This window comes from Syngnathus leptorhynchus, chromosome 2 (genome assembly GCF_054491065.1).
Source record: "Syngnathus leptorhynchus isolate UIUO chromosome 2, UIUO_Slep, whole genome shotgun sequence".
In the NCBI taxonomy this organism is placed as follows: domain Eukaryota; kingdom Metazoa; phylum Chordata; class Actinopteri; order Syngnathiformes; family Syngnathidae; genus Syngnathus; species Syngnathus leptorhynchus.
In genome coordinates this window covers 24,684,854-24,929,575 of record NC_141196.1, presented here as the reverse complement: position 1 = coordinate 24,929,575, position 244,722 = coordinate 24,684,854, and the positions used below count along the sequence as shown (strand labels likewise).

The 244,722-nt window shown below is 44.0% G+C and overlaps 3 protein-coding genes across 16 annotated transcripts; 1 reads left to right on the top strand and 2 right to left on the bottom strand.

The window, feature by feature from the left end:
- Positions 1-1,163: 1,163 nt before the first annotated feature.
- uvssa (UV-stimulated scaffold protein A) lies at positions 1,164-125,741 on the top strand. 12 transcript variants are annotated; one of them, XR_015069031.1, is made up of 15 exons: positions 1,164-1,435; positions 20,180-20,304; positions 25,818-25,971; positions 38,114-38,290; positions 47,503-47,623; positions 53,856-54,341; positions 61,917-62,026; positions 76,967-77,095; positions 100,428-100,530; positions 120,726-120,908; positions 120,973-121,108; positions 121,245-121,298; positions 121,381-121,555; positions 121,647-122,105; positions 122,435-125,741. XR_015069031.1 is itself a non-coding variant. In XM_085938344.1 (12 exons), the coding sequence occupies exons 3-12, from the start codon at positions 20,195-20,197 to the stop codon at positions 118,014-118,016; spliced, it is 1,623 nt and encodes a 540-aa protein (XP_085794470.1). In that variant the 5' UTR covers positions 1,164-1,435; positions 4,425-4,499; positions 20,180-20,194; the 3' UTR covers positions 118,017-120,719. The 12 variants fall into 12 exon arrangements, 5 of the variants coding, with proteins under 5 accessions (XP_085794470.1, XP_085794460.1, XP_085794477.1 ...); XR_015069041.1 differs by having other exon boundaries at positions 120,726-121,108; positions 121,647-121,901; positions 121,974-122,105; XR_015069048.1 differs by lacking the exon at positions 100,428-100,530.
- On the bottom strand, positions 85,885-86,754 carry LOC147061327 (zinc finger BED domain-containing protein 4-like). Its single transcript, XM_085906583.1, has 2 exons — positions 86,585-86,754; positions 85,885-86,421 (listed from the first exon to the last, which is right to left on the bottom strand). The coding sequence occupies exons 1-2, from the start codon at positions 86,686-86,688 to the stop codon at positions 85,914-85,916; spliced, it is 612 nt and encodes a 203-aa protein (XP_085762709.1). The 5' UTR covers positions 86,689-86,754; the 3' UTR covers positions 85,885-85,913.
- Positions 125,742-148,954: 23,213 nt separating the features above from the next.
- Positions 148,955-195,785, bottom strand: nkx1-2b (NK1 homeobox 2b). Of its 3 annotated transcripts, none has more exons than XM_085905668.1 (4): positions 194,968-195,785; positions 193,733-193,946; positions 149,853-150,204; positions 149,663-149,785 (listed from the first exon to the last, which is right to left on the bottom strand). In XM_085905668.1, exons 1-4 carry the CDS (start codon positions 195,277-195,279, stop codon positions 149,680-149,682), a joined length of 984 nt encoding a protein of 327 aa, XP_085761794.1. In that variant the 5' UTR covers positions 195,280-195,785; the 3' UTR covers positions 149,663-149,679. The 3 variants fall into 3 exon arrangements, with proteins under 3 accessions (XP_085761793.1, XP_085761794.1, XP_085761796.1); XM_085905670.1 differs by having other exon boundaries at positions 149,667-149,773; XM_085905667.1 differs by having other exon boundaries at positions 148,955-150,204.
- Positions 195,786-244,722: the final 48,937 nt, after the last annotated feature.

Below are 244,722 nucleotides of genomic sequence, written 5' to 3'. Positions count from 1 at the left end.
ATATTAGCCAATTTTACACTGGCTCCCGGTCCATTTAAGATGTGACTTCAAGGTTCTCCTATTAACCTATAAATCATTGCATGGCTTACCGCCTTCATATCTCGTTGACTTAGTTGTTCCTTATGTTCCGTCTCGTAACCTTTGTTCGCAAAACGCTAGTCTTTTAGTGACACCGAGGGCCAAGAAAATGTCTGCAGGGGCTAGAGCATTTTCTATTCGGGCTCCAGAGCTCTGGAATGCCCTACCAATGGATATTAGAACTGCTACCTCAGTAGAAACATTTAAGACACGTTTAAAGACGTATTTCTATGATATGGCCTTTAATTAACCTGTAGTAGCCGATTCGGCTGGAGTTTTTTTTTTGCTCCCTCTCCCCGACCCCACTCCCCCGACCCCATTCCCCCCTCCCCGGCTGGGGAGGTGGTTAGGTGACACCCAAGCCGACGGTGGCTATCTAGATTCTCGTGGACCAATTCAGCATGATGGAACTGCAGCGGATTGCCCTCCTAGAGGACACTGCCAGGACAATCGAAGGCACCTCCGACAGCTCTTCGCTTTGGCCTGGACATCCACTTTTTGATTTCCATATTACTTATTTTATGTGCCCTCTTTGCATCCATTGCAAGCTGGTGATCCTGAAAGGGGGATCCTTCCATCTGTGGTCCCTTCTCAAGGTTTCTCATTTTTCCCCTGGTAGGGGTTTTTGAGTTTTTCCTTGCCCTTTTGGGAGCCCAAGATCAGAGGATGCTTTGAGAATAATTGTCAATTGATTGTCTATGTGAAGCCCTTTGAGACTGCTTGTGATTTAGGGCTATACAAATAAACTTGACTTGACTTGGATCAAACCTAAAGTGTGGTTCAGTGAATGCGCAAATGAAAATGGTGGGGTTCGGTACCTCCAACAAGATTAAGAACCACTGCCGTACAACATCAGCGACTTCCGTGTGGGTTGTATGTTAGACGTTTTGAGTAGGTGGCGGGAGATTGCTTGATTAAAAATGTGACAATAACGTATGGTTTTCAAACATAAATAATAAACCAAATTAGTTCATTAAATAAACAATCCCAGACTGTATACTATGAATAAATTCTTTTGGGAATTGTTTTTTTAAGTTTTCTTCGCAAAAAAAACGTGACGTCATCAAAGGTGTTAGGACCCTGAGCCGATCGGAACCTACATCCGGTCTTCTCGCTCGGCGCTGACAAACTAAGGAAATTTCAGAGGCAAAAAGATCGTAGGAGGTCTCTAAAAGAGCAAGAACATTAAACAACAGAAAAACGGAGGAGAAACGTCGGTCTGACACAACAGCAACAACAACTACATATTCATATCGAAACTGCTGTAAAGAGATTACGATTGGCAAAAGGTCGTTCAAACTGATCCGAATAATCTGATCTCTGGAACGAGGTTTCGATCCTCACATACTGTCACCCGGTAAGTGAAGTCTTTATATTCGCGTTATACTCCCGGGTACAGTGACATTTTAAATGATAGACCGTGGTGGGCAATTCAGATGATCAGGATCCAGCTTTTGTAGACTTTGCATATTATCAGACCATTTGAATCAGGTGTGTTGCAACAGGGAGAGATAGAAAACTTGAAGGACACACCTGTGTGTCCCTGTTGTGCTCGATTTGGTTCCTCCGTGAGGATTTATTTCCCCTGCCGCGGGAGCGCGCACGCCTTGTTTGTAAAGCGATAAACCGATGCAGTTGTGCTTGATTTGGTTCCCCCGTGAGGATTTGTTTCCCCTGCCGCGGGAGCGCGCACGCCTTGTTTGGAAAGTGAAAAACCGATGCCGTACGGCGTCAGCACTATGTTGTTTTCATTAAAAAAAACGGAAGAACACACGTTTGCGTCAGTCAATTCAAATTTTTAGAAAGGACTATTCTCATTTTATTTCTTCAAGTTCATTCGCGTTCTGCCGTTGAAGCGAGGTGCATTCAAAGACCAATCGTACAGACGGAACTCTCATTCACTTCACCAAAAATCAACGATATAATTACCGCAGCTCTTTGCATAAACCTCGATGCAAAGGAGCTCCACTTTTTGGGGAGCATTACATGCTACAACGAGTATATATTACAAAGGAGACCTTATACTTCATTGTGATCATCATTCATCCATTTTCAATAATCAGGTATTTTCAAAGCAACGTAATATTGTTGCATTTATTAATTAGTGTGAAGGCGAAGGCCTTCACACTATTGTTATTAGTGTGAAGGCGAAGGCCTTCACACTATTGTTATTCTACTTTATTTTTCTTCTTATTATTATTATCCTACTTTATTCCTCCCACTTTTTTGACACCTAACTACTCCCACATGCTTTAACCGATTCACTCCATTCCAACTTTCACACGTTCCAAAAATTCACGAGGGCGTTCGAATCCCGCTTGGCCATAATTTTTTTATTCATTAATTTTTCATTCATTCAATTTTAACACATTTTAATAATTATTTTCATCATCATCATTAATTTATTATTTTTATTTTATTTAATCATCATTATTAATTTACCATTTTTATTTCATTTAATCATTATTTCGAGTCCCACAATAGTGTGAAGTGCCTTCGCCTTCACACGCAATTTCTCCAGAAATTGCCAATTCTAGTTCTACTTTATTTTTCTTCTTCTTATTATTATCCTACTTTATTCCTCCCACTTTTTTGACACCTAACTACTCCCACATGCTTTAACCGATTCACCCCATTCCAACTTTCACACGTTCCAAAAATTCACGGCATGACTGCTAGTATTTTATTTGTTCATAACATTTACCGGTTTTGCATAATTTGCAAATTTGTGCCTTAAAATCCCCCATTCATTCTTAATGGCGCATTAGACACGAGCGACGTTCAAGTTCGAATTTTGTCATCTGACAACTTTTTTCATGATTTCTTTCCTTAACTCATTTATTTAACTCTTTTATTTTTTATTTATTTATTTTTCATTCCTTCATTTAGTTATTCATTTAATTTTAAGTTAAAAACATCATTTTACCGTTTTAACGCCATTCACCATTTTTATTTCTTGTTTAATAGCATCATTCCACCGCAGAGACACTAAGTCGCTGTTTAGCTCAGTAAGAACATAATGGTGCTCTGAACACGAGCCACTTCCGCGAGGGAGTTCGAATCCCGGTTGGCTATTAATTTTTTATTCATTAATTTTTCATTCATTCAATTTTAACACATTTCTAATAATTATTTTCATCATCATCATTAATTTACCATTTTTATTTTATTTAATCATCATTATTAATTTACCATTTTTATTTCATTTAATCATTATTTCGAGTCCCACAATAGTGTGAAGTGCCTTCGCCTTCACACGCAATTTCTCCAGAAATTGCCAATTCTAGTTTTCTTTAAAATGACCGTGTATTATAATTACATGCAGACACTATAGCAATGCCAAACGTGTTCATTTAAGAAAAAGCCACACGTTTTGTGATGAAATCATTAATAACGAGAATGATTTAAGTGAATTGATTTGAATGAATGAATGAATGAATGAATGATTGAGAAGAAATTTCAGTTCTGAAGGCTCCTTTTGTCCCAAGCTAAGTGACAGGTGGTGGGGAGAGGGGATAAAAATTGTAACAGGAACTCGATAAAAATGTCCACCTGTGAGAATTTTTGCCCCTTTCCCATTTTGAGAACGGTGAGTCCTGGACTTCAACTAGCTTCTTTTCTGTCTTCCTGGGGGTCTGTTCAGGTAGTGTGGCAAATTTGAACAGGTTGCCTCTTTCCTAGCCCAAATCACAGGGGGGAACAAATCCTCACAGTGGCCCAGTGAGAATTTGTGCCCTCCTCTCATTTTGAGAACGGTGAGTCCTGGACATCAACTGGCTTGCTTTTTTTGTCTTCCTGGGGGGTATGTTCAGGTAGTGTGGCAAATTTGAACAGGTTGCCTCATTTCTAGCCCAAATTACAGGGGGGGGGACAAATGTGAGAATAAGTACTCCCCCCCCCTCCCATTTAAAACGGTGTGGATGTGTGTGTGTTTAATTAATGTGGTGCACTTCAATTTACATGTTTGAAAAGCTAAACCAATACATATTTTAGGAGAGGGTTTTATTACAAATGTTTCTTTTAACTGTTGTATGACTGAGTACTCGTAGTGAAGAAATTATTGAATACATTGTGTGGTACTCTCTATATATCAGAGAAGAATAAATAAATAAATGATTTGTGCAGTGATAGATTTATCACTGCACTTTATCAATTATGTTGTCCTTATTTTGGTCAAACAAGTTTGTCTTGAATTCAAACTTGAAATCTAACATTTCTTCATCATATAAAAGACATAAAAAATAATAACTTTGAACATTATTAAGAAATAAATTAAAGTTAAGCAAAATGTTCTTCAAGCAAGCTTAAAAATTTCAGCCTTTAATCTCTGTACATGCTGTACACAGAAAAGAGCCTTCGGTTGGAGGCTCCCCGACACATACAAGATGGAACCACCTGCAACACTCGTCACACTGAATCTGGTAAACAAAGAAAAATGCAAGATTATACAATGCAGCACTGTTTCATACATTTTAAAATATTACACGTTAGGAAGTTAAAAACATCCAAACTTGTACTGTTGATAACATAGAACAACAGACAATAATTTACAATGAATGTGTAACTCAATACATTTCTTAATCATCACATGCATTAGTTAACAAGAACTGATATAATTACCCATCTGTTGTCTGTGTCATGTATAGCTTCCCCACAAAAAGCACAAGTTAGATAAATCATCTGTGAAAAAGACAAAAGCGTGTAAAATTTAACTGAATTGTATGTCGCATTGATAGCACAGTCAGGACCATTCTCTGGGTGGCATTAACATCTCTTGGTTGCATATTACTTACATTTGAAAGATGTTCTGCAAACTGAAAAACACAATGTCAGATGTTTACAGTGCATAAAGATTGTTTAAATGTTTGCCGTTTTTAGCCTATATATCATACAGAAAATTCTGCTGTCAATAATAATAATAATACATAAATAAATAAATCAATAAAGAATGCTCGAAAAGAAGTAGGAGGAAGCATAGCTTTTTAGATTCCTACCCCTTTCTCACTTTATCCATTAAACCAATGATTCAACATATACTGTAATTCTACAACAGAACACAAGTAGACACACTTTCACACTTATTTTTTTGTTTCATTTTTACTTGTGTGTAGCCCTTTGGCACTTTTAGCTTTTGTACCCACTAAACAACATACACTGCTCAAAAAAAATATAGGAACAGTTTTTTATTAGGGTATGGCATGAATTCAATTACACTTTTCTGATAAGGTTTTGGTCAGGCACGTGGCAGAGGGGGTTGTTAATCACTTTCAGCTGCATTGGTGTTGATAGAATTAACAACAGGTACACTAGAGGGGCAACAACGAGATGGTCCCCAAAACAGGACTGGTTTTGCAGGTGGAGGTCATTTCAAGCTCCTCCCTCTTGATCTTTTTTAACTGTTTTTCCAAGTGTTGGCTTTAGCAAGAGTCATCATCACAACTGGAAGCATGAGGCAATTTCTTAACCCTCCTGAAGTTGCGCAGATTGTCCAACTCCTCCAGGATCACACATCCATGCGTGCTATTGCAAGAATAATAATAATAATAATAATAATAATAAACTAGAATTGGCAATTTCTGGAGAAATTGCGTGTGAAGGCGAAGGCACTTCACACTATTGTGGGACTCGAAATGATGATTAAATGACATAAAATTGGTAAATTGATGATTAAATAAAATAAAAATGTTAAATTAATGATGATGATGAAAATAATTATTAAAATGTGTTAAAATTGAATGAATGAAAAATTAATGAATAAAAAAATTATGGCCAAGCGGGATTCGAACGCCCTCGTGTAAGTAGCTCGTGTTCAGAGCGCCATTGTCTTCTTACTGAGCTAAACACCGATTTAATGCTATGCTGGTGGACTGATGCTATTAAACGAGAAATAAAAATGGTACATGCCGTTAAAACGGTAAAATGATGTTTTTAACTTAAAATTAAATGAAAAACTAAATGAATGATGAAAATAATTATTAAAATGTGTTAAAATTGAATGAATGAAAAATTAATGAATAAAAAAGTTATGGCCAACCGGGACTCGAACTCGCTCGCGGACGTGGCTCGTGTTCTTAGGATCATTGTCTTCTTACTGAGCTAAACAGCGGCTTAGTGTTGCTGCGGTGGAATGATGATATTAAACAAGAAATAAAAACGGTAAATGCCGTTAAAACGGTAAAATGATGTTTTTAACTTAAAATTAAATGAATAACTAAATCAATGAATGAAAAATAAATAAATAAAAAATAAAAGAGTTAAATAAATGAGTTAAGGAAAGAAATCATGAAAAAAGTTGTCAGATGTCAAAATTCGAACTTGAACGTCGCTCGTGTCTAATGCGCCATTAAGAATGAATGGGGGATTTTAAGGCACAAATTTGCTAATTATGCAAAAACGGTAAATGTTATGAACAAATAAAATACTAGCAGTCATGCCGTGAATTTTTGGAACGTGTGAAAGTTGGAATGGAGTGAATCGGTTAAAGCATGTGGGAGTAGTTAGGTGTCAAAAAAGTGGGAGGAATAAAGTAGGATAATAATAATAAGAAGAAGAAAAATAAAGTAGAATAACAATAGTGTGAAGGCCTTCGCCTTCACACTAATTATATTTATAACGCACTTTGTATTCGGAGGAATCTCAAAGTGCTATATGGCAAGTAAAATCAAGAATAAAAAGCAAGGACAAGTATAAAACAACTGGACGACAACCAGGATATAAAAACAGGAATTACAGAAATGCCAAAGTAAAGAGGTGAGTTTTAAGTCCGGTTTTGAAAGAGTCAGTGGATTGGGGTGCTCTTAGGTGGTCGAGGAGGGAGTTCCACAGTGTGGGGGCTGCATGGCAGAAGGCCCGGTCGCCCATGGTGCGCAGCTTGGTGTTGGGGACATGGAGAAGGTGAGAATTGGATGAGCGGAGGTTTCGGGTGGCAGATTTGGGGGCAAGGAGTTCTTTGAGGTATGGGGGAGCATGTCCGAGAATGCACTGGTGAGTGAGGAGGGCGATCTTATAATTTTTTTCGAAATTTGATGGGGAGCCAGTGCAGAGAACGGAGGATGGGTGTGATGTGGTCGCTTTTCCGCACCCTCATCAGGATCCTAGCAGCGCAGGTTTGGATGTACTGGAGCCTCTGGAGGCTCTTGCTAGGGATCCCGATGAGGAGTGCGTTACAGTAGTCTAGCCTGGAGGAGACAAAAGCGTGGACAAGTTTCTCAGCATCTGTCAGGGTAAGTGTGGGGCGGAGTTTGGAAATGTTCCTGAGGTGGAAGAAGGAGGTTTTGCAGATGAGTTTTATGTGTGACTCTAGGTTGAGTTGAGAGTCCAGTATCACACCCAGGTCGGTGACAGTGGCTGAGAGGGGGATTGTGTGACCGGCGAATGAGATGCTTGTGATTGGGCAGGTATGGATCTGATGGGGAGTGCCAAATAACATGGCTTGGGTTTTATCGCTGTTGACTTGTAGGAAGCTGAGATTCATCCACGCCTTTATCTCCTCCAGACAGAGAGGATGGATGAGGGGAGATGGATGAGGCTGGGTTGCAGAGGGTGGGGGGTTGAGTTTGAGGTATAGCTGGGTGTCGTCTGCGTAACAATGATATGAGATGCCGAACTTCCTGATTATATTGCCAAGGAGTAGCATGTAGAAAATAAAGAGGGTAGGACCGAGTACAGATCCCTGGGGGACACCGGAGGTGACTGTGTGTGTGTCTGATTTTTTCCCTCCCAGGGAAACGTACTCGGTTCGGTTCGAGAGGTAGGACTGAAGCCAGGTTAGAGCATTGCCAGAGAATCCAGTGGAGTGAAGTTGGTTAAGGAGGTCGTTGTGGTGGACAGTGTCAAATGCAGCGGACAGATCCAACAAAACGAGGAGTGACGAGGAGCCTGCATCGGCAGCCATGAGAAGGTCGTTGGTGACCCTAACAAGGGCTGTTTCGGTGCTGTGGCCAGAGCGAAAACCGGATTGAAATTTCTCAGCGATGTTATTGCGGGTGAGATGGGCGTGAAGTTGGGCAGCTACCACTTTTTCCAGAACCTTGGAGAGAAATGGGAGGTTTGATATTGGCCTGTAGTTGGCAAGGTTGTCCGGGTCAAGCGAGGGTTTTTTGAGCAGGGGGGTAATAATGTCTGTCTTCAATGCAGGGGGTACAGAGCCAGACTGGAGTGAGAGGTTGATGACATTGGTTATTAGGGGACTGATGGCTGAGCTTTGATGTTTAATGAGGGCTGTGGGGAAAGGGTCCAGGGCACATGTGGAGGGTTTCATCTTTTTGATGATGTCCTCTACTTCCGACTGCAAGATAGGGGAGAAACAGCGGAGAGGCTGGACTGACCCGGGTGGAAGGAAGGGGAGTGGAGGTGAAGTGGAGGGGCCAGAAGAGGAGAGGAGCTGGGTGGGGATGTTGTCAACCTTAGCGGTAAAGAAGGTCATAAAGTTATCGCACACTACCTCTGAGGATTCCGTTGGAGTGGTGGGTTGGGGTTTGAGAAAGTGGTTGATGGTTGAAAATAGCTGTTTTGAGTTTCCAGGGGTATTGTTTATGATGTTGGAGTAGAACTGGGCACGTGCAATCCCAAGGGCTTTTGAGTAGGCCTTCTGATGTTCTTTATAGGCCTGTTTGTGCACGGTCAGACCTGAGGCATTGAGACGACACTCCAGGATGCGTCCAGTTGACTTCATCAGCCGCAGCTCACTGGTGTACCAGGGGGCTGAGCGTGAAAAAGTGACTGTTTTGTTTTTTATGGGGGCGTGGATACTTAGAAGTTTGGCCAAAGAGTTATTGTAATGGTCCACTGCCTTGCTGACTGATGGAAAGGTCGCGGAGGAGGAGGAGAGAAGCAGGAGGTCCTGTGCTAAAGTGTCTTGGTTGATGTATTTGAAATTTCTGAAAGAGATTTGCCGCTTGGGTTTGGAGAGGGGGCGTGGGAAAGGCAGTTCCATTTGAATAAATTTGTGGTCAGACACACCAACCTCGTGAACTTGTAGGTTGCTTATGGCCGATGAGGAAATGACAAGGTCAAGTGTATGCCCTTTGTCATGGGTGGGGACATTTACATGTTGAGTGAGGTGTAAACAGTCCAATAGTTGCAACAGGTCAGAGGCAGGGGGGCGGGAGGGGGTGTCGACATGGATGTTAACATCATACTGTAATGCATTATTCTCTGGTCTTCCCGAGTCCAGCATCAAAAGTCTACAGTTAGTACAAAATGCTGATGCAAGGCTGCTCTCACGGACAAGAAAATTTGATCACATTACCCCAATATTAGCCAATTTACACTGGCTCCCGGTCCATTTAAGATGTGACTTCAAGGTTCTTCTATTAACCTATAAATCATTGCATGGCTTAGCGCCTTCATATCTCGTCGACTTAGTTTTTCCTTATGTTCCGTCTCGTAACCTTCGTTCGCAAAACGCTAGTCTTTTAGTGACACCGAGGGCCAAGAAAATGTCTGCAGGGGCTAGAGCATTTTCTATTTGGGCTCCAGAGCTCTGGAATGCCCTGCCAATGGATATTAGAACTGCTACCTCAGTAGAAACATTTAAGACACGTTTAAAGACGTATTTCTATGATATGGCCTTTAATTAACCTGTAGTAGCCGATTCGGCTGGAGTTTGTTTTTGCTCCCTCTCCCCGACCCCACTCCCCCGACCCCACTCCCCCCACCCCTCCCCGGCTGGGGAGGTGGTTAGGTGACACCCAAGCTGACGACGGCTATCTAGATTCTCGTGGACCAATTCAGCATGAGGGAACTGCAGCGGAATACCCTCCTAGAGGACACTGCCAAGACAATCAAAGGCACCTCCGACAGCTCTTCGCTTTGGCCTGGACATCCACTTTTTGATTTCCATATTATGTATTTTATGTGCCCTCTTTGCATCCATTGCAGCCTGGTGATCCTGAAAAGGGGATCCTTCCATCTGTGGTCCCTTCTCAAGGTTTCTCATTTTTCCCCTGGTAGGAGTTTTTGAGTTTTTCCTTGCCCTTTTGGGAGCCCAAGATCAGGGGATGCTTTGAGAATAATTGTCAATTGATTGTCTATCTGAAGCCCTTTGAGACTGCTTGTGATTTAGGGCTATACAAATAAACTTGACTTGACTTGACCTAATATGATTAAATTAGAGGAAGTGGAGGTACAGAGGGTAGTGAGTAGATCGTATAGTTCTGGAATGAAAGCGGAGTTTGGTTTAGGAGGGGAGGGCGGTAAATAAGTAAAACTGTGACAGGATATGGAGGTTTACATTTGAATGCAAGGGATTCGAATGAGGAGTGATCAGGTAGAGGGAGGGGGGACAGCTTTAGATCAAGACGATGGAATACAGCAAGGCCACCGCCACGGCCAGTGCTGCGGGGTTTAGTTATGTATTTATAACCAGAGGGACAGGCTTCATTGAGGAATTGATAGACATCCGGTGGTTGCCAGGTCTCAGTCAGGCACATTATGTCTAAGCCTTTGTCCAGGATGAGGTTGTGAATAAATAATGATTTATGGGTGAGTGCTTGGATGTTGAGGAGATCCATTTTGATTGTGGATGTGGGGCTGCGTTTAGGTAGGGGGCGAAGAAGAGAGAAATCCACTCCACGTCTTCTGTGCCACATGAAGTGCAGTCCACTGTGTGTTGGAGTGAAATCCAGTTCGTTTTGTCCTGGCCACCCCGGGGCTGCTCCGTGTTGAAGTCCGTTCCGTGCCAGAGAGATATCCATTCCGTGTTTTCCCGGCAACCCAGTGTCTGTCTTGAGTCGGAGCCCGCTCCGTGTAAGAGTGGACTCCACACCATGTTTTTCAGGCCACCTGGAGTACTGCAGCCCCGCTTGGTTGCTACAATAAGATCCAAGTGTGTCGGGGCTCTGATGACGTGTTGGACATGCGACGGGATATCGGGCGGTGGAGGAGCAGATGGATGGAATAGCATTATGGGCAGGTTGGGAGAAAACAAAGTTACGATGGGTACTTCTGTGGATGTAACGAGGTCTGCGGAAAAGTCCGAGTTCTTTGATGACTGAGACACACCCTGGAATGGTGTGATTACTCAGCTCCAGTAAGCGGGGGATGGAGTAAGTTAATATAGTGCCGGTTGGAGAAAGCTGAACTTGCGTGTTAGCCATTTGCTAGGCTAATGGCTAAAAAAAAAAATAAAACACTAAAAACACTAAAAATAAACTAATTCCGGTGGAGAATTAAATAAAACACTAAAAATAAACTAATTCTGGTGGAGAAGCGGCGAACAATCAGCGATTGAAGAAGATTTAATGTATCTCCCAGTACAATCTCCAGAGCATGGAGGAGATTCCAGGAGACGGGCAGTTACACTAGGAGAGCTGCACAGGGCCGTAGACGGTCCTCATCCCATCAGCAGGACCGATATCCGCTGCTTTGTACAAGGAGGAACAGGTTGAGCACTGCCCGAGCCCTACTGACTTTCAGCAGGCTACTGGTATGAATGTTTTTGTCCAAACAGTCAGAAACAGACTTCATGAGGGTGGCCTCAGGGCACGACGTCCTGTAGTGTGTCCTATGCTCACTACTCAGCACCGTGGAGCTCGATTGACATTTGCCATAGAACACCAGAATTGGCAAGTCCGCTACTGGCGCCCTGTACTTTTCACAGATGAAAGCAGGTTTACCCTGTGATGGACATGAAACGGTCTGGAGAAGCCAAGGAGAGCGCTATGCTGCCTGCAACATCATTCAGCATGAATTGGTGGTGGGTCAGTGATGGTCTGGGGAGGCATTTCCATGGATGGGCGAACAGACCTCTACAGGCTAGACAATCACCTGATCAAAACCCGATAGAACACCTTTGGGACATAATGTTTCGGTCCATCTTACGCCGCCAGGTTGCTGGTTAGACTTTGCAGGAGCTCATTGATGCAGATCTGGGAGAACATCCCACAAGACACCATCCGTCGTCTCATTAGGAGCATGCCGCGACGTTGTCAAGCATGCATACAAGCATGTGGGGGCTACACAAGATATTGAAGAGTTTTGAATTGCAGAAATTTAATTTAGGCAAAATGGACGAGCCTGCCACATCATTTTTTCACTTTGATTTTTGGGGTGTCTATATACTGAGCCCTCTGTAGGCTGAAAATTTTTATTTCCATCAAAAGATGTGGCATCCTTTTGTTCCTGAGACATTAAACTGTCCATATCAGTATAGATATCCAACTTCTTTTTTCACCATTGAAATCTAATGTGTTTTCAAAGTGTTTAATTTTATTGAGCAGTGTTTTTTTTGTACATTCTTTTAAACTGGTGGATATTTGGACTTTGCTTGAGTTCCTCACTTAAATAAAGAGCCATTTACCATACCCACGTCTTTCTTGGTACTTTGTTAACGCTACAATATAGTTATATACTAGATCTGTGCAGCGTGCGCGCAGCGTTGTTGACATAAAGGACGAGGAATTTGATTGATGGATTTAATGATTAGGAGTGACACAGATGGTTTGATAATATTGTTCTTATATGATAGTTATTTGAAATATACTTTATATATTGTTATATGGGTCTGTGGAATAATTAGACAAGTGCGATGTCAGCGGCGCGGCGCATGTGCGGCGCATACGCGGCGCACACGCGGCATTTGTTTACATAAAGGACGATCGATGGATTTAATAAATTGGAGTGACACAGATGGTTTGATAAACGTGTTATGTAATACTTATTTGAATAATTCTGAATGATATTCAGGCCCGTTCTCAGCTCCTCGTTTGTGTATATGTCATGTAAGCATACCGTATCGTTTAGCCTGTTGTTGCTTGTTCATGTCTGTTCTTGGTGTTGGATTTTGACAAATATAAATTTGCGCCAAAAGTGCGACTTATACTCTGGTGCGACTTATATATGTTTTTTTTCACTTTATTGTGCATTTTATGGCTGGTCCGACTTATACTCCGGAGCGACTTAAAGTCAGAAAAATACGGTACTCTAAAACCATATTGGTTCTCTGCAAATAATTTATATTTTTCCAAAAATCCATCCATTCTACTGTTAAAAAGCTTTTCCAATATTTTTGAGAGTTGTGGCAATATTGAGATAGGTCTGTAGTTTTTAAAGTTGTGTTTGCTCCCAGTTTTTTTAAAGAGGAATGACCTTAGCAATTTTCTTCTTCTTTGGGAATGTACACAAGTGGCTTTGAAATCCCCTTAATGATTTGCTTAACTGTGGCAGCTCGGTGGCGCACTGGGTAGCACAATTTTGTATGTGGGGGAGGAAACCGGACTTCCCAGGGAAAACCCACGCAGGCACAGGGAGAACATGCAAACTCCACACACGGAGTGCGGGAGGTGGAATCGAACCGGTGTCCTCGGAACTGTGAGGCTAATGTGCGACACCATGACAGATTAACTTTAATTATCTTGTATTGTATTTAAGAGCGAGAGCGCGGGACGGACAGACAGATAGATACAGTATCTCACAAAAGTGAGTACAGTAATCCCTCCTACTTCGCGGCTTCAACTATCGCGGCTTCGCTGTATCGCGGGTTTTCAAAAATGCGTAAATTAATTATTTTATCGCAGAAATTTCATCATTTCACGAGGTTTCGCGGCCACTTGAGTTTCTTCATTTTCCTTTAATAATGATAGCTTACGTTTAAAAGTCGTTTTCTTGTTTTGAAATGAATAAATTAAAGAGTCAGTACAGTATACTTTATCGTCACATGTGACTTCAGGGCGTTCTCTCTGTTGTATATTTTGGACTAACTCATGTTCCGTAGTGGGAAAACCCCGGATGTGGGAGGGGGAGCTTCGGGGACGTTCAGTGTTGCGATGTACGGCCAGTGAACTGACTGTGATGAAAGGAATAAAGCAGTATCCATCACGTCGTTGTCCGAACCATGCTTGCTACATCAGAACCTGGAAAATAGTAAAGATATAACACTCTCCACCGGCGGTGGCCTTCATCTGGACATAGCAATACACTGTTAGTCTCGTCGCTAAGGCATGAATGCGGAGCGCACAGTCCATTGATATGAAAGTCCCCTAGCAGCGAGCTGGTTGATGTCAGCGATAAAAATAGAATATCTTCCAAGAATAGCTCAAAAAAATCTAGTTTCTATTTCGCGGAAATTCCCATTTCGCGGGTGGGTCTGGAACGTAACCCCCGCGAAGTAGGAGGGATTACTGTACACCCCTCTCATTTCTGCAATGTTTTAATTATATCTTGTCATGGGACAACACTGAAGAAATGACACTTTGAGACAATGTTAAGTAGTCACTGTAGAGCTTGAATGGCAAAGTAAATGTATTGTTACTTCAACGTAACTCAAAATACAAAAATGAATGTGTAAAATGCTGGCTACAAAAGTGAGTACACCCCAACTGAAAAATTCAAAATTGGACACACATGTCAATATTTTGTGTGGCCACCATTATTTTCCAGCACTGCCATAACCCTTTTAGGCATGGAGTTCACCAGAGCTTCACAGGTCGCCGCTGGAATCCTTTTCCACTCTTCCATGATGACATGACGGAACTGGTGGATGTTGGAGACCTTGCGCTCCTCCACCTTCCATTTTGAGGATCCCCCACAGATGCTCAATAGGGTTTAGGTCTGGGGACTTGCTTGGCCAGTCCATCATCTTCACCCTGAGCTTTTTTAGGAAGCCAGTGGTTGTCTTGGAGGTGTGTTTGGGGTCGTTATTGTGTTGGAATACTGCTCCGTGGCCCAGTTTACGGAGGCAGGGGATCATGCTCTGCTTCAGTATTCCACAGTACATGTTGGCATTCAGGGCGGCTCGGTGGAGCACTGGGTAGCACGTCCGCCTCACAGTTAGGAGGGTGCGGGTTCGAGTTCACTTCCGGCCCTCCCTGTGTGGAGTTTGCATGTTCTCCCCGAGCCCGTGTGGGTTTTTTTCCGGGCACTCCAGTTTCCTCCCACATTCCAAAAACATACTTGGTAGGTGGATTGAGCACTCTAAATAGTCCCTTGGTGTGAGTGGGAATGGTTGTTCGTCTCTGTGTGACCTGCGATTGGCTGGCAACCAGTTCAGGGTGTCCCCCGCCTGCTGCCCGATGACTGCTGGGATAGGCTCTAGCACGCCCGCAACTCCCATGGGGACAAAGCGGTTCAGAAAATGGATGGATGTATTTGCTTAACTAACATCATATCAATCCCACTGCAGTCGGTAGATGTTTTATTTTTGCGTTGTTTTACAATGTTACTTATTTCATTTTCATCAACTGCCTTCAAAAACATTGAGTGAGGATTCCTTTCTATTAATTTATCTGTGTTGCCTACATCTGGCACTGGAATCGGTATGTTTTATGCTATTTGAGGCTACTTAAAACTGTTTGCCACTTCTTCCATATTGTAATTTTCAGTATCATTTATAACAACATATTTAGGTAATTTGTGTTGTTCGGTACCTTCTCTAAGAATGTGGTTTAGGAGAGTCCATATCCCCTAATATTATTTTTGTTATCCTCTAATTGTGTGAAGGTGAAGGCCTTCACACTTGTTATTCTACTCCTTTCACTTTATTATTGTGTGAAGGCGAAGGCCTTCACACTTATGTTATTCTACTCCTTTTACTTTATTGTGTGAAGGCGAAGGCCTTCACACTTGTTATTCTACTCCTTTTACTTTATTGTGTGAAGGCGAAGGCCTTCACACTTATGTTATTCTACTCCTTTCACTTTATTGTGTGAAGGCGAAGGCCTTCACACTTGTTATTCTACTCCATTCACTTTATTATTATTATTATTATTGTGTGAAGGCAAAGGCCTTCACACTTATGTTATTCTACTCCTTTTACTTTATTATTATTATATTTTATTCTCCGCGATTTCTGTCCTTCTTCCACACAATTCAACCCATTCACTCCATTCCACTTTTCAGCCATTCCAAATATTCCCGAGATGAGCGCTTCCATTTTTCTTATTCCGAAAATTCTCAGATTCCGCAAGATTCCCAAATTTCCGACAAATTTTTCCCCATTTATTCTCAATGGCACATTCAACATTTCACATTCACGTCGTTCCAGTTTGAAATTCACGTCATTCAGCACATTCACGTCACATTGGGAAAGATTTTCAACATTCCCCAAATTCCCACTTTCCAAAAATTCCGCATTTTCAATTTTGAAATTCCACCAAATTCCCCAAAATTCCGTTTTTCACCAGTAAATTCCACATTTTTCAACCCATTCAACCCATTCCAGCTTTCAACTCTTCATATTCTTCCACGCTATTTCCCAATCTCCCACTTCCCAAAAATTCCACATTTTCAAATTTGAAATTCCACCAAATTCCACCAAATTCCCCAAAATTCAGTTTTTCACCTCTAAATTCCACATTTTCAACCGATTCAACCCATTCCAGCTTTCAACTCTTCATATTTTTCCACGCTATTCCCCAAATTCCCACTTCCCAAAAATTCCGCATTTTCAAATTAGAAATTCCACCAAATTCTACAAAATTCCACCAAATTCTACAAAATTCCGTTTTTTCCCTCTAAATTCCACATTTTTCAACCGATTCAACCCATTCCAGCTTTCAACTCTTCATATTCTTCCACGCTATTCCCCAAATTCCCACTTCCCAAAAATTCCGCATTTTCAAATTAGAAATTCCACCAAATTCTCCAAAATTCCACGAAATTCTTCAAAATTCCGGTTTTTCCCTCTAAATTCCACATTTTTCAACTGATTCAACCCATTCCAACTTTATTCACCTTATGCTTCCCATATTCACCCCCTTGACCCCCACTTCCACTATGTGGCGGCCATCTTGGATTGACCCTAAAGTGACCCCAATGAGCCCTGATTGGACCGGAAGTGACCCCAGGTAACCCGGAAGTGACCCCCAATGAACCGGAAGTGACCCCCCAATGAACCGGAAGTGACCTCAGGCAAACCGGAAGTGACACCAAATAGACCGGAAGTGACCCCCAATGAACCGGAAGTGACCCCCAATGAACCGCAAGTGACCTCAGGCAAACCGGAAGCGACCCCAAATAGACCAGAAGTGACCTCAGGCAAACCGGAAGTGACCGAAAATGAACCGGAAGTGACCCAAATAAACCGAAAGTGGCCTAAATTGAACCGGAAGTGGCACAAACAAATCGGAAGTGACCTCAGCTAAACCGGAAGTGGCCCACATTGAACCGGAAGTGACCTCAGGCAAACCGGAAGTGACCCAAATGAACTGGAAGTGACCCAAATAAACCGGAAGTGGCCTACATTGAACCGGAAGTGACCCAGATAAACCGGAAGTGGCCTATATTGAACCGGAAGTGACCCTAATAAACCGGAAGTGACCTCAGCTAAACCGGAAGTTGCCTAAATTGAACCAAAGTGACCTCAGCTAAACCGGAAGTGGCCTAAATTGAACCGAAAGTGACCCAAATAAACCGGAAGCGACCCAAATTGAACCGAAATATTTATATTTATTAGAAATTCCACCAAATTCTCAGAAATTCCGTTTTTCCCCTCTATTTTCCACATTTTTCAACTGATTCAACCCATTCCAACTTTGAACTCTTCATCTTTTTCTTTCCTATTCCCCAAATTCCCATTTCGCATAAATTCCACATTTCCAAATTTGAAATTCCACCAAATTCTCCAAAATTCCATTTTTCACCTCTAATTTCCACATTTTTCCACCGATTCAACCCATTCCGACTTTCAACTCTTCATCTTTTTCCTCCCTATTCCGCAAATTCCCATTTCCCATAGATTCCACATTTTCAAATTCGAAATTCCACCAAATTCTCCAAAATTCCGTTTTTCACCTCTAAATTCTACGTTTCTCGAGAAATTCAACTCATTCCAAAATCATTCCACAGTATTCCCCCCCAAAAAATATTCAGCTTCTTCGCCTTCACACGCAATCTCTCCAGAAATTTCAAATTCGAGTTTATTCTTATAATATTCTTTCTTACTTAATCTTATAACATTAGTTAATTTATTCTTATCTCCTATATTTATCTTCAGTGCCTTCTGTTCTCTGTTTTATGAAGTTCCTATAGAGTGAGGATTTCTTTTTACAGGCATTTCTTAAGCCTTTCGTCAACTATGGACTGTTCTTTTTATTTAGTTTTTTTCATTATATTCCTTGATTGGACAATGCTTATTATATAGTGAAGTGAATATAGTCATCAATTTATGGTTTGCATTATTTACATATTTTTCTTTATATATTGCAACCTAAACGTCTCGGCTAAAACGTCTAAAAGTGTAATAAATATGTCTATGCCGTATACATCTATAGCATAGAGATCTAATAGACGTCTATTAGACCTCTTTGCTATAAACGTCTAGGGATAGACTTCTATTAGACGTCTATTATGTGAAAGTATTTTAGACGTCTACGAGCTAGACTTCTATTAGACGTCTATTAGACGTCTCTGAGAAAGTTTTTTTAGACGTCTACAGGATAGACGTCTATTCGTGATGTCTATATCTGAAAGTTTTGGAGACGTTTGAGTAAACGTTAGAATGATGGCTAATAATTATTAGGGCGATTAGCGCTAATCGCACTAATAGCTAGTGATCATTTGAAAAATTCTAGAGTCTAGACATCTATTCAACATTGAGGTTCTCTTCAATTAATTGAACCTATGATCCTTACCTTTGTGTAGTTCCAGGATGTTGTGAAAATGCATTTGATTAGTGATGGTCCAGGGTGTGTTTTTTAATATAAAATAGGTTTCAATAACAGTCATACTTATGGTAGTTGCAGATATAAATACACTTTTTGATGTTAAAATGAACCAAAACGATAGTTGAACCTAAATAAAAAACTGTTTTTCAAACATTATCCAACCATCACATTATAAATGTGCAATGTTTTTAAATCATATGTTTAAACATGTAAAAATATACATACAATATTTAAAAATGGGGGCTATTTAATAGAACAAAACTACAAAATTACAATATAAATATATACATATTTTATGTAGGACATGTCAAATACTGTATTCGCACCAAAAGGCGCACCCTCATTGAATTTTTTATTTTAGAAATTATTTCATTTAGAGGCCGCACCGGAGTAAAAGGCGCATAAAATGGAAGCTATAGTGCAACAAACTGAGGTTGACTAGGGTTGCGGTATGTATCCACTAGCCAATAACCAATGAAACCTATGTAAATAATCGCGTTTCTCAAACTATCCCCTATAAAATGATCAGAACTGGCGAAAATTCGATCTTATGCATTGGTACTGCGCGCCTATGTTTCCCTTCCATATCGATTCGTAAATTTATCGAACCATTAACAGAGCAGCTTATTTTGACATGAAATAGACTCATGCGTACAGCAGCTATCACTATAGCATTAGCCACCCCCGCAAATTACCATGAGCCTCAGCAAAGTGTAAGCAATCGCGTTTCTCAAACGATCTCCTATAAAATGATCAGAACTGACTTAAGTTTGATCTAACACATTGGTACTGCTTACCTGTGTTTCCTTTCCATATCGATCCGTAAATTTACTCGGAACTTTAACAGAGCAGCCTATTATGACATGAAATAGCCTCATGCGTGTAGCAGCTATCATTATAGCATTAGCCACCCGCAAACTCACATGAGCCTCAGCTTGCAGACTCCCATGAGCCTCAGCAAAGTGTAAACAATCGCGTTTCTCAAACGATCTCCTATGAAATTATCGAAACTGACTAAAGTTTGATCTAATACATTGGTACTGCTTACCTATGTTTCCTTTCCATATCGAGGCATAAATTTAATCTTACTCGAGCTTGCTTTGTCTGGAAACCAGCAGAGGCTCATATTCTGCTGCTACTTCTACGCTTCAAGCAGCAGTGCCTAAAGTAGCTCATATACAATGTCATTCAAAAGAATGGGCCAAATTCATCACATGATATTTTAAAAACAAAGAAACAATCAAAAACTCTTGCTTTGACACTTGTTGTACATATCTCAAAGTCTTAATCTATTGTTATTACTCAATTTGGCTAGTGCGGCAGCCCGAACAACATCAAGGCAATATTTTTCTCCCAAAACATGCCTCAGGTTATTGCAGTCCACCGTGTTGATTGCAGCTGTTAATCAATCGTTTGTCATCGATGTTTTTATCCATAGTGTTGAAACGTAAAGTTTGTCTTTTTAACATGTAATATGAAAGACATCTTACTTCACACAGGAGTTACTTTGAGGAATGGAGTTGTCTCAGATGGACAGAGTCTCTGAGCTTGTGGAAGAGCTTACAACTTCTGGACAGCTGCAGCTGAACAAGGAACAAATGAAGAAACTCAAGAATATATGCAAGTAAGTCAAACCCTGTTTTTTTGTCATTCAGGTCCAGCCACTCTCCACTCCTGGAGTATCAGACATTTTACAGTATTTTATCAGATTTTTTTTTCATGTTAAATGAATGATACATAAATTCTATCAAATGTTCCGTCTCGTAACCTTCGTTCGCAAAATGCGAGTCTTTTAGTGACACAGAGGGCCAAGAAAATGTCTGCGGGGTCGAGAGCATTTTCTATTCGGGCTCCAGAGCTCTGGAATGCCCTACCAATGGCTATTAGAACTGCTACCTCAGTAGAAACATTTTACACGTTTAAAGACATATTTCTATGATATGGCCTTTAATTAACCTGTGGTGGCCGATTCGGCTGGAGTTTGTTTTTGCTCCCTCTCCCCGACCCCACTTCCCCCACCCCTCCCCGGCTGGGGAGGTGGTTAGGTGACACCCAAGTTGACAGCGGCTATCTAGATTCTCGTGGACCAAATTCAGGATGAGGGAACTGCAGCTGATTACCCTCCTCGAAGACACTGCCAGTACAATCGAGGGCTCCTCCGACAGCTCTTCCCTTTGGCCTGGACATTCACTTTTTGATTTCCATATTATGTATTTTATGTGCCCTCTTTGCATCCATTGCAGCCTGGTGATCCTGAAAGGGGGATCCTTCCATCTGTGTCCTTTCTCTAGGTTTCTAATTTTTCCCCTGGTAGGGTTTTTCTTTAGTTTTTCCTTGCCCTTTTGAGAGCTGAAGATCAGGGCATCCATTGCTTGATCTCCGCAAGGCACGCCTCAAGATTACAACAGTCCCGCGGATCTGTCGTTAATAATGGCATATATAATTGAATGTCATCCGCGTAACATTGAAAACTAATATTATATTTACGTATTATGTGCCCAAGCGAAATCATATAAATATTAAATAGAATTGGTCCTAGTACCGATCCCTGTGGGACACCACACATAACATTATAGAGCTCAGAGGACGTATTGCCATGGACCACTCGGTGCGTCCTGTCTGATAGATAGGAATAAAACTAGCCTAGTGCTGACCCTGAAATATCAACGCAACCTTTAAGACGATCTAATAAAATATCGAAGTCTACAGTGTCGAAGGCAACACTAAGATCGAGTAGTAACAATACCGATGAAGTGTTTGAATCCGTACCTATGAGGAGATCATTAGTCACTTTAACAAGTTCTGTCTCAGTGGAATGATCAGCTCTAAAACCAGACTGAAAAGATTCATAGCGATTATTGGCGACCATGTAATCAATAAACTGCTGCGTTACTACTTTTTTAAGAAGTTTTGCTTTGAATGGGAGATTTGAAACTGGCCTATAATTACTGAGACAGTCTGGGTCAAGATTTGGTCGCTTAAGTAGCGGTTTAATGATAGCGCTTTTAAAGACTGTTGGCACTATCCCAGAGGAGACAGACAGACAGATTAATTATATTTAAGATGGACGGTCCTAAAATTTGAAATAATTCTTGAAATAGTTTGGCTGGAAGCGGGTCAAGTAAACATGTTGTTTGCTTAGCCGCACTAACTAATTGTGTAAGCCTTTCAAGGGACACGCTTTCCCCCCTCCACCCTCTGCTACATGACGTCCTGTTCTTTTGCGCTATGATCTGGCTGTCTGCTATTAGCGCGCTTGCTCCATTTTGCTGCTCTTATTTGTCTATTTATTTATTCATTTTTTATTTATTTGGGTTATTTGCTTATTACTTATTCACTGCTCTTGTCTGTTCATTTTTACTCTTGGTGCTATTTGATGTGAGTGTTGTGTACTGTGTCTAGTCACCGTGGGACGGTGGGAAACGTAATTTCGATCTCTTTGTGTGCCTTGACATGTGAAGAAATTGACAATAAAGCGGACTTTGACTTTAAAATTTGAGAGGGTTATTGCATGATCGTCAGCGCCGGTAATCGGCGGTCTTGACTGAGCGATCGGAATGGTCATCTTGAGCTCATCCCTAATGGATTCAATCTTTCGAGCGAAAAATTTTATGAACTCGTCAGCTGAGTGAAAGGCGCTATCGGGGGTCGGCTGGCGACAGTGTTAGCTTCGCCACTGTATCAAATAGGTATTTAGGATTGGTTTTATTGAGATTAATCACTTGCGAAAAATAACGAGTTTTTGCTAAGATAAGCACATCTTTATATTTCAGGAGGCTGTCACGCCATGCCTGATAGAAAACCTCAAGTTTGGTTAAACGCCATTTGCACTCATGCTTTCTACATAATTGCTTAAGCGTAGGTGTTTCATCTGTGAACCACGGAGTAGTCAATCTACAGCGAGTTTTCAGACGTAGCGGCGCCACAGAGTCGATGGCATTTCACAATGTCGCATTGAATTCATTTGTGAGATTATCAATAGAGCCGGTATATGCGGGAAATGTGGCCGTTGCCGACGGGAGTAGCTCAGATAGCGCAGTTGCAGTCATTCAGTTAATATTACGGCTCCTATAATTCTGATTGATCTCTTGTCTTTGACTAAGAACTAAAATTTCAAATTTGATTAAGTAATGATCAGACAAAACAGCTCAGTTAATAATAATAATAATAATAAATTTTATTTGTATGGCGCCTTTCACGGCACTCAAGGTCGCCGAACACACATAAAATCGACACAATTAAAAGAAAAGAAGTCTAAAAGCAAAGAGACCTCTTGAGCAGAGCAATAAACTTAGACAAATGCCTGCCTAAACAGGTGGGTTTTGAGGTGAGATTTAAAAAGTTTGATAGAGTCAATGTTTCTGATGTCCGGGGGGAGGGAGTTCCAGAGGCGAGGGGCAGAGCAACTGAAGGCTCTGGCCCCCATAGTTGACAGATGAAATGAGGGGACAGTGAGGGTGATACTGGAGGCAGACCTGAGAGACCGGGTAGGACTGTGTACATGAAGGAGGTCTGACAGGTATGGAGGAGCAAGGTTATGGATGGCCTTGAATGTGTGAAGTAGAATTTTATAATCAGTGCGCTGTTTTATGGGGAGCCAGTGAAGTTGGTGTAGAACGGGAGTGATATGATGGTAGACAGTGGTTCCAGTGACAATGCGAGCAGTAGCGTTCTGGACCAGTTGCAATTTATGGAGGAGTTTTTGAGGGAGACCAAAAAGGATGGAGTTGCAGTAATCTAAGCGAAAGGTGACAAGTGAGTGGACTAAGATAGCAGCGCTGGATGGGGTGAGTGATGAGCGGAGGCGATTAATGTTACGGAGGTGAAAATAAGCGGAACGGATAGTGTTGTTTATGTGGGTACTGAATGATAGGTTGCAATCAAGCTTGACAGCTCTGCCCCTCTCTTCACCCATATGTCAAAATCATGCGGCCGCAAATCCGATGACACGACTAGTCGATCATCGAACTGCGGCCTTAGGTGCCCTGGTGCCAAGTGCAGACATGGACACCCTTATGTTTGAACATGATTTTCATTATGGATCATCCATCTTGAGCACAAAAGTCCAATAGAAGAAGATCATTAGGGTTCTGATGGGGGTGGGGGTGCTTCGTCCCAATCATAACCTTCCAGGTCTCATTGTTATTGCCCATGTGAACATTGAAGACACCCAGCAGAACGTTGGAATCCCTAGATTCTAGTGTTGGGGAGTGCCCCTTCTAGGGCCTAGAAGGAGCACTCTCCAACACTTCTTCCAAGGACTCCAACGAGGATGGGTACTCTGAACTGCTGTTTAGTGCACAGACAAAAACAGTTAGTTCCCACACCCCCCACCCAGAGGCGGAGGGAGGCTACCCTCTTGTTCACCAGGATGAATACCAATATATAGGTGCCCACACCTGCTCTGCGCCTCTCATCATGGGCAACCCCAGAGTGGAAGAGAGTCCAACCCCTGTCAAGAGGAGTGGTACCAGCACACCAGCTCGGGCTCTTTTCTTGCCAGATAGGTGACATTTCCTGTCCCTAGAACCAGCTTCTGTAGCTGTTTATCGGACTGCCAAAGTTACCTGCCTTTGGCTACCACTCATCTCACTCTGCACCCGACCGCTTTGGCCCCTCCCACAGGTTGTGAGCCCATGCAAAGGGGTCCCCGTTGCCTTTTCAGGCATCTCCCAGTCAGGCTCCATGGGTGAAGGCCCAGCCACCAGATGCTCACCTTCAAGCCCCACCTCCAGGCCTCGCTCCAGAGGGGGTGACCTGCGTCCGGCAAGGCAAATTTGAGTCCATTTATGTCCATCATCATAAGGGATCTTTGAGTCGTGTTTTGTCTGGCCCCTCACTCAGGACTCTTTTGCCATGGTTGACCCTTCCAGGGGCATAACGCCCCAGATCATTGGCTCCTTGGATCATTAGGACACGCAAACCCCCTCCACCACGATAAGGTGACGGCTCATGAAGTGGCACAATCATCTCCCTGTGTTCTATTCTACAGTTGTTTATGGTGAAATAATTAGGGCAGTGGTTCTTAACCTGGGTTCGATCGAACCCTAGGGTTCGATGAGTCGGTTTCAGGGGTTCGGCAGAGGCTCCACTGCAGAGGTCCGAACACACCTGATTTATCATGTAAATTCGTGACGACGCATATCTGAACTGGTCTCACAAAGACGGTCATCAGCAACTTTCACTCAGAACCCAAGCAGGGAACACTACAACGAAGCCAGACTCTCCAAAATTTGCTGAGTTTTAATCACGTTATGCGCTTGCGCAGTACTTGGCGTTGTGACGTGAGCGAGCAAAAAGGAGATAAAACACGAAAAACAATGATTGACCAGTTAACTGACCAATGTTTCCATTATTCATGTCAACATTGATTGGTTGAGGTTTTTCTGGTCCCACAGAGCGTGCGGTTTATATATATTTATATATTTAAGACGACCTAGTTAGATACCGTTAAGTATATCAGTGGTATGTGCGGAGAAATTTGAGAAATATTACAAAATAAATTCTAAATAAGATCCTCTCTAATACCTTTAAGAGATCTGTATACACAACACATGAGTTTTTTTTTTGCCTTTCCCCAACGTAATATCTATTGATACACATTCTAATACATTTTCAACCACCAGTGACATGCTCTTCAGTGTCTCACAAACAGTTCTGTCTTCAATAAAAAGTGCCATTCCTCCACTTAGTTTATTATTCCTGCTCTTGTGCACAAATTTGTATCCGTTAAGGTAAAACTCCTTGTACTTTTCTTCATTAATCCAAGTTTCAGATATTGTAATGATGTTAAAAGGTTTGGCCAAAGTCAAAGGATAATCCCAATTTTTGTTTTCAAAAGTTGCCAGATAAACTGGCATTGAAGTGAATTATTGACAGCTTTCCATCCATGCCGATGCGACTGTTAAACTGCTTCTTCGAGTAATACCCACATTTTTCTTTCCATTACAAAAATAAAGACTGTCATTGATCAATATCTTCATTTGGGTCATTTGAACTTTGTGTGTGTGTGCTTTATGTGCTTTATGTGCTATGTACCTGATTTATGTTGGAATTATACAGTAGGTTGGTTGGCCTTCATATGAAGCATCTAAACTGTTTTCGCACTCTAATAATTTTTGGTGTTATTCCTTGTAGGGAATCTAACAACTGCATCAATCATGTCTACCGCTCGTTAATGTCCCAGCTCAACCAAAACCATGCCGACATCCGTCTTGCAGCCCTTAAGATAGCCAGCGACCTTTTCCCCAAATCACATCACTTCCGAACACTCCTGGTGGAGAACTTCCAGGTACTGGGGTAAAGTAAACATTTTAGCCTATATCAAATGAGGGCCGAATGTTTGAGAGTGTTGGCAAAGGCAATGAATGCACATTCACATCCTGGTTCCTCAGTGTTCGCCCAAAGTTGCAAACATTTTATGTTTGCCAAGCGTTCACTGAATGTTTGCCAACAGTTTTGATAATTTTTTTATCAGATTCAAAATTTCCGTTAACTTTCTTGCGACAGGAAAAGTATAGGTGACTGCCGAATGTACGTATGTGACCTTAAACTCTGACAAACCCTGAGGAGAACATATAATTCATTCCCTTTGCAAACAGGCTTTAGTTTAATATTCATTGTAAAAGTACTTTGTATGTTCTGGGTGAAAATCAAAATGTTGATTTGTTCGGGAGTGTGTTTGCTGACAGAAGAAACAGTATTAATTCTAAAAAGGACAGCTAGAGGCTGACATTTTTGGGAGATTGTCATGGGAATGCCAGTGAATTTTACTATTAATCACAGGGTCAGGCCGGAGTTACAATTCAAGGATGGACTGATTTCAAAGTGGAATGATTCGTTTTGATTAAGTCTGGTACGACTAGTTCTAGAGGGTATGATTCAATTAATTTCTTGTTGTCCTTTTACATATTGTCAAATTATGCACTCATCAAACGTAAGAAACCGGCTCTCCGTTTAAAGGGTTAAAACTCTCTTTTGGGCCCACTGCCCTAACGCAGCTCTCATGGGGAGACGAGAGTTAAATAAGCCAGAGTTTGAAAAATATTAATCAGAGTTCTGACCGCCTCTAAGAAATTAATTCTGAAGGATCTATTTAATCTTTTAAGGACGTCAATCTCTCTTAAGCACAGGTGTCAAACTCAAGGCCCACGGCCAGTTACGGCCCGCCATATCATTTTATGTGGCCCGCAAAGACATATTGTGCATCAAATTTGTGTGTCATTACGAGAATTGAAAATTGTCTTAACTTGTAATATCTTTTTTTAAATATTTGACTAGTTTTTACTCATCTGATTTGAAAACGAGTTATTTGTCAGTTTGTTTTGTAGCTTTTACTGTATATAATATGAGGTGCTCATACATTTATTTGGGTTGACATTCATAATGCCCCTCCGAAAGAAGCTATGACTACAATGCGGCCCGCGAAAAAAATGAGTTTGACGCCCTTGCTCTAAAGTCATTTGAAGCTTGTGTAATCTGTTGTAATCATGTGATGGCGGCGCCCTAGTCGGCTGCTACGGCTCTCGACAACCTGCAAGCATTCCTCCAAAAAATATGCTGCCTAGGACGCTACAAACCACACAAAGATTAGTTTATCCATCCAGTAGGTTAGTATATGATCGCCAGCGCCTGCTGGAGTTACGGTCATCAAGTGTTTTTGGACTCGTAGCCACAACTACCCTAGACTGTTTACGTAGCCTCGGAGTGCTTCGGGCACAAGTCCCAGATGCTCACGATGCAGCGGACTCGCCGGGCAGCACACGCCGGAGGAGGAGCAAGCGTAGGCGGTGTGACCGGCGGCGGAAGCGCAGCTAACGGCTAAGCTAAAAGCTAACCCCTACAAACCGCCACTTCCATCCATCTTATTCTCCAACGTCCGCACGCACACTGGATAACAAAATAGATCATCTACAAATGGAACTCTCTTCAAAGAGGGAGTTTAGAAACTGCTGCGCTCTCATCCTGACGGAGACATGGCTGAACTCATCAATACCTGACAACGCCGTTAGCCTGGAGGGGCTCGCTACATTCCGTGCCGACAGAAACGGCAAACTAAGCGGTAAATCCCAAGGGGGTGGGCTGTGTGTTTACATCAACAACAACTGGTGTAAAAATGCTAGATCTGTCGCCAGCTTCTGCTCTTCGGACATCGAGCTTTTGACTGTTAACTGCAGACCTTTCTACCTGCCCAGGGAGTTCACTGTTGTTAGCATCACTGCGGTGTATGTGCCTCCCAGCGCTAATACTAAAGAGGCCATGAGCGTTCTCTATCGGACAATCGTTGAGCTGCAATCCACGCACACAGAGGGTGTTTTCATCATTGCTAGGGACTTCAACCAGGCTAATATGAAGACTATTCTCACGTGGATTCTCCAACCCGGGGAGAGAACACTCTAGACTTGGTTTACACCAATATAAAAGATGCATTCAGAACAGCCCCCCGCCCCCACCTCGGCTCTTCAGACCACCTATCTGTTATGCTAATCCCTGCATACAGGCCCAGTAGTATGGGCACCCTGTGCAGACAAAATGACAAAGTTTGTCTAAGTCTGTTGAGACACGGTGCCAGAATGACCACCCCCTTTTTCTTCTGGGGGCTATCTTCCTTTGATTTGTTGCACTTGTAAAGTCTCGGATATTTTAAGCTGTCATTGTTAAGATCGCAGATATTTGTTTATTTACACTACCACGCTCCCGCACTAGCTGAGTCTCAAGTTAACTTTTTCGAACCAGATTTGACACTTCCTAATGTCAAGGATAAAAGCTGTCTTCACTTTAAAAAGAACTGAATGGTTTACAGTATGACTATGGTAGAGAAACAAAAGAGATTTAAAGTTCTAATTACTGCATATAAAACCATGCTCAACATAGTTAATATGAAAAAATCGATAACTGAATTAAGGATTAAGAAGAAATTGAATGAATAAGCAAGAAAAAGATCGTTCGAACAAACAACAATAATTCTACTCACCAACCTCAATCAAGCAAAAATTATTCAGTCTCAGTGTTCTCTCGATTGCAAAACTCTCAAATAGTAAAAAGGGTAAGAGACAAAAGGTATAAAATGCTATTTGGTGGAAAAGTCAAGGGATCAGTTCTCCTTGTTCCAAAAATTCGAATTCTGTTTGAGAAGACAGGCTGGCCTAAAAGAAGGAGAAGACGGCGCCTAAAAAAGGCCTTTTCCCTGCTGCACCGAGGTCCACATCTCCTAGCCTGTCTTTAAGCTTAAAATTTGACAAATTCCAATTCGAAGACTCTAGAAATTCATTTTAGTAGATTTTGGTTTCATCTCAAAAAGAATGAAAAATCTATCTTTGTCTAATCGACGTTCTTGGCCCACAGGCAGCACGCAGGGGCAAAGCCCTGACGGAGAGTGAGTGAGCAAGCGAGCCCTGTTCTTTGTCAGGACGACCTCTTTTTAGGCCGCCATACGTGGGTCCTACGCCAGCTTGGTCACGCACCAGTTTTTCCATTGTGTCGTATACCTGTGTTTCCCAGGACTGATTCTAGAATAAACTGCAGCTGCATCTCCAACCTCAACCGGATAAGGTGACCTCTGGGTCAGGCTCATGAGTCATCCGCAGTCCTCCACCAAGTAGCATTACTGTTAACGTTACATCCTGCCCGGGCCTCAATCGGATGAAGTTAACCTCGGGTCACGCTCATCAAATCAAATCGAAATCAAATACATTTTTATTTGCCAAGTTTGAGCATGCCAAACAAGGAATTTGACTCCGGTACACCTCGGCCTCTGTACAACATTTAGGTAGCTAACAACATTCAGGACATGTCCAAAAATTGACAATTATTCTCAAACATCCCCTGATCTTAAACTCCCAGGAGGGCAAGTAAAAACTCAAAACTCTTACTGGGGGAAATAAGAAACCTTGAGAAGAGACCACAGATGGGAGGATCCCTCTTACAGGATGACCAAGCTGCAATGGATGCAGAGAGCACACATAGTACACATAATATGGACAATCCAAAGATAAAGCATCGAGAGCAAGATGTTATTGCACAGCAATGACTCTGAGACTCTATGAGTGGTGTGAGTTCCTCAGAGCAACAGCCTGGGTGTCTGTGTCTGCTGGTTTTGGCGTACAGTGCTCTGTAACGCCGTCCAGAGGGGAGTAGTTCAAACAGACTGCAACCTGGGTGAGAAGGGTCTGTAGAAATGTTACTTACACGTTTCATGGTACTGGAACTCTACAAGTCCTGGATAGATGGGAGGTAGGTTCGATTATCTTTTCTGCAGTCCTGATTGTCCATTGCAGTCTGTGCTTGTCTTATTTGGTGGCCGATCCAAACCAGACAGTGATGGAGGTGCAGAGGATAGACTGGATGATGGCAGTATAGAAGGTCTTCAGCAGCTCCTGTGGCAGGTTGAACTTCCTTAGCTGTCTCAGAAAGTACAGCCTCTGCTGGGCCTTCTTCCAGACAGAGTCTATGTGGCTGGTACATTTCAGATCCCGAGAGATTGTGGATCTCGGGAACTTGAAGGTGTCTGTGGAGAGAATAGTATTAGTGTGGATAGTGAGGGGTGGAAATGGTGAAGGGTCTCTCCTGAAGTCCATTGTCATCTCCACGGTCTTGAGCGGGTTCAGCTCCAGGTGGTTTTGGCTGCACCAGTGGAACAGCCGCTCCACCTCCTGTACGCAGTCCCATCACCATCCCGGATCAGTCCGATGAGAGTGGTGTCTTCTGCATACTTCAGGAGCTTCACAGAAGTGTCGCCTAAGGAGCAATCGTTAGTGTAGAGAGAGAAGAGCAGTGGGGAGACGACGCACCCCTGGGGGGCGCCAGTATTGGTGGTCTGGGTGTCGGATGTGATGGTCCCCAGCCTCACATGCTGCCTCCTGTTGGTCAGGAAGCTGGTGATCCACTGACAGGTGGAGTCAGGCACCACAAGCTGGATGAGCTTCTGGTGGAGGATGTCAGGAGCCATGGTATTGAACGCCGAGCTGAAGTCCACAGACAGGATCCTGGCGTACGTCCCTGGGGTGTCCAGGTGGTGCAAGATGTAGTGCAGCCCCATGTTGACCGCATTGTCCACCGACCTGTTTGCCCGGTGGGGAAACTGCAGACGGTTGAGCAGGGGGCCCATAATGTCCTTCAGGTGGCTCAACACTAACCTCTCTAAGGATTTCATGACCACAGATGTCAGGGCAACAGGTCTATACTCGTTCAAACCTGTGATGGCGAGCTTCTTGGCCACCAGTACGCTGATGGAGCTCTTGAAGCACGAGGGCACCTCACACAGCTCCAGGGAAAGGTTGAAGAGCCGTGCAAAGGTGGGTGCAAGTTGCTCAACACAGACTTTCAGGCAGGAGGGTGACACGCCGTCTGGGCCTGGTGCCTTATCCCCGGAACATCTGACACACCTCCTCCTCGCCAATCTGAAGTGCGGGTGCGGCTTCTGTAAGAAAGAGAGTGGGTGATAACGATGATGGAGGTGTGGACAGGGGGGTTGTGGAGGGAGGTTTGTATCGTGTGTATGTTGATTGTAATGCAGGAGGTCCTGTTGTGTGGGTGGACCATTCACACCTGCAGTAAAACCTTTTTAGCTGGTTTGCAAGCCTTGGGTTCTCCACATGATGGGGGCTTGGTTTCTTGTAGCCCGTGATGCTCTGCAGACCTGTCCACACTGTCGAAGGATCAGGATTGAAAGAGAGGTGTCTCTCCAGGCTCTCCCCATAACACTGCTTGGCTTTCCTGATCTCCCGGTTCAGTGTGTTCTTGGTCCGCCTGAACAGGTCCCGGTCCCCACTTCTGTAGGGCTCCTCTTTGGCTTTGTGCAGCATCCTGAGGCTTGGTGTCAACCAAGGTTTGTCGTCGTTGTAGATGCAGAATGTCTTAGTCTGCACACACAAGTCCTCACTAAAGCTGATGTATGATGTGACAGTATCGGTGAGTTCATGCAGGTCTGAAGTTGCAGCTTAAAAAAAACAACAATCGGTGCAGTCAAAGCAGGCTTGGAGGTCCTGCCTTGACTCCACTGTCCACTTCCTCACAGTCCTCACCACAGGTTTAAAAGTTTTTAATTTCTGCCTATAGGTTGGGATCAGATGAAGTAGACAGTGGTCCGAGAGTCCTAAAGCTGCACGTGGCACAGAGCGGTATGCAACCTTTATTACGGTGTAAGAGTGGTCCCGTGTCTGCGTCCCTCTGGTGGGACATGATATGTGCTGTCTGTATTTGGGGAGCTCATGTGCGAGGTTCACCCTGTTAAAATCACCCAAAACAATGATTAGTGAGTTTGGTAGTATTTTCTCCATGTCTGTTACCTGATCAGCCAGCAGCTGCGTGGCTTCGATCGCCAATGCGTGTGGTGGAATGTAAACAGCCGCCATTACGATCAAGGAGAGCTCACGTGGTGAACTAAATGGCCGTCAGTATATGAAAAGTGTTTCTAGGAGAGGGCTGCAAGACTTTTTCAACACCGTGACATCAGTACACCAATGTTCATTAATGTAGAAACAGACCACATCCCTTTGATTTTCCGGTGAGCTCCGCGCTGCGGTCTGCCCGTAGTAGCCGAAACCCTGTTAGCTCTACGGTGTGGTAGGGGTTGGGTCTGTCAAGCCACGTTTCAACGAAGCACAAGGCGGCGGATCTGCTGAAGTCCGTGTTCCTTGAAATGAGAAGCAGCAGTTTGTTCATCTTATTCGCCAGGGAGTGAAAATTAGCAAGAAACAGAGAAGTTTGGAAAGCTTCTTCGGAAAGGGAAAAACACCCAATGAGGAGACTGAAGAAGAAGAGGCTCCTACTTCTAAGAAAAGGAAAGCTGCAGTTAAAAGAACATTTCTGGAGTCCTACTTAAAATATGGATTTATCGCCACAAATGACTGACGCGCCAAGCGCACTCGGCACAAGTGGCGACAGGCTAGCTGACAAGGCAATGAAGCCTTCAAAACTGCTCCGGCACATGGAGACCAAGTATCCTGCATTAAAAAACAAATTTAACCACTTCAGGTGTCATTGTTTCCGATTACACCTAGATGGGACCGGCTCGTTTCTGAAAAACAAGCTCGGTGCTCCCAATAATTAAACGTAATGGTGAGTTTTATTTTTATATGGTTTATATTTGTTTTATGCCAGTCTTACCATTTTATCCATCCATCCATCTATCCATCCATCCTCCGCTTATCTGGGGTCGGGTCGTGGGGGCAGCAGCTTTAGGAGGGTCTCCCAGACTTCCCTCTCCCCAGCCACTTCATCCAGCTCATCCCGGGGGATCCCAAGGCGTTCCCAGGCCAGCCGAGAGACATAGTCTCTCCAGCGCGTCCTGGGTCGTCCCCGGAGTCTCCTACCGGTGGGACATGCCCAGAACACCTCCCCAGGGAGGCGTCCAGGAGGCATACTGATGAGATGCCCGAGCCACCTCATCTGGCTCCTCTCAACGTGGAGGAGCAGCGGCTCTACTCTAAGTCTCTCCCGGATGACCGAGCTCCTCACCCTATCTCTAAGGGAGAGCCCCGACACCCTGCAGAGAAAACTCATTTCTGCCACTTGTATCCTGGATTTCATTCTTTCGGTCACGACCCATAGCTTGTGACAATAGGTGAGGGTAGGAGCGTAGATCGACCAGTAAATCGAGCGCTTTGCCATTTGGCTCAGCTCTCTCTTCACCACGATAGACCGGTACAGAGTCCGCATTACTGCCGACGCTGCACCGATACGCCTGTCGATCTCGCGCTCCATCCTGCCCTCACTCGTGAACAAGACCCTAAGATACTTGAACTCCTCCACTTGGGGCAGGATCTCATCCCCGATCCGGAGAGGGCATTCCACCCTTTTCCGACCGAGGACCATGGACTCTGATTTGGAGGTGCTGACCCTCATCCCGACCGCTTCACACTCGGCTGCGAACCGCTCCAGTGAGAGCTGGAGATCACGGCCTGAAGAAGCCAACAGCACCAGGTCATCTGCAAAAAGCAGAGACGCGATGCTGAGGTCCCCAAACCGGACACCCTCAACGCCTCGGCTGCGCCTCGAAATTCTCTCCATAAAAATTATGAACAGAATTGGTGACAAAGGGCAGCCTTGGCGGAGTCCAACCCTCACTGGGAACGAATCCGACTTACTGCCGGAAATGCGGACCAAACTCTGGCAGCGGCGATACAGGGACCGAACTGCCCTTATCAGTTGGCTCGGCACCCCGTACTCCCGACTTACTGCTGGACATGCGGACCAAACTCTGGCATCGGTGATACAGAGACTGAACCGCCCTTATCGGTTGGCACGTCACCGTGTACTCCTGAAGCACCCTCCACAGAACCTCCCAAGGGACACGGTCAAACCCCTTCTCCAAGTCCACAAAACACATGTGGACCGGTTGGGCGACCTCATATGCACCCTCGAAGATCCTGCCGAGGGTCTAGAGCTGGTCCACTGTTCCACGGCCAGGACAAAAGCTACACTGCTCCTCCTGAATTCGAGGCTCGACCTCCCGACGGATCCTCCTCTTCAGCACCCCTGAATAGACCTTACCAGGGAGGCTGAAGAGTGTGATTCCCCTGTAATTGGAACACACCCTTCGGTCCCCCTTCTTAAAGAGGGGAACCACCACCCCAGTCTGCCAATCCAGAGGCACCGTCCCCGATGTCCAACCAATGCTGTAGTGGCGTGTCAGCCATGACAGCCCCACAACATCCAGAGCCTTTAAGAACTCTGGGCGGATCTCATCCACCCCCGGGGCCTTACCATCGAGGAGTTTTTTAATTACCTCAGTGACTTTGAGCCCAGAGATTGGAGATTCCGCCTCAGAGTCTCCAGGCCCTGCTTCCACAATGGAAGGCGTGTCGGTGGAATTGAGGAGGTCTTCGAAGTATTCTCCCCACCGACTTCCGACGTCCCGAGTTGAGGTCAGCAGCACGCCGTCTCCACTGTAAACAGTGTTGACTGTGCACTGCTTCCTCCTCCTGAAATCCCGGATGGTGGACCAGAATTTCCTTGAAGCCTTCCGGAAGTCATTCTCCATGACCTCGCCAAACTCCTCCCACGCCCGGGTTTTTGCCTCAGCAACAGCTGTAGCCGCGTTCCGCTTGGCCATCCGGTACATAGTCTGTAGTATTCAGACTACTCGGTGAGTCCTGTCTGAATATAAATTTCATTGTATTTATAAATTTATTATAAATGTATTATTTATTTATATAAATTATATATATATATATATATATATATATATATATATATATATATATATATATATAATGTAATGCGTAACTGGTCCGTGGCACAAAAAAGGTTGGGGACCACTGCCCTAAATCACAAACATGTCGCAAAGGGCTTCACATATACAAAAAATTGACAATTATTCTAAACATCCTCTGATCTTAAACTCCCAGGAGGGCAAGGAAAAACTTAAAAAAAAACTATCATCAGGGGAAAAATTAGAAACCTTGAGAAGGATGACCAGGCACATGGATGCAGAGAGGGCGCATAAAATACATAATATAAATTTTTAAAAAATCAAAGAGAAACTGGATGTCCAATTCAAAGTCAAGGAGGTGCCCACGATTGTCCTGGCAGTTCCCTCATCCTGATTGGTCCACAAGAATCCAGACAGCCGCTGTCAGTTTGGGTGTCACCTAACCACCTCCCTAGCCGGCGAGGAGTAGGGCGATGGGGTGGAGGGAGCGAAAACACAAACTCCAGCTGAATCGGTCACTACAGGTTAGTTAAAGGCCATATTATAAAACTGTCTTTAAACGTGTATTAAATGTTTCTACTGAGGTAGCAGTTCTAATATCCATTGATAGGGCATTCCCAAAGCTCTGGAGCCCGAATAGAAAATGCTCTAGACCAGGGGTCGGGAACCCAAATTGGCCCAAATAAAATAAAAACCATACCTGTCTGGCGCCGCAAAATAATAAAAGCCTTTTATAAGGCAACATAGACTGTCAATAAGCTGTAAGATTACTAATAAGATAATTAAAAATAATAGAAATTATAGTGGTATCAATTCGATCATTTCATCTTGTGGCCCATTAGAGTTCACTTACCTGCATAGCAGAGCTGTCTGTTCGATATCGAAATTGATGTCATGATCTGGTGATGGGTGATATTGTTTGTGCGGAGAGGCATGTCTTTAGTTTTCTGAATGATTTCGGTTTTGTTTTTGAAGTCCGAAAATAGAGACTGATATTTTAATGAATGAATCCCTTCATGTACTCGCTCGCCATCGGTGAATGGTTTTCCGCGCTTTATTATCTCCGGGGCTGCAACAAAACTTGTAGCAGTTGTAGAGTTTGGAGATGCAATCCAGTTTTGGAAATGTTTTTTCGGTCCTCAAATTTCTCCACCAGCACTGCAATTGCACGTTTCCTCTCAGTTGCAACTGGGTGATCGGCAGAAAATTTAGCATGCTTTATCTAAAAATGTCGCTCCAAATTCCTCTTCTTATCAAACATTCAGGCAATGCTTAAGCATTGGCAATGAAAGCAAATAGTTCAGTCCATTCTTTCCCAAAGCCTTTGTTCTCATTAGCAATTTTTCTCTTTTTGCCTTTTGAATCCATGGCCAATCACTCACACACCTGTTTGTTTACAACTCGTATGTGCTGTGTCGTAGACCATGACGCAATTTTGCTATTTGACGCCATTCTTAAATTCGGTATTTTTAATATATTTGTAACTACAAACATTTTTACAGCATGAGAATGGTTGTGTCATGATTACCATATAAAAACCATATTTAAAAAAAACAACAAAAAAATACCACTTTTTTCCATTTTCACGCATTTTTGCAAAAATTCCAGGGAGCCGCGAGGGGCGTGCTAAAGAGTCGCATGCGGCTCTGGAGCTGCGGGTTGCCAACCTCTGCTCTCGACCCTACAGACATTTTTTTGGCCCTTTGGGTCACTAAAAGACTAGTGTTTTGCGAGCGGAGTTTACGGGACGGATGTAAGGAACAACAAAGTCAACGCGATATGAAGGCGCTAAGCCATGCGAGAATTTATAGGTTAATAGGAGAACCTTGAAGTCTCATCTTAAATGGACCGGGAGCCAATGTAAGTTGGCTAATATTGGGGAAATGTGATCAAATTTTCTTGCCCGTGAGTGCAGCTTTGCAGCAGCATTTTGTACTGACTGTAGACTTTTGATACTGGACTTAAGAAGACCACAGAATAATACGTTACAGTAGTCCAGGTGCGACGTAATAAACGCATGTAGAATCGTTTCCGCATCACCGGTCAAGAGAATCGGACTAATCTTAGCAATATTACGGAGGTGAAAAAAAGCAATTCTAGTCATGTTCTTAATATGCTTTTGAAAGGAGAGCGTTTGGTCAAATATTACTTTGAGATTAGTTACAATATCACTCTCAGTGATAGAACAGTTATCAATAGTTATAGTGGTTTCCTTAAATAAGTGGTGATAAAGAGCGGGACCAATTATCAACATCACAGTTTTATCTGGGTTAAGACGGAGGAAATTGAGTGACATCCAGTTTGTCATCGATAACGGCATATATAACTGTCATCCACGCAACATTGAAAACTAATGTTAATGTATTATGTCCCCAAGCAGAATCATATAAATATTAAATAGAATTGGTCCGAGTACCGATTCCTGTGGGATACCACACGTAACGTGTACGCGTGTAGAGCTCAGAGGTCGCATTACCATGGACTACTCGGTGAGTCCTGTCTGATAGATAGATATTGTATGTCGTATTGTATATAAAGTTTGCTGTTTATAAAGTTTGACTAAATACCTTGTTGACTAATTTGACATTCCCTTTTGCACAGCACCATCTAGTAGATGAATAACGCAACCCCAGTTTGATGCAGTAGCTTCTATACTATGCGCCTTTTAATCTGGTGCGCCTGATATTTGAAAATATTTCTAAAATAAAACACTCAATGAAGGTGCGCTTTATAATCCAGTGAGCCTTAGATCGAACATGGAATAGAATCAGACAAATCGTACCAGTATTACAGAGATGACAAAACGCAGTTCTAGTTATGTTAATGTGTTTTTGAAAGAAGAGCGTTTGGTCAAATATAACAGAGATTGGTTCCAGTATCTCCTTGGGTAATAGTACGTTTATCTCAATTAACAGTGGTTTCTTTAAATAGATGCTAATAACGATAATATAATGCTATTTTATAGAATATAAATATATATATAAATAATATAATATTTTATATAATTATCAACATCTCGGTTTTTATTTCTATAAAATAAAATATAATAATTATCAGTTCTTTTTTAACATAAATATATGTACTTGTCTTGAAATCACATTAAGCATAAAATAAACCCAGAAAAAAAGATGGTTCTAATAATTAAAAAATATAATTGTGTATTTAACTTTTACTGAAAATGACAATACAATTGACATAGCCAGTAGTCCAGATCTATCACACGTATTATGTAGACATTGTTTGTCTTTTATTAATGAATCAGTCTTTCTCTCTTTTGCAGGAATTCTTGGAGTTGACAGTAGAGACTAACGTTGAGCGGCCTCTGCCCCCTCCTCAACTTGTAGCCAGGAAACTGCGGTCATTTGCTGTCCAGACTATCCAGTCCTGGCAATCCTCTTATGGGTCAGCATATAAAAAGTTGGAACTAGGCTATTATTTTCTCAAACAGTTTAAAAAGGTAAGCAATGTGATGTTTCTTCTCATTGAGCATTTATATATGATATATATCTTAGTGATCTGTACCAGGCTGTCAGTGAACAACAGACGGCGCACCCTGACGGTTTCACCATCTTCGCTGAGGGTTTTAATCATGCGAACCTGACGTCTGTCTTTCCAAAGCTCCACCAGCATGTTAATTTTCCAACACGTGGTGAAAGCTTCCTGGACCTGGTCTACACTACACATAAAGGAGCTTTCAAAGCCACCCCCCTCCCCCACATTGGACTTTCTGACTATATCACTGTTATGCTTATGCCTGCATACAGACAAAGGGTGAAAGCATCCAGGCCGGTTCGCAAGTGGGTGAGAGTGTGGCCTGAGGGAGCCTCTGATGCTCTTCGTGACTGCTTTGACACAATGAACTGGGAAATGTTTAAGCAGGCAGCCACTTGCAACAATCAGATGGACTTGGAGGAGTATACTGACTCAGTTACCTCTTACATCTCGAAGTGCATTGATGATGTGACCCACACAAAATACATCGTCACTCGGGCTAACTGGAAGCCTTGGCTGACAGGGGCTGTCCTCAGGCTGCTGAGGGCCTGAGACAAAGTCTACAGAGCTGGGGATGAAGCTGACTTTAGGACAGCGAGGGCCAACCTGTCCCAGAGCATCAAGGAAGCGAAAAAGGCATTCTGTTAGGGTTTATAAACTATCTTGATCGTATGATTATGTTGGAATGTAGACTAGAATTATTAACTTTGTTTAAACCTTTTACCTTTCCTTGACTCTGAAAAGTTTAAACATTCAGTTGTTGAAACTTTCCAAATGGTGTGAAAACACTTTCTTGCTTAGTTAGTCATCTACAATGCTCCACTAGTTTCTGTTTTTACGGCCTTGAAAAACAATGAGCTGGGACCCTCTGCACTGATTAACCAGTTGCTGAGGTGACCACCAAACATGTCCAATGTCACCCCCACCCTACTTGTTCTCAATAAATATGCGCTTGTAAGAGACTAACGGCAGAGTTTGTTCGAACATTGCTGTACCTACAGTAACGAACAGGCTCTCCACTTGCAAGTGCTTAAAGGGCATACTGTCTCCCGTGTGGTTCTTGCAAAATAAGTTAGTCAGAACATCTCTAACACATTCTCTAGCAGGATTACCGCCCACTTCAAGACAGCAGGAACGCGCAGAGCCTATGGCAAGGCATTCAGACCATCACGGACTACAAGCTCGCGCCGCAGAGCTGTGAGGGCGATGTCCCTCTGCTCAACGATCTGAACCGCTTCTTTGTTCGCTTCGATGCTCAGAACAACACTTGCCCGCTGAAGACCCCTGCCCCTCCACATGAGCAGCCCCTGTGCCTCTCTGCCGATAGCATGAGGAGGACGCTTTCTGCTATCGTCACCCGTAAGGTGGTCGGGCCCAGACAACATCCCAGGTCGAGCGCTGAAGGACTGCGCTGAGGAGCCTATGGATGTCTTCATGGACATCTTTAACATTTCCCTGCAGCAGGCCATCGTCTCATCATGTTTCAAGGCTGCCACCATCATACCTGTGCCAAAGAAACCTGCTCTATCCTGCTTCAATGACTACTGCCCGTGGCGCTGACTCCCATCATCATGAAGTGCTTTGAGCGGCTTGTCATGATGCACATCAGGTCTGTTCTCCCCCCCACCCTTGACCCCTTCCAGTCTGCGTACCGAGCCAAACGGTCCTCTGAGGATGCTATCTGCTCTGGCCTCCACTCATCCCTCACCCACCTGGAAAAAAGAGACTCATGTGAGATTGCTGTTTGTGGACTTCAGTTCTGCATTCCACACTATTGTACCACAGTGTCCCATCTGCAAACTCGACAAATTGGGTCTCAGTACCTTCCTCTGCAACTGGCTTCTGGACTTCCTCTGTCAGAGGCCTCAGGTGGTACGTGTTGGCGACACTATCTCCGGCAGCATCACGCTGAGCACCGCTGCCCCCCAAGGCTGCGTGCTCAGTCCGCTGCTCTTCACCCTGCTGACGCATGACTGCACTGCAACTTACAGCAGCAACCGTATGCTGAAGTTTGCTACGACATGACTCTAGTGGGTCTCATCACCAAGGGCGGTGAGACTCAAACAGGTTGGAGGGCGACCTTCTGACCATGTGGTGCAGGGACAACAACCTCCAGCTGAACGTCAGCAAGACCAAGGAGATTGTTGTTGACTTCCGGAAGGGTCACGCCCAACACCTGCCACTGACCATCGACAGTGCTGCGGTGGAGAGAATGAGCAGCACCAGATTCCTGGGGGTGCACATCAGTGAGGACCACTCCTGGACCACCAACACTGCATCACTGGCAAAGAAAGCTCAGTGCCGCCTGTTCTTCCTGCGGAAACTCAGGCGAGCAGGTGCTCCACCAGCCATCATTACCACATTCTACCGTGGCACCATTGAGAGCGTCCTCTCCAGTTGTATTTCTGTGTGGGGTGGTAGCTGCACTGAATACAACATGAAGGCCCTGCAGCGCATAGGGAACACATGATTATTGGTGCTTCACTCCCCTCCTTGAAGGACATTTACACCTCCCGTCTCACCCGCAAGGCGACCACAATTGTGTGTGATGTGAGTCACCCCGCTCACACTGTTTGATCTGCTGCCCTCTGGGAAGAGGTACAGAAGCCTGCGCTCCCGCACCACCAGACTCACCAACAGCTTCATACTCCAGGCTGTTAGGATCCTGAACTCTCTACCCCCTCTGCCCCTGGCTGCATAACCTCCTGACCTTTTGGGCCGTGTTGGCTGCCTTGCACTACTCCTGCACTATATTCTGACTTTCTGCTGTATGCACACTTGCTTCATTTTTGCTCCTCTTATTTGTTTATTTATTTACATTTATTTGTCGCCCTTGTTTATTCATTGTATGTGCCTTCTTGTTTTTACTTTTTGTGTTCTTTTGGATGTTTTGTTAATGTCTTGTCACCGTGGGATAGTGGGTAACGTAATTTCCATCTCTTTGTGTGTTGTGAAGAAATTGACAATAAAGCTGACTTTGACTTTTGACTTTGATATTAACATGAGAATTTATGTGGATACATGTTGAGTATTGCCAACAGACACACTAATGTCCACTTTATGCCATCGGGTAATAACCCATAAAAGGCTAACAATGGGGTGTTGAGATTTACTCGGTGGTTCACTCAAATTAGACAATTTCCTTTGTTTGTCAATCCATCAACTGACCCCTTTCACCTCCTCCTCTCTCCTTTTGTCAATGACGTTCATGACTGGTGAGTTACTGACTTCCCAGGAGTCAGATATAAAAAAACAAAAACAGTGAGCCTCTTTTTAATTTTTAATGTTAAGTATTTATGGTATCTAAATTTTATCAAAGCGCTTTTCATTGACCAATGTCACACAGTGCTTCACATGATGATATAAAAATATTCTAAAATGACACATGCAATTTGACAAATTAAATCAGAGAAAGTTAAAATCACTACTCGCCAAATTTAACTTTACTTAATTAATCAAAAATGCAACTAGACTAACTGCTTCCTCAAAAACATGCGTACAGCTTTTTATTTTCCAATATGTGTGATAGAATAGATTTTCTTACACTTCAAAATCATCGTCAGAGCAGATGAGTACAGAGGGAGGGGGGTCTCAAATTTGACACGGGTGCTTATGAATATAAATTGGGAAAATTATCTCAGCCATAACCATGTGGATATCTCCATAACATAGTGTCTTCATGACTGTTATTCAAGAGGGAGTATCTGCATTTACTAGAAGAATTAAACTAAAACCAACAAAAAAATCACCTCACATGGATAAATAAAACTATCCATCCATCCATTTTCTGAACCGTTTTATCCCCACGGGGGTCGCAGGCGTGCTGGAGCCAATCCCAGCCGTCATCGGGCCGTAGGCGGGGGACACCCTGAACGGGTTGCCAGCCAATCGCAGGGCACACAGAGACGAATAACCATCCCCACTCGCACTCATACCTCGGGACAATTTAGAGCCTTTAATCGGCCTACCAAGCATGTTTTGGGGATGTGGGAGGAAACCGGACTGCCGGGAGAAAACCCACGCGGACACGGGGTGAACATGCAAACTCCACACAGGGAGGGCCGGAGGTGGTCTCGAACTCGCACCCTCCTAAGTGTGAGGCGCACGTGCTACCCAGTGCGCCACCGAGCCGCCCTGAATGCCAACATGTACTGTGGAATACTGAAGCAGAGCATGATCCCCTCCCTCCGTAAACTGGGCCACGGAGCAGTATTCCAACACGATAACAACCCCAAACACACCTCCACTGGCTACCTAAAAAAGCTGAGGGTGAAGGTGATGGACTGGCCAAGCAAGTCCCCAGACCGAAACCCTATTGAGCATCTGTGGGGAATCCTCAAATGGAAGGTGGAAGAGCGCAAGGTCTCCAACATCCACCAGCTCTGTGATGTCATCATGGAAGAGTGGAAAAGGATTCCAGCGGTGACCTGTGATATTGAAAAAAATAAGAGATCTTGCTCTTAAAGCATCATTTAAAACCAAAAAAGTTAAACAAAAAAGTAAATGATAGTTACATCCACCTTTCTCAGAAATAAAGTGGTAAAAGAAATTAGATTAGCAAAATAAGTCCCACCCCCCAAAAAAAGTTAAAAGTCCCAATGATCATCGTCACACACACATCTGGGTGTGGTGAAATTTGTCCTCTGCATTTAACCCATCCCCATGTGATTTTGATCCATCCCCTGGGGGAGAGGGGAGCAGTGAGCAGCAGCGGTGCCGCGCTTGGGAATCATCTGGTGATCTAACCCCCCAATTCCAACCCTTAATGCTGAGTGCCAAGCAGGGAGGCAATGGGTTCCATTTTTATAGTCTTTGGTATGACCCGGCCGTTATAATGTTTTTTAATCAATGTAATTAGCACCGTAAGAGGGAATTCTAAAGAAATTTGGACAAATATTGAAAAACCGATGGGGAAAGACTAAAATGCACAGAAAAATTAGGGAGCTACAATGAGAGGAGGGCATCCAGGATCCAAAGAACATTGCAAGAACTTTGAACAATTACTTTATAGACTCAAATGAAGAGGTAACTGCTCCCAGATAGCTCCCCACCCACCATTGCTATTAAACCCAAACAACACCTATCTTAAATTGTGTGCAGCATCACGGTCTTAAGTTGATAGACCTCTGTGTGGTCTCAAAAGTTCTAAAGCCAAAGATGCATTTTGCATGGATGTAACATTTCTAAAATACCACAAATAATGTTTCATTGCAACTTTAACTATTACAAGCCAATTTGTAAATGAAAGTTGTATCCCTAAACCTTGGAAGTCCTCAGTTATTACACCAGTCTTTAAGTCAGTCAGTAGCCAACAATTACAGACCGATAAGCATTCAGGTCAGGTCAGGTATGAGGGCACGCGTCGCGGTGACGCTTCGCTGCGCTCACCTTCTTGCTTACGGCGTAGGACCGAGCGCCCGCCCGGCCCGACACCCCCGCAATCTCAAGATGCTTCCCGAGCTGCTCCAACCACCGCGCATGCGGTCGCCCTACTGGGCGCTTCCACCCCCTCGGTTCCGGAGCGAACAGAATCCTCTTCGCTGGATCCGAGGGCGGGTAGCGTACCACGTGGCCTTAAAAGTGCAGCTGTCGCTTCCATATCTGGTAGATGACACACTCCATCCCCGCTCGCCAGTGGATCCTGAGGATGCGACGGAGGGAAGTGCACACAAAGGTGTTCAGTCTTTGCCTTTGCCCGCCAGTCAGTGTCCATGCTTCACAAGAGTAAAGCAGGACGGGCATGACCAGCGAGCGAAAGACTCAAACCTTTGTCAACGTGCTCAGATATCGGGAGCGCCAAACAGTCCCATTCAGCGAGCCCATTGCTCCATGCGCAAGACCAAGCCAACGAGCGACCTCACACGAAGCAGAGCGGTGAACCACGCTGCCGAGATAAGTGAACGTATCTACAATCTCCACTTTCTCGCCCGCCATATCGGCTGACTCGATAGCAGCGTCCAGAAAGTCACAGAATACCTGGATCTTTATCTTGATCCAGGAGACGCGCAATTCCAGCGGCTCCGCCTCCTTGCTCAGCGCTTCAAGTGTTTCAGTCAAGACGTCTAGGGTCTCCGCAAAGATCACAGCGTCGGCAGCAAAGTCCAGATCAGTGATCCGAAAATTGACGAACGACGCCCCGCAGCCCGTCCTGTCTACGATGTGGCCCACTATCCAGTCCATACAAGTGCTGAAAAGTGATGGGGCTAGTATGCACCCCTGCCTCACCCCAGTATTGACTGGAAAGAAGTCAGAGGTGGTGCCTCCGTACTTAACAGCACTTTCTGTGTCGGAGTATAGAGCCAAGATAAGATGGACAAGCTGCGGGGGGATCCCGCGTAGCCCCAGAAGTCTCCACAGAGCATCTCTAGACTGAGTTGAACGCCTTCTTGAAATCAATATAGGCTGCAAGCAGCTTTCTATCGAATTCTCGAAAGCGCGAGGATGCGGTCTACGGTTGATCTTTTTGGTGTGAAACCTGACTGCTTATGGTGCTGGTGGTCTAGGAGCTGCTGATGTATCCTGTTCAGAAGTACCCGGGCGAAGACTTTGCCTGGCACCGAGAGAAGGGTAACCCCTCTGTGGTTGTTACACTCCCGGATATCACCCTTCCCCTTCCAGATAGGGATGACAACGCCCCTTTTCCAGTCAGTTGGGATGAGCCCCGAGCTCTATACGGAGCAAATCAAGGTGCATCCCTTCCAGCTTTGAGCATCTCTGCACAGACACCACAGATTCCCGGAGCCTTTCCATCCCTCAGCTGGCCCAGAGCCTTTTGGACTTCCTCAAGAATAGGCACATCAATGCTAAGGGGTGGGTTAGGCACCAGGTTCTGGATGCTTATAGCAGAGAGCTCGTAGCGTGGAGGTTCGGCCTGATACAACTCCTCGAAGTACTCGGCCCAGCGCTTCAGCCCATCTTCTTCAAAGAGAACACTGCCAAGCTGTGCGGGCGGGGCCCAGACGAGCGGAGTTTTCGAATCTTCTCGTAAGCTGGGCGAGCCTCACTTTTACCCAACTGACCCTCGACCGCCTCACAGACATCTCAAACCCGCTCCTCATGGTCCCGACCAGCAGCTTGAATGGCTTCTCTCCTCTGTTCCCTGTAGCGACCGGTTCTGCCATCAAGTCTTGCCTTGCGGCACGCGTCAATTATGTCCACCGTCTCCTGGGAAAGGGCTCTCCGACAATTCCTAGGGATCTCTGGAATGCTATTGCAGCCGCCAGGATTAGGACTGCGTCTCTGAAGTCCTCCCACAGTGCCTGCGGGTCCTCCGTTGCGCCCAGCCCACTAAGCCTCCCAGTCATGTTCCCAGCATATGGGTCCGCCATGCCTGGGTCCTGCAGTTGACCGACGTCCAGCTGAATTTGGCCGGGGGCCGCTCTCCTCGGAGCTCGAAGGCGTAGTTTCAGCGTTGCCACAAGAAGCCTGTGGTTGGTGTTGAAGAACTGTGCACTTCGGAACACACTGCAGTTCTGCAGCAGTGTCCAGCGACCGTCGACAAGTACATGGTCAATCTCCTTCCTGACCAGACCGGTATTTGAATACCAGGTCCAACGCCACGAATCCGGCCTCTGGAACCATGATCCACCAACTCTCAACCCATGACTCCTGGCAAAGTCAAGCATCATGGTGGAGTTGGTGTCACGTTCCCCATTGGGAAAATTTCCAAAGCCGTGAGGACCAACACATGCCTCGTAGCCATCCCTGCAGGTACCAGCGACAGCACTGAAGTCCCCAAGAACAATCAGCGTGTCCTTCCCAGGAACAGCGTCCACAACCGTATAAGCGTAAGCATTCTTCCTGCAGTTTACAATGTCATGAAAAAAAAATTGTAGCAGAGAAAATTGTAGATCTCCTATTACAACAGTCCATACACACTGAACAGGATGCAATTTGGCTTTAAAAAAATTATTCAACGGAGATTGTGGTCTTGCTTCTTTCTGGAAAACATTAAATCAAAGCTGGATGAATGTGGTGTTATTGGTGCTGTCGTCATTGACCTTAGAAAAGCATTTGACATCATTAACCACCAGATTCTATGAACCAAACTGCTTTAACTTCTCCCCCCCAGTACCTTGAGTTGGATTGAATCGTACATATCTGCAATATCACACTAAATTGAATTAAATTCCTTTATTGTCACTGTTAACGCAGTGTTAATTGTGAAAATCAGTTTGGCAGCTCCTCATGGTAGGTCATGAACATACATATTTAAAACAATATAAAATACAGATAAAATGCAATCTTAGGCCAGTCTTCGCAAGGGTTGAGCAGGGGTGGGGTGATGATTTTAACAGCCAGATGAAAAAAGCTGTTGCTCAATCCTGAAGTTCTCGATTTTAAAAAGCGGTCTCAAAAAAGTCTGTTGTTCAGTTAGCTCTGAAAACAGCACGGCCCGCTAGCTCAATAGCCGCGTCGGGGATGCAATGGTCCAACCAGGACTCTGTGACAACCAGACACAGCACTCCAGACCATGCATGAGATGTGCTCCGCTCATCCATCCCGTTGGTCATTGACCGGGCGTCAGCAAGACAGAGGCTGGGGATGACCGGCCTGTATGGGCCAGCTTTTAGCTTGGCCACGAGTCCTCCTCCTCCACTCCGCTTCCGCCCTCCATGTCCATGCCGCCGCGCCACTCCAGCGGGGGTGTCAGCAAAGTCAGCCGCGCTTGGCGGCCACCGAATCCCCGGGGTAATCGTGTTCCAGAGAATCAAGTTCTTTTGCAGGCAGATGTTTACTGCGATCGGCAACAGTTCCACTCTGCTGTATTGCACATGAGTACTAAAAATGTTACAAGAAAAGTTACATCAAGCGATTAAACATTTGACCAATGACAATACACTGTGTTCAAAGCATAACGTCAACACCACGTAATAAAAATTACGGTGTACCACAGGGGTCAGTACTAGGTCGGATACTTTTCAGTTTATTTATAAACAACCTACCAAATTGTTATCCCTCAAATGTCACATGTCAAATGTATGCTGATAAGGGATAAGTCACATTTGCTCTCCCAGTTCCCCACCCAATGGTTGCCAGTTTGCTAAAAGCATGTAGATGTATGAACCTGTCCATGGTGGAAAAGGAGTGGGGCCCACTGCTCTTAAATGTATTCTCAAACATTTACAAATAGATAATAGCTATTTCTACCGCATAATACACAGTTTTTTTTTCTAGATAGACTTTCAGGAAGCTGAGGCCAGGACAGTGGCTGAGCAGGAAAGACAGACTGAGAGACAAAGGAAAATGCAGAGGATATACGATGAGAAACTGAACGCAGCCATTAGAGACTTGGAGGGTAAATACAAAGTGCACTACACCTGAAGCTTGATTTTACACACATCGATTCCATGCGACTCTCTAACGCGGTTTGGTCAAGGACCAAATTTTTTTTCCTCCTAAATACATTTTTAAGTAGTATTTCAAATTGATGATATAACGACCATACGAAGCTAAATGACTAGCACATAGTGATTTGATAAATTTCCATGACCAATTTGAATACGTTTGATAACAAGAAGTCGGGCTGTTTGATCGTTAACTGCTTTACGGATAGCGGATAGCTAGGATTGTTTTTGAATCGGAAAGTTTGAGGAACCACCTCATCCACACAGTCACTCACAAGTTAAAGAGCATGTATGTATGTATGCATGTATTTAAAAATAAAATCATTAAAATCACGGCACATTCAATTGAAATTTACACTGTGTGCAGAATTATTAGGCAAGTGCGTATTCTGTTCGTATGATCATTTTATGTATCTTTTCTAACCATGCTGTCTAAGCTTGAATGCTTACTTAATACAAGCATATCAAGTCATGTGTATTTGTGGTATGAGGGACGGTCGGGCCTCAGCAGATCAACAACACCCTATTTATTGTGTGCATAATTATGAGGTTGCTTGGTTTCCTCAGGCAAAATAGGGTAAAAAATAGATTTAAGTGACTGAAAAGTCAAAAAGTATCTCAGAAGAATGCAGGACTCTCGAAATTGCTATGATATTGGAATAGTGACCACAGAACCATCAAATATTTCATTGCGAGGAGTCAACAATTTTGCAAGAAATGTGTTAACTGCCAAAGATTTGAAAAGACTCAACCATGAAGATACCAGGAACCCATTATCTTTCAGTGCTATCATATTCTAGAACTTCAATCTACCTGGAGTGCCCAGAAGAACCACGTGTTTAGTGCTCAGAGACATGGCCAAGGCAGGATAGCCGACATCCGACCACGACTGAACGTCTTGTTCAACGTCCATGTTGAAACGTCAAAACTGGGTCAAGAAATATCAGAGTACAGATTTTTTTTAAAGAACTGATGAGATGAAAGTTATTCTTGATGGACCAGCTGAACCCATAGCTGGCCCAGTAATGGCCACATTCACTTCAAATTCACTTCAAATCAGACGGCAGCAAGGAGGAGTCTGGGTACAAGTATGGGCTGGTATTATTTAAGATGAGTTGCTTGGACCTTTCCAATTTCAAGGTGGACTTAAAATTAACTCGTTCACCCTGTACACTTCTGACTTCCAGCACAGCTCTCAGTTCTGCCTTGTGCAGAAGTTTGCGGACGATACTGCTGTTTTTGGCAGAGATGGACAGAAAGAGGTGTACAGGGGCCTGGTCCGGTGCTTTGTTGATTGGTAGGTCTCCAACCACCTGCACATAAACAACGCCAAGTCCAAAGAATTGGTGGTGGACTTCAGGAGGCCCAGGCCTTGTCCTGAGCCTGTAACAATCAATGGAGACTGCGTGGAGTTCGTGTAGACCTGTAAATATCTTGGAGTGTTGTTGGATGACAAACTCGATTTTTATGCATCAATATTTATGCATAAAAGGACAATCCTGGCTGTACTTTCCAAGGCGGTTTGCATCCTTCAACGTCTGCAAGGTGATGCTGCGGATGTTTTATCGTTCCGTTGTGGTGACGAGATGCGGAGAGGGGTGGCGTCAAGAAGAGGGATGCCTCCCACCTGGACTAGTGACTAGAATTAGTGAGGAAGGTGGCTTCTTTTGTGGGCACGGAGCTATCTGATCTGGCGTCTGTCTTCAATCGGCCTACCAAGCATGTTTTTGGGATGTGGGAGGAAACCGGAGTGCCCGGAGAAAACCCACGCGGAGACGGGGAGAACATGCAAACTCCACACAGGGGGGGCCGGAGGTGAACTCGAACCCGCACCCTCCTAACTGTGAGGCGGACGTGCTACCCAGTGCGCCACCGAGCCGCCCTGAATGCCAACATGTACTGTGTAATACTGAAGCAGAGCATGATCCCCTGCCTCCGTAAACTGGGCCACGGAGCAGTATTCCAACACAATAACGACCCCAAACACACCTCCAAGATGACCACTGGCTTCCTAAAAAAGCTGAGGGTGAAGGTGATGGACTGGCCAAGCAAGTCCCCAGACCTAAACCCTATTGAGCATCTGTGGGGCATCCTCAAACGGAAGGTGGAGGAGCACAAGGTCTCCAACACCCACCAGCTCCGTGATGTCATCATGGAAGAGCGGAGGATTCCAGCGGCGACCTGTGAAGCTCTGGTGAACTCCATGCCTAAAAGGGTTACGGCGGTGCTGGAAAATAATGGTGGCCACACAAAATATTGACATTTGTGTCCAATTTTGACATTTTCAGTTGGGGTGTATTCACTTTTGTTCCATTCAAGCTCTACAGTGACTACTTAACATTGTCTCAAAGTGTCATTTCTTCAGTGTTGTCCCATGACAAGATATAATTAAAACATTGCAGAAATGAGAGGGGTGTACTCACTTTTGTGAGATACTGTATCTATCCGTCTGTCCGTCCCGCGCTCTCGCTCTTAAATACAATACAAGATAATATAAATTAATTAAAGTTAATCTGTCATGGTGTCTCACATTAGCCTCACAGTTCCGAGGACACCGGTTCGCTTCCACCTCCCGCACTCCGTGTGTGGAGGTTGCATGTTCTCCCTGTGCCTGCGAGGGTTTTCCCTGGGAAGTCCGGTTTCCTCCCACATACAAAATCGTGCTTGGTAGGCCGATTGAGCACTCCAAATTGCCCATAGGTGTGAGTGCGGGTGTGAATGGTTGTTCGTCTCTGTGTGCCATGCGATTGATTGGCTGACAACCAATTAAGGGTGTCCCCCCGCCTACTGCCTAATGACTGCTGGGACAGGCTGCCGTGAGACAAGCAATACAGATAATGAATGGATGTATGAAAGGATAGAATTAACCTACTGACAGTTTTTAAAAGACAGTTTTCTTCAAGAAGTGGTACAGGTAAAAGTCTTTCAAGAAGACCATGAAAGATGAATATTATGCAGGACAATACTCCATCGCATACATCAAAGTTCTCCACTGTCTGGCTCAGCAGTAAAGGCCTTTAAGATGATAAAGACGTGGCTCCCTTCTTCACCTGACCTAAACTCTGTTGAGAACTTGTAGCCCCTTCCTGAATGGGAGATTTACGCTGAAGGAAAACAGTACACCTCGGTGAACAGTGGGAGGCTGTGGTTGTTGCTGCACAAAACGTTAATCAACCGCTGGCAGACCCCATAGATTGAAGTCGCATAACTGTTATTAACAAGAAGAGTGGCTGTATTGGTCACAGATTTTTTTTAAATGTTAAATTGTACATTTTTTGTTGCTTGTTTATTACTCTCTTATTACTAGGTTGAAGTCGTACAACTGTTATTAAAAAGAAGAGTGGCTATATTGGTCACAGATTTTTTTCAAATGTTAAATTGTAAATTTTGAGTTTGTTTATTACTCTCACGGTAAAAAATGAAAGTGAGATGGGAAAAATTTCATTTTTACTTGAATTGCATGATTCTGCAAACTAATAGTTGCCTAATCGTGCACACAGACATTTCCCCAAATTTTGTCACTTTACTCTTAAATATTCAAATTTGGGGTTTATTACATCTATATTTTGGTTGACCAAGAGCACTAAAAAACATAATTAATCTTTAAAAATACAATTTGCCAAATAATTTTGCACACAGCGTAGTATTTAATACCATGTTTCTTGGTATGATCATTGACCCCAAACTCTGATCGAATACATGTAGAAGATGTCTGGACAAACATGTTTGAACTTCCAGCTATTCTTTGTGAAACTAAGGATATCCTCAACTGTAAATCATATTATTTATAGCTTGCTCTCATTTCCACTTATGACATTGGGAATTGAATTTTGGGGAAATACATATAACACAAATACTCATCCTATGTTATGTCTCTCTGTCTTTTGAGTGAAGAAAAACGCACATACAAGTAAGGTCTCAGTTGACATGACTGTTAGCTGCTCTTCTTGCCTCCTTGACAGACCTGCGCCGATGGACTGAATGTTGTCGGAAGCATGCAATAATTGGATTGGGTGACTGATTTGTAGTGTGACATAATTCCGCTGCAAGAAACAGAAAATTACCGTATTATCTGGACTAGATGTCACAGCTTTTTCCAATTGTTTGGCCGGGGGTGCGACTTAGACTCAGGAGCGAGTTATAGTTATATTTTTTAAGACATTATTACTTGATCATTAACACATTACTTACTAGTACATCACTTAACATGTTATTTTCACACTAAACTACATGAGGGCGCTCTAGGCCTGTGGAATAATTGGAACTGCAACTGACGATGAGTCTGACGTCAGCGACGTAGCAGAGGAAGCGCTGCATCTACTTTTGGAGTCAGCAGAGTTGTTTATAAGTGACACAAAGTAAGAAGATTGGATTTGATGATTTGGAGTGATATGGATGGTTTGATAAACTTGTTAGCATGTTATAGTTATTTGAATAACTCTTAATATATTATATCAGGCACGTTCTCAGTTCTTCATTTTGTCTATGTCTATGTTACAGTCTATGTAACGTTAGCATACCGTTCCATCCATCCATCCATCCATCCATCCATCCATCCATCCATCCATCCATCCATCCATCCATCCATCCATCCATCCATCCATCCATCCATCCATCCATCCATCCATCCATCCATCCATCCATCCATCCATCCATCCATCCATCCTCCGCTTATCCGGGGTCGGGTCGCGGGGGCAGCAGCTTTAGGAGGGACTCCCAGACTTCCCTCTCCCCAGCCACTTCATCCAGCTCATCCCGGAGGAACCCAAGGCGTTCCCAGGCCAGCTGAGAGACATAGTCTCTCCAGCGCGTCCTGGGTCGTCCCCGGGGTCTCCTACCGGTGTTCCGGGAGGCATCCTGATGAGATGCCCGAGCCACCATCTGGCTCCTCTCAACGTGGAGGAGCAGCGGCACTACTCCGAGTCTCTCCCGGATGACCGAGCTTCTCACCCTATCTCTAAGGGAGAGCCCAGACACCCTGCGGAGGAAACTCATTTTGGCCGCTTGTATCCTGGATCTCGTTCTTTCGGTCACGATCCATAGCATGTGACCATAGGTGAGGGCAGGAGCGTAGATCGACCGGTAAATCAAGAGCTTTGCCATTTGGGTCAGCTCTCTCTTCACGACGGACCGGTACAGAGTCTGCATTACTGCCGACGCTGCACCGATCCACCTGTCGATTTTTAAATTCAAAGTACTGTGATTTCCGCACCATAACATGCCAAGTTCCTTCACGTTGCTTTTCTGCAATGATCCTGGCTTGACAGAAAGCTCAAATTTGTGCCTTGTAAGCATATCTCTTTGTCTATGCCATTTTAGAGGATCCTAATATGGTTTTCTTTGCATAAACGATATTATTTATTTATCAATGGCGGCAGAGGTACGTACTCTACGTGTTACGTCCCGTCCTCTGATTCATTTACCGCCCCGACCTATGTAAAACGTAATGCCTGTATATTACGTCTCTGTGTGGCGTAAGCCGCACAAATCAACTTGACAGATTTGCACAAACTATAGTATTTATTAATGGTGGCGGAGGTACGTACTCTACGTGTTACGTTCAGTCCTCTGATTGGTTTATCGCCCTGATCTACATAAAACATAATGCCCTCTGATTCGTTCATTGGGTCTTCATATTACGCCTGTATATTACGTCTCTGTGTGGCGACACACAAAAGAACTTTAAAGATTTGCACAAACGACAGTATTTATTTATCAATGGCAGTGGAGGTATGTATTCTTCATGTTACGTACAGTCTTCTGATTGTTTTTTTTTGCCCCGATCTACGTAAAACGTAAGGTCCTCAGATTGGTGCATTGGATCTACATATTACGCCTGTATCTCACGGAAGCCACATAACACAATTTTACAGATTTTGGAATTCGGTCGACACAAAAGGCTCAAGTTATTAAAAGGAAAATTAAAATTGAATTAAAATTAAAGGCTTTTAGGTGCACCGTGCGGAAAATCCGATAGTAAAAATATATGAATGAAGCCAAGCCACATGGCTTTACAAGGGTGAAAAAGTGCTGTTTTTACTTTTGTGTCTATCAAAGAAAAACGGGAATGATCCGCCCCGCCCTGCCCCCCCCCTGCCCCAACCTGCCCTGCCCTGCCCTGCCCTGCCCTGCCCCACTCCCTTCAATAATAGTGATTTTAACCAAAAATTATTTCTTTTGCAGACTGTTCCCCGGATATTGAGATGGCACTGAGAGAATTAGACTCCTGTTTGAAGCTGCTTTTTCCTCAGTTCACACTTCATGACAGCCTCATAACTAACAGCTGCCACCTCAATCAAACAAACACTGGATGTTTGTCAGATGATGAAAGTCCCTGCTGTAGCAAAAACTTGATAAATGACAGAACAGAGAAGATACAAGAGAGCAAAGTGAGGGTGACGAAAGAAGAAAATGACAGAGACAATAAAGACGAGCATGAGGAGAAAGAAATAAAGAAAAAGAAGCAGAAAAGGTGGAAAAGTGAAGAACTGAAGAAGAGAAACAAACAGAAAAAAGGAGAGATTGAAGTAGAACAAAGGTATACAATGAAACATGAGGCCAAGAGCAGGTGTGAAGAAGAAGAGCATGACCTTCTTCATGTAGACTGTTTTATTCAAAACTCTGGCCTTGTGTCCCGCTCGTATCGTCTGGACTTGAACCTTAGTCCTGGTGAGTAAAATTTTTAAATTTCACAAAATTTAAAAAGAAATGTCACTTGTATTTTGAAAGATTTGTTTGCGTGAAAGATACCGCCATATAGCACTACACTACCCGCTTGTTTATAATTCACAGATTTTTTATTTTTTTTTATTTCTGTCAGATATCTGATTTGAAGATCTGGTTATGTGGTTCATATATTGTGCATTCAGAACTGCACTGTTGGTCCACTTAATTTCATTGATTTGTTGATTTCGGCAAGTTCAACACTCTGATTATTTCATTTCACATTTTGTTTCACGACTTGTCGAAAAGGGAAGCGGGTTGAAGCAATTCTGCTTACCTAGTTCCATCTCGATTTTTAACCAAGGATTTGGAGTTGGAGTCACAATCTTGCAGACACCCTAGGCACTGTCCCTATCAAAAGGCGGCACTTGCACCGATCGATCACTTTTGTCTCCCACGCTGCCTCCTGTAGCTTGACCATTTTCTTATTAAATTCAGACATCTCAAGACAGAGGGTTGCCAAAATCTCTGGCCTCTGCTCTCAGCCCTCAGGTTTCTTTCTAAGGCTGGATGTCCCTCGTTTCCAAGGGCGCAAGACTTCATTTCTTTTATCTTATTTTACAGGTGCAACCCCATGAAGGTCAACATTGAGTGGAGATAGTCTGGTAGATTGCACTGAAAACCGAGTTTAGGAAATCCGTAACTTATGATACAGTTTTGGGAAGTGCATGTTCCTGCCGCTAGGAGATCTGCTCCCGATGCGCCCTCAAAACTGCAACTAACTCTCGTTTATGTATTACCATATTGGCCCGAATGTAAGAGTGTTTTTTGCATTGAAATAAGACTGAAAAAGTGGGAGTCGTCTTACATTTGGAGTCTAGACATTATACCCATTCACAACGCTAGATGGCGCCAGATATCTTTAAAGCGAATGCTGACCTTAACTCCAAAGCGAACCCCTGTCACGAAGACGAAAAATAAAAATAGCAGTAGCACAAAGAAGAAAAATAAAAAATAGTGGTAAGAAAGAAAAGAGAAGAAAATAAGAGAAGAGATAACAGAAAATGGAAAAACCAGAAGCCATTCATTTACAGATGTGATGGCACTTTAGTTTACATCTTTAAATGTTCAGATATTAAGATGTGTTGGACAGTTTTTGCATGATTTGAATGAGGCAAAATAACGTGTTTTTTCTCTCGAATATATTCTAATCATTTGTTTCAGATGTACTGTGATTATTTTCTGTTCAAAAATTAAATTTGGTGTTCAAAAAGTTGTTTTTCAAACTTGAGTCTTGAAAAAGAGGGGGTTGTCTTATCATCATGGTTGTCTTATATTCTGGGTCGTATTATATTCGGACCGATACGGTATTCAACATTACACAGTATTGTTTATGTATTTTGTTATCAGCGTTTGACAACAGTGGCCTCGTGGTAGAGTGTCCGCCCTGAGACTCGAAGGTTTTGGGTTCAAACCCCAGTCAGGTCATACCAAAGAATATAAAAATGGGACCCATTGCCTCCCTGCTTGGCACTCAGCATTAAGGGTTGGAATTGGGGTTGTTAGAACACCAAATAATTCCTGGTTGGAATTGGGGTGGTTAGAACACCAAATGATTCCCGAGCATGGGACTGCTGCTGCTCACTGCTTCCCTCTCCCCCAGGGGATGGATCAAAATCACATGGGGATGGGTTAAATGCAGAGGACAAATTTCACCACACCCAGATGTGTGTGACAATGATCATTGGGACTTTGACTTTGGAACAACATTTAGACACATCAGCAGCATAGGCAGCAACCTTTATTGTCAACATAATACAAGAGATTTCTGTGACAGTATTTGACACCAGCCACTCGTAGCGTGTAGTTTCCGCTTATTTGCAGGTGTTCAAAAATCAAGTCTTCTGAGCCCAATGTTATTTTGTCTCAGTCTGAATAGTTTTGTATGTTAGCGGTCAAGTGTCTCAAGTGTCAAGTGTGTACCCAGTTTGGCTTTTCATTTTTCTTCTTCAATACAGAATGCTTGTAGTGTGTGTGTGTGCCATTTGCTTTCATAGTCACAGATAGAAAGACTGATTTCAACTGTTACACATTCTCAAATATTTTCAATCACCATTGGCATACACAGTAGTCACAGATAGAAAGACTGATTTCAACTGTTACACAAACATTTTCAATCACCATTGGCATACACAGTAGTTTCAAAACAATGTTATTTTCAATGTAGATTTCCACTTGCTTCTGTATCTGTGAATTTATTTAGTATATCCATCTGTATTTTCTTTGAGCCACATTTGATCCACGTTTTCGATATTGCAGTGACGTTGAGAAGTTTGTCCAATGTCTAAAGATAGTCCTGTATTTTTCCAAGTTAGCCATATTTACGAAGTTGTTAAATTGATGTTCCCAGTAGGATCCACATTTGTCTCAATTTGCGTATTTCTGATACTGATCAGCACTAGTTTGATGTTTGCTGGTGATGATCCATTCGGCTTAATGTAGATTTTGCAATTTGTCGTCCAAGTGCTTTGTAATTTTTCTTACTTTTTTCAGTTGGGGAGCTCTTGACGCAATGTTGGCATTTGCTTGTTGAGATTTCTGTTGAAGACATTTGATCCTCCTAGATTTTTCCCTGTTTCAGTAGAGCAAATTTGTGCTTAATACCACACAATTTTTGCTCACCCTACCTCCAGTTGCCCATCTCTTGTACAGGAGTCGACAGAAATCCACATAATCCAATGGAAAAACCTACTTCTACACTACATTACTGTAGAACATAGCACCTTCCAATGATTACATGTCCGGACCTGAACCCACAAAACCAACCTTATCTGATCTGTAGATATGCTGATTTTAGTTTTAACATCACTCCATTTCTTTACTTTTTCCTTTTTTACTACTTTATCACGAATATGTTAAGTTTATGCCAAATATTAACAATTTATCATTATTAAGATTTTTATCATTCTTTTTTACTTGTCTTTTCAAATTATTATTTTTTAATATTATCATTAATTTATTCCATGTTAGTATGATTATTATTTACTAGGTTTCTCCGGTGTCATTAATGTAAACCTCATCATAATTTGTGTCATCCATTCATACAGTTTTGTCTTCTCTTGGATTATCTGTAGTTAGTTAGTTCCTTCTGTTCCTATTGGAACATTGGGTGACAAGTTCTCTCCATTTGCTCGGGTCACTGACGATCCTTCTTGCTCCATGCCATCTGACACCAATCTCTCTCAGGTCTTCCTTGGCTGTTTTTCTCCACATTTTTTTTTGGTTGCCCTCTCTTCCTTTTTCCCCCTTCTGGCATCCAGTCCATTGCCACGCTGCTCAGTCTCTCTCTTGGCAGTCGAAGTACATGCCCAGCCATTGGCCTTCTTCTGTCTGAGACTATGTCGGACAGTGGTGCTACCCCTGCTCTTCTCATCACCTCTTTGTTGGTGATGTGGTCTTTCCATCAGGTCCTCAAGATGTATCTGAGACACCGTCGGTGGAAGATATCCAGCTTATTGGTAGTCTGCCCACCAGCACTGCGTTGGCCCAGGTGTAACTGACCATAGAGGATTCAGCGTGGGAGTCTATGGCTGGGCATACGGATGACGAATTTTGCTTTTTCAAACCTTTACATAAATATCACTTTATTCTTGACCTCCTAACTTTGCTTAGGGAGGTTCGAATTTTCTACAATTACTAAATATACCCCCGAGAGGACAACAGAAAAAGTTAATCTTAACCTCACTGCGACTGACGACAAAGCCGTGCAAAGCAAAACCATGCGGCACCAAAAATCGCATTAATGGTAAAACAATCTTTGTTCATCATTGGTTAGCAACAGCATAACATTATTAAAAAGAAAACAAGAGACTTATTGTATTTTAAAAGTGTTGTTCTTACATTTAATGCACATATTGACTTGTATGTATGTATATTGCATGGCTCTCACAGAATTACATTTTAAAATCCGTAATTTCTGGACAATAAACCGATTATAAGCCACACCGGCTAAAATTAGGGGAAATTTTTGTTTTGTTCATATATAAGCCACACCGGACTATAGGCTACAGGTGTTTTAATATTTAATTATAATTTGTAAGAGAATATACACAAAGAAGACTGTAAGGAAAGAGATATTTTTTTGGGGACACATACATTTTATTAACAACATTTATAACCGTAATGTGCAGGAAACTGAAAAGAGTGACGCAACAAGATGTCATCACCAATAGCCCAGTGCCCTCTAGTGGCCAGAGGAAACCTCTACAGTAGATTCAGCAGCTCAGTTTCCTTATTTAAGAGCCAAATCAACTGCCTTTAACATAAAAGCGGCATCATATGCATTTCTTTTGTCCCCCATAATGAGGGTTTGTGTATAAAAGCTTCCTTTCTCCAGTAATGTCCGTCTTGATTTTGTTTTGTCTCTTGTTTGTGTCAATTATGCGGCACTATTTGCCTGACGGATGAACAAAACACTACTCTTCTCCCAAGTGACCGTGTGTCTGGTCAGATATCCCTCCGCCCAGCAAAGCGGGGCCGCACAACAACGGTCCACAATCTTTTTAGTAACGTGTATAAGTGTATTACACATCACAAAAAATCACAAAGAATCCATAGATACGCTGCACCGGATTTCAAGCCGCAGGGTTCAAAGCTTGTGCAAAAAGTAGCGGCTTATAGTCCTGAAAATACGGTATGTGGTGTTCATGGCTCTCTCAGCCAAAAAGGTTCCTGATCCTTGCTTTAGTTATATCCACGTTGACTCTACATACAAGACAAACCAGTCCATCTAATACATATGTAAACAGATATTCTAACTCCACCATTTAAAAAAAATATATACCTAAAAGACGGTTTGTCTTGTCTTAAAGCTCCTGTTTTCTGCCTTTCTTTATGCTATTTTTAGGAAGGGGTAGCTCGGAGACAGCTGTAACTCTAGATTGCGTTGACAATTGTTGCAGACGAGAGCGTTTCTGGGTCCTGTCCTGATTGACGCGCCAAAACGGTAGGGCATTGTGGGATTTGTAGTATGAGCGGTAAATGTGCAGTTTAATACCGGCAGGTCACTTTTTATTGTACAATAATGCAATAATTTTGTATTGCCTTGCAAGCCAAATAAAATTACACTGTGTGCCAATGTTTTATACCAATGTCCTTAAGGCTCTGGATGATGTGGGGCTGTCCTGGATGGTACATCTCTGCAACATTGCATGGGCCACAGTGCCTCTAAATTGGAAGACTGGGTTGGTGGTTTCCCTCTTTAAGAAGGAAGACGGGTGTTTTTTAAGTACAGGCGAATGACACCTCAGCCTCTCTGTTAAAGGCTACTTGGTAGTGCTGGAGAGGAGGTTCCATCAGGACATTGAATCTCAAATTCAGGAGGGTTCTGGGTCAGTGTGATTTTTGTCTTTTGATTGGAACACTGAACCAGCTCTCCACCCTCAGCAGGGGACTCGAAAGTGCATGTGAGTTTGCTCAACCAGTCTATATGTACTTTGTGGACTTGTAGAAAGCGTTTGGCTGTGTACTCAAGGGGATCTTATGGGGGTGCTCCAGCATTATGGGGTACCAGATGCCTGAGTATGCGCTGTCTGACTAGTATCAGAGTTTGGTCCGGATTGCTGGCAGTAAGTCAGACGTTTTTTTTCCCAGTGAGGGTTAAGATGCTGCCTTTTGTAATCAATTCTCTTCATAGCATTCATTGGCAGAATTTCTATGCGCAGCCGGGGTGTTTGTGGGTGTTAGGTTCTTTAATCTAAGTATTGCATCTCTGCTTTTTGCTGCTAATGTGGCATTGTTGGGTTCTTCAAGCCGGGATCTTCAACTTTCACTGGAGAGGTTCACAGCTGAGTTTGGAGTAGTTGGAATGAAAATCACTGCCTCCAAATCTTAGACCATGGTGCTAAGTTCAAAAAGGGTCCTGCCCTGAGGTCCTGCCCCAAGTGGATGAGTTCAAGTGTCTTGGGGTCTTGTTGAGTAAGGGGATAATGGAGTGGGAAATTGACAGGTGGATTGGTGCAGCGTCTTCTGTGATGAAGACTCTTACCAGTCCATTATAGCGAAGAGGGAGCTGAGCTGGAATGTTAATCTTCTGGTTGATCAATGCTCCTACCCTCAACTTGTGACCGAAATAATAAGATCCAGTATACAAGCGGCTGAAATAAATTTTCCACATAGAACTAATGGGAAAATATCAGTCATCCAGGAGAGTCAAGCCATTTCTCCTCTCCATTGAGAAGAGCCAGAAGAGGTGGCTTTGGCAGTTGATTGTTGGACGCCCTTCTGATGAGGTGCTTCAACCATGTCCCACTGGGAAGAGGCCCCAAGGACAACCTGAAACATGCTGGAGATACTGTCTTCCTGGGTGCTTCGGGAACGTTTTGGAGGAGCTGGACAAAGTGGTTAGGGAGAAGGAAGTCGGGGCTTTCCAGCTTAAACTGCTGCTGCCGTGACCCAACCTCGGAAAAGCGTTAGAGCAGTGGTTCTTGACCTTATTGGAGGGACCGGACCCCACCAGTTTCATATGCGCATTCACCGAACCCCTCTTTTGTGAAAATGTTTTTTTTTTCAAATTCTAGACATCGATGTTTATTACTGGTGCACAAAATGAGCAGTGCATGAACATCACCTTGTTCAAAGAACAACCAACACAATGCATGAGCTCAAAACAAATTACATACCTGCAAATCAGTGTGACATTAAATCAGGTGTGTTCGAACCTCCGCAGTGGAGACTCTGCTGAACCCCTGAGAACGACTCACCGAACCCAGGATGAGAGCACCGGATTAGAAGATTATGATAATGATAGTGATTTAATACTTCATCACACATTTTAAGCATTTATTTCATTATAAATTAAATTTTGGCACTCTTTGTCCTTCATATATTTGAGTGACCTGGAATAATGTCTGAATTTTCTAAAAGATGTATGTTTTTTTTTTTGTGTTTTTTTTTTATTTAAGCTTGCATTTATGTCATATTTATCACAATAATTATTTACGTTGTTCCTGGTTTTTACTGTATTATTCACCTTTTAATGTTTCCAGTATGGAATGATTTGTAATAAAGATTAGCTTGTAATTGTATTATTTTTCTCATTTAACCCTAACCCTAACCTCCTCCCAAATGGAAAAAAAAAAACAAAAGCGGTGAATATGTACCATGCTGTCTGTACTTTTTACTGACAAAGTAAGCGCTAGAATATCCTCATTTTGTTCAGGTTTAGCTTGTCCGCTGTCAGCTTGCTAGTTATGACAGGGCGTCCTTATCTGTAACTTCATTGTGCTTTGACACTGCTGGACACTGACCTCTACTGTTTTCTGCTGCGTTAAACCGGCTTGTCATTGGTGGCTGAGATCAAAAAGGGAAAGGTGGAAGAAGCTGAAAAGAAGAAGCCGAAAAAGTCAACTTGAAATCTGCTTTTTTTCCATATTGAACGCTCGGGAATGTATGGGACAACGGGATACTTGGTTTCTGCATGATTGAATACTCTGTCCCCGTGTGGAGCTGAGCGTCTCCTTATTTAAATGACGAACAGCAAGCACTCATATAGTTACGTCCTATTTATTTAATTTGACGCAGGTTTTCATGTAGAGGAGACGGAGGATAATGAAGCTGTAGTTTCTACGTTGTTCGATCTACAAAGACTACTAATTACCAAGCACCTACCTGCTCTACGGCATTGGGTTCAGGTTTGTACATGCAGAACCAACACAAAAAAAAAAACATTTCTCATTTCTGTACATTCATTTTAGGGATGTCCAATAACTGTTGTTTTTCACTGATACAATAACTTCAAGTCGCTGATGGTTTACCTTTAAATATGTCACACATTCAACAACTGGGAACACGAACACACATATAAAACAAGAAGTAACGTCCTTCTAACTCTATAAATTTTTAATGCAATACATTAGGGCTACTGAGTGGCTCAAGTAACGTGGCGGTCCTAGACAGTTTACCTAGGGTGGCGAGGGGCTGACAGGACGTAGTTGGAGGTATCAGAGGTTATAAAACCCAGCCCCCCACACACACGCGGCCACAAATGCGCAGGCACACACATACGCACACACATTTCTAATTCAGGTTTCATTTTCTGCACTCCCTGTCACATTTAATGAATATCACATGAATAAAATAGCTTAATGTTGAGTACTAATGGAGTGTGTGTCAGTTATCCAATAACTATCACCTTGGGCTGTCACAAACGATTATTTTGCTAGTCGACATTTCACCGATTGTAGTTGCTATTAGTTGATTAATCGAATCATAGATTAAATGCAGTATATTGCAACAGCAAGCAACTGCTCTTTTACAACCATTATTATATTACAGCCTGTTTTATTTGAGGAATGTACAAATACAATTATGACAGTACAATCAACGTTGATGATACTTTGAAGCTTGAACCATCCTCGAATTATTTCGGTGAGATTTATCATATCTTCGTAATTATATACTGCAGATTATTTTATAGGACAATTTAAATTGAATATACTGTGGCCTTAACATTTCTAGCTGTAAAGGTTTGGAGCCTTTTAAAATGGAGCCATAAACTACTCTGCACTTTATCCACACTTGCACTATGAATCAAATACAATTATTTATACAGTAAAAAATAAATGCTAAAGATAATTCACTCCTCAGGTTTCAACTATCAAGCTTTTTTTTGTAATGTGGAAGACTGAAATCAAATGAGCAAAATAATGGAAAAAGGATGGGGGCTAGGAAGGAAAGGGCGGGAAATAATAATTAAATATATAAACCGAAAGACAATATAAACATTGGAAACGACATAAACGACAAACAAATTAAGAGAAAAAACTGCAGTAGATGGAGTAGATACCCGTGATTAAATAAACAATAGACAATAAATAAAAGTGTCAATATAACAAACAACAGTGACGTCTCAAACATCTCAACAGCCCCTCCCTTTGAAGTGTGAGCAACAGCAACATGTACATACCGTATTTTTCGGACTTAAAGTCGCTCCGGAGTATAAGTCGGACCAGCCATAAAATGCACAATAAAGTGAAAAAAAAAACATATAAGTCGCTCCGGAGTATAAGTCACACTTTTGGGGCAAATTTATAACTCAAAATCCAACACCAAGACATGAACCAGCAACAACAGGTTAAACAATACAGTATGCTAACGTGACACATACACAAACGAGGAGCTGAGAACGGGCCTGACGTAACATTCAGAGTTATTCAAATAACTATTACATGAATAACACGTTTATCAAACCATCTGTCACTCCAATTCATTAAATCCATCGATCGTCCTTTATGTAAACAATGCGCCGCGTATGCGCCGCGTATGCGCCGCGTATGCGCCGCGTATGCGCCGCTGACGTCGGACTTGTCGTAACATTTCTAATTATTCCACAGACCCATATGACGATATATAAAGTATATATCAAATAACTATATAACAATATTATCAAACCATCTGTGTCACTCCAAATCATGAAATCCATCGATCAAATTCCTCATCCTTTATGTCAACAACGCCGCACCTGCGCCGGACAGATCTAGTATATAACTATATTGTAACGTTAACAAAATACCAGGTTTGGTAAACGGCTCTTTATTGAACAAAACAAAAGTTCAACAAGCCAACAACTACTGAACTGTAACGATAAAAACATATACAAGTTGCTACACAAAATAAAATATATTCAATATCTATAACATAAATAAGTTTTTCAAACCTTGTGTCACTCCAAATCATTAAATCTTTCAAACGTGGGGTCCTTCATCATCCAATGATCAAATTCTTTGTCCTTTATGTAAACAACCGCCGCGCCGCTGACGTCACGTCCAGTTCAAATTACAGTAATCCTTTGCTACATCGCGGTTTGTTTATCGCGGTTTCACTACATCGCACATTTTTGAACTTTCAAAATTTGTGAAAAAATTCACATATAAGTCGCTCCTGAGTATAAGTCGCACCCCCACCCAAACTATGAAAAAAAAAAACACGATTTATAGTCCGAAAAATACGGTTATAAGGTTAGACAAATTCATACTTTTTCATGGGCATATATGTGCAAATCCTCTTATTCTATATAAACATAACTGCTCAATCAGAACGCGGATACAGCACACAGACCTTTGTCACCTTTCAATACACATAGGCACAGACTCCTGACACAGCACACACACACACAGGGCAGTGACTCTCCAATACACATAGATACCAAATGGTCAGGTGACGATACCAAATGGTCAGGTGACAGCAGAGCAGAGATTTACCTTATAAGGACATCCTTTTGCTTTGCCCCCTTTTCATTTTCCGAAAAGTATAAAACCTTCTGACCTGGAGAATAGGGGTAGTTTTTTTGTCTGCTGCAGTGCCTCGTGTACTGACAGCCATTAAAGAACCCAAGATCTTGCCAATAAAGAACCAACTGTTACTCCACATCTTTGTTTTCCTTGCTCAAAACGCAACACCTTCGATAAAACATGAACAAAAATAATGAAAATGTGTTTTTGGCGGCAAAAACATTTATTTATATATTTGATAACGTGCGCAAACAGCAACATTTGACAACCTATTTACAAATGTTGGGCTATTTACAGAGATGTTTGCGTGGGTGCTCAAAATGCTTGTGCGTGTTTTGCTATTTAGAAGGGATGTATTTGTACGTCACTGTATCCCGCATCAGAATACTCGTCAGATGACGGCGATTCATTCGACCTGTGGCACAAAGCACACACTATTAACGGCCTGAAAATGACATTCAAAATAAAGCACCCTTCCCCAAACCAAAGCATGGCTAAATAACGTGAAGAATTCTTAACACATACTGTAAATATGTTTTTAGAACAGCTTCAATTATTATATATTTTTTTGTAACAAGTGTACAAGTGTATGTTTGAGTCAGCGGTGGCTTGTGATGCGGACTTCGGTGCCTGTCGTGTACTCACAACCATCTCCTCTAAATTCGCTCCATCATTTTGCTTTACCGCTATCACAAAGAGCAATAGTTTGCTCCGTTGGAAGATACTTGAAAGCCGATCGCTCTCGTTTCGCCATTTTCTCTCACTCTCTGACTTCTTCCTCCATAACTCTACAACTACATTTTCCGTCGTTCTCCCATGTGGGATGGGCTTGCAGTTTGTCACCTCTCTATGAGCCAGCAAGAACAACTCTGCCATCAAGTGGTCAGAGTTAACCACTACAATGCTCTATTGACTTGATTTTAAGTGGTCTTATCTACTTTCTAATTGCCCGCTGAAGACCCCTCCCCATCCGGACGAGCAGCCTCTGTGCCTCTCTGCCGTTAGCGTGAGGAAGACGCTTGCTGCTATCAACACCCGTAAGGCGGCGGGCCCGGACAACATCCCGGGACGGGCGCTGAAGGACTGCGCTGAGGAGCTGGTGGATGTCTTCACGGACATCTTTAACATTTCACTGCGGCAGGCCGTCGTCCCGTCTTGCTTCAAGGCTGCCACCATCATACCTGTGCCGAAAAATCCTGCTCCCTCCTGCTTCAATGACTACCGCCCTGTGGCACTGACCCCCATTGTCATGAAGTGCTTTGAGAGGCTTGTCTTGGCGCACGTCAGATCTGTTCTTCCCCCCACCGTGGACCCCTTCCAGTTTGCCTTCCGACCCAATCGGTCCTCCGAGGATGCCATCTGCTCTGCCCTCCACTCTGCCCTCACCCACCTGGAGAACAGGGACTCGTATGTGAGATTGCTGTTTGTGGACTTCAGTTCTGCATTCAACACCATTGTTCCACAGCGTCTGATTTGCAAACTTGTCAAGCTGGGCCTCAGTACCTCCCTTTGCAACTGGCTACTGGACTTCCTCTGTCAGAGGCCTCAAGTAGTGCGTGTGGGCGACAGTGTCTCCGGCAGCATCACGCTGAGCACGGGGGCCCCTCAAGGCTGCGTGCTCAGTCCGCTGCTCTTCACCCTGCTGATGCATGACTGCACTGCGACCTACGGCAGCAACCGCGTGCTGAAATATGGCGACGACACGACTGTGGTGGGTCTGATCACCGGTGGCGACGAGACTCACTACAGATCGGAGGTCGACCTTTTGGCCGCTTGGTGCAGGGACAACAACCTTCTGCTGAACGTCAACAAGACCAAGGAGATTATCATTGACTTCCGGAAGGGTCACACCCACCACCTGCCGCTGACCGTCGACGGAGCTGTGGTAGAGAGAGTGAGCAGCACCAGATTCCTGGGGGTGCACATCAGTGAGGACCTCTCCTGGACCACCAACACTGCGTCGCTGGCGAAGAAGGCCCAGCGCCGCCTGTACTTTCTGCGGAAACTCAGGCGGGCAAGTGCTCCTCCCGCCGTCATGACCACATTCTACCGTGGCACCATTGAGAGCGTCCTCTCCAGCTGCATCGCTGTGTGGGGTGGTGGCTGCTCTGAGTACAACATGAAGGCCCTGCAGCGCATAGTGACCACTGCGAGTAAAATCATCGGGGCTCCACTCCCCTCCCTGAAGGAAGTTTACGCCTCCCGTCTCACCCGCAAAGCGGCTGCGATTGTGTGTGATGAGAGTCACCCCGCTCACTCTTTGTTTGTACTTCTGCCCTCTAGGAAGAGATACAGATGCCTGCGCTCCCGCACCACCAGACTCGGGGACAGCTTCGTGCTCCAAGCTGTCCGGATCCTGAATTCCCTCCCCCCTCCACCCTCTGCTACATGACGTCCTGTTCTTTTGCGCTATGATCTGGCTGTCTGCTATTAGCGCGCTTGCTCCATTTTGCTGCTCTTATTTGTCTATTTATTTATTTATTTATTGTTTATTATTTGGGTTATTTGCTTATTACTTATTTGTTGCTCTTGTCTGTTCGTTTTTACTCTTTGTGCTGTTTGAAGTGCGTGTTGTGTACTGTCTAGTCACCGTGGGACGGTGGGAAACGTAATTTCGATCTCTTTGTGTGCCTGGCATGTGAAGAAATTGACAATAAAGCGGACTTTGACTTTGTAAAGGGATAATGGTCAAAATACCTTCAATCAGAATCCAGCGTCTCATTGGAAGCTATAGGAAGCGTTTAGAGGTTGTTATATCTGCAAAAGGAGGATCTAGTCAATATTAATGTCACTTTTCTATTGGGGTGCCCAAATGTATGCACCTGCCTATTTTTGTTTAAGTAATGATTGCACACTTTTTGTAAATCCTCTAAACTTCATTTCACTTCTAAAATATCACTGTGTTTGTCTGCTATGATATTTAACTGAAATTGCTGATCCGAACAACCAATGATTTAGAAAGAAATCTTGAAAATGACTAGGGGTGCCCAAACATTTGCTTGCAACTTATCGCGGATAATTGGATCCAAAAACCACCCGCGATAAGTGAAACCCGCAAAGTAGGGTCACCCTCTCGTCATTTTTTGTGTCAATGAATGTATATGAAATCATTAAAGTACATATTTTATTATTAGAACATTAAATAATTGTTTCAAACATGTAAATCAAACATTAATAGTATAAATAACATGCAGAAAAGTGTCTATAAATATTGAAAATATAATAATGTACCACTTCCGTGAGTCGTCACCTTATCGTGGTGGAGGGGTTTGCGTAGTTTTCCCTCGCCCGGACGCGGGTCACCGGGGCCCCTCTCTGGAGCCAGGCCTGGAGGTGGGGCTCGAAGGCGAGCGCCTGGTGGCCGGGCCTTTGCCCATTGGGTCCGGTCGGGCATAGCCCGAAAAGAAAACGTGGGTCCCCCTTCCAATGGGCTCACCACCTATAGGAGGGGCCAAAGGGGTCGGGATGGCCAATCGGAACGCGGCTTCGGCGGTTGATGAGGCAAAAACCCGGCCGGGCGTGAGAGGAGTTTGGTGAGGCCATGGAGAATGACTTCCGGACGGCTTCGAGGAAATTCTGGTCCACCATCCGGCGTCTCAGGAGGGGGAAGCAGTGCACGGTCAACACTGTTTACAGTGGAGATGGTGTGCTGCTGATCTCGACTACGAGTACGGGGTGCCGAGCCAACTGATAAGGGCGGTTCGATCCCTGTATCACCGATGCCAGAGTTTGGTCCGCATTTCCGGCAGTAAGTCGGATTCATTCCCAGTGAGGATTGGACTCCGCCAAGGCTGCCCTCTGTCACCAATTCTGTTCATAATTTTTATGGACAGAATTTCTAGGCGCAGCCGAGCCGTTGAGGGAGTCCGGTTTGGGGACCTCAGCATCGTGTCACTGCTTTTTGCAGATGACGTGGTGCTGTTGGCTTCTTCAGGCCGTGATCTCCAGCTCTCACTGGAGCGGTTCGCAGCCGAGTGTGAAGCGGTCGGGATGAGGGTCGGCACCTCCAAATCCGAGTCCATGGTCGTCGGTCGGAAAAGGGTGGAATGCCCTCTCCGGAACGGGGATGAGATCCTGCCCCAAGTGGAGGAGTTCAAGTATCTTGGGGTCTTGTTCACGAGTGAGGGTAGGATGGAGCGCGAGATCGACAGGCGGATCGGTGCAGCGTCGGCAGTAGTGCGGACTCTGTACCGGTCCGTCGTGGTGAAGAGAGAGCTGAGCCAAATGGCAAAGCTCTCGATTTAACGGTCGATCTACGCTCCTACCCTCACCTATGAGGTATGGGTCGTGACCGAAAGAGCGAGATCCAGGATACAAGCGGCCGAAATGACTTTCGTTCGCAGGGTGTCCGGGCTCTCCCTTAGAGATAGGGTGAGAAGCTCGGTCATCCGGGAGAGACTCGGAGTAGAGCCGCTGCTCCTCCACGTTGAGAGGAGCCAGATGAGGTGGCTCGGGCATCTCATCAGGATGCCTCCTGGACGCCTCCCTGGGGAGGTGTTCCGGGCATGTCCCACCGGCAGGAGACCCCGGGGACGACCCAGGACGCGCTGGAGAGACTGTCTCTCGGCTGGCCTGGGAACGCTTTGGGATCCCCCGCGATGAGCTGGATGAAGTGGCTGGGGAGAGGGAGGTCTGGGAGTCCCTCCTAAAGCTGCTGCCCCCGCGTCCCGACCCCGGATAAGCGGAAGAAAATGGATGGATAATAATATACGTGTGTGCGTGTAACATGTTAAGAATTACTAGGCAGGCTAACAAATTAGCGGAAAGATTCTAACTCGCGATCGTGCTAACACGCGAAAACGGACCTCTAAAGGAATGTAAACGAACATTTGGAGCAATACTAAATTGTCCTAAAGCTTAGACACGTGATAGTTCATTTCTCTTGTTAGAAAACCCACTTGCATTGTCTGTAACCGACATATGTTTAGTAACGTGAAACAGGAGGTGGTATTGCCTGAAATTGACATTCAAAATAAAGCACCCTTCCTCAAACCAAAGCACGGCTGAATAACATAACATGGAGAATTCTTAACACATACTGTAAATATGTTTTTAGAACAGCTTTAATTATTATATTTTTTATAACAAGGTATAAGTGTACTGTAAATATGTTTTTAGAACTCTTATTTTTATTTAAAAAAATTCTATAACAAGGTACAACAGTGTAAATATGTTTTTAGAACTCTTTTTATGATAATTTTTTGTATAAAAAGGTACAAGTGTACGCACTACAATTGTGTGGGCACTCCCTGCCTTCTGCTGGCGGGAGGGCAACTTTCGTGCCATAATTCCTCAATTTTGAACTTTATTTTGAATTTGATTTTTTTTTAATTTGGAAAAAAAATCCGCAATGTAGTGAAACCGCGATAAACGAACCGCAACATGGCGAGCGATGTTTACAATTATTATGTATATACGTATATGTATTTAACACCGTGCTGAACCACTGGACCCGTGTCCTTCCAGAGCTCCCTAAACATCCTAGCTTGCCAGATCTCCACCTCCCCCCAAACTTCAAGGAAATCCTGCACGTAGTCAAAACCGTGAAAAACAATAAATCCCCTGGACCTGACAGCATCCCGGCTGAACTCCTCAAGGAAGGAGGCTACCTCTGTACACGGACACTGCATCTCTACATTGATGTGTGGAGTCAAGAATGTGTCCACAATAGTGGAAAGATGCCAACATTATTATCATCTATAAGAACAAAGGAGATAAATCCCTCTGCTCCAATAGTAGGGGTATCTCTCTTTTGGCCACTGCTTGAAAGGTCCTTGCCAAGGTCATGCTCCGCAGACTCATCTCAGCAGACTCATCTCAGCAATATCAGAACGGGTCACCCCAGAGTTGCAGTGTGGTTTTCGGAAAGACAGGGACAGTTGACATGATCTTTGTGGCACGGTGGCTCCAAGAGAAATGTTGGGAGCAGCACAAGGACTTGTTCATTGCCTTTGTTGATCTTTCAAAGGCATCCGACACAGTGAACAGGGACCTACTGTGGCAAGTCCTGAAGAGATTTGGGTGACCACCCAAGTTTCTCATCATCCTTGTGCAGTTTCATTCTGGGATGATGGCCCGAGTGATAGAAAGAAGACACAGCTCAGAGGCCTTTGGTGTAAAAACTGGAGTGCACCAAGGATGTGTGCTCGCTCCAGTTCTCTTTAACATCTTCCTCGTCTGCTACGCAGGAGGATAGAGCAGCAGGCTGGAGTTACCATAGACTTCAGGCTCGATGGTAACTTGTTTAACATCAGGAGGCTACATGCTGACCTCGGAGACCATAATTGAGCTACAATAAGTCGATGACTGTGCCCTGGTTGCTCACACACCAACCAGAGGTTCTGCAAAACATCCTTTCGGCAGCCGTAACTGCATATACCAGAATGGGGCTGATGATCAACACCCATAAGACAAAAGTACTCTGTCAGTTCAGTGCTGACTTCTTACAAAACCCAACAATAACTTTCACAGCAGCAGGGCAACAGCTGCCCACAGTGCCCACCTTCAAATACCTGGGGTGCATCATGTCTGACACCTGCTCAATGGATGTCGAGATTCAAGATCGGCTCAAGCAAGCATCAGCATCCTTTGGTCGCCTAAGGAGAAGGGTTTTTCAGAACAGCAACCTCAAACTCCACACCAAAGTGCTGGTCTACAGAGCAGTATGCATCACTGCACTACTGTATGGATGCGAGGCATGGACTATTTTCAGCTGCCATCTGAGAAGCCTGGAGACCTTCCATGTGAGATGCCTTCAGAAGATCTTTGGCATCACATGGAAGGACAAAGTGCCGCACACAGAAATGCTGTAGAGGGCAAGCAGCCGTAACGTGGAGTCAGTCATCATGACCTGCGTCAAAAAGGTCCACTCATTCTACCTCCTGGACGTGCACATCTCAGACAACCTCTCCTAGACTGTCAACACTACAGCAGTTAAGAAAGCTCAACAGCGACTACACTTCCCGAGAGTGCTAAGGAAAAAATATGTCTCAAGACGCAGCTCCTGGTGAGTTTCTACCAAACCAATCAAGAGCATCCTAGCATGCTGCATCATGGTGTGGTCTGCTGGGTGCACCATTGTTAACAGAAGAGAGATACAGCGAAAATCATTGGCTGCCCTCTCCCATCCCTAAGAAGACATTGCCAACTCCCGCTACCTCAGCAGAGCGACTAACATTGCCACGGATTCAAAACATAGAACATCATATTTTTCAACTATTGCCCTGAGGTTGGCGCTACAGAGCTCCCAAGACACACTCAAACTGATTCAAGGCCATCGTCCCTGAGCTATAAACCAAAAATAACTACTGCTAACGCACTTCTTATATGATCATATTCTTCACTCTATTCAACCTTGTACCCTACCCCAATGTGCAATAAGCTACAACACTTAAATACATGTGCATTACTTCTATATATATATATATATATATATATATATATATATATATATATATATATATATATATTAGGGGTGTAACAATACGTTTTATGACCGATACAATAAATTTCGATGTAAAGCCAATGATTTGACACAAAGCAACATATCGCTTTTTTGGAATGATACAATTCGATGTGATAAAGGCAATTTTGATACGATAACTTGATGTACAGTATGACTTATCTGTACATCAATTTATACTAATTAAAAGCAAATCCAAATCAACAATGTATTCTTTTTCATTGGATTTTATTTTGAAACCAATTCAACTTTACTGTAAAAAAAACAGTCACATACACCAAGGTAGTTCTCGTAATATTCTAGGACAGTGGTTCTTAATCTTGGTTCGATCGAACCCTAGGGGTTCAGTGAGTCAGTCTTAGGGGTTCGACAGAGCCTCCACTGAGGAGGTCCGAACAAACCTGATTTATTGTGTAAATTCAGATTTGCCAATATGTAATTTGTTGAGTTCATGCATTGTGTTGGTTTTGTTCTTTGAACAAGGTGATGTTCATGCACGGCTCATTTTGTGCACCAGTAAAAAAAAAACCATCTATGTCTTGAATTAAAAAAAAAAAAAAAAAAATGCACGAACTGGGGTTCAGTGAATGTGCATATGAAACTGGTGGGGTTCGTTACCTCCAACAAGGTTAAGAACCACTGTTCTAGAAAAAACACTGCAATAAAAAAATACTTAGTTCTCCTTTACTCCTGAACTGGCTTTTTTAAAAGCTACCGTAATCTTCGGACTATAAGCCGCTACTTTTTTCTCCAATTTTGAACCCTGCATCTTATAGTCTGGTATGGCTTATATAGTTTTTTTGCTGTGATTTTTCTCATGACTAATGCACTTATACACTCATAAAAAGGCTGTGGACCGCTGTTGTGCTGTCATGATAATAAAAGTTATGCGGGCCTAAATAATCATCTGTTTCCTGACAATCATCTTTGTGTACATTCTCTTACAATAGGGAATTAAACATTAAAAACCTTACGCGATCATGTGGCAGCTTTACACGCATATTCCAATCGGACACTGAGGAGGAAGATTTTGCTGGTTTCAGTGGACAGGAGGAAGACAAAGACGGTTCTCAGTGACTTTGTTGACTGGTATGGGTTTTTTTTTTTTTTTACCCGCCTAGTTAGTGCTGTCACTTCCGTGTTTGCAACAAAATGCTAATGTTATTAAAACTTTAGTCCAGCTAGTTATGTTACTTCCGTGTTTACAATGAAATGTTAATGCTATTAAAACTTTAGCCCAGCTAGTGCTGTTACTTCCGTGTTTATGACAAAATGTTAACGTGATTAAGACTTTAAAAAGGCTTCCTGTGTACTGTCTTTGTAAATAACTCGTGCGCACGTGCGGCTTATAGTCTGGTGCGGCTTAAATAAGTATAAAACGAAAAAAATCACAAATTTTAGCTGGTGCGGCTTATACTCCGGTGCAGTTTATAGCTCGAAAGTTACGGTAGTTTATTTATTTGTAAATATTTGAGTTTACATATTTTTTAAATATTTTGCTTAGCCGAACAATTTTCAACATTATCTTTTGTGGAAGAAAAATAATAGAACCATAATTTCTAGACTATAAACCACACCTTATTATAAACCGCACCAGCTAAAATTAGGGGAAAATCTTGTTTTGTTCATATATAAATCGCACCGGACTATAATCTTGTTTTGTTCCCATATAAGGCCTACCGGACTATAAAACACAGGTATTTTAATGTTTGATTACCATTTGTAAGAGAATGTCCACAAAGAGGATTGTCAGTAAAAAGATAGTTCTTTGGGGACGCATACCTTTTATTAACATACGTTTATTGACAGATGATGGAGCTCTGCAAACATGCTTAAATCTCAGCGACAACCATAATAATCTTAATGTGCAGGGAACACGAGCAACACACAAGTAACAATAAGTAAAATGGGACCACTTACAGGGGTAAAGTTGGCAATGCGATACGAGCTACATGTAAATCTCCGAAGACATGAACCCGGGAAAAGAAAAATACTGAAAAGGGTGACGCAACAAGATGTCGTCAACAATAGCCCAGTGCCCTCTACTGGCTGGAGGAAACCTCTGCAGTAGATACAATGGCTCTGTTCCTTCGTTAAGTGTCAAATTGACTGCCTTAACTTATAAACGGCATAATATGCAATTCTTTTGTCCCCCATAATGAGGGCTACCTTTCTCCAGTAATGTGAAAAATTGATTTCGTTCTGTCTCTTGTTCGTGTCAATTGTGCAGCACTATTTGCCTCCCCAGTGCGTCTGGTCACATATCCCTCCGCCTAGCAAAGCAACAGCGGTCCACAACTTTTTTACTAACGAGTGTATAAGTGTATTAGACAGCACAAAAATAACAAAAAAATCCATACATACGCCACACCGGACTACAAGCCGCTGGATTCAAAGCTTGTGCAAAAAGTATTGTCATAGTCCGGAAAATATGGTCAATTATATTTTTACACTCAATTTACCCGCTGCTGTGATTGTTTTGTATAAATAATCAACTGTATTCAACAGTAAAGAATGTTGCCTACGGCTTAGATATATATTCTGTTTAAAAAAATATGGTCACATTGTCTGGCAGTAAAAACTTTTGAACCAATGAATTTATCCCCCACCCAAATTGAATTTCTTTTCCCCCTCTTCTAATTTTGGCAGGTCAAATTAATTATATAATCCACCTAACCCCTGTAATGTGCTCACATACTAGTCATTGATGTTTAGTGCATTTAGTATTTTGGTGGATGTTTGTGATGTCCTACTGTGTGAGTGGTCAATGAATGCACCTGGAGTAAACTACAAAATGAAGTTCTTGTGCTTCTACACACAGCTATTGAGCATTGAATCCAAGCCCTTTTTTCCCAAAACCTTGTTTATATAACTGAAAAGCAAAACACACAAGTGTGTGTTCTTTGTGTCCTAAAGCAAGTAATGTCACACTGATGTTATTCAATACGTGCGTGCTTACACAGGAGAGAGACGACATTAGCACAACTGTCGAGATGCGTCAACAAATTGTCGTGTTCCTGTTATATTTCAATGGGCATTTGAAAAGGCTATACATGGCAACTGACTTTTCAAGACGATCTCCTTTCTTGCAAATCCAAAGGGCTTCCCACAGAAGTCGACGCATTGCGTCTCGTCTTCCACATCACTATTATCTTATTATAGCCGTGGCTGAGGCAGTAGAGAGGGTCGATTAGTACCCGGAGGGTTGGCGGTTTGACCCTAGCTCTGTTACAGTCATGTGTCGTTGTGTCCTTGGGCAAGACACTTCACACACCTTGCCTCCAGGTCACCATTGTAAATGAGAAAATGTTCTCAATTGACTTACCTAGTAAAACATCGAATTAAAAAAAAAAAATTATTTGCGTGCTTGACGTAATCTTTGGCAGCCAGCGCCTATCAGAGTTGACACGTTTGAGTGAAAACAACTTAAGGCAACAAATAGCATTCAGACTTGAATAAAAAGGTCAGGGTATTAAGAATTTGGGTTTTGAAACTATCTCATTAATTATGTTGATTAAATCGATTAATAACAATGATGTCCATGTGTGGCCAGCATCGATGTAATCAACTCCAGCTCCCTGTCACGTGTCTGCTCCTCCAGCACCCTGGTCAGCACCTGTCTCCTACGCACATTTGATTGTAGCAATCAAGCTAATCACCGACACTTGCTTATGTAGGTGGCCACACCTTTGTCAATTCATCTGTGATGCTACCAGTGATGCTGGTCATACTCCGACTGTCTCCCGTTGCCAACCTTGCTTGCTTCTTTGCCCGATCAGCCCTGAACGCTGCCGGGCCTTACCCACTGCCTGTTCCTGACCACGTCTCTGTCTTTCGTTTTGTCTGCCTGTTTGCCCGATCTGCTCCGAACTCTGTCTGGCCCGACCTGCTGCCTACCCCTACCGCAAACTCGCTTTGCCACGATGACGCATGCCACTATGACTCCTGCACACCTGCCAGTCGGTCTACCAGCCTGCTTGTTCCCAACCCGCAAGCAACCAGCCATGTTCCGACGCCTGCTGTCAGGCCAATCCTGCGCAGCTTCTCCGCTGCACCTGCGCTGCCAATACTCCAGTCTCTCACTTTCCTTTTCCCTATTTTCACTAAATCTGTTCACGTCACATTTGGTCGTCCTGTCCTTGTACTGATACTCTCGTCGATGTAGCTGAATTGTGGGGCAAACACATCCATATATTAATGAAATAGATGCATCTGAAAGATGCCATGGAACTTTAATAACATGTACAATATAATATTTAATATGCTATACACTCAACTTGCACAACCGCTTGAAGATGTATAAAATCATGTGCAATTCTAGATGAAAAAGCCACTCACTGGTCTGCTGCTGCTACTACTTGAAAACTTTAACCCTGTGCAATTCTATTTGCAAAGCAACTCACCTGACCGATAATTTCAATCCTGCACCAGTGGACTAAGTTTTACATTTCATACTGTCTTTTTTATCCGTGCCGATTTATTTATGTCCCTCTCACTTTATGTTTGGACCCTATATCCACTTCTGGATGTGGATACTGCTGGCAACTGAAATTCCCCCCGGGGATCAATTAAGTAGTATCTATCGACCGACCCACCAACAGAGCGGATTCGAAAGGCATTCTATTCTATTCTATTCTTAAAAAAAAAAAAAATTCCCTTTGCAAATTGTGCTCGGTGGTAGAAAACGACAGTATCTGGTACTTAATCCAACATATTATGATACAGGGACATCCAGCCATATATGATTTCTCTTTAGCATCTTTTTCATATTGAGGGCATCAGTCTGATTTTTATCCTCTGCAATCTAATGACTGCAATTGTATCTTCAAAGGGAAAATGGTATCTTGAAAGATAAAGCACATTTGTTTGTATGTTTATAGATCTTCACCAAGTCTGGTGCTAATCAGCACCTCTTGAGAAAAGCACTGGATCTTAAAATTTCCCTGGAATGTTCTCTGCTGAAACTGAGCGAGTTGAACTTTGACTCTGAGAGAGGAGTAAACAAAATGGTGAGTTCATGTTATGTATGTACATTTTGGTAAGTTGATTTTAAATGTGACTTTGAATGAGATCATGGTTTTATTTTGTCTCAACAATTGGTTACTTTTTGATCATTATAGTGGTTCTCAAACTTTTTACACAAAGTACCTCGTAAAAAATACTTATTATTATTATTATTTTAAGCCACTGTAGCATTTTTCAGATTGAACATTAACACTGCCTTTGAATATATGTATGTATATATGTGTGTGTGTGTGTGTGTGTGTGTGTGTGTGTGTGTGTGTGTGTGTGTGTGTGTGTGTGTGTGTGTGTGTGTGTGTGTATACCGTAATTTTCGGACTATTAGTCGCGGTTTTTGTCATAGTTTGGGTGGGGGACTTATATGTGATTTTTTTCACAAATTTTCCATCCATCCATCTTCTTCCGCTTATCCGGGGTCGAGTCGCGGGGGCAGCAGCTTTAGGAGGGACTCCCAGACCTCCCTCTCCCCAGCCACTTCATCCAGCTCATCCCGGGGGATCCCAAGGCGTTCCCAGGCCAGCCGAGAGACATAGTCTCTCCAGCGCGTCCTGGGTCGTCCCCGGGGTCTCCTCCCGGTGGGACATGCCCGGGACACCTCCCCAGGGAGGCGTCCAGGAGACATCCTGATTAGATGCCCGAGCCACCTCATCTGGCTCCTCTCAACGTGGAGGAGCAGCGGCTCTACTCCGAGTCTCTCCCGGATGACCGAGCTTCTCACCCTATCTCTAAGGGAGAGCCCGGATACCCTGACCCCAAGATACTTGAACTCCTCCACTTGGGGCAGGATCTCATCCCCAATCCGGAGAGGGCATTCCACCCTTTTCCGACCGACGACCATGGATTCTGATTTGGAGGTGCTGACCCTCATCCCGACCGCTTCACACTCGCCTGCGAACCGCTCCAGTGAGAGCTGGAGATCACGGCCTAAAGAAGCCAACAGCACCACGTCATCTCCAAAAAGCAGTCACGCGATGCTGAGGTTCCCAAACCGGACCCCCTCAACGCCTCGGCTGCGCCTAGAAATTCTGTCCATAAAAATTATGAACAGAATCGGTGACAGAGGGCAGCCTTGGCGGAGTCCAACCCTCACTGGGAACAAATCCGACTTACTGCCGGAAATGCGGACAGAACTCTGGCATCGGTGATACAGGGATCGAACCGCCCTTATCAGTTGGCTCGGCACCCCGTACTCCCGAAGCACCTTCCACAGAACCTCCCAAGGGACACGGTCGAACGCCTTCTCCAAGTCCACAAAACACGTGGACTGGTAGGGTGAACTCCCATGCACCCTCGAGTATCCTGCCGAGGGTGTAGAGCTGGTCCACTGTTCCACGGCCAGGACGAAAGCCACACTGCTCCTCCTGAATCCAAGGCTAGACCTCCCGACGGATCCTCCTCTCCAGCACCCCTGAATAGACCTTACCGGGGAGGCTGAGGAGTGTGATTCCCCTGTAATTGGAACGCACCCTCCGGTCCCCTTTCCTAAAGAGGGGAACCACCACCCCAGTCTGCAAATCCAGAGGCACCGTCCCCGATGTCCACGCAATGCTGTAGAGGCGTGTCAGCCATGACAGCCCCACAACATCCAGAGCCTTTAAGAACTCTGGTTGGATCTCATCCACCCCCGGGGCCTTGCCACCGAGGAGTTTTTTAACTACCTCAGTGACTTCGACCTCCGAGATTGGAGAGTCCGCCTCAGAGTCTTCGGGCCCTGCTTCCACAATGGAAGGCGTGTCGGTGGAATTGAGGAGGTCTTCGAAGTATTCCCTCCACCGACTCACGACATCCCGAGTCTAGGTCAGCAGCACACCATCTCCACTGTAAACAGTGTTGACCGTGCACTGCTTCCCCCTCCTGAGACACCGGATGATGGACCAGAATTTCCTCGAAGCCGTCCAGAAGTCATTCTCCATGGCCTCGCCAAATTCCTCCCACGCCCGGGTTTTTGCCTCATCAACCGCCGAAGCCGCGTTCCGATTGGCCATCCGGTACCTGTCAGCTGCCTCCGGAGTCCCGCAGGCCAAAACGGCCCTATAGCACTCCTTCTTCAGCTTGATGGCATCCCTTACCGCCGGTGTCCACCAGCGGGTTCGGGGATTGCTGCCACGACAGGCACCAAAAACCTTACGGCCACAGCTCTGGTCGGCTGCCTCAACAATGGAGGCGCGGAACATGGTCCACTCGGACTCAATGTCCCCCGCCTCCCCCGGGACATGGGAAAAGGAGGTGGGAGTTGAAGCTCTTTCTGACAGGGGATTCTGCCAGACGTTCCCAGCAGACCCTCACAGAGCGTTTGGGTCTGCCAGGTCGGACCAAAATCTGCCCCCACCATTGGAGCCAACCCACCACCAGGTGGTGATCAGTTGACAGCTCCGCCCCTCTCTTCACCCGAGTGTCCAAGACATGCGGCCGCAAATCCGATGACACGACTCCAAAGTCGATCAACAAACTGTGGCCTAGGGTGTCCTGGTGCCAAGTGCACACATTCAAGATTCAAGAAGAATTTATTCACCATGTTTGAGCGTGCCAAACAAGGAATTTGACTTCGTTACATCACAGTCTCTGTTCAACATTTAGGTGACTAACAACACTCAGGACATAAAATGACAAATGACAAATGACAATATTCTCAGCCATCCCCTGATCTTAAACTCCCATTGTCCCTAGGGTGTCCTTGTGCCAAGTGCACACACAGACACCCCTATGCTTGAACATGGTTTGCATTATTGAAAATCCGTGTCGAGCACAGAAGTCCAATAATTGAACACCGCTCGGGTTCAGATCGGGGGGGCCGTTCCTCCCAATCACGCCCTTCCAGGTCTCACTGTCATTGCCCACGTGTGCATTGAAGTCACCCTGTAGAACGATGGAGTCCTCAGAAGGAGCGCTCTCCAGCACTTCCTCCAGGGACTCTAAGAAGGGTGGGTACTCTGAGCTGCCGTTCGGTGCATAGACACAAACACCAGTCAGGACCCGTCCCCCCACCCGAAGGCGGAAGGAGGCTACCCTCTCGCTCACCGGGGTGAACCCCAATGTGCAGGCGCCCAGCCGGGGGGCAATTAGTATGCCAACACCTGCTCGACGCCTCTCACCATGGGCAACTCCAGAGTGGAAGAGAGTCCAGCCCCTCTCGAGAGGGCTTGTGCCAGAGCCCAAACTATGTGTGGAGGAAAGTCCGACTATGTCTAGTCGGAACCTTTTTACCTCACACACCAGCTCGGGCTCCTTTTCAGCCAGAGAGGTGACATTCCATGTCCCCAGAGCCAGCCTCTGCAGCCTTTGGCCGCTGCCCAGCTCACTATGCACCCGACCCCTTTGGCCCCTCCACGTTTTCTTTTCGGGCTATGCCCGACCGGATCCCATGGGCGAAGGCCCGGCCACCAGGCGCTCGCCTTCGAGGCCCACCTCCAGGCCTGGCTCCAGAGAGGGGACCCGCGTCCGGGTGAGGGAAAACTACGTCCATATATTTTATTCGTCATAAGGGGTCTTCTGAGCCGTGCTTTGTCTGGCCCCTCACCTAGGACCCTTCTGCCATGGGTGACCCTACCAGGGGCATGAAGCCCTAGACAACATGGCTCCTAGGATCATAGGGGCACGCAAACCCCTCCACCACGATAATGTGACGACTCACGGAAGGGTTCACAAATTTAAAAATTCAAAAATCCACGATGTAGTGAAACCGCGATAAACGAACCGCGATGTAGCAAGGGATTACTGTCATTTGAACTGCAAGTGACGTCACCCGTGCCGCGCGGCGGTTGTTTACATGAAGGGCAAAGGATTCGATCACGGGATGACGAAGATGACCAAGGGCCCCACGTACTACCGGCATCATTAGCGGCTTTGTTTGTAAGTGACATGGAGGACGAAGAGTTTGAAGGATTGAATGATTTGGAGTGACACAGAAGGTTTGAAGAACTATTATGGCTTTTACGCACGCCCGGTCCTTCTTTACGGGAGCTCTCTTTCACCTCCGTGAATGGAAGTCGGGGGCCGGCCCTCGGCCGGGTGGCTGTCCGGGGACGGTGGATGGGGCTCGGACATGGCTTTTACGCACGCCCGCTCCTATTCTATGGAGCTCTCTTCCACCTCCGTGGCTGGAAGTTCAGTAGTTGTTGGTTCGTTGAACTCTTGTTTTGTTAAATAAAGAGCCGTTTACCAAACCTACGTCTTTCCTGGTACTTTGTTAACGCTTCAATATAGTTATATACTAGATCTCTGCAGCACACGCACGGCGTTTTTGACATAAAGAACAAGGAATTTGATCGATGGATTTCATGATTTGGAGTGACACAGATGGTTTGATAATATTGTTGTTATATAAACCCACGTCTTTCCTGATACTTTGTTAACGCTCCAATATAGTTATATAGTAGATCTGTGCGGCGTGCGTGCGCGGCGTTGTTGACATAAAGAACGAGGAATTTGATCGATGGATTTAATGATTTGGAGTGACACAGATGGTTTGATAATATTGTCGTTCTATAAACCCATGTCTTTCCTGGTACTTTGTTAACGTTACAATATAGTTATATACTAGATCTCTGCAGCCTCGTTCATGTCTGTTTTCGGTGTTTTTGACAAATACATTCGCCCCAAAAGTGCGACTTATACTCCGGAGCGACTTGCATGTTTTTTTCACTTTATTGTGCATTTTATGGCTGGTGCGACTTATACTCCGGAGCGACTTATAGTCCGAAAATTACTGTATAATTAATTAATTAATTATTATTAAAGTCAAAGTCAGCTTTATTGTCAATGTCTTCACATGTTAAGATACACAAAGAGATCAAAATTACATTTCCCACGGTGACAACACATACAAGCAAATATATATTCATCCATCCATCTTCTGAACCGCTTAGTCCCCACGGGGGTCGCGGGCGTGCTGGAGCCTATCCCAGCGGTCATCAGGCAGCAGGCGTGGGGACACCCTGAACCGGTTGCCAGCCAATCGCAGGGCACACAGAGACAGACAACCATCCGTACTCGCACTCACACCTCGGGGCAATTTAGAGTGCTCAATCAGCCTACCAAGCATGTTTTTGGGATGTATGTATATAATATGTATATATATATGTGTATATATATATATATATATATATATATATATATATATATATATATATATATATATATATATATATATATATGGCTGTATGTATGTATGTATGTATATGTATGTGTGTATATATATATATATATATATATATATATATATATATGTATTTCAATAATAATTCAATTGAATTATAATGCACATTAGGTAAATTAAAAAGTGTCCCTAAATAAATATTTTGAACCAAACAGTTGTCAAAAATGAAATGCAACTGTAATAAACGTCAAAGTTAGTAAATGCAATTGAACTGCATTTGTTCATTTTGCCTACCACCCGAGTTAACTAGACATCTGAGAAAACGCTCTTTGGCAGAAGATGATTTGAGAAGCTCTGGGGTGGCTAATAGACCTGCCAAGGAAGATTAGTGATATAAAGATGTCACTTAACTGATCATATGAGCTGACTACTTGAGACAAAGAAGCATGTGTGTTTTGGCCAGAAGAGTAGGCTACAATTTAACAGTTAAAGATGGTGTACTTAAGAGAGACAAGGAGGGAAAGCTTTTTTCTCACCGAATGATCAATTTCTCGGCAGACAGTGACAATTGGGAAAGCAAATGGAAATAGATAGGAGATCTACAAAATCACACTGGATTGGTGATAAATTGATACTGAGCTACAAATTTAAGCAACAAAGCGCTCTTGGTCATTTCAAGCCTGTGCAGCATTTGTATTTTCTCTTGGTGCCTGTGTGTTTTTTATCTGGACACAAATAACCTAGAGCAGTGTTTCTCAACCACTGCGCCACGGCACACTGTTGTGCCGTGAGACCTACCGTAATTTTCGGACTGTAAGTCGCTCCCGAGTATGTTGTAAGTTGCATTTCTAATTATTCCACAGACCCATATAACGATATATAAAGTATATTTCAAATAACTATCATATTACAACAGTATTATCAAACCATCTGTGTCACCCCAAATCATTAAATCCATCGATCAAATTCCTCATTCTTTATGTCTACAACGCCGCGCGTGCGCTGCAGAGATCTAGTATATAACTATATTGTAGCATAAATAAAGTACCATGAAAGACTTGGGTTTGGTAAACGGCTCTTTATTTAACAAAACAAAAGTTCAACGAGCCAACAACTACTGAACTTCCATCGACGGAGGTGAAAGAGAGCTCCAAAGAAGAGGAGCGGGCGTGCGTAAAAGCCATGTCCGAGCCCCATCCACCGTCCCCGGACAGCCACCCTGCCGAGCGCCGGCCCCCGACTTCCATCCACGGAGGTGAAAGAGAGCCCGCGCGGCCTTGTTGACATAAAGAACGGGGAATTTGATCGATGGATTTAATGATTTGGAGTGACACAGATGGTTTGATAATATTGTTGTAATACGATACTTATTTGAAATATACTTTATATATCGTTATATGGGTCTATGGAATAATTAGAAATGCAACAACGGGTCCGACGTCCGCATATGCGGCGCATACGCGGCATTGTTTACATAAAGCATGATCGATGGATTTAATGAATTGGAGTGACACAGATGGTTTGATAAACGGGTTATTTATGTCATACTTACTTGAATAACTCTGAATGTTATGTCAGGCTCCTCGTTTGTGTATATGTCACGTTAGCATACCGTATCGTTTAACCTGTTGTTGCTGGTTCATGTCTGTTTTTGGTGTTTGATTTTGACAAATAAATTTGCCCCAAAAGTGCAACTTTTACTCCAGTGCGATTTATATATGTTTTTTTTCACTTTATTGTGCATTTTATGGCTGATGCGACTTTTACTCCGGAGCGACTTAAAGTCCGAAAATTACGGTACACTTTTCTGATAAGGTTTTTGTCAGGCATGTGGCAGAAGGGGTTGTTAATCCCTTTCAGCTGCATTGGTCTTGATGAAATTAACAACAGGTACACTAGAGGGGCAACAACGAGATGGTCCCCAAAACAGGACTGGTTTTTCAGGTTGAGGCAATTTCAAGCTCCTCCCTCTTGATCTTTTTTAACTGTTTTTCCAAAAGTGTTGGCTTTAGTAATTATCACGACTAGAAGCATGAGGTGATTTCTTAACCCTCCTGAAGTTGCGCAGATTGTCCAACTCCTCCAGGATGATACATCCATGCGTGCTGTTGCAAGAAGATTTGATGTGTCTCCCAGTACAATCTCCAGAGCATGGAGGAGATTCCAGGAGACAGGCAGTTACTCTAGGAGAGCTGCACAGGGCCGTAGACGGTCCTCATTTCATCAGCACGACCGATATCCGCTGCTTTGTGCAAGGAGGAATAGGTTAAGCACTGCCCGAGGCTTACAGAATGACCTTCAGCAGGCTACTGGTGTGAATGTTTTTGCCCAAACAGTCAGAAACAGACTTCATGAGGGTGGCCTCAGGTCACGACGTCCTGTAGTGTGCCCTATGCTCCCTACTCGGCACCGTGGAGCTCGATTGGCATTTGCCATAGAACACCAGAATTGGCAAGTCCGCCACTGGCGCCCTGTGGTTTTCACAGATGAGAGCAGGTTTACCCTGAGCACCTGTGATAGACGTGAAAGGGTCGGGAGAAGCCAAGGAGAGCGCTGTGCTGCCTGCAACATCATTCAGCATGACCGGTTCGGTGGTGGGTCAGTGATGGTCTGGGGAGGCATTTCCATGGAGGGACGAACAGACCTCTACAGGGTAGAGAACGGCAGTCTGACTGCCATTAGGTATCGGGATGAAATCCTTGCACCCATGGTCAGACCCTATGCTGGTCCTGGGTTCCTCCTGATCCACGACATTCCCGGCCTCATGTGGCAGTATCTGGAGGATGAAGGAATTGACACAATTGAATGGCCCTCGGGATCACCTGATCAAATCCCGATAGAACACCTTTGGGACATAATGTTTCGGTCCATCAGACGCCGCCAGGTTGCTCGTTAGACTTTGCAGGAGCTCACTGATGCTCTTAGACAGATCTGGGAGGACATCCCACAAGACACCATCCGTCGTCTCATTAAGAGCATGCTGCGACATTGTCAAGCATGCATACAAGTATGTGGGGGCTACACAAGGTATTGAAAATAGTTTTGAATTGCAGAAATTGAATTTAGGCAAAATGGACGAGCCTGCCACATCATTTTGATTTTTGGAGTGTCTATATACTGAGCCCTCTGTAGGCTGAAAACCTTTATTTCCATCAAAAGATGTGGCATCCTTTTGTTCCTGAGACATTAAACTGTCCATATCAGTATAGATTAGAGATGCACCGATCCGACTTTTTCAGTTTCGATACCGATGCCTTGGCTTTGCGTATCAGTCGATACCCGATACCGATCCGATATTATGCTTGACTTAAAAAGCTACATACCTCTACATGTGGAACAGAAAAGACTAAAGGCAATGGCATCAGGGCATGACTACACAGTTCTTTCCTAAGACAAAATGTAACAAGATAAAGCAGATTAATGCAATGAACTTTGTATTAAAACAAAAATTGTGCAACAGCAGCAATAAAGTGTATCAGCATTTAAATTCAATACAAACTTCTTAAAAAAATACAAATGTTGCAGTTTAGAAAGGGTGATCAAGCACACTAATCAAATATTAAAAGAAATAGTAACATGTAAACATTAGGTGCCGTTCCACACCACTCATGACCTGTTGATGCTCTAAATGCTCATTTAGGCAGCAATGAGAAGTGCTCCCTGAAAACAAGTGCTCTGAAACTTGTGCAGTCTCACCCTCTCATTAATGCTCACTTAAGCAGCAATGACAAATTCTTTGTCAAGAAGACAAGCATTTCTGCTCTGTCTGCAGTCAGTCTGTTTCGCTTGTCATTCACAGTGTTGGAAACTGTGCTGAACAATCGCTCACTTTCCACACCGGTGCAGGGGGCACAAAGATACTTTTTGGCAGTAGCAGCAAGATCAGGTAGCCGATGTTTGTTGGCTTCCCAGTAATTGTATGGGCTGTCTGATGCAGTGATGGTTTTCTCAGCTAAATATTTATTCAGTTGAACTGCAGGGCTTGAGCTGCTTGCTGCACTTGCATCCTCACTCTCTTCCAAAATTTGCTCAAATGCTTCCATGAAACTGCTCTTGCTTGGAGCTGCTACTGCTTCTGCTGCAGTCTCCATCCGAGGGGCCTTCTCTGGTCGCTGTGAAGCCTCTGCTGCTCCTGCTGTGCTGGTCAAGCCCCTGTCTTCAAGCTCCTTCAACAGTGCATCTTTTGCATGCTTGGTAAAAGTCTCACTTGTAAAGTATCTGAAACAGACATAGAACAGCTTAGGTGTCTATAACTTTCATATTGCCATACTTGGTATCTGTTATATAAAAGCAATAGCTCACTTCAGACCGTAATATGTTGTGATTATATCACAGCTAATAGCTCACGGCCTGTTGAGTATGTTAGCTTAAAATATCTTACCTGTCCTTATATCTTGGGTCCAACAAAGTGGACAAGGCGTACAGAGGCTCATCTTCTACTGAGTCAAAACGTTGTTTGACAGCTTGGAGCAGGGTCTTTTTCATCGTTTTAATGCCAGCATCTGCCTCATCTTCCTTGGTCAGGATGCGGTTGAGGACAGTGATGGCTGGAATGACATCAGCAGTGGAGGCGGTGGAAGAGCTTATTTTTCTGGTCAGCTCTTCAAATGGTTCCAAAACAGTGCTAGTTTTCTCCAGCAAGGCCCACTGGTTAGCAGTCAGTGTTGTGGGCAGATCATAATCCACAACATAGGCACCTAGTGTGCGCTTCTGTTCCAGCAGACTCTGTATCATGAAGTAGGTGCTGTTCCATCTTGTTCTGACGTCTTGTTGTAAGCGTTTAGGTTGCATTTGCATCTGGAGTTGGACGTCATATAGCCGTGAATAAGCAAGTGGAGAATGTTTGAAATGTTTCACAATCTGTCGGCCGTTTGCAATCGCATCGCTCACACTTCGCTGAGACAGTAGCCCTTCGTTAACAACGAGTTGTAGTGTGTGAGCAAAACAGCCCAAGCTGCACACTCCCATCTTTTCCATGGCCTTTTTCATATTGCTGGCATTGTCCCTGAGAATGACATGCACTTTGTTGAGCGGAATATTCCACTTATCAAGCATTGCCTTAATGGCAGTCGAAATTGTGTCACCGTTGTGTGCTCCGGGGAAGTTTTTAGCTTGCAGCACGGCACTGCGAGGGGTGTGATTCTCATGGCATCTACATCTCTTAATTCTTGTGACAAGTGTTCGCATACTTTCTCATACATTTCTGACAGTGCGGTCTCAGAAAAATACTTGCGCGATGGCAAATTGTACCGTGGCTCCAGGTGCTCAAGTAAACGTCGGAAGCCGTCGTTTTCAACAACACTCATCGGTTGTCCATCCAAAACTATGAATTCCAGCACTTTCTCGGTAATTCTTGTTAGAGATGTTCCGACTCTAACTAACCTAATCTATTCAACCCTAACAATTCTCATAGCTTTTGCGCTATTGCCTGGGAATTTCTCCCGTCTTTGCAGTGCATCTGCTAACGTTAACTGCTGTGTAGGTCCACTTCCCGCTCGGTTTGATTTGCCCAACTGCTGCAACTCCTGGTGCTCCGTTGCGTGGTGTTTCTGGAGATGCTTAATTAAATTGGTAGTACTATAACTAGCAGTACTACCACCACCCCTGGCAACATTAGCTTTGCAGACATTACAAACTGCCGTCGAGGTAGTTGGCGTGTTTAGTTTAAAATACCTCCACACAGCTGACTCTTACGTTCGCTCCATGTTTGCGTTTGTTTAGAAAACGCTCGTGGCATGTGGCACACGTGCTGCTGACGTATGATGTAGCCCGCCCCGCGTCCCAATAGGTTAAATTAATAGATTAGATATAATTAATAATAATTAATAGATTAGATATAGATCGGCTCACAGATCGGCTGCATTTTCCGATACCCGATCCATCTATTTTGTTGATATCGGGGCCAATATCCTATCCAGATATCGGATCGGTGCATCTCTAGTATAGATATCCAACTTTTTTTTTCACCATTGAAATCTGATGTGTTTTCAATTTGTTCCTTTAATTTTTTTGGAGCAGTGTATGTATGTGTCGCCGATGCCAAACGACATGTGAAAACTGGTGTCGCTGAAACTGGTGTCGCTGAAACCAAATATGCATTTGTGTCGATGCACCAAACAGCAGTTCAGAGTACCCACCCTTCTTGGAGTCCCTGGAAGAAGTGCTGGAGAGCGCTCCTTCTGGGGACTCCATTGTTCTACTGGGTGACTCACGTGGGCAATGACAGTGAGACCTGGAAGGGCGTGATTAGGTGAAAAGGCCAAAAGGCAAAGCTCTCAATTTACCGGTCGATCTACGCTCCTACCCTCACCTATGGTCACGAGCTATGGGTCGTGACCGAAAGAATGAGATCCCAGATACAGGCGGTCGAAATGAGTTTCCTCCACAGGGTGTCTTGGCTCTCCCTTAGAGATAGGGTGAGAATCTCCGTTATCTGGGAGAGACTCGGAGTAGAGCCGGGCTGGATGTTGTTCATAAACAGGTTTTGCTTTGCATGGTAGAGTTTTAACCCGTACTTACTGATGTAGTGACAAACTATGTTTACTGACAGTGGTTTTCTGAAGTTTTCCTGAGCCGATTTGGTGATATCCTTTACACACTCATGTCGGTTTTTAAGGCAGTGCCGTCTGAGGGGTCGAAGGTCACGGTCATTCAGTCTTGGTTTCCGGCCGTGGTGCTTATGTGCAGTGATTTCACCAGATTCTCTGAACCTTTTGATGATATTATGGACCGTAGATGTTGAAATCCTTAAATTCCTTGCAATTTTGCTTTGAGAAATGTTCTTAAACTGTTCAACTATTTTCTTACGCAGTTGTGGACAAAGTGGTGAACCTTGCCCCATCCATGCTTGTGAATGACTCAGCATGTTTAGAGAGGCTCCTTTTATACCCAATCAAGGTACCCACCTGTTCCCAATTAGCCTGATCACATGTGGAATGTTCCAAATAGGTGTTTGATGAGCTTTTCTCGGTTTTCTCAGTATTTTTTGCCACCTTTCCAAACTTCTACTGGACGTGTTGCAGCCATGAAATTCTAAGTTAATTGTTATTTGGCAAAAAAAACAATTACGTTTATCAGTTTGAACATTAAATATGTTGTCTTTGTTGTGTATTCAATTGAATATGGGTTGAGATGGATTTTCAAATCTTTCTAATTTAAATTTTACACAATTTCCCAACTTGAACCGAATCTGGTTTGTATAAAAAGGTACAAGTGTATGCACTGCAATTGTGTGGGCACTCCTTGCCTTCTCCTGGCGTGTGGGAACGTTTCGTGCCATAATTCCTCAATTTAGAAGTTTTATTTTGACTTTTTAATTTTTTCTTAATTTGGAAAAAAAATCTGCGATGTAGTGAAACCGCGATAAACAAACCACGATGTAGCAAGGGATTTCTGTATGAGGTTATTTCATAGGCCTTATACCAGGGGTGGGCAAACTTTTTGACATGACTTGACAGAAATTTGGGTTCCAAATTTTGACCAGAGGGCCGCCGAACCAGGAGCAGATGGATGTAGTGTGTATGTGAAGTGATATAAGCGACATGTAAAGGTCATTTCATAAAATGTTTTGACCTTTTAAAGCATGGATATTCAAAAAAAGCTTTTTGAAAACAAAAGCATTTATTAAAAGCATTACAAAAATATTTCACCTATCACGGATTCTCATTAAATACGACACTGTTATTATGAATAACAGTTGCCATTACTTCAGCGCCTGCAGGTCAGGTTTATTTAAGATATTTATCTTATGAAGCGAACTCACATCAAATGGCAAACATTCTGACCAAATACATCATCTTGAAGAATCAGTGAAAGAATACATCTAAATAAAGTAATAAAGAAATCAAAACGGCAACACGGTGACAGATATTTGAAAATCAGAGCAGAGCTTTAACTCACAAACACCTGGTGACAAAGGTGAGGAAAAGGGAAACACTTGACTTGACTTTTGATCCGCAGTTTGTCGTCGTGATTTTCCTGAGTCTTCAAATTAGCTGTCAAATTGCTGTCCGATGTAGCCACCCGTTCATGTGTTGACTGCTAGCGTAGTTAGCATGCTTTATATCAAAGTGACGGCTAATATTGTACTCATTGAATACTGCAACCGTTTCTTGGCATACCAGACTAGCCGGCATTGATCGGAGTTCAGCAAAAAAATATTTTGTTGTCCACCCTTTTTTAAACACTCGGCACTTAGTGTCCACCTTTCTTTTCCTTGGGCCACTCATTTTAATGAAAGGATTCCAGGAGAAGGTTTGTGGGTGGCTTTAGTGTAAAACTGTCTTAAAGCTCAGCGCGCAAATTACAAGAATGCAAACATCACAGCCCACACTCGAAAGTCGCCACTGATAGAAAGAGCGCGGAGTGCACCGGGTCCATACGACTGAGTACGTGCACTGTGCACTGAGCTTTCTGACATGGTTTCCGGGAGTAAATGCACGGCCAGGCGTTTCCCCATCTACTGGGGAAACACAGTCATTGCAGGGAAAATGACCAAAAAAAATGTTTAATAATACAATATATTCAGGTTTGGCGGGCCGGAATAGACGGCCCCATGAGCCGGATGTGGCCCGCGGGCTGTAGTATGCCCATGTCTGCCTTATACAGATGCCAAAATTAAATCCATCAAATATAAAATATTGAACTCTAAACCAGCTGTAATTTGTATGAACAATGTAGAAATGTTGTATTGCTTCGCTTGACAATTTCCACTAGGAGGCAGCAGCGCGCGTCAACGTAAAAAAAACAAGAAGAAGAAGAATAAGTGTGCAGTAAAGTTGTCTTTGAAGTTCGAGGCGAGTTGACACCTGTTGCTTCTAAAAGACAAAATTAAAAAAAGTTGGATGTTCATTATTACCAGTGTGTATTTGCATGAAATCTTTGTAGTTCCGAAAAAACTATGGGCCCCCGAGCCCCTTCACATTATCAAATCTGGCCCTCCTCTCAAAAGTTTGGACTGACACATTTGTAGGTTTAATAAAATGCAAATACATTTAAGAAACAAAAAAAAAACATTTTTATTTTTGAAAAGAACATACAATGCCGTTTTGTTTTGTTTAATTTCATTTTCATTTTGGTCTTACCGCTGCCACATTTTCTGGAGTTCTGGCGGTGCGATGACGGCCGGTTGATTTTCGTTTCAATGCTGTTAGTAACCCCTTAACAAGATCCTGTTTCGAGCAGGTACGGGATCATGTCTACCAAGTCTGAAGCGCAAACGGAATGCTCGTTGTGTTGCAGTTACAGATTCGTTCTTGATAAACGTTTCCACAATGAAAGCGCGATGCCCACTGGTCCAATTCATGTTAGCAACTGGAACGAAACAAAATAACATTATTTGAAAACAAAACAAAAATTAAATGAAACAAAACAAAATAAAAGAAAATGACATTATATGTACTTTTCAGGGAAAAAAAACTTTTGTTTCTTTATTTGCATTTTGTTTAACCTACAAATGACCCTGTATAATCAGTAGACAAATTGCTGCCATTATGTTCCTAACTACGCTACGTTCATAACTAATATTTTGCAACTACAGGTCTTTTTTTTGTGTGTGTGTTCCAAATGGCTGAAGTAGAATCTCACATTGCATGTGACCAACAGTGGAATCTGGGTCAGTTATTACCGTATTGGCCCAAATATAAGACGACCCCCTCTTTTTCAAGACTCAAGTTTGAAAAAAAGACTTTTTGAACACCAAATTTAATTTTTATACAGAAAATGACAGTACATCTGAAACAAATGATTATAAAAATATATTCGAGAGAAAAAGCACATTATTTTGCCTCATTCAAATCATGCAAAAACCGTCACATCTTAATATCTGAACATTTAAATATGTAAATAAAGTGCAATCACATTTGTAAATGAATGGCTTCTAGTTTTTGAAATGTAAATAAACCAATCTACTGTGATAAAACAACAAAATTGCAATAACTGCATTAACCATCAAAGTGAAGTCTAACTGTAATTGAAGTCTTGAAACTAAAAGGAAAAACATTGTAATAGAATAATGCAAACAGGTTTAAACTTGAGAATAGCTGAGATCTGTCATGTCAGAACGTTACTCCTCATAAACATCCTCTGCCTCGCTGTGCTCAGTGTCACTGTCCACGCACACCCTCCTGTTGAGCTCTTGAAAGCAGCCGCTCTGAGGATCAAGGAAAGCTTTTCTCTGATAGTGAGCATTTTTTAGGTGATCTTTTTGAGCTCTCCATCTCCGTACATTACACTCTGTGACACCATATTTTACAGCCACTTTGCAATTGTTTGAAGACTCTGCCTCATGTATCACCATGTGTCAAGAGACACAGATGCACCGACGGATGTAATTGGGAAAGAATCACAATTTTTTTTATATTTTTCAAAATAAATTCTTACTCATTTTTGCTAGCTTTGCGGGCTCGACTGGTGAAACATGTCACGTGACCAGGACGAGTGTCTTGACCTGAATTAATTGATCGTCGATAAAAAAAAATTTTTGCCCTGTGCTGCACACACACTATTGCCCTGTGCGGCCCGATACCAAGTGACCCACCGACCGGTACCGTTCCGCAGCCTGGTGGTTGGGGACCAATGTGTCTGATAGTGTCTCTTTGGGTTGAAATCCTCAAACAAGGCAACCGGCCGGCTCTTTATAAATTCGACGAACACAATTGCCTTGCTTTTCAGTGAAGAAGTATTGTAATTTCCATTTCTTTTGAAAGCGACGGCCCTCAATGTCAACTTTCTTCGTTTTCTTTGCAGTCTCCATGGCAGAAATGAGCAGAGAAGGGTGGTGCTGCCACCTGTTAGTAATAGGGGGAATTACAATTTCAAGTTTCATAATTTTTTTTTTTTTTAATTCAGTTTGACAGTGCAGGCCAAAGCTGCGGGCTGTATGAAATCTTACCGGGGGCCGGATTTGGCCTGTGTGCCGGACTTTGGACATGCCTGCTGTATGACATTGATGTACGTTGCTGTTTGAGTCCTGATATTTAAATATATGCGCAAGTATCTCTGCCTGTTGAGACATGTAAACGTTTCTGGATTATTACAACTGTTTCAGAAACCCAAATTCTGACCTTAATCCGAATATTGACTGTATGTAAACGTACCACACACACACACACACACACACACACACACACACACACACACACACACACACACACACACACACACACACACACACGTGTACACACACACACGCACACACACACAGACGCACGCGCATACAGACGCACACACACACGTGGAAACACACACACAGTCTCTCACGCGTTACAATGTGGTAATCATTTGCCGGAACTTGGCAGGCCAAGCTTACATTACCATATAAATAGCTACTGCACTGAATGCCCATCACAATGTAGCCCATTTAAATTTCAGTTCATAAGATTGAATCGATTTTTAAATGTGGTCCCATTTAACTTGTCAACAGACAATTTAAGTCAGGGTAGCAGTTGTCCAGTACAACACCAAATTCTTTAGTGGTTTTAAAGACAGCTCAACATCATTCTTGTTTTAAAGTGCTATTTAGGTAATTGGGTAGGTCCTTCTGTACGTCTAATTGTTAAATATGTAGGAATATATCATTAATTCAATTAACTTTTTCTAAAACAAATATGTAAGAAAAATTAGGGCTGCAACTCATGATTATTTTTATAATTTGCATTCCTTTCCACAAAAACAGAATGATGCTTCAAATTTACAGTGCATGAAATCCACACACACATTAGTGTTGATTCAGTGATTGGTTTGGTATGCAGCAAAAAAAAAGGCAAAAATTGTTTTCCAAAGTGGTCTGCATTCATGGAGGACCACAGACGTCTGAGAATTTTTACTGTTGAGAGGATGAAATGCAATTTTAATTGAACAAGGCTCTAAACAATTACTCTGACAACAAAATCTTAAAAAATGATCAATTATTTGGACAATGAATTCCTTGTTGATTAATTGGCGAATGTTTGCACCTGTAGGGGCCAGGGGGACGAGGCAATGGAAACTATATGGCGGTACCATACCCAGATAAATGCAGCAGGTTCAAAAGGGTTAAAACCTTTCCAAACAATTACGATATTCACTGCCAGCCTTTTTCCAAGCAGCCAACTCAATAATGCCAGGTGTTTTAGAGAGTTTGACTGATCTTTCAAGGCCCACAGAGTATTGTGTTCCACAGCTGTGTAAACATGGAATGTACCAAAAAAGGTACAGGCAAGGCAAATAATTGCAGTTGTCTTTTTTTTTTTTTTTTTTAAACATGTGTCAGGAAGACTAAAAAAAGTGGACTTTTCTTTGATCAGAAAATTGTTTTCTACCTTTCTCCAATCTTTAGAAATCAACTGTAGTAGATATGTTTCACCAGTTTCTGTTTCAAGAAAACGGTGAAAATTAACTTTTTGTGGAAAGATTTCTCAATTGCAGAACTTTGACTTATATACTTATTGACCAATATATTTTGGTCTTGGTTTTTTTTTTTTTCAAACATGTAAACAGGGCTTTCCTTCCTTACAACTTAACCAGCAATGAGAAAGTGATTTTGACTTTGAAGTATTTTATTTGTGAGTAGAATTATTGACAATTTTCTAATTTGTTTAAAATTGTACAAACTTTTAAATATATTCACATATATGTGTGTGTGTGTGTGTGTGTGTGTGTGTGTGTGTGTGTGTGTGTGTGTGTGTGTGTGTGCGTGTGCGTGCGTGTGCGCGTGTGTGCGCGTGTGTGCATGTGCATGTATGTGACTGCATGAATGGATGTGTGTGCACGTTTGCATGTGCGTGCGTGTTTGTCTGTGCTAGGGCTGAACAATTAAGGGGTCATTCACAATTATCAACATTTTCAAAAGTGTACAAACCGTACGCCAGGGATGAGGGGGTTGAAACCAAATGCACGCTTTTCAAAAGTCAGAATTCATCAACCCTATTAAGCCATTTGGAGCGCCGCATGCCCTGTGCACACAATCACCCAAAGCCTCCATTGTTCACCGTCGCCTGCGTAGTGTCCTTGCTTCCTTGTATTCCATCATGCTATTATGTGCTATCCATTGTGTGCGTAGTAATCATCGTTTGCATTTACCGTATTCTCCGCATCACAAGGCGCTTTGGGTTAAAAGGTGCAGACTCACTTTCTGGGGCTTTTCTGTACTTAATTCACACGTTAAACACACCGCATTATAGGGCGCATGCATGCCATGACTTACGGTTAAAAAAAAAAAAACGCCCCAGGAGCAAGGCAGTCAGTTTCGTTGTACTTTATTCTACTATTGAATCATGTACTGTATTGTATTCACATTGTTAATCAATATTAATATGCAAATCCTCATCTTCTGTATCCAAATTAAACAGTTGGGCAAGTTCGCCATTAAACATGCCTAGTTCCCTCTCGTCATTGTCTTGTCGTTGTCACGTCAAAATCTGCTTTATTGTCAATTTCTTCACGTCAAGACATACAAAGAGATCGAAATTGTGTTTCCTACTATCCCACGGTGACAAGACATATTACACCCAATTGGTTGTCTGCAATGATCCTGGCTTTCCAGAAAGCTCTAATTGTGCCTCGTAATCAAGCCTCTTTGTCTATGCCATTTTAGAGGGTCCTAATGCTTTGCACAAACAATATTTACGTATTTATCAATGGTGGCGGAGGTGTGTACTCTGCGTGTTACTTCCAGTCCTCTGATTGGTTTATCATCCCGTTTTATGTAGATACATAAAACATAATGTCCTCTGATTGGTTCATTGGGTCTACATTTTAAAGTCCCCCCAAAAAGTTAAAGTCCCAATGATCATCGTCACACACACATCTGGGTGTGGTGAAATTTGTCCTCTGCATTTAACCCATCCCCATGTGATTTTGATCCATCACCTGGGGGAGAGGGGAGCAGTGAGCAGCAGCGGTGCCGCGCTCGAGAATCATATGGTGATCTAACCCCCCAATTCCAACCCTTAATGCTGAGTGCCAAGCAGGGAGGCAATGGGTTCCATTTTTATAGTCTTTGGTATGACCAGGCCGGGGTTTGAACCCACAACCTTCTAGTCTCAGGGCGGACACTCTACTACTAGGCCACTGAGCTGGATCTACGTCTGTATATTATATCTCTGTATGGTGGAAGCTACACAAATCAACTTTACTAATTTGCACAAACTATAAATACCGTAATTTTTGGACCAGCTCAGTGGCCTAGTAGTAGAGTGTCCGCCCTTGGCCATAACATAAACTTGGTCATTTAATGATAGTTTGTTCCAGTAAAACCATTTAATGATAATTTGTTCCAGTCGAACCACATTTTTTTCATTTCCTCATTTAACACTGATTCCATTTGTTGGATGTTATTACCTGAGCAAAAGATATTGGTGTCATCTGCAAAATTGACGGGTTTTAATTCTTTAGAGACTTTGCACATATCATTTATATACAAAAAAAACAATTTAAGGCCTAATACTGACCCTTGGATGTTATTACCTGAGCAAAAGATATTGGTGTCATCTCCAAAATTGACGGGTTTTAATTCTTTGGAGACTTTGCACATATAATTTATATACAAAAACTACAATTTAGGGGCTAATACAAGCTATGTCCAAATATCCAGAGCAGTGATTACCCAACTTTACAAAGTGTTGCCATTCTCTCAGATAATCCTTTATCCAGTCTAATACTAAAACCCTTATCCCATATTTTTCTAGTCGTTCCTTATGTTCCGTCTCGTAACCTTCGTTCGCAAAACGCTAGTCTTTTAGTGACACCGAGGGCCAAGAAAATGTCTGCAGGGGCTAGAGCATTTTCTATTCGGACTCCAGAGCTCTGGAATGCCCTACTAATGGATATTAGAGCTGCTACCTCAGTAGAAACATTTAAGACACGTTTAAAGACATATTTCTATGATATGGCCTTTAATTAACCTGTAGTGGCCGATTCGGCTGGAGTTTGTTTTTGCTCCGTCTCCCCGACCCCACTCCCCCCACCCCGGCTGGGGAGGTGGTTAGGTGACACCCAAGCTGACGGCGGCTATCTAGATTCTCGTGGACAAATTCAGCATGAGGGAACTGCAGCGAATGACCCTCCTAGAGGACACTGCCAGGACTATCGAAGGCACCTCCGACAGCTCTTCGCTTTGGCCTGGACATCCCCCTTTTGATTTCCATATTATGTATTTTATGTGCCCTCTTTGTATCCATTGCAGCCTGGTGATCCTGAAAGGGGGATCCTTCCATCTGTGGTCCCTTCTCAAGGTTTCTCATTTTTCCCCTGGTAGGGGTTTTTGAGTTTTTCCTTGCCCTTTTGGGAGCCCAAGATCAGGGAATGCTTTGAGAATAATTGTCAATTGATTGTCTATGTGAAGCCCTTTGAGACTGCTTGTGATTTAGGGCAATACAAATAGACTTGACTTGACTTTCGGTCAAAATCATTAATCAAGACAACCGTCCCTTTACAAAGTAGACAAACACAATTGCCTTTATTTTCAGTGAAGAAGTATTGTAATTCCCATTTCTTTTGAAAGCGACGGCCCCCAATGTCAACTTTCCTCGTTTTCTTTGCAGTCGCCATGTCAGAAATGAGCGGGGGAGGGGTGGTGCTGCCACCTTTTGCTAATAGGAGGAATTACAGTGACAAGTTTCATGATTTTTTCATTCAGTTTGACAGTACAGGCAGGCCATAAATAATACATTATAAGACCGACGCTGCGGGCCGAATGAAATCTGACCGGGGGCCGGATTTTCCCCACGAGCTGGACTTTAGACGTGCCTTCTCTAAGACTTAGAGGTTTGTAAATGATTACGATAATCGCGGGAGCCTCTTTTATTTAAAAAAGAAAAAAAAACCACTCCAAATTGCCCGTGAGGTGTGAGTGCGAGTGCTAATGGTTGTCTATGTGTTCCCTGCGATTGGCTGGAAACTGGTTCAGGGCAACTACCCAAAGTAAGCTTGGATAAACTCCACTCTTGTGTGGACAAGCAGTTCAGAAAATAGATAAAATAAATTAATCATTCAAAAATGACAGCAAATTACCCCACCTTTTTTCTCTTTTTCTATTTTTCTCATTGAGGAGAAGTCTCGATCATATGTCATAAGAATTTTATTCATCATCGACGATTTGTTAACCGGTGATCTAATATTAAATAGAGCTAACCTTGCAGTGATAACCTGAGACACCTGCTTTTTCAGAGGTTGACAAGCTATCCAAACTAGGTTTGTAGTAGTAGACTTAATTCTTTCATCTGAGAAACAGCTCCCAGAGGTCAACAGGACAGTCAGAGTCAAATTCTGCAAACAATTCCCACAAATAATTTTTTGTTTGTTTGCTGCAGTGTGAAGCGGAGTAAATATATATATTTTTTTAACAACTTTCTCTGTTCTGCCAATGGGGGTGGGAAAGACCTTTGTGCTCTATGGACAACTTGTAAATTGCAGAAACATACAATTATAATTACCCTGAAATATTTTCTGTTAGTGTATTTGGTGAGGGGTGGCGGCAACTGAATCGAGGCTTGTTGGGTGACAGAGTGGTCCAGCAAGAGGACTTATAATGCCGCAACAGCAATTCACAGCATGATTAAACGATCCCATTTTCTGCCGAGCCATTAGTTTTTCTCTGTTGCTTGTTTCCTTCGCCATCTTAAAACAAGTTAAGTCGGGTCTTTGTTTTGCAACCATGAGATACATGTTGCCGAGGTGCAGTTTAACCAGTGTCAAAATCTCTGTTTTTACTGCTGGTTGCTACGTCAGAAGCAAACGTGCACACTGACAACCGGTAAATTTGAGTCGCTGACTTTTTCACACTGAATGAGTTTGAAAAGGGCAACAAGTCAGGAATGTACCGTATTTTTTGGACAAAAAGTCACTCCAGAGTATAAATCGCATCAGCCACAAAATGCACAATAAAGGGGAAAAAACATATATAAGTCGTACCGGACTATAAGTCGCATTTTGGGGGAAATTTATTTGACAAAATCCAACACCAAGAACAGGCATGAACCAGCAACAACAGGCTAAACGATACAGTACGCTAACGTGACAAAAACAAACGAGCTGTTGAGAACGGGCCTGACGTAACGTTAACAGTTATCCAAATAACTATAACATAAATAACACCTTTGTCAAACCCTCTGTGTCACTCCAAATCATTAAATCCATCGATCGAATTCTTCGTCCGTCGACGTCGGATTCGTCGTCAGTTGCAGTTCAAATTATTCCACAGGCCCATATAATGATATAACCTATATATATATATATATATATATATATATATATATATATATATATATATATATATATATATATATATATATATATATATATCAAATAGCTATAATATAAACAACAATTTTATCAAACCATCTGTCACTCCAAATCATTAAATCCATCGATGGAATTCTTCGTTCTTTATGTAAACAACGCTGCAACGGTGCGCTGCGCCGCTGACGTCGTCATTTGCAGTTCAAATTACAGTAATCCCTTGCTACATTGCGGTTTGTTTATTGCGGTTTCACGACATCATGGATTTTCTTTCCCAAATTACAAAAAATAAAAATAAAACTTTTAAATTGAGGACTTATGGCACTAAAGTTACCCACACGTCAGCAGAAGGCAGGGAGTGCCCACACAATTGCAGTGCGTACACTTGTACCTTTTTTGATAATTGATTTTAATTTTTTTTTTATAATAATAAGAGTTCTAAAAACACATTTAAGAGTGTTATACCTTGTTATGGAAAGATCATTATCACAATAAAACAGTTCTAAAAACATATTTACAGTATGTACTTTTATATCTTGCTTTTAAAATTGTTATAATAATAAAAGCTGTTCTAAAAACATGTTTACAGTATGTGTTAAGAATTCTCCATTTTATTTATGTTATTCAGCCGTGCTTTGATTTGAGGTAGGGTGCTTTATTTTGAAGGCCGTTTTCAGCCGATACCATTTCAAATCATTAAATCTCCTGACTCCGGAAGTCAGTGAATGGAACTCATTGTCAGTGAGGCTCCAATTATTCCACAGCCATAGTGTGCTCTCATGCGGTTTAAAGTGAAAATAACATGTGAAGTGATCAACTTTATTAGTAAGTAATGTGTTAATGATCAAGTAAAATTTGTGAATAATTTCACATATAAGTTGCTCCTGAGTATAAGTCATCCCCCCACCCAAACTATGAGAAAAAACGCGACTTATACTCTGAAAAATATGGTATGTTGTTTTCTATTTATTATTTCCACTAAAAACAAATTTCCTTCTGTCATTAAGGCCTCATCAGTTGAAGAGGATGATGATGATGATTGCAGTGATTTTATTGTGGTACCAGAAAAAGGATGCAAGTCACATCAAAATCATCTACAAATGGAAAATGGTTAGTTTATCACACACGTTGAACACACAAAATAAATCTATCAAGTTTGCATGTCCTGATAATTTCACTTTTAAGATCTATAGTTATAGTAGAGCCGTCTAATGCACCACATATTGTACATTTAAGAATCTGACCACATTTATCTGAAAAAAATTACCTTTTATCTCAACCCCCAAAAAAATTCTGAAATTGAACTGCTACAATGCATAATGTCACACAAGATCAAATCTTCAGCAACAGTGCTAAGCATATGAATAAAGAGTTCCAGATCTGCAGCCTGTGGACCTCAGGCTTCCTAGGCTAGTTTGGAAAAGTATCAAATTTGGATTCATACATTTCCATGTCTGAAAAAGTATGGAAATTTAACTATTAAAAAATATAGAAATATTCATATTTTCAAGACTTTTTACCACAGCTCTATTTTCAAAAACAAAAACATATGAAGCTTTCAAGAAATATATTGATTTACCCATGCTTTTTCAGGGCGCTTCAACTACTGTACAATGTTTGTGTGACAAAGTATCATGATACAGTCTTGGTGAAAATTGGATTCCGCTTGGCTCATAATGACATGAGTGTTCATTATCAACTGATAACTCAAATAACAAAATGGACAATTAAAAAGTAACTTCATGTCAAAAAACTAACAAATACACACCAAGTCCTTCACATGGTTGTTTTTAACCCTAGGACGACCAGCATTTTCACACTGCTCCTTTTTCTACCAAGCGTGGCAAAATGGCAGCGCGGTGGGGTACTTTACATATCATTAGGCCACCTTTCCTTATGTCCGTGTGTACATTACATGCGGTAAATAAGGATGGGCGTGGGGGGTTAAACCAAAGATGCCAAAGATTTACGGCACACAGCAAGCTTTGGGCAGGATGTGTGTTTCCAATCGAGTAGAAATAACTCTTGTGCAGAGTTCTGACTAAAAATTCCTCTGGTAAGATTTACAGAATTTTCCTTTTTCATATATAATTCGAATAGTATCTTTGTCAATTGCACATTATTTTGACATTTCACGAATCAAATTGCAAACATAGGGTCACTCTGTAGATGAGGTGACTTGATGGCGGCCAAGGAGGTGTATAAGGAAAACCTTCGGCAGCAACAACCCGCACCTGACACAGGTAAAAGGGCATTGTGCCAGGTTAAGTGTTGCTGCAAGAATAACCATGCCACTAAGCATTGTGTTTATTGCAACAAGTTAAATTGTTGAAGATACAGAAAGGAGATGTTTTGGGAGTGCCATATGTGTTCAGACAATCTGTAAGCAATGTCGCGCACTACTGCACTGTGGATATAAAGCAATATGACAATAACATTTTGTGTTTATTGGAACAAGGTCACATGCGGCAAATGCAAAAAGGAGGTGATGTGGGAGTAACAGATGTGTTCAGACAAACTAAGTCAAATGTCACCCGGTATGAATAGAAATAATAATATAGAAATAAAAAAACATTAACATAATAACTACTGAAGGAATAGTAGTACAAATATAATTCCAAATGTTATGGATATGTATTTATGGCCAAAGACTGATAATGTTGACAATTTTTTAGTCGTTATTACAGAACATCACTTTTTTTATATGCACTTAGGTTATTTCTTTAGAGTGCTGACAAATGTAACTGAAACCATTTTTTTACTTTTCTTTAGGAAAAAACAGCAACCATCTTGATACCCTGTCACAATTTTATGTCACAATCCAGAGTTATTGAAGATTTGACAGTACATACAGTGTTGCCAGCAGGCTTACATCTGCTGTCGCATACGTCTAAATACGTACAACAAACATATGTATGACTAAAACAAATTTGATGCAATAACTGGGGGTTTTCTTTAATATGAAACTAGAAGAATGTTTTTGCTCTAGTACTGAATATAATTTAGATTCTCTTTTAAACTTATGGAATTGGATTTATCCTTCAACGTCACGCCCTGAGAGGTTGCCACAGGAAAGAAATAGTTCGACTCCAAAATGTAGAAAATTGTAAATTGGAATTCAAAAAGCTTTATTGTCTGAAAAGAAACAGAATTTATATTTTGGTGTGCTCCATAGGTCACAATCACACACATAATAAAAAAACAACAGCATATAAAGATCTCAATAAATACTAAGTGTAGCTAAAAATGCAGTTTGTTTAAAACAGTTACAGCAGAAGGAACATACATTTTTTGTTGACATTATTCCTGGCACAAGGTCTCGATGTCCTGATGGAAGGAGCTGGAAGGATTTGAAGCGAGTAATCCCATCTCCCAGATGAGCTGCACATTCCTTCAGCACCTTGTCCCCCCCCCCAAGCCATCTGGACCACAGGCTTGAGATCTATTTATGCGACCTAATATGGATAATACCCTCTGCTTGTCAACTTGGACTGATGGACAGCTGGTGGTGTTAGGAATCTAGGTGTTTTTGGATTGGGGCTTAGCAAACCTGCCATAAAAAGCATTCAGTTCTGCAAAGATAGCAGGATCTGAGCACTGAATAAGAGTTTTTGTTTGAGGTAAGGCAAGGCATCTCCTACTCCTCCATGATGTTGCAATCAGGTTTAAAAGGCAACCAGGGAGTAAAAACTCAGTGGTTCACAGTCGTCAGTCATAATCCTTACAGTTATGACTCAGCTTGTGTTTTGTTCCATTCATAATTTATTTTGCCAAGTGACATTAATAGTATAGGCAGTTAATGCACTTTGAGGTCTACAGTTATCTGTATTAATGGACTTTGCATTGCCAATCGTCTTCCCCTCGGTTCACACCTACACGTCTTTTGTTAACCAATGATAATTGTACTGTTGGAAAATTTTGTATGAGCGGGAGACTGGCAATCGCCCTCCATGTCACACTACCAGTTTACTTAATGGTCATTTTTGTTCTATTAAGGAAAGTGGACACTAACACAAAAGTTAAGCTTACACAAAAAGAGTTGAATCTTATCTGATCATATAATTACCGTATGTCTCGGACTATAAGTCGCTGTTTTTTTTTTTTCATAGTTTGGGTGGGGGGGGCGACTTATATTCAGAAGGGATTTATATGTGTAATTATTAACAAATTTCTACTTGATCATTAACACATTACTTACTTACTAGTATAGTTAATCACTTCAAATGTTTTTTCACTCTAAAACGTATGAGGGTGCACTATGGCTGTGGAATAATTGGAGCCTCACTGACAATGAGTTCCATTCACTGACTTACGGAGTCAGGAGATTTAATGATATGGAGTGACACAGATTGTTTGATGAACTTCAAAACGAGTCTGACGTCAGCGGCGCACGGAGTTCTGGAGTCAACAGCTGTACATCCATCCGTCCATCTTCTTCCGCTTATCCGAGGTCGGGTTGCGGGGGCAGCAGCTTTAGGAGGGACTCCCAGACCTCCCTCTACCCAGCTACTTCATCCAGCTCATCCCGAGGGATCCCAAGGCGTTCACAGGCCAGCCGAGAGACATAGTCTCTCCAGCGCGTCCTGGGTCGTCCCCGGGGTCTCCTACCGGTGGGACATGCCCGGAACACCTCCCAGGGGACGCGTCTAGGAGGCATCCTGATGAGATGCCCGAGCCACCTCATCTGGCTCCTCTCAACGTGGAGGAGCAGCGGCTCTACGCCGAGTCTCTCCAGGGTGACCGAGCTTCTCACCCTATCTCTAAGGGAGAGCCCGGACACGCTGCGGAGGAAACTCATTTCGGCCGCTTGTATCCTGGATCTCGTTCTTTCGGTCACGACCCATAGCTCGTGACCATGGGTGAGGGTAGGAGCGTAGATCGACCGGTAAATCGAGAGCTTTGCAATTTGGCTCAGCTCTTTCTTCACCACGACGGACCGGTACAGAGTCCACATTACTGCCGACGCTGCACCGATCCGCCTGTCGATCTCGCGGTCCATCCTGCCCTCACTCGTGAACAAGACCCCAAGATACTTGAACTCCTCCACTTCGGGCAGGATCTCATCCCCGATCCGGAGAGGGCATTCCACCCTTTTCTGACCGAGGACCATGGACTCGGATTTGGAGGTGCTGACCCTCATCCCGACCGCTTCACACTCGGCTGCGAACCGCTCCAGTGAGAGCTGAAGATCACGGCCTGAAGAAGCCAACAGCACCACGTCATCTGCAAAAAGCAGTGACGCGATGCTGAGGTCCCCAAACCGGACCCCCTCAACACCTCGGCTGCGCCTAGAAAATCTGTCCATAAAAATTATGAACAGAATCGGTGACAAAGGGCAGCCTTGGCGGAGTCCAACCCTCACTGGGAACGAATCCGACTTACTGCCGGAAATGCGGACCATACTCTGGCATCGGTGATACAGGGACCGAACCGCCCTTATCAGTTGGCTCGGCACCCGGTACTCCCGAAGCACCCTCCACAGAACCTCCCGAGGGACACGGTCGAACGCCTTCTCCAAGTCTACAAAACACATGTGGACTGGCTGGGCGAACTCCCATGCACCCTCGAGGATCCTGCCGAGGGTGTAGAGCTGGTCCACTGTTCCACGGCCAGGACGAAAGCCACACTGCTCCTCCTGAATCCGAGGCTCGACCTCCCTACGGATCCTCCTCTCCAGCACCCCTGAATAGACCTTACCAGGGAGGCTGAGGAGTGTGATTCCCCTGTAATTGGAACACACCCTCCGGTCCCCCTTCTTAAAGAGGGGAACCACCACCCCAGTCTGCCAATCCAGAGGCACCGTCCCCGATGTCCACGCAATGCTGTAGAGGCGTGTCAGCCATGACAGCCCCATAACATCCAGAGCCTTTAAGAACTCCGGGTGGATCTCATCCACCCCCGCGGCTTTGCCACCAAGGAGTGTTTTAACTACCTCAGTGACTTCGACCTCCGAGATTGGAGAGTCCGCCTCAGAGTCTTCAGGCCCTGCTTCCACAATGGAAGGCGTGTCGATGAAGTTGAGGAGGTCTTCGAAGTATTCCCCCCACCGACTCACGACATCCCGAGTCGAGGTCAGCAGCACACCATCTCCACTGTAAACAGTGTTGACTGTGCACTGCTTCCCCTTCCTGAGACGCCGGATGGTGGACCAGAATTTCCTCGAAGCCGTCCAGAAGTCATTCTCCATGGCCTCGCCAAACTCCTCCCACGCCCAGGTTTTTGCCTCAGCAACCGCCGAAGCCGCGTTCCGCTTGGCCATCCGGTACCTGTCAGCTGCCTTCGGAGTCCCGCAGGCCAAAACGGCCCTATAGGACTCCTTCTTCAGCTTGACGGCATCCCTTACCACCGGTGTCCACCAGCGGGTTCGGGGACAACCTTACGGCCACAGCTCCGGTCGGCTGCGTCAACAATGGAGGCGCGGAACATGGTCCACTCGGACTCAATGTCCCCGGCCTCACCCGGGACGTGGGAAAAGCTCTGCCGGAGGTGAAGCTCTTCCTGACAGGGGATTCTGCCAGACGTTCCCAGCAGACCCTCACAGAGCGTTTGGGTCTGCCAGGTCGGACCGGCATCTTCCCCCACCATCGGAGCCAACCCACCACCAGGTGATGATCAGTTGACAGCTCCGCCCCTCTCTTCACCCGAGTGTCCAAAACATGCGGCCGCAAATCCGATGTTACGACTACAAAGTCGATCAACGAACTGCGGCCTAGGGTGTCCTGGTGCCAAGTGCACACATGGACACCCTTATGCTTGAACATGGTGTTCATTATAGAAAATCCGTGTCGAGCACAGAAGTCCAATAATAGAACACCGCTCGGGTTCAGATCGGGGGGGGGGCGTTCGTCCCAATCACGCCCTTCTAGGTCTTACTGTCATTGCCCACGTGAGCATTGAAGTCACCCAGTAGAACGATGGAGTCCCCAGAAGGAGCGCTCTCCAGCACTTCCTCCAGGGACTCTAAGAAGGGTGGGTACTCTGAGCTGCCGTTCGGTGCATAGACACAAACAACAGTCAGGACCCGTCCCCCCACCCGAAGGCGGAGGGAGGCTACCTTCTCGCTCACCGGGGTGAACCCCAATGTGCAGGCGCCCAGCCGGGGGGCAATAAGCATGCCAACACCTGCTCGACGCCTCTCACCGTGGGCAACTCCAGAGTGGAAGAGAGTCCAGCCCTTCTCGAGAGGGCTTTTACCAAAGCCCAAACTATGTGTGGAGGCAAGTCCGACTATGTCTAGTCGGAACTTTTCTGCCTCACACACCAGCTCGGGCTCCTCTCTATCTGGGAAGATAGAGAAACAAGAGATTTAAAGCATAAAACGTCAAAATAATCATTAATCAAAATTAAATGATTATAAAGTAGAAATTTAATGAATACGCAAGAAAGACAATTACAAGCTTCAATTGTTCCAACAACTAACAATTTTCACTCACCATTCTCAATAGAGCAAAAAGTATTCAGTCTCGAAGTTCTCTCGATATAGGCTAGAGGTCAAAAATGCTGTTTGGTGGAAAAGTCGAGTGATCAGTTCTCCTTGTTCCAAAATCTGAATTCTGTTTAAAAGAACAGGCTGGCCTAAAAATGGCTCCTCTCTCCTGCCCCGAGGTCCGCATCTCCTAGCCTGTTTTTAAGCTTAAAATTTGACTAAGTCTAATTTGAAGATAGTATAAATTCATTTTAATGGATCTTGGGTTAATCTCAGAAAGAATGAAATCTATCTTTGTCTAATCGGTGTTCTCGACCCACGGCAGTACCCTGCACTGACAAACCCCTAATGTGAAGAGTGTTCTTTGTCCGAACGAACCTTTTATACCAGTTCAGTTCATGGGTACTATGCCTGCTTGGTCACGTGCCAGTTTTTTTCTTGACGTCATACATTGGCCTCAGATGACCCAAATGCTTCCAGAATAGACTGCACCTGCATCTCGGCCAGTCTCAACCGGATTCAACCAGATGAGGTGACCATGTTCTCACGGAAGTAACAATTTTCTCAGGGATGCTTCATCTTGTTTCCCACTTCCAAATGTTGTCAACTGTCCGTCAATGTGACATTTCCAAATGTTTTTTCTCTGACTTGTGTTCCGTCAAACAGCATTTTGTTTAGGCTTCAACTGGATGAACGTGACCGAGGTCACACTCGTGTGTGGGATATCAGTCTTCCACCACTTAGTATCACCATTAACCCTTTCCGCCTCCTTGTCTTCACTCACATTTATACATTCACGTGTAAATGGAACATCGATATTACATGTTTGATACTGATTAAACATCGTGACAATAATAACACATACTTTCACAATAATCAATTTCACACATAATCATAACTATGATCGTGGATTCTCTTAGTTAGCAGGTTACAACACTCAAGCAGCTTCAAAACGTATTTTGACAAGCTGGTGACCTCTAGGTCAAGCTCAAGCGTGGGATTGCAGTCTTCCACCCACGGTATCACTGTCAACCCCTTGTCCTTACTCAACTCTTAATACATTCATGTGTCAATGAAACTTCGGTGCTATAATGCTGCTCGAGTTGCTACTAACTATACAATATTGCAAAGCAGAATAAAATAAAGTACATTGCATCTTACTCTAACTGTGATTAACACGTCTCATTCTCATTACCTAACGATGAGCATGGGCTTCCCTAGTTAGCAAATTAAAATATTCAAGCAGTTTCAAAGTATATTATAGCAAAAGAACATAATCCAAAATTGTGTGTGGCTGTGCTTCAGAACAAGTCTTCATCTAATCGATGACTTTTTAAACTATTAATTTACTGTTAGGTCAATCTGACTTTGGCACCATCTTCTGGTGAAATTTGAAACGGGAATGGAGGTTTACTGGTTTAACCAACAAATTCCTCTTTTCCAATTTAACAATAGTTAATTTTGAAGAACTAATTTCTAAGTAAGTCAGGCCTCCTTCTTCAGGTCTTCCATGGCAAGCTTTGAAATTTGGAATTTCATCTTAGCCAATTCGTCTGGGCCAAATCCAATACACACACGCACCATATTTTACCATCCTATCCACCATGTAACTCGACAGCCTTCTATTCAGTATTTGGTAAGTGATGCAGTCTCACTGTTTACCAATTAAAAATATATAGTAAGACGTATATATTATGTGGAAACTTGTATACTACGTACGTATATGCCATCCCGACTCTTTCCTATGTCCGATTCTTTTGCCACGTAGAGCGCCGCAGCGTCACTAGATAAACTATCTACATTCCTACATTTGTATATTCTTTTCTAGTTTTCCCTTGCTTTTTACGTTTTTTACTCCACTCTGATTCACTCACTTGTCGCCGCATGAAACCACGTGTCGGGTCAAAAAAATGGTGGTTTTGGTTGAGATGCAGTCACATTTCCCATTACCTATCTGGTGGTGGGGTTTGAGTTTTTCCTTGCTTTTTACGTTTTTTTATTCCACTTTTGGGAGTTTACTTTTGTCGAAAGTTGCGGACCGTCGATCTCTGCCACTTCGACCACGCCACTGTTCGGCTCTCGACGGAGGCTTCGTGGCTGTTTGTCTACTGCAGGCATGTCCAAAGTCCGGCCCGCGGGCCAATTGCGGCCCGTGGTCAAATTTCATCAGGCCCGCAGCCTCTGTGATAAAATCTTTAGTATGTGGCCCGCCGCCATTGTTGACCAGCGCTTTAATACACACGTACCAAAGCTATTTTATATTTATGCCGCAGAAATGTAATCTCGCGCGACCCGGCGTGATTTCACAGCGAGAACATGACTCCAGCTGTCCTGCTATGTGGAGCATGCGCAAGTCAAATGCGGAAATAAACCCGTTGTAAAAAGGGTACGCGCGAACCGGCTGGGTGAACCCTGTGTGACCCTTTCCGGCCAATTTTTAAAATGGCGACTGAAAATAAAAAACGCAAAGTTGACAGGGAGAGCCGGCGCTTCCAGGACAAGTGGAAATTGGACTATTTTTTCACTAAATTACGGAACAACTGTGTCTGCCTAATTTGCCAAGAGACTGTGTCTGTTTTTAAAGAATACAATATCAAGAGACACTACCAGTCAAAACATGCCGACATGTACGACAAGCTAACGGGGAACGAACGCAGCGAAAAATTGAAGCAACTGGAAGCTGGTTTAACTTCACAGCAGCGATTTTTCACAAGAGCCGGAGAGTCAAATGAAAATGCCACAAAGGTGAGTTACGAGGTGGCAACGCTGATTGCTAAGCACTGCAAACCTTTTACTGATGGAGAATTTATCAAAGACTGTGTGATGACAATGGTGGAGAAAATCTGCCCTGAGAAGAAGCAAGAGTTTGCCAATGTTTGCCTGGCTCGTAACACTGTGGCACGGAGAATTGAAGTTGTTTCAGCAGACATTAAGAGACAGTTGGTGGCCAGAGGAGATTTGTTTAGATTTATTTGTGTTTCATGTGAGGAATATCAGACTGAATGGTCGGCCCTCACACATTTTCACCTCACCAAATCTGGCCCTCTTTGCAAAAAGTTTGGACACCCCTGGTCTACTGTCTACCGTCGATCATTGGACATGTAAGTATGGCTGTGGATCCAGAGGTTTGTAGTCTACAGCTTCGTACATCAACTGCACCCTTCTCATAGAGAGGTTGTCCCTGCTAGAGGGACGTGTCCGCCAGCTAGAGCAGAATAGTGTGATAACTGTAGATGTGGCGGATGCAGATGCGGGCTGTAGTCAGCCCGCTAGCGCAGTTAGCATTAGCCCCAAGCAGCTTGCTAATCGCGATGAGCCAGATAAGACGCATAGCCGTCCAAAGTCATCTCGGTCAATTGGCCCTCACACCTTGGTCATAGGTGACTCCATTACCTGAAATATTACGCTTACCATGACTTTTTAAACACCATTTATTTATTTATTTATTTATTTATTTATTTATTTATTTATTTATTTGGGTTGTTTGGGTTATTTGGGTTATTTGCTTATTACTTATTCATCGCTCTTGTCTATTCGTTTTTACTCTTTGTGCTATTTGCTTGTATGTGTTGTGTAATGTGTCTAGTCACCGTGGGATGGTGGGAAACGTAATTTTAATCCCTTTGTGTGTCTTAACGTGAAGACATTGACAATAAAACTGACTTTGACTTTAAAAATCCAGCCACGGTAATGTGTATTCCTGGGGGCAGAGCACCCGACATAGAAGCTAATCTTAGGGAGCTGACTCACAATAGGCCTAGTCAACAGCGTAATTCCTACAACAGTAGCTACTCTGACATAGTGATACACGTCGGCACCAATGATGTCAGGGTGAGGCAATCAGAGATCACAAAGAAAAACATAGCGAGGACTTGTGTTCTCGCCAGAAAGATGAGTCAACATCGAATATTTGTCTCTGGCCCCCAACCTGGGAGAGGCACTGATGAGAGGTTTAGTAGATTAGTCTCCCTTAATCGTTGGATGGCTGGTTTCTGTAAGAAGCAGGGACTGTATTTTATAGATAACTGGTCCTTCCTCTGGGGCCGTCCCGACCTGCTGAGGAAGGACGGCCTTCATCCTAACCGTGAAGGTGCCTTCACTCTTTCAAGGAATATAGACTTCTTTTTGAGCCATTCATGACACATGTCACTTTAGACCAGGCCGGGTCATTGGTGACTAGGCCAGCTGTTAGGATGGGTTTGGAGTCTGTTAAGTTAAAGTTAACTAGCGCTAGGCTAGATTCCCAGCATGCACATAGCTCTTTGTGTAGACTAGAGCGTTACAGTTTGAATAGTGCTACAGTATACATTGACACATTTTCTACTGAGGTAGTAGACAAGTCCAATCACTCCACCCTGACCGGTCTAAAAAGTCAAAGTCCGCTTTATTGTCAATTTCTTCACGTCAAGGCACACAAAGAGATCGAAATTACGTTTTCCACCGTCCCACGGTGACTAGACACAGTACACAACACTCACAATCAAATAGCACAAAGAGTAAAAACGAACAGACAAGAGCAACGAATAAGTAATAAGCAAATAACCCAAATAAATAAACAATAAATAAATAAATAGACAAATAAGAGCAGCAAACTGGAGCAAGCGTGCTAATAGCAGACGGCCAGATCATAGCGCAAAGGAACAGGACGTCATGCAGCGGAGGGGGGAAGGAATTCAAGATCCGGACAGCTTGGAGTACGAAGCTGTTTCTGAGTATAGTGGTGCGGGAGCGCAGGCATTTGTACCTCTTCCTAGAGGGCAGAAGTACAAACAAAGAGTGAGCGGGGTGACTCACATCACACACAATCGCGGCCGCTTTGCGGGTGAGACGGGAGGCGTAAACGTCCTTCAGGGAGGGGAGTGGAGCCCCGATGATTTTACTTGCAGTGTTCACTATACGCTGCAGGGCCTTCATGTTGTAGTCAGAGCAGCCACCACCCCACACAGCGATACAACTGGAGAGGACGCTCTCAATGGTGCCACGGTAGAATGTGGTCATGATGGCGGGAGGAGCACTTGCTTGCCTGAGTTTCCGCAGAAAGTACAGGCGACGCTGAGCTTTCTTCGCCAGCGACGCAGCGTTGGTGGTCCAGGAGAGGTCCTCACTGATGTGCACCCCCAGGAATCTGGTGCTGCTCACTCTCTCCACCACAGCACCGTCGACGGTCAGCGGCAGGTGGTGGGTGTGACCCTTCCGGAAGTCGATGATAATCTCCTTGGTCTTGTTGACGTTCAGCAGAAGGTTGTTGTCCCTGCACCATGCGGCCAAAAGGTCGACCTCCGATCTGTAGTGAGTCTCGTCGCCACCGGTGATCAGACCCACCACAATCGTGTCGTCGGCATATTTCAGCATGCGGTTGCTGCTGTAGGTCGCAGTGCAGTCATGCGCCAGCAGGGTGAAGAGCAGCGGACTGAGCACGCAGCCTTGAGGGCCCCTCGTGCTCAGCGTGATGCTGCCGGAGACATTGTCGCCCACACGGACTACTTGAGGAAGTCCAGTAGCCAGTTGTAAAGGGAGGTACTGAGGCCCAGCTTGTCGAGCTTGCAAATGAGACGCTGTGGAACAATGGTGTTGAATGCAGAACTGAAGTCCACAAACAGCAATCTCACATAAGAGTCCCTGTTCTCCAGGTGGGTCAGGGCAGAGTGGTGGGCAGAGCAGATGGCATCCTCAGAGGACCGATTGGGTTGGAAGGCAAACTGGAAGGGGTCAACGGTGGGGGGAAGAACAGATCTGACGTGCACCAAGACAAGTCGCTCAAAGCACTTCATGACGATGGGGGTCAGTGCCACAGGGCGGTAGTGAAGCAGGAAGAAGCAGGATTTTTCGGCACAGGTATGATGGTGGCAGCCATGAAGCATGACGGGACGATGGCCTCCTGCAGGGAAATGTTAAAGATGTCCGTGAAGACATCCATCAGCTCCTCAGCGCAGTCCTTCAGCACCCGTCCCGGGATGTTGTCCGGGCCCGCCGCCTTACGGGTGTTGATAGCAGCAAGCGCCCTCCTCATGCTAACGGCAGAGAGGCACAGGGGCTGCTCGCCCGGAGGGGACGGGGTCTTCAGCGGGCAAGTGTCGTTCTGAGCGTCGAAGCGAGCAAAGAAGCGGTTCAGTTCGTTGAGCAGAGGGACGTCGCCCTCACAGATCCGCGGCGCAGGCTTGTAGTCCGTGATGGTCTGTATGCCTCGCCACAGGCCCCGAGCATCCCTGCTGTCCTTGAAGTGGGCAGTGATCTTGGAAGAGAACGCCTTTTTTGCGTCCTTGATGCCCCGGGACAACTTCGCCCTGGCTGATCTCACGCCCGCTACATCCCCAGCCTTGTAGGCTTTGTCTCTGGCCCTCAGCAGCCCGAGGACAGCGCCTGTCAGCCATGGCTTCCAGTTAGCCCGAGCGACGACGTACTTAGTGAGGGTCACATCATCAACGCACTTTGCGACGTACGAGGTCACAGAGTCAGCATACTCCTCAATGTCCGTCCGATCGTTGCATGTGGCCGCCCGCTTAAACATTTCCCGGTCCGTAGTGCCAAAGCAGTCTCGAAGAGCATCAGAGGCCCCCTCAGGCCACACTAACTCGCTTGCGAACCGGCCTGGAAGTTCTCACTGTTTGTCTGTACGCGGGCGTAAGCAGAACGGTGACGTGGTCAGAAAGTCCGATGCGGGGGAGAGGGGTGGCCTTGAAAGCTCCTTTTTGTGCAGTGTAGACCAGGTCCAGGAAGCTGTCACCACGAGTTGGAAAATTAACATGCTGGTGAAGGTCACCATGATTAAAATCACCAGCGAAAATGATGAAACCGTCAGGGTGCGCCGTCTGCTGATCACTGACAGCCTGATACAGTTCACTTGGGCCGTGATCCTATCACCTCCAACGTTGGAAGGCGGGATGTAGACCGCGACAAACAGAACCGCAGTAAACTCCCTTGGTAGGTGAAAAGGACGGCACTTAATGATCACAAACTCCGCCAGTGGAGAGCAGTGTCCGCACACAACTACAGAGTCCCGGCACCATTCGTCGCGGATGTAGACACATACCTCCTCCACGCGATTTTCCACCTTTTTCAATGCCCTGGACCGCCCGATAGCACGCTAGCCGTTGATGGAACGGTGCCTTTTCCGGATAATATTACGTTTGCCGAATATTAAATATCAAATTCCTATGGTCGTATCTTCCCGCCGCATCTCCGTAATATTTACTCCGTAACTGTGACTGCACTATCCGAGTTACTGTCATATTTCCCGCATATCAGCTCTATTGATAATCTTACAAATGAATTCAATGCGACATTGTTAAATGCCATTGACTCTGGAGTACTACTTCTACATCTGAAAACTCACCATAGCAATCCTGCTTCGTGGTTCACAGATGATACACGTATGCTTCAGCAATTATGTAGAAAGCATGAGTGCAAATGGCGTTTTACCAAACTTGAGGTTTTCCATCAAGCATGGCGTGACAGCCTCCTGAAATACAAAGATGCGCTTATCTTAGCAAAAAGTAATTATTTCTCTCAAATTATTAATCTCAATAAAAACAATCCTAAATACTTACTGTAATTTTTGGACTATAAATCGCTCCGGAATATAAATCGCACCAGCCATAAAATGCACAATAAAGTGAAAAAAAACCATGTATAAGTCACACTTTTGGGGCAAATTTATTTGTCAAAATCAAACACCAAAAACAGACATGAACCAGCAACAACAGGCTAAACGATACGGAATGCTAACATGAACGGGCCTGACGTAACATTCAGAGTTATTCAAGTAAGTATTACATAAATAACACGTTTATCAAACCATCTGTGTCACTCCAATTCATTAAATCCATCAATCGTGCTTTATGTAAACAATGCCGCGTATGCGCCGCATATGCTGACGTCGGACACGTTGTAAGTTGCATTTCTAATTATTCCACAGACCCATATAACGATATATAAAGTATATTTCAATTAACTATCATATTACAACAATATTATCAAACCATCTGTGTCACTCCAAATCATTAAATCCATCGATCAAATTCCTCGTTCTTTATGTCATACAAATGTGTCTTTAAATGTGTCTTAAATGTTTCTACTGAGGTAGCAGTTCTAATATCCATTGGTAGGGCATTCCAAAGCTCTGCAGCCCGAATAAAAAAATGCTCTAGACCCTGCAGACATTTTTTTGGCCCTCGGGGTCACTAAAACACTAGCGTTTTGCGAGCGGAGGTTATAAGACGGAACGTCAGGAACAACTAGATCAACGAGATATGAAGGCACTAAGCCATGCAATGATTTATAGGTTAATAGAAGAACCTTGAGGTCACATCTTAAATGGACCAGGAGCCAATGTAAGTTGGCTAATATTGGGGTAATGTGATCAAATGTTCTTGTCCGTGAGAGCAGCCTTGCAGCAGCATTTTGTACTAACTGTAGAATTTTGATACTGGACTTAGGAAGACCAGAGAATAATGCATTACAATAGTCCAGGTGCGACATAATAAACGCATGTATAATAATTTCCGCATCACCGGTCGAGAAGATCGTACGAATCTTAGCAATGTTCCGGAGGTGAAAAAAATGCAATTCTAGTTATAGCCTTTATGTACTTTATTCAATGAGGTTTGAGCATCTGTTTTTGTAGCTAGGCAGGACCTTTTTGTACTTTGACCCCATTTCTTCAAGTGCGATGATGGTGATTACAGTACAAGATTGCAACAGATAGCAACAAGCAATCACATGCGCTTTTGCAGTGTTGAGTGATTGCATTTTTACTCAATATCTGCTAGACATTTTTTTTATCAATTTAATGCATGTCATGTGAATAAAATAACTTAATGTTGCGCACTAACGCAGTGTGGTGGGCTATGCAATAACTCACCTTATTTTGCTAGTCAACATGTCATCGATAGCAGTTGCTATCAACAAATCCGATCATGTATAATGTGTCGCAACAGCAAGCAGCTGCTCTTTTTATAAGCATCACTATATATCAGTCTGAATTATTTGAGGTATGTGCAATTAAAAATAATGACAAACAAAGATGACTACATGTTAGAGTGGTGCTCACTCCAACTTATTTGCAAGAACCACAAGGGAGACAGTATGCCTTTTGAACACTTGCAAATGGAGAGGTCGTTCGTCACTGTGCCTACAGCGATGTTCGAACAAAGTCTGACTTTGGATTTTTGCAAGAGAGTATTTATTGAGAGAAAGCAGGGTGGGGGTGACATTGGACACGTTTGGTGGTCACCTCAGTAACTGGTTAATCAGTGCGGAGGGTCCCAGCTCATTGTTTTACAAGGTCGTGGAAACAGAAATTAGTGGAGCATTTTAGATGGGTAACTAAGCAAGAATGTTTCCACACCATTTGGAAAGTTTTAACAACTTTTCAGTCAAGGAAAGGTAAAAGGTTCAAACAAAGTTAATAATTCTAGTCTACATTCCAACATGATCAAGATAATTTGTCAACCCTAAAAGTACATTCAATGTTTATTAACCTTAACTTGTACCAGCATTCCCAACATGTTTATAAATTAAAGTGCAATGTAAATTGAAGGCGAGACAGCATTTTTAGTTCTAATGGTTTGGTGTATTTTAAAATGGAGCCAGAAATTACTGTGCACTATTCACACTTGCGTTATGAATAATCCATCCATCTATCCCTCCAGGTGTTGTAAAGATACTTTTGTGATCTGTTTGGGGGCTATTTTTTACTCCATTATTTTCTCCATTTTCTATTACGTATTTTTATCTTATACGTGTGTGTGTGTGTGTGTGTGTGTGTGTGTGTGTGTGTGTGTGTGTGTGTGTGTGTGTGTGTGTGTGTGTGTGTGTGTGCGTGCGTGCGTGTGTGCGTGTGTGTGCGTGTGTGCGTGTGTGCGTGCGTGTGTTTGTGTATTTATGTGTTAAGGGGACAAGTTCATGTGTCTTTGTACGCTATCATTGATAGCTCTCGGGATGAAGCTATCACTGAGTCTGCTTGTCCTTGTTTTGTGTAACCTGTACCTTCGGCCTGATGGTAACAGGTCAGACAGGTGATTACTGGTGTGGTGAGTGTCCTTGGTGCTGTTACTAGCTCTGGTCAGGTAGCGAGAGTTGGCAAGGTCCTCCAGACTGGGAAGAGGGCAGCCTGTGATCTTTTGGGCTCTGCAGATGACCCTCTAGAACCCTCCTGTCAGCTGCAGTACCACGCTGTGAAGTATTATGCCAGGATGCTCTCTATGATGGCTCTGTAGAAGGTCACCAGCAGCCTCTCCTCCAGGTTGTTCCTCCTGAGCACTCAGGAAGTGGAGACGCTGCTGGGCTTTTCTCACCACCGCCAAGGTGTCCACAGTCCAGGAGAGGTCCTCGGATAACTGCACTCCCAGGAATCTCATGGTGTGGACCCTTTCTACACAGTCCCTGTGGATGTGAAGTGGGGCCGGCTCCGCTCTGCCCTTCCTGAAGTCTATGATGATTTATTTTGTTTTATGTGGTGTTCAGTTGAAGGTTGTTAACTGAACACTACACAGTCAATCTGTTAAGCTCATCTCTGTAGTCAGACTCGTCTTCCTCTGAGACGAAAGCGAGTCTTGGCAGCCACCATTTTTTTTACGCCAACCTGGAGGTCTCCCAAACTCCTTTTAATAATGACTTTTTCAGCACCATTCAGTGGTTTTGCATAAATAGCTTCTCATCTGAGTGGATGATGATGACAGGTTGGGTACAAATTTACCAACCTATTTGTCACACCCAGAAAGCGTTGCAATGATAGGAAGTCAAAATAGATGCGACTGAGATTATTCCTGAAAGTGTTATGTACCTACATAGAATTTTTATTTTGTCTGCCTTATCTGTGTTGTACCGTGTAGACTGGCATGATGCAGATCTAGTTCGAGACATTGAAGTTGAAACAGGGCAAAACCTAGGATCTGATGGAATGGATAAATCGGGTAAAAGAAAGAAGAATAAATACCCCAACCTCAGCAATCTCAAGGACTGCGCCAACACATCACGAGCTCGGCTTGAGAAGCGGATATTCAACAAGTATTTACTGTTTTTTTTCTCATATCTTCAACCTGGTTTCTATAGCACAGGTTGTTTTTCTTGTTGTTTTGACTTATTTTTTCAACCTCTACTTTTTCCCTGTAGGAGTGCCGTGCGCAGTGTTTCTCAGATGATGACCAAAATTGACAGCAAAAAACATTAAATGTTTTCCAACCAGTTCAACTATGCGCTCAATTGACTTTCATTTGTTTTTCATTAATTGTATTATCTATAACTGTACTACATAATGTTGGTTATCTACTAATTTTACAAAACAGTTTTAGTTCAAAAGCAACTCCACTTTCCAAGAGTACCTGACATGTTTCGGCTTGTACTTCCGCTTTCATCAGTCTGATGAAGGCGGAAGTACAAGCCGATACATGTCAGGTAATGCTACCTAAAATATCTTGTTTGTGATAAAAGAACCAGTAAAATAAGTGCGCGGGAAAATCCATCTTGAGAAGCAGCTGCTGGTGACCTTCTACCGAACAACCATCAAGAGCATCCTAGCGTACTGCATGACGGTCTCGCGAACAGGAGAGCGATGCACAGAGTGATTAAGACCGCTCAGAGTATCACAGGCTGCCCTCTCCTCTCTGGAAGATAGCGCCAACACCAACGACCTCAGCAGAGAGACGAACATTGCCGCGGACCCAACATTCCTCGAACATCATATCTTCGAACTATTGGCCTCGGGACGACGATAGAATTCACAAAACCCATACAAACCTCCTCGAGAACAGCTTCTTCCCCAGAGCTATAAGTGCGCTGAACAACAGCAAAAAACAAATAAACCAAAAATAACCACTGCTGATGCACTTCTGTTACCATCCTTCCTGCACTTTACCAAACCAGGTACACTTAATGCGCTAAAGGCCACTCATTACATTTGCACTATTTAAAATGTATACAGTGAACCCTCGTTTTACACCGGGCTTACGTTCCAAAAAGAACCCGTGATAGGCGAAAAGTAGTAACCTTTTTACAATTATTAGTGTGAAGGCGAAGTCCTTTACACTTATGTTATTCTACACCATTCACTTTATTATTAGTGTGAAGGCGACACCAGGGGTGTCCAAACCTTTTGCAAGGAGGACCAGATTTGATAAAGTGAAGGGGCCCAGGGGCCAATAGTTTTTTCTGATATTTTTAACTACAAAAATTTCATGCAAATACACACTGTTATAAAACAAATGTCATTGTCACAATTGTCTTTATTTTTCAAATGACAAAATAACCAAATATAAGCCACTCAGCCAGCTGTGAACAACTCTAAAAACAAAAATTCTGCCTTTCATTCATATCTGAAGGGTCACCTGCGTGAAGCTGCCCCCCCCACCCCGCGCAAAATTTAAGGAAAATAGTCTGTTTTGTTTGTGCCGTAAACATTTTTGTTTGTGCTGCAACGTTGTTTTAATGATGAAAGATTATTTTATAGGTCATCCAGAGGTGACCAAGCCCTCCATTTACTTCCGTATGGACCCAAAGTGGTACAGTTCGTTTGTGCTTGGTTTGTGCCCCAAATCAAACCGATCGTGACTGAAATGAACCGAAAGTGCCCTTTTTAATCCGGAAATGACCTCAGATCAACCAGAGGTACCCTAAATTAAACCGGAAGTGTCCCAAATACACTGGAAGTGACCTTATTTCAACAAGAAGTGCCCTATGTAACCTGCGTGAAGCTGGCCCCCCACACCACGCAAAATTTAAGGAAAATAGTCTGTTTCGTTTGTGCTTCGTTTGTGCAGCAAAAATTTTCGTTTGTGCAGCAACGATTTTTAAGTTATAAAAGATTATTTTATAGGTCATCCAGAGTTCACCCAGCCCCCCATCTGCTCAAAAGGAACCCAAAATGGTACAGTTCGTTTGTGCTTCGTTTGTGCTGGTTTGTGCTGCAAAACGTTTCGTTTGTGCTTCTATGTTTTTTTTAGTTATTACACATTTAATTTATAGCGACGACGTCACCCAGCCGCTCATTTCCCTTCAAATGGACCCAAAATGGTACCGTTCGTTTGTGCTGGTTTGTGCAGCAAAAATGTTCGTTTGTGCTGCTATGGTCTTTTAGTGATTACACATTTAATTTAGAGCGATGACGTCACCCAGCCCCTCATTTCCCTCCAAATGGACCCAAATTGATACCGTTCGTTTGTGCTTTGTTTATGCTGGTTTGTGCAGCAAAAAGTTTCGTTTGTGCTTCTATGTTTTTTTTAGTTATTACACATTTAATTTATAGCGATATAAATTTTGTTTTTGTCACCGTATTTTGTTGTGAATACAAGGTAAATATGTTCTTAGCCTTTTTTTCTTTTCTTTTTAGCTTACAGAAAACTTTCACTGCGTGAAATGGCTTTTAGTACGAGAATATTTCTGTAATTATGTTTTTATCGTGCTCATTGATTAATTTCCTTGTTATCAATAAGCCTATATGATTATTTTTTTCAATTACATCTGACGTGAAAAAGGTTCACTGCAACCTAAATTACCTGGTGAGTCTATGTCCAAAACATTAATTAATGCAAAACATTAATTAATGCAACAATTAATACATGTATGTGAAGTTGATGACAGCCAGAAAAAGAAACTTGAAAACGTGAAAAAATAACTTTGTCAAGTAAGGGTTTTTCCTTGCCCTATTGGGAGGTCAAGATCAGGGGATGCTTTGAGAATAATTGTCAATTGTTTTTCTATGTGAAGCCCTTTGAGACTGCTTGTGATTTAGAGCTATACAAATAAACTTGACTTGACTTGTCAAAGGGAACCTTATCAACACTTTTTTTCCAACAATTCAAACAAGGCATCACTACACTGTGTAGAACACAGCATGTGGGAAGATCTTAGTATTTACTGATGCTGCTTTCACTCCACTTCCCAGGTCATTATAGATCTCCCAGGCATATGCAGTCCTCCTTCTGCAGTATGCCACAAAATGCCCAAGAGAATCCTGGGTCAGTCCTGGTTCAAAGGCAATGACTGCTCTCAAAGTAAAAGTCTTCTCTTTTAGCTCCAGACTGGAGGAAAATTCAAGCAAGGCAACTTCCTTGCAACTGCTACCAAGGTCAGTGTCAATCCACACAAACTCTCCCAGTTTGTAGCTGTGAGTAACATTTACCTGAACACAGAGCCTTGCCTGGACTGTTGTCCTGTGTTTTGAATGAAGACTGACACTGGGAAGGATTTTCAATTGGCCTGGGGCAGAGAGAGTCAGGAAGCCTGAGTCCCTCTTCAGCAGCAGTCTGAAGATAAGCCATGCCACAGGTCTGCAGGACAGCAATGTTTGCACAAACAAGTGAAACTTGCCTTGTTACTTGTTGGCTTAAACTGCAGTACTGTGAGGAGCATTGTTTTATCAAATAAACACTTGGGATATTCCTCATTGCGCTCTCAATTACAGTGGAGACGTGGCATTGTGCATCAATTTGGAGAGCACCAGAGGTCAGGAGGACAGGTTTGAATATTTCCCCCAGCAGTTCTGCCCTCTGTGAGTATACCTGTGGGTTCACACCCTGTGTTGTGATGGTTTTCAACAGGTGGAGGAATTGGTTCCCAAGTCATAGTTCAGAACAGTCTTTTCAAATGAAAAACTTTCACAGAAAGAACAACATAAGCATTGAAAGACAGGATCAAATGCACAAGTATTGAGCACAGACACTTTTGATGTGCGAAGTTTAACAGGCTGTTGCTGGTTCCCGTTTTTCAACAATGGTACCTTGACTTTTTCCCAGCCCACTTGTGTATCAATATGCAGCCATTCAGGACAAGGAGAGAGATATGAAGTTGTCTTTCTTTTTTTCAGTGGGACCGCTAAACCTCTCCAGTTTTTAACTGCATTGTCATCCATTGGAAGACTGTCAGTAGATGCATCTGGCTCCCCTCCAGGATGAGATTTTGTTTACTACTTCAGTTTGAGAAGTAGTGCAGACATTGTCAGGCTCTTTGACAGTCGTGGCATCACACACATCCTTTTCACTTTTTTGTTTTGCAGAGCAAATACGCATGTATCCCTCAATGAAGGAAAGATGACGAGCAACAAATAGGTCCATACGAATGGGTAGGCTTTCATGCTTGAAAAGGCCTTTTTTTATGTTTTTGAACTCTGCTTCAACAGCTGCGGAACTTGCAGTGATGCTGGTGCTTTTAGAGAGAGGGACCATTGTTGCTGTCAAGAGTGGCAAGTAACTTCCAAGTCTTGTTATGTGGGGAATAATCTCAGGGAGGAAGTGGATGTTGTCTCGATCCCCATCAGCCATGGCAAGTGACCTGCTCTCCTCACATATTTCTGTCACCCACTGTCGGACATTAGTCTGGATGTGCTGATTTAATGCATCACCTGATTCTTGTCCCTCAACTTCCTCATCTGAAATGGGGACAAATTCTTCTGCGATTTGCGCTCTCAAGTATTTCTTGGACTTTTCTGATGGGATAGGGGCTCCAGAATTGTCATTACCCTCTGTCTCACTCAGTGCCGCAATGGTGATAGCACTGAGAAGCTCTTTTGCATGTTGCAAACATTGTGACTTAAGAAGCTGTGCTATTGACCTGACAAAGAAATCCTTAACACGAGGTCTTTTGTTTTTCAGGCAGTTCCATCGGCAGATCATCTTAGTACAGTGTGCTACATCTACCCTGACAAAACATGGGGGTAGATGTCCAGGTTGATTCCCATGTGAAATGTTAAAGCACTCATTGAAGTAGCTCTTCAGATCAGGATGAGGGGTTAAAGCTTTGACGAGAGCTCCAAGAATCGCCAGAGAAAAGTCACTCACTGCTTCTTTAGGAACAGATGCACCAGCATGGATCCATTCCTTCAGCCACTGTGTGATAGCATTAACATCATGCTTCTCTGACAGCATCTGCACGACTGGGACACTGGAGCTGGTATGCCCTGTCATAACACCCTGATACAGGAAGATAAATGTTGAACAGAGACTGTGATGTAACAAAGTCAAATTCCTTGTTTGGCACGCTCAAACATGGCGAATAAATTATTCTTGAATCTTGAATATGGCCAGACATGCCATTCGGTCTCATCAGATTTTTAACTATTGAGCCAGTTGCATCAACACATAATATTGGGTGAGATTTCTTTAAACTCTTGTACACATGCATTTGTGTTTGACTCCAATAGTGACAGAAAAACTTGTCAAGTCCAATGTCTTTGATGCTGTCACTGTGAGGTGAACTGTATTTCAACATCTGCAATGAGAAAATAGGATTTTTGTCACCTAATGCCAAATCATTTTTCTCTTGCTTTGCCTTGCGCAGGGTGGCCAAATTTGGCAGGTGGCTTGGCTCAGAGTCTCCAAAGTCCATCAGTTTATTTGCCTTTGATGCTTGCCATACATGTGGTTCCATCCTGCCCTCACAAAGTTCCTTGGCTACCTGCTCACGCAACTGTCCAGATAGAAACCGCTTTGAGTTACCAGTGTGAAGGGAGTCATCACTGTTCTTAATACTATTGGGCTGTTAATTTCTGGCTCTCGGCCACAATTAATGTTGAGAAGACCATGACACTCCTTGCAGTATCCTCTGATTTTAATATAATTATTTGAGACCGATGGATAGACCTTGGCTCTTTTAAAAACAAATGTGCAAGGAATTTTGACCGTTTTCCAGATTTGTTCATTTATGATGTGGGTCCAGGTGCCAGGCTTCAAAATTGTATATTGTCCTTTTTGGGTTTGACAGTTCTTATCTTTGTACTCAGCCTTTTTCGGAATAAATTCCATCCACTTGTCAAAAGGAATATGAAGCTGAAATGACCGTTCCGGACCTGTTTCCGAGCTTGCTTCACTGCTAGTTTCAGGATTAGTTTCATCATGACTGAATCATTTTTTCGAAAACCCCCGGTTTAAACAAACGACATTTGTCGCACATAATGCGAGAGGTTTTGATTCATACATTTTGATAAGGAGAATGCTTGAACTCGGTATCAAACTTGATATTCTGATGCAAGGGAGTAAAGTTCTGTCATTTGTCGATTTAGACATGAAATCTCGATTTATAGACTTTCTCATTTCTGACCATGCCTCTAAGTGCGATGCCTAAGGCCCTCGGGTTTGAAGGTAAATCAAAGGGCTATTTTCCACACAAATTCAGGTCTTTAGAACATCTAAACTATGTAGGGTGTTACCCTGACCGTGCACACTACGGTATCGATCAAATGTCACCCTCTCAACAAGTTAAGTTTGATGAATGGTACGACAAAGAAGCTAATGGTGTGTTCGATATTGCTGAAGAGGCAATAGTCTACTGTAAGCATGACGTTGACTTATTAATGCAGGGGAGTGAGAAATTCAGGGGTTAGTTTTTTGAAGCCACTGGAACAGATCCATTCAGCGCTGTGACAATTGCGTCTGCGTGCATGAATGTTTTTCGCACTAATTTCCTCACCCCTCAAACACTAGCCATCACACCTTCAGACAGCTATATGCTGTGGTGAGATCAAGATAGATAACTACACTGTAGACGGATATACTGAAATTGGGAGTGTAATAGTGTTCGAGTATTTTGGTTGTTATCACCATGGCTGCACAGAATGCTACGATCTCACTAAAATATGCCCGACAACAAAGCGCCCCTTTCAGGAGAGGTTTGATAGGACCCAAAAGAACATTCAGGAACTACAGCTTAAACAGGATGTGCACCTTTTAATAATGTGGGAGCACGAGTGGTTGCAGATGAAAAAGGTGAACATAGAGATGAAGGAATTCCTGAAAAAAGCCAAATTCCCCACACCTCTCAAGCCGAGGCAGGCCCTCTTTGGAGGTCGAACATACGCATTCGTTTTAAGATACACAACAGAACCTAACGAGCGTGTGTTGTATGTTGATTTAACATCATTATACCCTTACATAAATAGCACAGGGTTCTACCCCATCGGGCATCCGACGATTATCCACAATGATTTTAAAGACCCCAGGTCGTATTTCGGTTTCATCAGCGCCACAGTCAACCCACCCCATGGTTTGTATTTACTGGTCTTACCCTTCAAAACACCTAAAGGTAAACTCGTCTTCACATTGTGTCGTGCGTGACATATGGCTTTTAACCAGATTGAATTTCACCCTAGATTAGAATTTCCCTTTTCATCTTTAGTAGCAGGGCCTTCTGGTTGTGGCAAAACATTTTTTGTAAGAAATGTATTGGGAAATCCTGAACATGTTTTGAGAAAAAAAACCTGATAATATTGTCTGGGTTTATACATCATATCAGCCGATGTACGATGAACTCAAAAGCCTTAATAAAGACATCACATTTATAAAGGGACTGCCTGAATCTTTTCATGACGAGAAGCAACATGTTCCCGCCCCAACAGCATCATCTGTTGATTCTGGATGGCATCGTCTTCCAGGCTTCGGATAATCCGGAAGTGGTTCGAATATTCACCCAATATACACATAAAAATTGAAGCGTTATAATTCTGACACAGAATGTATTCCACCAGGGGAAATTCAGCCGTACTATCAGTTTAAACAGTAATGATTTGATTTTGTTCAAAAAATCCCATGATAAATTACAAGTGAATGTTCTGGCAAATCAGATTTGCCCCACCAACTGGAAGTTTTGAGTGTTTTGAGGATGCTACAAGGGAGCCAGCCACATGGCTATTTACTGATAGATTTGACACCATCTTGTCCTGAACAATATAGACTACGGACAGGTGTACCACATCACCAGTGGCCTACTGTTTATATCCCTAAACAATAAAACCGACCTACGCCAACCATAGGTGACACACTCGAACGTGATTTAGATCAGGAAATGAAACAGGTTTTGAAAAATAAAAATTTAAATCCATCCATCCATCTTCTTCCGCTTATACGGGGTCGGGTCACGGGGGCAGCAGCTTTAGGAGGGACTCCCAGACCTCCCTCTCCCCAGCCACTTCATCCAGCTCGTCCCGGGGGATCCCAAGGCGTTCCCAGGCCAGCCGAGAGACATAGTCTCTCCAGCGCGTCCTGGGTCGTCCCCGGGGTCTCCTACCGGTGGGACATGCCCGGAACACCTCCCCAGGGAGGCGTCCAGGAGGCATCCTGATGAGATGCCCGAGCCACCTCATCTGGCTCCTCTCAACGTGGAGGAGCAGCGGCTCTACTCCGAGTCTCTCCCGGATGACCGAGCTTCTCACCCTATCTCTAAGGAAGAGCCCGGACACCCTGCGGAGGAAACTCATTTCGGCCGCTTGTATCCTGGATCTCGTTCTTTCGGTCACGACCCATAGCTCGGGACCATAGGTGAGGGTAGGAGCGTAGATTGACCGGTAAATCGAGAGCTTTGCTATTTGGCTCAGCTCTCTCTTCACCACGACGGACCAGTACAGAGTCCGCATTACTGCCGACGCTGCACCGATCCGCCTGTCAATCTCGCGCTCCATCCTACCCTCACTTGTGAACAAGACCCCAAGATGCTTGAACTCCTCCACTTGGGGCAGGATCTCATCCCCGATCCGGAGAGGGCATTCCACCCTTTTCCGACCGAGGACCATGGACTCGGATTTGGAGGTGCTGACCCTCATCGGGACCGCTTCACACTCGGCTGCGAACCGCTCCAGTGAGAGCTGGAGATCACGGCCTGAAGAAGCCAACAGCACCACGTCATCTGCAAAAAGCAGTGACGCGATGCTGAGGTCCCCAAACCGGACACCCTCAATGCCTCGGCTGCGCCTAGAAATTCTGTCCATAAAAATTATGAACAGAATCGGTGACAGAGGACAGCCTTGGCGGAGTCCAACCCTCACTGGGAACGAATCCAACTTACTGCCGGAAATGCGGACCAAACTCTGGCATCGGTGATACAGGGATCGAACCGCCCTTATCAGTTGGCTCGGCACCCCGTACTCCCGAAGCGCCCTCCACAGAACCTTCCGAGGGACACGGTCGAACGGCTTCTCCAAGTCCACAAAACACATGTGGACTGGTTGGGCGAACTACCATGCACCCTCGAGGATCCTGCCGAGGGTGTAGAGCTGGTCCACTGTTCCACGGCCAAAACGAAAGCCACACTGCTCCTCCTGAATCCGAGGCTCCACCTCCCGACGGATCCTCCTCTCCAGCACCCCTGAATAGACCTTACCGGGGAGGCTGAGGAGTGTGATTCCCCTGTAATTGAAACACACTCTCCGGTCCCCTTTCTTAAAGAGGGGAACCACCACCCCAGTCTACCAATCCAGAGGCACCGTCCCCGATGTCCACGCAATGCTGTAGAGGCGTGTCAGCCATGACAGCCCCATAACATCCAGAGCCTTTAAGAACTCCGGGCGGATCTCATCCACCCCCGCGGCTTTGCCACCGAGGAGTTTTTTAACTACCTCAGTCACTTTGACCTCCGAGATTGGAGAGTCCGCCTCAGAGTCTTCAGGCCCTGCTTCCACAGTGGAAGGCGTGTCGGTGGAATTAATCGAAGTATTCCCTCCACCAACTCACAACATCCCGAGTCGAGGTCAGCAGCACACCATCTCCACTGTAAACAGTGTTGACCGTGCACTGCTTCCCCCTCCTGAGACGCCGGATGGTGGACCAGAATTTCCTCGAAGCCGTCCGGAAGTCATTCTCCATGGCCTCGCCAAACTCCTCCCACGCCCGGGTTTTTGCCTCAGCAACCGCCGAAGCCACGTTCCGCTTGGCCATCCGGTACCTGTCAGCTGCCTCCGGAGTCCCGCAGGCCAAAACGGCCCTATAGGACTCCTTCTTCTGCTTGACGGCATCCCTTACCGCCAGTGTCAACCAGGGGGTTCGGGGATTGCCACCACGACAGGCACCAACAACCTTACGGCCACAGCTCCGGTCGGCTGCCTCAACAATCGAGGCGCGGAACATGGTCCACTCGGACTCAATGTCCCCCGGCTCCCCCGGGACATGGGAAAAGCTCTGCCGGAGGTGGGAGTTGAAGCTCTTCCTGACAGGGGATTCTGCCAGACGATCCCAGCAGACCCTCACAGAGCGTTTGGGTCTGCCAGGTCGGACCGGCATCTTCCCCCACCATCGGAGCCAACCCACCACCAGGTGGTGATCAGTTGACAGCTCCGCCCCTCTCTTCACCCGAGTGTCCAAAACATGCGGCCGCAAATCCGATGACATGACTACAAAGTTGATCAACGAACTGTGGCCTAGGGTGTCCTGGTGCCAAGTGCATGCTTGAACATGGTGTTCATTATAGAAAATCTGTGTCGAGCACAGAAGTCCAATAATTGAACACCGCTCGGGTTCAGATCGGGAGGGCCGTTCCTCCCAATCACGCCCTTCCAGGTCTCACTGTCATTGCCCACGTGAGCATTGAAGTCACCCAGTAGAACGATGGAGTCCCCAGATGGAGCGCTCTCCAGCACTTCCTCCAGGGACTCTAAGAAGGGTGGGTACTCTGAGCTGCCGTTCAGTGCATAAACACAAACAACAGTCAGGACCCGTCCCCCCACCCGAAGGCGGAGGGAGGCTACCCTCTCGCTCACCGGGGTGAACCCCAATGTGCAGGCGCCCAGCCGGGGGGCAATAAGTATGCCAACACCTGCTCGACGCCTCTCACCGTAGGCAACTCCAGAGTGGAAGAGAGTCCAGCCCCTCTCGAGAGGGCTTGTACCAGAGCCCAAACTATGTGTGGAGGCAAGTCCGACTATGTCTAGTCGGAACCTTTCTGCCTCACACACCAGCTCGGGCTCCTTTCCAGCCAGAGAGGTGACATTCCATGTCCCCAGAGCCAGCCTCTGCAGCCGGGGATCGGGTCAGCCCAGCTCACTATGCACCCGACCCCTTTGGCCCCTCCTACAGGTGGTGAGCCCATTGGAAGGGGGACCCACGTTTTCTTTTCAGGCTATGCCCGACCGGACCCCATGGGCGAAGGCCCGGCCACCAGGCGCTCGCCTTCGAGCCCCACCTCCAGGCCTGGCTCCAGAGAGGAGCCCCGGTGACCCGCGTCCGGGCGAGGGAAAACTACGTCCATATATTTTATTCGTCATATGGGGTCTTCTGAGCCGTGCTTTGTCTGGCCCCTCACCTAGGACCCTTCTGCCATGGGTGACCCTACCAGGGGCATGAAGCCCCAGACAACATGGCTCCTAGGATCATAGAGGCACGCAAACCCCTCCACCACGATAAGGTGACGACTCACGGAAGGGTAAAAATTTAAATCAATATGAAAACATCAAAATGTATCAAACTCCGCTGCAACGTTACATGTGGGTGTTCAAACAAAAGGACACTGGATGAGTTCCTCTCACGATTCAAAACGAGGACAAGGAGATGGCTGAAAGAAAGACTACTGAGAAGACAGCCGATGACGATCGGGGAGCTATTCTGGACGCTATAGGGCCCCATTATTGCTGCAAGGCCAGTTATGTGCTGGAAAGATTATCGGCAGACGACATAAATTGGACACCCCTAAATGAATTTATTTTTAAAGGAAAAACTGTCAAAGGCTCCCATATGAGCGACTTGTTAAAACATCTATTAAAAAAAAAACTACCCGGTCATCCAATTGGATGGAATTAAAGAGAAATGTGCTTTCAGCAGTTTGCAAACATATTTTTTAAGGTTGTGTTAAACTTATAATCATATCAATATAATATCTAGTATTGGAGTGCTTGTGTGGATTGGTGGGGGTGAAGACACACTGCATGAACTTGTCTTCTTTGAAGTGTTGTGGAACAGGCCCAGGAAGGGACTGCCAGACGAAGGGAGTACGGGACGGTACGGGACGAAGGGAGTACCGGACGATAACACCTCAAGGTTGGTGAGGAACGAGAACAAAGAACAACACCACATCCAGGTGGTTGGGCTATGAGAGGAGAAAGCCCAGCCCCTGACCACAGTGATGACACCTCGACGGGGAGGAGATGGCCATCGACCAATCATCACACAATGTTTTGCATGTTTTAATATTCATATTGTGTTTCTTTAAAACTGGGCAACCCGGAAGAATGTGTCGTCTTTTGGTGGTCACAAAAACGCACGAGTTTTAGTGTGAGGGACCTGGGACCCAGGCCTGTATTAGTGCGCTGTTAGGAATAAACAATTGGTAAATTTGGTCTGATTGATTTACCGATCTTCTCTTTGACAGAACGAACTCGCAAAATTGTTAGGTGCGCCAGTGTGTGGATTGGGACATAGCAACTTGTGTTAAGTGTTGATCGCAATTTGGAGTCAGATCAATAGCTAAAATCCGTATCCTAACAGAATGAATTTTTAAATACAATAGCTAGCCTTAACCTAGCCAAATTTGCTATCTCCAACCCCATGGCTCGGGCCGATTTTAAACGTGTAAAATACGCTAAGGATTGAGATGCGGATGTTTCTTACGCAAAAGATGTAAGCGTTATGAGTAAACGAAAAAGGAAGAAGACCTCGTCGGCTGTAAAGTGGGTTAGTTATTAGATATGAAAAAAATATTGTTGTATTATGAGCTGTTACCGAAAAAAACACATGACTCTGTAGATCTCTTTAACATTGTTTATTGAATAAAGAGATTTATAAAACATTAATGTTGTTTTAGACAATGACATATTTTAAATTTATGCAATGAACAAGCTGTTTGTCCGCCACACATCCAGTCAGGCCTCCGACATTTTATGACAAACTCGTGAACCATAGCTAGTTATTTAGAGGATCAAGACTGTAATGAGATAACACTTCCTGGTAAGACCACATCCTCGTTGCCACAAATAATACACGCAATGTTGCCCACAGGTGTCCGTCTGTTCGTGTTGGAGCTGTGCGTTGTGATACGTTATACGACTCGAACGTTTTTTCAGAAATCTGTATATACTAGGGGGGTAATATAGATTATTCGGTGGTAAACCAAAAGGATCAAAGAATGTGTCCGTTCCGTCGTTTTCCAGCCTTATGGCAAGCCAGTGCTCCCCCGTGAGTTGTCTCGGGTATTTGCAATATAATGTGTCCGGGGGGGTGTCTATGACGTCACCGATCTCATCTGATGCAAAGATGCCTCCAAACAGCAATCTCTGCTTCAGAGTCATGATCATATCTAATTCCCGTCCATTCATCTCGTTAGTAATAATCCATCAACACTTCTCTCTTTGCATTAATCTCTATAATGGAATCATAAACTGCTTATACAATAAGCGTGGCTTTGTGAGGGAGGGGGTTTCGGAAGCGTAAATCAAGTCTTAATACGCCGTTATTTATAGTTGATAAAGCTCCCGAGTCATCCGCTTGATTTAGATTGAAAACAAAAAGTGACTATCCATGATTAAAGTCTTGATCGATAGGGGATGCTTTGGGAGCCCAAGATCAGGGGATGCTTTGAGAATAATTGTCAATTGATTGTCTATGTGAAGCCCTTTGAGACTGCTTGTGATTTGGGGCTCTCCAAATAAACTTGACTTGCTTGACTTGACTTGATACATAGAGGTAAATATTTTAAAAAACGTCCAGATGCTGAGTATAAATTATGGAATTCACGTGTACATATCCCAGCTTCGAAATTGGGCTGGAAAGCTTTGGCAGGTATTTGTCCACCTTTGTGGCTCAGAACCAAATATTCAATGTCGTGGTGGTGAGAGTTGAAAGGGTTTAAGTCTCTACGTCCCGTGAAGCTGTTGTGATTCACCAAAGCTATTACAATTTGTTTTGGTATATGTCCTAAAAAATGTTATCTTGATGACAAATCTGTGAGTTTTGAGGTATGGAGAATGTCTTAATGTTGACTCTAGTAAGAGGGTACAAAGCGTTGCCTTTATGTAAAGCGGATGCGTGACCTAACGCCACAGCGGGGGATACTGTCACTTTTTTCACAAATAATGACGCTACTAGTATCGTGAGACATGAATGGCTGTCAGAAGCGCTCACGATACAAAAATCATCAGGAGCTCTAGTCAACTTCACGCGCTGATCCACGTTATTCAACAGGTGGCGTTCAGAAAAAAATATGTCGCCATGAAGCGGTCCTAGTAGGTGGAATTCATGTGACCCGGCTATTCGCCGAGCGCGCCTTAGTAAACCCTCATTCACCCCCGCCCCTTCGAATGCAATGGAATCCCTTCTGGTTTGAGTGATAACCAAGGTTCGTGGTTCATTCCAACGATGTACGCTAGAGGGCCTTTGAACATAACTCTCAAACCTTCTTTCACCGAAAACATGAACCTTTGCTTATGTTGATCCAATTGCACATCAATCGTTTTCTTACTCGCTTTAGTTAATAGAGTTTGATTTCAGAAGCCAAGGACTCGTAGTTGTTGAAGACCCCACCTCGTACTTTCAACATATGTCGTATCTCTAAATCGCTTTGGAATAGATCCCTCCTATCAGCATTTGCCTTGAGTTGTTTTAGGTAGAAACTCAGTTTTTTTCTCAGGGACGTCAAGAATTGAATTGAAAATTTCACATAAACCGACTTCCCATGAACCCTCTAATTCGATATGTTGCGCTAATTCCACCTTAAATTCTGAAAGGGTATTATTGCTGAAAAGTTGCTTACTAGCGTTTGATGCTAGTGTTACGTACTTTGAACTTCACTCATCTTGTATTTTTCACAGAATGGTTGTTTTATCTTGCTTCAAATGTTTTTGACACTGCTTGCTGCGAGCCAACTGTCAAATTTGGACGGCCAGCCGACCCATTGGACAAGAAACCTGCCTGCCACGACGCGTGATTTAAGAATTTTCTGGATGCAGAATTTATTTATTTTTTATTTTCACTTTTTACAATTCCATTTCATAAAAGGTCCCTTCTAATCCCACATCATCTAAATCAGATATTTTGTAGACGGGTTGAACACGTCGGAGACATTCTGTTATTCTAAATACCTCATCACTAAAACTCTGCAAATATGCTTTGTCAAAACCTCCTCAAATTAGAAATTCTCAAAATTTCCCCTGGGGCAAAACGGAGCTTTTTTCCATGACGGAAAGGAGTTTGTGCATACAGATTACGGAAAACAACATCTTTATTATCCTCGGTCACAGCATTTGTGGCCATTTTCATACTCGTGTGATAACTGTTGTTATAACTAGTTAGAAGATTTGCAATCACGTCCACGTATTGGTGTATTCTTAGCTGTAAAATATCTCCACATGCGTTATTTTTGTGTTTTGTTGAATCTCTCCAGTTTGCGCTTTCGTATCTGAAGACGTTGAAAAATGTTGGCTATTATGGTGAGTCAATTTCTGGAAGTGTTTGTTAAAAAATTATTTCCCCTTATCTGTCTTTAGCCGTAAAGGAGTACCACTATCTGATAAGACAGATTCAAATGCCTTTGTAACCTGAACTCCTGTCTTAGCTTTCAAAACTCGTGCATATGCACACTTTGTGAAAATATCAACCACGGTTAAAATATATTTATAACCGTCGTACCGCGCTAATGATTGCATATCACATAAATCTGCTTGAAATTGTCTCATAGGACCTCGAAGAAAAACTGTGTAGGAAAAACTATTCTGGCTGGTTTGTGTAAACTATAGGCGTCTTGTTCTGACAAAACTGCTTTCACTTTTTTAATATTAGTGTTTTTACAGCTAACAGCCACTGCTCTGTGTAAGAGCCTTGGGCCTCCTAAACTACCTGGATTTTTAGCATTATAATAGAGTCTCTCGAGACACCTCTTCAGAGTGTGTGTTATGCTGCAAATCGGCATGTGGTGGGGTTGATGAAACACACAGACATGTTTTTTTTTTTAATCGGTTGAACATAGAAAAAAAACAATCAGATGGTTGATCACATTAGTGTATAAAAACACGATACACTATTTAAAAAACCAAATTCAGCTAGTTCTTAAAACACTACTAATGAGTAAAAAAAACTGATCAGAACATATAATACAGAGGGCGAAACTAAAGACTCAATTACGTTTTTAAATCTCTAGCTCTCCTGTAATATCAATTGGTATTATGCATATGGTACTTAAGACAGTCTATAAACAATGTTACAATAGTCATCAAATCCCCTACACCAATTTGAGCCCATACATTGAGAATGCTGTTCTTTTTAGACAGTCCCCCTAGACTTGGCATGACAGAGTGCACGACTAAAATGTCCCATGGTGTTTGAAAATGTGATTCTGACAGCGATCGAACTTTTGACATCATTGAAAGCATTTTCTGCACAGAAACATCATTGACACTGTTTTGTGAGATGACTCACTAGAATATTAATCCAATTATGTACACCATAGTAATATTTCATTTTTCTGATAATATTACCCATTCTTTTTTCCCGAAAGTTCTGAATAGATCAATTTCTGTTTCACTCAATTCCACAATAGCTTTATATTCGCTTTTTATAGCCCTAAGTCGCGTAAAGATACTGCACTCATGAGCTAGCTCTTGCAAAATGAATCCCGCCGTGTTGCGTATGTTTTTAAGAGGGGCTGTTGTGTTGAAATAGAAAAGCATGGTCGATAATGTGTGGATAGTTAGCGTTGCATAGTTCAGCCGTTACCTTCTCATAATTGTTGCAAAAATAGAAGTAGCGGTCCTCAACGTATAAACAGGTATGTCGCATTTGACTCAGATCATCGAGGATACAGCCGTCACACGTCTCCTTAGCATGCTCAATTAATGTATTGCACAGAAGATAGACAATGTTAGGATACGGATTTTAGCTATTGATCTGACTCCAAATTGCGATCAACACTTAACACAAGTTTCTATGTCCCAATCCACACACTGGCGCACCTAACAATTTTGCAAGTTCGTTCTGTCAAAGAGAAGACCAGTAGATCAATCAGACCAAATTTACCAATTGTTTATTCCTAACAAAGCGCACTAATACAGGCCTGGGTCCCGGGTCCCTCACACTAAAACTCGTGCGTTTTTGTGACCACCAAAAGACGACACATTCTTCCGGGTTGCCCAGTTTTAAAGAAACACAATATGAATATTAAAGCATGCAAAATATTGTGTGATGATTGGTCGATGGTCATCTCCTCCCCGTCGAGGTGTCATCACTGTGGTCAGGAGTTGGGGATTTTCCTCTCGAAGCCTGACCACCTGGACGTGGTGTTGTTCTTTGTTCTCGTTCCTCACCGACCTTGAGGTGTTATCGTCCGGTACCCCCGTCTGGGCCTGTTTTGCTACACTTCGCAGAAAACAAGTTCATGCAGTGTGCCTGCACATTCCTCACCCCCCACCAATCCACACAAGCACTCCAATACTAGATATTATATTGATATGATTATATGTTTCACACAACCTTAAAAAATATGTTTGCTAACCGCTGAAAGCACATTTCCCTTTAACAACCATAAGTTTAACACGCATGTAATCTTCAACTACTAACCAGGGTAATTGTGGTATTTTCATAGCGAATTCATCCCAGTCAGCACCCTCTCCCAGTGGGACAACGTCCATGGACATCATCGGGAAATCCAATGTTTGGATGTTGTCGGCCTCGGTCGTTGCGGGTTGTTCTAGGATATTTGGGTAGCACCCAAAATCGATGTCATCTGCTGTCATGATCTCCGCGGCCATTGCAGGGTTCACGACAGGGTGTTGGGCAGTGTTGGGGTGGTTGACAACAATATCCTCGTAGCCCGCAAAATCACAGTCACCGGCTATCACGACGCCCTGTTCTGGACTGAGCATGTGTGCCACATCATCCACCGTTAATGGCGGGTATGACGCGCATGCGTTGTCAAACAACTCTATGGGGGGGAGACGTTGGCCAAAACTCATGCTGCTCCAGCTCCGCTGTTGAGCAACTTGGTCCATCATCCCCCTGTGTTGGGCTCACAGAAAGGCTTGCAGGACTGTCAAATACCTCAAAGGCTGATGACGATGACAGTGATGCAGGCGGTGACAAGATGGCGCCGGCTCTTACAAAGAGACGATCGAATCGGCTGGCTTGTGTGTACACCGTCGACTCTAACCCGGTTTGCTGCAATAGCGACAGGGACACAGGTGCAGGCGCTGACGTGATGAGAGGCAGCCCCACAGCTGGCGGTGACACGCTGATGCTCAGCCTAGTTGAATTGAGGCATATGTTCAATGTGCTCTGTTTATTTGTAGCAAACTGATTATTTGCCCAGCAAATACATTGCCATGCCTTGACATGTCTCCAACCAATATGGCGACAGCCAAAATGCCGCCAAATACATTAACATACCCCAACATGTCTCCAACCAATATAACCACAGCCAATATGGCGTATTAAAGTGAAAAATACATGCCCCGACATGCCTTCAACCAATATGGCGACAGCCAAAATTCCGCCAAATACATTAACATACCCCGACATGTCTCCAACCAATATAACGACAGCCAATATGGCGTAGTAAAGTGAAAAATACATGCCCCGACATGCCTCCAACCAATATGGCGACAGCCGAAATTCCGCCAAATACATTAACATACCCCGACATGCCTCCAACCAATATGGCGACAGTCAAAATGGCACCAAATACATTAGCATGTACAATAGCATCACAATACCACAACCAATATGACGTCAGCCAAGAAGGCGCCTCAAGATGGCGCCTCAAGATGGCGCCTCAAGATGGCGCCTCAAGATGGCGCCCCAAGATGGCGCCCCAAGATGGCGCGCCATCTTAGATGGCACCCCAAGATGGCGCCCCAAGATGGCGCCTTCCTGTCTGATGACAGGATGTGACACTAGGATGTGACGCCAGACAGGAAGGTACCGTATACATTAGCATATACATTTGCATACATTTGCATAACAATAGACATCAAAGGACGCTGCATTGTTAATCTCTCTCTCACCAGATTAGATAGAGTTTATGAAAATTCCTTTCTGGGAGTAATACAGTGGAGCCTCGGTTTTCGAACACAATCCGTTCCAGAAGGCTGTTCGAGAAGTGAATCGTTCGAATTCCGAATAATGTTTTCACATTAAAAATAAAAGGAGAAAATTAATCCAAGCAAAAAAAAACAAACATTCATTTCACTTTCATTCACATTCAACAGTCATTTTTTTCATTTGTGCATTCTTGTCCGATTGCGCAACTGCAGCGCACCACCAAACGTGCAACCGTAGCGCGTCGTCGACCGAGCAACTGCATCTTGCTGGTCGCATTATTGTGACAGAGCGGCCGCTGCAATTTAGAAAATATTTTTAAAGTCCTAATGGACTTTCCAAAATTTAAGTGGACCTCAATGCGCAGGGAGCTTAATATGGTCCGATCGCGCAACCGCAGCGCTCCGTTTTCCGTTTTGTCATTTGTATGTTATTGTGGGTGCTAGATTGGGTGCCGGCATCTGTTTGACTAGAATGATGGGCTGAGGGCGAGCTCCAGAGGCATATAGTTTTGGGCTAGGGTTTAGTGGGATATTTATGAGGTTATTATGATTGGTTAATTGTGCCTGAGATCAATAGACAGTGGTGGATACTCCAAAAAAAAAATGCGGACATGATTTTTTTTTGCAGTGGGAAGGTAGTGTGTGACAGTGGTGTGGATTTTCCTTTGGTGAAGGTGGTGGTGGTGGTGGTGGTGGGGGGGTGAAGTAAAGGGGCCTGGTGTCAGGACTAGCGTATGGGGGAGCGGGGGGATCTTGGTTAGTCCGAGGTCTGAGGGGAGGTGAACTGTTGTGAGGGAGAGAATGAATCGGACTATACTCGCGTCACGACTCATGGAGCCAGTCCAGGGATTCCAGAGTGAACTCCATTGAGAGGGAGAGCAGCCGTGCTCCCGCCTGGTTGAGGTGTAAACCGTCCCTTGCAAAAAGATTGTGCTGTTTCCAGAAGGTTATGAAGTTATTGGTAGAGGGGATCTTGTTGGTGGTGCAATGGGCCTGGAGCCAGATGTGTAGATCACAGATCCGACTGAACTGGGTGTCGGTGAGTCGTGAAGATGAAAAGGGGCCGGAGATAATGAAGGCCTTACAGGTTGCAGAAACGGTGATGAGTGTGCGAAAATGTGTGATAATCTCACTGATAGAGTTTGATCTCATTGGTCCGCATGTGTATGATGACAGTGGAGATCTGTGGACGGTGAGCTATCAGTTGGGGGATGTGAGTGTTGATGTCGAGGACCTTGGCTCCGGAGAATGAGTGGGTCTCAGCTTTGGGAAGGAAAACGTGGCATACCATTGAGAATCCAACCGCCAGCAAGGAGGGTACATGGGTGTGAGTGGGTTGACAGTTTGGTGTCGGCAGGGCTGCGGTCCGTGTCCTGTCAGATTGCTGGTGAATCTGAGCGTGGTGTGGTAGGAGGGGTCGGGGAAGTGTGTGCTTTAAAAGGGGGTGACGGGGAGGGGGGTAGGAGGAAAGGTGATGGGTAGCGGGGGTTGGGAGAAGAGCTGGTCTACAGTGAGCTGGCCAGTGAGGTGTTAAGAGTGTGGCAGAGAGGATGGTGGGTAGGGAGGGGTAGGGAGTAGAGCTGGTCTACAGTAAGCTGGCCAGTGGCTTGTTAGGGCGCGCTGCAGAGAGGATGGTGGGTAGGGAGGGCAAGGAAGAAGAGCTGGCCTGCATTGAAATGGCCAGGCGTGTGGCTGGAATGGTGGTGGGTAGAAAAGGGTGGGGCGGGGGTTTGGGCGTCGCCGTATCTGCCCAGGATGTGGGTTGTGGATGGTGGGTGCTCTGCTGGTTTTCCTGCCGTCAGCGGGCGGGCCAGGTGTTGGGGAAGGCTGCAGTAGGGGGGGGGGGGGGGGGAGGGCGGGGTGGCGAGGGTGATGGAGGGCGATGAGGGGGAAGGGAGAGTACTCTCGGTGCTTCCCAGGGGGGCTGTGGCAGGGGGCGTGGAGGGGTGGGGGCGAGGAGAGAGGTGTGGGGGTAGGAGGGTGAGGAGGGCCGGGGGAGGAGTTGAGGAAGGGGGAGAAAGTGCCTGAAACAGCCCACAGTGACCAGTCTGTTCCAATAACTTTTCCCAGTTTGTGGGGGGAGAGGACCGGTTGGGGGTGTAATGAAAGGCTATTGGTGGTTTGAGGGTGGAGGAGAAAGAGCTTCTTGGCTTCTTGGCCCTGGGTGAGTGGAGACGAGCATCCTTCTCAGCCAGGAGCCTGAAACGGTTTGGATGTGTGGGGATTTCGCCTGAGGGTGAGGTGCTGATGCGCGAGTCCCATCCCCTCCTCTTGCGGTTGATGTGTGGTTCTATCCAGAGCTCTGAGTGGCGATGGGCTGTGGAGTAAGGGCTCTGTGGTGGCTCCTCCACTGCAGCAGCATTGCAGGCTTGTCGCAACAGGAGCAGGGTGTCAGCTTGGGTTGGATTTCGGAGGAGGATGGAGGTCAGTAGGAAAACCTGTCTCTGTAGGTTGAGGAATCCATGGAACAGCTCGGCCAGCGTGAGGTGGTCCAGGGGTGATGTCCTGACAGACATGCTAGTGTTAGCATGCACACAAGGCCTCTAGAAAGAGGCCTCGGCGAAGGCCCAAAGATTGGGCCTCTTGAGTTGAATCACAGCTGGGCTGAAGTAGCGCGGCGGTGCCTCTGTAGTCCAGTGGTGGCAACTGTAGGCTGCAGCAGCCTGGTGGCTTATGCAGTCTGGGGTAGCTACTGCAGGCTGCAGCGGCCTGGTGGTAGCTGGGCATCTGTAGTCTGGAGGTAACTACTGTAGTCTACCGTACCCTGGTTGTAGCTATAGGCTGCTATAGGTAGCTGATGACAGCTGGGCCCCTTTAGTCTGATGGTAACTACTGTACGCTGCAGTAGCCGGATGGTAGGTGGGCTGGTGTAGCCAGGTGGCAGGCTGCAGCAGTCTGGTGGCAGTTGGGCTGCTGTGTAGGTAGATGATGACTAGCACGGCTAACAGGTAGCAAGGCTAGAAAAGCTTGGTAGTGCTAGCAAACCAGAGCGCATGCTCCAAAAAACATAAAAATAGTCCACAAAAAAACCCAAAATTGGTTTTCTGACTAACCTGTACAATGGTGGTACACTTGCATTTGATAAATGGTTAGAAGGTTCTCAAAAAAACACTAAAATCACTTTTCTTTGCATGCCAGAAATGAGCGGAGAGGGGTGTGCAGCATGGATGCAGACTGACATTATTAAAGTGGTGCTGCCGCCTTTCGATGAAAGGAGGAATTATAGTTCCAAGTTTCATGATTTTTGTAATTCAGTTCAACAGTGCAGGCGGGCCATAAATAATACGTGATACGATCAAAGCTGCGGGCCGTATGAAATCTGACCGGGGGCCGGATTTGGCCCGCGGGCCGAGCTTTGGCCCCTGTTTCAAGGTGTTGGTCTTTGTCTTGATGCCGATGTGCCGCTCAAGTCCCTTGGCATCTGGGATCACCCATTCGACTCTCCCTAGAACCCACGAGCTTCGTGAAGCAGTGTAGTCTGTGATCATGACAATGTCCCCAGCACTCAAGTTGTTCTTGACGCTGGTCCATTTCTGCTGCATTCACGCATCCACTGTTTCCAAAACAGGTCAGCAAGGTATTGCACTTGCCTCCATCAAAGGCAGGAATACGAGTCCTTCTTGTGGAACAGTCCAAGAAGAACTGGTTGCTTCATCATTAGTAACAAGTGATTAAGGGGTTAACGGGACAGGATCTCTTGGATCGTCTGTCATTGTGGTTAGTGGTCTGTTGTTCAACACTGACTCCACTTCGCACATCAGCGTCAGCAAGCTTTCATATTACTGACCCTTTGTTGCTTGTGTACAGACCAAAGAACCTTTCGGACTGATCTGATCTGCCTTTCCCATATTCCCCCAAAGTGAGAACCAGAGGGTGGATTGAATACCCAATGAATCCCTCTTTGCGTCAGAGAATCTGACATCTTGATGTGGTTCCACGCTTGAATCGCTGTACGCAGCTCACGCTCAGCGGGAACTAAGTCTGTGCCATTATCTGAGTGCAATATTGATACCTGTCCTCTTCTCCACACTGATGGCATTCAGACAAGAATCTCTGTCCAATGTGTGCACAATTTCTATGTGCACTGCACTCGTTGTGAGACAGATTAACAGCACACCATATATTTTCACTGAACTGCGGCCTTGTCTTCAAATGGCCCAAAGTAGTCAACCCCCACATTAGTGAAGGGAGGTTTGTCAGGCTGAAGTATGTCTTCTGGCAAATCCGTCATCTTCTGCTCTAAAGGTAGACCTTTGACTTTTCTGCAGACCACACAACTTTCTTGTGTGGTCTGCCCGAGTAACCCGAGACAGAAACTTTCTCGCTACTGAGTTGGCAGTATTATATCTTTGTCACAACTGGGAGAGTATGTAGAATCTTCCACAGTCTCCAATACTTCCGTGTGTGTCTCTTAATATCAATGTCGTGACATGTAGGTTCTTCGGAAGGATTGCTGGATGTTTTCTGTGCTCTGGCATAGCATCAACAGATAGACGCCCACAGACTCTCAGCATACCTTCATGAAGTTCTGGATCGAGTTTCCACAAGTGACTGGTCTTCTTCAAGCTGTGGCCCTTTTTTAGCATGGCGATCTCGTCCTGGAAATATTCGTTCTGACAAACCTTCTGAGTATTGTGGTTGTTGCCAATGGGTTTTTGTCGTGTCTGTTCGATTTGTCATTTCTACAGTGTTAGAGAAGTAGGTCTTTAAATTTAAGAACCCAGGCCACACTCTTCATGCGGTACCAGCATGGTTGAACAGTTTGTTCACTAGATGAACATCTTCAGCTGCCTTTATGAGATGAACTGTGACTGTATGTCTCACTTCATTGTCACCATCACCACTCCGTTTTTTCACGGTCTTTTAGGCCAGACATGTTCTGGTTCTTTCAGGAACGCTGGAACAAGCATGTGTTCTTCGTGAACTTGTTCGGTGCAAGCCCTCTGGATGCATAATCAGCAGGATTGATTGATGTGTCAGCATCTCTCCATTGCTGAGGTGTGGTTAGCTCTCTGATTACTCAAACTCAGTTTTATGAATCTTAAGTAGTGAAGAGGGAGCAACAGCAATGTGTACATGTTCTATAAGGGTGGACAATCTCTGTACATGATGATGCTCATATATGTACAATTCTTTTATTATTTTATGCAACCATAACTGCCCAATCAGAACACGAATACAACACACATAACTGTATGAACACACACACACACACACACAGGGGGGTGCCGCCCCCCCCCCCCCCCACACTCATGTATGAAATGGTCATGTGACAAGTTCCCACCTCAGGTACGAAATGGTCATGTGACAAGTTCCCGCCTTTCTGGACAGTATAAAACAAGCTGACGTGGTGACAGAAGTTGTTGTTTTATCTGCTGCCGTGCCGTGTGTATTGGCCGCCATTAAACAACCCAAGATCTTGCCAATAAAAGAACCAACTCTAAACTCCACACCTTTGCTTTCCTGGCTCAACACCGGACATCCCGCACAACACGCAACAGTAGCGCTACCAGTCAATGAACTTATTAGCGACGATAATCTTAACATATTATCTTTGCGAGACCTGGTTAAAACCCAATGAATAGCTGCCGCTTAATGAGGCTTCGTCTCCAAACTTTGTGAGCTCGCATGTTGCGTGTCCTCCTAAGAAGGGTGGGGGTGTAGCCCTTATCGCCGATTTTGATCTCAGACTTAGCCCTTACTTGATTAACGCATTTAGAAACTTTTGAAGTTCTCGTCTTGTGCACCTGGACAGTGAGTGGAGTGGTGCAGGAACTGGGACGGGCTAGGGGCAGGGCAAGGACAGATGAGTGCTACTGGGATGAATCAAACCGAGCAAAGAAGCAGTTTAGCTCCTCTGCCAGTTTTGCACTCAGGTCTGCTGTTGGGGTTTGGGCCCCTCCGTGAGTCGTCACCTTATCGTGGTGGAGGGTTTTGCGTGCCCCTATGGTCCTAGGAGCCATTTTGGCTGGGGCTTCATGACCCTGGTAGGGTCACCCATGGCAAAAGGGTCCTAGGTGAGGGACCAGACAAAGCACGGCTCACCAAAGCCCCTTGTGATGAAAAACAAAAATGGACTTTGTTTTCCCTCGCCCGGACGCGGGTCACCGGGGCCCTCCTCTGGAGCCAGGCCTGGAGGTGGGGTTTGAAGGCGACCGCCTGGTGGCCGTGCCTTTGCCCATGGGGCCCGAAAAGAAAATGTGGGTCCCCCTTCCCATGGGCTCACCACCTGTAGGAGGGGCCAAAGGGGTCGGGTGCAAAGTGAGCTGGGCGGCGGCCAAAGGTGGGGACTCTGGGGGTCCGATCTTCGGCTGCAGAGGCTGGCTCTAGGGACATGGAATGTCACCTCTCTGGCTGGAAAGGAGCCCGAGCTGGTGTGTGAGGCAGAAAAGTTCAGACTAGACATAGTCGGACTTGCCTCCACACATAGTTTGGCCTCTGGTACAAGCCCTCTCGAGAGGGGCTGGACTCTCTTCCACTCTGGAGTTGCCCACGGTGAGAGGCGTCGAGCAGGTGTGGGCATACCTATTGCCCCCCGGCTGGGCGCCTGCACATTGGGGTTCACCCCGGTGAGCGAGAGGGTAGCCTCCCTCCGCCTTCGGGTGGGGGGACGGGTCCTGACTGTTGTTTGTGTCTATGCACTGAACGGCAGCTCAGAGTAACCACCCTTCTTGGAGTCCCCGGAGGATGTTCTGGAGAGCGCTCCTTCTGGGGACTCCATCGTTCTACTGGGTGACTTCAATGCTCACGTGGGCAATGAGAGTGAGACCTGGAAGGGCGTGATTGGGAGGAACGGCCCGCCCGGTTTTTGAACCCGAGCGGTGTTCTATTGTTGGACTTCTGTGCTCGACACGGATTTTCTATAATTAACACCATGTTCAAACATAAGGGTGTCCATGTGTGCACCAGGACACCCTAGGCCGCAGTTCGACTTTGTAGTCATGTCATCGGACTTGCGGCTGCATGTTTTGGACACTCGGGTGAAGAGAGGGGCGGGGTTTTGTGGGCATACTTACCATTGTTGAGGCAGCCGACTGGAGCTGTGGCCGTAAGGTCGTTGGTGCCTGTCGTGGCGGCAATCCCCGGACCCGCTGGTGGACACCGGCGGTAAGGGATGCCGTCAAGCTGAAGGAGTCCTATCGGGCCGTTTTGGCCTGCGGGACTCCGGAGGCGGCTGACAGGTACCGCATGGCCAAGCAGAACTCGGCTATGGCGGTTGCTGAGGCAAAAACTCGGGTGTGGGAGGAGTTTGGCAAGGCCATGGAGAATGACTGCCGGACGGCTTCGAAGAAATTCTGGTCCATCATCAGGCGTCTCAGGAGGAGGAAGCAGTGCACAGTCAACACTGCACAGATGGCGTGCTGCTGACCTCAACTCGGGATGTCGTGAGTCGGTAGGGAGAATACTTCGAAGACCTCCTCAATTCCACCGACACGCCTTCCATTGTGGAAGCAGGGCCTGGAGACTCTGAGGCGGACTCTCCAATCTCTGGGGTCGAAGTCACTGAGGTAGTTAAAAAAACTCCTCGATTGCAGGGACCCTATTGGATGAGATCCGCCCGGAGTTCTTAAAGGCTCTGGATGTTGTGGGGCTGTCATGGCTGACAAGTCTCTCCAGCATTGCATGGACATCGGGGACGGTGCTTCTGGATTGGCAGACTGCAGTGGTTTTTCCCCTCTTTAAGAAGGGGGACAGGAAGGTGTGTTCCAATTACAGGGAAATCACACTCCTCAGCCTCCCTGGTAAGGTCTATTTAGGGGTGCTGGAGAGGAGGATCCGTCAGGAGGTCGAGCCTCGGATTCAGGAGGAGCAGTGTGGCTTTCATCCTGGCCGTGGAACAGTGGACCGGCTCTACACCCTTGGCAGGATCCTCGAGGGTGAATGGGAGTTCGCCCAACCAGTCCACATGTGTTTTATGGACTTGGAGAAGGCGTTCGACCGTGTCCCTCGGGAGGTTCTGTGGAAGGTGCTTCGGGAGTACGGCGTGCCGGGTCAACTGATAAGGGCGTTACGGTCCCTGTATCACCGATGCCAGAGTTTGGTCTGCATTTCCGGCAGTAAGTCGGATTCGTTCCCAGTGAGGGTTGGACTCCGCCAAGGCTGCCCTTTGTCACCTATTCTGTTCATAATTTTTACGGACAGAATTTCAAGGCGCAGACGAGGTGTTGAGGGGGTCCGGTTTGTGGACCTCAGCATCGTGTCTCTGCTTTTTGCAGATGACGTGGTGCTGTTGGGTTCTTCAGGCCGTGATCTCCAGCTCTCACTCGAGCGGTTCGCAGCCGAGTGTGAAGCGGTCGGGATGAGGGTCAGCCCCTCCAAATCCGAGTCCATGGTCCTCAATCAGAAAAGGGTGGAATGCCCTCTCCGGATCGGGGATGAGATCCTGCCCCAAGTGGAGGATCTTGGGGTCTTGTTCACGAGTGAAAGCAGGATGAAAGCGAGATCGACAGGCGGATCGGTGCAGCGTCGGCAGTAATGCAGACTCTGTACCGGTCCGGTGGGGTGAAGAGAGAGCTGAGCCAAATGGCAAAGCTCTCGATTTACCGGTCGATCTACGCTCCTACCCTCACCTATGGTCACGAGCTATGGGTAGTGACCGAGAGAATGAGATCCAGGATACAAGCGGCCGAAATGAGTTTCCTCCGCAGGGTGTCTGGGCTCTCCCTTAGAGATAGGGTGAGAAGCTCGGTCATCCGGGAGAGACTCAAAGTAGAGCCGCTGCTCCTCCATGTTGAGAGGAGCCAGATGAGGTGGCTCGGGCATTTCATCAGGATGTCTCCTGGACACCTCTCTGGGGAGGTGTTCCGGGCATGTCCCACCGGTAGGAGACCCCGGGGACGACCCAGGACGCGCTGGAGAGACTATGTTTCTCGGCTGGCCTGGGAATGCCTTGGGATCCCCCAGGATGAGCTGAATGAAGTGGCTGGGGAGAGGGAAGTCTGGGAGTCCCTCCTAAAGCTGCTGCACCCGAGACCTGACCCCGGATAAGCGGAAGAAGATGGATGATGGATGGATGATCTGCTGTTGGCATATCACAACCTTTGTAGTTGGTGATGTCATAAATCCCCTGCCACACCTTCCGTGCATTGTTGCTGGACAGATGGGACTCTATCTGCATCCTGTTGTTTGCTTTCGCTCTTTTCACTCCTTTTCTCAGGTCAGCTCTGGCTGCACTGTACCAAGCTCTGTCTCCTGACATGAAGGCGGCGTCGCGGACCCTCAGGAATGTGCAGACCTGACTGGTCATCCAGAGTTTCTGATTTGGAAAAACCTGGATGTTTTTTTTCCACAGTCACATTCTCAATGCAGAACAGAATATAGTTCAGAACCGTTTCTGCGTGTATATCCAGCTTCTGGTGTCCAAATAAGTCCCAATCTGTCTGTAGGAAAGTGTCTTGGAGTTTGGTGAGTGCATCGTCAGGCCAGGTTGTAACAGTCTCTATGATGGGCCTAGCCCTGTGTCTGAGGTGAGTGTAGGCTGGGGAGAGCAGGAGGTCTGACTGTCTGAGGTGGGGGAGAGGTATGGGTCTGTAAGCGTCCTTGATGTTGGTGTAGACATGATCCAGAGTGTTCTCTCCCCTCGTGGCACATTTTATATGCTGACGGAAGCTCGGCAGTACAGTCTTTAGGTTGGCCTTGCTAAAATCCCTTGCAATGATGTGAACACCGTCGGGGTGAGCCCGCTGCTATTCATTTACTATGTTCAGCAGAAGAGAGACTGCTGTGTTTACACAGGCGTCAGGTGGGATATACACAGTCGTGCATATCACAACGGTTAGCTCTCTTGGGAGGAAAAAGGCCAGCACTTTACAGATATGTGACCAGCTACTGTCCATCCATCCATTTTTTGTCCCGCTTTGTCCTCACGAGGGTCGCGGGTGTGCTGGAGCCTATCCCAGCAGTCATTGGGCAGTAAGCGGGGGACACCCTGAATCGGTTGCCAGCCAATCGCAGGGGACACAGAGACGAATAACTATCTGCACTCGCACTCACACCTAGAGGCAATTTGGAGTGCTCAATTGGCCTACCAAGCATGTTTTTGGGATGTGGGTAGAAACTAGAGTGCCCGGAGAAAACCCACGCAGGCACAGGGAGAACATGCAAACTCCACACAGGCAGGGCTGGAGGTGGAATCGAACCCGCACCCTCCTACCTGTGAGTCACCAGCCACCAATTAAGCAAAAGTAATCTGTTAACTCACTCATCATTGCCTCTCGCAGGCAAGGGGCCAGAGACAAACTGGAAATCATACTTTGAGAGAAGGTGAAAAACGTTAAAATACTTGGTGAGCTGTATTATAATTACACAAAATCTGTAGCATGATGAATACCTAACATGTTCATTAACTGTCTCCCCTGTTAGGATACGGATTTTTAGCTATTGATTTGACTCCAAATTGCGATCAACACTTAACACAAGTTGCTATGTCCCAATCCACACACTGGCGCACCTAACAATTTTGCGAGTTCGTTCTGTCAAAGAGAAGACCAGTAGATCAATCAGACCAAATTTACCAATTGTTTATTCCTAACAAAGCGCATAATCCTAATACAGGCCTGGGTCCCGGGTCCCTCACACTAAAACTCGTGCGTTTTTGTGACCACCAAAAGACGACATTGTTCCGGGTTGCCCAGTTTTAAAGAAACACAATATGAATATTAAAACATGCAAAACATTGTGTGATGATTGGTCGATGGCCATCTCCTCCCCGTCGAGGTGTCATCACTCTGGTCAGGGGTTTGGGTTTTTTCCTCTCGAAGCCCGACCACCTGGACGTGGTGTTGTTCTTTGTTCTCGTTCCTCACCGACCTTGAGGTGTTATTGTCCGGTACTCCCTTCGTCCCGTACCATCCCGTTACTCCCTGTCTGGTACTCCCTTCCTGGGCCTCCCTGTTCCACAACTCTTAGAAGAAAGCAAGGTCATGCAGTGTGCCTGCACATTCTTCACCCCCACCAATCCACACAAGCACTCCAATACTAGATATTATATTGATATGATTATAAGTTTAACACAACCTTAAAAAATATGTTTGCAAACTGCTGAAAGCACATTTCTTTTTACCCCCAATATCAAAGTGTGGTATGAAAGTTGTATAATAATAATAATAATCACTTCATTAATTACTGAGACTGCCTAACTTTTGTTGTCTGTTACTTTAATGCATTGTTGTGTCATTTATGGGGGCACATTGTATCGCCGTAATTGACGGGAGGACTTTGTTTTTTGCTGTCATCCTCAGGTATGTTGTGTTAGTGAGTGCAATGTAAATGCCTTTTTTTCTGTTGATGTCCATGTGGGAAGACAATGTATCACCACAATTGATGGGAGGGCTTTGTTTTTTGCCGTACTTGTCAGGTTTTGTGATTGAGCCAATATGAAACAAACCCATGTGAGATCCTGCTGTGTTTCGTCACGACTGTTTGTTGTTGTTGTTTTATTCATTTATTTTAGCTTTGCACCCTTTGCACTTTTATGTTCCAAATTATAACTGTTTTCTGGTTCTTCGAGGAAACAGGTTAAGAAGTAATACATTCACTACAAATTAAAAGTTAATTAAAGCAAATAGAATGTCACTTCAAATGTTTAAATGTTTTGTACATCCTATGTGTCCTATCCCCAGTCTGGAACCTACAGCAGATTGTTTGTGTTTGCACATTCTGGACCACAGTCATGTTTTTGTTTCAATTTATTAAAGGAAAAGACAATTCAAGCATTTTTCTCTTGTATTTAAGATTGTAAGGTGATAGAACGGACCAGCACAATTATCTCTGGTAATTACTTGGTTTTTATATTTATAAACTTGTAGTAAAAAAAAAAAAAAAAAAAAAAAAAAAACTTCTTCCAAATTGTGATTATTGGGTATTGTATGTAGAATTTTGTGGGGTACAATTATTTGGTAGGTTAATTAAGTACTCAAAATTGTCCTTAGGTGTGAGTGTGAATGATTGTTTGTATGTGTGCCTTGCAATTGGCTGGTTCAGGGTGTATCCCGCCTCCTGGTTAAAGTCAGCCGAGATAGACTCCAGCACGCCCACGACCCTCGTGAGAATGTGTTTCAAATAATGGATGGATGGATGGATATCTCATACTAGGATGCACTTTCTACTGCCCTCTTTCCTACCATAGTGTGAGAGAGGCGTACAACTGCAGATCCAAAAACACCGTGGATAATTTCAATCATGGTGGTGGGACCTTATCACTCGGGCGCTGAAATAGTTCACTGTAGGGGTAAATTTGTTTGCATATCCATGTTTGTGGCACATGCAGCAGACACATTATCAAACTCTGACTTGATGTAACAGTGGGGCTAAGTTTTAGAACATTTTCAGAAATAGGCAAACGACAAAAAATGTACTTTTACACATGGTGAGTGAGCAAGTTCACAGTGATCCAACTATTTGTACACAAGTAGTTCAATCATCAAAATCATTTTATTGAAAATATGCACTTAAATCAGAATGTTCTGAAAATTAAAAATGTATATACAGTTTATACACTGACTATCTTTTGTTATTAATCACTGTTTATTATCAAAAACAACCATATGAGTCGAGTATTAGTTCGTGGCCAAAACGGCCAAACAAAAACACTCACGGCTGGATCTTCACAGTACTAGTAGATCGGGCTATTCATTGAGTGATTTCTAACATTTAGGTTCCAAAAGGTTTTATGGATGAATCAGGTATTTGTTTACCTTAGCATTCAGAATGTAAAGCTAGATCATAAAATTATGTACAATTTTACATAGAGATTGACATTGTCAGTTAAAATTATCTATCAAAATCAAACTTTGACATTACAGTAATTGAACACCCAAGCTTAGTTGAATTAATGATATACGTATTTAATCATTCAGGATGTTGAAATATGTCAATCTCTTGGCTCAGTGTGTGCATGTATCTTCTGTATCGGTTTACAGGTGGGAGCTGTAAAAGGCAGGTGCAGCATAGCTCTGGGTCCCCAACATAAATGGAGATAGAACATGGCTTGTAGTGAGAAAAGGCAGCGGGACCAGGCTGCCCGCCGAAGGGTGATGGTGACCTGATGCATAGCCTGTGTGCATGGCTAGATGTCCACTGATTGGAGGTGATGGGCTGAGTGGACTGAGGTTTCCAAGAGCGCCTCCTATTCCTCCCGCAGTACCAGATGTACCTCCTGCACCAGAGGGAGCAGAAGTGTCTGCACCAGGGTTCTGTTTCTTCCACTTGGTCCGGCGGTTCTGGAACCAGATCTTGACCTGTGTCTCAGTAAGGGAGAGTGACAGTGCAAGATTGAGCCGCTCACACACAGATAGGTACCTTGTCGACTTGAACTTGTTCTCCAGTGCAACCAACTGCTCATAGGTGAAGGCAGTACGAGCTCTGCGGGGTTTCCCTGACTTTGAGTCTGAGCCTGTACGTTTTCTCTTAGGCTTTCCATGTGAGCCTTGGCCCCCATTGGGCTGCACATTGGTGATGTGGCCTGTGGGCCCTCTTCTGGGACTCTTTGCCTGTTTGGTCGGGTCCTGGAGGCTTTGCTGGTTGACATCTCTGTCCCCACTAAAGTGCAGCGCCAAACTGCTTTCCTCACTGCTATGGGAACCATCTGGTGCCTCTGAATCTGGAGTACCATTTCTGTCATCCTCTTCTGGACTTCTATACCCAAAGTTTTCTGAAACATGACAATGAAGATTACATATTTTACATTATGACACCTCTTCACAAAAATGTAGTACAGTGGAGCCTCGGTTTTCGACCGCAATCTGTTCCAGAAGGCTGTTCGAGAAGTGAATTGTTCGAATTCCGAATCATGTTTTCCCATCATAAATAATGGAAAAAACAATAATCCATTCCAAGCAAAAAAAACCCCGCCTTTTTTAACATTTTTTCATTTGCGCATTTTTGCCCGATTGCACAACTGCAGCGCACCGCTGACCGTGCAACCGTAGCGTGTCGCCGACCACGCAACTGCACCAGCTGGTAGGATTATTGTGACAGAGCCGTCGTTGAAATTTAGAAAATATTTTTAAAGTCCTGATGTACTTTCCAAAATGTAAGTGGAACTTAAGTGCGCAGGGAGCTTAACTTTGTCCGATCGCGCAACTGCAGCGCACCGCCAAACGCGCAACCGTAGCGCACCGCCGATCGCACAACAGCACCGCGTTGATCGCATTATTGTGACAGAGCGGTCGCTAAAATTTAGAAAATATTTTTAAAGTCCTAGTGGACTTTCCTAAATTTAAGTGGACCTCAGTGCACAGGGAGCTTAATTTGGTCCGATCGCGGAACCGCAGCGCACCGGGCGCTCACTGTAGCATTGCTTTAGGAGCGTCTTTGTGTTTTAGGATGGCTTTACTGCTACCACTTGCTTCCTTTGGAGGCATGATTAGAGTTGCAATCCTCAGAGTAACGAGAATGTAATAACGAACGGAGTCAGTTGGCATGCGGGTCCTCTCGGCTCATCTCCCGAGGTTCGAGAACCGAATTTTGTCCGACATCCGAAGCAAATAAATCACGACGTTTTTGTTCGAATACTGATTTGTTTGAGAACCGGGACATTTGAAAACCGAGGCTCCACTGTATATAGTAATAATAGTTATATATTTCAGATGTTACGTATATACAGAATAGTTTAAAGGGACAAGGGGAAACTAGGTTTATTCACATATTCTATTTATATTTATTTACATTTTATTTCTAGTAGATTTTAAATTTTAATTTGACAATTTTTCAACAGTGTTACAGAGTGATGAGCTATTTATTGCTTGAAACTAAGTAGTTTTCCACATATTCATGCTTAATCAGTCTTGACATAATTTATGGGAGTGTTGATCCGCATGGTGTGGTTTACTTTTAAGACAAAAATCCAAAAATTAATCTATCACATGAGCAGTTGGTATTCATATTTCATAGTTCATATTTCTAACGAACATGCTTTGACTGAAATGCCTTTAAGTAAAGCGAGACCAACATTGGCATTCTTTTGGAATTGTAAAGACCGCTCCCAGACGGATGGGATACATCCAAACATCTACGGATCCAGGCTACTCAGTGCCAACATTCGTCACGCCGTTGGGACACCATATCAAAGACATGGTGTCCTATCAAAGATGAGAGGACAGTTAGCGACGCACAAAGGATAGCGCACTGAAGACGTCAGCCCGCAATCACTCCCCCCCTCCTCCCAGGATTCGTCTCCCCCCCCTCACAGGATTCCTCCCCTCCCCCACGTGGACCATCAAGGACAGCACACACTACCCCTTCTGCACAACCCCCTCCATCACATCCCACCTCATCAGACCCACTGTTCCAGATCGCCCAAGGCATTCGAAGGATGTCTCCGTGCCTATCTAGGACCCAACGATCCCCCTGCCCACCTCCCCCTCAATCACAAATCCCCCACCACAATCACAAATTAAGGAACTGGTTAAAGCTGCCAGTCAAACTGATGGACTACTAAACAGCAGCAACAACGGATGCTCGGGTATAAGACAAAGATGAGACAGACCCCATGCCACCTCTTTAAATATACCGGTAATATTAAACAGCCGGTGGTATGGTCAATCACATCGTAGCAGCCGTAGATCATCTGGCACTCGTCTCAGTAACCTTACATGTCTTAATGTCCAGCCAAAACCAGTTCTGTTACCAGTCCTGGCTTAACAATAACAATGGTGTAGCAACACTGATGGAAGCTTCTCCTCCAAACTACAAGTTCCATCAGTATGTCAGACATGAAAAAAGGGGCGGGGGAATAGCAGCTATTTTCTCTACACAGTTTGTGGAAAATAACATTGACCTTGGTGAATTCTCATCATTTTAATATCTTGCTCTTGAACTTAAAACAAAGTTCCCAGTACTCATTATCACTTTATATCGGCCACCTAAATACTCATCACTATTTCTACAGGAATTCTCAAAGCTGATTTCACTTGGAATCACTAACTATGACAGATTAATCCTGAATGGAGACCGAACTATTCATATTAATAAAAAGAACGACTCCAAAGCTATAGAATTAGTAAACCTAGTAAACAGTTTTAATCTTACCCAACAATTAATGAAGCCACTTGCCAGCATGGGTAACACTTTGGACTCAGTAATAACAACACAACTAGACATTGATAATGTGTATATGAATTGCCTATCTCTGGCCATCACTGTGTATCTTATAATGTAAAGCTAACCTTAACACAAACTAAAAGGGAAATTCTAGTTCAAAAGAGATTCCTAGATGAGCAGGCTGAAGCAGAGTTTTCTGATATTATGAGGTCATTTGAGCCATACAACTATGACTTTAAATAACATAGTTGAACATTTCAATAGTATCAATAGCTCTGAATACTGTTGCACCCGTAAAGGTTAAAAGGAAAAGTACTGATAGAATCTCCCCATGGTTAAACAATAGCAATGTTAGGCAAACCAAGAGAATCTGTCGGGCAGCTGAAAGAAAATGGAGGAAAACTAGACTCACAGTTCATCGTGATATATACAGAGACGCCATGACTGCTTATAATAAAATAATATGTCTGGCAAGAAAGGATTACTTTTCCAAGATTATTACAGAGAACACTGGAAACTCTAAAATATTATTCTCCACTATTGATCAACTACTCAACACTGCCCCCACACCCCCACAGTTCTCTGCATCAAAATGTGAAGAACTCACATTATTTTTCACTAGTAAAATAACTTCAATCAGAGCCAGTATTGTTGCTGATATAGACACAGATGATCTCAACAAATCCTATAAAAATAGTGTAACCATGGGAAAATTCACCTGTATTACATTGAATGAGCTTTGCAAGACTGTCACTGAGTGTAACTCCTCCACCTCATATATTGACCCTATACCTACAGCATTCTTTAAGCGGGTATTCAACAGTGTCTCAAGTCATGTCCTGAACATTATAAACTCATCTCTTCAAACAGGCATCTTCCCAGATACCTTTAAAACAGCTGTGGTAAAACCCTTACTAAAGAAGCCCAACCTAAATGGAAATGTACTGACCAGCTATAGGCCGATATTTAACCTTCCTTTCATCAGTAAGATACTTGAAAAGATAGTTTCAGTGCAAATAAACCCGTTTCTGAGAGAAAACAATATCCTGGAGGAATTTCAGTCAGGCTTTAGAAAATACCACAGCACTGAAAGTGCTCTAATAATAATAATAATAATAAAGTACAGGGCCCGCAGCTTTGCAGGTGTTCAGCTTCAAGAACTGTTTGTGCACATCCTGCTCCAGGATCCAAAAGGGGTGTCTGTGGTGGCCTTTGATGATATGACTGCAATAGTGTGGGTGGAGCAGGGGGTAACGAGTCTGGAGAGACGTTAATGGCTGTGAGACGATCGAAACAGCAGTTAGAGTTATTCAAAGATCGGGGAGCCTAGGGCTTGCAGTTGGTGATAGCTCTGAGGCCCCTACATGCTGTGGCAAAGTCGGTAGCAGAGAAGTCCTGCTGTAGTTTGAATACACAGATTTAGCCTTCACCTCCGTGCTAAACCTGAGCCTAAGCGTAGCTGTTCCTGTCTCTACTTCTGTGTACTGCATCTTTCTCTTGGGAAATCTGACTAAGTTTAGGTGTGAACCTGGGCTTATCATTAGCATAACTCACCCTAGTGCACATTGGTAAAATAAACTCTTCATTGTAATTTATATGAAGTCACAGTGTCAATGCACCAGTCCAAATTACGTGTAGCAGCCATGAACAGCTCCCAGTCTGTTGTCTCCAGACATGTGCAGAGCTCCTCGACATCCCCATCCATCCAGATCCGAGGTTTTTTTCTACAGGTTTAGCAAACTTTAGTCTTTGTCTGTATGCAGGGTTGAAATGGACCGTCACTAGATCTGATAATCCGAGGGCATCTTGGGACACAGCATGGTAGGTACTGTTTACTGTTGTGTAACAGCTACAGTGATCCCAAGTGTTCTTCTCTCTGGTAGGCCATTTAATAAACTGTCTGTATTTGGGTCAATTCTGGCGCAGATTTATCTAGTTAAAGTCACCAAGCACGATAACGAGAAATTCAGGGAAAGTCCGCTCCACATGTTAAATGTGCTCCGCAAGCACGCGCTGAGCCTCACGTATGTCCTCGGCAGGCAGGATATAAAAAGCCGCCAGGATGAAAGAAGCCAACTCACCCAGGAAGTAAAATGGCTTACAGTTTATGAAGAGCAGGAAAGGAGTGTTGAGAGATCACAGTTGCATCGGTGCAACATCTGTTGATGTAGTAACAGACTCCACCGCCTTTGGTTATGCCCGAGAGCTCTGCGTCACGGTCTGCTCGGAGCAGCTGGAATCCTTCCATGTGTAGCGCGCTGTTTGGGATCTGTCCGCAGAGCCACCTCTCCGTCAAGCACAGAGTTCCAGAAGAGGAAAGGTATTCTTCTCATCAACAGCACCAGCTCATCCATCTTGTTGCTGTAGGAATGGACTTTGGAAAGAAAGATTCTAGGTAAGGACGTGAGTGTCCTTCATCTGCGAAGGCTCAAGCCATCACAACACCTGCACGCCACAGTCAGGACCGGCCCAACTTAGTCGTCCTGCTCACATAGCCAGCGCCCTCCGAAACCTACAGCCTGCGCCTCGACGTGTGTTTGCTGAGTCGGGCCCAAGTTGTTAGGACAGGTGCAGACCAGTCAGATCTGATGAACCTTACCAGGCCTTCTCACCAGCCGTGCTGCCTGTGTTGGACACAGCTACCCACCTGGCTGACCACTGGCGTACCCTGCCCCTCACCCTCGCAAGGGCGCCCCCTGTAAGCGATCTGCACCCTCATCCTCACAGCTGCGCCCTCAGTGAGAGATCTGTGCCCTTATCCTTGCAGTGGCAACCTCTGTGAGAGATCCGTGCCCTTATCCTTGCAGTGGCAACCTCTGTGAGAGATCCGCACCCTCGTCTTCGTCAAACCCCGAATATGGCTGCCTTCCGCTGTACCAAATTAGTGGTGCAGATGCACACCACCAGCATCCACCCCGCCTGATTGCCCAGGACGCTGTGAACATGTACGCTGTTTTTTGTGATGATTGAAACACACAGTCTATCGGCCAAGACCATTGCAAGCACCTCTCGCAACCATTTTCTTTTGTTTTGAGTGTCCTTCCAGGTGTTCAAGGGGTGTGTGTGGGGAGGTAGGGGCTGTGTGGCAGACTTTAGGACCAGGCTTCTCATCCAGCAGTTAGGGTCAAGGTCATATGTATGTTCTTTGTTGCATCATATTGTCTTTGTTGCTTTGATCGCTGGTCTTATCTGACTTGGTAGCAATCAGTCACAGAACAACTTAACAACTTACTACTGCCACATTATCATCAGCTGATAATTATTTTGGGCAAATGTCATTTATGTCTTGTAATAATTTAAATTCCAGATCGTATTGAAGTCATTTAAATTCAAGATCTTATTGTATTTGATGTCTGTAGTGATTGGCATGAAATTTCTTTTGTTCTTTTGAGTGAACTGAATCATTAGAATTCGTTCATTAAAAAAAAAAATATTCAAAGAATTCGTTCACTGAATCGTCCCCCTCTGCCCCCCTCGGACAATGAGTTTAAAATGATCTTGAAAAAAACATTGCGCTCAGCCGTTTATGTAAATAGCGCATGTGTATTTAATATTCCTGTCAAAACATTGCAGCTCTCATGTTAAGAACAAGAGTGTCAGCACAGTCCTTTCACTCACTGAATCGTTTGCGAACAGGAAGTTTACTAACTCCTTGTGAACGCCAATAATGTGGCAGTATGTTCAGTGTCCCTCCACCACCTAATACTGGCTGTAGATTGGTCATTTGCGAAGATTAACGAGTGTGACAGACTTTGGATTTTCATTTTCTGATCCCGACGTGCGGCTGAGATCCAATTACCTGAGAAAAGGTACTTACACCAATTTCTTTTTTTTTTTTTTTTTATTTTTATTTTACAATGGTCAGTCAAAAGTGTATTCGACGACATGTCTGGCTGTATAATGAGGTTTATTGCACACAAATGAAAACAAGAAATAGTAAGAGGAAAATGGGTAAAAAGATAAATGACCATTAAAGCAAAAAAAAAAGTGAAAGTTTTTTCAGGCCAAATCATATTCTCCAGCTCATGTAAATGCAATCCAACACAGCAGTTCATTTTTTTCGTTTTGCTTCTCGAAAGTTTTAATGTAAAAAGGAGTATAGTGAGTACATGCCATTAACCAAATAGCTAGTTTTTTAATATAGCATTCAAATACTAAAGTTTAAATCTCAGCAATAACATTCCAGACCGTTATTAAAAGAAGAGGGCAATGTTGAACAGATTTCTATTGCAGTTTGCTCTTATGTACCGTATTTTACAGACTATAAGCCGCTACTTTTTGCCTGCAGCTTTTAGACCAGTGCAGCTGATCTATGGATTTTTATTATATTGTATGATTTATCCATATTCTCTTACATATGGAAATTAAACAATAAAACACCTGGGCTTAGTCCAGTGCGGTTTATATATAGACAAAACAGGATTTCCCCCTAATTTTAGCCCTGTGCGGTTTACCTTTAGGTGCGGCTTATTTTCAGGTGCGTTTTATAGTCCGGAAATTACGGTAATTTCAGTGTTTTCACTTGATTCAATAAAACAATTTCTTGGCAAGCCTTGAGTGTATTGTGGTCAAATAATAATCATCCACATAACTTTCTATTCAATGTTTTTATTTTTCAGACATTACATGAGCCTGTTATAACAGAGAAAAACAGCATCAGCATTAAGGAACAAATAACTGAAGCTCTGCAAGCACTGAAGAACATAAAAGTAAAATTATGTTACCTTTTAAAACCACAAAAGTGCACTGAAATAATTTGTAAATGTCCCTACTGTCTTTCACTTTTTCTGCTTTTTGGCAGTAAACCCAAATACCTTGAGCATGGCAGTACTTGACACCAATTTCAGAGTTTTTCCTGAAATGGAGCTGCAGGTGCAAGTGCACTGACTCCAGCAGTGGAGAAGGAGGAGGCTGCAGCATGTCCAGGTGCTGTTAACTCCAGCAGTGGAGCAGGATCTAGTAGAAGAAAAGGTAGAAGCTTTTGATGCCTTTCTAATGGCTGAGATGACCATTACAGCTTCTTTTAGATTTTCTTCTTTTGTTTTTTCAATCTTCTTTTCTTCTCCTTTGAATGGGCTTCATACAAATCTTGCTCCTCTTTACAGGGCTGATTTCCATATTGCAGGCTTTTCCCCCCTACTGCTTTAATATGGGACCTGATAATGGCTTCATACGTCTCAATGTTCAGCCTGACCCTTTTATTTTAAACTATGTCATCCTTGATATTAAATTATCCTTCAACAAGACAGCCAGTGAACAGTGACCGAAAAGCCTTCACCAATCTCTCGAAGATGGGGAACCTCAGCCCTCCCTCTGGTGTTTTCATGGCATGGATACCACTCCACCAGTCAACATAAATTCTTGCAATGTTAAAGTCTTTTGCCTGTTCTCCTATATCTGAGTCAACCTGGTAAGCTCGCACCATCCAGCTGAACCAGCTCTTCTGACTTCACTCCATTTGGCAAGGTATGCCTCCTGGACTGTTTGATGAAGAATCGGTGATGGTACTAACACAGACAAAGAGGTGATGATTTTATTGTTGAATGGAATGTGTTTCTGAAGAAACATTGCTGCCTTGATGTAGCCCTCTCTGAGCAAACTGTACATATTCTACACCCGGGGCTTCTTCGCCACTCTTGCTTTGGTCAAGGCACAAGAGCTGAATCTTCCCACGGACAACTTCTTGTCAGGTTACGACAGATCTTTGTTCTGAATATCAATCTTCAACAAGTCCTTCACACTCAAGGGAATGTGAGCAGGCTTCATAAACTTGGAGGGAAGTTCCGCTAACAGTAGCACCACCTCAGCATGCAACTCATAGACCATGAGTTGCTCATGCTGCAACTTCTACAGGAACACCTGAAAGCAAACTGAAAAAAACACAAAACGTAATTTAAAATTAGATGATTATTTTGAACCATCACTTCCTAATCACATAGTAATTTACACTCTTGAAAGTATACGAGTATATGATTATTTTTGCTGCTATTTTATTTACTCAGATTCTAGAGAACCCATCCGTGAGTCGTCACCTAACCGTGGTGGAGGGGTTTGCGTGTCCAAATGATCCTAGGAGCCATGTTGTCTGGGGCTTCATGCCCCTGGTAGTGTCACCCATGGCAAAAGGGTCCTAGGTGAGGGGCACGGCTCAAAAAAACCCTCATGACGAAAAATATATATGGACTCAGATTTCCCTCGTCCGGACACGGGTCACCGGGGCCCCCCTCTGGAGCCAGGCCTGGAGGTGGGGCTCGAAGGCGAGCGTCTGGTGGCTGGGCCTTCGCCCATGGGGCCCAGCCAGGCACAGTCCGAAAAGGAAACGTGGGTCCCCCTTCCCAGGGGCTCACCACCTATGGGAGGGGCCAAAGGGGTCGGGTGCACTGTAAGCTGGGTGGCGGCCAAAGGCAGAAACCTTGGCGGTCCAATCCCCGGCTGCAGAAGCTGGCTCTTGGGACATGGAATGTCACCTCTCTGGCTGGAAAGGAGCCCGAGCTGGTATGCGAGGCAGAAAAGTTCCAACTAGACATTGTCAGACTTGCCTCCACACACAGTTTGGGTTCCGGTACAAGCCTCCTCGAAAGGGGCTGGACTCTTTTCCACTCTGGAGTTCCCCATGGTGAGAGACGTCGAGCAGGTGTGGGTATACTTATTGCCCCCCAGCCGGGCACCTGCACATTGGGGTTCACCCCAGTGAATGAGAGGGTAGCCTCCCTCTGCCTTCGGGTGGGGGGACGGGTCCTGACCGGAGTTTGTGTCTATGCATCAAACAGCAGCTCAGAGTACCCACCCTTTTTGGGATCCTTGGAGGAAGTGCTGGAGAGCGCTACTTCTGGGGGGCTCCATCGTTCTACTGGGTGACTTCAATGCTCACGTGGGCAACGACAGTGAGACCTGGAAGGACGTGATTGGGAGAAACCGATCTGAACCCGAGCGGTGTTCTATTATTGGACTTCTGTGCTCAACACGGATTGTCAATAATGAACACCATGTTCAATCATATGGGTGTCCATGTGTGCACTTGGCCCCAGGACACCCTAAGACGCAGTTTGATTATCGACTTTAAAGTTGTGTCATCGGATTTGCGGCCACATGTTTTGGACACTCGGGTGAAGAGAAGGGCGGAGCTGTCAACTGATCATCACCTGGTGGTAGGTTGGCTCCGATGGTGGGGGAAGATCCTGGTCCGACCTGGCAGGCCCAAACATGCAGTCAGGGTCTGCTGGGAATGTCTTGCAGAATCCCCTGTCAGGAAGAGCTTCAACCCCCACCTCTGGCAGAGCTTTTCCCACATACCGGAGGAGGCGGGGGACATTGAGTCCGAGTGGACCATGTTCTGCCCCTCCATTGTTGAGGCACCCGACTGGACCTGTGGACGTAGGGTGGTCGGTGCCTGTCGTGGCGGCAATCTCCGAACCAGCTGGTGGACACCGACGGTAAGGGATGCCGTCTAGCTGAAGAAGGAGACCTATAGGGCCGTTTTGGCCTGCGGGACTCCGGAGGCAGCTGACAGGTACCGGATGGCCAAGCAGAACGCAACTTCGGCGGTTGCTGAGGCAAAAACACGGTCGTGGTAAGAATTTGGTGAGGCTATGGGGAACGACTTCCGGATGGCTTCGAGGAAGTTCTGGTCCACCATCCAGTGTCTCAGGAGGGGGATGCAGTGCACCGTCAACACTGTTTACAGTGGAGATGGCGTGCTGCTGACCTCGACTCGGGACGTCGTGAGTCGGTGGGGAGAATACTTCGAAGACCTCAACTTCATCGACACGCCTTCCATTGTGGAAGCAGGGCCTAGAGACTCTGAGGTACTCTCCAATCTCTTGGGTCGAAGTCACTGAGGTAGTTCAAAAACTCCTCGGAGGAAAAGCCCTAGGGGTGGATGAGATCCGCCCAGAGTTTTTAAAGGCTTTGGATGTTGTGGGGCTGTCATGGCTGACACGCCTCTACAGCATTATGTCGACATAACCAGCTCAGTGGCCTAGTGGTAGAGTGTCCGCCCTGAGACTGGAAGGTTGTGGGTTCAAACCCCAGCCGGGTCATACCAAAGACTATAAAAATGGGACCCATTGCCTCCCAGCTTGGCACTCAGCATTAAGGGTTGGAATTGGGGGGTTAGATCACCAAATGATCCCCGAGTGCGGCTTTGCTGCTGCTCACTGCTCCCCTCTCCCCCAGGGGATGGATCAAAATCACATGGGTATGGATTAAAGACAAATTTCATCACACCCATGTGATGTGTGTGTGACGATGATCATTGGGACTTTAACTTTGACTTTAACATCGGGGACAGTGCCTCTGGATTGGCAGACTGGGGTGGTGGTTCCCCTCTTTAAGAAGGGGGACTGGAGGGTGTGTTCCAACTACAAGGGAATGAATCACACTCCTCAGCCTCCCTGGTCAGGTCTATTCAGCGGTGCTGGAGAGAAGGGTTCGTCGGGAGGTCGAACCTCGGATTCAGGAGGAGCAGTGTGGCTTTCGTCCTGGCCGTGGAACAGTGGACCGGCTCTACACCCTCGGCAGGATCCTCGAGGGGGCATGGGAGTTCGCTCAACCAGTCTACATGTGTTTTGTGGACTTAAAGAAGGCGTTCGACCACGTCCCTCGGGAGGTTCTGTGGAGGGTGCTTCAGGAGTACGGGGTGACGTGCCAACCAATAAAGGCGGTTCAGTCCCTGTATCACCGATGCCAGAGTTTGGTTCGCATTTCCGGCAGTAAGTCGGATTAGTTCCCAGTGAGGGTAGGTCTCCGCCAAGGCTGGCCTTTGTCACCGATTCTGTTGATATCTTTTATGGGCAGAATTTCTAGGCGCAGCTGAGGCGTTGAGGGTGTCCGCTTTGGGGACCTCAGCATTGCGTCTCTGCTTTTTACAGACGACGGGGGACTGTTGGCTTCTTCAAGCCGTGATCTCTAGCTCTCACTGGAGAGCTTCGCAGCCGAGTGTGAAGTGGTCGAGATGATGGTCAGCCCCTCCAAATCCGAGTCCATGGTCCTCGGTCGGAAAAGGGTGGAATGCCCTCTCCGGATCGGGGATGAGATCCTGCCCCAAGTGGAGGATTTTGGGGTCTTGTTCACGAGTGAGGATGCAGGATGGAGCGCGAGGATGGAGCGCGAGATCGACAGGCAGATCGGTGCAGCGTCGGCAGTAATGCAGACTCTGTACCGGTCCAGCGTGGTGAAGAGAGAGCTGAGCCAAATGGCAAAGCTCTCGATTTACCGGTTGATCTAGTCAAGTCAAGTTTTTATATAGCCCTAAATCACAAGCAGTCTCAAAGGGCTCTGTCCTCTGCATTTAACCCATCCCCATGTGATTTTGATCCATCCCCTGGGGGAGAGGGGAGCAGTGAGCAGCAGCGGCGCCGCGCTCGGGAATCATTTTTGGTGATCTAACCCCCCAATTCCAACCCTTAATGCTGAGTGCCAAGCAGGGAGGCAATGGGTTCCATTTTTATAGTCTTTGGTATGACCCGGCCGGGGTTTGAACCCACAACCTTCCAGTCTCAGGGCGGACACTCTACTACTAGGCCACTGAGCTGGTCAAATTCCTAATGATCTATATTCCTATCCTCACCTATGGTCACAAGCTATGAGTCGTGACCGAAAGAACGAGATCCAGGATACAAGCGGCCGAAATGAGTTTCCTCCGCAGGGTGTCCGGGCTCTCCCTTAGAGATAGGGTGAGGAGCTCGGTCATCCGGGAGGGCCTCGGAGTAGAGCCGCTGCTCCTCCACGTGGAAAGGAGCCAGATGAGGTTGCTCGAGGATCTCATCAGAATGCCTCCTGAACGCCTCCCTGGGGAGGTGTTCCGGGTATGTCCTACCGGTAGGAGACCCCAGGGACGACCCAGGATGCGCTGGAGAGACTATGTCTCTCGGCTGGCCTGGGAACGCATTGGGATCCCCGGAATGACCTGGATGAAGTGGCTGGGGAGAGGGAAGTCTGGGAGTCCCTCCTAAAGCTGCTGCCCCCCGACCCAACCCCGGATAAGCGGAAGAAGATGGATTGATGGAGATGTAGAGAAAAAATATACGTCAAAATATTAAGAGGGAAAAAAATAGTTTGAGTACATTTATTTTCAGTTAAAGTGAGCATACCTCTGTATAAATCAATCAAGGTTTGAGCTTGTCAAAGTTTGAGAAAACCATGCAGATGCGTGCCTTTCAGTTTTCTAAGACATCAGTTACGATCTCTGCAGATTTAGCCATTTCTTGTTGCAAAACACTGATTCTGGCCTTCTCATCAGATATAGGTAACTGCATTCACATTTTGCATTTGATTCAGGAGTTCTCTGTACCACAAAAATTATTCAGGCATATACACATTAGATTTGAGAGGGACAACAGATATTGCTATTTATTTTCTGGCCTACTTGAGATTTTAGATTTTAGGATATGAGTCTAATGCAGAGAAAATATGTGGTAACCTGAGAAAACCATTCACATTGAGAAATAGCAATTTACATTTTTTTAATATTTTTATATATAATAAATTATCCCATGTATAGTGTTATGAGTGACAGTTATGAGCACTCTTATTTAAGGGTAATAAATATTTTTGTTTTAAAAAATAAAAATTTCAAAAAATGGCTTTAGACATTCCACAACATTCTATTCTCAACTAAACTATCCTCCACAAAAGTCACTTCTATAAATAAATATGGACTTTCCCAGTCCATTTCTTAAAAGAAATATTCACCATGATTTACAATGAGGACAAAAGCAATCATAAAACATTTTTAGTCTTGGCAGCATCATGTGAATAGTTTTCCTGAACCACCACGTCATAGTATATAAAGAGTCTTAATGCTTTTTTACCTGCTGTAGAAGTGCAGAACCAGTGGATCTATAAGGTCCTGTATTCTGTTGCACACTGTGAGGATTTGCAGAAACCTGCTGATGATGGGACCCAATAGGCTCCTGTTGTTCTCAAAATGAAACAAGGACTGAAACTCTTCAAAAATGTCACTGGTTCTGGGATTTTTCTGTCATAGTAGACATCAGCACAAAATTCTTCCACGTATCCCGAGAATGGAATCAAAAAGGGCTTTGCTGCATTTGAGACCATGTGGACTGTGTCCCCACTGATTTCCGAGAGTGACGGTGTACTGTCTTCTTGTGGGTTTGTACTGCCCTCTTGTGGAGAAAGTTGTGTTTTTCAGTTCTGTATGTTTTGACCCTCCACTCTGCCGTAGTACATTGTAGTTCAGGTAATGCTTCTTTCTACAAGGCCAATCCTGCGTTTGAACCCTGTAGATCGTAATTTGGTTCCAAAGATATCTGTAAGTACATTCCTGTTTAAAACATTTGCTGGCACTAGGTTACTGAATTGTTCCTTGAATTGTGATTAAGTTCTGAATTGGTATAAAATTCCAAGAGCTAGCTAGCCTCCGTATGACAGCGCCTATGTAAATTAGCATAATGCTAACGTAACAAACTTTTATTTTATTTTTAGGGTTTGCAGATCTGGACTTTGCAGACAACTTGGCTCTACTTAGCCATACCCACCTTGCACTCCAAAAACTAACAACAATCTGCATGAGCAGGGGGGAAAAGGTCGGCCTACGTATTAACCAAGAGAAGACCCAAGGCCATGACGTCGTACAAGACCAAAATCTTCCACCACTTGTCGTAGGCAAACTTTGGGAGTGTTGGCGCCAATTTAGTTTCCTTAGCTTAAATTCTTATTTTTGTTTAAGATTTGCTGCCTTTGGGCCATGGACGTTTATTTGACAAAACCTTTGGTCACCTGGTTAGTCACCCGATCAGGTAAAGACGGCTGCTCCCACTTGGTAGTCAGTCTCAGCCATTCTCAGTTAGACAAAGAAGAAGTAGCGATATTGTTTTTTACCGCTCAAAGGCCGCTTCAAACTACTTCAAGCCTGCTCCAAGCTAGTATTTTTTTGGAACTTGAAAACTTTGAACTTAGAAAACAAACTTTTGTTTACTTCTTGGAACCCTTTATGTTAGGGTTTATAAACTATCTTGATCGTATGATTATGTTGGAATGTAGACTAGAATTATTAACTTTGTTTAAACCTTTTACCTTTCCTTGACTCTGAAAAATTTAAACATTCAGTTGTTGAAACTTTCCAAATGGTGTGGAAACACTTTCTTGCTTAGTTAGTCATCTACAATGCTCCACTAGTTTCTGTTTTTACGGCCTTGTAAAACAATGAGCTGGGACCTGTTAGGGTTTATAAACTATCTTGATCGTATGATTATGTTGAGATGTAGACTAGAATGATGAACTTTGTTTGAACCTTTTACCTTTCCTTGACTCTGAAAAGTTTAACCATTCAGTTGTTGAGACTTTCCAAATGGTGTGGAAACATTCCTTTTTAGATAGTCATCTAAAATGCTCCACTAAGTTTTATTTCCACGACCTCGTAAAACAATAAACTGGGACCCTCTGCACTGGTTAACCATTTGCTGAGGTGACCACCAACTGGGACCCTCTGCACTGATTAACCATTTGCTGAGGTGACCACCAAACATGTCAAATGTCACCCCCACCCTACTTGTTCTCAATAAATATGCTCTTGTAAGAGCCGTTCAAACGGCAGACTTTGTTCGAACATTGCTGTACCTACAGTAACAGACAAGCTCTCCACTTACAAGTGCTTAAAGGGCATACTGTCTCCCGTGTGATTCTTGCAAAATAAGTTAGAGTCAGAACATCTCTAACATTTTGGTGCCGTGACCCGGATTCCAACATACCCACTGCTGATCGACGGAGGACGACGTGCTGCATTGTCGACAAGCCAGCGTCCATTAGGGGGACCTGGTAAAGAAAAGACCTGGCAAGAAAATTCTTCGCTGGGCCAGCATCTTAGGTCTGCCTTCGTCTGACAACAGTGGATTGACGGGATCCGGCAGTGCAACGAACCAAGGGACAAGTAAGTTAAAGCCCTAAAATTGTGTTGTTGTGAGCGCGCCACAAAATATAGCTTGGGTTTAAGTCCCAGTGGAAGGAACAGACTAAGAAAAACAGAGCTTCCTCTTCGTTCATCAAAGAGGTGCGTAGATTCTTCATCGTCTGTTCTTCCAAGCTACGGGATCTGGCTTGGGTTGGAGTCCCAGTGGAAGGAACGTGCTAAGAAACACAGAGCTTCTTTTTTCTTTTTTGTGATTCAAAGAAGAGTGTAGATTTTTCTTTGTTCAATTTTCCGAGCCAAAGAACAGCTCGGGTCCAAGACCCAGTGGAAGGAACGGGTTAGAAAAGACAGAGCTTGTTTTTCTTAATTGGAGAAGGGCGTAGATTCTTTTTTGTCCGTTTTTTCCAAGCTGTTTGGAAGGGTTTTACACCCATCCTAGATAGACCTAAAAGTAAAAAAGCGCTAGTTTGTGTGGTTGAGTGTGACTGGTAGGATAACTTGACTAAGAGGCAATTTTGTTGAAGGGTCAATTTAATCCTGCAATGAGGATCCTCAAAAAAGAAAAAAAAAAAATAGAAAAATCTAAAAATACCAATTTAAGATGGGAAATAAAAATGGTAAATCTCTGGCTCTTGAAGGAGATGAGAAGTACATGGCGAATAGATTTCTTAATTGTATGCGATACATGCCACAGTGGAAGAAAAAGTATGGAGTAGAAGGGAAGTTGAAAGTTGAAATGTGGGACATAGTGGTTGACGTTTTGGAGGAGAGTGTAGCTCGGTAGACAAAAGGACTGAGAAAGGGAAGAAAAGTGAGAGAATTGGATTGTGCTAAAGTGTGGTTGAAAGCTTCACAAGAAAGAAGAAAACAAATTCAAAAGACCAAAAATGGAAAGATAAAAAGTGATGAGGCTGCCATTCCATTAAGATTTAAAAAAAGAATTTAGGGTGCATAATGGCATCCCATTCAATGATGCAGCTGAGAGTGCTTATCAGCAACAGCTAAAAAATGCGCTCCTCACTGGTTCCCCCCCTGAATTAGACAACCGGGTGCGGAAACACTTGGTGGCAGCGGACACTGCTTGTGTTACAACAACCATGCAGTGGGCCAGAGACGCTGACAAAGTGATCAAGAAAGGCAAAAGTTCTGATGTATTTCATCTAGATGATGATGATAATCATCAAGATGAAGCTGCAACAGTCTTCTTCCTATGTTTCCAATGGGGCAGAGGAAGAGATCAAGGCCAACAAGGTCGCAGGCCGCCATATGGTTCAAAACCCCCACCAGATTCTGACAACTGTTGGTACTGTGGGAGACGAGGACACTTTGCAAGAGTGTCGTCGTAAATACTAAAATCAATCAAAAGGTGGAGAACAGAGCAGAGGAAAAGCCAAATTTTCAGCATGACGGGCTTCCTCCCCTTTGACCTCTCATGCTCCTACTTTTGGTTTAGAACATTTTTTAGGTTATTAGAACTCCTGTACATAAAAGACGTGCTGATTGTATGCCCAACGACAAATGACAAGGGGTCAAGTTATGTGTGCACACTGAAGTTAAAATTTGCAAATCAAGTGGTAAAGAAATGCAACTTGTTTCTAAAAGATTAATAGAAAAATTAGATTGTGCTGTCCTCGCGTGCGTGGGCGGGACCAGCTTCATGATCGACCGCAAGAAATGGCCAGCTTGTGACGCATCATTGATGCCAGGTCCCCTCCCCTCGCACCGAGAGCTGTGCATGTGTGTGCATATGTGTTAAACTGATAAAATTGGCTAAACCTGTGTCCAAAGAAATTTGTTAGACTGTGGTCTATCCAATTTGCACCGCAAAACAGAAACAATTTTGAAGAATGAAAAAAAAATAATAAAAGAGAGGAAAAGAAAGAAATCTGTAGACAGAAACTGGTTTACACTAGCGCTCATTAGTGTCTCAGCCTGATGACAAATTCAAAAGACAGAGAAAACATGTTTTCTGGAATTGGATGAAGCAAAGTTGTGGATTTCACACATTGCAAAACTAAATTTGAAAAAAATTTGATTATTTGTGTTATAAGAGTATACAAACTTCTATATTTTAGTTAAATCCGAGAGATTGAGTTCGTTAATTAAAAAAAGTTAAATAAATCTGATTAATTCGCAAGCTGGTTTTTTTTTGTGTTGAGTTTTTTTTTTATTGGTGAATTGTTCTATCGGGAACATTAGGAATAATTGGATAGGGATTGTGTTGAGAATGGTATATGAATGTTGTGTGGAGGACTTGGATAAATTGAGACCAATGTGATGAAAAGACTCCTCTTTGGTGACTGTGTGTGAGATGCAAATGAGCAGGGACGAATGATTTTCTGAATGAAAGAAAAATATGGGTTGAATGGTTGAATGTTGGAGACTACTATGGAAAATTAGTGGAGCAACTTTGACGAAAGAGTGATTTTGTGCAAGTTACATGCTAAGAAAACAAAACCAAAAAACCCAAAGAAAACGTTGCTTTTGGATTGCTAATTACTAACGAAGCTATGAGGAAGTGGTGTGGGTGTTTCGAAGGGCACGCGCTTATGCGCTTCCCTGACTAGTTAATGTTTGTTTGACTGAGATGGAGGAGAGGGAACCTCACATAACTGTTTTGATGGTATAGAACATCTACAGCAACCCAGACAAGATTTAAGTGACACACCACTTGACAAAGGGGAAAAGCGGTTTGTGGATAGATCATGTTCAAAGGATCCTAAAGGGAACAATCAAAGTGCTTATGCAATTGTGAAATTGCCAAACCAGAATATTGAAGCAGAAAAGCTTCCGTACAACAGGTCAGCGCAGGCTGCTGGGCTAATTGCACTGACAAGAGCTTGTCAATTAGTGGAAAATAAGGAAGTCACTGTATACACAGACAGTCAGTATGCGTTTTCTACTCTGTTCTATTTTGCAAAACAATGGGAGCGCAGGGGGATGACAATATCAACCGGTAAGCTGGTTACCCATGCCTCCTTGTTAGAAGACTTGTTGCAGGCCATCCATTTACCTGCTAAACTTGCTGTGTGTAAATGCTCACACCACAGGCACAGATAAAGTCTCAAATGGAAACAGATTAGCAGACAAAATTGCTAAAGAAGCAGCATCAGGGAAACATGGCCATGAAGTTTTTATGATAGATTCAGAGGACACGCAACTCATAGATAAAACTATACTGACAGACATGCATGTGGGCGACAAAAGGTGCAATAGTGGATACACATCATATCCACTGCATCAATGACAAACCTGTTTTACCAAAGTCACTTTTTAAGGCAGCGGCAATTGCGACACATGGGCCTTGCCATGTGTCGACAGGAGGGATGAGGTCCATCATACATCAACAATTCACTACCTTTGGTTTAGATCAGGGGTGTTAAACTCATTTTGGTTTGGGGGCCGCATACAGCTTAATCTGATCTCAAGGGGGCCAGACCAGTAAACTCATTGCAAAATTACATAGAAGTAACAATAAGTTCACTTTTTTCTTTGTATTAGTGCAGAGAAGAAGTAAATGATAAAATTGTTATATTAAATGAATTGTCCTTTTACTAAATATATTATGAACAACTTAAGAGTTTTTAAGAAAAGTATGTGCAATTTCAACAACACTTTTACTCAGTTTAACATTTATTTAAGTGCATTATGCATGAAAACTGATCACAGTGATTGTACAATGACAAGCCCCGACTCTGTCCAACGCTCCAACGACGGAGCGGAAAATGTCCTCAGCTGTTGTGTTGTCGGTCATAGGCACCAACTCGAGAAACTTCTCTGTGACAGTCAAAGTCTCGTCAACTCCACGAATGAATATGGCCAGTTGAGCGACGTCTGTAATATCAGTACTCTCATCAATTGCAACAGAAAATGCCAGAAATGACTCCACTTTGCATTTCAGTTGGCTGTCCAAATCTGTCGATAGTTCAGAAATCCTGTCTGCCACGGTATTTCTTGTCAAGCTAATATTGGCAAAAGCTTGTCTCTTCTCAGGACACACAATTTCGGCAGCCTTCAGCATGCAGTTTTTGACGAACTCCCCCTCACAGTACGGCTTTGATGCTAATGCTATTTGGCTAGCAATTAGATAGCTGGCTTTCACCGCAGCATCGCTGGCCTCTCGGCTCCGGGTGAAAACAGATTGCTGTTTCTTCAGACTCACCAACATTTCATTTACCTTCTGTTTTCTCATTTCTCCGTGCAAGCGGTTGTATTTCTCATCATGCTGAGTTTCATAGTGGCGCCGAATATTGTATTCCTTAAGCACCGAAACTTGCTGCATGCACACAGGTTTCCCATTCACCTCCGTGAACATATAGGAAGAGGTCCATTTTTCCTGAAAAATCCGACACTGTGTCCACTTTTCTCTTTTTTGACGGTGACATTTCGCTGATGAGGGTGCCAGCGTCAACAGAAAAAGCGGGTAAAGGGATAGAACCAATCAGTGCTTCACTCTGCTGTTAGTTCCGCCGCAGCGCCCTAGCGGACAATATAGGAACTGCAGATTCGAAAGAAAATGAAGTTCATTCTTTTTTTTTTTTTTAATAATGCAGATTTATCCCCCGGGCCAGACTGAACCCCTTGGCGGGCCGGTTCCGGCCGGCGGGCCGTAAGTTTGACACCACTGGTTTAGATGCTTACTTAAAAAATTTTGTAAAGCATGTTATGTTTGTGTGAAACATAATCCACAAGGAAACATGAGACCTAAGAGAGGCTCATTTCCAAAACCGTCTTACCCATTTCAAATCATGCACATGGATTTTATTGAACTCACACAAACTGAACCTCACAAATACTGCCTAGTGATGATTGATGCATTTTCCAAATGGGTGGAAATAGTTCCATCTAAACGAGTAGATGCCTTAACAGTGGCAAAAGCCATTTGCAAAGCCGTCATACCGGCTCATGGCATCCCGCAGATCATTTACAGTGACAATGGTCCACACTTTGTGAACCAAGTTGTACAGAACATGGCTGTACACCTTGGGATAACGTTAAAAAACCACTGCGATTGGCACCCATCCAGTGCAGGTTTGGTGGAACGAGCAAACGCTACTATCAAAAGCGGGTTGAAAAAATGCATGGAATCGACAGAAAGAGCCTGGCCGGAGTGGCTAGACTTGGTGAAACTCTGTATGAGAATCACCCCCACTTCAGAACACCTTTTGAAATCATCCATGAGAGACCATATAGACTACCTGTGTTCACTGCAGATTTGCAAAAAGCAGATGAAGAACAGTCCTTGGCAGATTACATGATCAGGACGCTCAAAATGGAAGATGTGTCAAATGCAAATTTACTGCCGCCTGATCTTCCTTCCCCACAGGTTGACAACCCCATCAAGCCAGGAGACTGGGTCTACATCAAGGTCATCAAAAGAAAGAACTGGGCCATCCCACGGTGGGAGGGACCACTCCAAGTCTTGCTGACTACCCCCACTGCAGCAAAGATTGCCAAACGGCCCAGCTGGATTCACCTCAGTCACTGCAAGTTGCAGAGAGTGCTGGACCCCTCATTCGGAGTGGTGGGGAAGACCGACTTCAAAGGGGCTTCATCGGTTAGGGTGGGGCGTCTCAATGTTGGTGAAGAATCCAGCGATCCCCACTCCGCTAGGCGAGGAGATGTCCCGGTGTCTCTGCCATCCTAGTAGCAACGGAATTCCATATGCCAGGTGGATTCTATGCTGCGCTGTGGCTGGAGTGTGCTATGGTTTGTGGGCTCATCTGAATGTACCAATTGACAGTGTCAACCGTGGAAAAAGATGGTCACGATGATAATTTTGAGGACTGGTCATGGGACCCCAGAAACCAACGCTTGGTACCGGTATGTGAAGTTCACTGTGAGAGCTCACACACAGGAGGGATGCTATGTGTGTGTTCCAAACTCCCCCCCCCCCTTCCTCCACAAAAGTTTACCTGGAGGCCAGAACAATGATTGTCACTGAAGCAAATGCATGGCCTTTGTGGGAGGGGTTTGGATTTCAACACCATACTGTCACAGTCAGTGATGCTACCCCTACCGCCCTGGACTCACAGAAAAGAACCTGTGATCGAACTCTTTTGGATTAATGTCAACGCAACTGTTGAAGGATGAAAGATGCCACAAGTGGCCTAAAGAAGAAGGCCACCTGGAGTGAACTACACATGCTACATCCAAGGGAATACAACCCACAAATGCATTGACGACTGCTCTCCAGGAGGAAACTGGATGGGAGCTTTGGATGTCACTGCTAAGTGTCAGGATGAGAGTGCCATTTCAAGTGGTGAGGGCTCTCCTACCAACATGGCTGCACCATCAAACGGAACCTACTTCATACAGAATGGCTGGTGGCTTTGTGGTCAAAAGGGTTGTCCAATGCTGCCCGCCAACTGGACAGGAGTGTGTGCACCAGTGAGGGTAACTGACCACACCTGAAGATGCAGCATCATCAGATGACAATGACACAACTCTTCTGGACGTCGACGAAGGGTTATTGTGACCTTTGACCCTCATGATCCTGTCTGGGGTCAGTGATGGACAAAACAGAGCGATTCAGGCTATTGAACAAATGGTCTTGCAAAACAGGATGGTTCTGGACTTGATGACTGCAACACGAGGGTTCCAGCAAGGAAGCAGATCCACCATCGACAGCGTCCCCGCCCCCAGTTCGAATAGAGGCAGAATAATCCTCTTCCCCCTTGGTGGCCAGGTAGTCTCTCCTGGCCACTGAAGACGACAACCGCGCGGCAGACATTTTCAGGTTCTCCCCCGACGAAGCAGTGCTGCAAAGGGGATGAGAATTGTGCTCACCCTCCAACAGTGGGCGTGCCAAGCCCCCGACGGCTGAACAATCATGAGCAATTTTTGTCTTGACTGTTGTTATTGATAACATTCTGGTCGCCTAAGGCAGAGGGACCGTGTGAGACTTTTCCTGCATTATAACATCTTGCCGCAGGTTTTTCACTCACACACTAAAATTTATCTACATAGATTGCGTAGATGATGTTTAGTCGAGCATGTTTTACAGAAACTTGATGATTTGACCATCGAAAATGCCTCGCAGGTGGTGCATGCAATGATGTACTGTTTCTGTGTTTTTTATTGATCTTTTTTTATTAGTAATTTTACTATTCTTCTTTCTTCATTATATTTTCTTACTCATGTTTGATTCATCGGGGTGGGCATAATCATATGATAAACAGGAGGGATATGTTAGGGTTTATAAACTATCTTGATCGTATGATTATGTTGGAATGTAGACTAGAATTATTAACTTTGTTTAAACCTTTTACCTTTCCTTGACTCTGAAAAGTTTAAACATTCAGTTGTTGAAACTTTCCAAATGGTGTGGAAACACTTTCTTGCTTAGTTAGTCATCTACAATGCTCCACTAGTTTCTGTTTTTACGGCCTTGCAAAACGATGAGCTGGGACCCTCTGCACTGATTAACCAGTTGCTGAGGTGACCACCAAACATGTCCAATGTCACCCCCACCCTACTTGTTCTCAATAAATATGCGCTTGTAAGAGACTAACGGCAGAGTTTGTTCGAACATTGCTGTACCTACAGTAACGAACAGGCTCTCCACTTGCAAGTGCTTAAAGGGCATACTGTCTCCCGTGTGGTTCTTGCAAAATAAGTTAGAGTCAGAACATCTCTAACACTTTATGTTGAAACCTTATTTGGATTACAAACAATTTGGAATTGCACCTGTGTGCCACCTGCTTGGCTGCCTGCCATTCCCCCTCTCCCCTTCCCTTGCCTACCACCCTTGCCTGCCTGTCATTGCCTCTCTCCCTCTGCCTGCATGCCTGCTTGCCTCCATTTTGGACATTCTACCTCCATCTTCAAAAAGGTATGAGCAACAGCTGTACACAGTGTTTTAAGATAACCGTGTAACAAGAACTATACAACATCTAACCTTTGAAATTTAAACTGAACTGATACTGACACTCACATTAAGTAAAAAAACTTTCATGAAGTGCTTAAAACATGGAATCTATCTATCTATCTATCTATCTATCTATCTATCTATCTATCTATCTATCTATCTATCTATCTATCTATCTATCTATCTATCTATCTATAATAAATATTTAAATACGATGAAATAAAATTATACAACTGGCATATAAACAAATAGACCACATAAAAATAAAATTCCATTACGTTGAATTAGTGGGAGCACTCAGCTTGTTTCTCAGAAACAAGCCGGTCCCATCTAGGCGTAATCTGAGACAATGTCCTTCTTGTTCACGTTTTTTTCTCTTAAAAAAATTCCAGTTTGTCTTTTAATGCAGGATGCTTGGTCAGAGTCACCGGTGGTGATAAATCCAGGAACATCTCTGTTGCTTGTTCATTTTTGCTTGCTATGCGGGCTCGACTGGGGTGATATGTCACGTGACTGAGACGAGTGTCTTGACCTGAATTAACACAGATGCACCAACGGATGTAATTGGGAAAGAATGACCAATTTTTTCATATTTTTAAAATGAACTCGTACTCATTTTCGCTAGCTTTGCGGGTCCGACTGCAGAAACATGTCACATGACCGGGACGAGCGTCTTGCCCCGAACTAATTGATCGTCAATAAAAAATATATACCGTATTGGCCCGAATATAAGACGGTGTTTTTTGCATTGAAATAAAACTGAAAAAGTGGGGGTTGTCTTACATTCGGGGTCTAGACATTATACCCATTCACAACGCTAGATGACGTCAGATATCTTTAAAGCGAATGCTGAACTTAACTCCCCAGGGCAAAGCGAACCCCTGTCAAGAAGAAGAAAAATAAAAATAGCGGTAGCACAAAGAAGAAAAATAAAAAATAGCGATAAGAAAGAAAAGAGAAGAAAATAAGAGAATAGATAACAGAAAATGGAAAAACCAGAATCCATTCATTTACAAATGTGATTGCACTTAAGTTTACGTTTTTAAATGTTCAGATATTAAGATGTGATAGACAGTTTTTGCATGATTTGAATGAGGCAAACTAACGTGCTTTTTCTCTCGAATATATTGTTATAATCATTTGTTTCAGATGTACTGATTATTTTCTGTATAAAAATGAAATTTGATGTTCAAAAAGTCTTTTTTCAAACTTGAGTCTTGAAAAAGAGGAGGTCGTCTTATAATCAGGATCGTCTTATATTCGGGCCAATACGGTATACAGTAATCCCTCGTTTATCGCGGTTAATTGGTTCCAAAAACCACCCGCAATAAGTGAAATCCACGAAGTACGGTCACCAACAAGAAGTACTGGGCAGGCTAACGGGTTAGCAGAAAGATGCTAATTCGCAATCGTGCCACCACACGAAAACGGACTTCTAAAGGAATGTAAACGAACATTTGGAGCAATACTACATTGTCGTAAAGATTAGACACGTTTCCTCAATTTAGAAGTTTTATTTTGACTTTTAAATGTTTTTTTAATTTGGAAAAAAAATCTGCGATGTAGCGAAGCCGCGATAAACGAAACGCGAAATACCGGTACCGGTCCGAGGCCCAGTGGTTGGGGACCACTGGTCTAATCCATAGCATTGTAAATCAAATGTCAAATGCAGACTGTCAGTTTGAGTACTGCAGAGGAACGTCAGAATGACGTTGTTGAAGCCAGTTAATAAGGAGGCTCCATGTGAACTCAAAACAGCAAATTTAAGACAATTAGTAAAATAACCCAACACAACATGGTGCCAGTAGTTAGTGTGCTTTAAGAGGAGAAAAAATCAGCTTTGCAACTGGCTAGTGACATGGAGGGGCAAGCACAGGCAGAGGCAGCTCCAGCAGTGGGGACAAGAGCCCAGGGAGCTGTTATGGCGGGGGCTTCCCGAGCAGCTACCTTCAAACCACCAGAGCCTTTCAAATTCTCAAAACCCAGAGAGTGGGGAAAAGTAGATCAGATGTTTTGAGCGTTTTAGATTGGTAAATAACCTGAACAATTCCTCAAACAAAATCAAGTTAACACACTTGTGAGAAATGGGAAATGACGCTAACAACGTGCTAAGAGGGCTAACACTAACAGATGTGCAGCGCCACCAATACAATGCCGTTAAAACAGTGTTTGACAGACATTTTGTCCCCAGAAAGAACGGGATTTATGAACGAGCAAAATTCAACGAAGAGCGCAACAGACTTCAGAACCTCATAACAGCACCTTATGCACTGGCAGGAAATTGTGAGTACAGTACGCTTCATGATGACCTTTTAAGAGATCGGCTTGTCGTGGGTCTTAAAGATTCTTTGCTGTCAGAACAAATGCAGATTGATAAAGATCTTACCCTAGTTAAAGGTATCACAATGGTAAGGCAGTCTGAAGAAATTAAAAGACAGCAGATTGACCTCAAAAGTGAAGTTAGCACAAGTAAAACCGTTGTGGATAGAGTGCACATCAGAAAAGCTAAGACCAAATTAAAAAGCAAAGAATAAAAACAGTTTAAGTCCACAAAATCTTGGCATTCAAAACAAAATACTAAGACACGTTCCTAGTGTTCCAAGTGTACCAAATGCAGAATGGACACTACGTTAGGGTTTGTAGGTCCAACCCAACACTGAGTGAGGTCCTTGACAGTGCTGATGGACTGTTTCTCAGAAAAGTGGATTCTGGAGAAGAGCCATGGCAGGCAGACATACATGGGAGGAAATAAAGTGAGAGCTCAAGATCAGGGGATGCTTTGAGAATAATTGTCAATTGTTTGTCGATATGAAGCCCTCTGAGACTGCTTGTGATTTAGGGTTATACAAATAAACTTGACTTGACTTTCAAGTTAGATTCTGGTGCAGACGTTGTCATAACGGACATTTGAAAAAATCTAAACAAAACACGTGCAGCTGGAAAAACCACAATAACTTAAAAGGTGTTGGAATCTGTCAGCGAGACTAACAGGTATGGTGATGGGCACTGCTGAGAAGATGTATGTAGTTAGAAACTTGCGTGTGGCATTGCCGAGAACACCTTCTGTGAGACTGAAACTTATCTCACAAGATGACACTGTCAACCAAGACTGTAAGAAAACTGTATCCCAAGTTGTGTGATGGACTTGGACTTGTTCAGAAACCATACATGATATAACTAAAGCCTGACGCAAAACATATTTCACTGAGGGTACCACGGTGTGTGCCCCTTCTGCTCTTTTTGGCAAAGTGAAAGAGGAGCTGCAGGGGATGGAAAATTTGGGAGTCATTAGTTGTCAAAGTCAAAGTCTGCTTTATTGTCAATTTCTTCACGTTAAGACACACAGAGATCAAAATTACGTTTCCCACCGTCCCACGGTGACTAGACACATTACACAACACATACAAGCAAATAGCACTGAGTAAAAACGAATAGACATGAGCGATGAATAAGTAATAAGCAAATAACCCAATAAATAAACAATAAATAAATAGACAAATAAGAGGAGCAAAATGGAGCAAGCGTGCATACAGCAGACAGCCAGAATATAGCGCAAAAGAACAGGACGTTATGCAGCCGAGGGTGGAAGGGGGAGAGAATTCAGGATCCTGACAGCTTGGAGTATGAAGCTGTTGGTGAGTCTGGTGGTGCGGGAGCACAGGCATCTGCATCTCTTCCCAGAGGGCAGAAGATCAAACAAAGTGAGCGGGGTGACTCACATCACACACAATCGTGATCGCCTTGTGGGTGAGACGGGAGGTGTAAATGTCCTTCAGGGAGGGGAGTGAAGCCCCAATGATCTTACTAGATGTATTGAAGCTGTGGAATAGTTGTAGCTTCCAAAAAAGACAATGACAAAGTGTGTATCTGTGTGGACATGACACCTCTAAAAGAGTGAGTGTGTTGCAAATTCTTCATTCTGTGGACCAAACACTAGGTATGCTCACAGGGGCCCAGTATTTTTCAAAGCTCATTGCAAATATGGGCTTTGGCAAATACCACTTTCCAAAGAGTCAGCCCTCCACACCACATTTATTACGCCATTTGGCAGATATTACTTCAACCGATTGCCAATTGGTATTTCCAGTGCACCTGAGTATTTCCTAAACATGATAGTGACGAAGGTTACAGCTGGCCGAGGAGGTGGCATCTGCCACATGGATGATAATCTTGTTTGGGAATCTATCGTCGAGCATCATGACAAAAGGTTCCATGCTGTTTTGGAGAGAGCGCGGAAAGCAGGTGTTACAACGAATATGTCGAAATGTGAGTTTGGCAAAAAACATGTCAAATTACTCGGGTACATTTTCTCAGCAGGAGGGATTAGCCATGAGCCAGGCAAAACCAAAGCTGTTCAAGGCATAAAAGAGCTAAGCAACGGGAGTGAGCTCAGGAGCTTTTTCCAGAAGGGTGAACCAAGTCGGGAAGTTTATTTCAAATCTCTCAGAAAAGGACAAACCATTGAGACTTGCTTTTGACTAAAAGCATGTGGTACTGGGGGGCACGAACAGCTAAAGGCTTTTTGCAATCTTAAACAAACACTATCCTTTGCTCCTGTACTCTGTACTGTGCTCTATGACCCCAAAAAGCCACAGAAAATCTCTCCAGACGCCTCATCATACAGGCTGGGGGCAGTCATGCAACAGATTGTGAGAAACATGCGAGATGTTCTCTGACTTTATCCTCTGACTGCATTTTGAACTTGAGACAGACCACAAACTGCTGGTTAGTCTTCTGGAAGGACAAGCTTTAGATGCGCTTCCGCCACAAATACTGAGATTTTGTATGCAACTGATGAGGTACTTGTACACTATAAAGCACATCCCTGGCAAAAGCCTCACCACTGCTGATACACTTTCACACTTACCACTCACAGTGTTAGTGGCAGTGACACAGGTGGAATACACAAATATTTTTGTTAGAAAGTTTCTCTGCAACCAATAAATAATTGACGGACCTTAAAAATCAGCTAAAGTCCGACAGCATCTGCTATCAAATCATGAAGTACTGCCTAGAAGTCTGGCCAGATCATAACCAGTTAGAAGAAGCAGAAAAGCATGACTGGCCAGAGAGGGCACCCCAACGTGTACACAATGGACTTTTATGGAAAGGTACAAGGATGGTTATTCCTGCTAACATGAGAATTGCCATTATGGGGGAAATACACAAGGGTCACCAGGGTGTGGATAAATGCAGAGAGCGCGCCTGTCAGGCAGTGTGCAAGGTTTAAGCAACCAGATTAGTGAATTTGTCCTCAGATGCAGACAGTGCACACAGGAAAGAACAAATGTCAGAGAGCCGTTACTGCCTACAGAGCTACCAGAAAGGCCATGGCAGAGATTAGGTCCTTGTTCACTTTGAAAGACAGTTACAAGTGGTCGACTTCTCTAGGTATATAGATTTTGCTCAGCTCAGTCCAATTCGTTCAGCCAATGTTATTGTAAATTTTTAAACCATATTGACACATCACCGGATGCCAGAGATACTAATAACTGACAATGGCTCAGTTTGCTTGTCAAAAAAATGAAAGATTTATCAAAAATATACTGTTTTGACCAGTAGTCCCAGGTACCTCCAAAGCAAATGAGGCGGAGAGGGCTATCTGTACAGTCAAAAACCTCCTCAAGAAGGCCAGTGATCCATACCGTGCGCTATTGGCATACAGGACCACCTCACTGATACAGAATAACACAGCTTCTTATGGGGCGTAGACCTATTTGACTTCCAGAGGCTAATAAACGGTTAGCTGGTCGACAGAATAAATAAAACAAAATCTGACTCTTAACGTAGGGTGGCTCGGTGATGCACTGGGTAGCACGTCCGCCTCACGGTTAGGAGGGTACGGTTTCGATTCCACCTCTGGCCCTCCCCGTGTGAAGTTTGCATGTTCTCCCCGTGTCTGCGTGGGTTTTCTCCGGGCACTCCGGTTTCCTCCCACATCCCAAAAACATGCTTGGTAGGCTGATTGAAGACTCTAAATTGTCCCTAGGTATGAGTGTGAGTGCGGATGGTTGTTCGTCTCTGTGTGCCCTGCGATTGGCTGGCAACCGGTTTAGGGTGTCCCCCGCCTACTGCCCGATGACGGCTGGGATAGGCTCCAACATGCCCGTGACCCCCGTGGAGACAAGGCAGTTCGGAAAATGGATGGATGGATGGATGACTCTTAAGGTACTCACAATAGTATTGATTCTATCGCTACTTGAATCAGTTTGCACAGCCTCATTGAGGAAGGCAAAGGCAAAGCGGCTACTGATCAATTTACATTCTTATTCTCGTATAGGTCACAAGCTGTGTGTGTTGACAGAAAGAACAAGATCCCGAATACAAGCAGGTCAGATGGCGAACTTGCCCAACTGTTTAATTTGGATACAGAAGATGAGGACTTGGACGTATTTGAGTATGAATATAAATCAACAATAATGTGAGTACAGTAGGGTACATGGTTAAACACATTCTTGCTCCAGTGACGTTTTATTTGTTTACCGTAAATCATGGTATACATGCGCCCTATGATGTGGTGCGCCCTATGTGTGTTAAATACAGTAATGGCACACATAACTGAGACTGCGCCTTTTTGTACGGTGCGCCCTTTGGTCGTGAAAATACGGTAATTATTTTGGATTTCTGTATTTTGCATGTTCCCTGGTAAACCATGTATTGACTTAAAAGTGGAAAGAAAAACTATCACGGCCCTAGTGAGGCAGAGCGCTTATGATGGATGGATGTACACAATAAATTCCATGTGAAGAAAAAACTATTTTGTTTTCTCATCTTAATCCTGAGATGAGATAATGAGAAAACAAAATTGTTTTTCTCATCTTAATCCTGGGGTCAAGTTAGGAACGTTCTCGTCGTGACCCTGTTAATCGGTAAGGAGACCAATCCTAACATTAAATGCAAAAAAACAGTCCAACCAATTCCGGTCTTGTGGGAGGTAAAAGGATAAACCCTCGGCCCACTGATAACATGAATATCTGTCGTGTGAGTGTGGAGAGGGTGCCCAGACCATCGAGCATATCCTCAGAGCGTGCCCCATATTATGCAGCCTGAACAACGCTGACTTGCAGAACACCCTAAAATGGTTGGCTATTTGGCGTGACAAACTATGAATGAATGAATCTTAATCCTATAACACAATATACTGTGGTAATGGTACTGTGGTAATGTGCTTTACAAGAAGTTAAAAATATGGAAATTTAGACCAAATGTTCTGGAAATTTCAATAGCCCACAGTCTCAGGAGGAGGGCAGGGGAAGGAAGCGTCCGCAGTGAAACAAATTCCAACAGTTTTTTTCTCTGCTGATCTTCCAAAAGTGCCTGAGTATGAGAGTCAAGGCTGCCCTTTGTCACATATTCTGTTCATACATTTTATGGACAGAATTTCTAGGCGCAGCCAAGGCATTGAGGGTGTCCGGTTTGGTGACCTCTGCATTGCATCTCTGCTTTTTCCAGACATCTCTGCTTTTTGCAGACAATGTTGGCTTCTTCAAGCCATGATCTGAAGCTGTCGCTGGAGCGGTTCTTTGGGTCTTGTTCACGAGCGAGGGCAGGATAGAGCGTGAGATTGACAGGCGGATCAATGCAGCGTCTGCTGTGATGCGGACTCTACCGGTTTGTCGTGGTGAAGAGAGAGTTGAGCCGAAGGCGAAGCTCTCGATCTACGCTCCTGCCCTCACCTATGGTCACAAGCTATGGGTCGTGACCGAAAGAACAAGTGGCCAGAATGAGTTTCCTTCGCAGGGTGTCCAGGCTCACTGTTAGAGATCGGGTGAGAAGCTCAGTCATTCGTAAGGGACTTGGAGTCGAGCCACTGCTCCTCCAAATTGAGGGGAGACAGATGAGGTGGTTCGGACATCTCATTACGATGCCTCTTGAATGCCTCCCTGGCAGGAAACCCCGGGAACGACCCAGGACATTCTGGAGAGACTATTTCTCTCGGCTGGCCTCGGAACGCCTTGGGATTATTGCGGTTTCCCTTTCTTTTATTTTTTGGCCAGAATGAGTTTCCTTCGCAGGGTGTCCAGGCTCACTGTTAGAGAACCGGGCGTGCGTAAAAGCCATAATAGTTTTTCAAACCTTCTGTCACTCCAAATCATTAAATCCTTCAAACTCTTCGTCCTCCGTGTCACTTACAAACAAAGTCGCTAATGATGCCGGTAGTACGTGGGGCCCTTCGTCATCTTCGTTATCCCGTGATGGAATCTTTGTCCTTTATGTAAACAACCGCCGCACTCCTGACGTCACTTGAAATTCAAATTACAGCAATCCCTTTCTACATCGCGGTTCGTTTATTGCAGTTTCCCTTTCTTTTATTTTTTGGCCAGAATGAGTTTCCTTCGCAGGGTGTCCAGGCTCACTGTTAGAGATCGGGTGAGAAGCTCAGTCATTCGTAAGGGACTTGGAGTCGAGCCACTGCTCCTCCAAATTGAGGGGAGACAGATGAGGTGGTTCGGACATCTCATTACGATGCCTCTTGAATGCCTCCCTGGCAGGAAACCCCGGGAACGACCCAGGACATTCTGGAGAGACTATTTCTCTCGGCTGGCCTCGGAACGCCTTGGGATTCCCTGGGATGAGGTGGATTAAATGGCTGGGGAGAGGGAAGTCTGGGTGGTCTCCTAAAGTGTGACACGTAAATTTCCCCACTGTGGGATGAATAAAGTTCTTTCATCATCATCATCATCAAAGCTGCTGCCCTGCGACCCGACCCCGGATAAGCGGTAGAAGATGGATGGCTAAGCTATCTTTGTTGTCAGTGAAAATATTGTTTATTATAATTATTTCTTGCAAATTATCAATCTCAATAAAAACAATCCTAAATACTTACGGTAATTTTCGGACTATAAATCGCTCCGGAGTAATAGTCGCACCAGCCATAAAATGCACAATAAAGTGAAAAAAAAACATATACAAGTCGCACCGGAGTATAAGTCGCACTTTTGGGGCAAATTTATTCGTCAAAATCGAACACCAAGAACAGACATGAACGAGCAACAACAGGCTAAACGATAGGTATGCTAACGTGACAAAAAAACAAACGAAGACCTGAGAACGGGCCTGACGTAACATTCAGTTATTCTAATAACTATTACATAAATAACACGTTTATAAAACCATCTGTGTCACTCCAATTCATTAAATCAATCGATCGTCCTTTATGTAAACAATGCCGCGTACGCGCGCCGTCGGACTCGTGATTTGCATTTCTAATTATTCCACAGAGCCATTTAACGATATATAAAGTATATTTCAAATAACTGTCATATTACAACAATATTATCAAACCATCTCTCTGTCCGAGCCCCATCCACCGGCCCCCGACCTCCATCCACGGAGGTTCAAGAGAGCTCTGTCGAGTCGAACCGGGCGTGCGTAAAAGCCATAATAGTTTTTCAAACCTTCTGTCACTCCAAATCATTAAATCCTTCAAACTCTTCGTCCTCCGTGTCACTTACAAACAAAGTCGCTAATGATGCCGGTAGTACGTGGGGCCCTTCGTCATCTTCGTTATCCCGTGATGGAATCTTTGTCCTTTATGTAAACAACCGCCGCACTCCTGACGTCACTTGAAATTCAAATTACAGCAATCCCTTTCTACATCGCGGTTTGTTTATTGCGGTTTCCCTTTCTTTTATTTTTTATTTTTTGAATTTTTTTTTAAAAATCCACATATAAGTCGCCCCCCCACCCAAACTAAAAAAAAAAAAACGCGATTTATAGTTCGAAAATTACGGTAATTTGAAGACAAATCGCAAAATCGTAAAATAGACTCTAAATAGTCTATAGATAACCGTACTATCACTCAGAGTGATACTGTAACTAATCTCGGGGTAATATTTGACCAAACACTCTCCTTTCAAAAGCACATTAAGAATATAACCAGAATTGCGTTTTTTCACCATCGTAATATTGCTAAGATTCGCCCAATCCTCTCGACCGGTGATGCGGAAATTTTTATACATGCGTTTATCACGTCGCGCCTGGACTACTGTAATGCATTATTCTCTGGTCTTCCCAAGTCCAGCATCAAAAGTCTACATTTAGTACAAAATGCTGCTGCAAGGCTGCTTTCACGGACAAGATAATTTGATCACATTACCACAATATTAGCCAACTTACACTGGCTCCTGGTCCATTTAAGATGTGATTTCAAGGTTCTTCTATTAACCTATAAATCATTGCACGGCTTAGCGCCTTCATAACTCGTCGACCTAGTTGTCCCTGATGTTCCGTCTCATAACCTTCGTTCGCAAAACGCTAGTCTTTTAGTGACACAGAGGGCCAAGAAAATGTCTGCAGGGTCTAGAGCATTTTCTATTCGGGCTGCAGAGCTCTGGAAGGCCCTACCAATGGATAATAGAACTGCCACCTCAGTAGAAATATTTAAGACACGTTTAAAGACATATTTCTATGATATGGCCTTTAATTAACCTGTAGTGGCCGATTCAGCTAGAGTTTGTTTTTGCTCCCTCTCCCCAACCCCACTTCTCCCACCCCTCCCCGGCTGGGAGACATAGGTGACACCCAAGCTGACAGCTGCTATCTAGATTCTCGTGGACCAAATTCAGGATGAGGGAACTGCAGCGGATTAGCCTCCTCGAAGACACTGCCAGTACGATCGAGGGCTCCTCCAACAGCTCTTCGCTTTGGCCTGGACATCCACCTTTTGATTTCCATATTATGTATTTTATGTGCCCTCTTTGCATCCATTGCAGTGATCCTGAAAAGGGCATCTTTCCATCTATGGTCCCTTCTCAAGGTTTCTCATTTTCCCCCTGGTAGGTTTTTAATTTTTTTTCTTGCCCTTTTGGGAGCTCAAGATCAGGGGATGCTTTGAGAATAATTGTCAATTGTTTGTCTATGTGAAGCCCTTTGAGACTGCTTGTGATTTAGGGTTATACAAATAAACTTGACTTGACTTAATGTGCACAGGCAGTCACTGAAGGGAGGCCAGTTAATATGTAAGTAGCAGAAACTGAACATGTTTGAGGGAGGACTGGCTGACTTCGCGTAAAGTGCATTATAATAATCAATTTGAGCTGTTATAAAGGCATGGATTACTGTTTGAAAATGTTGCTGAGGGAGAAAAGGTTTTGATCATTTGAAGCAGCCTGAGGTAAAAAAAAAAAAACCTGGACACGTGGACAAAATTGCCCCCATGTTAATGAAGAAAACATCGATTTAGCCACATTTTGCAGCTCAGCAGACACATTTCAAGTATTATTATGCCCAATTTCGACATGGCTCTTTGAAAGCAGTGTGGTGTCCTGCTCTCCTATGGGGGTCAAGAGTTACAAGCCACACTCACCGCAGATACAAGTGGCTTTTCTTGTAACAAATGGCGTCCGGCTAATCGGGGCAACCTACTGGAGGGCATGTAGCCAACACACAGGTGATGCCTCGTACATGCCTCCCAAGTTTTGGGAACATTATGACAAAAAGTAAAAGGTCGTTTTTGTCACAACATACACATTTTTCCAAACAAATTTGCTAACATAGGCAAACCTAGTCACTTGAATTAGGCTAGTGCTGTCTGGGATGCCAAAACCACCCACAGGAGAACGGGACACTGCGCTGCTTTCAAAGAGCTGTGTCAAAATCGAGCATAAGAGTACTTTATCTGTGTCTTCTTAACTGCAAAATGTGGCTAAATCGATCGCCATTAAATGTCTTTTGGTGCTCAGTACTTTCAAAAATGGATATTTAAATAAAGATTTGTCAGAGACATCAATTGTAAGGCTGCCAATGTCATGACTATGCCGTAATAGATGTCAAGTTCCATTTGTTTTAGTTCCTATGTTCCCTGAAAGCACTCTCTCTGGGGTGTGATTTCAAGCCTTTCAGTTCAATTGTCACTTGTGATTTCATGCCCCACTCAGCTAGTACCACGCCCCCATGCCAGAATTGGGTCTAAAGTGTACAACTCAAAAACATTTGAACCTGAAAAAAAGGTGCGACTGAAAAAACACGAGTTGAACTTGAGAAAAAAAGGGAATCTGAAAATATAAACTATAAACTGAAAAAACCTAAAATCTTGAAAAATAATTTGAGGTGAAATCTGAAAATATATAGTTCCAAAAAATGCCAAGGCAAAGCAAATCTATTTTCAACTCCAAAAAAAACTTTCAAACAAGTATTTTTATTTTGAATGCATTGTTTTATTTTTCGGGCGGCTCAGTGGAGCACTGGGGCACTGGGTAGCACGTCCGCCTCACAGTTAGAAGGGTACGGGTTCGATTCCACCTCCGGCCCTCCATGTGTGGAGTTTGCATGTTCTCCCCGAGTCCGCGTGGGTTTTCTCCGGGCACTTCGGTTTCCTCCCACATCCTAAAAACATGCTTGGTAGGCCGATTGAAGACTCTAAACTGTCCCTGGGTATGAGTGAGAGTGAGGATGATTGTTCGTCTCTGCGTGCCCTGCGATTGGCTGGCAACCGGTTCAGGGTGTCCCCGCCTACTGCCCGATGACGGCTGGGATAGGCTCCAGAACGCCCGCGACCCCCGTGGAGACAAAGGGTTCGGAAAATGGATGGATGTTTTATCTTTCAAGTTTTAAGCTCAGCCCGTTTATTTTCAGATTCAAGTTTTTTTTTGTTCAAGTACGAGTTTTGTTTTTTCAAGTACAAAGCTTATTTGTCTGCCTTTCTTTCTTTCTTTCTTTCTTTCTTTCTTTCTTTCTTTCTCTTGCTCACATTTTTGGAACACGTCATGTTTGCGTATGTCGTTGACTGGTGAAAGGAAACAGACGCGAAAGGATACTGCAGCTGCATAGAAGCTGCTCGATTCACTTAAATCACCCATGGAGAGGCTAATCTTTTGAATATGTTGAAGTTGTCATACGTAGAGATGTCCATGTAAGGTTTGGTGCCAATTGATAGCTGTTTTTGTCAATTTTAAGCAATAGTCTTAGTTGTAATGTATTGTGTTTTAGTAACTTGGTCCCTCAAGGAAGAAAACAGACGTGGCAAGAGTGCTTTAGCTGAAGGGCTCATTTCTTGCGCTTTTAAGTCAACCATGGAAAGGTGGATTGATTTAAGAGGTTTTCAAACATTGAAGTAGCCCTGAGTAGAGATGTCATACATTTTTAAGCTGGTTTTCACAAGTCATAAAAAACACCCGTGCAATGAGCATAGCAAAGAGTTTGTAACAAATGAAGAGCATCTTCTGCATCATGGTAAACCAAGCTTGAGGGAAACAAATACATAGATACATAGTTCCAGGTCAGTGGGGACAGCAACACTGCCTCCTTGCAGACAGCCTTTAAACATGTGAATATTTATGTCTTGTGTAAGTGGTTGTTTTGGAACAGCATGTTTGTGTCAAAAATGAAAGTGCGTGTCCCCTGATCCAAAAACGCGCATTCGTCAAGTCACACACATTATTGAAATTTTAGACATAAGTCATGATAAATGCACAAACAATAAAAAACAGGTGAAAATTGTACATATATTTGTAGTTCTAAAAAACGTGAAATGACAAATATATTTATCAATCTGAAAAAGAAGTGTAAATTGCAGTATGTTTTTGTGTCAGTAATGTTGACACAAATCTCTCGCTATCACCATCAATCACTGGTTAAATGGAGTATACATGACCTGAGAAAATCTGATGTTCAAGACATATTAAAACAGGGATGTCCAAACGTTTTCCTGAGGTCTACAGCGAAAAATCAAAGACAAGGGCCACTTTGGCATGCCTCAACTATACATTATTAAATGTATTAAAAGTAATTAATCAAGGATTAATTAGTTTTTTTTTTTTTTGCACTGTCTCATTCTTTCGTTTTTATTTTGTTTGGATTTTTTTGAGTCACTGATGCACTTTTCAGTTATTTATTGAATGAGGCAAACACTCAAACATAATAAATAAATACATTTGCAAGGAGCAAGAAATACTAGATGCTGAGACCAACCTAATCGCAAAGTGAACAACCAATTTGTGCTGGAGTCTGACCTCCTGACATAATTCACTACAAGATGAAGGGTGAGAAATTACTTTTGCAAACTAGTCAAGCCAACATCCGAATCTCAGCTTTGTCTGAATTGTTTTTAATGTTTTTAGAGAAGCACATTGTCTTTTTTCAAATTTCCATGTGTGTAGATATCGTATGAATTATAATGAAGAAACAATCAAACAACATTGTAAGTGGCCAGTAAAATTAAATCTTGCAACAACTTTGTGCACCAACTGCCAACCCATATTAAGCGTTTCTAGTTAAGATTCTCAAATATATAGTAGGAAGCATAGGGGTTTATACGGGGTGGCAGATGCCACCACTACCAAATGATTTGCCATCCTCTTGCCACTCCAGTTGTGAGATATTTATGAGATATTCCTTTTATTATAGTGTGTAGAAAAAGTATCTTTTGAATTCACTCCACTGTGACACCTGTCCTTCTATCAAAACTAAATGGAGATTACACATACCTAACAAGAGTGGTTTTACCACTATGTTGACAACAGGGTGAAGAAGGCCTCAATGGTGAGTCCTTCCCATCATACAGAGTTTAGGTTACAAATGTGTAGATGGCTTTATCCAAGAGATAAGCGCCGGTTAACCATAAGGCCCTCAGCAGGCGAGCGGGGCATCCACTAAGCTGTCACAGTGGGTGGGCGAGGAGGGGATGGCAGTGGTAACGTGATGGTGGGCTACGTAGCAAGGTGGATGAGGGGGTCTCTTAGTCTCACTGTCGAGCAGATGCACCAGATACGGGAGCGGGCAGTGCTGGTGCGCTCACTCACAACTTGAGAGTGAAACACGATCCAAAGGATCTGCCCGTCCAAACGCCAGTGCGAGTACAGGGGGAAGTGAGCCGATAGTGGGAGGAGGAAGCCACTTGGAGTGCTTATTCTTTGGTCACTCAACTCAGGGATTCGTCACGATGGCTTACCTGGCCAAATGACACAGTCACACGGTGTGAAACTTGGTTTTCAACCGAGGTCGCTGCTCACTGTGATTTTCTTTGGTTAACAACCTCAGAGAATCACCTCGTACGTGAGCTAATGACAAAGCTGCACGGAGCTCTGAGTGGCAGCACAGTGCCTCCATCATTTCCACTGGTAGCACTTTAGGCTTTGGATATTTTTAGATGTATCCTCTGATTAATCATTAACTTGGATTATATAAACTGTAACTTCAGTTTGTTGCACCTATTCTATTTGAACACATCGGGCCCTATCATCCTTTGACGCTATAAATGCATAACAGTCCCTCATAGAATGGGGAAGGGCAGGCTACGTGTTTTGTTTTGATCAACCACAGTGGTGCTGTATACATGTGGTGTAATAGAAATTTCTCTTAAGCACTTGTTTTGGTTGCATAATTTTTGTAAATATTTTATCGTAATATTTTTACATTATACATTTGGTAAATGGATATCACCAGTCTTTAACTTTTATTTTTAAATATACCGGAGCCATCCGGAGCCATCTCGTAGGCTGACGCCCACTTTCTTGTCTGAACCGTGTAATTTCTTCAGCTTCGTGAAAATACGCTTGCGGCATCCAGAAAAAATAGAATGCTTGCGGACTGCGGCGACATTTCGCTGGCGTGCCGCAGCCAGTGTGAGTTGACTCGTCAACTCAAATGCTTTCTATTCCTTGCGCACTACAGCGCCGCAGCCATTCCGCGCCCGGTGTGAGCGAGGCGTCAGGTACAAACTGTATTAGTGTTTTCTCTATCCCAAAATTTCGACTTCAATATTATGCCTGCAGTACCCTGATAGTGGTACCATAATGGTACCTTGAGAAAAATCTAAAAATCAGCAAAAGTTGGAAGAATAACACTGGCATAAGAACTTTATTATTATTACTATTGTTATTGTGATTATTATTATTATTATCATCCATCTATTCATCCATTTTCTATATGCTTCATAAGAACATAACACTTTAAACATAATCAGTTGTTAACATTAGCACACAAACATTGTAATACAGTATTGAAGACAAGAATAATGCCTGACTTATTTGTGTAACAGCTACTGCAGTGCAGTATTGAGCAAGAAGGTGATGTGTGCGTTCGTGTAGGTGTGTGCGTGTGTATGTGTGTGTGATGTATGTACACACAGTATTTTTTTGTTTTTATTTATTTTTTATTACCCATTTACTGTATATGAATGTGGAACTTTTTTGTCAATTTATGTCTTCAATTGTGAATTAAAAGCCCCTTATTTTTCCCTAATGAGATATCATCAAATTTTCAGCTGTAGTAAGAACCGTATTTTCCGGACTATAAGCCGCTACTTTTTGCACAAGCTAAAAACCCTGCGTTTTCTGGCCAGAGCGTCTTTTCTATGGATTTTTTATGATTTTTGTCAAATTGTATGAGTTGTGCCTTTTCGGCTCATAGTCCAGTGCGGCTTATATAGGAACAAAACTGTATTTTTCCCCAATTTTTCGCTGGTGTGTTTTATATTTGGGTGCGGATTATAGTCTAGAAATTATTGTAGTAGTCTACCATGTCCAGCTACTACTGTGTAAAGGATGATTAAAACAATCTTAATCTCTGAATTGTATTTGATTGAGGGTGAATAAACTTATATATGTCACCCTTAGACAGTGTTTCCCATCCGATTGTCCAATATTAATTACGGACTGATTTTTAAACAGGATTGCCAAACCACTGTTGGCGCAAGTCAGTTAGCGAAAGGCCTGGTCAGCCACTTGCTAATCACGTTTGCGTGGTTAATCGGAGAATCCTAAAATTTAATGTTTTATCGGTGTGATTCTGCTGCGTTGGCACATATTCAGTTTATGTGTGTGCTTTTGATAACAGTGGAGCTCTGACGGCCGTGGTGCATTTGCGGACTGACATAAATCCCAGCAAGTAGTTTGACCGGAGAACCTGGATAGTGCATTTTTCACAAACACAGTCAAGTTGTGATAGCTTCACAATGATAACCACTCACCTTCTGCCAGAACAGCAGGTTGTCTTTAAACGTGACTTTGTTCTTATAATCACAATATTCAAAGAGCTAGTCTAAAACGGTAAACACAGTCATGTATTTAGAATTTTAATAGTTTATTCCTTAGGCTGTCTAAAACGAGAGAGAGAGAGAGAGAGAGAGAGAGAGAGAGAGAGAGAGAGAGAGAGAGAGAGAGAGAGAGAGAACGCGAGAGAGAGAGAGAATGCGAGAGAGAGCGAGAATGCGAGAGAGAGCGAGAATGCGAGAGAGGGCGCGAGAACACGAGAGAAGAGAGCGCGAGAACGCGCAAGAGAAAACGCGAGAGAGAGAACGCGAACGAGAGAAAGCAAACGAGAGAGAGAACGCGAACGAGAGAGAGAGAACGCGACCGAGAGAGAGAGAACGCGACCGAGAGAGAGAACGCGAACGAGAGAGAGAGAACGAGAGAAAGCGAGAGAGAAAGCGCGCGAACGAGAGAGAGCGCGCGAACGAAAGAACGCGAACGAGAGAGAGCGAGAACGAACGAGAGAACGCGAACGAGAGAGAGAGAGAGAGCGAGAGAGAGACACGGAGAGAGGGAGGGAGAGACACGGGGAGAGGGAGAGACACGGGGAGAGGGAGAGACGGAGAGAGACACGGAGCGAGAGAGCGCGCGAGAGATTATTTTAAAATGGAATCTCGTGTAACACTTAACTAAATTTTAGTGGTGGTATGCTTCGAGATTTTTTTCCAATGGAAAGGTGTGCCATGGATTAAAAAAGGTTGTCTAAGGTGGCAATTGGTGGACGGCTCCAAAACCAGATGTCATGACAAATATTAAATATTGAACAGCCGACCAAGTTTTTCTAGCTACAAGCTTTCACATTGCATGCCCCATCAACCCATTTTACTGCATTTAATGCCATCCATTGTTGACAGTGACAATACATTTGCACCAGTACTGGCAAACAAATATGTTCATTTAATTGTGAATGACCCAATATAACGTTGCTCAGTGTCTGTCTGAGAATGTGCATGTGTCTCAGCTCCGCCCCCAGAATTTGACAGTTAACGAAAACCCTGTCAAAATCTATGAATTGGGAACAAAATACATTTGTATTCTAATTATTTCTGACGGGAGTGTACTGTTACAAATGCAAAAAAAAAATGTTATAGATCAGAACCTGTCACTCTTTAAACTGGATGCCAGTTTGCAAAATGCTCGCGCATATATGTTTGCGCGTATGTTTGATTTTATTTTCTTAATTTTTTTTAAAATACGGGTGCAAAAAATAAATGGTATTGAGCAGTTTTTGACGCCAAGATATCAAGGTGCCGTACTGGTAGTTATTCGGTGCAACACTATACTGTATATATCTGTCATATTGTCTTCATGCTAACTTGGATACATATACTGGTTACTCAGGAAAAAAAAAAAGGAAAGCAAAATATTTGTATTTTGCTTTATTTAGTTCAATTTACAGTTGCTGTTATTTTGTATTTAATATTTATAATTTCACATCTTTGGAAAATGATGTATTTTTAAAGACATTATTCATAGTAGACTTTGATTACAAATATTGCCATTGTACTGTACTTGACTGAACCCATCAAATTTGCTTTTGAGGGGACTGACACAACATACATAGAGTATATAATATAGTATGTGCATGTAGTATGCATGCGTGGATGTATATTATAATGTATATATATACACACACATATAAATGTATATATACACACATGTAAATGTATATATAAATGTGTGTGTGTGTGTGTGTGTGTGTGTGTGTGTGTGTGTGTGTATATATATATATATATATATATGTACACACACACATATAAACCCCAAAATGTGTAATACAGCATGGTGCCATGGCACCTAACATGGAAAAAAAGAAGGAAATACATACTTCTGTTAAAAAACAGCATTCGAATAAAAAGTGACATTCTTCAACGTCAGGGTTCATGGTGGGAATGAATGGACATTCTTTTAAAAAGCAAGAATTTTTAAATTCTTGTACATCATATGTGTGTGTATATATATATATATATATATATACACACACACACACACACACACACTATCTCTCTCTCTCTCTCTCGACCGACCTACCTACCTACCTACCTATCTATCTATACACACACACGCACATATATATATATATATATATATATACACATATATATCTATATATAAACGTATATACACATGCGTATGTATCTCTCTCTCTCTCTCTATATATATATATATATATATATATATATATATATATATATATATATATATATATATATATATATATATATATATATATATATATATATGAGGTCAATACTCTCATAGCCACACCAAAACGCACGTGCACACAAACACACACACACTGACGTTTTTCTCAAGTAGGTTTATCTACTGGGTGACAACTTGAGAACATGAGGCCTTGATATTTCACTAGATAATTACAATCACCCCGACACCTGTTATAAAATCGATCTTTAAGGCCACACTTGACAAAGCCACATAATGACACACATATTATTATGCCAAAACCTTGTAAAGCAGCGGCGCAAACAACGGCTTAAAGTTAAGCTATAATATTTTTTGTTATAAATGAAATAATTAGTATTTTCGAGTCCATTGTAAACCTATTTAAAATTTAATAAAACATCCGGCAACACAAAACTGTTATACAATTGTACGTTGCAATTGTCCATCTTAATTGTCCATCTTTCTGCGAATAAATGAAAGAGTAAATGCTGACACAACCTTCATTAAAATAGCCTAATAACTGCATTGACAGATTATTTTCAATAGAAATAATTTGTGATGTTTAAATATGATATAAAAGTAAAGTATTGTGGAACAATTTTTAAGAATGTGAACTATATGCCTATGTGAAGGTTTTTTTTACTTTGTGATACATAAGAATGAATAACATTAAATAAAAATGAAAGCCTCAATGACTAGCGGATTAGTGGAAATAATAAAAATAGTGGTAGTCATTCCTCTTATTCTATTTTCTATTTAAGACAATGGGTCAATGCTATAATGAAGACTATGATAGACAAAGTTGGAAATGTCATACAATATTTCAAACATCAGCAATTACACAGTGAAAAAAAGTAGACTCGATTTTTAGTTCTACATGATTAAAATGTGTTAAACATATTCGTTTATATTTTAAGGAAAAGACAATTAAATCACATTGTTTAACACATTTTGATCATGTGCAAATTAAATTAATCCAAAGGATTGTTTCTTTCAGGATATAATATTTTCCTAGCAATCAATAAGTGTTTTTTTTCTAAAAAATAATTCGCATATGATGATCAAACAAATTAATAGGAAGATTAAGATGGTAAAAACTACACACGCAAGTTTTACACAGATAATGATTGATTGCCATTTTAAACTACTCTATACATCTGAAGTAATGTTTGCTAACTGAAATGAGCAAATAAAATTTAAATTTTGTAAAATAATAATGATTACTATTATAAATTTGTCTTACTGCTTGGGTATTCCTGTCCGCCATAACTGCCATTATTTGGCTCCAGGCCCGCTTCGCATTCACCAGCGGCCCCACGGTCTCCACCTTGTGCAATGACGTTGTGGTCATTCGCCTGGCTGCTCTGCTGTATCTGGAGTCTCCGACTGCTGGTGAATTTGTTGGGGTCCAAAATGTCCAAGACGGAGAATGAGGTAGTCCGATGACCGGTGAGACCCTGCAAAAGCACAAAATAAATGAACTAACTTTGCGCCGAGTTGATTGAGAAACAAGACTTGAATAAGAACTCATGGACACTTTTCAACACTGAATTTTAAATAAATAACTGAATTAATGCACAAATCATCAGGCGCCCTAAATTGACTATGGATAGTGAACATAACATAAATAAAGTATTTGGCAAGAATTCTCTCGTCAGGCTGTACAATTCATTTAAGTGCATGTGTTCCGAGTCCTTACGGCATTTACGTTAAATCTACAAAACAACTTTGCGCATTAAAATCTGCGTTTATAATTAGTAAACTTTAATTAAACTGATCATTTTTATGTGTGACTTAAGAAAAAAATGCAATCACACGCGCCGTCAATAAAGTGGTACAATTGGAATTCGCTTTCGAGGTTTTCCACCGTAACATATAATTAAGGACAATATGTCAATTTGGACAGCGTGTCTATGTGAACCAGTAACTGAAATAATGACAAATTATGACGAATATCGTCACCATTTTTTAAAAATTGTTGATTTTTGCCAAAATACACATTCATTAACGCTATATGTCAACCCATCAAGGAATGCTTTTAATTAAGATATATAAAATAATGGACAATTCGCATTTTGGCCATTCATTAATAAATTACTTAACTCCATTCAATATGAACAATAAATCACTCATGGTCTGTATCACCACAATCTACGGATAAATTATAGTCCTTCGTATTACCGACGCAGCCAGTGCGGTTCACTATCATTTTTGTAAGTAAATTAACAACTGTCCTGCCAAATCTAAATAATTTAAAAATGTAAATACTTCGATGAAAATCCTTATTCTTCGTCTTGAATTTGTGAAGTCTGGCAAATGCAGCCTTGGCTTATTTGTTTCCTAGATAAAGTCGAATATGTTTATAAAATTGTTGTTTAGTTTAGTTTAATTTAGTTTAGTTTAGATGTTATTCATTCCACCATGCTGTGGCAAGTACATCAAGATATTTTGAGAAATGAAGCGCTCCTCTGTATCTACCTGTTGTGGTGGAGCCAACACCGGGTTCGTCGGTGGAGATTCTGAGTTGTTTTGTGCATGACTGTCTCTGATCCCGAAGAATAAACTGGAGAACATCCGTTTTTCACCAGCAGCTGCTCCATTCGATGTGTCCAAATTATCCGGGCTGGGCCTTGGTCGGACTCTTTCCTCGTTAAAGCTCGGTACTGGTTCTTCGCTTGTCATTTTAGCCTGGAATCCCGCAGCGGGACATGCAGCGGCTCCCTCTCGACTCATCAGCGTTTGAACACCATCGCCTCCATCAGTTCTCTGCACCACTATGCCCCGGTTCATGACTTTAGACTTTCCGTGCCATGTAATTAAAAACCGGATTTAAAAAAAAAAAAAAGAGCGTTGAAAAACAGTAGCGCTCAGACCAAACAGGACAAAATAAATGTGATGTTATTCACATCGAAGTATCCAATCAGCTACTCTTCCACCCAATGTTGTTGGTGAGTCCAGTCGATATCCAGAGTTTTAGGACTGTTCAAGTTTTCCATCTGCTTATGTGAGTGGCTTTAAATACACGGTTAGCAAGCGACGTTCCGTCAGCGTTTTGCTTCCTTGTCTCCCGCGCCTCCTGCTCCGTTGGCCAGAAGCACCGCGTCTTTACTTATCTGTTATTTTACGAAACATCGCAGAGATTAGTCCATAGCGCTCTGTATCTCGATTTAGAGCTAAGCTCTGTGCTATGGGTCCGTTGCTGTCTGCCGCTTTCCCAAGGAGTCTGACAACATTCGAGGGAGGGGGCCCCGCCCCCCGTAACCCCGACACTACCTTTCTGTTTAAGTGAAATCGGACTTTCGTGCCCCCAGCTATATGCTCAGCGCAATCGGCCACTTAAGCCTATTTAGGTACTCTATGGAATACACTTTTGCTGTCAATTTTAGCACGATGTACGCTTGAGAAACTAACACACTATTAAATCAGAACCAACAACACGTGCAATATAAGGATTTATTCCGATTAGATTCCTAAAAAATAGATTATATTTCTTCATTTGTGAGCTGAATGGAGAAATATGAAATTATTTTAGGGTTCAGGTTATGAGGGAGTGAAACTAGAATCGAGACTTCATATACAAAGTTCATATACTACAAGGACAATGTCAGAAAATGAGGCGAGATGGAAAAGTCAGCGGTTGTAAATCGTGATCAGCTCCAAGAGTCACACTCAGCTAGAATTTGTTTTAGTTGTTACCAAGTAGAATTATCAAGTGCTAAGCAATGTTTATTGATGAGCAATTTAAAATGATGTGCAGCTGATGTGTTGCCTCTTGAGGTTTTATTTGTGCATCCCCATGAGAAGAGCCCTTATCTTTAATGCTGATTCCAGAGCAAGGCCTTGTCCTGAAACTCAATTACGGACGAATAAAGCTGGTAATGTCCTTGCTGCAGTGAAATATTGATTCCTAATCCTTGGCAGTCATTATTATGCCTGAAAGTAATAGACCACAGAATTGGATTTTGATTTAACACATGACGTGTTTATTCTAATGCTGGGATCTTAACATTCCAGTGACTTTTAACCACATACCAGAGGGGCTAGGATATGGACATGACCACACATTTACTGTATACAGTACAGTTGCACAAGAAAAAAAAGATGCAACATCTTTCCTCTTACACCGCTTCTCTCATACACGTCACGATAACTATGTAATTGACTTGCCCAATGAACCTTAAGAGGAAGAAATTAAAAGTTGGGCAAAATAATTGAATGGATCACTGAGATCTGATTAGCCAGTTCGATAGCTGTAGCGACTACGGAGGGCTTTTTGATAATATATTCTGCTTCTTTGACGTGGGAGTTTTACGACTTCTTTGAAAATATACAGGCAGATATAGAGAGAGCGAGAGAGTGCGAGAGAGTGCAAATGAGATTGAGAATAAGAATGAGCGAGAGAGAGAGAGAGAGAGAGAGAGAGAGAGAGAGAGAGAGAGAGAGAGAGAGAGAGAGAGAGAGAGAGAGAGAGAGAGAGAGAGAGAGAGAGATGTCGCTTATCCTGCTGAGTTCTGCTTATTGTCCGTTCAGGGTTTGAGCGGATGCTGGAGCCTATCACAGATGCCAGTCACAGGGCACATGTAGAGACAAACAACAGCCACACCCACTTGCACACTGTCACGTTAACTATAAATTATTAGCAAATTTATCTTGTAGGTACAAACACTCGAGTATGCTATCCTGCAAAATGAATGCATTGGAAAAATGTAAAAACATACTTTCATATGAAAACAATGTAGTCTGCACCGCATTTATTATTACGACAAAATATAGGCTAAAAATGCAAAAACATACAGTACATACAGGTGTATCTCGATCTGTTTATATAGCCGCAGAGCTGTTGCAGTGTTGAGGGAGGACTTGCCATATCGTTTTGAAGTGCGTCATACCAGGGGTTTCACATGCATACAGACACCACACACTGCGCTCAACTTTCCCAAGTTACACATGACCACAAATATGCAATATGTTATGTGCAATAGATTTTTCAAATTGCTTTTGAGAAAATTTTGGGGGAAAATTAATAGTGTTTGATTTGTATAATTTCCAAACATTAACCAAAGACTTGTTACACAAGCTAAGTAAACTGATTGGCGCAACTTTCAGCGTTTTAAATGTTTGTGTGTATATCTACTTGTATGCGGCGGTTCCAAGTGAATCATAATTACAAGTAATTGCCCTCCCTTTACCACCCAAGACAAAAATGAACATGCACAAGCAAGAGAGCGAGCGAGAGCCAATGTCTCTATAGTGAGTAATAATTCTCATTAAGGTTAATGAGCTCAGTGTAGCACCCTCTTTATTAAATTAATTGCAGACTGTAAAGAATCTTAATTACTACAATCACAGTTGCAGGTTGAGCTGCCTAATCGAATACTGGTGACTGCAGTGAGATGAAGAGCCTTTTATTACATCTCCCTTCAAATGTAAAAATCCTTTACTGAGAGGAACTCGGGAAGAATATATTTTCCCCATAATTTGCTGCCCGGACCCATTCAAAAATGCAGATTTTTAAATGCTCCCTTCTGCAAACCTCATTCTACATTTTTAATTCAAGAGTCAAACTTAAAGAATATCAGCGACCAAGGTAACCTCATTCCTGTAAGACATTTTAAACAATAGCTACTAGTATTTTTTTTTTTTTATCATTTTCTGAACCGCTTTTCCCCCCATGGGTTGCGGGTGTGCTAGAGCTCATCCGAGCAGTCTTTGGGGGACACCCTGTACTTATATCCAGCCTACGCAGGGCACACATAGTTGTGCTGCATTGCTCAGCTCCTCACCGAGTCTCTCACGTTTAGATTTGTACTACTTACCTCAAGTGTGTCAGCTCATAGTTGTAATGTGTGGACAGAAATACGCACATAATCATAATTAAACATGATATTTTGCATCATGGTCGTTGGAAGAGTCAGTCACCTGATGACAGTTTGAAGCTGACATGAGCCAACAAGTTATCAATCAACACATTTCAGCTCTGGTGCTAGTTTTGCAAAACAATTTGCTTCTAAAAAACTGCAGGCAGGCAGGCAGGCTTTGGGATTCTGTTCTTGACCTTGTCACTGTCATAAAAATTCACTAGCAAAGTGTTTTAAAATGTGAAAAAAGAAATACTGTACTTGCATACAGTGTCTTAATTAAGGCCTTCTGTTAAGACAACCTCCCTTTTATGATATATATGAATATTATAGCAAATGTAGCTGTCCATGAAGAAACCCAATTATTACTATAATTATGTTATACATGATATAAGAGCAACATACACATGCATGCACACTCACTCAAAAATAGTAGGTTACAGTTCAGTGAGTTCTGTTAAGATGTGATTTATTTTATGTATTTAGAGCTTTATATATTTGTCAATTAAATAGCTTCCAAAAGATTGTCCTCAATTATCTTCAAAATACAGTTTTATTATCACCCAAAATAATTGTATCTCTGACTGCCAGTTTCCACATAAACTATTTTCATTACTCTAGCATTACTGTCATTTTTGTTTATTTCCCTTCTTTGTGGCTAGTCAAGGTTCTTATTCAGATGAGATAATATAATATCTTTTTTTCAGACTTCCTTCCATATTTCGCACTTGGCACACACACACACACACACACACACACACACACACACACACACACACACACACACACACACACACACACGCGCACACACACACACACACACACATACACACACACATATACACGCACACACACCCTCAACCGTACATTGACGCTGAAATCATGATCATCAGATGATATTAACTTTTAAGATTAAAACAATTCAATGGTATCTCAAATAATAGCTTAACTATTAGAATGAGATCTCAAATTGTTGTCTTTCCTCGTCACCATTTGTCTGTTGCCTTATCTGGCTTATCTGCTTCAGACAGACGGTCTCACTATTGATTCCTGTCCATTCTTTTGTGAGGCAGAGACTCCACTGGCATCATTGTTGTCTCCACTCTGTGTTTTTCATCCTTTCATAATTTTGTCTCGGATAATGGAGGCAATTCACATGCACAGTGGATGTCATCTTTCTGTAAATACAAATGGTTAAAACAATATACTCTTATAAAGAGAGCAATTTTTTTGCAGTGACCTAAAGCACATCTTTTGTAATAATTCGCTTTTTTTTGTAAAACATATCACACAAATAAGGAAACCTTTCACCAAATTTGAAAAATATCAGAGTTCTCTTGTAAATTCAAGTAAGTCTTGCTCAATGTTACAAGCGGCTTAGCTCGGGAGGAGGAAAGTAACACAGGCCATGATGGCGTGTGGTTGAATTGAGTGAACAAATCATTTGATATGAAGATGTAGGGGTTATACAATGAAGTTGTCAAAAGGGTCAACATGAGTTTACAAAACTAGTGTCTTAATGTGTGTCGTCACCTTATCGTGGGGGAAGGGTTTGCGTGCCCCTATGATCCTAAGAGCCATGTTGTCTGGGGCTTCATGCCCCTGGTAGGGACCTTGGCGGCCCGATCCGCGGCTGCAGACGCTGGCTCTACGGACATGGAATGTCACCTCTCTGGCTGGAAAGGAGCCCGAGCTGGTGTGTGAGGCAGTAAAGTTCCCCCTAGACATTGTCAGACCACAGTTTGGATTCTGGTACAAGCCTCCCCGAGAGGAGCCTCTTCCACTCTGGAGTTGCCCACGGTGAGAGGTGTCGAGCAGGTGTGGACATACTTATTGCCCCCCTGGCTGAGGGCCTGCACATTGGGGTTCACCCCGGTGAACGAGAGGGTAGCCTCCCTCCGCCTTCGGGTGGGGGGACGGGTCCTGACTGTTGTTTGTGTCTATGCACCAAACGGCAGCTCAGAGTACCCACCCTTCTTGGAATCTCCGGAGGAAGGGCTGGAGAGCGCTCCTTCTGGGGACTCCATCGTTCTACTGGGTGACTTCAATGCACACGTGGGTATTGACAGTGAGACCTGGAAGGGCATTTGGGAGAAACGCCCCCCCCCCCCCCCCCGAGCGGTGTTCTATTGTTGGACTTCTGTGCTCAACACGGATTTTCTATAATGAACACCATGTTCAAACATAAGGGTGTCCACGTGTGCACTTGGCACCAGGACACCCTAGGCCGCGGTGCGATGATTGACTTTGTAGTGTCATCGGATTTGCAGCTGCATGTTTTGGACACTCGGGTGAAGAGATGGGCGAAGCTGGCAACTGATCACCACTTGGTGGTGGGTTGGCTCCGATGTTGGGGGAAGATGCCGGTCCGACCTGGCAGACCCAAACGCTCTGTGAGGGTCTGCTGGGAACGTCTGTCAGAATCCCCTGTCAGGAAGAGCTTCAACTCCCACCTCTGGCAGAGCTTTTCCCATGTCCCGGGGGAGGCGGGGGACATTGAGTCCGAGTGGACCATGTTCTGCGCCGCCATTGTTGAGGCAACCGACCGGAGCTGTGGCCGTAAGGTCGTTGGTGCCTGTCGTGGCGGCAATCACCGAACTCGCTGGTGGACACTGGCGGTAAGGGATACCGGTTACCGGATGGCCAAGCGGAACGCGGCTTCGGCGGTTGCTGAGGCAAAAACCTTGGCGTAGGAGGAGTTTGGCGAGGCCATGGAGAATGACTTCTGGACGGCTTTGAGGAAATTCTGGTCCATCATCCGGCGTTTCAGGAGGGAGAAGCAGTGCACAGTCAACACTGTTTATGGTGGAGATGGCATGCTCCTGACCTCGACTCGGGACGTGGTGAGTCGGTGGGGAGAATACTTCAAAGACCTCCTCAATTCCACAGACACGCCTTCCATTGTGGAAGCAGGGCCTGGAGACTCTGAGGCGGACTCTCCAATCCCTGGGGTCGAAGTCACTGAGGTAGTTAAAAAACTCCTCGGTGGCAGGGCCCCGGGGATTGATGAGATCCGCTCTGAGTTCTTAAAGGCTCTGGATGTTGTGGGGCTGTCATGGCTGACACGCCTCTACAGCATTGCGTGGACATCGGGGACGGTACCTCTGGATTGGCAGACTGGGGTGGTGGTTCCCCTCTTTAAGTAGGGGGACCGGAGGGTGTTTTCCAATTACAGGGGAATCACACTCCTCAGCCTCCTTGGTAAGGTCTATTCAGGGGTGCTGGAGAGGAAGGTCCGTCGGGAGGTCGAACCTTGGATTCAGGAGGAGCAGCGTGGCTTTCGTCTTGGCCGTGGAACAGTGGACCGGCTCTACACCCTCGGCAGGATCCTCGAGGGTGCATGGCAGTTCGCCCAACCAGTCCACATGTGTTTTGTGGACTTGGAGAAGGCGTTCGACCAAGCACCTCGGGAGGTTCTGCGGAGGGTACTTTGGGAGTACGGGGTGTCGAGCCAAATGATAAGGGTGGTTCGGTCCCTGTATCACCGATGCCAGAGTTTGGTCCGCATTTCCGGCAGTAAGTCGGATTCGTTCCCAGTGAGGGTTGTCCGTCAAGGCTGTCCTTTGTCACCGATTCTGTTCATAATTTTTATGGACAGATTTTCTAGGCGCAGCTGAGGCGTTGAGGGGGTGCGGTTTGGGGACCTCAGCATCACGTCTGCATTTGGCAGATGACGTGGTGCTGTTGGCTTCTTCAAGCCATGATCACCAGCTCTCACTGGAGCAGTTCACAGCCGAGTGTGAAGCGGTCGGGATGAGGGTCAGCACCTCCAAATCCGAGTCCATGGTCCTCGGTCGGAAAAGGGTGGAATGCCCTCTCCAGACCTGGGATGAGATCCTGCCCCAAGTGGAGGAGTTCAAGTATCTTGGGGTCTTGTTCACGAGTGAGGGCAGGAGGGAGCGCGAGATGGACAGGCGGATCGGTACAGTGTCGGCAGTAATGCGGACTCTGTACCGGTCCCTCGTGGTGAAGAGAGAGATGAGCAAAAGCCAAAGCTCTCGATTTACCGGTCGATCTATGCTCCTACCCTCACCTATGGTCACGAGCTATGGGTCGTGACCGAAAGAACAAGATCCAGGATACAAGCGGCCGAAATGAGTTTCCTTTGCAGGGTGTCCGGGCTCTCCCTTAGAGATACGGTGAGAAGCTTGGTCATCCGGGAGAGACTTGGAGTAGAGCCGTCGCTCCTCCACGTTAAGAGGAGCCAGATGAGGTTGCTCGGGCATCTCATCAGGATGCCTCCTAGACGCTTCCCTGGGGAAGTGTTCCGGTCATGTCCCACAGGTAGGAGACCCCGTGGACGACCCAGCACGCGCTGGAGAGACAATGTGTCTCAGCTGGCCTGGGAACGCCTTGGGATCCCCCCAGTTGAGCTGGATGAAGTGGCTGGGGAGAGGAAAGTCTGGGAGTCCCTCCTAAAGCTGCTGCCCCCGCGACCCGACCCCGGATAAGCGGAAGAAGATGGATGGATGGAGTGTCTCAATGAGCATCTTAAAACATCTTAAAATAAAACACCCATAATTAGAATAAAATAAAATCTCTGGGAAGAGATATTTAAACTGTGATCTCTGAAAAAAGGCCAAAAAAGCAACACATTTGAAATAAAAATTCTAAATGGCTGACCTCTTTTATCTGGCATGGGGCTTTGAGAGACTTTTTTGCAGGTCTGTGGCTGTTATATATGCCTCAATTTTTTTTTCATAGATTTTGGCGAAATGTACAACCAGGGCTTTTTCTGTGAATTTCTTGGGGGATGTTGCTGAGCCACAAAATAACTTGTCACAACCACAAAATAAACTAATGAAATATTGTTGATTTTGCCAGGCTGTTCAGACCTTTAAATTGTTTTCTTGGCAAAGTGCGCATTGTCAACTTTGTGTTTTATTATCATGAAGGCCTAAACTATCTTCCAAGCAAATATCAGTAGATCTGGTAAACCCGCATGGAGATAAACATCAAAGAATGAGTTTCAAGACTAAGTGATAAAACCGTTATGGGGACTTCTTTCATATATATGACCTCGATAAAAGGCAGAAAATGGAGCCAATTTGAGAAAAAATAATAATGTTGGACTTTATGTTAGGTTTAGCCAATAGGTCTGTTTTTAGGGCTGCTACACCATACGACCAAAATTTCATATCTCTCGGTGAAACATTCAACCAGGGCTGCTTTGTTAAAATGTTGTAGAAGGTGCTAGTGAGCTGATTTAATAAATAATTAATGATTTTGTCAGCCTTGATGAGTGTGGAAAGTTTTTGTGTATTTTTAGACCCTCAACATAGTGGTTATTTTTTCGGGAAACTCTGCAATGTCACGGCAACAGCTTTTCGAAAAAACTCCGGAACTCTGTGTTTTAGCAACATGAAGGCCTAAAATCTCTTTCTAGCAAATATTAAGTAGATCTGGTTGACCCACTAGGAGAAAAACATCAAAGAACAATATATTTAGTTCCTGTAACCAGGAGGTGGCACTGTCACTACGATGAAAAATAAGTTTGGAGATGTATTCAGGCCTAGACTGTCATCAAATGTGCGGACTTTTAAGACGAACGTGTGGGTAATGTTACAACACCTTTTAAAGTCGAAGCTATGCCGAAGAGACTGCAGGCGCAGTGGCAAAGGTGGGGGATGTCCACTGTTTATCAACATAAGATGGTGCAACATGCTACTGTGAAGGAGATTCTGTGCAACAGAGACATCGAGTTGCTGACAGTAAGACTCTGACTACATGACCAGAGAGTTTTCCCACGGCATTTCTGTTTGTGCTTACATCCCTCCGCATGCATATAATGAAACCGCATGTGACATCATCCACTCCACCATACTGAAGCTGCTAACACAACACCCATGTCAACCATGTCAATGTTGACTCAACATTACCAAACTTTAACCAGTTTTGAAAATGCCCAACCAGGAAGAACAGAACTTTAGACCTCCTGTACACCAATGAAGCCTACACTGCCACTCATCTGCTCCCAATGGAAAAGTCTGACAATAACCTGGTTCTGCTCACACCTCATTACAAGCCAAAGATCTAGAGACAGTCCACAATGGATGATTCAAGATGGCGGCGCGTGCACACGCAGCGGCTTCTCTCCGTCCCAACCAATCGGTGTTTTGTTCATTTAATAAGTGTTTGTCAGACAGTTTTATGTGTTTGTCTGATCGTACCATGTTGCGCTACAAGTACAGCAGGCAGGTTCTGCTCGACATCGGCGAAAGCGAGTTTTGCGGCGTTTCGGACTTTGATACGGGGACGTTAAAGTCACTGGGACTGCTCCGGCCTGAATCATCGCCGGACTCGTCTGCTACTCCTTCCCCGGACAAGCAGCGTCGGAAGCGGTGTGCGAGGAGGCAGAAGAGGGGAAAGCGCGGAGGCGTCCGGGCCAGGCTAGCGGCGAACCCAACTCGCCTGGCCGCAGTTAAGTTAAAGTTAACTAGCGCTAGGCTAGACTTCCAGCATGCACATAGCTCCTTGTGTAGACTAGAGCGTCACAGTTTGAATAGTGCTACAGTACACATGAACACACTTTCTACTGAAGTGGCAGACAAATCCAAACGCTCCACCCCGACCGGTATAGCTGATGATATGGTGCCTGTTTCAGATAATATTACGTGTGTACCAAATATTTACTATCAAATTCCTACGGTCGTATCGTCCCACCGCGCGAATAAACAATTGAGAGGTGATGTCAGGCCTAGAGAACACAATCTTACTTTCATTTCGTTCAAAAATTCTCTGATAAATACAAACCCTGACCAACCGATTACACTTAAACTTGGTTTTATGAATATTAGATCGCTTCATACAAAAGCAGTTCTCGTTAATGACCTCATCACGGAACATAATCTAAATATATTTGGTCTTTGCGAGACCTGGTTAAAACCTAATGAACTGCTACCGCTTAATGAGGCCTCGCCTCCAAATTTTGTGAGCTCGCATGTGGCGCGTCCTCAAAAAAAGGGCGGGGGTGTTGCCCTCATCTCAAATTCCGATCTTAGATTTACGCCTCGTTCGATTAACGTATTTAAAACATTTGAAGTTCTCACTGTCCGATCTACCGCTTTACCGTCATTTTATCTTGCTGTTATTTACCGTCCACCTGGGGCTTACGCTAGCTTCCTGGATGAATTTTCAGAATTCGTGGCTAATCTAGTGACAAACGCGGATAATATAATAATCATGGGCGATTTTAACGTCCACATGAATTTACCGTCAGAGCCACTTACTTCGGCGTTTCAGACTCTAATTGATACGTTTGGTTTTACGCAAGCCGTACAGGTAGCAACGCATAAGAATGGTAATACCTTAGATTTGGTATTATCCCGAGGACTGGCAACCTCTAATATAACAGTACTGCCATACACTACTGTTTTGTCTGATCACTACTTAATAAAATTTGAAATTTTAGTTCTTAGTCAAAGACAAGAGAGCAATCAGAATTACAGCAGCCGTAATATTAACTCCATGACTGCGACTGCACTATCTGGGCTACTGCGACCAGCAACTGCCGTATTGCCCTCATATACCGGCTCTATTGATAATCTTACAAATGAATTCAATGCTACATTGTTAAATGCCATTGACTCTGTGGCGCCGCTACGTCTAAAAACTCGCCGTAGACTGCCTACTCCGTGGTTCACAGATGACACACGTTCGCTTAAACAATTAAGTAGAAAGCATGAGCGCAAATGGCGTTTAACCAAACTTGAGGTTTTCCATCAGGCATGGCGCGACAGCCTCCTGAAATATAAAGATGCGCTTATCTTAGCAAAAACTCGTTATTTTTCGCAGGTCATTAATCTCAATAAGAACAATCCTAAATACCTATTTGATACGGTGGCAAAGCTAACACTACGCCAGCCAACCCCCAATAGGTCCTTTCACTCGGCTGACAAGTTCATGAAATTTTTTGCTCGAAAGATTGAATCCATTAGGGATGAGATCAAGATGACCATTCCGATCACTCAGTCGGGACCGCCGATTACCGGCGCCGATGATCATGCAATAACCCTTTCAAGTTTTAAAAGCGTGTCCCTCGAAAGCCTTACACAATTAGTTAGTGCGGCTAAACAAACAACATGTTTACTTGACCCGCTTCCAACCAAACTACTTAAAGAATTATTTCAAATCTTAGGACCGTCCGTTCTAAATATAATTAATCTGTCTATCTCCTCTGGGATAGTGCCTACAGCCTTTAAAACCGCTATCATTAAACCGCTACATAAGCGACCAAATCTTGACCCGGACTGTCTCAGTAACTATAGGCCAGTTTCAAATCTCCCATTCATAGCAAAACTGCTTGAAAAAGTAGTAGCGCAGCAGCTTATTGATTACATGGTCACTAATAATCGATATGAATCTTTTCAGTCTGGGTTTAGAGCTAATCATTCCACTGAGACAGCACTTGCTAAAGTGACTAATGATCTCCTCTTAGCTATGGATTCAAATACTTCATCGGTATTGTTACTACTCGATCTTAGTGCTGCCTTTGACACTGTTGACTTCAATATTTTATTAGAGCGTCTTAAAGGTTGTGTTGGTATTTCGGGGTCAGGACTAGGCTGGTTTCATTCGTATCTATCAGACAGGACGCACCGAGTGGTCCATGGCAATGCGTCCTCTGAGCTCTATAAAGTTACGTGTGGTGTCCCACAGGGATCGGTACTAGGACCAATTCTATTTAATATTTATATGACTCCGCTTGGGAACATAATACGTAAATATAATATTAGTTTTTAATGTTATGCGGATGACACCCAATTATATATGCCATTATCAATGACAGATCCGCGGGACTGTTGTAATCTTGAGGCATGCCTTGCAGAGATCAAGCAATGGATGTCTATCAACTTCCTTCGTCTGAACCCAGATAAAACTGAGATGTTGATAATTGGTCCAGCTCGTTATCAACATTTATTTAAGGAAACCGCTATAACTCTAGATAGCCGTACTATCACTCAGAGTGATACTGTAACTAATCTCGGGGTAATATTTGACCAAACGCTCTCCTTTCAAAATCATATTAAAAATATAACCAGAATAGCATTTTTTCACCTTCGTAATATTGCTAAGATTCGCCCAGTCCTCTCGACCGGTGATGCCGAAATTATTATACATGCATTTATCACGTCGCGCCTGGACTACTGTAATGCATTATTCTCTGGTCTTCCCAAGTCCAGCATCAAAAGTCTACAGTTAGTACAAAATGCTGCTGCAAGGCTGCTCTCACGGACAAGAAAATTTGATCACATTACCCCAATATTAGCCAATTTACATTGGCTCCCGGTCCATTTAAGATGTGACTTCAAGGTTCTTCTATTAACCTATAAATCATTGCATGGCTTAGCGCCTTCATATCTCGTCAACTTAGTTGTTCCTTATGTTCCGTCTCGTAACCTTCGTTCGCAAAACTCTAGTCTTTTAGTGACACCGAGGGCCAAGAAAATGTCTGCAGGGGCTAGAGCATTTTCCATTCGGGCTCCAGAGCTCTGGAATGCCCTGCCAATGGATATTAGAACTGCTACCTCAGTAGAAACATTTAAGACACGTTTAAAGACGTATTTCTATGATATGGCCTTTAATTAACCTCTCCCCAACCCCACTCCCCCCACCCCTCCCCGGCTGGGGAGGTGGTTAGGTGACACCCAAGCTGACAATGGCTATCTAGATTCCCGTGGACCAATTCAGCATGAGGGAACTGCAGCGGAATACCCTCCTGGAGGACACTGCCAGGACAATCGAAGGCACCTCCAACAGCTCTTGGCTTTGGCCTGGACATCCACTTTTTGATTTCCATATTATGTATTTTATGTGCCCTCTTTGCATCCATTGCAGCCTGGTGATCCTGAAAGGGGGATACTTCCATCTGTGGTCCCTTCTCAAGGTTTCTCATTTTTCCCCTGGTAGGGGTTTTTGAGTTTTTCCTTGCCCTTTTGCGAGCCTAAGATCAGGGGATGATTTGAGAATTATTGTCAATTGATTGTCTATGTGAAGCCCTTTGAGACTGCTTGTGATTTAGGGCTATACAAATAAACTTGACTTGACTTGACTTGACAACCATACGCTCCATCAGAGAATGGTCTCCTAAGGCAGTAGAGGTTCTGAGGGACTGCTTTGAATCCACTGAAAGGGACATCCTGCAGGAACCACATGGTGAAAACTTTGAGGGTGTCATATACGGCACTACTGACTACCTAAACTTCTGAAGAGATGTTGTGATCCCCATTAAAATTGTATACTACTTCTCTAACAAAAAGATCTGGGTCACCAGTGATATCAAGGACTTCCTTAACAGGAAGAAGAGGACATTCAAAAAAACGGAGACAGAGACAAGCTGAAGGATGTACAGGGGTTTAGTCAAGGTCCAGCTGAGAGAAACGAAGGAAGAGTACAGAAGAAAAGTGGAAGAAAAGCTGCAGGGGACCAACATGAGGGAGGTATGGAATAGGATGCAAAACATCACAGGCTAAAGGAAGAAAGATAACACAAGTCGGGTATGCTGAGAGAAACAACCAGCTAAATCTGCTTTTTAATAGGTTTTAATACTCCGACACACAACCGACTTCACACCCTTTACACCCCCATCACCTTTGACTGCAAAGCCCCCAGACCTGCCACACCCAGGGACAGTTCAAACCCCATACCTGCCAGAGTGGACATCCCAATCAATCAATCAATCAAGTCAAGTTTATATAGCCCTAAATCACAAGCAGTCTCAAAGGGCTCTGTCCTCTGCATTTAACCCATCCCCATGTGATTTTGATCCATCCCCTGGGGGAGAGGGGAGCAGTGAGCAGCAGCGGCGCCGCGCTCGGGAATCATTTTTGGTGATCTAACCCCCCAATTCCAACCCTTAAATGCTGAGTGCCAAGCAGGGAGGCAATGGGTTCCATTTTTATAGTCTTTGGTATGACCCGGCCGGGGTTTGAACCCACAACCTTCCAGTCTCAGGGCGGACACTCTACTACTAGGCCACTGAGCTGGTAAACCTCTCCTTCAATCGTCACCATGGACACTTCAACCCCCTACCCCCACTCACTCAAGCGAGCAGCGACCTGAAGAGGCTACGCCCAAGGATAGCAGCGGGCCAGAACAAGGTGCGTCCAAGAATGCTCAAGGTCTCCTCTGCTGAATTGGGGGAGCCACTTCAATGAATGTCCAACTGAGGAGGGTCACCCTGCTTTGGAAGGCATCATGTCTCATCCCGAGTCCCAAAACAAAACACCCCGGGGATCTGTGTGACTTCAGACCCTTGGCACTAACATCCCACATCACGAAGACCTTTAAACGGCTGCTGCTTCATCTCCTCAGATCCCAGGTCCACTACATTGCGTCCACTGCAGTTTGGATACCAGGAGAAGGTGGGCATGAAGGATGCCATCATCTAATTGTTACACAGGGCTTACGCTCATTTGGACAAAGAGAGCGGTGCTGTGCGAATCATGTTTTTTAAAAATTTTCCAGTTCCATCAACACAATCCAGCCCCTCCTGTTGAGAAACACTTCAAGATGGTGGTGCGCATACGCAGATCAATACCCTGCAGCGGATCAATACTCTGAATCCCAAACATCAAGAGCCGAACCGGGAGCAGCGGCACCGGAACACCTGGAGCGGTAGACACAGCAGAAGGCATAACTCACTGTGCATGGCCAGGTGACGCAGCACTCCCGGTATCCCTCAGATGACCCCGCTGGCGAGTGAGTAGGTACAGATGCTGGCGGGGGAATTCCTCGACAAGGGAAGGGTTAAAGATCTATCAGCCCGGCACCTACGAACGGTGGAAGTCATCGTACCCCTCCCAGTCGACCAGGTATTGGAGTCCTCTTCCGCGCAGACGGGACTAGAGTAAGGACTGCACAGTGTACACGCCATCCCCGTCGACAAGCCGGGGAGGTGGAGGCGCGGGGGTCAGCACGCTTTCGTGGACCGGCTTCACCCAGGAAATGTGAAACGTTAGATGGACGCTCATGGACCTTGGTAGACTGAGCTGGACGGCAGATGAGTTGAACACCTTGCCAATGGGGAATGGTTCCACGATGCGCGGCGCTAGCTTGCGTGACTCCACCCGAAGTGGAAGGTCCCATGGTGACAGCAACACTTGCTGGCCCACTCGGTAGGTTGGCGCTGGTGTCCAGTGCTTGTTGGACTGGCGGGCATAGCCGACAACGATGTGAGGGTGCACTGGCCCTCTGACGGAAACTTACTGGCGCCAAGGAAGAGATGGCTTTACACTCCTGGTGTTCGAAATGCGGCGGCTGGTAGGCGAACACACATCGGAACGGAAACATGCCCGTGGCCGAGCTGGAAAGCGAGTTGTGAGCATATTCCACCGAGGGAAGATGCTGGGCCCAACGGACATGCAGCAGAGAGACTTACCCAGCTCCTGGTTGAGCCGCTCTGCTTGACCATTGAGGGTGGAAGCCGGACGTGAGGCTGGCCGTAGCCCCCAGGAGGCAACAGAACTCTGCCCAAAACGACGACGCAAACTGGGGACCTCGGCCAGAGACGATGTCTTTCGGCATCCCGTGCTACCACAACACTTCCTGGAGCATGATCCAGGCTGTCAGCTTGGCCGTGGGCAACTTGGCCAGCGGGACAAAACATGCCATCTTACTGAAGTGATCCATGACCGTGAGAATGACCGCGTTCCCCTCGAAGGTCGGTAGACCGGTGACGGGGTCGATGGAGAGGTGGGTTGGACGTCTCGCACTGTTTGCAGATGATGCACGCCTTGACGTAGTGTTGGATATTCTCTCTCAGGGTTGGCTACCAGAAGCATTGGGGCACCACAAATTTCGTGCGTGTAGCCCTGGGGTGACAGGAGAATCGAGATTTGTGTGCCCATTGCAGGACCGGTATGCGCAGGTTATTGGGGACAAAGAGGTGATCAAGGACTTGGACTGGGCTGATCTCGAGTGGCTGACCTGATGTCCCAAGAGATGGCTGCAATCACCACGGAGTCTGGATCTTTGCCGGCCCCTCCCGAGGGTGCTCCTCTCTCTGTGCACCTCTAGATGGGGCATCCCCCTTCCCAGTCTGTGAACCAAAGTGAAGTTAAAGTGTCCAAAGAACAGAGCACACCTCGCCTGGCGGGAGTTCAGCCTCTTGGCAGATCGTAAGTATTCCAAGTTGCGGTGGTCGGTCCACGCGATGAATGGAGTAGTTGTACCCTCCAGCCAGTGCCTCCATTCCTCCAGGGCTAACTTAACTGCAAGAAGCACGCGGTTACCAATGTCGTACCTTTCCGGCATGGATAGTCGGTGTGAAAAGAACACACAGGGATGATGCGGCCCCCATGTCTGACACATTGACCTCGAACAAGAACTGGTCATCAACTGGTTGTCTATTGGGCATCCGGAGAATGGGCGTAGAGTTGAAGCATGTCTTGAGTTTGAATGCCCTGTTGGCGGCCTGAGTCCACTGGTAACGGATGGAGGTGCAGGTGAGGGCGGTGAGGTGACTGAACTGTATGTAGCTCCTGATGAATCTCCTATAAAAGTTGGCGAATCCAAGGAACTGTTGTAGCCTCTTTCGGGTGGTAGGAATCAGCCAGGATGTGACCGCCTCCACCTTTACTGTCCATCTGGAGGTGTCCTTTGGCCATGATGTAGCCCAGCAGGGACCCAGATTCTGCATGAAACTTGCATTTCTCTGCTTTGACAAATAGGGAATTCTCAAGGAGCGGCGGAGAACAGACTTGACGCGAGTGATGTGCGGGAAAAGAGTATGTTGTCGTGGTAGACAAATACGAAGCGGTGGAGCATGTCTCAGAGGACGTTGTTGATGAGTGCCTGGAAGACAGTTTGTGAGGCCAGAAGGTACTCTCACGTACTCATAGCGGCCGCTGGGGGTGTTGAAGGCCGTTTTCCACTCATCTCCCTCCCGGATATGGACCTCAGATCCAGTTTTATGAAGGACGTGGTGCTTTCGGAACCTCAAAGACCAAGGACAGAAGAGGCAACAGATAGCGGTTCCTAACGGTAGTGTCATTTAGACCGCGGTAGTTATGCAGAGCCACAGCGAGCGTCCTTCTTTCTGACGAAGAAGAACCTGGCTCCCGCAGGGGGGGAGGAGGGTCGAATGACATTGGCCGCCAGGGAGTCCTTGATGTACATGTCCATCGCTTGCCCCTCTGGGACTGACAGGGAGTATAGGCGACCTCTGGGAGGGGTGCTGCTTGGCAGGAGGTCTATTGCACAGTCGTAGGGCCCGTCTGGTGGCATCAAGGTGGCCTTAGCTTTGCCGAACACCTCCTCAAGGTCATGGTAGCAGGCTGGGACGACGGAAGGATCAGGGGGAGGGCAGGTAAGTCGCCTGTAGCAATGATGGTTCCTCTCAGGCAGATTAGGTGGCACCTGGAGCTCTAACTCTTGTCTCCCATTTAATATGGGGATTGTGTTGCCGCAACCAAGGATGACCGAGGATGAGGGGTTGGACCGGGACTGACTACAGGCGAATTTGGATGGTCTAGTTGTGGTTGTCGGACAGGAGCATCTCTACTGGCGGGGTGATGTAGCTGTTTCAAGGATGCGTCCATCGAGTTCACGCGCAGGTATGGGTTCGGGCATAGGAACCTTGCCAACACACAACTGCCGGACGGGTTCTATGTCCATGAGGTTGGCCTCTGCTCCTGAATCCACCAAGGCGGACAAATCATGCGGATGCGGCGCTCGATTCTTGTCGCCAGCTCCACTGCTTCATCTCGTGACATGGGAAATTTGTAGAAGACAAGCTCAGCCTTCAGGTAGTCTTCCAGGCTGGCGTAAAAAAATTCAACCACTGAGGAAGGGCTCCACAAACTCCGGTTGACAGCGATATGGAAGCTTAGTGCATGTTCAGCCAGTGGACGACCCTCCTGGCGGATCTGGAGCAGCTCCCGTGATGCCTTGGCAATGGTGGAGCTGACGTCAAACACTTTAGTCATCTCTTGGGCTAATGCCTTGAAGGAAGCACAGGGGTTTTTTATGGCCGAACACATAGGATGTTTCCCTTAGGAGCGCTTTACCGGTGTGTGATAGCGTAACCCACCTTGGCCCCTTGCGATGCAAACGTTTGGGGTTTCAGTGCAAACTGGATCCGGCTGCTTGACAGGAATGGCCGTACACAGTGCGGGTCGCTGTCAAATCATTCCGGATTGCCCACCTTGGGCACCTGGCAGCCGGCTATTGGCATTGAGGGAGTCAGTCAAGGCAAGCAGACGCAGCCGAGCCGGACGGAGGAGTGAGGGGGCTATAGCAGCTGAGAGAGGCTCTGGACCTTTGCCGAAAGTTTCTCCAGCCGTGCCTCGGTGCGCTCCAGTCGCTTCATGGAGAGCGGAGGAGAGAGGGAGAAAAAAAACAGTGCGCGCTCGTCGTGAAGTGGTCAGATCGTTCTATCAAGGTTGACAGACGAGCAGAGCAGGATGACCAAATGCGACACTTTGTTATTGTATTGAGGGGAATTGAGTCGTTGTTGGGACGCGGGCTTAGATGGAGGCAGGCAGCAATTAGGCTTGGTCGAGAGACGTACAGCAATCAGGCTTGGTTGGTCAGAGCACGGAACAGGTCGGCGAAATCAGACGGAAACAGAGTGCACAAGGCACAGCAAAGGACGGGTAACTCACAGGGATGATCAGACAATAGTCTGACAAGGAAGTCACTGGTTTTTTTTTTAGACATTCTCACTATCACAGTCACTCTTAGCATGAAATGAAAATGAAGTGATTATCGCATAGAGCACTACAGTTAGCTTATGTCATCTACATGGCAACTGCATAGAAAGAACACAAAGACACAAAAGCGACGGTGGTCCATTTGTCTTTAACTGATCTATTTTTTGACCAGGAAAATGAAAGACGTTAAGATGTTCAATTTCATCAATAAATTTAGGAGAAATAATGAAACAACTAATGTCTTTAGAAACGCCCGCTTTTAATGAGAAGTATGGACACAAACCCCGTCCTATCCATATCTTGGTTGATGTCACAGAAGGAAGTGATCACAATTTCCCCATCTGAACTGTCATGAACAGAGACAGGGCGACCACATGCAGCACGAATCTTTATTGAAAAGGGGAAGTGGAAAGCTGGACTGCCGGTGTGGCTGGTGTGGCTGAGCAGAAGAGCGCAGCGCGTATTCGTGGTTGGGGCAAGCAGGTAGTCGAGGTAGGCAGTAATCAGAGCGTGGTCAAGGGCGGGCAATCGGTCAGGGCAATTGGCGGTGTTCGGGCGTAGTCGGTCAGTTGACAGAAGCGGTCGGCAACAGGGAAAAAGCACAGGCTGACAGGCCGAAGCACAAGGAGCAAATGGGTGGCATACGGGAGTGAACTGACAGACAGGGCTGGCTAACAGAAACAGAACTGACAGAGGCAGAGTAACAGGAGCACCCGCCAAACTAACAGAACAATCCGACAGGGGAGTGATAAGCAGACAGGACTTAAATACACGACAGGTAACGAAGGGCAGGTAACAGCGATTACAATGCTTACGGGTAAAACACAGGCGGGGAGGAATGAGAGCGCAGACACAGAACAGAGACGCAAACGGACACCATGACAACAAAACACACGTGACACACCAGGCTAGAAAGGAGAAGCCATGGATAATCTCCACTCCGCATGGCGATCGGCGCCACTGATCTTTCAAAGCTCCACTTCCTTTTATTTATTTATTGCTGCCTTTTATTGCATTCGACCTGGTAGAAGGTCTCCAAGTCTCATAGTACACTACCATATGGAAATGTTTGTGTATGCGTGTCTTGACCGTGAGTGTGTGTGGGGTGTCTGTGTGTGCGTGTGGGAAGAATGCTGTCTTCCTTTGAGAAGACTGTGTACGTATGTACGTATTTACACATTTTGATTTGTAATGCCTAAAAAAATAAAACACAGAATTGGCCTGCTAAAAATAAACAAGACGTGACGTCAAGCGTGTGTTTTTATATTTGTCCAGTAACACTGACATTTCCCCCCTTTATTATATAGAAATACACTACTTGTGATATTTGTCCTGGTTCGGGTCACATACTTTCCCTTTTTCCACTGGCGTTGAGACGAATTGGCTCTACATGCCAATGCCCCTTTGTAGTCAGACTCCTCCTCCAACCAGGTGAGCGGTACCTGCCTCTGCTTCTTGGCCTCCTTGGCGACAAACTTCAGCCTGGTGACTTCGTCTGCATTTTCAGGACGTCTGACTCAAGAAGTTGCTTGGTCTTTTCTGTGGCGGACAGCATCTCCTTCTCTGCTCTCATCAAAAGAAGAGCATCCATTTTGCTGCATATGTTGGTGAGCTCCTCCTCCAGCTTCTTTCTCTGGTTTTCAGTGGCTATCACCTCATTCTTCAGACGTTGGCGCTCACTGTCCAGAAGGTTCCTCTGTTGCTTGGCGTGTTCAAAGTCAGCCTTCAGCCAGATGCATTACTGCTCGGCAAAAGTCCTTTGCCTATCCAGTTATTTCTCGGCATTCTCAATTTGCATGTAGACATGGCTTATGGCCAACGTTTCGAAGAGCACAAAAACCACCTTTTTTTAATACTTTAACGATCAGTTATCATCACTACTATCTTCATATGAATATTATCAAATTATTAGCCATACCTTTCACATTATCAAAAGTACCGTAATTTTCCAACTATAAGTCACGGTTTTTGTCATAGTTTGGGTCATAGTCCTGATATACTCAGGAGCGACTTATATGTGATTTTTTTCAAAAATTTTCAAAATTCAAAAATCAGCAATGTAGTGAAACCGCGATAAATGAACCGCGATGTAGCAAGGGATTACTGTCATTTGAACTGCAAGTGACGTCACCGTGCCACGCGGCGGTTGCTTACATAAAGGGCAAAGGATTCGATCACGGGATGACGAAGATGACGAAGGGCCCCACGTACTACCAGCATCATTAGCGGCTTTTTTTGTAAGTGACACGGAGGACGAAGAGTTTGAAGGATTTAATGATTTGGAGTGACACAGAAGGTTTGAAAATCTATTATGGCTTTTACGCACGCCCGATTCTTCTCGACAGGAGCTCTCTTTCACCTCCGTGGATGGAAGTCGGGGGCCGGCGCTCGGCCGGGTGGCTGTCCGGGGACGGTGGATGGGGCTTGGACATGGCTTTTACGCACGCACGCTCCTATTCCATGGAGCTCTCTTCCACTTCCGTGGATGAAAGTCAGGGGTCGGCGCTCGGCCGGGTGGCTGCCTGGGGACGATGGAGGGGGCTCGGACATGGCTTTTACGCACGCCTGCTCCTATTCTATGGAGCTCTCTTCCACCTCGGTGGCTGGAAGTTCAGTAGTTGTTGGCTCGTTGAACTCTTGTTTTGTTAAATAAAGAGCCATTTACCAAACCCACGTCTTTCCTGGTACTTTGTTAACGCTACAATATAGTTATATACTAGATCTCTGCAGCGCACGCGCGGCGTTGTTGACATAAAGAACGAAGAATTTAATTGATGGATTTAATGATTTGGAGTGACACAGATGGTTTGATAATATGGTTGTAATATGATAGGTATTTGAAATATACTTTATGTATCGTTATATGGGTCTGTGGAATAATTAGAAATGCAACTTACAATGGGTCCGACGTCAGCATATGCGGTGCATTCGCGGCATTGTTTACGTAAAGCAAGATCGATGAATTTAATGAATTGGAGTGACACAGATGGTTTTATAAACGAGTTATTTATGTAATACTTACTTGAATAACTGAATGTTACGTCAGGCCCGTTCTCAGCTCCTCGTTTGTGTATATGTTACGTTAGCATACCGTATCGTTTAGCCTGTTGTTGCTGGTTCATGTCTGTTTTTGGTGTTGGATTTTGACAAATAAATTTGCCCCAAAAGTGCGACTTATACTCCGGTGCGACTTATATATGGTTTTTTTTTACTTTATTGTGCATTTTATGGCTGGTGCGACTTATACTCCGGAGAGACTTATAGTCCAAAAATTACGGTTGTCACATATTTACAAGTTAATTTACAATGGTCATGGTTCAAGGAATGTCAGTCCGAAAGGTCGGCCCCTTTCTATTTTCATCTAACCAAATATGGCCCCCTTTGCAAAAAGTTTGGACACCCCTGCATTAGACAATGCTGTTAGTGTGTCTGTCAATGCCGAAATGCTATTTATTATAGAAGCAGCTTCTCTTAGTGGACCGCTGTGCTCCTGGGACATGTCTAAATGTCTGCAGGGGCTAGAGCATTTTCTATTCGGGCTCCAGAGCTCTGGAATGCCCTGCCAATGGATATTAGAACTGCTACCTCAGTAGAAATATTTAAGACACGTTTAAAGACGTATTTCTATGATGTGGCCTTTAATTAACCTGTAGTAGCCGATTCGGCTGGAGTTTGTTTTTGCTCCCTCTCCCCGACCCCACTCCCCCCACCCCTCCCCGGCTGGGGAGGTGGTTAGGTGACACCCAAGCTGACAACGGCTATCTAGATTCTCGTGGACCAATTCAGCATGAGGGAACTGCAGCGGAATACCCTCCTAGAGGACACTGCCAGGACAATCGAAGGCACCTTCGACAACTCTTCGCTTTGGCCTGGACATCCACTTTTTGATTTCTATATTATGTATTTTATGTGCCCTCTTTGCATCCATTGCAGCCCGGTGATCCTGAAAGGGGGATCCTTCCATCTGTGGTCCCTTCTCAAGGTTTCTCATTTTTCCCCTGGTAGGGGTTTTTGAGTTTTTCCTTGCCCTTTTGGGAGCCCAAGATCAGGGGATGCTTTGAGAATAATTGTCAATTGATTGTCTATGTGAAGCCCTTTGAGACTGCTTGTGATTTAGGGCTATACAAATAAACTTGACTTGACTTGACTAAATGTGCACGCCAACGTGCTTGTTTCAGCTAACTTCCTGTTCAACTGAATCACCTTCTAGTTATACTGAAATGCCTTCCCGTTCAACTGAAATCGCTGTAATATTTTATGAGAGGGGTTCAATAGTACGTGTACTTGTGTGCATGACAGCATTTCAGTTGTGTGTGAGAGCATTTCAGTTGGGTGTGAGAGAATTTCAGTTGTGTGTGCAAGAGCATTTCAGTTGAGTGTGAGGGTTTCAGTTGTTTGTGTGTGAAAGCATATTACTTGTGTGTGAGAACATTTCAGTTGTGTGTGAGCTTTTTGGTTGTGTGTGTGAGTACATGACATTTGATTAGTGTAAAGTAATTTAGTTGTGAGTACACAACATTCGCTGCCTACAGAACATTTCAGATGTGTGTGTGTGTGAAATCATTTCTGTGTGAGTGAGAAGATTTCAGTTGGGTGTGTGAGCATTTCACTAGTGTAGAAGCACTTCAGTTGTGTGTGCATGAGAACACAGCATTTTAATTGTGTGTATAAAAACATTTCATTTTTTAGTGTGTGAGGTTTTACTATGGTGTGTGAATGTGTTTTGCTGTGTGTGTGTGTGTGTGTGTGTGTGTGTGTGTGTGTGTGTGTGTGTGTGAATGGTAATTTTGAATTATGCCCCTAATAACCCCTCATATATTTGGGTTGAAACACAGACACAAATGCACTCATGTACACGCATGCACACGCACACACACAAACACACACATGCACACACACGCACACGCACACACACACACACACACACGCACACGCATCCCCGGCAGTTATCTGGGCCGCTATAATTATTTTAATAGAATTTTCTTTCTATTCAGCCTCAGCTTGTTTCTTTAATAACACCATTACAACCTCAATGCAACCTCAATATATTACCACTTGATATCACTGTTGTCTGCCTCAGAGCTTTGCGCACGTGTGTGTATATCTTGGTGATAAACTAATGCGGGTTTTAGAATAGGTACTTGGCCCTGCTGCACTTGTTCTTTTTGTTCCTGTGTGACTGGAGAGAGCAAGCACAGCATAGTAAAATCTCAATATGAAGAGCCAATTATTTTGCTGTAATTATAACTTTCCTAAACCTACATTGGGTGATCCTGCTTCAGACTTTCAGTGTAGAACTTCTATTCAATGGAACTAAGTGATTAAAGCATGTCTGTCACAGGCAATGTTTCTTTTGTCTATGACCTGTATTAAACCTTTCTGTAGACCCCATGCATTGCAGATAAAGCCTGATTCAGTTAAACATGAAATTAATTAGCATAGATTTGCATTTGAATGGGAGCTGTTGCTTGCTGTAATCAATTGCTGTGCAGCAAGAAAAACTGTGGTGTCCTCATAAGACACTTAACTAACAAATGGAAGGAAGCATTTAATTGATCCATACAATCCCATGTGTCTACGATGCCAATTCTTTAAAAGATGTGAATCTATCAGAGGTGATTGGTCTAAGACTGAAAGTGAAGCTCAAGTTCCCTTAAAACACCCGCCGCCTGAACAAAAAAAATTGACATTCCCTTGCTGTGTATATTTTTTTGAGTAAATATGTACCTTTTACTAAATATGTACTTCTTTTATTCAGAATCGGATACTTATGACAGGTAACTGACATGGCTTCCTTCTCATTCATGCCCGCAGCACCATACCCGCACTACCATAGCACTTTTATACAGTCGGACAAAGAGTATCTACTCTTTTGTAGAGTGGCTTTTTTTACTCTGAGAAACTGGATGGTCAGTGGATAAATGCGCTTTTGATGCTCTGCATCTCTGAGGGTCTATGGGGAGTAGGCTGGCCTGGACGCATGGCGACCACGATTGTGAGTGATGTGAGTCACCCTGTTCACACTTTGTTTGATCTACGAGGTACAGAAGCCTGCGCTCCCACACCACCAGACTCACCAACAGCTTCATACTCCAGGCACTCCTCGGCTGGATAACGTCCTGGCCTTTTGGGCCACGTTGGCTGCCTTGCACTACTCCTCCTGTACGTTTGTGCTATGTTCTGACTGTTTGCTGTATGCACACTTGCTCCATTATAACCATGATATATATATATATTATATTGGTCTGCAAATATATATATTATATATATATATATATATATATATATATATATATATATATATATATATATATATATAACTGATATATAAATGACATATAAATAGTTGTATATATATATATATATATTTGGAAATGCAATTTCGATCTCTTTGTGTGTCTTGACGTGAAGAAGTTGACAATAAAGCAGACTTTGACTTTGACTTTTTTGCATGTGCTGATTTCTCTGTGAAGATGGTGTACAAAACTGCGCGGGTGCTGAATTGGGTGGCTTCTGAGTGGGCAAGTTTAAGCTTGGCTGTCAGGTGGGACAGCGCCGCAGCTGGAGAAGTGTATAAAATAGTTGATTTTTTGATTTGGTATTTGAGTTGGAGTCAGAAAAATGGCTGACCAAGAATTTAATAAAGAATGTACATGTATAATTAGCATGAAGGTTGTATCCCATTGTGTAGTGGGATTAAACTGTAACTATTTTTGTTTTCAAAAGGGTGGAGCTCTAAAGTTTGGGCCAAACGGTCAGGTGGGCACAAATGCATATTTAGGACAGAGGTGGGGGGTCGCATTGTGTGACGTGGTGGTGGCGAGGCTCTCCGCACTTCAGATGACCCCCCCAATTTGTCATCGGCTGGGAAGATTGCTATGTTGTAAGTCGTGTCTATGTTGTGGGCCCGTGTGTGTGTTATCTATGTTTATCTGTGTACCAGTTCGCTATAAATGATGGAATTGGTCTAAAATGGTGCATGAAAATTGTGTGCTAGACATTGGTTTATCAGATTTGCACTGTTAAATGTAAAAATCTGAAATTATAGAATAATCTGAGGGTTGTGAGCAGAAACTAGTTCAAAGGGGACTCAGCCCTCATAAAAAATATGAGAATAAGAGAGAACAGGCATTATTGACTTGGATAAAATTACATTTTGATTGCAGATGTTAAATTTATGAGGTATTATTGATTGGTTATAACATAAGACTATACAAGGTGGGTACATGTAAGGATAAATCAAAGATTGGAATCACTTATGTTAGAGATGTTCCGACTCTAACTTATTGTGCAAGAACCAACGAGACAGTATGCCCTTTTGAACACTTGCACGTGGAGAACTTGTTCGTCATTGTAGATACAACAATGTCCGAACAAATTCTGCAAGTGGAGAATTTGTTCGTCGCTGTAGACACAGCAGTGTCCGAACAAAGTCTGCCGTTGCATTCATGCAAGACAGTATTTATTGAGAGAAGAAGGGTGGGGGTGACAATTTACATGTGTGGTGGCCAAGGTGGGGGTGAAACACCTGGCCTCTGATCACATCATAGCGGGGGATGTTTTACGATGTTGAGTAGACAGAACAACTTTGATTGCGTCTTCTACAATTGGTCAATCAGTGCAAAGGATCTTAGCACTTTGTTCTACTACTTTGTTAAGACAGGACAAGCTTAGGTTAATTATTACTGATTACATTCCAACATAATATGATCAACCTAATCTATTCAACCCTAACATATCCCTCCTGTTTATCATATGATGTTGTCAAGAAAAACAATTTGAAAAACAAAAAAACAAAAAACACAGAAACAGCGTATCATTGCACCCATCACTTGCGAAGCATTTTCGATGGCCAAATCATTCAGTGTCTGTAAGACATGTACGGCTAAACAGCATCATTGCAATCTACGTAGATCAATTTTAGTGTGTGAGTGAAAAACCTGCGGCAAGATGTTATAATGCAGGAAAAGTCTCACACGGTCCCTCTGCCTTAGGCGACCAGAATGTTACCAATAACAACAGTCAAGACAAAAATTGCTCGTGATTGTTCAGCCGTCGGGGGCTTGGCACGCCCACTGTTGGAGGGTGAGCACAATTCTCACCCCCTCTGCAGCACTGCTTCGTCGGGGGAGAACCTGGAAGTGTCTGCCGTGTGGTTGTCGTCTTCAGTCTTCAGTGGCCAGGGTAGACTACCTGGCCACCAAGGGGGAAGAGGATTATTCTGCCTCTATTTGAATTGGGGGCGGGGACGCTGTCGATGGTGGATCTGCTTCCTTGCTGGAACCGTCGTGTTGCAGTCATCAAGTCCAGAACCATCCCCAGACAGGATCATGAGAGTCAAAGGTCACAACAGTCCTGCGTCGACGTGCAGAAGAGTTGCGTGCTGTCGTCAGCTGATGATGTTGTATCCTGTAGGTGTGGTCTGTCACCCACACTGGTGCACACACTTGTCCAGTTGGCGGGCAGCATCGGACAACCACTTGAAATGGCTCTCTCATCCTGACACTTAGCAGTGACATCCAAAGCTCCCATCCAGTGTCCTCCTGGAGAGCAGTCGTCGTTGATGCATTTGTGGGTCTTGTTTCCTTGGATGTAACATGTATAGTTCACTTCAGCTGGTCTCTCTATGTAGGCCACTTGCGGCAACGTTCGTCCTTTAACAGTTGCGTTGACATTAATCTAAAAGAGTTTGATCACAGGTTCTTTTCTGTGAGTCCAATAAAATCCATGTGCATGATTTGGAATGGGTAAGATGGTTTTGGAAATGAGCCTCTCTTAGGTCTCATGTTTCCTTGTGGATTATGTTTTACACAAACAGGACATGCTTTACAAAAAAAATTAAGTAAGCATCTGAACCAAAGGTAGTGAATTGACCATTTTTTTTTTTTTTTTTTTTAAAGTAAGCATCTGAACCAAAGGTAGTGAATTGACCTTTTTTTTTTTTTTTTTAATTTATACTACCATTCACACTCTCAATCACACAACTTTCATGCAAACAGCTCGGAAAAACGGACCAAAAAAAGAATCTATGCCCTTCTTCAATTAAGAAAAAGCTCTGTTTTTTTTTTTTTTTTAGCCTGTTCCTTCCCCTGGGGCGAGAACCCCAGCTGTTTCTTAGCTCGGACAAACCAAAGCCGTATCTCATAGCTCGGATAAACCAAACCGTAAACTTCATAGCTCGGACAAACCAAAGCCGTATCTCATAGCTCGGACAAACCAAAGCCGTATCTCATAGCTCGGACAAACCAAAGCCGTAAACTTCATAGCTCGGACAAACCAAAGCCGTATCTCATAGCTCGGACAAACCAAAGCCGTATCTCATAGCTCGGACAAACCAGAGCCGTATCTCATAGCTCGGACAAACCAAAGCCGTATCTCATAGCTCGGACAAACCAAAGCCGTATCTCATAGCTCGGACAAACCAAAGCCGTATCTCATAGCTCGGACAAACCAAAGCCGTAAACTTCATATATATATATATTTTTTTTAATCCCTTTCACAACAACACAATCACACAATTTTTAGGGCTTTAACTTACTTGTCCCCTGGTTCGTTGCACTGCCGGATTCCGTCAATCCACTGTTGTTCGACGAAGGCAGACCTTAGATGCTGGCCCAGCGAAGAATTTACTTGCCAGGTCTTTTCTATACCAGGTCCTCCTAATGGACGCTGGCTTGTCGACAATGCAGCACGTCGTCCTCCGTCGATCAGCAGTGGGTATGTTGGATCCGGGTCATGGCACCAAAATGTTAGAGATGTTCCGACTCTAACTTATTGTGCAAGAACCACAGGAGACAGTATGCCCTTTTGAACACTTGCACGTGGAGAACTTGTTCGTCATTGTAGATACAACAATGTCCGAACAAATTCTGCAAGTGGAGAATTTGTTCGTCGCTGTAGACACAGCAGTGTCCGAACAAAGTCTGCCGTTGCATTCATGCAAGACAGTATTTATTGAGAGAAGAAGGGTGGGGGTGACAATTTACATGTGTGGTGGCCAAGGTGGGGGTGAAACACCTGGCCTCTGATCACATCATAGCGGGGGATGTTTTACGATGTTGAGTAGACAGAACAACTTTGATTGCGTCTTCTACAATTGGTCAATCAGTGCAAAGGATCTTAGCACTTTGTTCTACTACTTTGTTAAGACAGGACAAGCTTAGGTTAATTATTACTGATTACATTCCAACATAATATGATCAACCTAATCTATTCAACCCTAACAACTTAGAGTTAAAAAACAACAAATAACAACGACATTGCAAGGGGGCACTTTTTTTTAAAAGAACACCAAGTAAATGCTCTTCCAATGGATATTAGAACTGCTACCTCAGTAGAAACATTTAAGACACGTTTAAAGACATATTTCTATGTCTTTAATAGATTAATTAGGCCTTTAATTAACCTGTAGTGGCCGATTCGGCTGGAGTTTGTGTTTGCTCCCTCTCCCAACCCTCCAAGGCTGGGGAGGTGGTTAGGTGACACCCAAGCTGACAGCGGCTATCTAGATTCTCGTGGACCAATTCAGGTTGAGGGAACTGCAGCGGATTACCCTCTCGAAGACACTGCCAGGACGATCGAGGGCTCCTCTGACAGCTCTTCGCTTTGGCCTGGACATCCACTTTTTGATTTCCATATTATGTATTTTATGTGCCCTCTTTGCATCCATTGCAGCCTCCTGATCTTGAAAGTTGGATCCTTCCATCTGTGGTCCCTTTTCAAGGTTTCTCATTTTTCCCCTGGTAGGGTTTTTTTGGGTTTTTCCTTGCCCTTTTGGGAGCTCAAGATCAGGGGATGCTTTGAGAACAATTGTCAATTGTTTGTCTATGTGAAGCCCTTTGAGACTGCTTGTGATTTAGGGCTATACAAATAAAATAGACTTGACTTGACTTGAAAGTATTAAATCGGGGGCATTCGCGATTGGGATTAAATTAAGGATAAAATTAGGTCAATGATTAGAAATCAATGGTGCTCTACATAAAAAGGCTACAGTTTTAATGAGGGTATTTGGGGTACTGTGTTGGTCTACATATGTCATGGTCCTAGTTTATTTGGTTCTGATTGTGGTTTGGGTTTATTTTGTTTATTGTTAGGTTTTCCTTGTGTTCATGGGTTAGGTTTCAGGTGTTCCTTGTTATTCTCTTATCCCCTGCATTGTAAATGTCCTCTTTATGCAGATAGGTTAACAGGCGAGGAATTTAGTGAGGAGATAATTGATCAATTGATGAGGGTTAATAATTGTCCAAATTATAGTCACATGTTTTAAGGGACTACAGCAACAACATTATGTTTAACTTGCAGGCCATTATTTAGTATGTGATGACAGTGTCTTGATAAGTAGACTGTTTTATCAAAAAATGTGAGCGTGAATAAAGAGGTTTGATTTGTGACCTGGCATTAGGGTGGCACTTTTAAGAGTCGACATGCAAGGTCTCTGCAGGAGCATAGATTGTTTTTGTTTGTTTTTAAAGAGATATTTAACAGTTTATCTCGGTGCAGTAAGGATATAGCAATTTTGAAAGAATTAAAATTAAAAGCAAAATTACATTTTAATTCTGACATATGCCCGCGAACAGGAGGATGGAAAATAAATAAATAAATAAATAAATAAATAAATAAATAAATAAATAAATACTAGCTCAAATGTGGCATTTGTTGCAAATTGGGCAATGAGACATTCATTTTCAAGCATTATCCTTTAACGCTGCTGACAACAATAACTTATGAGATGGTAAATCAAGGAGGAGTGTCATATTTGGAACACAGGCGCTGTATGACCTATAGATTGAACAATAACATTTGCAGCATATACAATCATGTTGGTAGAATGTTGAATTACATTACAGTTTATTACAAGGATGTTTTAACTTAATTTGCTGATAAACACCGGAAGTATAAAAAAATTTAAAAAACGAGCAATGTAGAAGGGGGTGTGAACGACGTGTGAAGTGAGAAATGGGAAGAGGAAAAGAAATTATTTACCCGAGACCAGTTTATGGTCGAAGGAAAAAGGAATCAAAGATTAAAATCAGGATGAAGGAAAAATGCGGGTTGAATATTTGAATTTGAATGTTGGAAACGATTATTTAAAAGTTGTGTAACAACTTTGAAGAAAGTGGATTTTAGCCATGTTAATGGGTAGGGTGGATGGATTACTCCAAAAAAAAAAAGCATCTGATAAGGGCGGCTTGATAGTAAAATGATATGTGCGCAACTGATAGGATACAAAAGGTTAATAGGAGGAGTCTAGGGGTAATAAACAAATGCTACACAGGAAGACTGATAGCAGGAAGATGGTTCTGTAAAATTTGTGTCCCAGTGTGTTCTGCCCTAGGGCGTGGCACGATTCCTGAACTGAGTCTTCTTACTCCACTGGCTGTCTCAAAGTCAACAGTCCCTGGTCATGAGGCACCTTTGACCTTTGGGAGAACAACAGGAACTATTATCATGCTCGAAGGGAGCAAGCACAGCTTTTCACCGGTGGAATACACACAGTTGCAGATCCTAAAAAATAAAGCATACTTTTTTTTTAAAGAAAAAAGGGGGACTGAAAAAACAAAAAAACAAAGACAAGATGGACGCATATAGAGAGTGGTGGATGGTCCAGCCCTGAATCATCATCATGAGACTCTAAGAGGAGAGGCTGCGAAAGACTTGCACGAGTCACATGAAGTCAAACTGGACACCTTGCTAAAGACTGATTCTTCTATCACAAGATATTTTAGGTTGCATTACCTGACATGTTTCGGCTTGTACTTCCGCCTTCATCAAGTACAAGCCGAAACATGTCAGGTAATGCAACCTAAAATATCTTGTTTGTGATAAAAGAACCAGTGAAGTGATTGAAAAGTGAAAACAAAATGAACTGAGTACAACTATTGCTAAAGACTGCTCAAGCATTACAAAGGTGGTGGAGTTTGAGACAAAAGGGATGGAAGCGTGATTGGGTGCTGGGAGTGAGGAGTTTTAACTGAGGAGATTTGATAAAAAAAGGGAATAATAAGGCTGCTTATTAACACTGAAACGGGGATAAAAACAAAATACATAGATATGGACAGTGAAGATGCACTAATAATAACAAATCATATGACAGCGTGATCAGAAACTTTACAAAGTGGACATTGATCAATAGAAATTAAATCATTTGAATCATGAAATTTTTATATGTAACATAGCATTTTGAAGACATGATGAATCTAATTGAAATCATGAAATTTTATAATTGGACCAGTGAAAATTTGGGTTTGAGCAACAGAAGGCTGAATTGCTTAACTTAATTGACCTTTATCAAAACGACAGAATTTAATTACACATCAATTGCGACTAATTTACAGGATGTATATTTGAGGTTGAAGGGGTGAGGGGCCATAAGAAATTTGGAATTCTGGATAGTCAGCAAAATAATAATACAGGGCACTACTTAATTAAAAACGAATACAGTAGTGTTTTAAATAAATACATTGACATTACCCTTGTGACAATTGATTCAAATGGCAATTTATGATAGGCGCTTGGGGTTAGGATTAACAATCCATCTATCCATTACTGGTGTGGTTTGTCTTTACGAGGGTCACGGAGGATTAACAATGATAACTAGAAGGCGAGCCTTCCGTGTGAAGGCGAAGACGCTGAATAAAGATTTGGGGAATGCGACACAATTTTGTTTAAATTTGGAACGTGGTGAATTGGTCAGAAAATGTATGAAAATACAGAAAGAATTTTATAAAATTGGGCGTGAATTGAAAGTAGAACATTTTAAATTTTTGGTAAGTGGGAAGTTTTGGAATAGGTAGGCATAAAATGAACAATTAAAAGTTGAAATGGGTTAAGTCAGTGAAAAAAGAAACTAGAAGAAATTAGAAGGGAAAAATGAAATTTTGCAGAATTTTACCACAATGTTAAAAAGTGAGAATATGAAATTTTAATCTAGGAAGTGAAAGAAGGTGAATTGGAGGAATTATGTGGAAAAAAAGAGAAATGTTGAATGTGCCATGAAGAATGAATGGTGAAATATTGGCTTAAAATTTGTGAATTTCTCGAAAACCGTAAATATTTGGAATATTTGGCATGAATATTTGAAATGTGTTAAAAGTGGAATGAAGTGAATAAGATGAATTATGTGGAAGTAGTTAAGATAAAAAAGGCAGAAGAATGCAGAAAAAGTTGAATAATAATAACGTCAAGACAAGTCAGGTTTATTTATATAGCCCTAAATGACAAGCAAGTCTCAAAGGGCTTCAGATGTACAAAAATTGACAATTTAAAGTACAGGAATAATATGTGTGAAGGCCACAATGATGGTCATGACAGCAAAAATATTTCTAATTGGTTTTGATAGATACAAAGGGGGAACGTGGAAGAAGGTTTTCAAAATTTGTGATATAGCATGACTCCAGTATCAAGAGTAAGCATTTCTTTTTAATTCTAAGAGTAATTGGCATCAACAAAAATGAGAACGATAATCTTAAAGATGATAGTGTAAGTGGCAGGAGGAAGCTGTGTATCTTGTTTTTTAAACATTATTTTTCGTATCATTATTTTTTTAGGAGGAGGGTCAGTAATACTTGTGAGGAGATGAATGAAGGAACAAGGTAACAGTAAAAGGGAGTGTTCCATAAATTTTTGGTTCTTTGCCAGAGGTAGTTATTTGGAGGGATGAATTTAAACTGAAAATGTGTGAATCAATGTGAAACTGAAAGCAAAATGGAACTGTTTTAGTGGAAGAAATATGGGAAGGTGGAAATATTGAAGTTACAGCTCAACACAAAGTGTCAAATAGTCAAAAAGTGTGAGATGTGAGCAAACTAAATGAGGATTTAAATTATGTTCCAGCATTATGCATATTGGCAGGCGATGAGAGGACAGTAGACCAGATAATTAGATATTAATTTTGGATTTAAAATAAAAAAAGGAAATTTTAACTGAAGAGTCATTTTTGAGTAGAAAAGGTTCCTTTAATAATTTAATGTTTTATGTTTTTTTGTGTTGTGAGATGTCAGTTTGTAATGATGCATGAATATCAAGTCTGTGCTTGTGGTGTGGCGTTTGTGTAATGTGAATGGTTAGTGGCCTAGTGGTAGAGTGTCCGCCCTGAGAGGTTGGGGCTTCAAACCCCGGCCGGGTCATACCAAAGACTATAAAAATGGACCCATTGCCTCCCTGCTTGGCACTCAGAATGAAGGGGTTGGAATTCGGGGGTTAGATCATCAAATGATTCCTGAGCGCGGCACTGCTGCTGCTCACTGCTCCCCTCTTTCCCAGTGGATGGATCAAAATCACATGGGGATGGGTTAAATGCAGAGGACAAATTTCACCACACCCAGATATGTGTGTGACGATGATCATTGGGACTTTAACTTTAACGTGATTCAAAGTTGGGGTGATGTGATCACAGCAGAGGATAAAATTCCTCTCACCTGAAAAATATATAGATACTACAGATTTTAAAAAGCAAGAATGATCAGGGCTAATTTTACACTAAATCTGGGTTTAGGATTACTCTGGGGTACTATTGACAACAAAAGAGTTCAATGGAGGAGGGTGATGGCTTTTGTTCATACGTGTTCATGTTCATGTGAGAGGCTGCCTGTCAAGTTTCAGGGACTGAGAACTGGTGATTTCAGGCCAGGATGGCATCTGGAGGTACACCGAAGTCCTGCTGGTGATGGGTATGTTACCATGGACATTGTTATTTTTACGTTTTATTTATAGGACACATTTTTTAGAATGTGTCAATAGGGGAGAGGACAAACAAACAAACAAACAAACAAACAAAGGGGGGAGTTGTGAGATTTTAAGTGTTTGCAGATTTGATGGTTTTTAAGTCTTCAACATGCTCGACGGAGGAGAAGAGGCAGCTCGGCAGAAATGAAGTGAATGGGAGACAACATCGTGAAATGGAGCCAAAGCGTGGTAACAAGGGGGGGGGGGAGTTTTAAAATAGCATATAATAAATTAAAGACCTTCACAAGATAAGATCAAATGGTTGGGAGAGTATTAAATGTAAAACATTGGAGCAATAACATACAGACTAGAAAGAAATTGGGAAAAGGTTGATAATTTAAAGCGGCTTTCGAAGGTTAAAGTTTGAATAACACATTCATTTGCAGGATAAACAATGGAAGGGATTGATAAATTGAACAAATTCAAGAAGACTGCAGGAGTATTATGTTGAAAATAATTGATCATTCAAACAGTGGCGTGATTGGGACATGAGACAAAGATAAAAGAATGAGCATACAAATAAATTCACCCAAAAACATTTTTTCCATATAAAATGGTAAAGTTTGGGTTTGAAGTACACAGTCGCTTCGGAGGATGAAAAGCATGATTTAAGATACGTGATTGATCAATGATTAAATGTTAGTAAAACAATGGCTTGAATAAATTACAATGACTATGCTTTGAGAAGGCTATCCCTTATACAAAGGTAGGATTAAAATTTGATAAAACTGATATGGACATTCACATATTTCATTAGAGTTTAAACTGCTTGCAATAATATTACAAATTAGTTAACACTTGTGAGTGACTGAGTGATTGATTGATTGGTTGATTGATTGACTGATTGACTGATTGATTGACTGACTGAGTGACCGAGTGACAGAGTGACCGAGACAAAGTGACTGAGTGACAAAGTGGGCGATTGTTCGATGTCTGTCTGTCTATATGTGCGTATATATGTATGTATGTATTTCATTATTTCTTCATGTATTTTTCTCTTGCATTTTTTCTACTTCTTTTTTTGGTTGTTCCTGTTAGGGGCCGCAACAGTAGAGCAATTGTTTCCAAATCTTTCTGTCCTGTCACACCAATCAACAAATGTCCTCCCGCACCATTTCTATTAAATTAAAATGCAACAACTGCCACACTCTCCATTATTTTGGCCAGTTGATATTTCCAACCCCCACTTCCAACATTCTTTCCCATAACTTCATGCTGTGCCTGATCAACAGAACACCTCTGTAACTCCCTCAGTTCTGCACATTGCCGTGGTCTGAAATAAAACATAGGAACCAGCACCTTTCCTCAGGAATCTTCTCACTTTTTAAGGAATGTCATTTGGGCCAATTGCCTTTCCACTCTCCATCTTGACAAATGTCTGGGTATGAATTTGATCTATGCTTATTTTTCTCACTCATTGGCGGCTCCACAGAGGGACTTCAAGCGGCGCCAGAGAGACGTGGTGTCACGTCTCGTCCCCAGCTGTTCCACTATGTGTCTGTTGCCATGGTTTCTGTCTGTGTGCTCGCCCCTCCCCTCCTGTGTGCCCATGATTACTTTGATTGTTCTCACCTGCCTCTTGTTGCCTGTCGTGTATACAAGTCCTGTCTGCCCCTCGCCTCCCGTCGGATCATTGTAGTCTGTTGTTTTGTTGCTGTGGCGTCTTCATGTCATTTTGGTTCCTGTCGTTTTCAAGCATGTTTTGGTTAGGAAGTCATGTTAGTTTTATTAAGTCATGTCAGGTTATCAAGTCTGTATTTTGAGTTCCGCCAATAAACCCTGGTCCAAGCACCACTTGGTCGCCCTGCTCCATTCCTCTTCCACCCGTGACATGTGGTGTGCCAACAGAGGGACCCTGGTGGTATCAACGGTTTTAGTGACCTCAGTTAAACTGAGGTCAACAGAGGGAGTGAAGGAATGGGGTCGAAATACAAAAGGTCCTGCCTAGCTACAAAAACAAATATGCTAGAACCTCAGTGAATAAAGTACATAAGCAGACAAGTATATTCACATATTAAATCAATAAAAGAAACATTTTAAGCATATAATTATACATACACACCAAACCAATAAAGTTAGTTTTTACATATGGTAATGACATAGGTTTTTATAACTTCATGATCTGATATGTATTTCTGTGCACTTTGAAAAAAAAGTATTTTTCTAAATATATTGCCTGAATAGCATAACGACCCTTAAGGAACTATTTAATGCATGCTTGGTGTTCTAAATCACGGACACTGCTCAAAGTGTCTCAGAATGTTCTGTACTTGATTATATCTTATGTTTTGATTAATACTTGATGTGACGTCGTATTTTGTCTAATCCTAGACACCAGTCTTGGATTACTACTGAAGGTTCTGAACAGAAGAAAAATGTTTTGACTAATAATGAAAAATACGGTCAGAAGCATATTTAAACTGAATAAAAAGAACATATTTAAACTGAATAAAAGAATGTGACAATGTAAACAAGTACATGGAGTGTCAAAAGAACAAACAAACAAATGCATGGTAAGTGATGAGTAAGAACTTTGGATAGTCAGAGAACATTAACGAATTGATGATGTCACACCCACTTTACATAAGTCTGTACAAAATGACAAAATTGGAAGGATGATGAAGGGGCAAGGGGCAACAGTGGGTGAAGTGGGTGCATGTGCAAGAATGGAGGAGAATGTTTACAGGAAGGTCACTTGGAGATAAAACCAGCAGGTGGCAGAGGGAGACAGCCAAGAACCCGGGCAAAGATGATCGCCAAGGCCGAAAGACGAAAAGGAAAACAACAGCCCCCACACATCGAATCACCCATAATCAGCACCCACTCTCATGGAATCAAACTCTCCTGCGAACTTGCCACACCCCAAAGACTCATCACCCATCAAACTTGGCCCACACCGGCAAGTGCAACTGAATATAAGCTGACCAAAGAACCTTGAACGTTGCCTTTTCTGAATGGAGACTTTCTGCTCTTGAGCATGGTCGCACGAAAGGCCCAGCGCTGTATTGTACTATCCTGAAAACAGAGCTTTCTTAACAAGAATTGTGATTGAACTCAACCAACCTGTGTAAGTCTAATTTTGTTTCGGTGTCTTAGTCTTTTCCAAAAACTGAAAAAGAAAACGAACACGCAGTGAGTAAATTGGATAACAGATGATTGGCTCTGGCTTTTGCCGTGAGGTGCGGATAGTGTGATTCCCAAATTGTGGACCAAATCCAACAAAATCCAACAGGTTGTCTCGTCTGAGCTTTTGTTTTGTCCCGTCATTTCCTGTTTTATTTCAAAATCCTGATCCCTAATTGTGTCCACCTGTTCCCAATTATCCTCATGTATTAAATAGTCTGCATCTCGTCTTTACCGTGATCACTGAAGCTGTCACGGGACAGACAAGACAACCAAATACGTCACAGTCCTCTCGTTTATTGTATTGGAGGGAAAGGGGAAGTGGATCACCGGCACTGGAGCGGAGCAGAGCGGCTGCGTCAGCGAAGCTGGCAAGGGCGAAGCAGGCTTGTGGTCAGTGATAAGCAGATGGTCGTATCATGGCAGAGAACGAAGCAAACACAAAGCAGGTAAGCCGTAGGCAAAACAGGTGGTCGAGTAACAGGGAAAAGGTCAGGCCAGGCAGATTTCACACAGGGATTGAGCGACAGGTAAACGAGCTGGGTCGGAAACGTGAGGGAGTTTTGGAAAGGCGGGCAACAGACAGGACGGGATAGCAATGTGGGACGAACTGACAGAGAGGGCAGGGTTTATATAGAGCGGCTAACGAGCTGGGACCAGGTGTAGAAATGGCTGCAAGTGCGGGCAATCATTGTTAATGTTGCCTGACAGGACGAGAGGGGTAGGAGAGGTTTGACCTCGCATGCATGACACGAAGCATCTACAATCCTCAAATCCTTGCCTTGTTGCCATAAGGCCACAAGGATCAAGATGACCCCTTTAAAAGTCTGAAATGATCATATCGTCCACAATGAAGCGGGAAGGAACCCACTGCCTTTCCTAAGGGCCGTACCTCTCCAAGTCCAGCTGGAATTGCCAGCCCCAGCCCAGATTACGGATGGCCAGCAGATGCTTCACCTTGTATACGAGATCCCTGTCCACAAGCACAGGAGGGGGTGGGGCACGGGATCCTGGAACCTTGATCTTGACTTGGCTGACGTGGAATGTAGGATGCACGTGAAAGGATTGAGGCAGGTGAAGGTGATCCGGCGCATAACTGATAAAATTGGATAAGGGCCCACAAATTGTGGGGCCAACGTTTGGCTTAGAACTTTCAGGTTTAGGTTTTTGGAGGAGAGCTGGTATGGCAGAGTAGGTCTCCACCGATTCACTGCACTCTTCATCCTGTTACGCTGGTATCCCAGTATCTGCCAGGCGGAGGCCCAGATTTGAAACCAGCAAAACAGAGGCTTCTGACTCCAGATTAGTGAAGAGGTAGGAATCGTATCCAGAAACAATTAAATAGGCTGAGTCCTGTAACAGAGGTTGGTAGCAAATTATGGTCGATCTCCACCCAGATGAATTGTTTGCAACATGTTGAGGGGCTTTGAGCGATTAGGCATCAGAGGTTGGTCTCTAGCTGCTGGTTGAGGCGTTCGGTCTGGCCGTTAGCCTCAGTGGTAACTCGAGGTCAAGATGGCGGCAAAACTCTCGCCAAGAAGCAAGACACAAACTGGGGACCCAGTCTGATACAATGTCTGTATGGCAGGAAAGGAGCGAGGTGTTGGCCCAATGAATAGCCTGTGGACGTAACTGGACGGGTACAAACAGTTGATCATGCAAACACCTGTTAGGTGGAGGTGCCACACCATGTGCTTTCTTAACTCTTTGTATCCCAGCGACAAGAATACTCGTCATTGACACAAATGTCGCAGGATCCTGTCAACGGGTACTCTCGTCAGCTTATTTTTACTTTATTAATGGGTAGAAAAGACTCCCGGCCAGCGCTTCACTTAAACTCGTCTATAGTGCATTGTCGCGGTTAACTTGGACCAGTTGATGGCAGAGTTGCTCTTGCTGGCTTATAGAGAGGTGACATAAAATATAAGCCCTGCCCACATGGGAGAACAATGGAGAATGTAGTTGTAGAATTATGGAGGAATAAGTCTGAGAGTGAGAGAAAACGGCAAAACGGAAGCGATTGGCTTTCAAGCAGCTGACAATCGAGCAAACTATTGCTTGTTGTGAGTGCGGTACAGCAAAACGATGGAGTTATTGTATTTTCTGCACCATAAGGTGCACTCAAAAGCTATTAATTTTCTCAAAAAACGAAGGTCTGCCTTTTAATAAACCACGCCTTTTGTGTGGAGTAAATTCCAAAATCTCTCAAGTTGTTTTGTGGCTTCCCTAATATACAGGCGAAATATGAAGACCCGATAAACCAATCAGCAGACATTATGTTTTACGTAGATCGGGGCTAAAAAACAATCAGAGGACTAGACGCAACACGTAGAGGAGTACGTCAAAGTCAAAAAGTCAAAGTCTGCTTGACTGTCAATTTCTTCACATGTTAAGACACACAAAGATCGAAATTACATTTCCCACCGTCCCACGGTGACTGATATTACACAACACATACAATCAAAAAGCACAAAGAGTACAAACTAATAGACAAGAGCGATGAATAAGTAATAAGCAAATAACCCAATAAACAATAAATAAATAAATAGACAAATAAGAGGAGCAAAATGGAGCAAGCGTGCATACAGCAGACAGCCAGAATATAGCGCAAAAGAACAGGATGTTACGCACCCGAGGGTGGAGGGGGGGAGGATTCAGGATCCTGACAACTTGGAGTATGAAGCTGTTGGTGAGTCAGGTGGTGCGGGAGCACAGGCATCTGTACCTCTTCCAAGAGGGCAGAAGATCAAACAAAGAGTGAGCGGGGTGACTCACATCACACACAATCGCGGTCGCCTTGCGGGAGAGACGGGAGGGGTAAATGTCCTTCAGGGAGGGGAGTGAAGCCCCAATGATCTTACTAGCCATGTTCACTATGCGCTGCAGGGCCTTCATGTTGTATTCAGTGCAGCCACCACCCCACACAGCGATACAACTGGAGAGGACGCTCTCAATGGTGCCACGGTAGAATGTGGTCATGATGGCAGGAGGAGCACTTGCTCGCCTGAGTTTCCGCAGAAAGTACTGAGCTTTCTTCACCAGCGACACAGCGTTGGTGGTCCAGGAGAGGTCCTCACTGATGTCCACCCCCAGGAATCTGGTGCTGCTCACCCTTTCCACCACAGCACCGTCGATGGTCAGCGGCAGGTATTGGGTGTGACCCTTCCGGAAGTAAACAACAATCTCCTTGGTCTTGCTGACATTCAGCTGGAGGTTGGTGTCCCTGCACCACGTGGCCAGAAGGTCGATCTCCGACCTGTATTGAGTCTCGTCGCCCCCGGTGATGAGACCCACCACAGTCGTGTCGTCGGCATATTTCAGCATGCGGTTGCTGCTGTAGGTCGCAGTGCAGTCCTGCGTCAGCAGGGTGAAGAGCAGCGGACTTTACCAGTACTACTGCTTTTTAATCAATTTATCCTATCAGTCACTGTTAGAGATGTTCTGACTCTAACTTATTTTGCAAGAACCACACGGGAGACAGTATGCCCTTTGAACACTTGCAAGTGGAGAGTTTGTTCGTTACTGTAGATACAGCAATGTTCGAACAAAGTCTGCCGTTGGATTCATGCAAGAGAGTATTTATTGAGAGAAGAGGGGTGGGGGTGAGAGTGGCCAAGGTGGGGGTGACATTTGACATGTGTGGTGGTCACCTCAGCAAATGGTTAATCAGTGCAGAGGGTCCCAGTTTATTGTTTTATGAGGTCGTGGAAATAAAACCTAGTGGAGCAAAACAAGGATGTTTCCACACCATTTGGAAACTTTCAACAACAGAATGGTTAAACTTTTCAGAGTCACGGAAAGGTAAAAGGTTCAAACAAAGTTCATCATTCTAGTCTACATCCCAACATAATCATATGATCAAGATAGTTTATAAACCCTAACAGCCACACTCTCAATCACACAAGCTTTTTCCCTGCCAACGCGAAGTACTCTTTAGAGGCCCCCGTGCTCAGCGTGATGCTGGCGGAGACATTGTCGCCAACACGCACCACCTGAGGCCTCTGACAGAGGAAGTCTAGTAGCCAGTTGCAAAGGCAGGTACTGAGGCCCAGCTTGTCGAGTTTGCAGATGAAACGCTGTGGAACAATGGTGTTGAATGCAGAACTGAAGTCCACAAACAGCAATCTCACATATGAGTCTCTGTTCTCCAGGTGGGTGAGGGCAGAGTGGAGGGCCGAGCAGACGGCATCCTCAGAGGACCGTTTGGCTCGATACGCAAACTGGCAGGGGTCTATGGTGGGGGGGAGAACGGACCTGACGTGCGCCATGATAAGCCGCTCAAAGCACTCCATGATGATGGGTGTCAGTGCTACAGGGCAGTAGTCATTGAAGCAGGAAGGAGCAGGTTGACATTCAACCAAGTCTCAGTGAACACGAACACACAGCAGTTACTCACTGTCCGGTCTTAACCGCATAGCGTATTTCTCCTGTTTTAACCAGTCATTGTTAAAACATGTTGAGCTTTATATATTTTCTTTCCTCGCCTGTCATCATCTCTTGTAGCATTCTCGTCATCCGTCTGTTCACCCATTTTTACGATAAAACATTGTTTTGAGTGACTGAATCCTTTTCTTTCTCCCCTACACACTCTGTTTCCACCTCATCTTTCTGAATAACCTGCCACTGAAATGACAGCTCGGGTGGCAGGCGAGAGACTGTTGAAAATTTAGAGTCTCCTGTCTAAATCAGTAATGTTGGCAATTGTTCACAGTTATAAAATCTCTCAAAGTTAGACCAAACATTACAAGATCTTAATCACACTCTTTCTCTCACTCAAACCTATACCATACGATGGTGGAGTATGTTTCACCTTGTCTATCACAAGATGTCTTCCCAAACACTAACATATTTTTTCAATAATTTCGGCATAATTTCCATACTATTTTTCTTTTGTGTCGTCAGCTGCGATAGGCTCATCACGCTGTGACCCAAGCAGTTCAGAGGATGAATGGATGCATTTATTTCATTTTATAGGTTTTTTTGTTTGGCTTTTTGTATTATTTTATAATTTTTCTATTTCATGTTGCTGTGTATTGTTTTTTAATCTCATTTTGAGATTTGACGCAATCCTTCGTAGGCTGTTTTGCAAGGGGTTATAATCTTGTGACACTTGTTCAGGTCCAGTATAGGAAGACGTTAGGGTTGTTTTTCGAGCATTTGTATGCACTCTATCACTCTTGCACCCTAAGGGAATGGATCAATACTCCGCAGTGGATCAGTACTCCGCTGAGGCGTCTGAATCGGCGACATCAGGAGCCGGATCTGGGAGCGGCAGCACACCTGGAACAGAGAACACAGCACGGAATTGGGACGTGCATAGCCAGACGCCGTGGCCCTCCTGATCCTCATGGGCGCCCCTGTCGGCAAGCGGGCTAGTCGCGATGCAGGCTCCGCAATGAGGTCTGGGTTAAGGATCCAGCGAGCCGGAACCCAGGGAGTCATCGTAGCCCTCCGAGTCGACCAAGTACTGGATCCCCCTGTGGCACCCTTGAACCACTGCCTCCACTCCTCCAGGGCCAGCTTCACTCTCCAGTAGCTGGAGAAGCTCCCAATTTACTGTCCACTTTTTATTGCTCCAATCACATTTTCACGCTACGCTGACCACGTTTTCTAATTGTCTACCTCTCTTCACTGCGGTTAGGTTGGCATAGTAAAAAATGCTCTTGAGGACTTCAGAGTGCAGAGTTGACCAAGGTAGTACATGAATAAACGCCCACCTGCAACGCATGGTTTAGGTGTAACACCAACTTACACTTTTCACTGCTCCAATCGCATTTTCACACTGTGCTAAGCATGTTTTCAAATTGTCCACCTTCACTGCGGTTAAGTTGGCATAGTAAAAAGTGCTCTTGGGGACTTTTTGCAAACGTTTTGCAAAGCGAGCCAGATTTGGTTAGATAAAAATGTATAGGGCCTCTTTTAAAGAGTACTTTGTCAAGATCTGTTTGTTTCCTTGTTTTAATGTCATAGTTTCGGTTTGCGTGTCTGTGTGTTTGCCCCTCCCCTCCTGTGTCTGCTCACAATCTATGTACCGTAATTTTTGGACTATATATCGCCCTGGAGTATAAGTTGCACCAGCCATAAAATGCACAATAAAGTGAAAAAAAAAACATATGTCGTACCTGAGTATAAGTTGCACTTTTGGGGCAAATTTATTTGTCAAAATCCAACACCAAAAACAGATATGAACAAGCAACAACAAGCTAAACGATACAGTATGCTAACGTGACATATACACAAACGAGGAGCTGATAACGGGCCTGACGTAACATTCAGAGTTATTCAATTACAAGTCAATTACATAAATAACACATTTATCAAACCATCTGTGTCACTCCAATTCATTAAATCCATCGATCGTGCTTTATGTAAATAATGCCGCGTATGCGCCGCATATGCTGACGTCGGACCCGTTTTAAGTTGCATTTCTAATTATTCCACAGACCCATATATCGATATATAAAGTATATTTCAAATAAAATCCATTGATCAAATTCCTCGTTCTTTATGTCAACAACGCCGCGCGTGCGCTGCAGAGATCTAGCATATACAGTATATATATATATATATATATATATATATATATATATATATATATATATATATCATTGGCCCCCCAGACCCCCAGCTACTTTTCTGTATTTTTTCACATTTGCCATTCTCATCCCTGAATTTAACAGACCTGAATCCTCCCCCATATAGTAGCAAAAGAGGTCATTGTCAGTCTAATAGAACTCCTGCACAAACAAGAAGTATGACCAATGTTGCTAAATTGGCCCAAAATATAGACAATGCTGATGTATACCAAATGATACAGGTGTCAAACCCTATTGGAGGAAAAGGCCACCCTCCACACACATATATTTTTCGACCATGGACTTTAGAAGAGGCAAGAAAAGCAGTAGAAGGGGTTACTCCTGTTGCAGAAGACTCCGATAAATGGGCAGAAATCATGGCTGGAATAACACATTCCTATGGACTAAATGGACATGAGTCTTCTTTGGTAATAGACTGGACCAAGGTTAGAGGAAAATAGAAATAGAAAGAAAAAAATCAAGGGCCTTCCCCCTGTCCCGTCGAGGGAAATCAATTGAGAGGGTATGCAGCACAATGGAATGATCTTGCAAAGAGTGAGAACTGTATTTCATAGACAAGCAAATTATGGTCATTTAGCAGGAATAAAACCTGGGGAAGATACTGATGATTTTTGCATGAAATTTGAAAAACAATACAAAGTGCATTGTGGCATCTCATTCAATGATGCGGCTGAGAGTGGTTATCAGCAACAGTTTCTAAATGCGCTCTTCACTGGTTTCCGCCCTGAAATAGGCAACTGGATAAGGAAACACTTGGTGGAGGTGGACACTGCTAGTGTTACAACAACCATGCAGTGGGCCAGACAGGCTGAAAAAGTGATTAAGAAAGGCAAAAGTTCTGATGTTTTCCATCTAGATCAGTGCTTCTAAATTATTTTCTGTGATGCCCCACCTAGGGAGAAGAAAACATTTCGCCCCCCGTCCCCCCCATGGTTGTACCCTTATTAACAATAAAGAATAACAAAAAATAAATAAAAAAGAAAGATCAACTTACACTAAAGAATAACTTTATTATTTATTGGTTTTTAGTCTGTAACAGAACAGATTCAATGTGCATCACTTTGGCTGAAATTAGAAAATAATTTATAATTATTTAAACTATAAACATTCTTGACCAACTGCCATTTTATGCTGAAAAAAATACAATAAAGCATACATAATATTAAATTAAATAACAGCAATAAATATTTTTCAATTCAAAGTAATCAGCAACATTAACTCAGGAACACAATATATAAAACATTTTAACCTACAAAACAAAAATGAATAAAACAATTTGTGCTGTTTTTTTTTTTTTTATCAAAATGAGGCTGCATGACGGAGATCATATCCACGGCTGCAGGTAGTCTCAGCTCTTATGCAATGGTGTTTTTTTTTTGACTGAGCAGTTTGGTACGCTGCTTTATATGATGCTGATTGGATTGCTGATTGACTGAAGTAGTATTCACAAAGTGGGATGATTGTTGGCAATATTCAGCCCGTTTTCGCTGAAAAAACTCAGGGATCTTATCAGCGTGATTGGGGTGCAATGACTTTAAGTACTCCCATAATTTATTTGGCTTCATACCAACATTGTAAGGCACAGTAAACACACCGGTCTCCTGTTCCACCCACTTTGCCTCCTTTTCCTCCTCGCTTAGGCGTGTCCTGCTGTCCCTGGTCTTGATTGGCACACCAGAGCTGCTTCTGGAGCTGGTTAGCTTTAGTGTTGTTTTTCTCTGCTGCCTCTTGTGCCTCCTTTGCTTTCTCCTCCAGCCACCTTCATTTATCGTTCCTGCAGCTCTGCATCGAAGACTCCTTTTCTGTTCCGGTCCTCCTTCTGGGGCCACCCCGACCTGCTGAGGAAGGACGGCCTTCATCGTAACCGTGAAGGCACCTTCACTCTTTCTAGGAATATAGATTACTGTTTGAGCCACTCATGACAGGTCACCTTAGAGCAGGCCGAAGCACAGGTGACTAAACCACCTGTCAGGATGGGTTTGGAGTCAGAGACTAATTATCTCCTCATAGCTATGGATTCAAACACTTCATCGGTATTGTTACTACTCGATCTTAGTGCTGCCTTTGACACTGTTGACTTCGATATTTTATTAGAGCGTCTTAAAGGTTGTGTTGGTATTTCGGGGTCAGCACTAGGCTGGTTTCATTCGTATCTATCAGACAGGACGCACCGAGTGGTCCATGGCAATGCGTCCTCTGAGCTCTAGAAAGTTACTCGTGGTGTCCCACAGGGATCGGTACTAGGACCAATTCTATTTACTATTTATATGACACCGCTTGGGGACATAATACGTAAATATAATATTAGTTTTCAATGTTACGTGGATGACACCCAATTACCGTTATCAATGACAGATCCGCGGGACTGTTGTAATCTTGAGGCATGCCTTGCGGAGATCAAGCAATGGATGTCTCTCAACTTCCTTCGTCTGAACCCAGATAAAACTGAGATGTTGATAATTGGTCCAGCTCGTTATCAACATTTATTTAAGGAAACCACTATAACAATAGATAACCGTACTATCACTCAGAGTGATACTGTAACTAATCTCGGGGTAATATTTGACCAAACGCTCTCCTTTCAAAAGCACATTAAGAATATAACCAGAATAGCATTTTTTCACCTTCGTAATATTGCTAAGATTCGCCCAATTCTCTCGACCGGTGATGCGGAAATTATTATACATGCATTTATCACGTCGCGCCTGGACTACTATAATGCATTATTCTCTGGTCTTCCCAAGTCCAGCATCAAAAGTCTACAGGTAGTGCAAAATGCAGCTGCAAGGCTGCTCTCACGGACAAGAAAATTTGATCACATTACCCCAATATTAGCCAATTTACACTGGCTCCCGGTCCATTTAAGATGTGACTTCAAGGTTCTTCTATTAACCTATAAATCATTGCATGGCTTAGCGCCTTCATATCTCGTCGACTTAGTTGTTCCTTATGTTCCGTCTCGTAACCTTCGTTCGCAAAACGCTAGTCTTTTAGTGACACAGAGGGCCAAGAAAATGTCTGCAGGGGCTAGAACATTTTCTATTCGGGCTCCAGAGCTCTGGAATGCCCTACCAATGGATATTAGAACTGCTACCTCAGTAGAAACATTTAAGACATGTTTAAAGACGTATTTCTATGATATGGCCTTTAATTAACCTGTAGTAGCCGATTCGGCTGGAGTTTGTTTTTGCTCCCTCTCCCCGACCCCACTCCCCCCACCCCTCCCCGGCTGGGGAGGTGGTTAGGTGACACCCAAGCTGACGACGGCTATTTAGATTCTCGTGGACCAATTCAGCATGAGGGAACTGCAGCGGATTACCCTCCTAGAGGACACTGCCAGGACAATCGAAGGCACCTCCGACAGCTCTTCGCTTTGGCCTGGACATCCACTTTTTGTTTTCCATATTTTGTATTTTATATGCCCTCTTTGCATCCATTGCAGCCTGGTGATCCTGAAAGGGGGATCCTTCCATCTGTGGTCCCTTTTCAAGGTTTCTCATTTTTCCCCTGGTAGGGGATTTTGAGTTTTTCCTTGCCCTTTTGGGAGCCCAAGATGCTTTGAGAATAATTGTCAATTGATTGTCTATGTGAAGCCCTTTGAGACTGCTTGTGATTTAGGGCTATACAAATAAACTTGACTTGACTTGTTCTCTTTTTATCTTTGCCACCTCGGTTGGGGCATAGACTTGCACGATAGTAACTTTGGCATGTCTAGTATAGAACCTCGCTGTGATGATGAGGTAATTCACCAATTTCCATCCAACTAGTGCTTGTGCTGCACAGCTGGAAAGGAAGATCTCGACTCCATCAGTATGGTGGTCTTGTTTTCTGGAGTAGAAAACGATTGTTCCATCAATCATGAGGCACCCCTGTCCAGTCCACCTCATTTCACTAACGCCAAAGACAGGGGTGTCGAAACTCATTTCCTCAGGGGCCAAATCCCGACAAGTTTCCCTCGTTAAACACACCTGATTAAATTAATCAGGCTCCTTCAGAACGTGAGGATGAAGTGGTCATTTGAATCAGGTGTGTTTAACGAGGGAAACTTGGAAAACATGTAGGGATTCAGCCCCCGAGGAAAGGAGTTTGACACCCCTGGCCTAAGATGTCCAAGCGGTAGTCATTTATAATCTTCAGCACCTGGTCCATGCAACCACACAGGAGTATTGTGCGTACGTTCCAGGTGCCTACTCTGGTGTTGGTCTTGGTGTTGAAGATCGGGGTCATCAGGGGTCAGGCTTCCTGCCGGATTTCACCCGGCCCCATCATTGAGACATCTAAGGATGCGCCCTCTTTTCTCCGCTGCAGTATACCGGAATGGCTCCTTCTCATCATTTCTGTAACGTGCTGGTAACGTCTCTACTGTAAACAGTGTTGACTGTGCACTGCTTCCCCCTCCTGAGACGCCGGATGGTGGACCAGAATTTCCTTGAAGCCGTCCGGAAGTCATTCTCCCTGGCCTCGCCAAACTCCTCCCACGCCCCGGGTTTTTGCCTCAGGAACCGTCGAAGCCGCGTTCCGCTTGGCCATACGGTACCTGTCAGCTGCCTCCGGAGTCCCGCAGGCCAAAACGGCCCGATAGGACTTCTTCTTCAGCTTGACGCCATCCCTTACCGTTGGTGTCCACGAGTGGGTTCGGGGATCGCCGCCACGACAGGAACCAACGACCTTATGGCCACAGCTCCGGTCGGCTGCCTCAACAATGGAGGCGCGGAACATGGTCCACTCCGACTCAATGTCCCCCGCCTCCCACGGGATGTGGGAAAAGCTCTGCCAGAGGTGGGAGTTGAAGCTCTTCCTGACAGAAGATTCTGCCAGACATTCCCAGCAGACCCTCACAGAGCGTTTGGGTCTGCCAGGTCGGACCGGCATCTTCCCCCACCATCGCAGCCAAGCCACCACCAGGTGGTGATCAGTTGACAGCTCCGCCCCTCTCTTCACCCGAGTGTCCAAAACATGCAGCTGCAAATCCGATGACACTACAAAGTCAATCATCGCACCGCGGCCTAGGGTGTCCTGGTGCCAAGTGCACACATGGACACCCTTATGTTTGAACATGGTGTTCATAATAGAAAATCCGTGTTGAGCACAGAAGTCCAACAATAGAACACCGCTCGGGTTCCGATCGGGGGGGGGGGGGGGGGGCGTTTCTCCCAATTACGCCCTTCCAGGTCTCACTGTCATTGCCTACATGAGCATTGAAGTCACCCAGTAGAACGATGGCATCCCTGGAAGAAGCGCTCTCCAGCACTTCCTCCAGGGACTCCAAGAAGGGTGGGT

What these genes read in the sequence shown, in the direction of transcription:
- uvssa (XM_085938334.1), top strand. Translation starts at nt 20,195, where the DNA reads ATGGAGTTGTCTCAGATGGACAGAGTCTCTGAGCTTGTGGAAGAGCTT. An exon ending in AGAGAGGAGTAAACAAAATG is followed by an intron (nt 77,096 to 100,427) that starts GTGAGTTCATGT and finishes TCTGTCATTAAG; the next exon opens with GCCTCATCAGTTGAAGAGGA. An exon ending in TCATCTACAAATGGAAAATG is followed by an intron (nt 100,531 to 117,678) that starts GTTAGTTTATCA and finishes TGTACCGTGTAG; the next exon opens with ACTGGCATGATGCAGATCTA.
- LOC147061327 (XM_085906583.1), bottom strand. Translation starts at nt 86,688, where the DNA reads ATGAAAAAGACCCTGCTCCAAGCTGTCAAACAACGTTTTGACTCAGTA. An exon ending in GACCCAAGATATAAGGACAG is followed by an intron (nt 86,422 to 86,584) that starts GTAAGATATTTT and finishes TGTCTGTTTCAG; the next exon opens with ATACTTTACAAGTGAGACTT.
- nkx1-2b (XM_085905667.1), bottom strand. Translation starts at nt 195,279, where the DNA reads ATGAACCGGGGCATAGTGGTGCAGAGAACTGATGGAGGCGATGGTGTT. An exon ending in TGTTGGCTCCACCACAACAG is followed by an intron (nt 193,947 to 194,967) that starts GTAGATACAGAG and finishes GTGCTTTTGCAG; the next exon opens with GGTCTCACCGGTCATCGGAC. An exon ending in CGGACAGGAATACCCAAGCA is followed by an intron (nt 150,205 to 193,732) that starts GTAAGACAAATT and finishes GTCATGTTTCAG; the next exon opens with AAAACTTTGGGTATAGAAGT.